Raw genomic sequence first — 285,989 nt, forward strand, 5'->3', positions numbered from 1 at the left:
GACAAAAAGTAGATCATGCTGAAATACAATGCTGAATGCATGTAGTCTTGCTGCAGAGAATTTAGTTCTCCCTGAAGCGTTAGTTCTTGTGACAGAAGATGTGAAGTCCAGGAGGTTTCCTGCATGTCAGCTGCTCCAAGGGCCTGCGGGCATCCTGGTTATGCTCCATGCTCAGTGGCAGGGCTGGGGCTGCAGGACGCTGGCAGCATCCCTGCCTCTGCTGACACCTGGGAGAGATGCAGGGAAAAGGAGCTGGTTACCTTCAATAGCTAGACTGCAGCTGATTGTCAAAGGCAGCCTAATTTAATTAGAGCTGAACTGGATCATTATTTAATGAGAACTGAGACTAATTAATTTTTGGAGTCACAGTACAAAAGATGCTTTGTTCCTTTTGAATAAGTAATTAAGTGAGGCGTACGCAGACACCCTATGCTCTGCTGCATTTGCAAAGGGTTTGTTCTCTTTCTTATCTCTATCTTATTTGTATAAGCACTTTGGAATTAGGAATTAATTGTTTTGTTGCTAACGATGTTGGGTATAATTATCTTGCTTTAGAATGGCAGATTTCTTCCAAGTACCAGGGCTTGGTCTACCAGAGGACACTGACCAGACCAGAATTACTCTGCGATGTGGTCACAGGTACAAAACAGAAGACGAGCTGCCCAGGAATGGTGAGTTGTCTTTGAACTGCTCTGAGCTAAAGCTGTTCTGCTCAGGAACAGAGTGGCTGAGTGGGAGCCACTGCAGAGTGGCAGGTGACAGCATTTCCCAATACCAGCTCAAGTTGGTGTTCCAGTGTAGACAAGCTGGCTTTCACGTGGCTTATCCTCACCTTGTTCTGCCAGAGCAGTACGGTGTTACCACAATGTTTAGCCGCTGTCTCTGGCAGGAGGAGGTTTTGTCTGTTCTTATTTCATTTGTAGTGGCCCTGTGTGCACCACTGCTCTGCACTGGATCAGAACAGCTTGGCTATTTTTTTTTTCTCACTCCCATAAAAAAGCCGCAGGGGCTCCAACGTTTACAAACACAAGTCAGCACCTCATTAATTGAAGTGACATTCATTTGCAAGCCATGGATTAATATTTTGAGTTCTGATGTTTCTGGAGTAGTCTAGTATGACTCATTCCTCATTGGCACCAGCAATTAACCCACAATGTTCAATATCTAGCAGGTCATTTCCATTAGAAAGCAAACTTGGTGTTTGAGCCCAGCATTTCTTAGGATGTTCTTGATAAATCCCATTCATTTGTGAAGTTCAATACAGAGAGCTTCATGATTCCTGGCATCTGAGTTAGCACACAGCTGAGAAGAACTTTCTTCATGATTTTTCTCAGGACCTTCCTCATTTTGCACATTTTGTGAGTTCTTTTTGCTCCCTCACTGAACACTTATGTACATCATGTATACCTGTGGGTGCATCCGTCTGAGTCTGTAAGAAAACCATGTGACATTTACAAGACTTTTCATCTACGTGCATGTGCTTTCTGTGGTGAAGCCTGTTGCAAAAGCTCATCCTTTGAAGGTTGTGGGTTGATACGAGATCATGGTTGTATGACCAGTTTAAGCCATTGGTCTAGCATGAAACTTCCAACACTACAGCATTTGCCCTACCTCACCTCGGCCCATTAATCCAAAAGAATTAAAATTGTAACTTCTTGTACGACCCAACCCTTATTGGAAAGAAAACTAATAGTTTATACTGACAATAGATAGAAGCTAGGGCAATGATAGCATGGCCCTGTCAGGACACTTCCCTGCCACATCCCTAGATTGAAATTTATTTTTTTTTTTTCCCTCCCATCCATGTCTTTGGAGGTCCATTCTCACATTCCAGTGTCTTTCTAGGTTAATAGCAAAAATCTCTTTCAGAGGTTGCACAAACAGGGAATGTACTGTTGATCCATTTCTGCCAGCCCATTTCTACACCTACATACTCAGCTTTGGAGGACACCTGTGCTGAAACATGTCTTCAGAAGGTCCCTACAGCCTTAAGTCTGGGACTCCAGCCTATCCTCTTTTCTGGGGTCGGCCTGTGCTGGATGCAATCTCTGCTATAATCATGCTTTTCTATCTTTCATTGCTTCAGGGCTGCTTTCCTATTCCCTGACAGAGTCATTAATTTTTTCCTACTCTTACACATCTCTTTCTACACCATTTAGATGGTCCAAACCCCTTTGATTTTCTTCAGAAACTCCTAGGAAGAGGCATTGTGGTGTTCTTACCTCTAGGGCTCTCTAACCACAGGCAGTTGCCTATGTTAGCTGGCTGCCAAAATGGCAAGGCAGTCCCGGCAAGATTTGTTCTCCATTTCATGGTGACTGGAGCCCTGGAAAGCCATGCTGGTGGCTGTACCAGTTGTATGCCTGCTGGGGGGAAACCTTGGCCCATATGGCTCTTGCTGGGCAGGGGATGTTTTCAGAAAGGGGCTATTGCTCCATTTGATCCTTTCCATGTGGCAACAGAAGCAGCGTCTGCAGTGCTCTTTGCCCTTTCTCTTACCCTTCCCAACTCCCTGCCCCGGCTCTGCCCCTTTCCCTGCTCATGCTCCTGCACTGCTGGGAATTCTTGAGCTGCCTCGGGCATGGAGAGGTGCTTCGTGCTTGCCTTGATGTGGCAGCGCGGGGAAGGTGAGGTGAGGGTGCTGAGGGCTGGAGCAAGAGAGCCTGAGAGCAGGTGCACCGCGGTTAGGGCAGATGACTCTCTCCAGTTACTCATCTCCGAGCAGGTCTCCACTTATTCCTCCTTCTCCTTTTCTGGAAAGTTACTGTAACTTGCATATTTGTGATGCTTTCTGCCCCTGCAGGCAGGATGACTTGTTTACTACTATCCAATCACCTGCAAATCACTTGCTTTAGGTCAGTCAGCTGCATCTTCTAAGGACAGCCTGAATCTGCTGAATGCCTTCCCCAGCCTGGTTTGTACAGTTCTTGGCTGCTGTGAAACGGGAGAGGTTCTCCTGCAGTTTATGGATGGTCTGACCTGAGATGATGCTGGACGCATCATGAGGGATGAGGCACACCGTGAGCACAGAGCCTTGCAGGATCAGACTTTTTTGGATGGAGAGGATGGCAATGAAGTGTTTGGAGGCAGATGTGAACCCCTGCTTGGACTGGACAAAAGCCAGTGCTGGTCTGAGCCATGTGGCTGTGGCTATGTTGGTGCTGGGTATATTGGCCTGGGCTTTCAGACAGGCTCTCATAACTGCATGGCTTTTGATCCTGAGCTGAATCTTATCTGGTTAGGGCAGAGCTTGCTGTGTGTCTGCTCAGAAGAGCAGGGCAGAGCAATTCAACATACTTATCCCACAGATATGCCACATGTGTCTACAGAAACTAGTAGTCGAACCCATCCAGATTCCTTGCCATTAATCTTCATCTAGCATCACATGTCTTGAGGTCAACAGTGTTAAGATCAGCCAAAATCAATAAAATTCTACATTGTTAGTGCATCCTCGGTACACTGCAGCTGTCCTTGCTATGCAGGGAGCATAATTTAATCTCCCCGTGCGACGTGTTGAATTTATTGCTTGGCGATGTTCACTGAATATAGAGTGGTGGGTGGGGAAAATACTGGCTTTTGATTCAGAATTTGTACAACATCTGTGAGTAAAAACACACATTTGATGCGCTGACTCAAAGCAAATGGCTCACATTTGGACTGCAGTCTTTCCCTGTGTTGCTTTCCTCCTTTCTCTGTGCTTACAGTATTGATCTGGCTTGTTCTGGATGGATGCAGAAACCGACTGGGTGGCAAAAAGGGAGATCAGAAACAAAACATATTGAATAAAATTGATCATTGGTGGGAAGAAAAGTAAGCGGGTTTTTATCCTTTTACATAAGGCAGGGGGAACCATTCCAATAAAGAGATTGTTTCCCTTTTAACTTAGCTCTTGAAAAATGCCACTGAATTATTTATTGTCCTTAGGCAGATCCCCTAATCTAGCTTCCTCACAGGCATTTGCTCACAATATCTATGTCAGCCTCTTAGCCCAGGGAAGGTTGCTCACAATGCTGACTCCTGTGCTAAGAGGGATTTCTGCATACCTGTTCCCCAGGCTGCTTGCTTGCTGAGTACTCCCCAGGGCACAAAAAGTGGGAAAGTACCAAAAGGGGAAAGATATAGCTGTAGCGTGTTAATTAAACTGAAAATAATATCCCAGTGGCAAAAACCTTACTGAAGTCAGTGAGAATTCTGTTGTGACTTGAATAAGGACAGACTTTCAGCCCAGATGTGGATCCCATGTGTCCTGTTAATATTGGTTTTATGCCATTTGAACCTCTGCTTGTATTTGGGTTTTGAACTTCAGGTTGCACTCTCATCCATGGGCTGCCCTTGTGGGAGTTGGCTCTAGTCACTTCAGATGGTTACTGAATGCAAAATCAAAGTCTAAACCAAGCAGGCGTCTGTGATGGAAAGGGAAGCCACCAGTTTCCAGGACCTTTGCAGAGATAAGTTAAGACTGTGACTTGCTTGAGGACCAAGGGAACTCTGCATATGGCTCTGGAAAGCTTTAGGAGGTCTTTGAAAAATGCTAGACTTCAGTCTGCTTCTTCCTTGAGGTGGAAGCAACTAACATTATTCTGCTGTTGCTTTCCTTATGGGTTAAAGCTGAACTAGAATGACAGAGCAGGACTTTCTGGCTTTAGCTCTGGGACAAACTTCAAGAAAATCATGGAGAGTTGCTTCTTTCCATGCATGGTGCCTCCTGCAGAGTTATTCTTAATGTGCATGTTATCACCTTGTGTGATATATAATCACCCAGAGGCTAGGACATGCAAGCACATGGTTATGAATACCCACAGAAACACTGTGATCACTCGCCCTGATGTCAGAGATAAATGCTTTGACTCTGGACTCTATTATATTCTCAGAACCAAACCACTTAGCAAACCTGCCTCGTGATTCCACTCAACCCTGTCATAATGATTTTAGAAGAAAACCACAAGAAACGTGGTGGTTTTGGGTCCTTGTCAAAGCACAGCAGAAGAGCGTTGGTTGATTACTTTTTTTTTTTTTTAAATTCATTTTAACATTACATTCAGAGTGAAAGTCTGGGCATATACCTAAATGGACTGAAATGTAAAGAGGGTCTTACATATGATTGTGGTGAGAAACCACTGGATTTCATCTGAAAATGTACTGTGGATGCAGGAGATGAGATAATTTAAAATATAACTATGTGAAATCCCACCATGAAAACTCTGTGCTTCTGGGTTACTCTACCCTTTCTTAGCTTTCTTTTTTGTCTACAAAGCTCTATTTTTCCTGGGACACTAACAAATATAAACATTCAAACTTCAGTTCTGTGAATTCAACATTTTCTTCTCCTGCCCACTTTCTTCATGCTTTCCCCAGACACACACAAACAAAAAGTAGCCCATGGCATGTACCTGAAAAGGAGGTACCTTCCTTTCCACACCTGGGTATGAATGCAGTTGCAGACAGCTGCTGTGAAACAAAAGCTTTTTGTGATGAATAACCAGTCTGGAGCTCACTGGGCATCTGACTATTTATTATCGGTCAAGGGATTGCCTAGGTCAGTGGTGGTGTGCGTAATTACAAAGCACTGGGCAGTTGTCCAGGTGGTTTGTGTAGGCACAAGCACACCCTATAGCTAGCTATAAGTGTGCTTGGAGTTCTGGACTGGGCAGTGCTGTGGACAGGGGAGGGAGGAGGTGGTGGCACAGTCAGGCAGCTGCGGCTGTGTCTCATGACAGCGGGCAGAGCTGTTGGGAAGGTGACAGAGGGGCTCCACAGTCTGCAGCAAGTTTCTCCTCTCGGGCTATCAACCAGCCTATGGGCAAGGGCAGCCAGGCCCAGCTCTGCAGGGAGAGTTGTTAACAATGTTCACACTAAGCAAGCTGTGCTGCGTGATAGCTCTGGCTGGTTAGGGTGCTGTCACACCTTCATCCAATCCTTCTCCCTGCTTGGCCATCATGCCGAGATAATTATTGCTGCAGCAGGCATGAAGGGGACAGGATGGGGGCTTTGTCTTCAGCTGCTGCTGTTCACAATATGATGTCTAAAGACAGTCCCACCTTTCTTCATGTTGATGAGACGCTGGTCCATGAAGTGATACAGCCGAAGCACTTGCAGTGACTCATCCTAGTAGGATGTGTGTGGCGTGATAACAACCACAGCAAGAGGAGCCAGGTGGACGGCTAGGGGTGGAAGCACCTTCAGCATCCGCAGTAAAAAAGCCCAGAAATTATCTACCAGAGTCCTTTCCAAATGCTGTAACTGCTGATGCTTCAGGGTATGAGCCTTTAGCAGGTGTTCTGAATTGCTCATCCCTCTCTCAAGCTCTTATGGCACCAGCAATATCTGGGTTAGAGGCCACCAGCAGGTAGCACTAGCACGGCCCTCTCATAGAGGGAAGTTTGCAGTCCTTCCAAGAGGTGTGAAAGCTGATGCAGCAAAGGCCTCCTAGGATTAATAACAACAGTGAGCTTAACGTACAGAGTATTATTTCCCCTTCCCCAGTGCTTTAAAAAAGAGTGCAAAGGGTCCTAACGAAGCCAACCTTGCACACCATAGACTGAGCTCTCTTAGATCTCTGTAACGGTTGGAGTTGTGAAATATTTGTTGCATCTATAATTAGGGAGTAGAACAGATGGCTAGAGCTTAGTTATAATTAAAGTCTAATGCACAGTAAAATAACCCAATGCAGCCAGTGATTCAGTGGCAACCAAAGAATTTTAATTCTTTCTTTGCTGGGCTTAAACTTCAATTGCAGGAATTGAGACTTCAGGGAAAGTCTGTTGCATCACTTATTACATAGGGACATGGCTCTATATTAAAGGATTGTGTGGAAATTTTTGATTGCTATGTATTAAGTTATATTGTGTGGTCTTGCTTACCTTAGTAACTTGAAATCATGTGTGAAAAAGGCATGTGAATTGTTTTAACAACACAAAAGCTACATGTTGCAATCTGTTTTAGAAGAGACTCTTAAAGCCTGTCTGCCTAGTAATTGATTGCTAATGCTTTAGGATAAGTTATTTGGAAAGAGGCATTTATTAGGTGCTCTTAGACAGGAACACATTTTATTTATAAAGCTGTTCTAAATGGTGTTATCAGTAATATCATTCAATGCATATTCAACACCACTTTTAAGTATGGATCATTAGAGACCTCGCGACATTAGAACTGGAAGCAATTGAATAAGCTTCTCATTTCCTGGGAGACAGGAGATAGGGCTAGGAGTTAGCATCAGGCAAAGAAACATGGAGAGCTCTTACTGTGAGCTTTGCAGACTGTGGAAATGTTTTTTATGTTTTGGTTTGGGTTTTTTTCTACTTGTATTTAGAGCAGAGGGATGCCTGTAATACAACCTGCCAAAGGTATCAGATGCCAGCTCTCCCAGAAGGAGAACAAGCACAGCTCTAGACCATTCCTGGAGACTGAGAAGACACAAGAGAAAATGCTATTATGAGCATTCCCCTTCCCTGTCTTCTCAGATGACTTACTGAAACGATCCACATGTATTTACTTAGGATATTGGGACATCCATTAGTAGATTAGTGATGCAGTTGCCAGGGCTACAGGTGCCTGAGAGGTTTTGGAGGTGTTCCCTCCTTCCCTTCCAGCAGGCTGGAAAGAGCTGTGTTAAGTGACAGGTTTTTTCTCAAAGCTGAGATCAGCCTTGGGTGGCCCCTGCTCATCCAGGACCTGTCCCAGAACGACTTGGGTGGCACCTCTTGCATAGTGAGCATGAAAGGAACGCCAATTACCTGATACTTATTGTGGATTATAGGCATGCAGGCAGCCCATAACTGCTCCATGGCTAATGTGTGACAGCATCCCACACGTTTTGCTTGTCCCTCTGGTGCTGTCTTAAGCTGCAGAAGATTGGGGTGCAGGAGTTGTGTGTATGGTAGGTGGGGTCCACAGGATTTGCAGAAGTTGCTACTTTTAGCAGAGTTGATGCAGACTGTGGATGCTACCCGGGAATCCTTGAGCAGGAGGCAGGCAGTGTTAAGGTTTCTGAATTGATGCTGTTTGAGCAACTTGTACCATGCTTTGGAGCCCTACCTTTAAGAAGGTTGACTTTAAAAAAAAAAAAAAAAAAAAAAAAAAATGCAGGAACGCTTCCCAGCTCTGCATTTGTCTCAAATATGGGCCTAGGGGCTAAAATACCCTTATTGTCTAGGGCTAGTGCACCTCTGCAAGACAGAGCTGACCTCTGCTTTCACACCCACAGAGACCACGGTCTCTAAGTGAATCTGGAACAGTCCCTGCAAAAGGGTATGGAAAGTCAGGGGGCTGCAGAGACACCGTGAAAGGCAGGATTTGGCTCACTCAGCCTTTTGAGGGATGGTAGTAGGATGGGGAATGGAGGGACCTAGCTCAGCTCCACTAAAACTCATGCTTGCAAGACTTTTCAGGAAAGTTGGTAGGCAGGAAAAAAACCCCAAACAAACAAAAAAAAACCCCAAAACCCAAACCCAACTCCTCTCACCCTTATCCTTACTCCCAAAGCGAGTGTTCCTGACCTGCCACCCCAGGAGACGACAGCAGCAGCGCCCAGCAGCGCGACTTTGCGACGAAGCGTCCGTTGAGACCCCCCGGGAGCCGCTCCCAGGAGCGCCCGGCGGTCTGGGCGGCTGCCCGTGAGCGCAGGGCTGTCACCAGTGTCACCAGGTGGCACTGTTACGCGCTCCCAATAACTCGCTTTTCTGTGCGGCAGATGCGCGCTGCCTCGACACATGTTACATCGCTAGAGGTTGATTCTTGGAAATCAGCTCTTGGTTGTCAGTCCGCCCGCTGTGTGCGGCAGCTCGGTACCAGCACTGCTGCTCGGGGGAGGTTTGATCCCCCAAAGGAGGGACTGGGTTTCTAAAAACCTAGGGTCACCTGCGTGTTAGGTACCTCTCGTTTAGCTGGCGTGTCGCTTCTGGCAGGTCCGCTTCCTAGTGAAGAGCAATGCTGGCTTCTGCTGTCCCATAGCAATAGGGAAATTACCCTGGCTTGAAAAGCTGAAGGCTGAGTTGAGAGCTTGGGACAGAGGGTTAATCTTTTGCCTGCTTCAAGGTTACAACCTATGACGTGCTTAGGTTGAGTCACAGCATAAATTGTTTCACTTTGGAAAAAGTGAGGTGCGAAGTTTTGATCGTCGCGTATGAGGGTTTGGGTTTTTTCAAGGGTGCCTATATGGGCTATTAACATCAAAGTGCGAGTATGGGGGTAATGCAAGAGACTCTCCTTAATTCATTATCTTCTCCATAAAGACATGAAACACTGGCTCTTCAGCTTTCCTGAGCTTTGCTCTGGGAGAGGGGGGAAAGGCTTTATTAACTTTCACATGTTACTTAAGTGGCACCAAACCCTTGCTTTATGCCCACATACTTTGCTGTCACTGACTAAGTGGATTTTGTGCTCCATCCTGAGGAGGATGGACTGACTAGCAGAGCTGAGCATGTCCTGTTCTTACTGTTTTTCAAGCCGTAAGCCTGGAAAAGGAGGCTGGTGCCCCTAAATGCAGGTGTTCTCAGGCTGTATCTCCAGCACAGTCAGGAGGACAATTATTACCTGTGTGAACACACCCATGTTAATGGTAATCTGGGTGAACTGGGTACTGCTGGCTGGGGAGGTGTGGAAGTGCAGGCTTCAGCAGAGGATGTGCAGGTTTGCAACCAGGGCTTCCATCACTAGTGGTTAATACTTTGGGGATTTTTGTTTTAATTGCTACTGGTTCTTGAACTGGCTTTAATCCCATTAGCTTGGGTATGCCTGCAGGAGCTGTGCTTGCACCTTGGACTGCAGGAGAGACATAGCCTTAATGCTGGGAACTAGAGCCGTGCCAGCCAAGCAGTGAGTTTTTGTTGTATCCTGTTTGGAAATGCGAAATTCTTTCAAGACCAATGCTTTTGCATGGAGGATTTATTTTCTGAAGCTGCCAAAAGGACAGAGAGGTTTCTGCTTGTGTGGAGTATGCAAGAGGTGGAAAACAGCAGGGGATGACAGCAGCAACAAGACGTTGCTACAATTCAGCTTATCTCTGACTCACAAGGAAAAGTTAGAAGGAGTGAAAGACGAGCCATGCAGCAGTATTCAGTCTACTGCATTTCTGTGTCCTCCATGGAGACTGACAGTGAATACCATCCTTGCTAGTGACTTTCTCTCCGAGTGAATCTCTCCATGCAGACAACTTGCTGAAAGCTGTCATCTTGCTTCATGTAGAGCAAACCTCTTCTTTCGTTTGCTTCTTGTCTGGTGCTGCTGGCTGTCACCAGCACTTCAGAAGCTGATATCTTCGATGACCATGCACCAACCTCTGGGGCTTCTGATGTGAAAGCCTGGGAGATGGGAGCAGAACGTGTGAAAACTCTGTGATGGTTCTGGGGTGAGTGGATAAGTGTTAGCGTGTGCTAGAAAACTGAAGGGAAAATGCAGGGAGTTCCTGGTCCTGCCCTCTTCTGCCACCCACCCCACCGCACAGCAGAGCTGGAGCAGGCTTTCACCCATAAGGATGTGGTCACTGGGGTTTCTGTCCCCAACCTGGGCTTGACCCCGCAGGGTGTGATGACACCATGTGTATTTGTGGCGTGGTTCTTGCCAGAATGCCAGACATGTCTCATGGCAGCTGTACGGGGAGGCCAAGCCTTCCACCTACACAGCTCCTGCCACCCCTTTGATATGCAATCCTGACCCCACGGCAGGGTGTTGCCACCTGTCCTGGGGTGCTCCAGCCTCCAGCCCAGCTTTAGCCCAGGCTGTGGCCCCGCTATGTCTCGGGAACGCCCGGAGACAGTGGCACAGCTGCACTGATGTCAGGGAGGGGAATTCCCTCTGCCCGGCAGGTCCGTCTCTCCCTCCCTGCCTCGGGTGGCGGGAGTTTCCTGTGGGAGTTGCATGGTGTCCTGCCAACTCTCGAGGACAGGGCAGGCTCTCTTGGGACTGGAGCACTGCTCGGGAGCTGACTGTGGGAGGGGAGCCTCCTTTTGGCCTTGTTTCTGGTTTCTCACTATAGTCATTGCTCTCTGTGTCTTATCTTTTTTCACATGTGCATGAATACTGTAAGGCTTGGGTTTTTCCTTTCTGTGGCATGCCAGGGAGACAGAGTAAAATTCCAGCTTGGGATGTTGGTGTCCTGGTGTTGGTCTCAGACCTGGTCCCTTTTGCTCTCTCTTCATAGAGAGAAGAGCGCTGGTGTTTAGTAACAGCTAAGAGAAATCCCTTCAGTGTTCATATTTGCTCTTCACTAATGGTATTACCCTTACAGTTAGTTTTGTTTGACTCCTCAGTGGCAAGAAAATGGAGACTGCAACTTCCAAAATGCATGTTGAGCTTCAAGCCTGCTTTCATACCATCTCCTCCTGGCTATGTGAAAACAAGGGGCAAACCTTCCCACTGCCCACACTTCTACAAAAAAAAAGACCCGATGTGGCCCTCAGTGGTGGGAATGTCTCAGGAAGAGGGAACATCCATAGCTGCACTGAGGTTTTACCGCCAGACTGTCATGTAGTAAACTACATCTCTGAGGATCTTCATGGGTGGTCAGTGAGATATAAAGGCTGAAGCCAGCCTCAGGCAGGTTCTTTGGCTCAGAGTGATCTCAAGGAAACATGCAGAGATGGCACTTGTGGGAGGCCCAGAGCACAGTCCCAATTAGCCTGCTGAGACGGGTGCTCTGGGCTTGCACCTAGCACCAGTCTCTGCCCTGGGACCTGGGAGATGGGAAAGCCTGGAGCAAACAAGGGAAGCCACTAACTGTCCTGTGGGAGCTGGAAGTTTCCATAAACATTTGGGACAACTGGAGAAGACTAAAAATGGCTTTGCTGGAAGCTGTGGGGTTGGAGTGGAAAGGGAAGCAGTGGGAAGCTCCTGTTGTAGCTGGTTTGGGTGACTTGGAAGTATTAATAGTTTCAGGGTTGCTCAAGCAGATGACTATGGCATGTCCTGACAGACAATGACTACAAAGTAGGTGATGGTGAGGGGGGAAAAAATGGAAGACTTCAGCTTTTCCACTGTGGGGTAGTCAGTCTTACAGTCCCTGTCATCTGAGTCCCTGCTGAGACAAGATCCTGGGGACAAATGCTCAAGAAGCGGTTTTTGCCTCGTGAAACCATTTGTTGTCCCTGCAAAGGAAAACACCAAGCTATACTGTCCTTCACTGCAGGTGGATGATGGTCTGACACTACAGATGTGACAGAGGAGACGCCAAAGGCAACCAGACAGCTCTGAAAGTAGTTCACATTGTCCTGTTGAGCAGGGCCGGAACAGTGCCATCTCCTTTGTTTCTTTCTAGCTCTACATAACAGTTGATGGCCACCATGAGGAGAGCGCAGAGCTCCAGGTGTGTGGTATCACACGCAGAAAGCAGCTTGAAGCTGGCATGTATTTTAAAATCCACGGTTGTTAGCATTGATACGTTCAGATTTAGCTGGAGGAGGAGCATGTGGGGAGCGGGACATTAAGACACCTTTGTCAGCTTCTTTTCAGATGTGCCTAGGGTTGTGCTGGAGTGCTCACTTACTGAGTTGTCACCAGTCCTGGGCCCAGACTTGGCCATTGGTGACCAAGCATGCCCTGGACTGCAGACGCTTCAGCTGCATCCACACAACACAGTCCTGGAGCTGCTGTCAGGGCTCAGCCCCTCATGTCCCCACCAGCAGCTCCGGGCTCCTCGTGCAGAGCAGTGCCAGCATGGAAGGTCTGGGGCATGAGTACCCTTTTTTTACTGGTTTATGTTTGCACTAGGCACAAAAGGTGCTGGGAGCATGGGGAAGTCTTGTGTGTAGAATTGCAGTATTTTTACTTATTTATTTTATGTTTGCTGTTCTCCCTGTCCCTTGTTTCTCAGTATGGAGGGTTGGGGGGAAGGCTTGTATGAGCCAAAAGCCAGAAATGTGACGCTTCTGGAGCAGTAGGATCAGAGATTGGCTGGAGGAAAAACATGAATTGTTAGGGAAGCTTTTCTCACCATCGCAGCATTTGGGCAGATCCTCCAAAGTCTGTGAGGGTCATGCTCCTGTTGTCTCTTTCCCTTCACTGGAGTTACTGAAAAGTTGTCTTTCCTCTGCTTGCTTCTGTTCACGAAATTCCTAAGATCTTAGTATCTTAGACCTTTAAAGTAGTATCTGTAATATTTAGCTGAAATTGGAAAATGTGCTCAAAAGGGACACTGACATTGTGTATTTCTGTTCTCTTGGATAGCCAAGCTAAAGACATTTTATCGCTGGTGGGAGGGAATTATTTCCCTCTCTTCAACTTTTCTAACAAAAAATCCCCAAATATCCCACAGACTTCTTGCTCTTGAAAGAAATTCATTTTAACTTTAAAAAACCAAACCAAAACAAAAAAACAAAACGACCACAACCACTCCCCTGGAAACCCCAAGCTGTGAATGAAGTGTTTCATCCCCTGCTGTAAAGGGTGGGGCTGATTGCAGGCAAATCCTGAAGCCAGCAGTTGCAAAGGTAGCTCAGAGCAAAGCTGGCATCTCCCCTTCCCTGTCTTCCTTAGCTCCAAGCCGTTCAGAGGTCCCAGACCCATAGATCAGGACTGGAGCCACAGAGATGTCCAGAAACTGTGTCTCTCCCTTTCATCCTTGTACAGGACTGGGGCCGGCACACAGGCATCCTGACACTGAGTTTGCGTGGTGGTGGTGAGACCATTATAAATCCCCAGTAGCCTCCTCCTGAGGATATAAATGTTTGCCTCCACTAAAACATAATCTTGTGGTTGTTTCAATGACAGCTTAAATCGAAGCCGTAGAGAGAGGGTGCATGGAGGGGTAATGGGAGAATAGTCCACAGCTGTTTCTCTGGCTGTTTTTCTCTCCCAGACGCGAAAGCAGCAGTGGCGGAGCGATGCCCTGCATTCTTGCCCACCTACACACATGCTTCCTCCGCATAGCCCCGTGCTGCCTGCTTACCACAAGCACTAGAGGCTCGGCTGTAAATCCGCTAGCCAGACAGATCCCTGACACCCCGGCTTCCGCCCTGCTTCTGCAGGACACGTGCCTGCTGCCGTTAGATTAGCATCACCCTCGCTACCAGCAACGAAACCTCCTAGGAAGGGTTGTGAACACTGAGGATATCACAAGCCCCTTTTCCTCTTGAGCTGACTACCTTTGAGGTCTGCTACTGCGAGAAGCTCGCCCTTGCCTGTGCTCCCAGGCTGCTGTGATGAAGTTTGCTAGCTCTCATGTACCGTACCCGCTCAGACCCCCTCTGAAATCTTCAGCTCTTGGGTGTCTCCGGCTCAATCTCCTAGTAGCTTTTCTTTAAGGCAGTGCAAATGAGGTTGGCCAAATACCATTGAGCCTTGAGAGCCTCCCAGCTATGCATGGGGTACTGGCAATTCACACATGCACACACCCTGTGGCTTGTGTTTCCACTGCAGACTGTGCTATGCAAAGGAGCGCCTTGCAGCTGAGAGGATTTTGACGCAGTCTAACTGCAATGGTAGATATCTCTACCTAAATTCATGGTGAATCAACCCACAGCTACATGTTGGCTGTGAGCAGGGGAGAGGAAGGAAGCTGGGGCTGGGGGAGAGAAATCAGGAGACTTGCTGGCTTTTGCAGGTGGTTTTTGTGCACTATCATCAGTGGGTTTCCACGGCTTCGTTTTCCAGCTGGGAAAAGCAAAAGATAGAACTTCTGAGCTTCTTCAGAACATGTCCAGATCTCTGTGGGAGGCTGAAAATGTCCAGCGCTCTGGGAAAAGCAGCCAGGTGCTGTACGCGCTGCTAAAACCAGCCAAACCATGAGTGATTTGCACTTGCCCAGCCCCAGGCACGAGGGCTGGTAAGGACCTTGGGCAGTTGGTGGCCCCTTTTGAAGTTTTTATGGAAATGTCCTTGCTAGACACCCCCTCCCATTGGTGCCTTGTGAGTGAGAAGAGAGCCCTGCTCCAAGCAACTACTTCTTATTATAATTATGTGGTGCTTCTTTTTTAATTTAATTATGGTTTTTCAGGAGAAGTTATTCTTTTGGTGTGAGTTGCGAGCTGGAGACTAACTACCTCTTCTTGACTGCAGTGCTGTTTAGATGTGTTCAGCACTAAAAGCAGCTATCACAGGATTGGTAGTTTGGGCTGTAACAGACTTATATTTAATGTGTCTGAGGTACCAAGGGGTACTCTGCTGTGCAGAGTTAAGGTAGCCTAAAACCAGAGGTTGGGTTCACCCTTGGAGGCAGAGGCCAGCCCAGCAGCATCAATTCCAGGAGCTGCCTATTGCACTTCACAAAGCTCTTGGGATGCGTGGTCTGGCCATACAGCATTATCTGGGCATATGCCAGGTGAGGAGACTGGCCAAAACCAGGAGAGTGAGCGTGAGTCTCCGGGTGGGAATTGTCCAGCATTCCCCTGCTCCCAATGAGTTGGCCCTGGCACCCAGGCCATGCTGGGAAAGACTCTTCTCCAGCTCCCATGGAGAACTAGGTAGAGCAGGATTCACAAGAACAGCTGTTTTCACACAGCATTTCTTTTGCATGAGGTTTATGCCTTTTAGGCTGAAATCTATCAGGAAAGACAAACTCTTCCAGGCTGTTGGGAGAGAACACAACGTATGGCTGCTCTTTCATGAAGCCAGGCCTACAGAGGTAACAACTAGTCCCACCACAGGCATGGTAGAGGAAATCCAACAAGCTTCTGGTGTGCCTCTAGGAGCAAGCATGAGGTCTCAGCAGTGCACCCACAGCCCAGCAGCCTGGTGCCTGCGTATACCTCCCCAGCCAGGCTGGTTATCCATACTCACACCCACAGGTGCAGATTGAAACTGAGTCCTGGAGCGAGAGAGCATGAACCCAAGCTCTTGCTCAAATGGTTTGCGCAGGGAGAGGACTTGCCCTCTGTGTCTTTGGTAAAGGGTGGATGCTCAAAGCCTGGACCCTAGCCAGGCTAGCAGTGTGGACCACAATTTTGTGCTGGCCCCTGGCCCTCCTTGCCCATTCCCTGGAGGTATTTGCCGCCTCGGGAGAGGTGGCTGCACAGCCCTGATCTCAGCTGCAGAAGGGGATGCAGCCTTTCTGCAGCCATGCTCCCTGGGCTGCATCGTGTGTACACAAGCCCTGGTGTGATTTCCCCTCTCCCCTCCCCAGCAGAGCCTGGCTGGGATGTTTCCACGCTTCTTTGCCAATGATGCAGGCTACGAGGCTTGGTGTTTACTCCAGGGCTCAGCCTAAGAGAAGAAAGGTGTTTTGCATTACTGCTCCTCCGCAGGCCAGGCAGGGGAAGCAGTGTCCAGCAGGGAGGGAGCCCTTAACTTCAGTTAATAAACACATCCTTCACTTCCAGCCTCTCTTCCTTGGCAAATGCCACTTATCGTATCTAAAGCTGCTTGGACTTGGCCAGGGATCAGCCCTGCGAGTTTACAGGATTCACAATTCACAGATGTTAGGAACTATCAGGCTGAGTGTGGGTGGAGAATGTCAAGTCTGAAATAGCTCCCCTGCCACCCTGGCACAGGCAGCAAAGAAAATGTTTCCACATGACATTCTTCGAACCAAAATTTCCTACAAGGAAAACACAGAGGGGAAAAATAAGAGGCAGTCACTGCTGTCTCAGAGGGCTCCCGGCTTTTGCTAGGGAGGTTGACATTTGTGCTGACATCAGCACAAAAGATGCACTATAAGTGAGCTATAGGGCAGCCTCTTCCCCTCTCTTCATACACGCAAACATATACGTCCACTTGAAGATGCAATCCCACTGGTGCATAGATACATGGACGCTATTTTTTCCTGCTGGAATCCATTTTAATTTAGCTCCTGATTCATATTTCATTCATTCTCCAAAACCACAAAACCAGGATAGGTTTACAGCCTGTACTATTTGGATGAGCTGTGGGGTGGGGGAAAACAGGGGGACAAAACAGGTTGCTTTCCTGAATGATTTTCTGTGTGACTCAAAAAAAAAAAAAAAAAAAAAAAAAAAAAAAAAGAAGGGGGAGGGGAGGATGCCTTCCTTCCTGGCTTTTATTTTCCTTCAGGAAAATCAAATCTGCTTTTCATCTTCGGTAGTTTGTTTTGGTGGACTTCACTCTTGTTTTTTTAAGCTTTAGTGGCCTGAAAAAGATACGATTAAGATATGATTTGTATTTTCTTTTCTCACTTTTATTTTCTCCTCAAGATATTTGAAAATATTGGAGTTTTTCATGTGGAAAATGTATATATTATTTACAGAACACCAAAACAATGAAAGATTTCTATATAATCTCAATTCTTTTGGAAAAAAAAAAAAAGACCAAAAGATATAGAGGAAAACATTAACAATTACATCTGATAGTTTTCTTTGGGGGGGGGGGGGGCAGGAAGGGGAGGCAGAGGAGCAAAAGTTCAGAGTTAATTTTAATTGAGGAATTTCCCCATATTTTGTCATTCAGCTTTTGAAACTGTGACCACAACAGACTGTTTGAACTGTGGCGCGAGAGAGACTGAAAATTTCCCCAGGCAACTTTACACAGGTACTAGCCACAGAGTTGACAAGGAAGGCTTTTAAAGCATGACAAAATTCAGCACGGACGCTGCACCCAGCAGAGGAAACTCTGGCCATCTGGAGACGAGGATGACCAGCGGCCACAGCAGTTTGCAAAATTGCAAGAGCTGCCAAAATTAAACTGTGAAGTCAGGCAGGAAGGCAACCAATGACGGGCGAGATCAGAAGTTCAGAGATGCCCCAGATGAGCTCCCAACAACAAGTGTGGCTGGCGTACACCAAAGTTTATTAAGGATGTTGAGAGGAGGGGAAAATATCCATGCAGAAGATGCCCAGCTGGCGAGGAGGGACTGGTGGTGATGCTCAGGTCACTTGATGAATCCCATTGGCCAAGTCCCTGGGAGATCCCACCCATTCGCAAGTGTAAAATAAATCTCTAAAGTTGTACCTCGTGTACCACTTGACATTATTGCTTTTAGCCTGCTGGCTTTATATCTATTTATTTATTTTATTTTGGTTTGTACCCAAAGAGGGGCTCGAAGGAAATGAATTTTGAACCAGCACCTTTCACCACCTTGCAGTACTACCCTGATCCCTGCATCCAGCGGTGAGTCTCTGAGCGTGACGTAACTCTGTCCTATCGCAGGTTTGATCTGAGTGTCTTGTGTAATTGTTAACTTTTCTGCTATTGTCCGGTGGCAACTGGGCTGCACGCGGAAAAAATGTGCCGCTCTCTTCATGCTCAGTGGAGCTTATTATTATTTTTGGCTTTCTAACAGGTTACTGTTTAATTATAGGCATCCGTTTAAGATATCTCCCTTTTCCTCTCTGGCATTAGAGAAAAAAAAAATTGATAAATAACATGAAAACTGATAGTATCTTTTCCCTGTGTTTTTGAGCAGAAGGTTACTCTGTGCTTTGGGTAGTGCAGGAATTGCTTTAACTTTCTATAGTGTGTTTATTTGTTCCTTTAAATGAAAAAGCTCCTGGAAAGAATATGAGCTTAACTATTAAGCTCTGAGATCTTGGAATTTAAAGGACAAATAAATAATTTAAAAGATTCAGAGAAGAAAAAAAACTGCCTTCTAAGAGAGAGCACTTTTCCAAGAATATTTTTTTCATTCTGTCTAACAGCCAACCTCAGAGCCTGACAACCACTCTTATTTTAGCTTTGTTGTTACACTGAGTTTTATAACTTTCCAGCAGATAAAAGAGCATGTCCGCACGAGGTATCACAGTATCACATTGTCAGTTTGTTTGTTTCTCCCAATAGAAGATACTATATTTAAGCATGTAAATGACATGTAGATGGTATTTTTCCAGTCGTAAAGTTCGGAGAGGTGAAATCCTCCGAGCACAGTCACTTGTCGAGCTACTTTAAGGCTAGTTTCTGGCTGTGTTTTGAAAAAGCCCTGGCTGTTGTCTCACAAAGGCATTCGGTCCCCGGAAGGGTTAACTATTAACCCTGCATCCTCTGCAGGGTGCTGGGGAAGGCTGCTTGTGTTGCATAGCTGCGTGTTGAAGAAAGGGCTTGGCCGCTGTCACCCAGCCCACGGCATTACAGGCAGCTTTGTGATCTCTTCTTTTTTTTTTTTTTTCCCCACTACCATGATTTGTTGCAATGTTTGGGGGGGGGGGGTTATCCCCCCTTAATCTGCTGGGTGCTCCGTGCCACCACTGTGCGAAGATCCTGGGGAGGACTGTGGAGACCTGGCAGCGACGAGGGGCTGCGTTTGGGGCCAGCGGAGGGGAAGGAGAGAAGGGGAGCTGGGAAATAGCGCACGGTCCTTGGCTGCGCTGCCGTGGCAGAGGAATATGGAATGAAGCTGGGGGTATTGGTTTCCCCAGCGAGACCTTCCACAACATGAGCCCCAGGGCTGGCTGGGCACACGCAGCCATACTCTGATCTCCTGCAAATCCACCCAGCCCCGCCGACCCTGGCAGGGATGTACGTGTGTCCAGGAGAAGAGCAGTACAAGAGCGGTGCCCGCCCGGGAAGGTGGATTCGGGCTGACAGCGGTAGGGTCTTTAGCAGACAAATAAGTTTCAGTGGCTGGAAGCCACAGCCAGGCAAATTCCCAAATAGAAAATTAAAAAAAATAATCAAACTGGAAAGCGTAAAGATGCGCTGGGAAGCGTACCTAAGCTCTGGGACAGCTCTCCAGCCCCTGTGAACTCTTGCCAGTCACACCCCATCCCATGTCAAAGAACAGGTTCATAAAATTGGTGCTGTGGCTCAGGCAAAAAACCCCAGCTGGAGCAGGAATTAAAGAAAAAAAATTCCCTTGGCTGTATTCTGTAGAGCTTTTTAAATGGGCCTTTCTGCCTTCAAATCTGCATCCTCCAGCAAGTCAGGCCTTTCACTAGAAATGCTGTTCCTTGCCACATGCCTTAGCAGTGTGCTCAGTTTTTAAGTGACCATGGCAGTGTGGGAAGCCTCGGGACAGCTTGGGGCAGATAGAGTTTGTGACACCCCTCAGTCAAAACCTGGTCGAGATGTAGCTTAGAGTAATAATGTGTCTCAGCTGCTATGCACGTCTGTTTACATGAGCTGAGAGTGGCATTTGTCCAGTTACTAGTGGCTGTGCTCTGCTACAGCTCAAAATCAGCTAAAAGCTGGTCCCAGAGATACTTTTCTCAGTCTGAAGACATAGGTGGTCTTCAGCTTTAAGCTCCATTGATTGGATATTCATGATGTGCTGGGTGACATTTGTGTGACTGATTTAACAAAATTGAATAGTTTCATAATTACATTTATTTTACACAGTTTGAAACACTTTTGCTTTGATGTGGTCAAAGTGTTTTCTTTAGCATAAACCAGTGTTCTTCTCTGCAACTTTAAAATTATATCTAGTAACAATCTAAACAACAAAGTGATAACGTTGAGCTGAGGCATGCTGGCAAAATAACAATAGTGAAAAGTGTTTGAAGCCCTGTTAAAATGGAGTGGGGGTGAGTGGGTGTGTGTGTGTGACACAGATTTCCCTGTAGGTCAGCGTGGAGGGGGAAGCAATTATAAATCCCAGTTAGCTCTAAGATTTGTGGCTTGGATTTACCCTCTGCCGTTGCTTCATCTATTAATCTCTTCACTTTGGGGGTGTCCAGCAGGCAGACAATGCGGGAGCCAGCTAAAACATTTCCTCTGTCAAGAGGTGAACACAGATCACACTTGGGAGTGTTAACTAATATGCCATTATAATGCTTGTATACTACTGCCTGTCATTTCACGGCAGTGAAACTATGTGCTGCTGCTATGGTATATTCAAACCCATGCAGTAATTCAGTGCCACAGATGAGGAAAAATAGCCGGGTGCCCAGACTCCCAGTGCTGTCTGGTTTTGTTTAGGTCACTCCAGCCTCTGTCTCAACAGGCCACCTTTCTTGTTTAGGCTACTTATTTCTTGTGGATATCAAAGCAAAGCACCCCCTGCATCACACAAAAGTACAGACGACTCAGCTGGGGCACAGGACAGCAGTGTCCTCCTTCACAGCCCCACTTTTTGCTGTGGACACTGGAGTTCAGTGCTGGAGCTGCAGCCCAGCTGAGAGAGGGGCAGAGGGGCACGGGGCACTGACAGGGACGTACATCCCTGTGCAGAAGTCAGGGATGCAAATGTAGCATGTGAATGTCTGAAGTGAGGTTGGAAAGGTATATCCTGCGTGTGCTCATCTTTCTTCTTCTTAAACAGAAAGAGCTAAGAGATGTTAAAATTCAGCAATAACAGAGTTGAGCGAAAACCTCAAAGTTTTTCTACTTCTGCTTTCTTTATGGAAGGGATTTGCATGAAACGCTTGAAATCAGTGATAAAGCAGTCTCAGTGCTCTGGCTCCTGGGCAAGGGAAGGTGCTGCTGTAAGGACAGAAGCACCTGCATTGAAGTGCCAAGTCGCTAACCCCCATGAATTACTTGTTTGGATGGTACCGTGGCAGCTCATCCTGTGCTGCAGAAAACCGAGGCTAGCTCTGAGTCATAAAATGAGCTATCTGAAATGAGTGGGATTTCCACCTTCCAAGAAGTGCCCACCTAGCTGCTGTTGAAAGTCACTAATGTAAGATGAAGAAGGCACTGTAATTATGATCAAAGTCCAGCTGTTGAGAGCTATGTAATTAGAGTCTCTCTCCAAAGCTGCTTTTTCTTCAGCTAATGCCTGGTTGGGGGAGTGATGTTTACAGATATGTTACTTGTGTTCTTGGAAATAATGGTCATTAGGCTGTGTTTTACCCAGGAGCTCTCCTCTTTTGGGGCTGTTTGGAATGCACCTGCTGGTGCACAGGACTACGGTCCTGCCTGCTCTGCTTGCCCCTCTCCCCATGCCCAGGCTAATTGGTGGCCTCAGGATTTTGCATCGATGATATGCTGAAGGCATTCACTGGGGCTTACTCCTCCCTTTTGAATGAAAGGCCTCTCGCACAAGCTGCTCTTTGCTCTTTCATTTCTGGCTTTGTATTCTCAGCCCAAAGTGATACGGCCCCACCTCCCAAATCTCACTAATAACAGAGGCTTGAGGAACAACCCTGAAATCCTCTGGTCTCTGCAGCACCATGCTGGAAACCTGGTTTCTCAGGCACGGTCCTGGGTTTTGGGGGGGGTGCCAAAAGAAAAAAAAAAAAATCAAACAAATGTCCTGCAACCAGGTATGTAGAAAAAATTCTATTTTTAGATGGGGATGAGGGAAACTGTCTGAAATGAGTTGAGGCATGGAAGGGAGGGGAGGGCATGGGCCATGGCAGCAACATCTATTGAGTGCTATATCTGGATGGATTTTGGTGAGCAGGGTCTAAGTTCCAGCCAGCCAGAGCTCCTGGGTTCAAAGAGATCGTTCATCAGGAGCATTGCACATGTTGCTTTACTTTTCTTCGTTGGTTCCACATGTATCAAACAGCTGGTAAACGGACTGCAGTTATCAGATAGGAGTCTCACCAATGTTAATGCTTGCAATGTAGCACAAAGGTGAAAAACTCACTGTGCCCAACGCTCGTCATTACTAATAGGCAGTAATGAAACAGCAGGTTTCTTTCCTTTGGGTTGGAAGGGGGCACATTCGGGCAAAATGTGCTGGCTACCCTCCTGATCACAGGCAGCAGCGTGCTGTGCCCCTTCATGGTCGTGGATCAATGCTGGCGTAAGCAGCTTTCCTTTCACTCTGGTATTAGCTGGGTGATATTGTGACAGAGCTTTGCCCAAGCTGTCACAGGGTAATGTCTTGCAGGAGTGTTTCATCCTGTGTGCAGGGTCTGCAGAATCCTTGCGTTTGGACAACTGCACGCTCTTTCTCTTTCCTTGTACTATGTCTGCTGAGGAATAACTGAACTCCTGCTATGACAGGGTGGACAAATCTCATCTGCCTTCACCTTTGAGATGGGAGCCCAAATTTGTCGTGTTGGCAGAAAGACCTGAAGCCAAGTAAGGAAAGCCACGTGACTTGGTATAGATCTATTTGCAGAAACAGCCAGTGATACAGCAGGTACTTTCCAAAGACTCAGAGAGGGGCCAGAAATTGTTCTGAGCAGCTCGTGGTGTGCTCAGAGCAGCCGGTGACTTCTGGAGGAGCAGAATTGGCTCCACGGAGGAAGGAAAGGTGGAGAGGAGCCAGCGAGGTGCTTTTTATTGGCCTCGGTGAGCTCTCCTGGAAGGTGGTGGTCACCTTCATGGATGTGCTGTCACCCCTGGTAGAAATCCCATGGGGAGGGGTCCCCAGCTGGAGCCAGATGTGCACAAGGGGACAGCATGCAGTGTGCCGAGACAGCTATTGCAGGGTGGCCTTGTGGGCAGGAGGGCTTTGCAGAGCAGCTCTGCAGGGAGGACATGCTGCCAGTATGGGACCTCTCAGCTGCCCCCCTGCACTTTGTCAAGGATGTGTGCTGCTGGTGGTGGGGAGGGGAGGGTATTTATCTCGTCTTTGAGGTCTGTTCTTTGGTTGTTCTCCCGTTCTTATACCGCAGTCTCATCAGAAGATGGGATTAGAAGATAGGACCTTTGCAAAACACTGCTCGAGAGCAGCATGTTAAAGCCTCTTCAGTTCTTTCTTCCTGGCAGAGCCCCTGCACTCTGCTTGTCCCCGCTGCCCTCCTCCATTTTGTCCCCGCTAAACCTCTTGGCTCTATGTCAGAGAGACGTGCTGAGGATGTCACAACCCCTTCACAGTCATTGCCAAAGACAGCACTTTTCTCTTTTTCCTCTTCAAAATGGTGTAGGCCCTTCAGGAGTGTTACAAGAAAATATTTGTCTGCTTGGAGGTCCCTTTAGTGCTGCTTAAAGGATTAAAGTGGAACCAAATCGATCATTTTCTGTTTTTCTTCCCAGATCTCAAAGGACTGCAAAGAGAATATGTAAAGTCTTTCATGTGGTCCTTTTTACTATGAGGAGAGAATACCTGATTCACAGGATCTTGCTCAACTTCCAAAAACACTGACGAAATTAAAGAAGCAACTTCTCAATAGCTCATCTGTTCAGAGATGTTTGGGGTGTTCATGGTACATGTTATAAGTTATACTCCCCTGCTGATTTGTGTGGTACCTTCTGCTACAAGCTAACTTGTAACAGCTCCTCTCAACAAACACAAGGACTTCTCGCCTGATACAGAGCAGAAGGGGTCAGCTTTGATTTTGGGAAAAATAAACCCCTCTGACATCCAACAAGTGGCCAAAGGAGTATTCAACCCTTATAAAAAAAAAAAGACCATAGGTGTTACAGGGCATGGGGGAGGGAGGAGGGTCTTGGGTGAGGAAGAAATCAAGGAAACTTAGCTTTTAATTTGGTGTCTAGCTCTAAGCTGGTTTTGCACTTCTGTGAAAACCTTCATGGGAATGTGGGCATTGTGGTGGGAGCCAATGGTTACACTGCCATACAAATTTTGACTTCTGTTTAGTTTAAAATTTTGTATCCCATGATCAAAAGTGAAATAATCAGAAGGAAAATGTTTCACTATAATAGATTTCTGAGGTCTGTTTGACTAGGTCTGCTGATAATAGATAGATAATATCCTTCCTTCTGCTTAGCTAGCTTCATGAAAACATCTCTATCTGCTCCTGCGGCTTACCTGGGAGTTTTTGGTGCCTGTTTGTAATCACTTACTACTGTGTAGCAGATCATCTCCCCACAGAATTTTGCTGCTGAGGCATCTCCAGTCAGGTGTTTGAATGCCACAGGGGGTCTGATATGATAAATACTGAGGCAGGTAAGCAAGGGGAATTCGGTTAGTGCGTAGAGCTATAAAGAGGACAGCCATGTCCAAGAGTGAGAAGGGGGAAACCCTGCAGTAAGTGGTCGGGGGTTCAGTAGGCTCTTTGCAACATAAAAATAAGTCTGCCTACAAAACCCTGCCTGGAGAGGTTCAATGCCTGTCTGGTTTAGCACTGTTGATATGCACCTAAGTCAATGCATGCTGAAAAAATGCACGGAAAGAAGCTTGCAGTGTGCTGGTGAGCTGGACACCGCAAGCAGCAGCTGTTCAGCTGTGTATTGCCAGCAGTGTCTGCCATTAAAGTCAGAAGTAGGAGCCAGAGCTGGTGGGGCAAAATGATAGGACTGCTGTGCCTGCTGTCAATGGAGTCTATGAGGTGGCTGTGACAGCTGTGAAATTGTAGTTCAGCTGGCTCTGAGAGTTAACATGGGCATCAGGTGTACAAAAATTACAGGATTAAAAATGTTAAACACCACAATTCCTTTACACTGTCTTCCAAGTTTGGTTGTGCATATTTGTGAATTTTCCTCTTAAAATGTACAGGCTGGAAACATCATTCTCGTGTTTAATGGAATGGGAGACCGATGTATTCATAGCACTCCAGGAGCTACTGCTTTAAGATAATCACAAGCAAAAATCATAAATCACATTAGGTGTGGCAATGTATTGATAAAATTATAGGGAACCAACCCTGTAATTTCTTAGCACCAGGCATAGTTGCAAAAATGAATATCCTGTGAGCACTCCAGGCAGTGTTCCCTTACATGCCAGCAGTGTTTCTGATAACCAGTTCACTTGTTCCTGTCTTCCAGGACTACAACCTGCTCTTAATTCTTTGTCCTTCATCTGCCACGTCTTGCAGCTATTTTGTGACACAGGGAAAGGTTTTTGCAAGTGCTTTTATTTCTGAGAGAAGGATTCTCTGCCCTTGGTTTTAGCAGTAGCTGGCCTGCCACAGAGTACCTATGTGCTGAAAAATGCAGCCAGCACAGTATTTAGCAAAGACTTCATTTTTCCCATAGGAGTATCACTGGTGGCAGGGGTGGGGAATGGCTGTGTGGGTAACAAGTGGGAGCTTCAACCAAATTCATATTACAGGAATCTGCACCTAACATCTGCTTTGCTGGCGTTTCTGTTCTGCATTTTAATTATTTACTGAAACACAGGATGTTGCTGTTTACAGTTTCCTGCTTCTGAAGAGTTCTGGGGACTTTCTGTATTATCATGATGATTTATTTTATATTTTTGTAAAATTCAACCTTCTCGAGAGAGTTTGAGAGAGGGACTTTGTAAGTCCCCTGAGCAGTTCATAGAGAAAACAACTTGTGTAACTAAAGACTGGAGCAGCTTTCGTAAAAAAAGTGGCCTTAGGGAACCAAGAGTCTTACCTGGCTCAACTCAAAATGTCACAAGTCTTTTGCAGCAGACAGTCCGAGACCCTTCTGTCCTAAAAAAGAATCATGTATTTCATGTTCTTTGTCTGGGGAAGCTGTCCCTCTCCTCTCTGACTATATTTATATGACTAAATGCCCTGCCATGCAAAGTATCCCAGAGCTGAAAATCAGCGTGGGCTGCATTTCTCTTTCTTTGCTTCCTTCTGGTGGGGGGCCATGTTAAGACCCATGTGGGATGTCCCCTCACCAGCCTCTCCCTGTCGCCTCCTCACAGTGGCCAAATTTGGGGAATGCCTGTCCTGAATGAACTGGGACAGTAGCAACTTGGCGCCTGCTGCTTGGCACGCAGGGATGCCCAGTGCCTTACCTGGTGTTGTAGCTGCAGCACACCAAGCACTTGGGCAAACAAACCCCAGCAGCTGTTCGGGTGACCCTGGCAGAGAGAGTATTTGATTCCTTCACACATCAAAAAGGTTCAAATCTCAGCAAGTTTGAAAGAAACTTCATTCTTGGCAGAGTGTGTTAGTGTCCTGGGGACCTTATCACCATCAGTAGCATTAAGGACATATGATGCAAGCAGGGAAGAGGCTCCTTGCAGGAAACCTATGCCAGGCTTTAAACAGAGCTCAGAGCATGTGGCAGGGCTGCAAGCCCAGCACGAGCAATCGGGGCTGCAAGCACAGCCAGAAAAGCCAGAAATGCTATGTGTGCCTCAGCCATGCCACAGCGTCTGGGTATTCCCGTTGGTTTGGTCCGGAAAAGTGCACTCAGTTCAGTGGATACAGTTGTAGCAGAGGTGGGAGGGAGCTAAATCCCACATCTCTCATTTTGTTTGTCTGTGAAGGGTTTTGGGTGGTGTCAGTGCTCAGGAGAGGTTTGGAGGGGATTGAAACTTCCATGCCAGGGAGAAGAGAGGCAGAAGCCCCTCAGTCTCTCTCCTGCTGGCTGGAAACACCCCAGAAATGGTGTTTGGTGCAGAAGTGTGAGGACAGGCGCTCAGTTTAGCCCACTGCCAAGACCAGATCTGAAAGCACAGCTCCCTGAGCACCTCGGTCCTGACCCACAAATCTACAGCCAGCATCTTCATCCCAGGGACTTGGAGGGCAGTAGGACACCTGGAGATTTGAGCTGGGCTTACCTGGTTTTCCAAAGCCCATGGTCACCCGCTGCAAAAGTCTCCTCTTTTTCCACTAAGCCTCGCAGCAGCAGGCTGAATGAGGCATATCTCACGGTCGGGTGCAGCTGCATGATGCCCTGAGTGTTCACAGCTTCTGCGGAGCTGCCTTGGAAGGATTCCATGTAAATGCACCATATCTAATAGTAGAGTCACTCTGTCAGTTCCCATACACTATACTTCTATGTATATCTGCCACTAGATAGAGAATACTGTGCTTGAAATGACCTATTATCTACTCGACTGGGTGCTATCTGTATACCATGGTCTGGAGCATGTAAATCAGCAGTGTGAGTTCCTCAGATGATGCTTCATCCCTGCACTCCCTGGCAGAAGCACTGAACCAGATTTCATGTCTGCAGGCATGAGCACTGCATATGAGGTCGTGTTGGGTTCTGACTGTGTCTTTTAAAAGACGTACAAACTAACGTGTTGGGTTTGATTTTTTTTTTTTTTTTCCCCTGGTTTAACCCTGTTATTCTTTGGGAGAAATACTGCTCTGGTTTTGCTCCCTAGACTGTAACAGTTACTTTTTGCACCACTTAATCTCATTTTTATTGTGTTAACAAGCAAGCCAGTCAGGAGCCCAAAGAGATCTCCCTGGCAGCTACCCAGCACAGTGCTTGTCCCTGGCTTGGAGGACTGGCTGTGCTCAATGGCTAACCTTTGGTCTGGGGGTTTCTCTCAGATTTGCTTGGTGATGTGCTGCCTGCGGCTGGTGCTTGTTCTGATGGTGCACAGCCTTTAGAAAGAGATGAGCTGAGGACATTTGATGGTGGACTGAACTGTAGGAAGCTCAACCTAGACCATGCCTAGCTTGTCCACACTACGTAAAATGAGAGGTTAGGCTCAACAGTGCTCACAGTTGTTTCCTCTCCAGACAGCACAGAGCTGAGGCCAGGGCCACGTCTGAAAAACGTGCTTGCATGTAGATAAGGGATAATACACAAACCAGACCTTGAACCTGGGCCAGACCAGCAGCGTGGATGTAGCTGAGGTCTTTCCTTGCTGCTATAGCCTGTCTAGAAGTGGAACTTTTCTGCTGGGTTTGTTTTTTTTTTTTTCCTTCCCTTAGTTCTGGCCTCTTTCAGAGCTTTGTAGTATCCAATAAGAGCCAGTTCCTGACACTCTGACTGCCTTTCTGAAGCTCCGATGTGCTTGGCTGAATTATTTTACCATCTGCAATAAATAAAGTAATTTCTCATTCTGTGTTGTGGTCCCTGTATTGGTGTGATGGAGGTAGACTAGTGAAACTTGAGAGATGCTGGTTGCACTCCACACTGCAGAGTTTCAGCAGACAATAGTTACAAGATTCCTATTTCCTGTGGGAAATACTGAAAGCAAGCTCCTTGTGAAAAACAGACAGCAATGGACTGCTGTAGATATTGTTATTCGGTAAATGCTGTGCTCACAAGAAAAATACTGACGAGCAAATCTCAAAAGGGGGAATTCGATTCAGCAAGCCTCAGGAAGGTCAGATTTCTGGCCATTGCCTCTTCAGAACTTTTCGATTTTCCTATTACATACCTAAAATCACTACAGAAGAGTTGTAAGAGCTGTATTTTGTCATGACTGTCATGTTTTGAAAATGACCTCACCTGCTTTCATTTCTGGGACTGTTGTTTTGTTTTCTTTTAATATTCCCTGATGCTGCAGAGATCTGGATAACTGGAAAGGATGCAGTTAGCTGTTTGAGGCTGCTTTGGGCATTTAACACCTGCCTTTTCCCGCCTTCTCCTCCAGAAAAGATGAGGGGTCTCCCCATACTGTGCAACAGAATGCAACAGCAGACATCTCCGAGTCTCCTTCCCTGGTAACTTGTGGATGTGCCCCCAGGTACCTGCTGCAAACCATTACAGATGGTGCATGAGTGGGTCATGGGATGATTTGGGGTGAGGCGGTCCCCCGGGAGGCACAAAAGATGGTCTCTGTTGTCTTTAATTGTAGCTGCAGCTGGGCAGCAGAGGTTGGCATGTGGCAGCAAGGCTGGAGGCAGCACTGATCCAGCAGCAGACCTCTCAGCAGAGATCTGTGCTCATCCTCTCCTGTACCGAGGGGAGGAGGCATCATTCCATTTGTCCTGCTGTAAAACTATGAGAGCTGGCTGGCTGGCTGCAAAAAGTCTTGTGTAAACTTTGAAAGGTAGACCCAAATGTGTGTTTTCAGCTGGGTATCTAAAACTGAGCAAATGATGTCTATTATTTAGACCAAAGGCTTTTTTTTTTTTTTTTTTAGATGGACTTGAAAATGCTTTGTGGCTTCTGAACCGTTTGCCTGTAAAGTTTATCTTACAATACTTATTTTAGGACTTGGCTCAAAAATACCTGAGAATTTTGAGGGCTGGGCCTGGATTTTCCACTCATGTTGCTTTTGAGAAGACTTTCTCACTTACTGCAGTAAAAGCTCTCACCTCTGCCCAGCAGCTCTGACTCCTCCCTCTCCAGATGGGCACTGCTTTTAACCATCGCTGCAAATAGGTTTGGGGAAGGGATTGATCAGAAAAATGAGTTACAAAATAATACAATTGCAACTGCTTTTTAATTGGCTTTTTTTTTTTGTTTTAATGTTTTTTAAAAATGGATGGAGATTTAAATTTTCTTTTATTATTTAAATTTGGAAAGTCTCGGGACCATGTTTCCCTGGAGATATACTGACGGTGAACAGGTCTCTGTGTGCTTTACAAAGTTGGTGGCACTGCTGTACCTCAGGAATGGAAGCGCAAAGATGGACCCAGGGGCCAGGGGTTGAGCTGGGTGTCCTGAGCTCCAAGTTTGCGTTCTTATTCTGGGCTTCCCAACACAGGTTGCTCAGGCTCCTGGGAAGTCTTCTGGAGGCTACAAGGGCTCTGTACCCCAGACTAGAAAGCACCAATTGCAGCAGGCAGATGGAGGAGTTGCTGTGGCGGTGCTTTCACCTCGGCCAGAGCTCCATCTCTCTTGGCTCCTGCTGAGAAAGGGAGTGGGTGTATGGGCTGAGCAGAAGGGGAGGGGATGTCCGCAGCTGGGTGAGGAGGTAGTTTCCAAGGATGGGTGAGAAGGGGTGGGTGGAGAAGGGGGTGTCCAAGGTTGAGTGGGAGATAAGAGAGGTCCGGGAAAGTTCACAAGGTGCTGAAGGAATCCTCGGAGGAAAAAAAAAAACATTAGGGGTGACTTGCTCGAACAATTAGGGGATGGTGCCTCTAGTGAGGGTGGAGTGATTAGCTGCCTGAAGCCCTGGGGACAAAGAAATGCTTCTATTGTGTAGAAGCGGTCACTGTTGTCCGGCTGATAGTGATGACATGTAGATAGCAGATGTGATGAGATGTAGATAGGAGATGCAGCAGGTTCCTGGCTGCAGGGGTTACTGAGAGGACTCTGAACTTCTTCTTCCAGAAGCTGTTCCTGGCTGTTTGCAGGGAGCAGGCCATGCAGTGCCCAAGCTGGGAAGCCCTCGGCAGGATAGCAATGGGAACGCAGAGGGAGCCTTTTTCTCCCAGGGGAGCTCTGCTGCTAGCACTGGAGCAGGGTGCTGGCATGGGGCCCAGGGCTACAGTGATATAATGTGCTTTGAGGGGCCACCGCTAAGCTGCAAATGTTGCATCCACTGTAGGCATAGTCTTACTCAAGATGACTGTAACTGAAAGAAGATGATGAATGGGAAAAAATCCCCCTTGTGTTTTGCAGCGCAGTGAATTAGGAGGATCATTCTGTGCAGCCAGTTTCACTTTCTTTGATACAGGTCAGTCTTGCCCGTGCACTGAAGGCTCAAGTAAAGAGCAACCAGAAAGCCGAACCATCCATTCCTGCCCTTTCCATTCAGCTCACGCATACGCTTCCAAAAGAGAAATCTAAGTTACAAGGAGATCAGGATGCACTGTTACAGTAGACTCTAGCAGAACACAGAGTTTTTATAAGCAACACAGTCAGCATTCCTCTGAGACAGAATTGCTTTAATTCCTCTGAATTATATATATGTCACAGTTGAAACAGGGCATGTGCAACGCAAGCGTCGTTTGCCTAGAGAATAGGAAGAAGCTAGCAGTCCTGCCTAGGCTGTCCTCAACATAGGACACCGGCAGTGTTACAGAGCCCATCACCGCTGTCACTCCCAGTTCCTTCTTGTGTTCCCCGTATCTCCTTGGCTACTTCTGAGATCAGTGTTCACCCTTTGGGCTGTTAGCTTCTTTCATTTTCTAATGGACATCTCTGTGACGCTGGCCCACTTTTCTCTCGCTGCCCCTCCCCCTAACCCATGCTGCTGTCCACATGTTTTTTAGTGAGATATCCGATCTGGGAAACATCTGAAAAATGTGGGATCTGGGAAAAAAGGATGGACATTTGAACCATAGGTGAAAGTTATATTCCGTCTCAAAAAAATCCTATGTGTCAGTGTTTGTTATTCCTTACGTTCGCCCTTCAAAAGCCATGCATCCATCAGTCTTCTTCCAGAGATGTTTTCTAGGACTAACACATAGGAGCAGTGTTATATTTGGACTTGATGGTCTTAGAGGTCTTTTCCAAACTTAATGATTTGATTTGATTTATATGGAAGGAAAATCGGAAGGATTTAAAGAAGTTGCTGGAAGTCTAGATTTTAAAAAGCTGAATCTGAAAGCTGTGCTGGAAATCTAAACGAGAATAAATACTTGTGAGGGCAGTTCAGCAGGACCTGCCTCTGCCAGGATGGGAGTCAATCTCTTTTGGGCTCACAAGAGCCAAGACCTTGGAATATGGCATTAGGAGAGAAAGAAACAGGAAAATATGTAGTACAGTGCAGTTCATGCTGGGAAGGGGGTTTGCTTGTTGATGAAGTAGACACAGAAAGAGGCATAGATAGAGGTGCAATACAGAGTGCTGAAATTCAACAGCAATCTCCTCTCTGAAGGGAATGAGAGCCTGCATATCTACCATTTGGCTTTTATTTTGGCCCCCCTGTTTACAACAATGAACCTGTCTGATGACCAACGGTCTCTAACGGGTGCTTCCAGGGTGTGCTCTGCAGGCTGAGGGTGACTGATGTGGCCGTGGGGGACAAGCCTGCTCCACGCTTCGGGGAATTCCAGATGACACTGCCTGCCAGGCGCACGCTTGTCCCGTGCTGCTAGACCCTGCTTCCTTCTCCTCTTGCACAGCTGTGAGCTTCATAAGGTAGCGATGTCTGCAAATCACTGCAGTCTTAAAATGCAGAGCAGGGGGAATTCCAGCAGGATGAGGTCTGCCAAGTTCCTCGAGTTTTAACGGTACAGTCTGAAAAGGAGCCCCCTCCCCACTCAAGAACTAAAAATACAACTAACACCAAGATTCAGGCAATTAAGTGTAATACTCATGAACTTTAAATCATTTGTTTACCATTGCTTTTGATTTACTTCAAGATGTGACTGGAGAAGGCAGGGACCAGCACATGCATTGGGATTGATGGAGATGCTGACTTCTCTGCTCTCTGACTTACATCTCTATCTGGCCCACACCCTGTGACAGTTGAGGGCTAATATATTAATCTATGAAGGAATTAAGGGCTGTTAAGTCGTTAACTGCTGTAAGCATTTAGGAAGAAAGATTAGTTTTTAGTCTGGGCATCTGGGTTTGAATTCTACTTCCACCCTGAACTCTGAGTGTGGCTTAAAGCCAGTCACAGCATTTCTGCAGCTTTGGTTTTCATTCCTGGGCATCAGCATTTTGGTGCCTAAATATAAATGAAGTTTGGGGGGTTTCTTTCTCTAGAAAGTGCAGTGCAATTCTACCTGAAGAAATCAAGGTCTTTTTAGATTTCTCTACTTTGACACCCAAAACCACTAGTTCCTTTCTGAGCAGCACCAGACTAGGACTCAGGTGACCAAGGCTGTATTTCTGGCTGCGCAACTGGCTTGCTGAGTAACAATGAGTAATCCTCTGACCTCCTGGTGCCTTAGTTTTCCCACAGGTAAAATGGGAGTAATTACACTGTCTTCCTTTGTAGAGCACTTTGAGAGCTATGAATAAAATGAGCCATATTAGATATCATTATTTAGACATTATTAATTATTCTTCGGGTTCATTTGTATAATGTGGAAGTGCTTTCTTCGTAAGAGTAGGTGTTCTCTTTACCTCAAGGTCTCCTAAGTACTCCATTAGCAGGTCCTTTAGAGGAATATATCTTGTGAAACAACAGCAGATCTGTAGCTTACTAAGAAAGACTTCTCTGGCCCCATCTGCTTGTCCACTGACTGAGGACTACGGAGCCAGTGATAGAGAATTGTATGCTGTTGGTAGACATTTGGTGGGGAGAAACAGAAAACAACATCCTGTAACTTTGGCAACAAGCAAAAGAAAAAGCTCTAAATGTTTTTGCTCATCCTTAGTGTGAAAGATTTCTTCTCACAAGATTTTACACCATGGTGTTACACCAACATCAAACCATGAAGTTCAGCATCTATAAACCACACTGATAGTTTCTAAGAGTTTGCACACTGTGCGGGAGAAACACAAATCACCCCAGAGCTCCAGCTTCCTAGGGAAGCTAAGGAGAACTGGAGGTGCTTGGGTTTCTTGAAACCCAACACAGCAGCTTCACTGAGGTACCTTATTCATTTCTGGTTTCTGCATAAACTCTGCTACTAACCCAGGGGCAGTTCAGAGTGTTGAAGCTCCAAGCCCGTTTTGGATGAAAACCCAAAGAAAACCATGCTACCTCTTGGCTGTAATAGTCTGTCTTATTTTTGGAAGGAGGTTGCTGGACTCACACATGCACCCCAGTGGAGCTGCACCCTGCATAAGATCTGACTCTATATCAGTGAAAGCAGGTGGCATCTGCCTTTAAGGTTAAAGCTACAGAGGAGGGGCTGTGCATGCTCTGTATCAGACCCAGGTCTTGCTTTCCTCAGGAGCTCGTGTCTTTTCCCCAGCAGTAAGTCAAGCCTTGGTGTTTTGGGTTTAGTCCTTTCTAAGCAAGGTTGTTTGCAGTGAAAGGTGGCTTTTTGGGTAAGAAGCATTGCAATAGTTGAGTTTAATAGTTTTCTGTCATTGTTTTCTGGTGTGGAAAGTGGTTTGGGTTGTTTTGTTTTGTTGCTTTTCTTTAATGTCTTTGATGTGAAGGTTGGAAGGGGGAAAACGTGGTGAAGAGTGCAAGCATGTGCTTAGAGTGAGGTAGTGGAAGCAGAAATGCCTTGTTTTCTCTCCTGTTTGCCACCAGTTTATGTAATGTTGGGCCAAGCAGTCAGGGCATTTTTTCCACCTGTGTTGGGACCCTTGGCTCCAGGGAAAGGTAACAGCAATGCAGATGGGCTAAGGCTTATGAAAGGCAAATGCTGTGCTTGACAGGGGTGGGGGGGGTTTCTGATTGTTGGGTTTTGGTGGGGTGGGTTTGGTTTTGTTGGGGGTTTTTTTGTGTGACGTTTAACATTCCCAGCCTTCTGGGATACTCTGAAATTGGGTGCTGTGTGAGCACATCTCCAGGGTCATGTTGCTCTCATTGCCATATTTTGCAGAGATCTCACTCATTGGTGTGATGGCAAACTGAATCAGCTGGGATCCAGTCCCACTCGATGGGCTGTAACACAGCACTTCTGGGGAAATGATCAGGAGGCAGCAAAACAATCAGTGTGCCCAAGGCTTCAGCCTACCAAGTGAATCTGGAAAAGTGCTTTCACCTGGAGTCTGGACTGCTCTCGCTTCAGCAAAATAAATAGGATGGAGCTGAGCTAGACCTTAGTGGGAGTGCTTTGCTGGCTGAAACCTGTTCTGGGATTCAGTGATTCAGGAGCAGTGTCCCAGCACTGGGCCAGGAAAATCTGTGCTTTTGGTGAGGTGCTGTCTTTCAGAAAAGATTTAACCTGCTATTTCTGTTAATTAATAATCCCCTGGTGGTTTTTAAAGGAGGGGTTTGTAGGTTCAACGTCTTATTCAGCTTGCAGTTTGATGGGGGCTGTGAATCCCTCTTTAGCTCTAACCTGATGCAGTTAGTGCTCTCTGCTTGTGGCAAGCTGCCTACCAACTATTTCAGCAGTTAACGCAGGGAATTAGCTTGTAGAGTTAAAGCAGAGGGCAAGCTAGACAAGACTTACTACCATGCTTTGTCCCATCATAGTCAGTAGTTTGGTATAATAGGCTGTGTTCAGTAGTGTTATCTGCTATGATGTGCTTTGGCATGAGTGGTTGTGGGTAAAAGGGATGTTGTTTAAATCTGTTGATAAAAAAAGCTGCTGGTAGGAGCAATTTGAACAATGTGAACTCCTGCTATCTTGTGATTAACTTTAGGCACTCGGGAATTATTTTACTGAAGCTAGAACGTTTGCTGATGTGGGAAAAGGTAATTAACTAGAGTAGTGAAATTTGTGCTTAGATCTTGCTTAGGCTTGGGCAGCTATTTTCTCGTGAAAGAGCAAATTTGGGCACTTAGTTATGCTGTTTAGTAGACAGAGGCTGCTCCTCTATGCTGAAGGCTGTTTGTTAAGGAAAATGGCACTAGGTTTAGGTTTTAAGATCACAGGGAAGGAGGCAGTTTAGCTTGCGTGTAGCTTTGTGCTGAACTGAAGTTGGTTTTCTTGGGGCTTGACAGCTCTTTCCCTGAGAGCAGGGTGCACCAAACTGAGTAAAAAGCAATGCTCACTACCTCTGTAATGCTCTAGCCTTCTCACAGATGCCTTGCTAAGGTTGGACACCTAATCCTGCAGCCTCCTTGGAAATAGTGCTGTATGGGTAGTAAAGGTGTTGCAGAGAGTGTTGAAGGAGTCTCTCAAATTTCGCTTCTGTGACAGCATTAACCAGGGAACTTCTTTTGCTCGGTATGGGGAAACATGCCTTTTTGGCCATCAGGTAAAATCTGATAATGCTTTTCTTAGAAACAGTAAGCCAGGAGTTTGGTTGGGTACAGGGATAAAGATGACACAGCTGGAAAATACCTCTCTCTGGAGAAATTTGGAGTTGTGTTTAGTACAGGAATACACCGGCTGTGTCCTTAACTGGTGTGACTCTTTCCAACAGCTCTGTTAGCTTCAGAGGTGTACAATAACCAACCTGCCTTTATCAGTCTGTGAAGCTAATATCTCCTTCCTTTCCTGCGCTGCAGGCTGCGGGCACTGTGAAGAGTGCTTGGTTGGGGTAGGTTTATGATAAGCAACTTCTGCTTTGCTGCTGAGTGGGACTACAAGGGCCAGAAGAAGCAGGGCTGAACTGGGTTGCTTTGCCTTCCTGAAACCTAGGACTTTGTGCGGTTGTGAACCAAAGCTGGGCATGTCATGGCATGCAGGAACCTCATTGCACTGAGGAAAGAAGGTCTCTGAGGAAGGTCTGTTTTGTAGTAACTCTTTTTGGTGAAGTTGGTTCCTGTGTACATAGTAATGAGCTGGTGTGGACAGCTGCTGTTGCTACCTTGGTAATGAATTCCTAAGAAATGATTTTTAGTGTTCAAGTCAAGGGCAGTTGTCCTAAGTGGTAAAAAATTGTTAAAAGCGAGCACTGTGATGGCTTTGGAGAACCCATTGTGGGTGTTCTCTGCCTGTTCCTCGGAGGTCAAGACCAGTATCGAGCAGTGCCTGGCGTCCGCGGGTTTAGTGGCAGAGTGGGTTGGGGAGCATGCACTCCCCATTGCTCTCCTACAAAGGTTGTGATAGTGTTGGTTTGCAGCTTATATAGCAGGCTTTAGGCCAGATCTGTTTTTCTGGGTTTCAGTACGGCACTCTTGAAAGTGCCTTACCAGACTGAAAGCCTGAAAGGAGTAATTTCTGGCACTTTGTGGGATAACTGCTGTTCTCAGAGGATTTGTGATTATTTATTCACATGTAGTGTGGGTATGTGCTCGCATCTGTGAGACAGACCTATTAGCTATGACACTTCTGAATTTTATTTTTGTCTCTGGCTGTTCATGAACTTTTAAAGGATGTTGGGGTTTTTTTTGTTAATCACAAAAAGGATGAGTAACTGAAGTGATACTTTCACCTATTTTGAGGCATGCTCAGCTACGGCTCTGGGGGTTGAAACCACTTTGATTTCTGTTAGCTTAGGAAAACTGAACTTTCCAAAGAGCATGCAGTTCTGTGGGCAACAGAGGTGAGGAAAGCCCTGCTTTTTGCAGACCAGAGTCATCCTCAAAACATAAGAAGCCATACAAATTCACTAAAAAGAGCTAGATCCCTCTCTGACAGCAGCCAGAAACTGATGCTTCAGGTAAAAGTAAACAAAAAGAACAACTGTAGTGTGATACTTCCTCTGAAACACTCTTTCTTAATTTTGGCAGCTTAATAAATTAGGGTCTTCCATGCAATTTGTTTAGGCCATTGTGTTAAACAGCATCAAAATGTGCCAAACCAAATGTTAGTCCAATTCTCTTTGGAATCCATTTATAGCCCTGGCTCCTGCCACAGCCGTTCCCCTGGCAGGGAGCATGGTGGTTCAGTTCTATTGTGTCAAAACAACTCTTTTACATGAAAATTTTGCAGGGTGCCCCTGCCCTTGTAGCAGGAAAGGCAGTCACCTGCCTCGTACTCTGATTAAGTTGAACCGAGGGGTTTTGTCAACTGCAAATATACTCGAGAAATTCTCTGCCCCCCCCCCTTACATCCCTGCAGCCGTTGAGCATTTTGACATGGGTGTAAAAGCTGCTGCGTTTGAATTTAGAAATTGGCCAGTGGGATGAGAATGTGCAGCTGTGGAAGGCGCGAGTGTTCCGGCTTCGTCACTGCTCCTCTTGGGCCCACCTATTTCTGTGAGGCTTCTGGGAGCTTAAGGGGATAAAAATGGCCAAGGTAATTAGCAGATCTGGTGTAAATCAGCCAGTTGGGCTCAGAAATTACTGGAGGTGAGAAGGCAGTAGACAAGCAGATATAATCTGATGTGATGGAACTTATCTCCATAGCAAATAAAGGAAAAAGAAGATGATGATATTATTATTATTATTATTATTCAAATTTTTAAAAAAAAATACGTATTTTAGTCAAAGACCTCAGCTGCAGTGGCTGAGTGTAGGAGAAGTCATCTAAATCATCCAAGGGCATGACATCTAGAGAGGCAACCAGCCAGAGACAGTGGAATCTCACACTGCTTAGATGCTTCACCTGCTGGAAAGACTACCTGCTTTATATGGAAAGTTGATTATTTGGGCGTAAAATGGAAGGTGGCTGCTTTTTTTTTTTTTTCCTTTGGGATTCTTATGACACAGCATCCCAGTGGACTCTGAGGGATATTTAACTTATTGGGCAGGGTGACCAAATTCTCTCCCGTCTAAATACAGCATCTGCAGCAGTGTGGAATGTGTGTTGTACAGCTGTGAATGTTCCAGGCATTCAGCGTGTCTCCTTTTTCACACAATAGCTTCTATTTATGGGTTTTCATCAAGTTGGGCTCATGCATTCAACATATCTTTGTGTGTGTGTGTTTTTCTTTTTTTTTCTTTTCTTTCTTTCTTTTTTTTTTTTTTTTTTTTTTTTTTTTTTTGCTTTTGTTTTTTAAGGTTTGTAGAAACTCCGAGCCACTTCTCCTGGAAGGAGAGTTACTACCGATCAGCCATGTCCCAGAGCTCACAGCCCAGGGAATTCCTCAGCCCAGAGGTGCTCCAGCATATCTGGGACTTCCTGGAACAGTAAGTATCCCTTACATGGAACCTGTGGAAGAAGGTGTTTTGGGACAGGATGTCTCTAATTAGGCTGCTCAGGGGACTGATGCTGGGGGTTTTGGAGTCTTCTGTACCTGTTGATTAGAAGATGTGGGTGGGAGTCTGTGACGACTGACAGCTCTTGAGCTTTCAAGAGGTTCTACATCCAGGCTATGGGGAACAGATGCAGAGATCAGCAGTGACACTGACTCTTTTTAAGACCTTTTGTTGCTGAGCTGACTGCTTTCCAGCAGGTGGATGGTTGGTATTTTCCCCTAAGGAAATGGGGTCATTACTCTGTGTCCAGGCTGCATGTTTTCCTCTTTTGCTGATGCCAGGGAGAGGGAGGAGGTGGAGATGGTGCAGAGTTCATCCTGTCAGGTCCACTGAAGGAAATAAAACTGACTCTGTTCCCATTCCTGACTTGCCGTGACTGATGCTGAAACAGTTACTGCCATAAATCCTCCATGAGTTCTGTCTTTCAGTGATTTAACTCCTGTGCTCTTACCTCATTTTTATGGTCAGGCAAGTGAAATGTCCCTCCAGGCCCTGTCCTGTTCAGGGGCTGCTGTTAGCATAGTGGGTGATGAGGTAGTTGTTCATTAGTAATTACTTACTTTGTCCTGAGACTGGTTCGTGGTCATGCCTAAGTCCTGGGTGACACCCTAGCATGGGGCGAGGTGGGGTGGAAAACAGAATTTGGCCAACTTTAATTGCATCGCTCTGTTCTTTCAGGCCAATATGCTCGGTTCAGCCGATCGATTTAAACTTCATCGATGGCCCATCTGAAAATGGCCCTACAAACAAAATAGAGATTAGCATGGACTGCGTCCGGGTGCAGGACACGGAGCTGAATGACCCAATGTGGGTGAGTAGTGAGAAGAACTTCCTTAACCTTTGGGGACAGACGGGGAGTTTTTGCAGGAGCTAAACTTGCTGCGTTGCCCCAGGGCCATCTTCCCTCTCTTGGTGGAGGAGTTGTGGCCACTGCCTCTGACCAGGGAAGTTCCCTCTCGCTTTGCCTGTTGTGTCCCACCCACAGAAGCTGGTTGGGAGCATGGCTCTGCCAAATGACTGGTGGTAGTGAACAGTGTTTCTGTACACGTGGCTGAACTGGATGGCATGTGACCTGTGGAAAGGCATCGCTCCTCTGTGCCTCCCTGGGGCTGTGAGGAGAAGCAGGCTGGCTCCTTTACCTGCTCTTCCTTTCCTGCTGCAGCGGTGGCAGGAGAGAGGGAGGAGGCATCTAAACAGGCAGAAGAGCTGAGGAGTCTCTTGCACTTGCCTGGCTGCTCAACCGTCCCTGCTCACTCTCTGCTTAGAGCTAGTGTATGTGGCCTCAGGGTTAAAATAGTTGGTATTCTGGGTGCAGTTGCAATTTTGCTGACCAAGGGCAGGAGTTCTTCACTGGTTTTTCTTCTCTTGAAGGTCAGATATGAATGAAAACTTGGTTTCAGACCATGTTTGGGTTTTTTTCCTACTGTGTCTCCAGTTAGGCAAAGCTAGAGAGTGTTCGTAACAAGTTTTTGCCGTGGGTGTCTCACCAGTGGCTCAAGACTGGAATGCAGGTGAGGCATTGGTGGTTGCTGGTTCATTGCCTTTGGCACAAACTGACCAGCTCTTTCTTAGCAATAACTCTGGTGAAGAAGCCAGGTGCTATTCTTGCAGGCTGGAGCAGGAGGTATTTCAGGAGTTCGAGCTTTTCGTGTCCTGTTTCTGTTCTTCCTGTTTTTTGTATACTTTGGGGTAGAAATCATGCATGGTTTGAAATTTGTGTTGGCATCGGTAAATTTTCTTGTTCCTCTGTGTTTCCATCCTGAGAAACTATGTCAATTAATTCCTTGGTTAATCAACCACCATTTTTAATGTGCCCAACAATGGTGTATTGGTGGTCTGCATCCTGGCAGTGTTTGTAACCTGGAGGATCACATCTGCAAGGAAAGAGCTCCCAGGTCACACTGGTTGCAGTCCCCAGTGACAGAAGGTTTGACCTGTTACTATTGCTCTGGTGTGACCGCTGGGGAGACTGTGGTGCTCTTCTCTTTCCTTGCAAGATTGCAAAGGGTAAAAAGGGCACTCTGAGGTTGGGTATATGCTTGGCTAACGTGGGGTATGTGCTTGGCTGAAGTGGTGAAGCTAATCCAAGTGCACAAGGAGAGGTGATTGACATCAAGTCTGGTTATCTTTTGCTTGATTCTGTGGTTGGGTTGGGAACAGAGAGGTGGTGTGCAAGCCTTCAATCAGCATCTGGATCTTGGCTTTTTCCAACACCATAGCACAGCTCCAGTAATCAACAGCTAGTCCAAAACATTCTTCATGTTTAGCAGGGCTCCTAATTTTCAAAGTGGGTGGTAGTGTTCTGTTTGAACTAACTCTGTCCTATTAAAAAACAATCCACAACAGTTTAAAGGTCATCAGCAGAAACTTTGCTCCTTCCATGCTCAAACCTGGACTTGCTGCATTGAGTGCTAGCAAAGCCTCCCCATCTCCGGTTCCTCTGAGCTGTCTGCAGAGCACTGCGGTAGCTGACTGGCTCCCTTGAAGCCCTTGTTCAGAGTCTCCCTCTCCAGTCTGTGGTACAGTGAAATATGAATAGAAAATCCCTTCTTGTCCTCTCTGAGTACTGCTGAAGTGAGCACTGGGGCTAGGAGAGGAAGACAGGCAGCTTTTGCTATGCAGTTACCTTTTGCTTATGATGGGTTTGATCCAAGCCTTGCAAGAGGCATTTCTGGAGAGGCTGAGCTGCATGGTGACTTCTTTAAAAAGTGTTTTTCACTGACATGACAAGCCGAAGGGGGAGCAGGGAAATTCCATCCCATCCTCGCCCTCATTGTAAGGCAGCAGCTCAGAGTACATTAATGTATGTACATTAATAAATGTTCCAGTTTGTCTTCAGTGGAAGACAGCACCTTCGCTCAGTTGAATGCTGGACAAAAGCCTTTACAGAGCAAAATATGCATCGCAAACCTGTGCAAACAGCCCGTCTTTTAAAATGAGGAAAGCTCTTTTTACTCCCCTTACCAGCACCACCACCTCCCTATAAATTTGCAAACATCCCTGACAGGTGACAACTCCCCCTTGCAGAGAAGTCTGTGTTTGCTTTGCTGTTTCTGGGGCTCGCAGCCGCTGCAGCTTGCACTGGCAGAGAATGTGTAGCCTGGGGCAAGGTGTTTGCTGTTTGTCGGCTTTAATCTGAAATACCTTACAACCCTTTTCCCCTCCAGCTTCTCTTTTCCTTTGGATAGCTTCGGGGCAAAAGCTCCCCTTGCACCTGTCTCTACTGTAACCTCAGCCATGTCACTTCTAGACACTAGGTGCTGCACGCAGCTGATTGCAGCAAAGAGTTGAAGAGGGCAGATAAACACAAAGGAATGCAGCAGAAACAGAGGGGCCCTGGGAGATGAACAGTGAGATCAAGGCAGAGTGCTTTTTTATTATTAGATCTGTCTTAGGAAAAGAGCAAGGCCAGTTTTTCTCCAAAATGTACCACCATGTGAGATTTAAATAGGTGCAAAGCAATTAAGACTGGTTTATTTAAAGAAATTGTCCTTATGTGGACTTCAAGGCAATCCCAACCAGCCTTTAAAATAAGCTCTGCACCTTCTTGCAACTTATGGCTGAAAAATGAAGCTTTCAGCCCTGAAAGATGTCCATCCTTGATCCCAGGAGTTGTGTCACTGAGAGCTGTGATTTTTATTTTTTTTTTTTTTTTAATATTATTATTTAATTTTGGGGGGGTACAGCTGCCAGTTCACAACAAAGCTGGCAGTGGGGAAGGAGCTACAGTGTTCAGAGCAGTGCCTGAAGAAGCTGTCCCACTGGTGGGCTGGAAAATGAGCATGAGTTCTGCCCTGCTGAACACCCATCAGTTGTGTTCATTGCCTTGAAAATGCAAGTATTTGAGGAGAGAGATGGAGAAGAATGTTGGCTGACAAAGAAACCCCTCTTGTTTGAGCTACAGCTCTGTCTCTTGCTGAGCCAAAACCTTGCAGTTCTCACACTCTTGTTTTTAAGGAAGAAATATTCTCCCCGTGTCCCATATAAGAAAGGGGTAAGAGAAACTGGTGATCGACACTACCTTGGGATGAAAAGAGCTGGAGGGGACAGGAAGAGGGTTTGTGGGTCTGGTGTAACATTAGACAGTCAGCAGCGTTCCCTGGCTGTGTGCCTTGTGACCGGCTCTTTCACAATGTCCTAGGTGGCCCATCTGTGATGCTGCCGGCTGTGCCTCTTCCTCTCCCATGGCATTAACCACAGTCACGCTGGGAAATCCCAGCAGAGATCTGCCTTTTTGCATAGCCGGAGAGAGGGGCTGGTGGTCCCTGTGGGTGTGGAGAACGTTTAGTCTCTGCCATGGCCCTGGTGTGGGAAGGAGCTGCAGATGGCCAGGAAGGTAAGTCGAATGTGTGTCCTTGTGGGCCACCTGCCATTCGTTAGGCTCACCAAAAAAGGTGGTCCCCAGCCTCTTTCCTGACCAAAAATGTAGCCAGCAACCGTGGGGTCTGTGGTGGGGTGGTGGCCAGCTCCCTGCATTCAGCTGGTCTCCAAGGCTGTATCCTGCAGTGCTAGAAATGCTATAGGTATCTTCTTGGTTTTTTTTCTGACTGACTAAATACCTTGGAGCTACAGGGAGGAGGGGTCTGGAGACCTGTCTCTAGGAACGAGCATGTGGCGGTGCAATAACCCTTGCATTGCCCTGGAGCCTTCACAGCGTGTTGTCAGCCTGCCATACCAGGTGCAAAATTGCTTTCCTTCACCAGCCCTCAGAAGTCCTTTAAACTGCTCACTGATGCTAAGATATGCTAGTCTGGACCCAAACAAAGCTGCTTTGGGCTAAGGACTTCAGCGGGCAGCATCCTGATAAAAGTGTTATTTGAGGGGCTTGCAGAGTCTGGAAGTCTTCTACCACCATCCCAGCAGTCTGCCCAGGGCTCCGGGAACCTTGCAGGCGGGAGCAGGAGTGCTGTCCCCAGTGATGGAGCAGCTCATCCCCCTCCCCCTGTACATACCTTATTTCATGCCCCTGAGCGAGCTGTCCTCCGCAGCCCCTTGCCTAACCAGTTCAGTGGAATGCCTTTCCCCAGACAGTCGCCGTGGTCAGAGTTTTCTTAACCTGGATCTGTCCCTCCCCACAAAAGGGAGAGAGAATTCCTTGCCTTTTTTTTTTCTCTTTAAATTTGTCCTTCCTCATCTTCTGCAAATCATCGTGGGGATTTGCTGTGTGTGGCTTGGTTTGGCACTGCTGAGCTCCCTGTGGGGTGGGTTTCTGCCCTGGGGATGGCGGTGTGAGTGCTTCAGACAAGGCTGCATCCTTTTGGGTTTGGATCCTCAGCTTCATGGGCTGTGGGTGTCCCAAGCCTGGCAGCTACAGAAATTTTGGAGGTGCAACGTGTGTTTCATAGTTTTAAAAGTGAGAGGTTCAGCTCTGTAACTTTGCTGTTCTCCCTTATACACAGAGGTGGAGATAAAACTAGGCCGTAGGAGAGACTGGATGTGGCCCATGTGGCATATGGAGGTGTCGAGGCTCTCGACCTCAGCCCTCACACCAATGGTGCATCTCGGAGTTGGTATTTGATGCTTCCCAATGAAAACAAGAAACCTTTCCCAGGTTTAACCTGCTGTAGGCTTGTGGAGGAGCCACCCCAGCCACCTTGCACAGGATACCTTCCCATGCTGCAGCCCAGCGAGCTGGAGAGGAGCAAGGCTGAGGCCCCTGCAGAGCTATCCTGGCCCAAGGTGGCTGCTGGCTCTCTTCTGCATGCTCTCAGACTTAGCACTGTGTAAATCAGTTCAGTAATTTGTATTTGGTGGCCATGCACTGAATTCCTGGGTCCCTGGGAGCCCATCACTTGGGGACTGTGGTCAGGATCAGGTGTGCAGCAATATGATGGACTGTTATAAAAAAAAAAAAACAAGCCACTGTCCTGCAGGAAGCCTGTTGTATCCTATCCAACACTGTAATATTAAAGCACAGGCTCTGATCTCTGTTAAATTTTAATTGCTTGCTTAAAAGTATTTTTCTGGGTCAGGAGAAGAGAATTCGACTTGCTGCAAGGTAATTGCTGAGGAAGCAGGTGAAAGCTGGTTAAGGGGTGGTGGGACTGTAGGACAGGGAGGACATCCCTGTGTACTGACAGCAGGGCAGGGAGCTGGCGTGGTATGCGTGGTGCGGCTGAGCGGTGCAGAAAGAGAGTCCCAGTGCAGGGGCTGACTAAGGGCTCTGGCGGGAGCCGCAGCCCTGCATTTTGTTGGGAAATGGTTTTGCACCTGGAGGATAAGGCCGATTTGATAAGTAGATGCAGCGAAGTGGGTTGTGTGGCTGTCTGTTTCCATGCCTAAGTATTCCCAGATTGACCATAGAAAGGAAGGAAGGACTTTGTACAGCACAGGGATGTGATCAAAGCTTTTATTACTGTCTGGTTTGTGCTTGAGAGAGTTTGAGGCTTGCCAAGTTTCTCTTCTTTGTGGGTATTTGTTGGTTCCATAGCTGTGCAAAGAAAGTTGAGATTATGCAAAGGCATTTCCATAATGAGCAAATGCATTATTCTGTTGGAAGTTTCCCTCCAGCACCTCTCTTGTTTGCAGTTGAACTTGTAGGCTCTCCTAATTTAGGCTTGGCTTTGTAATCCTGCTGAATGTTTAATCTTCTGCAGTGTAGGTCCTTCCAAATGATCTAATTATCAAATTTGGGGCTGCAGATCCAAATCCAGAAATGGTCAATTCCTTCAGGTAAAGGATGCACATAGAGAATGCATTTGTACATTCAGTTTGGCCAAAGCCTGAAGACTTCTCTCACTCTGTGTGTAGTAGGGCTCTGAAGACATATTTATGCTTCTTTAAAATAGTTTTTCACTAGCTACCTTTCCTGTGCTGTTTTGTCCTGGTTCTGGCTGCACACCAGGGCTGGCTGCATTTCTTTTTGTAGGAATGCAGCCAGCTGATGAGTATCATTACACCAAATGTTTTATTTTTAATGCCAATTCCCTGAATTCTCAATGGTATTGAAGAAAACCAATGGGTGATCTGTCTGCTGTGCTATTGATCATTTTGGAAACATATTTAAAATTCCTTTAAATATTTCTGCCCTTTCAGTACCTTGCTTTACATTCATCTTGGGAAGGAATAAACTAATTTTAAGCCAAAAAGCACAAACCTACTGGAAGAGCGCCATGTGTGAGATGGGGTGTTTTGTGTTCATTCTGGCCTGGCTCCTCTGGAGGGCTGGCTTTAGCTGGTATTGCTACGAGCGCTTGAGGCGGAAGAGTGTTGCAATTGTGAGTCTTGTCATCTGCCTACATGCAAATACCTCCAAACAAAAGAAGCAGTCACTTCAGAAAACATCTTCCCCAAGCAGCTAGGCCTGCCTCCAAAGGTTTCCATGGTGCTGCACGTGCTTCTTGCTTAAGTATGGAGCAATAATGCGTTAGTGCTTATTTTACATCTTTAAAAGGTCTCTACAAACACTTAATTAGAAGGCATCTTGATCTTGGAGCAACAGATCATAGGCACTTTTGCCTCTAGAGCAAGTTGAAGGTTTATGCTATCTTGATGAGATTTCACTGTATGTTCCTATCAAGTTGATAGGATCCCCTTTTTTTTTTTTTTCATTCTTAACCTATAAACATAATTCCCATATTTATTGGGAACACTTTGATTGGGTTAGAGCCCATAAGTGGTAAACCCCTTGGGCAGCTGGCATTTCAGCAAGCCACAAAGCACAACTTGGACACCAACAGAAGTAGAGTGGCGTGGCCATACCCAAAGTTTACCTTCCTCTGGACTTCTTTTGGTTGGTTGTTTTTGTTTGTTTGTGGGTTGTTTTTTTTTTTTTTTTGACCAAATTGCTGGAAGAAGGGAAATGAAGCCCTCTTCTCTTGTTAGTTGGAAGTAGGGTGATGAATTGAGCTGTCCATATCCAGCTAAATGAAAACTTTGCTGAGCTTTATGGTACCCCCCTTTGTGGAGTGAGATGGATGGAGAGCACCTCACAGTGCTGTTGCAAGCTGCAGTGCTGACGTACCTGGGAGGGGTGGCCAGGCTCATGGGATGCTTCTTTCAGGCTAAGACAAACCTGGAGCACAGCCCTGGGAGCGTCCCACTCTTCTTCCTTGTCTAACACAGCCAAAGTGTCTGTGCTGCAGCAAGCTGTGGGGTGTAGCTTTTGTTTTTAAAGTCCTCTCTTGCATTAATTGGGATTCTTGCTTTGAAGAAAGTCTTATGCATCCGAAGTCTCACTACATATGTTGCTTTGTGGTTCTGCAGATCCTGCCCACAGTCCTGTTAATGACTATTATTTTTCTCTACAATATTTCACGAGGAGACTTTTGGACTAGGTAATGTTTTCCTCTGAATGTCTCTACCATCTGCTTTCCACCTCACTGTTGCTGATTTGATAGCATTGAAATTAATGAGGGAGTGAATTGTCAGGCAGTCACAGAAAATTAAATCAATCTCTGTGAAGCGTAGATTAAGGAGTGGTTTGTGGCCTGGGTTAGTTTGCTCACTGCTGAATGAACTCTCTGCTAATCAGCATCTGAATTTGCAGAGATTAATGAAAGATCAAAGGAGTTTTCAGTAACGAATGTAACTGTCACTCTAAGAGCATGGATTTTTATCTGCAGCCTGCTTAAACAGAAGGAAAATGTATCCTGAAGCACCCTTCTTTCCCTTTGAGGGCATGGATGGGTACAGTGGACCTCATGGTGATGTCCAGACCAGATTAAAATTAAACAATTCAGAAGCTAAAGTGGTCAATCTTCTGGGGAAGGTCTCTGGCCATATAACTGAACCCTATGGCTGTTGCCATACTGGTGGTGGACGTGGCCTGTGAGAGCAGGCAGAGGGCACCTGGACAAAGACCAGCACTGCAAAATACAACATTTCTGCATAGGAAACAAGGAACAAACAGGCTCCTTGGCTGCCTTGGGGTGTATGTTGTGGCCCAACTTACCAGGGCAATATAGGATAACAGCAATGTGCTTACATGAGAAGAGTGAATGGCTGTCGGTTGCACGGTCAGGGTTTAACCAGAGTTTTGGGAGACTGTTCTTGAGTTACTGCAAACTGATAACTTCTTTAATATTGGATTATTGTACAAGGGCTTGGGTGGGAGGGTGTTGGTAGTATAGCAGAGGCTGGCTGGAAAGAGCTGCTGTGATTGTGCATTTATGAACAGTTGTGCATGTCCCGAGAGCAATCTGTAGTTTATACAAGATAAGGGAAGAACAACACTTTCCCCTCAGCTGCTTGTGCAAGAACAACCCTGGTCTGTCAACAGTTGCTCCTCTCTCCTAATTAAAAACAAAGACTCTCTAATCTGTTGCTATCTCCTGTTTTTCCCTTTCCCTGGCCAGAGTGCTCAGTCTCGTGCTGGGATGCAGGTTTGTGCCATGACCTTGTCTCACCTCCAGCTGGAGGGATGGGGCTGTTCACGCTGCTCAGAAGCAATTCTCATGGGTTCTCTTCTGTAACTTCCTCTCTCTTACTTACTCCCTTACAAAATATTTTACGAATATGTTGGGGGGGGGGCAGGTCAAGCATGCTGTGCTGAGCATCCAAAGACCCTCATCAGGCAAATATGCAGTTCGAATGCTGAGGGTTGTTACTCTGACAAAAGAGGTGCTGATAGCAGAGGCTTGAACCCCCAAAGTCCCCTGGTCAAGTCTCCATGAGTGAGTGTCTGCTGACCTGTGGTTTTGCACTCAGTGCAAAAGTGTCTGCTCAAGTGTCTGCTGGCCAGTGGTTTTGCAGCTTTGCAAAAGATCTCTGCTTTGCAAAGGTCTCTGCCTCAAGACGGTTGTTTCCTTTTGTCTCTCAGCATTTTCGGTGAAAGCAACTGTTCTTTAAAGAGAGTCACCATGACACAAAAAAAAAGGGGGAAAAATTAGATAAAAGGAGCACCAGGAATAACGCTTTTTGATAAATCATCTGTATGCTCAGTGCCCGTCCTGCATTGTACACCAGCTGTGGGAGGCAAGTCCCTCCCTGCTGGCACGTTGGGGGGAATGACCTTCCTTGATGGGGTTGGAGGGATTTTGGTTGTGTAGAGGGTAGGGAAGGCGTGGGGACCTTGCATCATCTTGGCTGGAGAGCTGAATCTCTCCAGAGGAGCGTCTTGCTCTCTCCTTAAATGGAGCTCGGCAGCTGGAGGGCAGAGTCCCCGGGGACTGCGTGCACCCTTCCTAAACCAATATTGCACAGCGCTTGTGAAGGGAACTGGTTTTGTTTCACAACTCCTTTCCACCTTCCCTCTCCCTGCTCCCCCCACTGTAGTGTTATCTCCTGACATGATGCCATTAACTCTCTAATTAGCCCTAGGGGTGTTCTGGGGGAGATAAGGAGGCTTCAGGAGCTCAAATAAGCAGCGTGCGCAGATGTTTACCCAGGGTCGGAGGGCAGGGCTGTTGTGACAGGCGATTGCCTTGGGGGGGGCATGCTCCTTGGGGGAGTGTGAGCAGAGCCGGGAGCTGGGCTCTCCTGCCTTCCACGAGTCCATCTCTTTACCCTGCACTTCTAAAATGGGGGGGGAAAAAGTGCAATTTGAAGTCCTTGGAAGACGGGATTGATCCTCAGTACTAAGCACTTGCAGCCAGGGCATGTTTCTAGTTTGAAGGTACATACACGTGAGCGCTTTCCAAAGGAAGTCCTGGGCATCAAGACCTGTCCCTGGGTCAGTAGTGGGGAAGCCAGGAAGGCATCGAATTTTTGCTCCTGGGTGCAGTAGAGCAGTTAACGCTGTGAGAACCGGGGGTGCCTGTCCTTCAAGCCCTACGTCCCGTGCAGTGCTCTGGAGCAGCCTCCCCAGGATGCACACAAGGTTGTATCCAGTCAGCAGCGGGCAGGATGCTGCTTTTCAGCAGCACCTCTCTTTTTTAATTTGTTTTGTCTTGCCATAGATGTTTTTGGGGGTTTGGGGGGGGGGGGTGTTGGTTTTTTGTTTGTTTTTTTTTTTTTTTTTAATAAAAGGGGAAAGTCCCTCTTTCGGTATGTGCTGGGTTCTTTTTCCCCTCTTCCTTGTGGTTTGAACAATGAAGACCAGCTCTGCATGAATTGTCAAGAAAAGAGGGTGACTTTTACATTTTTGAAAGTATTTTCTTTTTGCTCTTTAACCCAGCTGCCTGCTATTGCAGTCTATCATGTCTGTCCCTGTAAAGTCCTCACTGGAAAGACTCCCAAAGCCAATTGGCAGAGGCTTGTTTTTTGAGCATTCAGCAGTTATTCAGATGCAACAAACAAACAAACAAAACACCAAAACAAACCCCAAGTTCTATTTTTTTTCCTCCTCCTTCTGTTATCTCAGTCCTCATTTGTAAACGTTTCTGAGCTGAGTGAACGTCACAGTCCGTGGTGACGCGGTTGATCCAGATGCTATTTTTATAAGACTGGAGAGGTCTGAGCAGCTTTTTTTTTTTCTTTGATCTGCAGGAAATTCTGCATGAACCACCTAATGCACAGGCAGGTGTGTGCGCGCACACGCTCACGCCCCTTCTACAAGAAATTACACAATCTCCAATTAACACTACAATTGTGGCAATGACTTTTTTAATCATCATGATTTAGTGCACTTATCTTGTATCCAGGAAAGGTTATTGAGAACTTGTGAGTGGTACCGCTGAAAGAGGCTGGGACAAACCATGTAACAGCACAGGGAAAAGTGCATTCAAACAAAGAACCTGAATCAGCAGTTTGACTTGGCCGATGCCTCATTTTGGAAACTTAGGGGTCTTGCTTGCGTATTACTTTGTTCTTCAACATACCAGCAGGAGCCACAAAGTGTTACCAGAAGCTTTCTAGAATATCTGAGTCAGATCTGGGAGGGTTGCAGCTGAAACTCTCAAATCTAACTAGCAATTATTATTTTTAGTTTCCTACAGTATTGGACCTAAATTGCTTTAAAGAGATTTCCTTTCCTGAGGCTGAGATGCTTTGCTTTGTGCTTTTTTTTTTTTTTTTTTTTTTTTAGCTCAATCCAACTGAGCATCCAAAGAGTGAAGTGCCAGGCTTTGTACAGCTCCTGATGCTTTGGGTTGATTCCTTTATTTTCTAGTTTGTTCTTTTCCTGTTTGGGGTGGGGGCAAGCTTGTTGGACTAGAAGACTAGAGTTAAACCTTGTTTATCTGGCCTCAGTATGAAGTAATTCTTTATAACATGTGAAAGGAGGGCCTTTGCCTGAATCCGTTTGCTTTTTCTGACTAGGCTAATTGGTATAATAAGGTATAATCTCAGTCTACAAAGATTGTCTTGCCATGCCTTTTGACCATCACAGTTGCAGCAGGACTGATGTTGGTGTTTCCCTTGGAGACCTGTCCAGAAGGCCCAGATAAATGTTTGAGGAGGTGGGGGGTGTCCCTTTGGTTTTGTGACTCAGCCATTTAAACATACGCTATTTCAGGGAGTCAAGTTTCCCTCTGAGAGATGCTGCCTTGCTGCTATTTGTTGTTAGAGACTCATCTATGTGAAGTTTTTGCATCTGCAAAAGGGGACAATCAAATGAGACTCCAGGAGCTTTTCTTTCTCATGGTAAAGTAGTGATCAAGCCTTTACCTCTTCCCTTGCGCCATTGGTGCCAGTATGAATATTCAAGGCATGACACCAACCTGTGGGGCAGGGGAAAGCATCTTACGAGGGGGGTGCATTTAGGTCTGAAGTCAGGCAAACAAAGTTTGGAGCCCTGGGGCGATGAGAGGGGTACACTTGTGCCTGGGCTGTAGCAGCATTGGTGGGTGCAGTGTCTGGTGCATCCTCTGTTACCTCTTACCACCCCTGTCCAGGGTAGTGGTGGCCTCCTTTGTGTCACTTGTGGATGACTGATTTGCAAAAAGCCACTTGTCCAGCATCCACTTCAAGGCGACCACACAGGCTAATGCCTCTGAAACACTGAGCCAGGTCGGGTCTGTGTGTACAGAGGGCAGGGATTTGTGCTGACATGTCAATTTATTCATGCTATATACACTTCTCCTCATGTTTGACATGCAGATCTCTTTGGATAAACTTCCACATATCTCTCTGTAGTGCATCTGGGTGTTGCTTCACCCACAACCACCTCCAGCCACCTGTGGGACAGAAGATAGAAGATACTTAACACAACAGTGTTTCATTAATGATTTGGAAAAGGAGGACCTTCTGAGTTTCATAGCACAGCCAGTAAAAGAGGTTTTTGCAATGACTTGCTGAGGTTGGGAGATCTATGTATGTACCTTCTCCCCTTCTTTCCTTCCCCTCCATAGCTTTTGAGCTCATGGGCCAGTATCAAAAGCTTGACAGTATTCAGGGGCCAAAACGATCCTCTGAGCACAGCATACCTTTTCCTCACTATTAGACAACAGAAAATCCACAGGTGACTTCTAGCTTGATGTCCAGCTCCACGCAAGTTTTGCAGTGGTGCTGTGAAGTGACCCATTTGGCTAACGGTGCTGTGGCTGCTCCTCGCAAACCTTGCCGGTATCTCCAGATTAGCGCTTGTGTGGCTTTTTGGCTTGTACCCATCTTTGATGAGATCAAGAAAGCGCACCAGGCGTAGCCCCTGTTGTTAGGTGGTGCCGGAGAAGATGGAGAGGAGGGAAAGGGGCTGCAGCAGTGGTCTATAAGTTGCTCCAGTAATGTAGGAAACCTGCTGTGTGCTCAGGAGGCTCTTGCTGGTAGTTCAGGAGCGCTGAAGGTGCGTGTGGCCCCAGTCTGAGCTGGGATGTTGCTGTAGGTGGTAGGTAGGGCTCTCACTTGGCTGGGGAGGGTTCAGCGCTTTTCTCTGCAGCCTGTTCTTGGAAGCACCTCCTCGCATTGTGCTCAGGGAGGAGGAACGGGGAAGGTGCACTGGAAATGTTTCCAACCTTTCCCTCTTGTGCCCAGCAGTCCTCCTTTTAGCTGTTCTCCTAGGGTCAGAGCTAAATGAGACACTTATCCTGCTTCTTGTGGCAAGGAGCTGTTGCAGGGTAGGGAGAGCACTGCGATCCCCTGCTCTGTGTTTGCTCTTGTGTTGGTTCCTGCCTGAAGATGGTTTTGCTCCGTTTTATTAGTGACAGTCTTATGAATGTGCTGCCTGTCTCTAGCCTGGAGAGTAGCTGGCGCGAGCTTGCAAAGTCCTTTAATTCGCAGATTGGCAGGAGGTCGGTGGTGGCTCCTGCTGCTGCTGTATGCTGGAGAAGGCAGCCTAGAGAGCTGTTAGCACCTTGAGCAGCACAGCCTGCTTACTTTCATCTCCCTGTGAACCTGGAGTCCCCTCCCTGCGTGCCCAGAGAAGTTGGGGTTAAATGATACCCAAAGGCGAGGGAGTTGACGTGGCGGGGAGCAGCAGCGGCTCCTGGGCAAGCGGCTCAGCTGCACGGAGGTGTCGAGGCCACGGGTGGGTTTCAGCCCTGCCGGGGACCCCTCTCCCTCCCCCCCACGGCAAAGCACCTGCGGGTGGGTCGCTCGCCACCCGCGGCGGGAGGTTTGGCGTTGGCCACGAGCGCTCGCAGTTTGCGCGGGTTCTCGGCAATTAGGCACCGGTCTGCGCGACGACAGGTCCGCAAATAAAAGTCTGAAGCGCTGTCATTAGGCTGGGAGGGCAGGCGGCCGCGCTCTGATCTGGATGTTCGGTTTCCTCTCTCCCCCCCCCCCCCCCCCCCCCCCCCCTTTAAAAAGGTGTTTTGTTTCCCCTTGCTCGATGGCGCTTATTCTGCTCTTCGGGAGCAGGCGAAACCAGCCGGCTTTTGTTCTCGCTGTGCATCCCGCTTGCTCGGCGGGCCGGCGGCCGACCCGCTCCAGCGGGGCCTTGCAGAGGGGCCGGGGGTGAGCCAGCTCCGCTCCGGGGGGGGGCGGCCGGTGCCGGTGCAGCCCAGGCCTCAGGGCCGCCGGCAACGCTCCGGGGGGCTCCGCTGGGGACACCGCGACAGGAGGGGGGGTTCTCTGTGCCTTCGGAGCAAAATCACGGTGCGGCCGTTCTGATGGGCCTGTCTGCTTGCTCTGCTCTCCCACAGACCGAGTCTCCGCGAAGCACTTTCCTATCTCTTCAAAAGCTTCGGTTTGCTGCGGGCACAGCGTCCAGGTGGTTTTTACTGAGCAGCACCCAACAACTTCTCCCATACATTACTTCAAAATCACGAGTCCCTTTGGAGGAGTTGCTTTTTTTTATTATTTTTTTTTAACATTTTCTGTTTTAAGCGAGATTATTTTAAGGCTTATTACTGTGGCGTGAATTAGAAGCAATTGCAAAGGAGGGCGAAAAAAAAAATGTAGCTGGAGTAATGTCCTGCGAACGCAGGACCTGTTGGCCGTGAGCGTGGATAAGAGCACACAGATGACAGAGAATGTAGCTGGATTACGGTGCATGAACAGTGATTGCCGCTCAGAAAGCTCCTTGCGGGTTTTGTCCCAAACCTGCATGCTGCAGCAGCCAGAGGCTCGGCTCTGTTACTGCACGGCCAGTCTAGAGCGTTGCATCTCAGTCCCTTCCCGAACGTTTTGGGCTTTTGTAGCAGCAAAGCCCGTGCCTGGAAAAAACCCTGGAGTCTTCTCAGAAAATAAATAAATAGGAGAAGTTTCTTGGAGCAGCTCCTTTAGAGTAACTCCATGGCTGTCTTTTGAGTTCCCAAAGTTGTAGGAAAGTGACAGGGGAAAGTTATAGTTTCCTTTCTTTCTCTCTCCTTTTTTTTTTTTTTTTTTTTTTTTGGTCATTTCCCCCCCTTGCCTTCCCTTTGCTTTTTAGAGATTGGTGATAAGGAATTCTAACTACTTAATGAGCTGGGAGAGGCCTCTCTCCATTGGAGTGGAGGACTCCAGGTGGCACTTTGACAGATTGGACAGGTAAGGCAGGAGAGCCCCACCTCCTCCTCCTTGCCTATAGTTAGGTATATAAGGGAAACTTCAATTATGCAGAAAGGCACACTCCGAGTCCTGTTATCTTCCAAGTAGCATCACATATTTTTAGGGTCTTCTAGGGGGTGGGAGGTGTTTGTCAAAATCCTGGAGCCAGAAGAAAGAACAGCAGCATTGATCAATTTGACTGCTAACATGTTGTACCTGGAAAACAATGCCCAGTCCCAGTATAGCGAGGTAAGGATTCTAGGTTTGAGCTATGATATCTTTAATATATTTTTATTTTTAGTGAATGCGTGTGATTTCTTCACCCCTGTAGTTAGGTGTGGAATATGCACTTGTTTTTTGAAACTTTTGCACTTTATAATGGGAAGTGGAGTTTGCTGGGCTAAATATCTGAATGAGAGTGAACTTTGAGTCTTTACATTTTGGACAGTGAATTTCTTTTGGGAACCTTGATCAGCCAAACATAATTTTCTTTCATCGGAGAAAGAAGGCAAAGCCATCGCTTACTGTGGGCAATGCATACAGATTGTGTTCCTGGAGCAGTCCGAACCGTATCTGTGTTGACTGCATTATAACACACGTACTAGTCTTTTATTGCCAAAATTGCTGCTCATTGTTAAAAGTGGACGGTATCTAGGAAATAACCAAAAATGCATTATAAACCCCTTCTTAGGTTACGTTTTTGAGTAAAACTATATGCAAATAAAGGTTCTCTGCTGCAAATGTTGCATTAGCGTCCACACCAATAACTCTTTTACTTAGTGCTGTTAATACCTTGCCTCGTGACTTGCAGCAGCAACAAGATATTTTATACAAGGTGGTTGTCTAAACATATTATATGAGGATGAACGTGAGTACAATGGATGCATTTTGCTTTCTACAGCCCTTTGTACCGCATGGGCACAAGTGGAATGCAAACTTCAGATGCAGCTTTGATTTTTTTTTTTTCTTTTTTTTTTTTTTTACTTTAATTGCTTTTAACCAACTGGGTTGATGCTTTGTAAGGTGGCAGTGGAGAGAATTGCCACACGCTGTGCAAGTCTTTAAGGAAGTTACCTGGGGTTGAGGGAGATCTAACGACAATATTGGTTTACATTCCAGCGGAGACAGCAGCTGTGTTGACATTCGTCAGAATGGCAATGCAGCAGGATCTCCTCTGTCTGTATGTGTGAGCGTGCACGCGTGTGTGTATTCCTGGTGAAAATGCTTCAAGTGCAGGGCACGGGGTATGAGACCTGAAGCAGACAGAAGCTCAGCCACTTGGAAAAGAAAACAAAATAGGAATTGCAAGAGCAAGAGGGCAGCTACAAGATGTGATAGCTGGTGAGGAAAAGCCTGTTAAAAGTACGCTTGGGGTTTGCACGCCTGGGATGGCAGGTTTGCAACTCAGGGAGAGCGAGGGGTAAACTGAAACCGGCGTGTTTTCTCTGTCCCCCCTTCTGCAGGGAGTGCAAACACCCAGCGTGTGCGTGGTTCCTAGCTGCTGCTGCCGCGCAGAAGACCTGAATTGTGTGACTATTTTTTTTTCCCTAGGTTAATTATAAACTCTTAAATGTGGAGAGAGCACTTCTTGGAGTGTTTGCTTGGCGTTATTTGTCTGCTGCTATCTGATCAACTTTCGCTGAATAGCAGCGGCGGGGCTGTGGAGTCCCTATGGTTGACTTGCTGGGCTCATCTGTCAGAAGCGATGCGCTCAGGAGCGTTCTTGCTCCGCTTAAATGCCACTCATCACTGTTGCTGTCAGGGGAGTCGTTTTTTTAAAAGGCTTTAGCTCTAATTTTTTTAATTTTTTTTTTTTTCCACCTCACCCCCTCCTTTCCCTCTTGGATTTGAACATGGTGCACTGACTTTGTTCATCCAGCAAAGCATTGTACACTGGAGAAGGAAAACCCGATTAGTGTTGACTTGGCTTTATTTCTGAGGAAGAGCAGCCTTTCTAATGACTTGTCTCAAAAGAGAGGCAGACTTGTTAATGCTCAGTTAAAATATACTGGTAATGATGAACCTCGCCTGTCCTAAGATTGAAAAGAAGATGTAGGCTTTGGCATGGTTTCCTTAAAAAAGAAAAAATAATTAAAAAAAAAAACCAACAACTTTTTGTGGAAATAGAAGTAGCAATTTGTTGCAACTGGTGCTTGCTGAAGTTTAGATTTTAGAGCTGTTGATGGATTGCGCAGAAGGTAGCCATACCAACTCATGGAAAACTTGGTATAGACTATAGTTTGGGTTTAAAAACAGACAAAAGAACTTACTTAACGGGGGGAAGTCAATTCACACACACACAGAGAAATCTTAAAATGGAGAGCAGGGAGTCCCCTCCCACCTGAAGCCCATTTCTTAGCATGCTTTGCCCAGCTGCCCCAGGATGCTCGCTGCCTGCTTGCAGATGCCGAGCTCTGTCCTCCGCACCCGCCGGTGGTGCGGCACATTCCACCCCGCAGCCTGGGAACCGGCCCTTGGGCAAGCCCCGGCGCAGACTGCATGGCCAGGGCGGTGAGCTCACACCGTCGCCCATGGCCCTGTGGCGCCCATGCCCGCAAGCGCCGTGCCAAATGCCGCAGTGAGATGAGGAGTTCCTCCCAAATGAGCATAATCTGGCTGAGAAAAGCTGGGAAAGGGGAGAAGGGTGTTGAAGTGAATCACAGCCCTGAAAGGCTGGAGGTGGAACCTGCCTCAACCACTTTTCCAGCTTAATCTTAACCAGCATTTGATCTGGGTTGACTATAAGAACGATTAAGCTCTTTGTTGGCAGAGCACTGGACTTGATGACCCTGGAGATCCATTCCTGTGTGTTTATGAGTAGGAGATGTAAAAAGAAGAGAGACGTCGGGGCGGTTATAATGGGGTGATGAGGTGCTGTTGAACAGGAACCCTTTGGATCTCATTGTGTCTTCCTACCTCATCTCCACATCTGGAATTTTAGGTGTTATGCACAAATGTTTGCGGGGGAGCATGCACAAAATTGGGTGTGAAGAGAGTATCTGCAAGTTTGTCCAGTCTTGTCCAAGTTTCCTGGGTGCTGGGAGGGGAGGATGAGAGCGATAGAGATTCCCTTTGGGGACTCTGGATTCTTCTGCCGTTTGGCTGAGATGATGATGCAGAGTTTGGAGTGTTTGCTAAAATCAAATTAAAGCATTGCCAAAAGAATAAACACATCTTGTTCAAACAGTGATAAGAAATATGTGCTGTGACTTTTGATTATATCCTTCAGCCTTCCCAAAGATCTTCCTGCTCTTTGTGGGAGAGACACAAATTAAAGAATCTCTTTCTGTTAAGATTTTTATCATAGTTTGGGGGGGGGGGGGGGGGGGGGAACTAGTTTTATACTACAACTTCTTGTGCTCTGCTTTTTGGCAGCACCCCTTCATACTGGAAATTAAGAAAAACTGTGTACAGATTGCCCCAAATATCTTTGGGGTTAGGATAGCCTGTTCAGAAGGGTGCATTTTTGGCTTTGCTTTTCTCTTCCCTCATAGCTTTTTAAATAATAATTCGGATGTATCTGTTTGAGCTGCGGTGCCCTGGATGTGAGTCCTTCCTCTTTGCAGGAGCAGACATGTGGGTCTCTGGGGTGGCCTGGAAGGATGTCCTGAGGGAGCTGGACCTCCTCAGTGAGAGGAATATTTCTTGCACCTACCTGGGACATTGGTTCAGCAAACAGTTTAAGGTTAAGGAATCTGGGAATTGAGCTGTAGCTCATTTTTGAGCATCAGCTTCATTGGTGTGTAGCAAAAGTGTGACTGGGATTTATTATCTTTGCTGTCAGCCTGGATTTGGTTGTGAACCACCAAAGAGGACAAAGCCACGGCCCCTCTGGTGCTGCTTTCCTTAGCTGGTTTTGCCACATGGCAGTGGTCGCCCCGACTGCATTCGGCAAAGGCTCTTCCCCTCCTGCAGCCCCTTCTCTGTGGCCCTTGGCCAAACCTGGGGTGAAGGAAGCAGTCTCTGGGGGACGCTGCCTGGTCACTGCCCCGGACAGCAGCTCATCTGCTCCCTTCCTTCAGTCTGGAGACACCAGGGAGAAAGGCTCATCTGTGCAGCACCCCCACAATCTTGTCCCACCCCAAGGTGAAAGCACTTGGATAGATGCTATATGAAGCCTAATGAGTGTCTCAAGGAAGGTTTTGGCTAAACCTGACCCTCTCTCCTGGTCCTTCCTCCTCCTATTTGTAATGATGTCTTGGGGTTCTGCTGGCTCCAAGTAGACGAACAACTCCCAATCCCTAGGAGGAAACTTCTCCCTGAGCTGTGCAGGGCTCAGGTATGAGCGCTGTGCCTTTCAGTGGCCTCTCTTTATTGAAATGTTATCAACACGCCACATGTTTGGGCGCAGTCTCTCGTTAGGAGCAAGAAATAGGGAGATGCATTGGGGGTTGTGTTCCTTGACAGTATCCAGCTGCAGTTCCAGCTTTGTTTTTGCTGTAATTGCACTTAAGGGACTAAAGTTTTTTGTCATGTGACATCATCTGTGCAGGCTTGTGAGGCACATGTCTTATCCTTGCACTGCAAAGGTCTTCTGCAAGGATGTAGAGGCCCTGTACAACCAGGTACCTTTTCCTCAGAGGTTTTAAATCTGTAGTCCAGTTGCAAAGGTTTAACCTGAAATAGAAAAGCTTAAGGTTAGATATGCCTGTATCTTTTGTTTGGAGAGACTAAGTGGACACTACCACCCTGTTTGTGTCTGCCAATGAAGAGACAGAAGTAGCCTAGAGAGCTGGGCAGCGGGGAGCTGAGACCTGCCTCTTGCTGTGTGCTCCCACCTCTCTCCCAGCTGGAACAAGAGGAGCACTCTGGGGGAGAAAGACAGGGAAAGGCAAGAGTTGAGTGTGTTTCCAACAAGGGTCCAACCACTTATTGGAGCAGGTTTGTCAAGCCATAATCAGGTACTGAAAAATTTTGGTGATATCAGTCTTGATAGTAGAGGTAATGTGACCCCCATGTTGAGCAGTGAATTGGGGATGTTACCTGGAGAAATCCTCTCCTTGCTTTAGATAGAGGGACTGGACCTCAGCAGTCTATGGCTGCGGGTGTAGCCCAGAAATAAGTGATTGTAACCTGTATGCGGGTGGAAAGAATGAATGAGTGTGTCCTTTAATAGACAAAAATGAAATCTGATAATGTTCTGTCCATCTGCACAGCTTTAACTTCTCAGTGTGTGGCATGCAATGCTTCTGCAGAAATCAGGATAGTTTGGCTGTGTGTAAAGTGTCATTGCTGCTCAGTAACACGTTTGTGCGGTTTGCACAGTAATGCAATTACACTAGACATCAGACTGGAACCCGCATTGCCATTTTACAATTTTTTGTGCTCAAGAGGAGGGTTAATAAGCAATATGAAACTAGGGACAGGGGATCCTCTCAGTTGCTGGAAAATTGCTAGCTTGCTTCATTTGGCAAGAAACTGATACTAGATATTTTCTAGAATGAAGAGGTTTTCACTGTGAGAGATGGAGAAGAGCTGCCATTGCAGTGCAGTGAGGACGTTTTACATCTTGAACTGTAACGATGGTTGTAACTGATGATGCATTTTTGTTTGCTCTAAGTTAGCCTTAGTTGAGACAGGATGAAATTATCCATATACTTTCTGTTCAGGATTATTCCTTGGGGAATGCAAGAACTGTTATTTGACTGGTTATTTTTACCAGTCTGATGGTTTGAGTCTTCCACAATGTCACCAACACCTGAATTCTCTGATTTCTTCTGACACAAGCCCAGTTATGTTATTGCCTAACTCCCTCAGGAGCTGTTTTTCTTTCTTCTTATTTTGTCTTTTTTAATAACAAAGTAATGGTTTTAAGTCAAGTGAAATTGCTTTGCTTTCCTTTTTTCCCTGTTCCTGAGCATAGAGAAACAACAGAAGGAAGCTTTGTCTGCCTTGTGTGTTTCAACTCATCTGGTGGCTACCTTTTGGGTTGTGTCTGCCAAGTTATGCCTAGTGGAAGGGTTTATTTCCAATCGTGGCTCTGTTTTCTGTGAGACAGAAGCTTCACTAGTTCCATGAGGAAGACATGGCATCTGCAACAGGAAAGCTGTGGATGTGGGATGTGAGAGGGTGTAAACCGCGTGCTCTGTGCTTTCTTTCCTCTGGAAGTCATTGGCTATAACTAGTGGAGAAACTACTTATTTCATTATCGTGAAGGGCTGAATAAAAGCGGGTGTTGCCTGGCTCAAGGCAAATTTTAAAATCTATTTACAAAATGTTCCCACTGGAAAAAAAAAAAATCTGGAAACGCTTCAGAAAGGAGCTCTTGCACTGATGGATTTGCGCTAGACACTGTTAAGCCCTGTTATTTTTCTGGCACTGCCTCCAACGCCTCTTGAGAATGTGCAGAGTAGGCAATAAAATGAATGCAACTCTTTTAAAGCAAGGTTGCATAAATCATCAGAAAGGAGAGGAGCTTCTCGTATACCAACAGCAACACTCCATCCTCTCCAGCAGAGAAGTGAGCTCAAGCTCTTTGTTTGTGCCACTTGGCCTGGATTAGTGTCAAGTCACTTTTGGTATCAAGTGGAATTAAGAGGAAAATAATTTCTCTCCAAGGGTGTTGAAGTTCAATTTTTTTTTTCACTCACACGTGTTTTCTAGATTCTCTGCTGTCTCGGTGCCATGATTGCCTTACCGTCCCTTGACAACTAACCAAGGCCATGATCTTTAGAGTGATGTGTGAGCTCAGCCATGGTTAGGCATGTGGGTGCGTCTCTCTAAGTGAATAAACTTGCTGTTCTTCAAAAACTTCCTGTTTTGGTTTTGTTTCTTCAGTTATAATGTGAAATGATTTCTGAGAAATCTTCCAGTCTTTAGTTTTCCAAATGGGGCTTCCCATCAGAGCTTTGCTGTGCGGGGAGAAGATGCTGTAACTGTCAGAGGGATTAAAGAGCTGCTTTCCAGCAAGGGCAAACCATGGGATAAAGCCTTAGTAGAGCAGCCCAGGACAAACAAGAGTTTGCAGGTTGCGATTTGACCGCGAGCTACTGAGAAGGAAGTGCAGTGAAATGTAGGGGTGAACATATTATAAACAGACTGGCTCCTGGGGGAGAGTCCCAACTGTCTTCTAAAGTAGAGCCTATGAGAGGTTTTCCAGGTTTAGCTTAGCCGCTTGCAGTTACCTTGAGCCAAGAGCAGATAGAGCAGGATGAGATTTCAGATGTTTAGGGTTTTATTTGTATAAGGCTTCTAATATAAGGAGCAAAATCATTAAGAAATGACTCTTGAGGAAGTCTCAGATGAGACACATGAAAGCTTTAGTTCTTTGGCATTGGCAAGGTAAACTTGAGTCCTCTTTGGGAACTTGAATCTAAACTTGATGATTTTGTTTGAAATTACTGACCATTGTTATGAGCTCCATGCACAAGCAAGCAACAAAAACATGGGATGTGTGTGGTTGTCGGGTTTTTTTTTGTTTTGGGGGGGGGTGTTTTTTGGGGTTTTGTTTTGTTTTTTAATTTGTACTTAGTTTGAGTGATTTGGGAGTTGATCCAAGAACACTCAATGATATCTTGTATTTTTGAAAATCCCCTGCCTCTTCTGTTTCACCTGGAGTCTTAATGGTACAACTAAAGGAGCGGTGTTTTAACCAGGGTGTGCGTGTTAGTATCCAGAATAGATGGCTCGAGGTGTGATGTATTTCTGGGCCTGTGCTCAGTCGTCCGCTCTGTTTGGAAGTGGACCCAAATGGCAAGGCTGAACATGCTTGAAAATTAATGCATTGATTGGAGCCCAGCAGCCTCTTGGGATTGATTCCAGAGCTTGGATCCGGATTAAACTTCCCCCCAAGGACTTTGGGAAGTGGTATACAAGGGGACCTGGTGAAATTTGAGATGAGTCCAACTTCCTCAAGATGGCAAGATGATGAATGTTTTTACCAAGGGCAAGAGAGTGGGAGGAAACGCCCAGTTTAGGGAGGGAAGGGGAAATATTTTATGGTGGGGTAGTGTCTGGGAATGAAAGGGATGGATTGTGTCTCGGCAGATATGAATCTTTCAGTTTTAATCCACATCTAGGAAGTAAATACAAAGAATCTTGCCGACTTCTGGGAATGGGGAGAGAGGAGGAGGTGCAGCGCTGAGCTTTTCGGCTGCTGAGGCAGAAATCTCTGTGTTGCAGAGCTGCAGTCCAGCTGCGTAAGGGATCTGATGCACAGGGCTGGTGTGCGATGCCTCAGCAGCGGAGGTGAACAGAACAATAGGAATAGGTGGATGCGCTCTCTGAGCCAGTAGCTTTATAGGACTTAAGCATGCTGCCAACAAAAGTGTCAAGTCAGCAAGTGGATCTCTCTGCTGCATGGGAAATGACTTAAAGTATTTAATCATTTGGCTTGGTGGTTTGGTTTTGGGGGTGGTTTTTTGGTTTTGTTTTTGGGTTTGTTTTTTTTTAAGGTAATGTTGTGACATCTTCGTGCGTCCCAAAATGCTTTTTTGGGTGTGTGATTGCTCAAAGAAAAGAATAAAATTCTGACTGACTGCTCTGTAAAATTTGGATTCTGCAGATTTAAGTTGTGTTTCTGAGATCCTTAGTAGCCTCTGCAAGACTTTATTGTGATTTCTCACTCCTGCAGTTTTATTCTGCATTTTATCCATAGCATAAGAATTGACTCCGTCAGGAGTGCTGGTGTGGTTGACTCGAACTAAATAGATGAGTGAATTACCCTTCACCTTCTTTCCGCAGCAGATAAGTGTGCAAAAAGTTCTTAAAAAGGAAACTAGAACATACACTGGCTAGGTGTGATCTAGTATTTTGCAAATGGGAAATTACTTCTTGAATATTAAGGTGGGAAAGCTGTTGAGATGAACCTTTCAGTCCACTGTGCTGCGTGTCTGAAAGGAACTGTGAATGTTCAAGTTGGTAGGGGTAGGGAGTTTAATGTGGTATTGGGAGGTATGTTGTTACCCCCAAAATCTGGAAGGAACCCCTTTCTGTCGTTGGTTATTAAAATCACATGCAGTCAGGGTAACTGTAAGGGCAAATGACTAGAAATTCCTTACAGTCAGCTTAGCTAACTTGCTTATTGCAAGAAGCAACCACTAAAATTATGGAAGGTCTGAGCAGAAAGTATTCCTGTCTTTCTGTTAATGTGAGCGATTCCATATCAAACAATGAATCTATCAGCGTCTCAATTTGGATAGTGAAAGGTCTGACCAGCTGAGTACCTCAAATGTCGATCTGAAGCTGTGCCTGGTATAAGTGACCATGGATGGCACTGTGTTTTAGTGTTTGCTGAAGCCAGCAGTATTGGAGAGGGAGGGAAGTACTGAAAAGTGGTTTTGGTTGTGCTGTTAGACATTGGAGGGCCCATACCAGAAAGCTCTGTGGAAATCCTGGGTGTGCAGAATATGTGATAACATGATTTAAATGGTTGGGGAAAATATTCTTGATGGTTGTAAGGCTGATGGAGTGAAGTCACTGTAGAAGAAGCCCTGCCTTTGCGTGCACATTGTGTCCATATACGCACACCCCCCCTCCTCTCTCAAAGACCAGCTTCTGGGTCTGATGTATGCACAGCCTGGCATCTTTGGAAAACACCATATAAAACTCCTGCTCACCTCTTAGGAGTACGTTGCAGCAGTGATGTGAAGCTGTGTTTCTGACGTGTGCCACAGCGGGAGGGTGGTTAGGGTGGTCTTCCCAGCTTTGTGCGTGCTGCTGTACTGAACCCCAACAGATCGCTGGGTGCAGGCAACATCATCAGCTTGGTGCAGGTCAGGAGCTGCTTTAATATACGAAATAAAGTGTTGGAAGGCAAAGCCCTGCCTCCTTTTGTTCTCTGCAGTTGGGGCATAATCAGAATTTGGCTGCCAGTCCTCTTGACTCCCTACTCAATCTTGAAAGCTTCTCAGTCTGCTGTTTGGTGTCTCAGGCTTTTGAGAACATCATCCAGGAATTTTCTTGCCTAATTTGGACAGACGAAATGGCCAAATACAATAGAAAATCCGGGAGATCTTCCTTTAAATGTATAGGGACTCTCGTGCTGCAGTGTAACCCTTTTCCTTTGCTTGCTCTAACGTGTTTTAATTTGCCCTTTGCCCTCCTATAACTCTTCTTATGAATTCTTATATTCCGTAGTTGCACCATGCTTCAAAGAGTAGGTGTGGGGGGTTTATGTGTGTGGCTTCTTTTTTCTTTTTCTTTTTTTTTTTTTTTTTCTGGTGTGTAACTGCTTGACTTATTTAACTTGCAGATGATCTGAATTTCTTGTTCTGACTAAGATGCCACCTAACTAGAGTATTTTACCTCGGTGTCTGAAAGCTGGTGTATTCTGATTTTATTGAGCATAATGATGAATTTGGGAGCTAACTTCAACTCCTGGTGCTATTCTGACCTTGATTATTCATTGTCCTTGTGCCCTATGGCCATACTTTGGTGGTTACAGTGTCTGCAGCCTTTCACTGTGGATGACACAGATATCCTGTCCAGCCTAATGCTGCCCTCTCAACACAATAAAATGCTGCATGTCTGAAATGGCTGATAACCATCGATGGTTACCGTCCAGTAAAGAGTTCAAGAAACAAGGCAGCTTTAATCAACTACTGGAGTTTTCCTTTCCAGTTCCTGCTTCTCCCCGCATCCCCCTTTGTATTTTAATTGTTTCCTCTTGTACTTAAAGATTTATTTTTATTTTTTTTAATCCAACTTTTCAACATTGCTGTACAAACTCGGCACATAGGATTTCTGGGCACCCAGCTGAGCTGTGATCCCACAGTTCTTCTCAAACACTGAAATCAGGCAAAAATGCCTGACTGAAATCTTGCAGTCTTTTTCTGGTTTTCCTGATGTAGGTCTTTGTCTTCAGTTATGTTTACATCTCCTGGGAGCATGAGGGGGTGCCTTTCCAAATTGTCTGTACTTTATGGCTCTTTGGATCTTTGTTGACATTGTGTTGTCCAGCTGGTAATAGGAGAACATAGGAAAATCTTGGCCTCCGTTTTAGTTTCAGGAAGCTGAGTGTTTGGGTTATTAATCAATTTGCTTTAAGATCATGGAGTTCTGATGTCTCGTGGTTTTTTGCATCTCATATAGGTGATGTTGTATGATTTTCTTTTTTTTTTTTTCCCCCTCCTCTCTTTTTGTTTATATGTTTTCCAATTGCATGTCAAATAATTGCTGTGCACAAGCTCAGAGTAAAGAAATGACTGTGTGCAGGGGCGTGGATCTTGGACTTTTCCTGGTTTAAACTGTCTGAATTTTCAAAATAACTAAGCGTAGCCTAGATACTCTAATGAAAGCCTGCATAAAATGGTCTGACTTTCAGAAATGAAGTTGTGTTCTATGCAAGGAGAACTTTTTTCAAGAGCCCAATTCAGAATATTTTTTTCTTTTTTTTTTTTTTTGAAGCCTAAAATACAGCTCTAGGGAAGTCAGTGATATTATTTTTATATGCATTGGAAAATACTTAGAAATACTTGCACAATGTAGGATGTCCAGACTTAATATCTGTGTGAAGTGGGATGCACTGTCATTCTGATAATCCTCGAATTAGACAAGCTCTTTTAGGTGAACCTGTGGCAGGTGGTAGGAGTCAGGAATTACAGGCATTCCTGCTTTGGGCTGTGCTTGTTTTAAAAGGCAGCCTGCTTCTGGCTGAAAAATACTTCTTGCTGAGTTAAATGAATTAACCAAGGGGCAAAACTCAGTTTAGCTAAAATGGAAAACAATTACAGCTAGGGGGAACAAGATGCCTGCAAAGCTTACAGTCTTTATGGGTGAACAGAAATTTGCCCTCACATTGCTTTTCATGAATTTGTCTTATTCTTCAAGCCTACCTGCATATGTGGACTTTAAAGTTCTGCTGAGTTCAACAGTGAAAACACATGGGCTGCAGCCTTACTGGGTATGGCTCTTAAAATTCTGTTGCTTGTGTAAACCTAAAGGGTGTAGATGTGGCATGAAGTGCAGACTGGACTAGCTAATCCCAGTGAAAATCACCGAGACTTCTGCCCCCCCCCCCCCCCCCCCTATACAAACCATAGCATTTTTCAAGTGTAATGGCGTGTGTTTGCAAATTACTGCTGTGCCCTGATTTCTCCTGTTTAGCATACTTAGTGTGCTGTCTACCAAGCTGGCTGTGGCCAAAGGGCTGATTGGCAACTGCTGGAAGGGAAGGGATGCTGTGTTAAGTAGGCAGAGCAGGCAATTTTTTAAGCTTGCATATCTCAACTTTAAACATGGTGGCATGATTTCAGTTTGTCACTTACGTTGGTCTTTGGTTGTTGGGGGTTTTTTTGGGGGGGGGGGGGGAAGTTGTTGTTTTGTTTCTCTCTCCTTTTTTTTCTTTTTTTCTTTCTTTTTTTTCCCCTCCCTTCCCCAGCTGGGTGAAAGCAACCTGCTGGGGTTATCTTACTACTTAACATGAAATACCTGTGCAGGATAATTGTGGAGAGAGAGAGAGAAAGATACATGCTTTTTTTTTTTTTTTTTTTTTTTTTTTTTTAAACAGGATGCTCACCCCCTTTGGAAGAAGAATATTTTTTTCTTTATTGTTCTTGAATTTAGTTTTTAAAAATTACTGTGGTCGTGCTTATTGCATAGCTGTGTAGATCTCAGATAGTTCCCCTTCTAAACAATACAGGAGACAGTATGCAGAAATATTTGTGCTCCCTGCTTACAGGTGGGATTGAGCTGAGACGACATTACCTGTTTGGTTATGCTGTAGCAGGTCTAATAACCAGGACAGGATTACTGACTCCAGGGCCTCTTCTAGTCCAACGCACTCCATCACGCTGGGAACCTGCAATGCTACTGGGATGTGAAATAGTCTTCTCTTTTCCTGGAAAAAGCAATGACCCAACAGTAAGATTACTCAAATCAGATTGATTTGTTATAGTACTAAAAGCCATGACGCATCGTAATTAGAGTTTAGGAGCTGTACTGCCTGGGAACCTATCTTGGTGATTGTTGATATCTTTTGTTCAACCAAAGTTATTTGCTCCCTCACTCTTCACATTGAGCATATAGTGCACACTATCATTTTATCTGTGGGCTTCCGAGTGTTTGATGTATTTAGCTGCATAGTAGCTCTGGGGGAAAACCTCTTCAAAATAGAGCCATGGGATTTGTTTCCATTTTAGAAATGGAGCTGGGGGGAGTGCAGAGGCTGTGAGACCTGCTGCCAGCACCCCAGCTCTCTGTGGAGACCTGGGCCTGAGCTGGTGTTGAAATGACTGTACACGTCTTCCCCCCATGGCTTGGAGGGGACCAGAGTGATGTCCAAGCTGAGCTTCTTCCTTCTGAAAGGAGTGCAGTCCAGATGTACGTGAGCCGAGTGGAAAGTCTGACGCATAAAGAAGTTTTTCGGTCTTTTTTTTTTTTATGAGAAAAGAGGCTAGAGATGCAAACCAAATCACACCTTTCAATGCGATGAGTGAGTTAGATATTTCTTTCGGCTTCAGCCCTGATCTTAGCTGAGGGGCATGGGTGGAGCCCTTTATTTCTTGGCACTTCTTTGTAATGGCACAAGCAGTGCGCCTACATGGGGTATTGTATCGGCCGCCTTCTGAGCAATTGGTGAAGCTGCGCCTCCTTGCAGTCAGCAATATCTTGATTAATAATTATGATAGAAGCACTTCTGTTGAGCTTAAGTGCTTTATTTCCACCTACTAAAATACTTTGCTAGGAAGGTTTGAAAAACTAGGTTGATTTAAATCTCTCTTGATACATTTGAGGTGTCTGTCTGCCGATTTGGATAGGCATCGAGCACTCTGGAAAACATTTATCTTGATGCTCTTGAGAGCCGTTCTCCAACAGGAATCTGAATCCTTACCTGATCCAGCACTGAAATATTGCTGTACGCTGCTTCCTACTAGTCCTGCAACTGTTAGCCCTGGTGCATTAGTTGTGGTGCAATTAAGGGCAAAGCACAGAATTAGCAAAGTGCCTTGCAAAATCTTCTTGTTGCTAATAAAACACCACAGTTGTTAGTTTCGTCCTCTCATATCTTCAGAGAATAAGCACCAGTGGTGGTATTTTGCAAGGCTTTTTGAGTAGCTGGGCAATGCTCTTGAGCAGCATGGATCCAGCGGTGAAAATTAAAATTTTGTTGGTACGTGTGCATGACATAAATGCACGTTCTTTTGGAGATAGAGAAGGGTTTTGATAGGGGTGGAGGCATCTAGGTGTTCTACACCTGAAGATGGTGACTTTTGCTTTATTTTCTCAAGTGGAGCAACTCGCAAAACTTTCTCTGAAAGGTTTTTAACTGGGTAGTTAATAGCTGGAGCTGTGTATTTTAGGGGATTTTTTGCGTGGAAGTCCCCTTGAGAACTTTTATTCACTTGCATTACTTCATGCCTTCATAGTGGGGGTCTCTCTGCAGATCTATCTCATAACCTTATCAATTAACACGATGGGCTTAAAAGCAGGCTGTGGCCAAAGAACTGGGGGTGGGTTCTTGCTGCAAGGCAGGGTGAGATTGGCCCCAGTTTGAGTGGATTGGGGAATCTTCCCCAGCACATCAGCTCTGCCGTGTGTGGAGGAGCATTTGCATTGCCCTCTTGTGGCAAGGGCCCCGGAGCCTCTGGAGTCAGGAGGCTCTCTGCCTTACCTTGTCTGTGGCATTCGTTGGGGAGATCTGTCCTCCTGGCAGCAGAACCATGATTAAACAATTCTGCAGTTTTCAGTCTGGCTTTTAATTTGGCAGCCTCTCCAGTGAAACCATGGCTTTCCTAATCTAGAAGCGTGAGTTAGCGTGAAAACCTGAAAGTGAAGCTGATGGGACGTAGGCAGCAAAACTGATAGTTCAAGATAGTTATTGAAACGATGTTCCAAAATACATAGTCTAAGATCTAATTGTAGCTCTCCTAATTATTTGCAGTTAAACTCGCCTGAAGGTTTTTGCAGTGCCCTAGCGATATTAATAGTTTCAGAAACTTGATGGAGGGAACAAAATGGAGAACAAAGGCACTGAAAATTAGATAATCCCTTCTTTCAGCTTTGCATGCATTTCTCTTCTTTCCACCAAATAGCATTCTCCTGCCAGGAATCGGCGGTGGTACAACATCCTGCAGTTGTTTAAACCAGCCCAGCAGCAAAACATGAGCATGTGCTAAATTCTGGGCTACCAACCTGGCGAGAATTAATTTCTGAATTAAATGCTGTTGTGTTCCTCTCTGTAAATGGTGAAAGGAGGCTGTGTGTGTGCAAACACACACCCTGCAGACCCCTCCTGCAGGACGATGCCTTGCGGCTGTGTCCGCAGCCCCTTGCTCTCTTTGTTCTCGCCATCCGCAGCATGGCTGGGGCGAAGGGGTTTTATTGTGGCGGTGGGTGAATTCCTGCGTGCGCCTTCCCCGGGCCTGCTGCCCCTCTAATTGTTGTGTTGTCAGAAGGCGTGTGCCTCCGAAAGCCTTATCTGATTCCTCCAAAAGCCTTGCAAGCAATTCAGATGTTGACCCCTTGAGCACAAACAACTCTCTGCCTGCCTTGGGGCATAGCTGCGAGAGATTTAGTGCTCGTATATATATATATGTGTGTGTGCACAAACCCGGGCGGCTGGCTTTGTCATCGGGGATGGAGCACCTGCCTGGGGAGGAGAGCAAGGGGCCAGGGAAGGTGAAAGGCTGGTGGGACTCGGAGGGGGAGAAGGTTTGTCCAACAGCTGCTTGTGTCAGCACGAGGATAAGTGCAAGGAGATTAATAGTTATTTAAAGAGCAAATGGGGACATGGCATTCGGCTGTGGCATGTGAGTGTATAAATGTGGTGGAATGGCTGCTCCGCTGGTAACATTTAGACAGATGGTCCCTGGACTGAAAGGAATGAAAAGGATCTTTGATTCTCTTAAGTATAACTTAAATTTTAATGAAGAACTTTTTTTTTTTTCTTTTTCCTTTTTTTTTTTTTTTAATTGACTTCCAGGCAGCACTTTCAACATTTCCAGACTGCGCTTTCTTATTAACGCCGACTGCCCATTTGGCCATCTTTCTCCATCATTTTAAGTAGCCTGGGATTAGAGGGAAAAGTTTTTAAGTGAAAGCTGAAACACTCTTGTTTTGCTGTCTGTATGTCTGAGCTGGTTTAGGAGACTGTTTTCATCACAGCCGTCTTTTCATCATTTGCTGGTTAGGGAGTGTGTCTGATGCTAATCTCCATGAGAAATTAAACAACTGAGTGATACTTCTACATTTTTGAGAAGTCTTAAGGTCTTATTAGGGTATTCTGGGGAAGGAGGGAAGGGAGGTTTGTTTTTTGATTAAATACAAAATTATTGAGCAGGAAAAAGACTGTTCCTGGTGCAGTATGTCAGCATCCTGGCTCTTTCCATACAGAATTAGCCTCGAGGGAAAACATGTACCAAAAGTCCGTTAAATAGGTCTTGGTTGGCTGAATAGCCTGCAGGAGATGAGACATAACTGTCATCTGCATTGCCAAAGCTCTGATCTCCTTTTGGAGAAGAAGAACCAGTCTGGATCGCTTTCTCCTGCGTCAACTATTTAGCATGCTTTGAGTCCAATCGCAGATACTTGCTTGCCCATCTAACAGGGCTCCTGGGAATCTATAACATCCCTGCTGCTATAGATGGGGAAACTGAGGCAGGGAGGGCAAATTACTAACCTGAGGCAACACAGAGAGTCACTGGTTCACCCAGGATTAGGACTCAATGTGTAATTGCTTTTATTACTCTGCTGCCTGAAGGCCTCAGACAAAACAGAGGCCCATTAAGCAGAGTGCTTTTTACACAGTGAGGAGCAATCCTTGCCCTGCAGACCTTGCTGCCTGAAGTAGGCTGAGGGTGGAGGGGGAGGCGAGGTGCTTGCCCAAGGACACAGTGTGTCACTGACAGAGCAAGGGAGGGAAACAGCTCTCCCTTCTCCCCGCAGACCATCCCAGCTCCCAAAATGAAGTTCCCTGTGCTGTTCCCCGCCAGACCTCCTCCTTCCCAGCACAGTTTATAGTAGCAAGCTGATCCACCTCTGGGAGGTCCCATGTGCCTCACTGAAGACCCCAGAGCACCAGCCTTACCTTGAGTTTTTAAGTTAAAACCCCATAAAATATCAGCCTCTTCCAGTGAAACAGACAGAAACCTAAGGAAGAGCTCTAATTGGTGGTTTAAATTTCTCTACTTGGACCTCTTGTGGAAGGACAGCTGAGAGCGTAAAGCGTTTGGGTGTAGGGAGGGCACTTTGTCCTCGCAAAGGGACCAGCCTGTTTTCCTCCATGGCTGAAATGACTGGCAAAGCTGGGTATTAAATGGGTTGTCCAAAGTCCCTGGGGAGCTCAGCAGATAGCTTGTGCCATTCCCTTTTGGGTTCTTGGAGGAGCGATGATGTGTTGCTCGAAGCTTCAGTAGGGCTGGTGGGATTCCCAGTATTGGGAAAGCTTTTTGTTATGGGTCTTGCAGTTGGTGCTCTGACTCAGGGAGCCTTCGCTTCTTGGCTCATAATACCAAGTTGTCTCTGGAAAAGGAGCAACTGTTGGAAAGAAGAGGGAAGTCAGGAGCAGACTGGCTGAAATACTGAGAGATAAATGAGCTTGATGGCTCTGGGTGGGATTGAAGCTATAGGATGCAGAGGGACGTGAGGTGCTTGGACCCTTGGATAAAGGGAAGAGCCTGAGTCCCTTCTCCCATGTCAGCAGCTAACAGCAGAACCAAGTGCATTTATTGCTGTGTGTTCCTGGCTGATCCCAGAGCTGTTGGGGATGGGTACCACAAACCTTTTGGATGCTGCTCTCCCTAAGCTGGGCACAAACAATGCCATACAAGGATGAGACTATGGGTACCTGGCTGAACCCCCTCTACCGCTTGCCTGCTGCCTTGTGTCTGTGGCCAATGCTGAGTCCTCTGGAGGATTAAAAGAGCAGGGTAGTTGTGTAACTCTTTCCCTGGAGTACTTTCGCAGCTTCCAACTGTTTGTGGTTCAGAATTTTAAAATCAAATACGCTTGCCTTGATGGATTTTTCTCCAGCAGAACTTGTCTGATGCCTTTTTGAACATACGTAGGCTTTTAGTATCCGCAGCATTTTGTGGCAGAAAATCCATGTTTATTTGTGGGCTTTGTGAAGAACCACTCTGTGTGTGTTTAAACCAAAATCCTGCTCAAGATGTTTTCTTTTTCCCCAACTCCTCTATTAAGAGAGCATGAAAATTAATTTCCTATTTGCTTTTTTCCACATCGTTTAGGAATTTATCCACCACTGTCATACTGAGTTCCACCTCTCTCCTCATTGTCTCTTTTTTCTAGGCTGAAAAGTTGTCATCTACTGCTGTATTACAGGAAGGCATTGAAAGGGTTTGCTAATTCTTGTCACCTTTCTCTGAACTTTGTTCCCCTCTTGTCTTTTTGAGGTGGGGGACCAGGGCTACACATGCAACTTAGGGCATTAGGCATGTCACTTCTCTGATAACCTCTCCCTAATCTAACCTTTGCCGTTCTGTACTCTGTTCTCTAGCCTTTGGTTTTGATGTTTTCAATTGTTTCATATGTCACCGTTTAACCCCAGCCACCAACTAAGCACCACGCAGCCACTCACTCACTTCCCCCCCACCCACCCAGTGGGATGGGGGAGAGAACTGGGGGGGGGGGGGGAACCCTAAAACTCGTGGATTTAAATAAGAACAGTTTAATAGAACAGAAAGAAAGAAAATAATAATGATAATGATAATAATAAAATGACAATAATGATATTATGATTATTAATGATAATAATAAAATTACAATAATAATAATAAAAGGATTGGAATATACAAAACAAGTGATGCACAATGCAATTGCTCACCACTTGCTGACCGATGCCCAGTTAGTTCCCAAGCAGCGATCCGCCCCACCTCGGCCAACTCCCCCCAGTTTATATGCTAGACATGACATCACACGGTATGGAATATCCCTTTGGCCGGTTTGGGTCAGCTGTCCTGGCTGTGTCCCCTCCCAACTTCTTGTGCCCCTCCAGCCTTCTTGCTGGCTGGGCATGAGAAGCTGAAAAATCCTTGACTTCTCAGTATAAACACTACTTAATGCTCTGATGTTTTCAGTTGTTGCTATCAACATTGTTCTCATACTAAATCCAAAACATAACACTATAGCAGCTACTAGAAAGAAAATTAACTATCCCAACCAACACTAGGACAGTTGTTTGTACCTGGAGGCTACTTTTGGGGCACAACCATGTCTGATCATTTAAGTGCTCCACACCGTGCACTGCTGCTTCTTAAGTATGTGAGGAAGCCTTCCTTGTTGTGAGTTTTCATGCTACTTGTTGAGACCTTTAATTCCTCTCTACTACTGTCTGTGACCAGTCCCTGGGAATTGAGTGCATGGTGCAACATGGTTAAATGCTATGAACCTTTTCTCCAGTAAGTCACACTTTAGTGCAGTTACTACCTGAGCTAGAGGTCCCACATATCACCATGCACATCAGGATTGGATCCACAAGAAGAGGAGCAGTCATGTAGAGCGCAAGGCCGTCAGGGACAATGTTTCCTTGTACAAGTTAGAGCCAGTTGCACTGCAATGAACATGGTGATTCTTACCAGGTTATAGCAGTCCCTCCAAAAAGGGGGGGACTCCAAAAAGACTCTGTCTGGGTGTTGCTAGGCATAGGGAGCCTGTGTTCTCATGATGGCTTGCTGCCCTGTGAATTGCCTCCTTGTTACATGCAAGCTCTTTTCCCAACTGGGCTACTGACTCACTGTGTGACTGTGAGAAGCTTTACTTTTCTCTTTCAGTCACCAATGTAAAGAGGGGTATGTTCTTTGCAAATCTCCTTCCTCCTGGTGTGCCACATGTACGGTGGTCCTGAGATTATGCTGTGCATCCTCCATCGTGAAGGCCGTGCCACGGTTAGCCGGCCTGTGCTAGTGTTGCTTCTGTAACGCTCCTGTGCATCTCTTTGCCTCTAGCCACAGTACACGAACCTGGGGCTCCTGAACAGCATGGACCAGCAGATCCAGAATGGCTCTTCCTCCACCAGTCCCTACAACACGGAGCACGCGCAGAACAGCGTCACAGCCCCCTCGCCTTATGCCCAGCCCAGCTCGACTTTTGACGCCCTCTCGCCCCTCCCCAGCCATCCCTTCCAACACAGACTACCCAGGACCTCACAGCTTCGATGTATCATTTCAGCAGTCTAGCACAGCAAAGTCAGCAACGTGGACGGTAAGGATGCAGCATCACTTTGCTCCTTCTCTGGCTTTGGTCCCAATGCCAGTAGTGACATTATTCATATGATGCATATCCAGGCTTGCGCAAGAATGGAGTGACCCGTGTCCTCCTCAGTGCGTGACATGTCACATAGAAGGGAGAGATCTATCTTGGCTGCTCTGGGAGGGTGTGGTGGGAATTTAACCCTCACTAATATCACTAAATCCCAGGTGCATAAAATGCCTTGCAAAATGACAGTTGCCTAAAGACCATGCGTGATGAAACTGGCTCTCCATTTGGGTCTAGCAGGTATGCTGGAGTAAAACATGGGGTGGGCATAAGCATGGCTTCAGTGCTTCCCTTGGCTTTCTTCAGCATCCATGGGTTTGTGTGAGGTTTGGCATGTGGGGCTGTGCCAGCAGGACAGAGGTGGTGCTCCTTGCTCTGAACCATGGAGTGTGGGGCTTTCTCGTTCTCCATGTTCTTCCCCTCTTGCAGCTGGTGTGGGAACCCCAGTGTCACCAGCTTGGGTCCGCCCTGCGGTACTTGGATTATTTGTGTGTATGTGTGTATATATATATATATATTTTTTTTTTTACTTAACGCTTTGCTCTTGCTCTCAAAATAGTACCTTTCTTATGAAAAAAAAATAATGTATGGATCTTGAAACATTCAAGCCAGCTCCACCAAAAATCAAGAGCAGGGCTTCATTGTTCAAGCTCTAGAAACTTTGTAGCCCAGGACACAGTACTGCTGGAGCTGTATGTCCTGTTGTGGTTTAGGGCTCTAGAGTACAGATGTTTGCAGTGGAGAATACTGCTGTCTTAAAGATGTCCAGTATTTGCCTTCCTCTCCTTCAGGCACTTGGAGTAGGTGCAGTGAATAATGGTCTACCCCATGCTACCTGAATAAAAGCAGGGACTCGATTTTTTTTTTATTATTATTATTTATTTTTTAAAAGCAAAAAAGATACACTTTTTACAAAAAAGCTAGGAGCTTTAAAATAGTGTGGTCTTTTTTTCTTTTTTTTAATCTGAGGAACGACTTCAATCTCAAATTTAAATATAATCTAGCTGGAGTTGCAACTAACAAACTCCCAGCCACTGCTGCCAGCAAAGCAGCAGAGCTTGTGTGCTCCACTCTGGAAAAAGATACAACATAAGAATAAACCACTGTAAGTTTGCATCCTTTATATTTTAAAAGTCTTTTCCAGTAAAACTTGTCTAAAGCTGGCAACAATAACTTTGTTCAGAAAATAGTGTTAAATGGGGTTAAAATGTGATAGGTCTGCTCAAGACCAAATCTTTCATTTACTTACATATAAAAGGGTGAAGGATTTTTAAGTGAGGTTGAAATTGCACCTTTTCCTTATCTGCATTGGGAGTGATGCCCTGCTGTAGTTCACGCTTGTTTTCATGTCCAGGTTTCTCCCCTTACGCTACACGCAGTATTTATTTTCACTTCCCTTTAGGTAAGGAAATCGTCGGTCAGCTCTACTTTCCATTTCTCAGAGCAAGAAAATGCTGCCCTTGGATTTTTGCAGGCTGTTCTGGAGAGGGTCCTTTGAAGGAGATATGAAAAGGTGTTCTCTTTTGATACGTATGGTACAAAGAATTATCTACCGCAGCTGCAGGGAACGAGAGCGTTTGATGGTGTCCTTTCAACTATGAAAAGTGGTCTTTTGAAATGAGGTTTGAACGTATGTAGTAGGCTGTTCCAGCAGAGCTGAAGACGAGTGAACTACTCGTGAGCTTAAAGTTAAGGAAGCACTTGAAATGTTTCACTGTAGTGGTAGTGGCTTTCTGGGGTAGAAGTGGAGGCTGAGTTTTAATGTGGTTCTGGGTAGTAGTCAAAGATCAGATTGCATGCTGGCTTTAAAAAAATAAATAAAATTACTCCTTGGTGACTACAGCCACCAAACGTGTGCAGCCTGAGGGAAGGCATGTTTAGGCTCCCCTCCTTTTCTTTTGCCCTGATGTGGACTGCGCTACCAACAGATGAAGGTGTGCTCCCTGTACCTGTTTCATTCTGTCTAGGTATAAGTCCATGTATTTTACTAAAGGAACGGGGTCCCCAATGGCTCTCTGATCAGGGAGGAGTGAGCGTGGTCCAGGTGTCCCTACGCTGAGACAAGTGACCTAGATTTAGCTGTTTGTGCCGGAGCTGGCAGCGTGCTATATGTTCACAGTGGATGATGACAGCCTTGCGGTGGTGGCTGGGGACCTTCAATCAATATGCCTTTCACAGTAGAGCATCTTTCCATCTTCGGAGCTCTGCCCTTCTGCTAATTAATCCACCAACTCGTTTCACATGGGCTCTTGAGCGGTTGGTAATATGTGTTCGACAGCTTTATCAGTGGGGTGGGTGGGGAAGGACGTGAAGGCTCTCTTTCCCGCTGCCGTCCTGAGAAATGTGGAAACATGCATGAAATGTTGATGAAAGGAGGAGTGATTGCCCCATCCTCTCAGCAAGAGCAAGTTCTCGGAGTTGCTCATCCCCCCCCCATGTGACTTCATATGCTTTGATTAATGCCTGTCGTCTTTTTTTTAATGATGGATTAGGAACTTACCCAACTGGAAGAGTTTCTTCCACTTCAGTGACCTATTAAAAGTTTAATTACTTGATGGCCCCACCCTTATTAAGAGTCCAAAACTTGAAAGCCTTGTTTCTTAGTTCTTTTTTTCCCCTCTTGCAGTTCCCCAGGGTAACAGTATTAAGTAAGGAAATCCATTGTATCTCACTTTCCCCTGTTTGGGAGAGGATGAGCCAGACTGTCCCACCTTGCCCTGCTGGGAAGGCTCGGTGGTGACTGGCAGGGGATCTGCTGTCCTGGCTGACAGTGCGCTTCACTGGAGCTCCTCTGAGCTTCTGGGCTGAGTCATGTCAGATTAGGTCATGGGAGCGAAGGTTGTGGGCTTGGTAAAAGGACTGGGTTATTTCTCTGAAAAGCAAGAGCTTCTTTCATGGGAGGATTAGAGACCTCTGAAGATGCTTCAGATTTCTCAGCCACTTTGTGCGTTTAGCTCCCAATCTGTGTGCTTTAGAGGCAACAATCTGGAATCACGTGTAGATCCCGAGGTTACTTCTGTTGGATGTGGGGGAAAGGAGAGAGGGTACTTGCTGAGTACCTAAATGCTATGTCTCTGAAAACAGCCCTGGAATCATATTTTTTCCTACGCCCTCCACCCCCCTAAGCTCTGCAGACTCTTTCTATGGGGCAGGTTTATTGTCCTAGGACAGTGGGCACCCTTTGCCAAATCAGCAGTGTTTGTACAGGACAGGCTGGAAGGGAGATAAGTGTAACATCAGGATTACTTCTCTGCTCAGGTTTCTGATGGTCTCCTAGTTAAAGGGGGAAAAAAAGAAAAAAAAAAAATGGCCAAAACTTGCAGAGAGAAACACTCGGTGCTGCTAGGTGAGAAGGTGACTTCATATCTACAAGCAGTTCACTTCGAAAATATTACAAATTTTCCCTCTGAAGTCTTTCATGACCTTAAGTAGGAATTCCAGTAAAACATGCTGTCTAATCAGGTTAGGTCTTCATTTGTATGCAATGTTGAACTAATTAATGATGACAAATTGAGATTGGATTGCAGAGGACTTTATAAGCATCCTTGATTATTTTTTTTTTTAATGATCTGAGAACGCAAGTAAGAATATAAGCAGGTTAATCAGTCTTTTCAGAAGGAAAATCTTTAACAATTGAAACTGTACTGAAGCATTTAAAAACAAAAGCCTTAACAGTCTAAATTGAACAAAGTTTCTCACCTGCATACTCATAATACTAGAAAACCTTCTTGAAAACCACGCTGTGAAGGAACAAGCAGTTATCATTTGTAAAGCTGAGATAGAGAGTAGGTTGTTGAGGTAGAACGAGAAGCCCTATGAATTGGGTGAAGTAAGAACTTATGCAGAACTGTGTCTCCCTTATTGCGGGATATTTCCTCTGCGAGAATTCCCATATTCCCATGCCTTGCAATATCTCCTCCCATTTCTGCAGCAGAAGAAAACAAGGCATTTCAAAAGCGTGCCACCTCAGATTTTTTTCTTTGTGGAAGTTGTGTGCCGATCTTCCCCACCCACTCTGAGTGCAAATAAATAAATAAACAACTGCACTGGCTTTTCCCCCAAAAAAAAGATTTGGCAATCACCTGTCACTAGCAGAACCTGTTACATGGGGAAGAACATGATTGCAGTAGGAAAGTAAAAATTAAAATTGTATGTCAAGGTAAGTAAAAGTTAACATTACTGCCAAATGCGAGCTATCAAAAAATGAATCGGATCCACCCATCCCCATAAGCAAGATACCACCTTATAAGTCATGAGACTCTTTTTAAAAGACAAACAGGTTCTTCTTATTATCCCCCAGGTTTTTGAGCCTTTAGGGTGCATCTACTAAATCTTTTAAAGCTTTTCTTGGTACTCACGAGGGTTAAGGAAAAAGAAGGCAGAAATTCCTTTAAGTTTTTAAATAAAACCTGAAATTTATTTGCAAATTTTTGATTCTTCTGAAGACAGACACCCAGCCCTGCAAGACTTGCATAATTCAGGTGTTGGCAATACCTGAGTTTAGCAGTTTATTCTCATGCCCTGCAGTAGGTTGGAGCTGAGCTGGGTTGGTCCTTGCAGGGCTCTGTTATGAAACGTGGAGCTCTGCAAAGCTGCAATCTGTGTTCCAGTCAGGCTCACTGGTTCTCCTGTTCTCAATAAACTCAGCTGTACCCACAGCTATCAGAAAATGCTCAGATTTCAGTGTCTTTGCTAGTAAAGCTGGATAACAGCCTGTGCAACATGCATGAAAGCAAGTAAATGGATTGTGCTGGCTGGGGTTAGTGGATTTGGAAAAGCTGCATTTGAAGGAAGGTGAAAGGAATGCACTTAAATTAGTCCACGCGAGCAATAACAGGTTTCTGTGGTTGAGAGTACAGATTCCTTGGCTGGGCTATCTCAGTCTTTTTATTTCAGATTTGATTAATTCCATTTTTGTTTTAAATATATTCTGTGTCCTGAACCACCTGGTAAAATTGGGAATTTTTTTCCCAATCTCTATAAAATGAATTAGAGGACCATGCACAAGCATAGTGAAGCAGTGAGAGAGCAATTAGATGTGCATAGTGAAGCAGTGAGAGAGCAATTAGATGTGCACATCACCTTGACTCAACAGTCCTTAATTATGTGTTCAGTGTTCTCTTAAATAATTGTTTCAATAACACTGCTAACGTCTAGTATTGTCACAGCTGCTGATTGTCTCTCTGCATCATACATGAAAACTTTTTTTTTAACGTCTGGTGACTTTCCCAATGAACATACGTGTGGAGCTGTGCTAAGTGTTCATGTGAAATCTTAGGTTTGTTATTCCCTGGTGGTGTGTTGGTCCATGCAATTTGAACTTTCCAGTTTTACCCTTTTAACATTATTTTTAAAGCTATCAGGAGAAAGGGAGTGAAGTGGTCTTGTTACTGGCTTTTGAATTTTTCTGTCCTCAGAGGTTCCTAGTCAGCAATGATGTAGGCCTTAGCTGTTTGCACGGGGCAGCTGAGAAGGGTCATTCTAAGAGGGTCATTTGTGCAGAGGGCCTGCAGACCTTGTCGAGCACCAAAATTGGTCACCTGCTGGCCACTCTGCTAATCGATTCATGCTTCGAAGTGTAGGCTTTGCTGGTGATAACCTGCCTTGTTACAGCAGGAGTGAGGAAGGGAAATGATGCCTGTAATCGAACGGGAGAGAAGCTGTCTGGAAGGAGAAGGCAGTGGAGGAGGAGATGGGGTTGCAGCCTTTGGATGCACATGCTGTAAGGAGAGCTGATGCAATGGTGTGAGCTAAGGGCTTGGCTCTTCACTGATCTCAGCAAAGCAGGAGCGCTTCCATATTTGGGCATTTGTCTCAGGTGAGAAGTGGTTAAGATTTGGCTTCCTCAAGCTCTCTGCAGCCGTGCCTGCCTGAAGAGGCTCTTTCCAGCACACGCTGCCTCTTGGCACGGAGCAGGCAGGGCGGGTGTTGATTGCCGCCATCGTTCTCGTGCACAGAGAGGCTGTGATTGTGCTTTCCTGCTTGAAGAGCTTGTGGAGTGTGTTTCCCTCTGTGTGATATTACAGGGCCTAACACTGAGGCTGTTGAGGCATATGTAACTTGTCCTAGGTCATCGACTTGGAAAGAGAGGAGCTGGGTTTGTTGTCTTTGAAGGAGGTGCCTTTCTCACGGCAGGGAGGTGTTTTCAAGCTAGCGAAGCTGGGAAGAACCAGCTCACCTGTGAGAACCGGCCAGGAGGGGCCTGCTGGCTTCTGTTTGGGTTTTTATGCTTGAGTAAAAGGAGATCTGAGTGCATTAGGTTCCCACTAGAATGTGATTGTGCTTTTTTCCCCCTAATCTCTTTGTCATGTGTATTTTGTTTTTATTAGCACTTATCCTCTTCTGTTACTCCTTACAAGCAGCTGTACAGATCTGTGTAATAGTTTCCAGAAAATGTCTTATGATATGAGCTGTCTTATTTTTTTCTTTTCCTTTTTGTATCCCTTATTGTTTTGTAAATCCTACCGAGGCAATATAGCCTCCCTATATGAACTGGAGTTTTGCTATATGCTCTCTATTAGACCAGCACACTCTGTGATGACAGAGCTGTGCTGTGGTGTAAGAGCACACCGTAAGGAGCAGTCTGTACCCCACACAGCTAGCGATGCCCAGGAAGGATGAGAAGGGAAGTTACTTATTATATGAACTGGTATTTGCCAGCACTGGGAACAGAAAATTTGGGTCTCCGGCCTTGCAATGGTGTGTGCTCTGCTCTTCAAACAGCCCAGTTAGTGTTGGGCACCCAGCATGCCCGACCTGCTAAGAGAAAGCAGGCTTCAGATGGTGTGAATGTCCTTCTCTTTCAATGAAGATTTAGCCTCTTAGTTGCTATGTTTGTGACTGATTCTCTCCCAGTGTAACAGGAGATGAGTTAGAGCTCGCTACAGGTCTCCCAGGATCTGCAAGTGAAAAACACTGAGACATTAGGGTCAGACATAGGAGGATGGAGAAAGTAGTCATGGGGAGGGGTTGTGTCCTCCACAGGGGCAGAAGATCCCTCAGCTGTTTTGTACAAGCACTTTCTAGTTGTACTGGCATCACACTTTTTTACTTACCTTTTTTTTTTTTTCCCGTTCAGAAAATTTGTTTAAAGGTTTTAGTTACTTTTGAAGAAAAATTCAGAGGGAGAGAATTAAATGCAAGAAACTTTTTTTTTGGTTCCTAATGAGAATTTTTTTTTTGTACATGGAAAGGAAAAAATGTTAATTAAACATAATCTTCATCAATGCAACTTGCACAAAAAAGCCCCACCTACTTTCATGAGAAAGGAATAAAGACAATCATAATCCTGGATTAGGTATCTTTCACTACACATATATAAAAACAACACCGTGTGAAAAGGGGGAGAATATATATGTATACACACACACACCAAACATACCAATGCGCCTCCAGCAGTATTACCAAAGGAATTAACTTTACAAGAAACAGCCACAGCCTGGAAAGAAGCCATTTTTCAAATAAAAGCTGAATGAGACTTGTGGTTTCTGAGAACTATGAGGAGGAAGGGTTAAAAAAACATTTACAGATAAGAATAGCTGATGTTGGGAGATGAGTGAACATCTTGAAGTAGGGGAGGGTCACTATTTAAATTACCTTTTCTTTTTTTTTTTTTTTTTCCTCCCTCCTCCTAGTTAAAAATTGGCTTCTGCTAAGAACAACATGTAGGATTAATGTAGTACTTTAAATCTTCAAAGTGCTGCACAAACATTACTTCCCTAATCAGCAAACACCTTTGCTTGGTAAGCAAATCAGGAGTGTAGTCACCATTTTAGAGAAGGGAAACCAAAGTGCCAGAAGTGCCAAAATTTCCGAACTAGTAGTTTTTTTGGAGTGAGGTTTTTGCACCCCACCCCCCTCTTTTTTTTTTTTTGTATGCTTTGGGTTTTTTGTAGTGTTCAGCATGGGGACTGCCTCTAGGCTGGCTTGTAAAAGCTGCTGAGCTCTCCTGGATTTCATAAGCGCTAAGCATGCCAAGCAGCCCGTCAGAGCTCAAACGAGGCATCGGCAGAGTCGCCTCCTTACCTTTCCAAAGGTCATGGCAAGCTGGGCCAGAAGGGAGGCAGCCTGCTCCAGGGCAAGGAGGGTTTCCTAAAAAGTTGCCAGTTTCCCCCATACCGTTGAGCTGTATAACTTAAACGGCATCAACTGAGCACTGTTAGAAGATATTTCAACCCTACAAAAAAAGGTTGTGCAAAAAATATTTGAGTGACTGTTTAATAAGTTACTTTTGGATGAAGGTTTTCAGGTAGGCTGGTACAAAAGGTGTTGCTCACCTTGCAGACAAAGACTGCCCTTGGAGATGATCGCTCCTTTCCTTAGATCAGCTGAAATATTGCAGTTGTCATAGATATTATTTCCCTGCCAACTTGATACAGAACAAGCAGCAGTTTGGTGGTGTGCTGAAGCAAGCATAATTTTGTGTGTGCTGCATTGGTGGTGCTCTGTATGCTGAGGGTCTAGCTCCAGCGCTTGGCAGACCATACACTATGAAGAAATTCCTACTTTGTTTAAAAAAGCATCCCGGGTAGGGATGGCTTCTGTCTAGAAAGAGCATGAACTTTATTATTCAGTGGAAATCTTTTCATGAGGTTTTGCTATGTGCAGGTGTGTCCGATTTGTTATTGTAAACACACTAGGATAGCTACCCGAATAAGAGCTTAGATCCTCTTGCAAATAGACCTGAGTATTGATACAAACTTTATCATTTCCAGTTGTTAAAGATAACACTTAAACATTGGAGCAAAACTTGGTGGAGCCACAGGAGGAGAGTGCTTCTACTTTCTCACTTTTTCAGACGTATTCTTTAAGAGGTGTGTTTTGGTGTTTTGTGTTGTTGGTTTTTTTGTTGTGTTTTTTTTTTTTTTTTTTAAGAGCAAAATATTACTTCTCTGATAAAAAGGAGTGCTTTATGATCAGCTGATACATGTTAGCTGCTGAAATTCAGCTTTACAGAAAGCCGAAAAATGTGCTGGAGGAAACGCGGGAAAGCAGCAGTCAAAGGCTGACCTGTCTTTCCTGAACGAATAAGATGGGACTTGGGTCTAAATTTTCTGGCTCTGATATTTTCCCCATTAGCCATGATGGCCGTGCTGCCCTGGGGCTCTCCTCCCTGCCTGTTGTGTGCCCTGGGGTGCACCATGCTTTCCTCCTGGGGAGAGAAGCCATGCTGCCCGGAGATGCCCTGCTAGGGAGCAGCATGGATGAGCAGTGGATTTGGCCCTGAGCCCAGCCTCAGAGCTCCTCCTGCCTTGTGATTTAGATGTAATCTAGGTAATGTTGTGCAAGTCATTCCCTCTGCCTCCATTCTCCCTCTTCCCCCTTTCCACACACCCACCCTCAGATTTGGGACTGTCACCATGATCCTGTGTTGTAAAGCACTTAGACCCCTGATGTGAAATGCCTGGGGGGGACAGCTGGGGACTGCTGCTTGCTGTGCATCCTGTATCACTAGCCTTAGCTTTCAGGCTTCTTATTTTGACTTATTTACAGGATGTTAAAGTCTTTTTACAAACTAACTTTTGAAGGAACCAAAACGTATCTCCAGGCTAAAGCTTGAACCTGTGCGAGTGCCAGTTGGGTTATTGCTTCCCCTGCTTGAGATCTCGAGCTTTACCAGTGTCAGGCCCACCAGGTGTGAAAATTACTGATGCAGAGGCTGTTTGAGGGCTTACGGCACGAAGGAAAGCCTCTTCCTGTTATGTAGCTGGAGCACAACGCAGTACCAGCACTGCTATGTTAGCTGCGGTGCTGAGCCTCAGCAAACTCACCCCACCACTTGTAAGGGCTTATTAGCTCAACCACATGAGCTGTGACTGGGAGCTGACTTGCTCCTGACCTCCTTGCAATGGGAGCAGACTGAGCCCCAGTTTACTATCAAACCTGCACCTAGAGCTCCTTGGACCCCCCTTAAAATGCAGGCCTGGAAGGGATTCCCTTGGAAGGGGACAGGAGCAGGGCTGCTGGGCTTGGTGCCCAGCCTGGAGGGTATTCGTGGAGCCGGCAGCGGGGCAGGCAGCACACCCATTCTGTTTGCGTTTGAGCGTCAGCATCGCCATGGGTGGGAGAGAAAAAGTCTTCCTGTGACATGTTTGCTGGGTGGCTGAGCACTGGATGACACCTGTTCATTAATCAGCAAGGTGGTGGCTGGCTTTGCGATAAGTTCCTTGTCTCCTGTCTCTTCGGCTGCAAACTGCTCATATTACTCATTCTTAGTCATTTTTTTTTGACCCATACTTGGTGAGTTCTTGTAGGCATATGAGCAAAGGGGACTCCAACAAAAACTAGTCCGTGCATTTCCAGATATCCTAGTAAAATCTCTTACGGTACTGACACTCATAAAGGAAGCGGTGAGGCCCCTAGGAAAAGCTTCAGAAGAGTCATTGTTAGTTCTGTAAGGTTTGACAAAGACAAAGCGTGTGGAACAATGGCTTTGCAATACAGATTCTATAAGGCATTAATAAATTTGACCTTTATTTGGCATCCTCTTTCTGTGCTGACTTCTCTGAGTCATTTTTGCCAATTTCCTTTACCCTGCCCCTCAAGAGGGCTACCGAGGTTCGAGACTTTCTTTCTGGGTTTGTTTTCCAGCAAACTGATCGGTGCAAGATAAACATAGGGAGAACTGGGTTGCACTGGTGCTGCTGGCGTTCAGAGGGAGCGCTGCAGCATGGTCCCTGGCTAACAGGAAGAGCAGCTTCGTAGGGCAGCTGGGTTCCAGGTTGAATTTGCAGGGACACGCTGGAAGAAAACCATTTCCATGCTGAATGTCTGACACCACGAGTGCAAAAACGCTCTGATGCTGTTAGCCACCCTGCTGATCACAATCAGTTTAATGGGGCTATTTTGTTTCAAACGCTGATATTCTGATTCATGTTGTGCAACTTATTTTGGGGAAGCTTCCTAAACACAGAACTTGTGGGGTCTTTCTCTTAAGTGGGGTAGCTTGGAAGGATTTTAAGGGTTGATAAAGCACGTAGCCAAGATTGACTCTGTTGGTTAGTGGTTGGGAATGACTAACTTGTGACCACTTCCCTCTCTGCCACACAGGTCTGAGCTGTTGCCAACCACCCCCTTGCCTCTGAAAGTCATACTCCTGGGGCGCACCTTACCCTGGACCCCCAGGATCATGCCTCATCCACAGCGTGACCCCAGCGTAACCTGCTCGCTGGGGAAGTCAGCATTTCTCTGCTCCTGGGAGAAGCAGGGCTGAGCATGCAGGCAGGTGCTGACTCCCAGGGAGCGATGCAGGATGGCCAGGTATTCCTGCGTGCTGGGGGCTCTCCAGCTCTGTGCAGCATGCTGCCTTCAGCCTGCCTGGCATGGCTCAGCAAGGGTGTTAACAGTTCACTCAGCTTTTTTTTTTAATTTTTTTTTTTTCTTTTTCCACTGGCCATACCAATCTGATTACACCTTCGAGGGATCATCTGCCCCTAAAGCTTAATTAAGGCGCTCTTGTCTGACTCGTCACTGACTCACCTGCCACTGTATGAGCTCATGTCTGACTTGTCCTAGGAAGATAGTGAAATATGTCAGGCTTCTCTGAAATATAGCAGGTTTTTGTTTTATTGCACCCCTGACATTGCTGTTGGCTGCTGCAGAGGTGAACAGAAAGATGACTGCCCCAACTTGGTTACATTTATCTAAACTTAGTCGCTTGCCTCTGCGCCTTGAAAAACCAGATGGGGTTTTGCTTGCACAGCTGTAGGTATGTTAGAGTTAATAAAAAAAAAAAAATAAAAATTAAATAACCTTTGAGTTTTGGCTTCAGGCAAAGTAGGTGAAATGATGTGTTTTGGAGATGAATGCTCTTGCAGGAGGCAAGATGTAGCTTGCAGGAGAACATCTGCAACCAATCCATTCTGTATGAGATGGGGCCAAGACTTGTTTGTATCTCAGTACCTGTTCAAACATGTTGTAGCACAGCAAAAAGAGGTTTTGAATGCATTGAGGAAGGGTGGGTAAGAAGGGAGAGAGACATCAAGCTGAATGTTTGCTTAATAGCTTTGATTTCTTCATTAAACTTTTAGGCACTTTAATAATTTGATTAGCTGCTTTCAGAGCACTGCTGAATCCTTCCCCCCCTTCTTTCTTTCTTAAAAGAAAAGAGGAAAAAAAAAAAAAAAACCTCATCTTGGTGCTGGAAAATGAGCTTGCTTTCTGGCCTGGAGCAAATCTGGTAACCGTTGCTACCTTTGCGTACCCAGCCCGAGGACTGTCAGTGGAAGGATGTTCTGTAATACATTGATCAAACAATGTGCAGACATTCAATTACCAGGCTGACTGCCTGGACACCAGAATGCAGCTTCCCAGTCAAATGCTCCTTGCCAGCTACTCCCATCCTCTTTGTTCTGTAAGAACTGAATGTAGAATGAACATCTAGCAACTGCAGTTTGCAGAGCTCGTTTGCCTGCCTTTAATTGTGCACTTGAAATGTCTCTTTCTCAAGGCCTGTGGCAGCATAGAACAGTTACATGACTCAGGAGCCGCTGAAGAGGTGAGGTTGGTAATAGAGGTTCTCATATTGAGGTTCTCATATCGTCATACAGATGGTTCTCATCATCATACTGAGCTCTGTGGTTTTATTTTTTTTTTTAAGCCGACCCCCGAGATGCACATGCAGCTGTATTTCAGGTTTGCATATATAACTAATGTGAGTTTCGAATGTGCAGACTGCGTGTGACTAGAATCTGTTGTCAATGGAGTGTAGCAACTGTTGCTCAGATCTTTTTCCTTGTCTTATGGGCTGGATTCCTTGCTGGGGAGCTGGGGGGAACTGATTTGGGCTGAATAAGGTAGAGAATGTGAACACAGTACCTCTAAAATCCTACCAGAGGAAAGGGGCGTGCGTTCAAAGTGCCGTTCTACATAGATGGGGTTGTAATACTACCTGGGTAGTATTTTGCCAGTGCTTAAAACCAGCAGGCTACAATTTTTAAAAATTTTTTTTTAATTTCCCTCCCCTTGCCTCGCACCAAATCCTGCTGCGACTTTGCCAAAAGTGCTTGCTTAAGCAAGGCAATCCTGGTCATGTGCTAATGTTCTTCAAGGCTCCAACACACAAACGAATTAAGGAACTGCAAGATGCAGAATTGCCTGTCCTCTGCCTTTGATGTAGACAGGGCTCTTCCATTGTGCATTTGCTCATCAGAGTGAGGTTACCCTTTCTCCTGTGTTTTCGTGCATTTGTCAAGTCCCTAGTGCCTCTCAGTGCTGTTGTTCACCTGTGTTCCCTGGCTGGCTACCAGGAAGGCCTCCTGTGGCTTGTCCATGCTCAGCAGGTAGACACCCATGCTAGGGGTAGCCTTAGGCTCCATGCCACACGTCATGGACCTGTCAGGCTGCACCGAGAAAGAGAACTGCTGTGTCTGTGTGGTGCTGCAGCGATGGGTCGGGCTCATTGTTGCAAATCGAGTGTGACAGTCTGGGGACTATGCAGAGACGGCTCGGCCACGTCTGAACTCCTTTCTCCTGCGTGTCGCACGCTGGGTTAACATGTGGGAAGCCAGCAGTCCCTGCAGCTGCGCTGTGGGCATGCCTTCAGCAGGCCTCGTGCAAGAGCACCTGTTGCTTTTGCCTGGCCCTGAAAGGAGCATCCTGACTTAGAGAGGCCGTCGGGGCTGTGCTCAGGTGCAGATTGTACCTCAGTCCCCATGCTGAGGGCTTTGGATGAGGGCTTTAGGTGGCTCTCTTGTCCTTCCTTGAGTTAGCTCTGCTGGACTGCTTGAAAAGCCTGATGTGTAATTCAAGTTGCTTGAATGGGTCTCTGTCCTGATGTGCTGGTGACTCATGCGATCTTCCTTTTCTGCCTTCAGAGCTGTGTTGCCGTGACACTCTTGAGTAATAGCAGAGCTCCTCTCTGGAGAAATCTTCTTTTAGAGAGAGTTTCCAAACCGGTTAGCTATCCAGGGTTTTGTTTGCTTGCTTCAGAGCTCCTATACCAAAATCACTGAGGAAAGTAGCCAAAGCCACATGGTGGGAATGACATTCTCTTACTCAAGAGAATGACTTGAGTACTTGACTAAGTACTAAGTCAATGACTTGACTACACTGACTTAACTCTCTGGTTTTATCCCTCTCCTGTGCAAACATTGCCTTGTCCCTAGATTCTTCCAGCCACCCCTGTACAACATATCGAAACCGCTGTTAGCGCTCTGTGAATTGCGTGATGTAATTATGCCCCCCAGCCCACTACTGCAGTGTGAAAATGGGCCCCTCTTGCTTTTGCAAGGACTTTTCAAGGAGCTTGCTCTTTGGAGAGGCAGCACATCAGCCTGTGTGGGAATGAGGGGGGTGGTGGTGTGTGTTTTGTTTTTTTTCCCCCTTGACTACCTGAGCAGCTAAAACCTGTAACCTACAGGAGGTGGAAGCTCCATGCAGAAAATTAGCTTAGGTTGGTGGAAGAGTTGAGATCGCATTTTTCTTGGCTAATTAAAGGATTAAAGGTGTAGAGATTTAGAGTGAACTGTCAGTGTGCTACAGAAGAGAGCCTTTGATGGTTGAATCTGACCTGAGATTAAACAAATTGCATTTAAATAAGAAATATGTGGCAACAGTTACAGTCTAGCTGGGCCTCTATCATTTGCTGTCCTCCAGGGTCAGGTAGCTGGTGTGCTGTGACCACAGCTTCTCCTCCTTCACAAGCTTGCTTCTTCCCAAGTGTCTCCCTCTGGATTGTTTCAATCTGTTGCCTCTGCACTTTGTAAAACTGGGCTTATTTCTCCTCACTTGCTGCTTTGTGCAGAGGAGCCTTGCACGCTACTTTACATGATAATGACCCTACTGCCCATCGTAGCAGTAGCACGGCCACATCCTTGTGGTGTGTTTTGTCATCTCCGACCCTATTTAGGGGTGGGGGGTGAAGAGGGGTTGCATCCTGGCACTTTGATGTCTGCAACTGGAGAGCTAAATACTTGTTTCCCTGTGGACTCTTTCCTGTTGTGCAGTTGTGAAGCTGGTGGATGGAAAGAGTCTTTTGGGTTATGCTGATAGTTTAATGGTGTCTTACTCTACATAGTGGTGGCTGATAAAATTCTGGAGGGGTAGTTAGCTTCTGCAGGTTCAAAGTCCTTGCTTTCTTCAGTGCCAGTTGATTGTCTTCAATAGGCTACACTTGCAAATGGCTTGTCAGTGTTTGTCCCAACCCTCCTCCCACCTTCTTGTTTGGATAGCATTAAATTCCGAGCTGCTAAGGGGATGTTTTTAAGTCTTACCCTCGATAGCACTTGCAGCAGTGCTAGCTCATGAGATTCATGGTAGCTATCTCAGGACAAAGCTTGCTTTCTGCAAGGGCAGGAATTCATCTACGCAGCATCGTGCAGGGCAACAGCACGTTCTGTCCATGGAGGCTTTGCACCTTTCTCTGATGCATCATGTATGAGCTGTAAGGAAAACGGGAGTGCCGGACAATGTGAGCCAATAACTTCTTCTGATGTTGCAACTCTGTCTTGTTTTGCTTCATTTTGTTTTATTTCTTTTTAGGGAGGAAGGGCCTTGCTTTAGTTACCTTCAACCCATGTGAGATAGTGAGGGGGTTTTGCTTGCTTTTTTTGTTGGGAAGATGGAGGAGATCACAGAATTGAAACTGGTGAAAAATCTGCTGGGATTCCATAATCACTCAAAAACATGGCATTACTTACTAATTGGGTGTGGTTAGTTGGGAAATCTGACTTTAAAAATATGTTTCCCAGGGAACTATTCCTCTTCTCATTGTTATCCAGTAACAAAGACTGCTTTTTGTTTGGGAAAGCAGTCTTGCTTTGAATGGGATAGGTCTTCTTGCAAAGCATCCGTGGTTGGGGGCTTCAGAACTTGCAGTTTGCAAATGGAGCAGTGCAGAGGTAGTGAGGTCTGCAGGGACAAAGAGCTGTTTGGCGTTTTTCTTGGAAAGCCATGTTCAGATTGTGGTTGTGAGGATTTGCATCTAAATCCACATTTATTCTTGCCATATTTCCAGTTAGGTCATGCAGATGACATGATCTTTCAGTTACCAAGTGAAATAAATCAATTGCTAGGTATTGAGAGACTCGCTGTAATATGTTTCCAGTAATTTATAGTTCTGTAACTATGTCATGGAGTGTTTGGGCAATTATTCCTGATGAGTTTACTTAGCAGGCTTGTAGATTTGCCTGTAAAGTGCATCCAGGTCCATGCAAGCTTGCTTTATGCACTTGTGTATTGTTGCTGAAATTATAAAGCAACCTAAGAATCGGCTAAAACAGGTGTGGACTATGCTGTGTTCAAGCCTTCCGTTTCTCATGTGACATGATATCGCTCATCTTTCTTTGGCTTGCAGGTCAACTAGGACGTGGTTTTCCATTCTTTTCTTGGGGTGTATAAGATGCAAAACTGAAGAATTTGATTTTTACAAGAGGGATAGGAAGGACTGCTGCTAACATTTCCCAAACTCATTGCAAGCCTTCCTCCTTTTCTAAATGTTGCTCTGCAGAATGGCTGTCTTCCCTTAGCCACTGCAGTTGCTTCAGGGCTGCTGGAGAGCATGAGAAAAACTGGAGGAATACCCCAAGCCTGGGATGGGCTTGTTGCTCTTCCTAGCAGAGAAGATGCCACAGCATTGACCTCACTAGCTGCCTGGGGCTTGAGGTGCTGTGTTCTGGAGCTGGGGACGTCTCAATGGCCTGATGGCTGCAGCAGCAACACCACTACGTTCCTCAGCGTGGTTCCTGACAAGCTGTTTCCCACGGTATGTAGGAAAATCAAGGTCTCAGTTCAGTAAGGCACTCAAGCGAGTGCATAACCTCTAGCACGTGAATATTCCCTGTGAAATCTATTGGGTTCTGTTGGAGTCAGCAAGGCTGCTCCCATCCTTAAAGGTAGGCATCTGCTTAAACACCTTGCTGAATCATGTCTTGACTTTGAAAGTAGGCTCAGGAGAAACCACATGAGTTGACTCAAGGACTGTGCTTAGGTCATTGAGGATGGAAGGAAAGGGCTGAGAGAAAGAGGAGGATCTGGGTGAAATACAGATCCCAGAACCTTGCAAATGCTGGTAATAGCTAGTGACTGTGTTCTTGTCTGACTTTCTTGCCATTCATCCCCAAAGCTTAATTGTATGAATAAAAGGCTTAAACGTTTGACGTAGTCACCATTCATCCTAAGTATGCTGGAGCTGCTGTCATGCTTTATTGATCTGGCTTAGATCTGAGTTACTACATCTTTATGTTCTCAGTAAAACTATGACTTGCTTAGTTAGGTGTCATTTTTGTCTTTCCTAATCCTTGTTTTCCCTGTGACCCAGAACTAGAGTATGACCTCATTGGGTTGATAAATCTGGAAAACAGAGGGATGTTTGCAGAGATGGTTTGGTTCAGTTTGGATTCTGTCTTCTAGGAGGAGAGGGCCCTTAGATGGTCCTCACACAGAGCAAGAAAATTTGCCCCTGCTCAGTGTTTGTGTGTTAGTTTGTTGCCTCACTCACCACCCTGGCCAGAAAAGCTTTGCTGGCTTTTCACTTTAATTATCAATGAAATGCTCTGCAAGCAGGAGAACAGTATTTGCATAGATGTAATGCTGGAAATTGAGCGTAATGTGATCAGGAAATGGGACAGGCCCTGGCTGTTATCATGGAAGAGACTTGCTGGTACCTGCACTTTGTTTCAAATGTAATAAGATCTGACTCAGGAAAGTTTCCTGAACATTAATAGAGAAAACTCAATGCCCTTTTGGCAAGGGACTGGTGCTAACCTTTCTGCACGGGAACAAAAGAGATTTCTTGCAAATTCATAAATCTGTTCTGAAAGGGCTGCTCACAGTATGCTGAAGATTTAGAGGGAAATGGTCTCCCTTGGAGCAGAAAGGCAGGGGCATGTGTGTGTGTGTGTGTGTGTTCAGGACTTTCTTTTTCTGAGATAGAAGCCAAGGAACAAGGTGCTTGTGTGCGCTGCCAGTGAAATCTCAGCGGGAAGACATGATGCTACTTGCAAGGTATGCACAAGACAAGACCAGAGGCGCCGCAGTGCTTGATTACTGTCAAGGGCTCAGTTGGAACTTGCCTTTGCTCTTTGGCCTGCAGCATTTATGTAGAAATTGGGGACGCTGCTGCTCGCTTCCAAAGCTTTGCCTTGATGGGTCCTGCCCACATCTTAGGCGGGGAGGAAGGGGCGGGGGGGCTCAGAGCCTATGAAGTAAACAGGAAAATTACTCACCTTAATGATGCATTTCACTGGCACTGCCGCTTTGAGAGCCTGTCAGATTTAATACTTTCTGTCTTTCCTTCCATCGCCTCCCATAGGTGTGATTAATACTTTATTATTAGAAGGATGAAGTGGAGAGGTATCTGTACTTTCCTTCAGGTGGAATAAATGGGGGAAAAGGCAGGTGAGCAGGAGAGAAAGGGGATCACCTTTTTCCATCGGAGCCATTCAGTCTTTGTCAAGAGCGCACATACAGAAGAGCACTCGTTGACTGACTTGGTTGGTGGCCCCTTATTCTATCGGAGCGTTCAAGTTCACAGCCGAGACCACTGGCCTCCTGGTTAGCTACCAGCCCTGCTCTGTGGGGTGCAGTGGCTGGTTCCCCACTTCAGCAGTCCTGCACTTGGTCACAGCACGACACTGAAGTAGGCATGCCCAGCCAAGAAATTACCCACGCAGTCATTAACCTGCTCAAACTGCTTAGTCCATTGTAGAGGCAGAGTGTCTTGCTCTTTGCTCAGGAAAGACCTAATGTGTTTTGGCTGTGGATTTTAGTATAGGTAATAAACCCCATGTTTCACAGGGGGTGGTCTCAGATGTTTTCACGTTTTCTAAGCTGGGCTGGGCTGTGGTATCCCAAAGCTCTCACGCTGGCTCTGACCGACCTGTGTCTTTGGATGGAAACTTTGGATGAAGAGCTACAGAGAGCTACTGTGGGAGAGATCTGAGCTGTCATGTGCACAAATTCAGGATCTGAAGGTGTGTGTTCCACCATCTGAGGAGACAGGAGTGCTCAGACAGACCTGCCAGCTTTCCCTCTGGGTGAATGTTGCTGAAAACTGCTCCCTTTGAAATAAATCTGGCATCCCTTGCTTGCGCTGAACTACGCTGTCTGGAGGTGTCCTGCAGTTTGTGTTGGTAATGCGTTCCCCAGCAGGAGGGTTGTTGCTGGGCCATCTGAAATGAGTAGGGAAGCTGATCCCCCACATGGGTTATGGGGGAATGAAAAAGGGATCTCTTATGGCCATGTGCACAAGGCTTAATAGGTAACACAAGTTCAATGATGTCTTCAGTAGCGCTTTGGGAAGGCAAGGAAAAAATACAAGCCATGTCTGTCTGAAATTCTTCTGGGGTTATTTGTCTTTTAAGTAGAGTCCATTGAACCTAAACCCTAAGTTGAGAAAGAGTGAACATGAAAGAAAATATATCTAGGCAAAGGTGTTAAGTATGAGAGGTCAGAAGACATTAAACCTGGTTTTAGCTTTGAATCGCTTGGATTTTCTCTCCTGTAGCCACCTATCAGAATGAGTGTGCAAAGACGACCAGCTTGCATCTCCTCTGAGCCTGCCAGTGACCCAACTAGGAAAATGGGCCCATATTTGCACACATACTCTTAGTCTTGTAATATGCCGACCCTGTGGCATTTTGCAAGTAGGTCAGTCCTTTGGCATGAGCCAGAATTTGGGTGGAAACCTGTCACCATCTAGCAAAGTGTCCTGCTTTCCACGGTGTTGAATGGCTGGTGCAGTCTGTGGCAGAGTGCCTGATACCTCCGGGTCTGACTCTGCCCCTAAATTGCAGGCTTGGGATGTTGCTGATTGAAAAGACTACGTTGCCAGAACAACTTGATTGTGTTGTTGGGGTTTGTTTGGTTGGTTTTTTTTTTTTTATTCTCTTGTCCAGCTTGGCTTCCCTCTGCTGTAACAGATACTGTACTAAGGACTCATTTACTTTCCTCCGAGATATTCTTGAAATCCCCTTACTTGTAGATGAGGGAACTAACAAGAGTTTTGGAGTTACGTCTTACATCTGGCATTTCCTTGTACCCTGCTTCCTCCCCTTGATCTTCAGCTGGTGTGGAGCTATCTGAACCTGTGACTATATCCCAAATTGCTGAGGACCCAAAGCCTGTGTCTACTCGGAGGGGGTGGGGGCTGCAAGGCTTGACCTGCTCGTCTGGGACTCATACAGCTGACTCATGTTGATGAAACCAGGTTAGATTTGGTGGGAGCAGGCTTATTTTGGAGAGCTTTAGGATTTTTGCTTTGCCATTTGCTTATCTTAATTGAGCATGCACAGAAACAATCAGTAGGGACAACCTCTATGTGCTGCTGTGGTTCTTCCCTCCTTATGGTTGAGTTCATCACCCTTTGACTTTCAGCAGGGGACAAAAGTGACTTGGAGATGCACTGAAAGCTGGTGTCTGATTACTCCAGACAATGTTTCCTCTGGCTGGTTAGTTTTTGGAGTTTGGCTGGTAGGATGGAGCATGCTGGAACATGCGGACTTGAAACGAGTGAGATCTGGGAGGCTAATAGGAAACAAACAGCAGCCTTCCTCTTTGGCTGAACCTGAGACAGATGATTGTAAGGTTTAATCCCCCATGCCAAGCTAGGAGGAGGTTTGAAATGGCCAACCTGGACTTTACTTAAAGCAGTCCATGAACAGAACAGGTTCTGGTGCTCAATATCTGAAGCTGAGGCACCTGAGTCGGGAGCAGTATATGTTGGGGTGGGTTTGCTGTCGGGAGCCTGAATACGTTCTTTCCAGTTTATTTGTGGAGTCCTTTAAAATAAAATTCTGGTTTCCTTTAAAATACAAGTTGAATCAGACCTTTCTTAAGTTCAGGTTCAGCTTCACAAATGGCCTTACACAGAGGCATACCGACTTGAGCAGGTGGTGGTTAATAGTGCTGCCAAAAGTTAAGCATATGCTGAAGGGGTTTTTTGCTAAATCAAGTCTCGGAGGTTTTTACCTGCAGTTTTACCTGCAGCCTTGGTGTATGTGTTCTGGTGTAATGAGTAGAATTTCCTGGAAGGACTATTGCTAGTTAAGTCACTGTCACAGTGTCTAGCTGGTGTGACACTTGCTGTCATACTAATCAACTCAGTTTCATGTAAGCAAACACATGTGGTCATATATGTACTGTACACTCACTTGCATTACCTGCAAGTAGATGCATGTATTTTATACAGATGCAAATACTTGTAACTTCAGTGTAGCACTTAGTTTGCAGTGGGTTCCCCTCCTGATAGGAGGATGTGAAGCAGCCAAGGATAGTGGATCTGTGAAAGGAGGGAAGAAATGCAATGGAGTTATTCACGGAGCTTCTTCTGCACTCACTGTAATGATTAAAAAATTTGCTGTCAAATTTTATTGGCTCACTAATTAATGTTCAATAATTGAAGTGGATGTTTTTCAAATCAATTATTAACTAAAGTTTCAGCCTAACTTTGCTCACTCCTCACTATTCTGCAAAATTTTAACACTTCATAGCCTTTAGGTGAGCTTGGGTAGCATGAGAGTGGACTTCCTACAGTGTATGTTTCTTAGTGTTGTATCTTCTTGGGTAGTCAAACAGGCTGCTTATGTTGTTGTGCATTTGTAATACAGAAGTCACTGGGAGGCCTAGATATCAGCTTGAGAGGCTGAGAGTTGAACAGGATAAAAAGAGCCTGTGCCCAGCCCTTCCTCACACCCCCACAAAAAAACCCCAAAACAAAACAAAAAAAACACCCCCAAAAAGCCCACACCAAAAAAAACACCAACCCCCCCCCCCCCCCCCCCCCCCCAATGCTCAAAGTATAACAGCGCAGCATGAGATCCCGTGCATGGGAGGCTTTATTTGCAAAATCATCCTAAAGAAAAGTCCTTCAAGGAAGGAGATACCACACAGTTAGTGTTTTATTGATGGCCTCTGAATTGGCTGGGTTAATGTCAGTTAATCAGCAGAGCCTATGAAACTAACATCACAGGGATATGCAGAGTCACAAGCTGGGAGTCACTCTGATCCTATGGGAATCAATGTGGCGTCCGGAGCCTGGTATGCTTGCAAAGCACGTGTGCTTTGGCCAGTTACATTGCATCAGAGGGAACTGTGCCACAGTCGGGATAATTTTCAGGTGTTTTGTGTATGTGTGTAAATTTGTGTTTGCAAGAAGGCATCTGAGAATGTACCTCTGACTTGGGATAATAACATAAAATAAATGGTCCCTGTGGAAGCTACTTCATTCAGTGAAAATTCCCATGTTATTTTGTAACATGGGATCCCGCTGTCAGTGGGCACTTACTGTGACCCGCAGGGGAAGATGTTGTTCAGCATTTCTCAGCTTTGCCTTTCAGCACATTTGCTCTTGTTTCATACCTTCACCTCACTTGCAAAATTTCTAGTGCAAAGTAGTCTATCGGAAATGCAAATTACTAGGTATTGTTAGCATCTGAAACTTATTTGGTGTACTGCTACAGTTTCAGTTTAGAAACTGGTAGAGAAACTGGATGCGATACATGAGCAGAGTGTGAGCTGGGTACGCAAGGTAAGGTCATTTGACTGTAGTGGTCTTACGGTTTTGGTTTTTAAAGAAACTAGTTTCAAAAACGTTAAAAAAAAAAAAAAAGGGGGTAGCAAAGGAAGAGAGGTTAACTAAGAAAATCCAATAGTAAAGCCTTCCTTTACAGCCACCACTTCGTATCAAAAAACATGTGTAAAATAATTCCCAGCTTGCCTCTGATGTTTTCCAGCAGAGTTTTTTTTTCTCTTGAAACAAGGCTCTTTTCAGTTAATTCTTTTTTGTTGTTGTCCATTTAAAAAAAGTGTTTTCAAGCCAAACCTCAAGAGGTCTTCATTTGTTGATGAAATAAGTCTCTAGATATGAAACTGAAATGTAAAAGCCCTCGAATATAAAGTTTTCAAATTTACAACTGTTTCACAGTGCAAAAGCAGTGTGGGAAAATATCAGTGTTATTTCTGTTATCATTGTGGCTTTGCTCTCAATGCTAGGTAGAAGCACTCCTAAAGCAGATAATACATCCTGAACCAGGTAGTTTTGAATTAAAATCTCTGGGGAGCCTTAAGCGAGATGCTGAAGTATTGTCGCATGAATGAACGATCTCGTTTTCCTAAAGATGGGAGAATCTAGGGGATGCTCCGAATGCGATATTTTGGGGAATTTCGGGGGCTCTCCTACGGCATGACTACTTGTGCGTGTCCCTGTGCACGCTCTTCTCAGCCTGCTTCAGCCCTGTCCTCTGAGATGGGGTGCGTGGCTGGGGATGGGTATTTGCAGGGTGGTGGTAGGGAACTGGACGGGAGTGCAGTGCAGAGGAAATCGTGGGGATTTGTACGTGGAGGGGGGAACACGGAGCTGGCTTCTTCCACCAAAGCGAGTAGGTGGTTGTGCACACAGCTCCGCATCTGCCAGAAGGGAAAAAACTGCTTTTCCCTCCTTTCGTGTGGCGTGATAGCGCGACGCAGGAGCCGTGCCAGCTCAGCCGAGTGCAAGCGTCCCTTTTCAGCGGCTTGGTGGGCAGCACCGCTTCTCCCAAACCCCTGCCCGTGGGCTGAGACCCACGGTTAGCCACGGCCGGCGGGGAGAGGGCGAGCCGGCTCCGCCGCGGGGCTGCACCCAAGGAGGGGATCCAGCACACGAGGCACCGTTCCGCTGAAACCTTGTCCGCAGGCTACGGTTCTCCGCTCTCCTCCCTGCCACCCCTCCCCTTCCCCGTTTACCTAAGCAGGTCAACACACACATATATATTTTTATTTAATTTTTTTTTTTTTCCACTAAGGTTTCCAAGGCGCAGCACCAGCTGCCGTCGGCGTCCGGTCCGGCGTTGGGAGTGCCGCCTGCCCCGGGGCAGCCCGGAGCTGCACCGACACGCTCCTCCCCGCTTCTCCCGTTTCTCTTGCGGTTTTCGCGGCGCTGCCTGTCCCCACGCAGCTCGTGGGTCGCGTCCCCCCCCCCCTCCGCCGTCCCCTCCGCGCTGCCGGCCGGGGGGACGCGGGGCCCACCTGCCTGATGTCAACATCTCGGAGGGTGAGGCCGGGGAGGAATGTGCCGCTCCCAGCCCGGCGCAGGTAATTAATCCCTGCGACTGACAGGTGGCAACAGGCGGCCTTTGGCTGCGGCTCCTGGGGAAAAGCGCTCGGAGGAAGGATTTTAATAGCTCATCAGCACCGGTCGTGCGCGCCTGGCAGGGACGGGGAGGGGGCAGAGCAGCTCAAGGGGAAAATGAAGTTTAAGTCTCTGCAAAGGCGGATGCCCTTGGGTGAATCGCTGCCCTTCCTCAAGAGGGAGACGTGGTTTCTCCTTCGCCCCGGAGCGGAGAAGTTTGGTAAATGTCTGCAAAGCACTGGTGGGGACGCATCAGCATCTCCTCCCGCACCCGTTCTCCCCAGTGTCGCGTGGTGGTTTCCCCTGCAGGTGGGGGATGCTCACAGGTGCGTCTCCCTGGTGCGGTGGGCTGCGAGTCTGAGGGTGGTTGTCACGCGTGGTGGATCTGTAGGCACGTTGGGACTGATGATCGCTGGACCTACCGGTCGTGTCCGTGGTTTCAATGTCTGCTACGGCCGCTAGCAGCAAGCGGTCTGCTTTTCTCTGGAGCCTGATGAGATAGAGGACCTCAAACTGGAGCTGCAACAAGTCAGCTAGTAAGTGGTGGGGTTAAGGTTATGCTGAGCTGAAGGTTAAACCTGGGAGGAGACATCCATGTCCGCAGCGCTCCTGGTAGAGGTCTTCTTGGGCTCCTCTGCTGAGTGTCCTCTGGGTAATAGTCAGTTCCTAAGAGTGTGTGTGCATGTGCACACGTGTGTGTCTGGTATGTCCCCCGCCCCCATGGCCCCAACAGTTTTTCGTGAATGAAAAGTTAAATCACTGTTCATCAAAGGAAAAACTTTTAAGGTGCATGCGTAAATCTCAATTTTTTTATTCTTAGTAGGTAGCTTCCTTTCTTCCCGCTGCCTTTTTTCTCCTAAATGAATAAACCTTATGCAGGTGATTTTCTATTTCTTTGTGAGTCTCCTTGTTCTCATCTGTGAACACTTTGGCGTAAGTAAATGTTGCTTTCCCACTCTTCTAACCTGTTCTTTTTTTCTCCTTCTTGGAGTTAGCTTGATAGGGGAGAAAGTATAGCTGACTGACGGCTTTGAAAATGTCAAGCAAAATGAATCTAGTGTTTAACCGAGTTGAGCTAAAACGTGACTACTTGAAAGAAGTTTGCAAAACATTTGAAAGACTTGTTGATCTGAGCAGAAGGGGCTCAGGGAGCTGTCACGCCATAAGCCAACCTCTGGGATCACCTTCAAGTTGACATCCATCAGCATTTGTAGAGCTGACTGAACCCCGCTCCTTTTAAAGACTTAGGGACCGTAATCCCTCAGCTAGATCAGATGGTAAAACAGATATTAGAGGTAGATTTCCAAAGGAGTGTTTGGAGGATTTTGCTGCATCAGAGTTTTGCAGGGCAGTTGAATGCTCAGTGAAAAGCCGTTGCAGCTTGTATTGCACTGAGCGCTTACTTCTGGGAGACTTCTGTCCTTTCTAGCAAAAATTCTCCATTTTGAGAGGTGAAAAGTGTTTTGTTTTCTCCTTTAAACTCTTTGTTGACACACCTTCTGGAGAAGGGGCTTGCTGAGAAATCAGACAGGTGTTGCCTGATGGTAGCTGGCATGTGTATATTGTGATACTGAATTACTAGCCAGGGTGCCAAGAGTGGGTAATACAGTATGTCTGCACAGGCAGGTGGGGAGGGCAGAGCTGCAGGCACTGGAATGTTTTCTTCTTTCCTTTTAAAACATATAATTAAGCAAAAAGCTAAATTCACTGTTGTTCTTAGCAATCTCTTGAAGTCTGCTTATTTGGGCACGACATGCAGCACTTCAACCCCAAAGAAAAGTCCAAGCCAAAGCTCTTTCCTCTCCCTCTCAAATGCATAACACATCACCAGGCTCTGCTCTTTTGTTTTAAATAACTTTGTGGTCCGTACATCTGGTAGAAGCAATGTTCGCGCTCCTCAGGCTGTTGGCATAACTTTTGTTCCTGCTGCTAGATAATGACTATTGTCGTCTTGTGAAATGATAGCCTTGTTGATTGGGTCAAGCTCCTTTTGGTATTTTTGTTCCAAATTAATTTAGTTTTCCTACTGAAACAAGTAACAAGTGCATTGATTAATAGTCGTGCTCTGGATTTCTGGGAACTGCTTGTCTCGTGATCTTACCCTTCATACAGTGAGCATCTGCCAGTTCCCATAGGAAAATGGTGGGCAAGGGGGACTGTCACCTCCTGCAAGGTGGGGCAGTTTGGGGACCACCGGAGGGAGGCACCTGTGCCACGAGGGGTGAACCTTGCTTGTGGGCACTCTCTGAATGCACAGACAGCTCCTGCCTCAGTTTTTTTTTCTGAACCTTACTTGCTTTGAAATCTATATACAATATCCTGTCTTGCTCTGTGGATATAGTGATTATCACTGATTCAGTACGAAGTCACCATGACCTAGTTGTTCGCATCTATTTATGCCAATAGATGGCTGGGCATCAGGTTACCCACGGTTGCAGCAAAGTTGGCAGGGTGGGAAACTCAAGCCCCTTACTGTCTGACAGCAGGTACCCCGTGGACAGATTTACACCGGTGTTAAATGACCAGCCGCTCAGTGATTACACGCTTGCGGGTGGCTGTGCCTGGAGTAGATGTGAAATTGTGGCTGTATGCCATGTCCCTGAGCCCTGTGTAGTGCCCGTGAGGCTTGAACTTCTTTTGCAATCGGGTGACAAAAAGGCGGCACAGCCCTCGTGCTGTCTCGTCTGCCTCTGCTGGGAACTGCAGCTTGCCTCCCTGTGCCCTGACCGTGCCCTGAAGCAGAGGTGGACTCCTGGTCACCCTCCTTTTCTGACATGCCAAGTTCAAGGTGTTGGCCAGAGCCTGGAGCTCTTGAGTCTGCCCTGTGTTTTGGGGACATATATGTATTTCTTTGGTGGACAGGCTTGTTCATCATAACCCATTAGCCCTTGGCCATTTGCTTTCTGTGAATTTAAGCTGCAGATCCGATGCCTTCCTTGTTGGTTGTAGCCAAAGGGATCTGACAGTTGGGGTGCTGAAGGGTGGACGAGGAGCAGATCCCTTTCTTTGCTGGAAGAGGGGCCACACTGTTTGATCTGGGGCCTCGGTATTCATGCTGGTGTTGGGCACCTCTTCTGTCCTTCTGAAAGCAGTGATTTTTTTTTTTTTCTTTCCTTCTTGTAACCCCAGCTTTCTGTCTTTGAAGATATTATACATAAAACTACAGTCAACACCAAGACTCCTGATCCGTGACTGAGGGGCGTGTATCTCCTTCCATTTGTTCAATTCTCCAAATGCCTGCAGACACCGGACACGTTGGCTCCTGGTGTGTGCTGTGCCCTCCCTGCGCCATCGCGCTTCCATATTTATGCTTTCATTTCGGCCCATTGCCTTTGGGTGCCCAATTTCTTTACAGTCCAATGATGTTAAGGCATCCAAGCAATTAGTTGGCTCTTTGAGATTTTTGAGGCTTTCTGTCCTTGAAACCTTCATAATGCTATGCACAAACTGATGTGTTGAGGGAAACAATGCTTTCTAAATTTTCTTCCTCTTTCAAATGTAAGTGATTCTTTTCCTACCTCTTGAGATGAAGAGACAATATAGTGATCTCACTCTTACCTTCAGTAAGGAATTGCTTTTTAATTAAAAAACAATAAGGAATTTCAGGTTACAAAGATGTACGATATAAATCACCATCTAGATCTGTTTCGCAACTTTTTTTTTTTTAATTGTTTGGCATGTTCCCCATTTCCGCGGGCTGGGTAAATCCTTTGTGGGTTTAATCTCTAGCCTGCAGGCACATAAAATACATTGCACAATTTGGCCTTTGCATTTTAAAGATTTTTTTTTTTTTCCTTAGCTTAAATACCTGTAGCATCTTTTCTGCCATATGGCAGGGTTGTGTTGAGTGAGGAGGGAAAGGACCAGCTTGCCTTATTTTTAATCCCTCTCTCCTCCCTAGTGTCTCTCCCCAACTTTGTTTTTTCCTATGTTGGTAATGTTTACGCTTTGAAATGCAAATAATCCCTGAATTTTGCTAGCTAATCCTTATGCTGCCACATCACCCGCCACCCACCCATGCATGCACCAGCTCTTCCCATCCCATCGGAGTGGATGGCCAAGTTGTGCTCTTGACCAGTACAAACCTGTCAGTGCTCTGTTTGAACAGTTGGGACCAGGGCCATATCGTCCATGGCTGCTAGAAATGTTTTTTTGAGAAAACCACCACCTTGGGGCTTTCACTTTTCTTTCTCTCCAAGAACCGAAGAGATGGAAGTGGGGAAATGCCAGCAATTCCTGTGGGCTACATGGTTAGAGTTACTGGGAGATCTCTGCGCTCACAAATGTCTGAGCACCAGGAGAAAACTGAATGCCTCTGGAGTCCGGGTACTGATGAAAACTGCTATATTTTGGAACTACCTTGTACAGCAGAGGAGACTGGAGAGTCTCCTTCATGGGGGACATCCAGAAAAATGGGTTCAGGTTACACGGTACTAAACTGCATAAGAGTTTCCTTGCAACTATTCCTGCTAAGCACATGCCCTTGTTTCTGTAAGGGTTTTTGAACAGAAACCAATGACTTCAGCCCATGTCTCGATGTTTTGCTGAGTAAAGGTTTCCAGATGTGAACACACTTCAGGAAAATACTACACCAGTCTTACTGCTTTAGTGGGGAACATCTTAAAAGAGGGAATCTAATACGCTCCAAATCAGCACAGTGAATAAGAAAATATTGTTCTGCTCCAGGTGTTCATTGCATGGTCACAACATCCCTTTTGGAGCCAGCTACTGGGTTGTGCTCTAGATCTCACCATGGACCTGGTCTTTGGGCTGTTCAACTCTTCTGACCTTTGATTATTTAAAAAAAAAGAAATCCTTTATTACTTTATTTTTTACCTCTTTCATGGACATAATGCTTTGAGTTTAGAAGTGTGGAGATTGCTACAGAGGTGGTCAGCAGAGGTGTGAGATGCTTTTAAAAGTTGACTGAAATGTCAGATTTGGTACAACTCCCAAATTGGTCAGGGTCTTGCTTTCAAGTACTGTTCAATTCCAAGGTTCATGTTTTTATTTCAACCCTCTGCAAAAGTAGGAGGGCTTCTTAGAAAACAGGATGAAACACTTTACATGTGTGGTTTCCAGTGTTTCCAGGATTACAGGGTGCTGTGAGAAGAATAGTGTCCTTTTTGTTAGGTGGGTAATGTGTGTCCCTTGGAAGAGGGGGTGTGTGCCCAAGAGAAATAAAGACTGTCTTTGTTCATGTAAAAGCAGTGCTCTTTATCTGAAGATTTTTTGCCTTTGGGAAAGCTAAGACGTAGATTTATATTTTGCTATTCTAATAACAGGTAAAGGTCCAGGGTTTTTGCTGCTTGTCTGGAAGTGTGCCTGTTGTGTGAACAAATGCAATGCACATGCAGTAGCTGGTGCATTCAGTTACGTCTGCAAACCCATTTCCATCCTTCTGGCATGCCTCCGTCTCTAGTTGAACATCCTGACTCTCTCTTGCTCTTTTCCCCCATCCAGTATTCCACCGAACTGAAAAAGCTGTACTGCCAGATCGCCAAGACATGTCCCATCCAGATCAAAGTGATGACCCCGCCACCTCAGGGAGCTGTCATCAGGGCTATGCCAGTCTACAAGAAAGCCGAACATGTCACTGAAGTGGTCAAACGCTGCCCGAACCACGAGCTGAGCCGGGAGTTCAACGAGGGTAAGGAGGGCAGCGCTTTGTTGTCAGTCCCTCTCCAAAGCTGCCTGGCTGATGAGGGGCCAGCGTGGGGATTTGATGGCAGCTTCGCAGTAAACCCGCTGGAAGCAGACCTCCCTGCAACATCTTGTGCAGCTTTTTATCTCCTGTGCTTAGCAGGAAGCTTCATACTATACTTTAGCTGTCCCTGTGCAAGCGTGTCCTTGGGAAGAAAATACCGAAATAAACCTCACGCCTGCCCAGGTTGGATGGACGTCTGTCCCCGTGGCAGGCCATGCCCTTCTGGCAGCCTGTCCCTGCTCTGCTTTTGCTCCTGCAATGAGAAGCAGCTGTTCTTGTGCTCAGGAATGAGCTTCCACGTCGCTGGGACAGGGATCTAGTAACAGGATGCAATATCATCTCCAGTCCTTAATCCACGCCTCAAAGACGGAGGGGCTGTTTATCTCTAGCAGGATAACGCTAAGTGCCAGCATCAACTGTAGGCAACCTTCCTGTACATTTAACGCTATTTGTTCAGTATTAATGTTTTAATCTTTTCCTTGCTTCTTCTCGTGTTAGTGAAGTAGCGGCTGTTTTAAAAACGTCCTGGGGTTTTCTGCAAACTCATGGGCTGGGCTCTGTTTTTGCCTTGGCCACTTCAGTTCACATAAGTTTAGATGAGCATCTGTTTTATTCTGCAGGCATTATTTATCTCCTACTGTAAAAAAAACCCAGTTGGTGTCAGTTAGCAGAATGTCTTAGAAGCCTGGATACCTTTGCTGGTTACAGTGCAGCCAGCTAGACAAGCCCCGAAATAAGCAAGGACTTGGGTGTGTAAAATCAGAGTGGAGTGACACAGTTCTTTGAAATAGTTTTTCATATTAGAAATTGCTTTTCTGACAGAACTGCATTTTTTGAGGGTTGATACCTGGTTCAGAAATGGAGTTTTAAGAAAGAAAAAACCTAAAACTATAAATTCTTATTCTGAAATAATTATTTCTCTAGAAATATGCTGTATTTCGAATAAGAAATGAACAGTTCATACACAAAACAAATTCTCAAGATGAACCCATAAAAGGCTTCTCTCATCAGAATTTAGTTGTGTGTTGTAGAAACACTGAAGAAAATTTGCAGGAAGGAAACTATTTTTTTTTTTTTTTTTAAATTATTGGAAAGGGGCCTAGAAACAAAGAAGACAATGTTCCTTTCTGCTGCTGCTGTAAGCAAGCGTGATTTTTCAAGTTGACTGTTAATTAAATGCATATTTCTCTTGCTGCTTGAATCTTCTTTAGCTCCTTAGGATCAAGACTGATGGGAGGGAACAGAAGAGGGCTAGCAATTGATGGGGAAAAGAGTAGGAATTGAGACTTGGAGGAATTTGCTTTGTGTATGCATTAGGGGGAGGAAAAGAAAGGCTTTCAGCTGGTGTGAAAATCCACAAGGAGTTATCCGGTGGAAGAGTTGCTGTGAGCTGCCATTCAGTTGACATTCGGGCTAGCTTAACTCTGGGATCTCGGGAAGCCCACGTTCAGGTTTACTCGCAGGTGTCCAGTGTAAGGTTGAGGAAGCCTGTGTTGCCTTTGATGTCTGGCAGCGGGAACCTGGGGAAGGGATGCTTTAAGGGCTGGGAGGCACGCGTGTGCTCTGATAGACCTTTGGGGCCAGGTGCGGGCGTTTCCCTTGGTGGAAGATCTTGCTGCCCTGTGCGTGATCTTGCTTCACTGAACGGTGTCTCTTGTTTTTTTGCCTCCTTGCCCTTGCAGGGCAGATTGCGCCTCCCAGCCACCTGATCAGGGTGGAAGGGAACAGCCATGCTCAGTACGTAGAAGACCCCATCACCGGGAGGCAGAGTGTGCTGGTCCCCTACGAGCCGCCCCAGGTACGTTGTGAGCTCAGGGTGGTGGCATTCCGGCACACAAAGGGGTGGGGGTTGTAACCCTAGTTGAGGGAGTCGGGACCTTGTGCTTTCCCCATCCACATCACAATGAAGCCCTTCTTCCTCTTTGTCAGAAATGAGCTTTTAAACGCCCTCTTTATCCCTTGGGAGCAAGAGTTCTTAATTTCTTTTAAGGAAGCCTTGTGGTGGGGCCTATTTCATGCTAGTCTGATTGCAGCACAGCTGTGGAAGTACAAGAGGTGAGCCTGGAAAAAGCAGAGCTTTTCATCCACCATTTCTTCTGTTCATCCTCTTTGTCTCATCCAGGTTGGTACGGAGTTCACGACAGTCTTGTACAACTTCATGTGTAACAGTAGCTGCGTGGGAGGGATGAACCGTCGCCCGATCCTCATCATTGTCACGCTGGAAACCAGAGAGTAAGTAGCGCATCACGCGTGTAGCCCTTTGCTTGAGAGGTGGCCTTCTGGCTCCTCTTCTGCTCAGTGCAGCATTGCATATCCATAGGGACCGTTTGATGTAAGGGGCCATGGGATATTTTTCAAATCTTTGCAGGTGGGAGTTGCACAACACCTGGGGCATCCTGATCGGGAAAAGGGAGGCTTGGGTCTGTCTGTGCATAGTCTGGTGTGAAGTTGAGGGATGCTGCTGGCCCGCATCTGAGCTGCCAGCTGACGTTTCCTCTCACCCCTCTTCCCAGTGGGCAAGTCTTGGGCCGCCGATGTTTCGAAGCCCGCATTTGCGCTTGCCCAGGCAGAGATCGCAAAGCAGACGAGGACAGCATCCGCAAGCAGCAAGTCTCCGACAGCACAAAGAATGGTGATGGTACGAAGCGCCGTAAGTAGCTGGCAGAGCTGGGCAGATTGCAGATCGTGCTGTCACCGGTTGCAGGTGTGACCCCGGCGCTTGTGCCGCGGGGACGGAGCAGTGCCGTGCATGGGCTTGGAGGCAGGAGCGCATTACATGTCGGTTCTCCCAGGGTGAATCAGCCTGAAAAATGAGCTGGTGTTCACAAAACAGCATTTGAGAATCTGCTTTTGCGGGCTCCCTTGCAGCGCTGTCTGTGTTAGATTAGCCCTGCTAGCAGTGGCTGGAGGGGGTGTTTATTTGCCACCCTCAAGGTACATGGCTGGGACTCCGTAACCACTTTTTGAACCTTTGCTGCTTGTTTGGGACTGTGCTGTCATTCTCTGCTCCTTCTAGCTGCGTCTTGTGCTGTGGCATGCGTCCTCCAGCCACAGGGATCTAGATTAAGACTGCATGTAAACCCTGCTGTGCACAGAGGTGCTCTGGCTAGCGGCCTCTCTCTGTGCTCTAAGGAGTGCAACGTACTCATCAGACATGCAGGATGTGGGAACCCAGCTTTAGTTTCTTGCGTACGCTCGATGATGGCACTAGGCTTGACAGCAAGGCAGCAGGTTTTAACAGGAGGCAGATTGGAGGGGGGCTTTGTTTTCACAGTGAATTCTGCATGCTCCCTGCCTGTTGTCTCGCCTTCATGGATCACTGATCCACCAACAGCTCAAGAGCGCTGTAATACCAAAGCTCGCAGTCTTTCCTGCAAAGAGCCAGTGCTTGTTCTAGGTATGGCTTGCTGGGGCTTTGCCATATATCCAGCGCTCCTTGGCTGATGTGTTTCCCCAAGCAGTATGGCCACCCAGCGTCTGCAAAGTTGTGTCTGCCTTATGGAGCCAGGAGCTGCAAGCACAGTTCTGGCGTGGCTCAGGCAGAGACCCTTTCAGAGCACTGCAGATCTGAAGATCTGAGCTGGCCAGGCATTTTGTGTCTCTCTTGTACCTCTCTTTTTTTCCTTTTTCTTTTTCTCCCCCCCCCCCCCTTTTTTTTTTTTTTAATGGGATGCTTTTGGGGTTTCACTTCCAGCTTTTCGACAAGGAACTCATGGCATACAGATGACATCTATCAAAAAAAGACGTTCCCCAGATGATGAGCTCTTATACTTGCCCGTGAGTTCTCTCTATCTTTGCGTTTACCCTGTGTTTAGTATCTTCCTCAGTGACTTCAGGCAAGTCAGCTGCTCACCTAGACGTCAGAGAGAACTGAGGATGGGGATGGGATGTGGAAATTTTTAATTTTTTTTTTAATCCCCAGAGCTACCTATTTTAAATACATATTCAAAAAAAAAAAAAAAAGAAAAATCCCATTAGCTGCTGACTGATGGTAGCTTGTGCAAGGCATATGAGAATATCCCAAGATATCTGTCTGTCCTGGTGGAAATATTGTCTTAGAGACCTAACAGGGTTTTCTCCTCTATCATTTCTGGGTCTGTGGCACTTGAGCTTTCTCTAGAGGTAATGGGTGTTATCTTACAAAGATGGATGCTTCCGTGGCTTTTATATGTGTTATCATTGTAATGTAGTGATAGAAGTGAAATACACACTGTATTAAATGTAGAATCAGAAAGGGCAAGAAGTATCTGTAATTGGCCATTCAGCTGCTTCCCTGAGAGACACATTTAGTTGGATAAATCACAAACCATGGTGTGCTTGGAGGAGAAGGGAGATCCGAACCCAACACCCAAATTCAAGTACACTTTTTCCTCAGGGCATGTAAGATTCAGCACCAGATCTGCTTACATCTGAGGCAGGTAAAGACATTTTCTGTCTAACAGATTGGATCAGAATATTGCTTTTGGTGGGCACAGATTTACATTGAGCCAGATTACAACCCCAAAATGTTCATTAGCCTGTAGTGTCAGATTATCGCTCTTCAACATTATCTGCTGTACCTTTAGCACAAGGCTTAGCGGTTTTATTGCGTATGCATAGTATATAAACAGAGTATTTGCATCCTGCTATGGTTGTTTACTTGACTTTATCTAAAACTCGCTAAGGTGGCTGTCACTAAGGACTATAGATGCAGTCCTTTAAGGCTTTTCTTTTCCCCCCTTTCCTTTTCCCATGATCCAGGTGAGGGGACGGGAGACATATGAAATGCTACTAAAGATCAAAGAGTCCCTGGAACTAATGCAGTACCTTCCCCAGCACACAATTGAGACCTACCGGCAGCAGCAACAGCAGCAGCACCAGCACTTGCTCCAGAAGCAGTGAGTATGAGTGTGCTTGCAGTGACCTGCGCAGTGAGGGTGGTGGGGAAGGGGGAGAGAGGAGAGAGACACAGAAGGCTTCTGCACAGTTGTTTGTAGGGACATGGTGCTCAACCAAGAGCCAAGCACTTGTAGAGTACTGCATTGGCAAAATCCTTTCCAACAGCATAGCTGCTTGTTAAGCCTGTAGTCAGAACTGGTAGAAATCGACACCAGGAGTTTGGCCAAAGCCAAGCTTCTATACAGAACTTGAGAGACTCCAAGTTTGAGATCCAGATTTCACGACCCGTGTGATGGGACAAAGCAGTCTTCCTTCCCCAAGTGCATGTCTTGACTGCTTGCAAGGTCCCTCTCTAGTCTCTGATCCCACACAATTCACCTTTTGGCCTCGGAGGGTGAATGAGGACAAGGTCAGTGCCTCGTTTCTGACTTCTAGCCAGAGCCCAAGGCGCAGTGCAGCAAGGCAGTGCCATTGAACAGCCTGCAGACAAAAACCCGCTTCATGTGCGTGCCTGAGCTGGGGAGCACAGGGTGGGTGTGCTCTTCTCTCGTCTGCTCCACGGGAATGGCAACAAATGCAGAGCCATCTCCATGCCTTCTCCAGGGCATCCGTCTGAGCACCTTGCTAAGAGCATGTGAAGCTGGGACTGTGAGCACTGGCTTAGCCGAGGGCTTGGACCCCACTGCTACACATCTCTGGTGCTGTTGGAGGGCTGGTGTCTCGGTGGGATATAAACACTGTAGGTTCCTCAGCTATAAAATGGGAAGCTGAAAGTTAGGAGTCAGGGTGAAACACCTAAGAATATTCCTTTGTGACCAGTGGGCACTTCAAAGAAAGACTCTACGTGTGCCCTTTTAAAGTGTTTTTAAAAACTGTACTTTGTCACTGACTCTCCACATTGCGCATGAGAAACTTGCCATCTGGGCAGACGTAGTCCCTATCTGAACTTAGCTGGCAGGGCTGCACCAGAATTACTTTGGGTGGTGTAAGTGCCAGGAGGATGGGGTGAAGAAGGGCCAAATAAGTGTCTGGTTTCCATTTTCCCCTCTGTTCCCAAAGCTTTGCAATTACAGAGACTGGGTCAGTGAATGACTTTCCAGACAGACAGTAAGCAGTATCATTCATGGACATTGCTTCACCTGCTGTATTGGGTGACAGAAAATAGCCACCCAGGCTGTAGGTAGCCGCCAGCGGTAGTGCTTAGGATCTCATGCGTTCCTGCTGGTAAGCTCACGCGTCAAGAGGCTGTGGGTATAACTCATTCCTCTGCAGAGGTTAGCACGAGGCCAAGGCACCACATAAGTCCCACTTGAGCCTGTAGGGATTTATTTCGGTGCCTTGGCCTTGTCTCAGGACTTCTGCAATACCACGGCTTTCTGCCAGATCTCTGCATGTGTTCACATTTCGACCTGTGTGTTTTTAGTGTCAGCTGGAGTCTTGTGGAGGTGTGAAAAAAGCCTTGTGCCAGAATGGCTGGAGCATCCAGGGGCTCTGAACTCTTTTTTGGGGCACTTAAAATTCTCATTATTATTGTTTATTTTTATCAGTCATCTGCACTGTTTGTATATCCTATAGCTTGTATTTACTAGCTCCTAGGCATTGCGGCCTTTGTGCGGTCAGCTGCGTGTCTTCAAAGCTCCACCTGAACTACAGCCATTTCAGTTGAGAAATGGTTTTGTAAGCAGAAATGGACGGCAGCAGATGACAGCTTTCACTTGGTGCTGACAGTTGCTTTGCCATAATTACTGTTTTCATTCTTCCTATATCAATAGGATGGGTTCCTGGCAACTGAGGTTGGTATTTGTGTTACCTTTAAGACCAGCATGTATATGTCCAGCCATTTAATTTTACGAAACTTCTTTCGGCATGTCTCCTGGCACTTGTCCAGTTATATACTCATTTTTCTCAGCTGCTGAGTGTGCTCAGATACTGGGGAGAAAGATTAAGAGCTTTTAAGGATGCCAGGAGTGGGAAGAAAAATAACTTTCAGTGTTTGTCCAGAGCTGCTGCAGTTGTTTCTGCCGACAGCCTGACATCAAGCAGGGTCCTATGTGCTGAAATGCATGTCCAGGCAATTCTTCTTAGGTGCAGTTGGGTTCTGGTGCTTTTTCCTCAATAATCCAGGGTATGACTTATTTTCTGAAGGAACATGTTCAGGGCAAAGGGGCATTTAGGCTGAAAAGACTCATAGACGCAACTGCACCCCAGAAAAGAATTGTAAACGGGCTTCAGGTCTCGATGTAAGAATGGGGAGAGAAGACGCGTTGTTAGGAACTGGTTTGGGTAAGAACAACATTGCATGCAAGCAGGTTGCTGGGAGATGCCCTGCTACTGCTTCCTTGTCAGGCTGGCCAAACTCAGCAGCATGGTGACTCCTTTGCAAGTCTGTTCTGGCTTTAGAAGAAAATGCATTTCACTTTCTAAGTAGGGATGTACTTTCAAAACTCGGTCTTAGTTTGCTTTTGTTCAAAATGTATGTTAGAACTGGGAGCTAGGAAAGTGCATACGCAGTGACCAAGTTCGAATGTGTAGGAGGCTGTAGGTCCTAGCAAGGCTCTGTGGGGCCGGGATGTTTGTGAGCTGCTCTTTGCTCTTTCTTCTGAAAATGGAGCTGCATCCACATGTGTTCCTCAGTCAAGGCTTGATGGAGAAATTGATTGATTTTTTCAGTTCACTTTTCTGAGCAATGGTTAATGTAGAAAAGCTATCTAGGTGTGTGGGAAGAAGTTTCCCTTTCATTCGTACAGCATGGAAAGCTTCATCTTTTTTGAAGAGTGGGAAAAGCAAGGATGAGATTATCATGGTGAAAGGTAGTTTTAAAAATATAAATCTGTCTTATTGGAAAACAACTACATAATTGTTCTCATGCACATACTGACCAGCATTGCATTTGGCAGGCCAGCAGATGCAACTGTCTTACTGTTCTGGAATAAAAAGGACAAATCTGGTGACAATCAGAAAGCCTTGTGTCCCACAGGATGACCAAAATACTGCAATGCTCCACATTGTGCCAGACTACAATCTTTCTCTGTCTCATCTCCTCTCTCTGTTTGCTCCTTTGTGCATGGTTTTCTCTTATTTACTGTTATGCCAAATACCTTCATGATCACAGGTGGGAAGGGTTTTTTTGCTGCAGTTTCTATTCTTCCTTTTTCACTGCCAAATCCTGGGGCCCATATTTGAACAGCAGCACACACATTTATTTAGAAGACTTCCTTTTCATGGTCTGCCACCATTTGTTCAAAACATGGATTTGCCAGAAGATCCCTGCTGCCAGGGATACCAGAGGTGGCCTGTGCTTTGTTGAGGAGGGAAGGTTTCTTTGATACTCTGCTGTGAAATACATTTACCATCAAAATTCCCAGGGAGTATCTCTATAGGGTTTCACTGGAAAACACTTTTTCAGATTCAGCAAAATTGCCTGTGGTGGGTTTCACCTTGCTGAGCACTGTTTTCAGAACAGTCTTTATTTCAATTGGCTGTAGCATAGAATCATAGAATATCTCAAGCTGGAAGAGACCCATAAGGATCATCAAGTCCAACTCCTGTGATTGAAGGGTTTTCACAAAGTCTTCCAATGGCTACCAAGAAGAGGGCTCTTATGTCCAAGTGGGATCTTATATCCCAGCAAGTGTTTGTCTCATATCAACAGCTACCAGCCCACCAGCCCACTGGCTGCCTTTCAATTTAGTGAATAGCACAGTTCATCACCTAAACGAGAAGGAATTAACCTCCTAAGTGAGGTATGACAAAGCCGAGCTACCCAGTGGCTGGAGTGCTCCAGCTGAGATGGGAGCTGCAACGATCCTGGCACTTGCTGTCGCAGGGAGGGGGCTGGTGGGAAAAGTATTCTTCATACCTCCACCTAGTTATTCTCATTTTTGGTGTGGAAGATAATACTGGATTTTTGCATGGTTTGGTTTGGTTTTGTAGTGCTGTGCTTGCATGTGTTGTGAACTCCAGGCACTCAGCTAGTGTTCCCACTAGAGAATTGCCAAGATGAAAGTAAGCAAGAAAAAGTGTGTGATTAGGTATATGAAGACATGCTGTGTTTGCTTTGCTGGCTCCGAGTGAGCAGTGTCTTCTGCATTGGCTGGCAGCCCCAGGGACTCCTTGGCTTTAGTGCAGAGGGTCCCCCGGCTTTGAAAAGGGGAGTAGTTGAGATGTCATCAATATGGCCCTTTCACAGTAGGCACCATCCTCTCTCCCTAGCACCAGCTTCTGGTTCTTAAGTAATTGAAGTTTGAAGTGGGCTCAATGGAAGCTGCTTCTCTCCTTTCCCCTTTGGCTGAGTGCTTTTTTCCTCTTGTATTTGTCACTGGGAACAGTATCGGGGCACCATTTGTACCCATAAGACTGGGATGCAGAAATCGGGTTACCCTATCAACTAGTTGTTTTCTCTTCCTTGCTAAGCACTCGCTTGTACCTGGGGCTTTCCAGCTTTCTAAATCTCCCTGTCACATACCCTTACTGTAGGTGCTAAGACATCTGCTTTTCCCCTCCTTCAAAGCCCATACTGTGATCATGAAGGTGGAAAGTGACTGTTTCTCTCTTGGTGGCTGGTGAAGGATCCTGTACATTCATCTTTTTCTTTTCTCTGGTTCCTTCTCTACAGTCTCCTTTCGGCCTGCTTCAGGAGTGAACTCACGGACTCAAGGAGGGACCCTCCCAAACAGACCGATGCCATCCTAAAACATTCCAGCCCCCCAAACCCATCAGTATATCCATAAACCAAGCTGCTGGGGTCATTTTTTGCCCAGCTGGCAGGACTAGGAACAGTGGCAAATACACAGCCTGATAGCAACAGAGTAAATAGCGAGAGTAATCTTCTGAAGGGACTCAAACTTTGCAAAAACAACAGACACTTCTACAGACCTCTTAGCTGTAGCCTGTAGCATTGGGAGGTCAGGAACCACAATGTCGTCTGTCTTGGTGTAACGTTTTCTTCCTGTTTTTGTAACGTGTTGATACTCTTTCCTCTTACTTCTGTATTTGTGAAACTCAGCGGGATTTCTCTGAGCGGGTCTCAATTTTAAAAATGCCTCTTGTCTTGTTTAAATTAAAAAATGTGTTCATGGGCTGGGGGGGGGGTGAAAGGGGGTGTGTGTTTAAACAGTCTGTGATAGTCAATTTGGCCTGTTTTAATGCTGGTCATGCAGTAATAGTGCAAGTAGCTGAAGTATTTGTACTGCTGGACAGAGGGAGGTAATAATTACATGAATTGACAGTAGTAAGAATTTTTTTTTCTTTCCTGTAGAAATGTCTGCTAAGTTGGTATCACGAATTGTTTCCCCTTATTTCTAATCTTAAAGGCTCTGATCTAAAATACATCAAAATTGTAGGGAAGACTGGGTGGCTTTGACTTTGCACCAGCACTGCTGGCATTAATCCAGATTTACTGAATTTAGGAAGGTCCCTTCTGACTCTGTGGGCTCGGTCCAAGTTGGTGGGCTGAGCTGCACAAGTTGAATGTGAGGTTGAGTCTTTCTGTGTAACGACATCCATGTGTGCCCAGTGTCCCTGTCCCTTTGCAGCTGAGGGTGTAAAGGGCAGAGTGTCCAAAACTGCTCATTGCCCTACCTGTGAAATGGGGTTGGAGCTTGCCCCTTTCCTTGCCGATGTTCAGCAGTTATTAGATGTTGCCTTAGAGTTTTCATCAGCCCTACTAATTTTACCCCATCACTACAAACCTCATAGTTCAAAGGAAAGTGGTGCCAGCATATGTTGCAGTTGACTCAGCCAAGTGGCCTCAGGCCATGCCCACCTTGTGCATTAATCCTGGAACCAGTGGCTTTTGCTTATTGTGTCCATGAAGTGCATCCTGGCTTAGCAATTCTTGCACAGAAGGTTGTTTCTCGGCAAGGACTTGTAAATCCTCCTCACGCTGCTTGTCTCAAACTCCACCTCTGAAAGCCATTCGTATGGGGCTTGACAGGGAGGATTTGAGTCATTTGGAAACTCCATCTCCAAGTGTCAAGCCCAGACCAGCACAAAGGAGGAGCGATCAACTGGCAAGTAACATGCTGTAGAATTAACCTGGCATTGCTGAGCATGGCACTAGGTGTGGATACTGGCGACGAGGGAGGAGCCTAGTTGATGCCTGCTGTGGCTGTCCCCACCGAGAGGTGCTCAAACATCCTTACGTAACGAACAGCCCCTAATGCTGGTAGAGAAGTGTCCTTCAACCCATGCTCTCAGGCAGCGGCATCTCTCCTGAGGAACCCTCTGATGTTCACGGCTGCAGGAAATAGAAGTGTGAAGAAGTTACTGAAGGTACACCCGGAATGGTGCTCCCTGCAGGCTGGTGTCTGCCCGGATCAGCGGTGGTTGGGGAGCAGAACTCGGTTGCAAATGCCAGTGATCAGCAGCCCCTGAGAAACACAGGGGGCTGGATCAATACTGATGGGGACCTCTGTGCCTGCAGTGCAGTCCATGCTGAATTTATTTGGGGCAGGTGTGTACGCAGCTCTGACACACTTGTGGTTAGGCGTAGCCTGAAGAGAAGGTGCCTCCCAAATGCAGAGCGGGCCTCCTGGCCACCCACCAAGGAAAAAAGCCTGATGCAGTGGGAGCAGACTCTTATCTCTGAACATCACATCATGCGCTTCCAGGCAGCAGAGCTGTGATCTGAGCAGGTGATGACTCATACTAACATCTCCTTTGAGAGCCATATCCCATCTCTGGATATCTCCTTCATTGTCTTAGCAAGACTTGTTGTACCATAGCAGTGTGGGGGAGGGCTGATGGAGAAGAGCCCCCAAAATTGTGATTAAGTATAAAGAATAACTAATTAAACACTAGCAGTGATTATTTCATACAGTTGCAGCTCTACCATCATTCCTTGTGTAAATTTAACCAAATCAAGTGCCTCTTTGCCTGAAAACTCCAGGAAGTACTTCGAGATCACAAAGCAGATAACTATTGCTCTGTGCCTTTTTATTTGGGAGAAGACAGACAATGCTATTCCTTTCCCTGGGAGAGGTGGGAATCTGAACTGCAAATGCAGCCCAGACGCAGGATTATGCTTGGCGCTATCAGTCTGTCCTTCCAATGAAGGTTTGCTCTGGATCTTGGTCTTGTCTGCTTGTGGATGGCAATTCAGAAATACTGCAACAGGGACACACTAATCTGTATCTAGAGCTCTGCTCCAGGTCCTGTCCACCAGCAAGTTAGAGGAGGTAGCCCACCAGAAGATACAAGGCATCCAAAGCCCGCACTGGGAGTTTTCAGCTCATGCTCCAGTTCATCATCATCTGGTCTGACATCTAGGAAATCTCTTGGACCATGATGGGCAATACAGCACCTGGGACTTCCACCAAACAAGAATGTAAATAATTTGTATCCCACTATCCTCTGGAAAGGCTTTGCGACTTGTCCTCCTTACCTATAAGAGGATGACGATTGTGAAACTCGTCTTAATGGTGACTTGATTTGCTCTCCAGCTACAAGGTGGTTATCTTAGAAGGTGCATTTTTTAATTTTTTTTTTTTTTTAATCAAATAACCTGGAGCTGGAAGCAATTGGAGTTGCTACATAGTCCATCCTCTGCAGATAAAAGAAGAAAACTTTTTCCCAACTGTCTTTTGATTGCTTCTTTGTCAGCTCTGGGGCTTCAGAAAAGTAAGCCTTTTCCTTTCAAGGAATAACCAAGTGGACTAATTGGGCCTTATCAGTCAGTCAGGTCATATCAGTCTATGTCAACTAGTTGATGTATATCCACTCCCTTTATTATAGCTCCATTCCCTGGAAAGCAGATTGCATCCACTGCCTGCCTTGGGAAATTCCCATACCTGAAATCTAAGGGGAGTCATTATCGCCACCCTTGTCCCTGTGCTGTAGTTGCTGTCTTCCTAGTGACAATCAGGGCTCCTCCTTTCCATGCTCCCAGTTATTTACCAAGCATACAAACCACTTGCGTTCTTGAAAACATGCACTATTGCTTGCTCTAGAATAGCAGCTGTTTGAGATGTGGAGAGCAAGGGCATCTCTCTGTTTTTTAGTGTCCTGCTTCACGTGCCTTAAAAGTGGATGAGTGCAACTGAGCATCATCTCTGTCACTTGTGTGCCAATAATAGACTACATCAGTGACATCCCAGCGTTATGTAGCCCAGTGGGCAATCTTACTTGAAAAAAACGTTGCCGATGGGCACATTGACCATGTGTGAACTTGGGATGTAATCCTTGCTGCACTTGCTGTGGCTATTGTGAGGAAAGGTAGGCCCAGAACTGGACAGCTTTGATTCCACTTGGGTCTCTCTGCATTGTGACTAGCTCTAGGTCTTCAGGGATAGCAAACTGTAGGCATAGGGGCTTGGGTGAAATCTTAAACTCCCTGAGCCTGAGCTGCCCTATTCTTGCACTTAATGAACCTTTGATGTCATTTGCATTAAGGCTGCTTACATGATGGTGTGCCCATCTAATGTGAATGACAACTCTGGGACTTGTCTACTGAATCAGGTAATTGGTCTCTTCAAGCAGTTTCCCACCTCTGGTGAAGGGCTGATATCCAGTGAGCTGGGAAAGCGCAGAATTATACAACGTAACCTGTGAACTGAACTGTGCTTCATATGTGGGAGAAGGAAGTTCCTTCCTGACCTCTTGAGATGATCTGTATATGCCTTGAAGCATGAGAGGCGATTGCCCTCATATGAGCTTGCATAACTGCAAATGTTATTGGCTAAATAATTACATAGTCTCTTGAGAGAAAAATCAGTTGCAGAACGTGACTCAGTGCCTTTCGTATCAGACTGTTCCAAGAAGTATAATAGTCTCTTAATTGAAGTCCTTATACCTTGATATTAAAATGCATTTCATTGGCATTGATATCAAAGAAATGTTAATGCTTCTACTTCTAATCTTTCTTGAGACATAGTAAGTATAATTTTAATGAAAATCACTGTGCATGACATTCTTATAATACCTGTTTAAAAAAAAGAACTGAGAAAAAAGCAATATATTTTAAATGAATCCTCAAACACCATGTAGTCCGTGTGTTTAATACCAAAAGCATTTTCTTGTGTTTCTGAGGCTGTTGCTATATTAATGTGTGACATTAATTTTCAATAAAATTTTGCATCTTGGTTTATCTTGCTACTTTTCTTTGGCTAGATGGCTTTCTCTAGACATTTTACACATCTGCTCATATTATGGAATAGTTCAGTTGAAACATGTATGGGTACAAAGAAAAATGCTGCTGTTTCCTGTTTTATTGACTTGAGCTTGATTGTCTTAATCTTGATTCTTATGAGTATGAATGAGATAAGAATGGAGTCCTTAAGCTATATGTTAAAGTATGCATTTGTTTTTTCTATTATAGTGTGCTTTGGATTGCATTGTGTTTGCTTGCTTGCTTTTTATTTTTTTTTAATCCCCAATGTATTTTGTAGTCTCCTAACTAGCTTTTCTGAGATCACTGTTGGTGGTGGAGATGGCAAAGTTAGGCCCACTATAGACCTCCTTGAATAATCTTGTTTCATAGCAACAGGTATCCTTTAAAAAAAAAAAAAAGAAGAGTTTCTAGTCATGAGCTCTCTGAATAAAATCTGTCCTGAGCTTAAACAATGCAACTAAATCTTTTTTGGGAAGTCCTTGTTAATTTGATCTGGAATTTCACTGTGTATGTGGTGACCTCCTCATTTGCATATCATGCAGATTTTGTTCTAAGAGGCTACTCAGGTGTGTATTAATTTCAGCAGAAGCATAGTTAGGATAGGTGCCTGAACCTGTAAAGTAGAAAAATTTCATTTTGGTCCTAAATCCAGAAGCCTCTTAGGTTAAGGGTGGTGTCAACCTGACTTGAATTTCATGGCTGGCCTCAACTTTTATAATTGGTGAATTGAAACCTCAGATCTGAATCATTCCCTTCACCCTGAAAATTTGGGTCTGAACTTCATGGCTTGGTTTCACTTCCCCTTGGGAGTTGCTGCCATCGTTAATATTAATTTGTGAAGCTTCTTGTGCTTTCCACTTCCTTGAGTCTATGAAGTTTGCTGGATCTTGTCCTGCATCTTCACTGCCAAAGGACAGTTCACACCCTTCTGTACCTCCTGTAATTGTGTAATTAGGTAACAGTTCTTCAGGGCTTTAGATACTCTAGCCTGTTAGCATAGATGCTTTCTCCACCCAACACTGCAAGTCTTAAAAGTGCAGGAAGCTGGAGACAATGTAATTGTATGAAACTTGACCTTGAGTGCTGAAGGTTTTAATAAATTATCTAGGAATAAGCCCTTTCTTTCCTTTACACTTCACTTATTTGAAGTAATAACTATTGTCTTTGCATAGAAGGAAAGCCAGTTCGCAGGAATTGGTGTAACCAGTTATACCCAGACGAACAAGTTTCCCAATGGGAAATAAGATGGGAATGTGCCCTTGCACATTCACCGCGGGGTCACCGTGATATTGCCGAACGAGCGCTGGGCTCTGCAGCGAGCCGGGCGACCTCCATTCTGCTGGGCGAGCATGGCTTGCGAGGGTACGTCGTGTTTGGGTAGCGTGCCAGCTTCCCCATTGCCTTTGCCCAGTCTTGCAAGTGCTCCTGGTGTCGGAGAGAGAAAAACCTGCTCTCCTGCAGCATGGTGGTGCTCTGCCAATTGTGCTGCTGGACCCGCTTTAATGATCATTTTCTGCATATCCCAAATAAGACCCCACTCCAGATGGGATGCCACAACTGTAACTCGATCTGGGAACTGGGCTGCCATTCAGAAGCGGTCTGGTCTTTGCGCTCTGGATCGCTTACGAGGCGGGATTGCAGCTGGGACCCTCAGGGCTGGGCAGGGGGGAGCTCGCCAGCAAGCGTCTCTGGCCCGGTTCATGGATATGCTGGATGGAGTTTGGGGCTGTCTGGACTTGAGGGAGGTTAGTGCTGTTGTCGAGTGGTAGTAGGAATCTGATACTCTTTGCAAGCAGCCTGCGGGGTTTGGATACCAGGTTCTCCTTAACACCAGCAAAAGCTGCATGTCAGCGTCCAGGCAGCTCTGACCATCTCAGTAGTCCCTAAGGTGTATGGAGTCTGTCTTGAGCAAAGAGCCTCTGGCTGTTATATATATACCTGATAACAACCTGATCATACGCGTAACTAGGAATTTTGGAGGCACCAAGGTTGATAACTGTGACCCGATCTGAAAATTGTTTCTATAGTCAGGTTTTAGGGGTAGTTAGGATGGTTTTGAGATGGTTTCCTCAGTTCTTGTTCTTAAGAAAAAAAGTCTTTGACCACAAGGAGAGCTTAGCTTAAAAATACTCTTTTCATGTTTTGGCAGCTGTTTGCTGGCTTTGCCTATGTTCTTTTCAACCGAAAAACTTACGTAGAAACTTTTCCTTAAATAAAAAATTTGAACCGAAAGTGAAGCTTCCCTTTGTTGGTATTTCACCATTTGTTTTTTAAATGCCCAGAATATCTGGGAAACTTATTTCCTGTTGACTATCTCTCCAATGATCTTTATCTGCGATGTTCCCGTGGTGTCAGTGATTTCACTAACAGTAGCTCACCACTGCCACAAACAGAAAATGTAGGCCCTTGGATGTGCACTCCTACCAACCAATTGCTGTGATTCCTGTCCTAACACCTCCTTGCTTTGCAGGACCTCCATGCAGTCACAGTCATCCTACGGCTCCAACTCTCCACCGCTCAGCAAAATGAACAGCATGAACAAGTTGCCTTCGGTCAGCCAGCTAATTAACCCCCAGCAGCGCAATGCCTTGACCCCAACCACCATCCCTGACGGCATGGGAACCAACAGTAAGAAACCCTCACTCCTGCTGTTCCATGTGTGCTCCCCACTAGTCTGGGCAAGGAGATTTGGCATCTCCAAGTGGCTAGTGTTAGGCTGGGGAGCCTAGAGTAATTCGCTGGGAACCTGGAGCCAAATATTGCTCGCTGCTGTGCCACAGGGCAAGGCTTCAGCATCCTGCTCTGAGCCTCACAGGGGTGAGCAGAGCTACTTCTTGCTGCAGATCTGGCTGGCTGCACTGTCATCTGTCTTTCAGGACTTGTTTCTTCTTCCTTTCCCAGCAGAGGAGAAGCAAATGTTGGCAAACTTTTTCCCCTCGGTTCAGTTAAGACACTTCTTAGTTTCAAAGGAAATAGCTGCATCTCGCAGCTTGGTAACCTGCTTCCTTCTGGCTGCTGAAGAGTGCCCAGCAGCCTTGTAAATCCGGGATGACAGACATGGTTCTGGGGGCTGAGTTTTGTGTGTGTGTCTTTTTTTTTTTTTTTTTTTTTTAATTTCAAAAGTGCTGGACTCTTGCCCACACCTGTTGCTGATCCCTTTCGGGTGCTCTCAGTGTCTCTGAAAACAAAGCTGTTTGGCTTCTGTATTGGGTTACGCTGCTGGCTCTGTCCCGCTCCTCTCCTGCGGCAGGGAAAGCCGAGACGCCTGCGGCTTGCTTAAGTTTCTACTGAGCCTGTTTGTAAGGGAAGGTGACTCGGCGGTGCTGCCGACAGTTGGTCCAGTGAGGGGAGAGCTCCTGAAGGACTGTCTGTCATCTGGTCCTCATGCAGTCATTGTGGCCCTGCCTGAAATTCCCTGTGAGCTTGCTCCTTGAGGGGCTTTGCAGGGGATTTAAGGCCGCTTCAGCTGCGGGTGCTGTCCTTCGGTGCTGTGGTGGGGGCAAAGTTGGGGTCTGGGGATGCCTGGGTAACAATGTGCTCCTCCTTCTTCTCTCCTCCAGTTCCCATGATGGGCACCCACATGGCCATGACCGGCGACATGAATGGCCTCAGCCCCACACAGGCGCTGCCTCCTCCCCTCTCCATGCCTTCAACATCCCACTGCACCCCCCCTCCTCCGTACCCCCACAGACTGCAGCATCGTCAGGTGAGCGGGAGCAGGCTGCCCAGCACACGTTTCCCACCCGCAGGGAGCGGAGGCCTCGTGTCGGGAGCCTTGAAGGGTCCTGTCAGGTCCCTTGCCCCGTTCTCTTGGAGCACTGGATCCCAATGGGTCTTGGTAGTCCCGGGGCTGGTACCCTCTGGGCACCGAGCCTCAAACCCCCATCTCTGAGCACCTGAGAGAAACAGGGACGTTAGGACTGCAAGAAAGCCGAGGGATACAGCATCTGTCGGACTGGTGGAGCTAAGGGCACCAGGCAGTCTTGCAAACATTTCTTTTTTCTTTTTTTCTTTTTTTTTTTTTCTTCCCCCCCCTTTGGCTACTCGACAAGCCATGGCTGGGGTCAGAAGTCCCTCTGCCCTCTGTGAGGTCAAACAGGTTGAAAGATGCTGCCCATAAAGGAGGAATCCTTTACGCTTAGGGAGGAATGTGCTGATTTGAAGTACTTTGTGTGCATGATGAGTCTGAGCCCCAGACCCACCGCCTTGCTGAAGCCCTCTATCCATGCAGCAGGCTGCCATGGGCTCAGCCACCTTCTGGGTGAAGTGACCTGGCAGGAGGGTCCATGTGAGCCTTCCTGCCCCAAGATCCAGGCTGTGTAGCACCGGCTCTTGACTAAGGCAAGGTGCTGCCATGAGGGTTGTCTGCTAGCAGCCAAGCTGAAGGACTCCCTCATTTGTTTGATGTGGCAGCGATGTGGCTTGCTGGCCTGGGATGTCTTGGAGAAGGTCAAGCCAAGGGTGAAAGCTTTGTTTCCTGTTGCTGCAGGTTGGCTGAGTGTTTGGTTTTTCTGTGGTTTGGGCTGTTGCAGCCAGGGTGATCCTTTTTTCTCTCTCCTTCCTTCCTTCCTCCTCTGCAGCTTCTTAGCGAGGTTGGGCTGCTCATCCTGTGTGGATTATTTCACGACCCAGGGGCTGACCACCATCTATCAGATTGAGCATTACTCCATGGATGTAAGTAACTCCTCACCATTTCCTTTGTTTGCACTCTTGGCCCTGCTGTAGGAATGGGTCAGAAATCCAGTCTCAGTATATTTTTATTTTTATATGATTAGTTTGATTTAAGGCTACTGCACGCAGAGAAGACTTATTGTGAGGTGAAGAGAGGCTGGACTTGGGGCCAGCATTGTAACTGCCTTGCGTGGCACAGAGAAAGAGTGTCTCCCCGTCCCCAGCACTGTGCATTTTAGCCCCCGAAGTGGCCCCAGCCCACACGCCTGTTAATTCTGCAAGGCTTGGTTTCAGTTTACACCCCTCTGAAACACACACTCGCCTGCAGACAAGTGGGCTGTCCAGAAGTGGTCTGTATTTTTCCCTCCCTGCTTCTGTTTTCTGGCCTTACCTTAACGATCTTCCCTTGCTGCTGGCATCTCAGCCCAGCTGGTTTTTTCCTCTTGCATGGCTTTTGCTGCAGGGTTGCTGCTTCCTCTCCTGCGCCATTGCTCTCCTCAGACAGAGCTGGCTGTCCTGGTTTTTTGCCCCGAGACTTTGCAAGGCTGTGGCGCTTTTGCTTCCTAGTGTGGGCTGCCTTCCTTCTGCTGTTGCTCTGATTAGAAAAGCTGATCCAAATTAACCAAAGCTGATTGCTAATTTTTTCAGAAGCTGGTATCACATTTCCCAGAGTTTAGGCAATGCTACCCTCAGGTACTGCACCAGAGATGATGGGGCCTCAAAGTCCGAGTTTTCTAAGGTTGTGTCTGTTCTCAGATTTTGGTTATGTTCAAGTAATTAAGGCAGTTCCTACAGAGTCAGACCCAGAGCTTCAAATACTGGAGCTCAGACTTGGTTTCTAAAATCCTTTTGCAGGTTTTGAAATAAACACAGAAGTTTTCAAAGCTGTTGAACTTCTGCAGCCCAGCATCCCCCACCATAGGCAACCAGCAGATCTCCCTGAGGTTGTCTTGGAGGCCTTGCAGTCAAGTTAAACATCTAGTTTTAGGTCACCATATCTTATGCATGAATATGTGTTTTGTGTAACTTCAAAACAGACCTTGTGTGATTAGTCCTTGCTGCCTCGTTGGCTACACATGCTTGTTCAGAAGCGAACCACCGCGTTCAGGATCAGTGGTTTGTCTTCTACAGTGCATCATGGCTACCTGGATTTTAGCAGCTTCGTTGGTTAACGGGTGTTTGCAGGGTGGCCCAGAGGGCTGCTTCTACTCCCGGAGCCCATCTTGCCAAGGGATTGCCCTGTTAAGCCCTCCACCTTGCCTTGCAGGATCTGGTGAGCCTCAAGATCCCGGAGCAGTTCCGCCACGCCATCTGGAAGGGCATCCTGGACCACCGGCAGCTCCATGACTTCTCCTCCCCTCCCCACCTCCTGCGCACCCCCAGCGGCGCCTCCACCGTCAGCGTGGGCTCCAGCGAAACCCGGGGGGAGCGGGTCATTGACGCGGTCCGCTTCACGCTCCGGCAGACCATTTCCTTCCCGCCCCGCGACGAGTGGAACGACTTCAACTTTGACATGGATGCCCGGCGCAACAAACAGCAACGCATCAAGGAGGAAGGGGAGTGAGCTCCGCGGACCCCGCTTCACCCCGCCTCGGCCACAAACTGCTCAGCCCTTCATTTGTCTTCCTTCAGCTTGGTACTGCACCCTTGGACGAAGGGCGGAGGGAACCTTCTTGCTCACTCATGCTAGGTTATGCCCTTGATGCTGTCTAGGCCATACTCCTGGACTGCGACCTCCACCCCAGCTCTTTCAAGGGGAAGAGCTGAGCAAAGGGGGAAGGCGGGTGGTATTTCCTTGAAAGCCGTTGACCTTCTCAAGCAGGCGTTGTTCTTGTTTCATGTTTTCCTTTGGGGAGAGGGCTTCTTTTCTTGACTTTTGAATCCTCACACACCTTGTGGGCATCCTGACCTGCAAACTTGTCTCTCTCATCCAGTGATCCCGCTTTTGAAAGCGGGAAGGTTAAAATAAATTTTTAAAAAGCCAAAAAAATCCCCCAAAATCCCAAACCAAATGCAAAAAACCCAAAGCCACCAAACCTTGAACTGGCAGTTCATCCGAAAAATAAATGGGAATTGGTCTGCTGAACGTTGCACTTAAACAGCCTCTTCCCACGGAGCTGAGTGCTCTGTTCATGTGTAATATTCTCCAGCGGAGACAGCACATGCACTTTGCTGGGCAGGCCAGCACTTAGGGCCACCTGCAACCCACTTTTTCCTTTTCCCTCGCCTTCTCTGGGAAAAACCAAAACTGCTGTCTCTTCTTGTTTTGAATTTACATTCATGTGTATGTCCTGGTTTGCTTGTTTCATAAATGCAAATATAGCCATTGGTCACTCTTGAATTCTGCCCCCCACCCAACCTTTAGCCATTCTGTACTACTACTGACATTTAAGCTAGAGAATTAGGCTTTGCCACATATGCAGCCTGGTTAGTTTAGCATAAGGATTTGCCTGCCTAGCCTCCAGCTGAACAGAGGATCAGCTGAGAGCTGCACACTGATTTGTAGGGCTTCAGCTATCCTGAACCCAGACAATCTTTTATCTAGACCATGCTAGATTGGTTTCCTGCCAAGTCAAGTAGAACTGTCTTTAGATATTTCTGTAATAGGCTGGAGCCTGTTGTGGTTTGTTGTTGGTGACTATAGACTAAGTGATGAGCAACTAGTAAAAAAGAGAGTAAAAAAAGAAAGAAATTTCCAGCTGCCTTGGAACAAGGACTAGTTCCTGGTAATATGAGTGTTGCTACTGAAAAAAGTCATGTTTACATGAGAAATTGATTTTTCTCCATTTTTTTCTTTATTGGTTCTACAGCAGCTGTGCTCTGAGGCATTTCCTCTGACTGCCAGTATCCTGTGGACAAGTAACTGAACAGAGCGCATGTTTTCACATTTATATTGGCCAAGGTAGTGAGACTCTAACATATACAAACCTAAACTGAGGAGCTCGGCTCAGCACAGCTGCTTTCAGGTTGGCTTGCTCTTTTTAACAGTAAGCCTAACTTTTTTTTTTTTTCCTCTTGTCTGGGGAAAGATGAAAAAAGCAGCTTAAATGACTTGTCATCCTACCTTGCTACAACCGATTAATCTCGTTTCAATGCAGTGGCTGTTTTCTGGGCCCTGCTGTGTGCCATGTATTTCATTCTAGATTCAATATTGTTAGCATCCTCCTCCATCTGTCTGTTGTGCCAGGTCTGTGTTGCATTCAAAGACTGCCTTTTGGTAACTGTGCAAGCCTATTTTGGACAGCTCTAAATGGTAATGCAAGATGGTTACCCTGTAAAGTGTGTGTATATAAATATTTTTTTGTATGTGTAATTTTTGTTTCCTACAGCATAACATGCCAATTTTTATTTCTTCTTGGGCTACCGGGTCTGACAGAACCACAATGAAATGTTGTTTGTTTTTCTGTTTTTTTTTTAATTATTATTTTTATGCAGAACGCTTACAGTATACCATGTAACAAACGACTAGTCACTGGACAAATATATTTGTATTTTTCATACTGAGATTCCTGTGTTACTTTGCAGTTGAGGGGGGAGGGGGAAGGTACTGAAAGCCTGTTTTATCATTTTATTTTGTAACACTTCAAAGAGCAGTGTCCTAGATTTCAAAGTATTTAACATGCTCAGTGTGAAAACTTACTATGTCTATTTTTTTTTTCTATATGCTACAAAAGAAGCGAGTCATCCTGCTCTTGACTCAATGCAAGAATTAATTCAGCGGGGCAGTGTTAGTGTGGGGAAAGTGTTAGTGCGGGTACTTTGCAAATTCCTGGAGGTAAATTAGGCTGTGCCCTTCTCACCTCCAAGGTTTTGCATCTCCATTGTGTAATCTTTCTGAGCTGCTTCAGTATTGTACAAATATTGATGCAAAAATACCGTCATTTTAGGAACTAGGAAGCTTCTGACTAAAAAGGTTAATGCAGTTAATGCTGTGCCCAGAGTCTGGGTGCAAGAACTTCAGTATCTGCTTTTCAACTCACCAGTAAGATGGAGCTTTTCTGCTGCATCACTAATGATTAAAATATATGCTGTGAAAACCTTCTTTCTACTGTGTACCACTATGGAGCCCACTTCTGTAATACCGGAATCTTCAAGTGAGTTTGAACTGCTGTAGCTTTTACCCTCCCCTGTAGAGCTGTGATTTTTGTTTTTTGTTTTGTTTTGATACATCAAAGCGTATGGGTTAATTGAGCTGAGAATCTGCCAATGCTTGTAGCAATGACAGTGTTGCCTGCACCAAGACCTGTGTGTGTTTTGGAACACCTTGTTGTTGAAGTCAATGAAAATAAAAGCCAAACTGAAAATGACACTGAATACCCAAACAACTTCTTTTCTTGTCTGTGCGCCTTCTTGGAAATGAGCAGGAGTCTTTGCCGCTGCTTCCTCCTCTGAGCAGCTGGGGCTCAGTGTCGCTTTTGCCCACGTGTGCAGTTTTCTCATCCTCGCACCGTCCGTGTCACGAGGGTGTGTTATAAGCTGCCATCGCAGCCCCATCTGCCTTCTTTCTGGCAGATCAAATGGCTCAGCACCTGTAAGCCTCTTGCTGAACTGTGAAGTCTTCTGGCTTTTGGATTGTTTGCATGGCTCTCTTCTGCCCTTTCATCAGGTTTCTTTATTCTGTTTCCGAGCGGGGCACAGGGAAGTGCCCCGTGTTCAATGTCCTGCTCAAACATGATGGAGCTGTGCCTGCTGTGTGCCCTGGCTTGGGGGGAGGGAACGTGTGCTTTGAGCAGGCAGGGTCAGTGCTGCCCTTTCCTACCTCCACACTTGTGAAATAGCCTTGCACAGCCATCTCCCCATCCCCCTTGGAGCTTTGGGAGGTTTGTCATCCTTATTTAACTTATACCAAAGGCTTTGTGCATCACCCCATACATCCTCTCTCCTACCAAAACCATTTCCTTTTCCTTTGCATCTCAATTCTTCTTCCAAGGATTTGAAAGAGCTGCTCGGAGCCAGTAGGGTGGCTGTCCTGAAACTGATGGAGTCACCTCCATCAGCGGGGGGCTTCAGTCTGTCCATGGACCACCACATTAACAGCCCAGCTTCATCAGTGGTTTCTGTATGGGGCCCATGTCTGCCTCTTACAGTTTTCCTGGGTTATGGCTGGGGGAGGATGCTTGGGAATGGGGAGAGTCCAAACAAAACCCAGAAAGATCTCAGAAGAAGAAAAGGCCATGGCTTCCCTTGGGAGTTAGTTTCACATTTACCTTTACGGGAGGGAATGCCTGCCTGATTTCTTTGGTTCTGATAACTGTTTCTTTTCCCTTTTGCTGAAGAATTAGGGAAGCAGTTGTCTCTGGATATCAATATCCAGAAGCATCAGTCCCCTGGTTCCACTCTGGCAGTCAGGGATTGCTTGAATGTGATCTTAAAAACTAGTACGTTGCCCTCAAAGAGAGAAGTGCTACTGCAGTGGCTGTAAGAACTTGCTGTTTCAGCTGATGGTCTCTTTGCCTCTAGATGAGCAAATTGGATCAGGTAAAATAGGATTTCAGTTTCCATTAACCAGGTAGGCTTGAAATGTTTGCTGATGGTTGCAATTGCTGTCTGCTGTGATCCACTGCCGGAGTAGGGAACTTCTGCATTGCTTATGTTACAGCAAGGGTTTCAGTGCTGAGGAATCCCAAGCTGGCGCTCTCCCTTTTGCCCTCCACCCGTACCCGTTGGAATTTTGTCTTTGGATATTGGGATGCTTCATATGCAGGCACGAAGTTTTCAGGGCAGGGATCCATCACAAGCTTCCAGCTGTATTTTGCAAGCCTGGGTGGACCTCTGAAGACGTGCGTGCCCTTCTATGCTGTTAGTTCTAAGTGTGCTGAAGCTAGCAGTCCCCTGGAATGAAACTTATCCGGACACAACAAAACTTGGCAAACGGCCGAGTGGAGCCTGTGAAGGGTGTCTTGCTCATCACGTTCTTCCAGTCCTGTATGGCTTAGCAGAAACCCCTTCCTTCCTGATGGCAAAGTGGCTGCCTGTGCTGTGGTGGGAGGATTGCAGGACCTGGCATTGCGCTGCCTCTTTGCAATTTGTTTCTCAGCAGGAAAACCACGTGGGCAGCCCAACCCTAGCACCAAGTAGGAGCTTGGGCTGTTTGGCCTTCTGATTTACTGAGCTATAAAATGTGTAGCTTCTATCAACTGTTGTGTGAAGGTTAGTGAGGAGCTAAGCCAGGCCCCGCAGAGCTCCCCTGCATGGTCTGCTCTGTGGGGTGACAGCACACAACTGCTACCCAGATGTGGAGTGTGGCCACCTGGGTATGGGCTGTGCCTGTGCTGAGCCTTTGCCAGGCAGGTTTGGCAAACAGCCTCACCTGGCTGCGAGGCTCGAGCTGGTGGTTTCTAGGTCCTGAGATGTTTTGGCTCTCTGTGACCCATGACAGCAGTGAATTGTCTTCCTGAGCACATAGCAAAGGGTGGAGGCTGGAGTTTTGGAGCCTTGTTATTAATATTTGGATACCTGGCCACGAGGGTCAAATAAACTGTAAGGAAGCTAATCTTTATGCTCTGTTGGCAAGGTCTGGCTGCAGCTTTCTCCTAGCTTGCTTCCCTAAGATTAAGGAGCCAAAATTTTACTCAGAGTTACGTGGCGGTCGCCCTTTGCTACAGCTTTGCTCTCCTGATTTGGGACCCATGGACCGATCCCTTTTCCTTATATGCCCAGCCTCTCCCAACCATATATACTACCCCTTCAGCACAAGGCCTTAACATCGGTGCTGTGGAACCAGGTGTTTTTAGTTTTGTGTGTTTCTGTTAGTAGGTGCCTTTCATTCAGTGTGGAGTTGGAGCCCCCTCCGTCTGCCTGTGGATGTTGCAGGGCTGCCCATCGCTGCCATGCCCTGCTGCTAGGTCCTGTGGCTGTGTGCTTCCTCGGCTCAAACTAGTCAAAGTCCTTTTTTGGGGGAAATGGGGGGATCAGTTGGTTTTGTTAAAATGCTTTAACTTCCTTGTAACTCTCGTACAATGTCGTATGTTTTGTTCTCAGGAAACGTCAGCTCTGCTTTCATGAAGGGAGCCAGATGCCTGGGGCCACTGGTGAGTGAAGGAGAAGCTATGTGGGACTGGGGGGGGGGCAAGACACGCGGGATTTAGGGTGGGACGAGGGGGCGGCAGCTGCAGCCCCAGGGTATGGGCAAGCACCGAGGGGCATCTCCAGGGACGGTGTACAGTGACTGTGTGCCTGCAGCATTGAAGCCAAGGGCTGAACGGTCCTAAACGCACCTGAGGATGTTGCTTGTACCCAGCGTGTTTCTGCCTTGGTGGCTGCAGTCACAGTAGTATCATGCCTCACTCCACTCCCACAGCAACATCAGACATAGGCCTGTGGGCAACTGAATTTCAACTTGATAGCTCTAAGATTAAGTGTTTGGTGAGGGTCCCCATGCACCATTCAGCTGATTGTCTCACTGCCGTTGCAGTGCACTGCCCTTTGGATGCAGTGGTAAATGTGAGCACGGCAGCCAGTGGCTTTTTTGGCTGTGCCACTTCCCCAGACGATGGGGATACATGCTCCTACAGGAGGTGGGTGCCTTCTGGCGTGCTCAGCAATTACTCATAGGCAGCTGGGCTGATACCAACCATTACAGAATGCAAGGGAGATGCTTACATTGTCTCTCCCAACTGCCTAGGGTAGGAGATTAGGCTTCCTGCACCATGAGTGGCAAGAAAGTCCCTGGGGATCCATTCAGAGCATATTAGCCTCCCACTCTGAATCATGCCCTGGAAGATGTGGTCTCATTATTGCCTGCATCAAGGCCAAGGGAAGACTAAGCTTGTTTGTTAATATTAAGCAGGATGGCTCTCTCCGTGCAATCAGCTTTGCCGTGTTCCTAAGGCTTGTGGCTGCACTGCGAGAGACACTCTCATGGCACAGCCATGTGCATTCCAGGGGCAAATAACCAGCTGCAGCACTCTGTGTGCAGCAAAGAAACTGGTACAGGGTCTGAAGAGAAAAAGGGCAAAAACTGAAACAAAATAAATCGGCAGACCTGGGGAAGAGATGGTGCTTTTCCTCTTCTGTTTTACCTGCCAGCACTCTCGAAATGAGTGTCTAGCAGCAGATTAAAAAAAAAAAAGAGAGAGAGAGAAAGGAAGGGAAAAAAGACTATAAATCTAATCTGGCCTTAAAAAACCCCAAAACTTTAAAATTGAGACAGCGGGAGAAATGGCTGCACTGAAGCCAAGGAGCGTCCGTATACATCACCTCCCACCCGCGCTGGTTCCTCTGTCAAGGGGATTTGTAATGCTGGCTTCATAAAAAAAAGAAAAAAAAGTATAAAAATAAGGAGGGCAGCGGTGATGCGCAGCCCCGCCGAGCCGAGCCGCGCCGCGCCGGGCGGGGGGCGGCCGCGCTGCCCGGGGAGCCACTGCCCTCTAGCGGGACCCGCTCCGGGCCCGGCCCTGCTCCGAGCACCGGGGGCTGCTCTGCCGCCGGCAGCGTCAAATAGGGGTGCAGGGACTTGCTGGAGCTCCGGGTGGCTGTGGCTGTGGCTGGCCTGGCGGGGCCGGGGCGGATGAAGGCTCGTGGTGCTAGCCCTCCTCCTGCTGCCGTTGTGGTTCCATGTTCCCCAGCACAGGGGAGCGCAAGCCGAATCACTGAGCCTGTGTGACCCCCTCAGCCCCCCAAACGGCTCCTGTGCTCACAGCGTGGGCATGAATTTTATAAAACTGCCTTTTTCAACACCTTTGCACTTGCATCCCACATGCAAGAGCTGCAGCAGCAGCTCTCCTTTGTTTATTTTGCATGGGTTGGATAAGCAAGTGACTTATTGGTGTTTCAGAGCAACTTTTACTGTAGCTGCCTCTTGGGAAAGCGACTGCTCTCCTGCCCTTTGCTGTGCACCCAGGGAATCCCCAGTGTTGTGCCCATGCCAACCAACACCAGCACAAATGAGAAATTCAGAAGACGAAGACCAAAACCCATCACCTGCCAAACTGGGAGAGACGACTGCTCTTACCCCAGGCACCTCTTGGGTGCAAAAAACCTGAAGCTGCACCCTCGGTTGGTGAACCTCTGCCCAGAGATGTCTCCAGAGCCAGAGCCTACCCACCCCAGGAGGATGGTTGGAGGCGCGTTGGAGGCAAGCAGCCCTGCACGGTTGTCCTGTGCTGCAACACCCTGCAGCCACGGCCAGCGTGCAGCAGCACCCCGGGCTCCCAGCACCATGCGTGCCCTGCCCGAGGGCATTAGAGGTGCTCCACCTTCCCTCTACGCACACACACAGAGCCTTGGCTGCAAAAGTCTTCCCTGCTAAAGCGATACACATCTCTTCTTCCAGCTGAGAAAATACCACCAGGTATTTTGCAGGCAGCACACACCGCAGCCGGGAACTCCCACAGCAGCACCTGGCTGGAGCACCGGCGGCCGGCTCTGGGCTCCCACGCTGCCACGGCAGCCAGCTCAGCCAGTCTGGGTGGGGAGCCCGGCACCCTGCCAGGGCCGACCCGCCTGCGGCACCCGGCACCCCGATGTGCACCTGCGCGGCTCCGCGGGGTGTTGCGCACGGAGGGGGGCTCTCCCCTGGGGCTCCCCGCGGGTTGTTGGCTCGGAGGCCGTGAGCTGGCTCCGGCTCAGTTTGCTGGTGCGTGCTTTAAAAGCTCGCCCCGCTCATTTGGCCCGCATGCGGTTCTGCCCAACGGGAGGCCAAACGTGAGAGCAGCCCCCAGCGCTGGGCAGGCACCCGCCACGGTTCAGGGCTGTGCCATGGAGACAGTTTGCAGCTCCCAAGGAGAAGCTGGAGAGCTGGAGAGGACGGCACCCACCTTGGCTGGCAGGGGGGGAGGGGAGTGCCACGGTGGAGCCACGGGCAGCGCTTGCGTGGGATTTGGGCTCCAGGGCCATGTTCTGCCTACGCAGGCTCTCTGCTCGGCAGCGAGATGCCCCCATTGCTCACCCCTGCCCTGGCCTCCGGGTCCCAGCCCAGCTTTCCTGGCTGGGGTCACCACGGTCTGCAGGGAGTCCAGAGGGAAGCGTGCCCAAACCACTCATTTGCACACAAAGGTGTGAGCTGAGTCCTCGGCTCTCAGGTGTGGACAAGCGTTTGGTGTGGAGAGGCATTTCTTTTCAGTTATTTAGCATTCAGTCCAAGCATTTCCAGGCACTCTCCTACTTGGCCATCTCCAGTCTTTACCTGCACTTTCTGTTCCCCCGTCAGCAGCTGCAACATGAAGCTGGGCAGGAGCAGGTCTGAAGGGGAAGATGTTGGGGTGGCCCCTTGGTCCCTTGGAAGGAATCTTCAGCTCTGTCCTAGAACAGTGAACTCTGGCAAGGTGTTTTCTAGGAGACCCCCTGATTTCCTCCAGTTTTTCCTGAGCTTCCTAAATGGCACACCGGGGAATCTGCTGACTTCTTTCTATTTTCTTCCTGAGGTTGTTTTTGTTTGTTGGCTGGTTCTTTTTCAGTTTTATTTTCCCAAATCCCTCTGTGAGCCTCTGATTAATTCAGCTTCTGATTCCTTGGAAATTGCCTGTGGAGGCAATGCTGAAGACTTCTACATGTGATCCATCTTCTTGGCTGCGTAGCCCTCAGTGCTGGAATTGGGTAAGAAATGTTACAAGAGATCCTAGTACTCTGTAGCAGGGAAGTTAGGAAACAAAATATTGCACAGTGCTGCGTCAAAAACTCTTTGATTAATTAAAGGTGTGGGTGGCTACACAATTGCATCAAATTGTCCACTCACCATGGTGAAATATGAGATAAATGCACTGATTTCTTATTCCAAGGACACAGTCAAGCAGCCCATACTGAACCTGGAGAGAGTTGCCAACCTGAAGGTGAACATGAGTATTTTCATGGAGATGTTTTTCACAGAAACAGGAGGTAACGGGTCACCTCCAGCACAATGTGCCTAGAAGGTGCTGCAATACCCATGTGTATGAAGTCCAGCCCCAGAGCAGTGCCCAGCACCCTTCCCCCAGGGCAGCATTTGGCCCTCTGAAGGCTGATGCCGAGCTCCTGCACGCTGAGCAAATACCCAGCCCTAAGCATCGGCCCGTGTGAGCCAGTCCCCCTCCCTTCTGGCACTTGGGCTCTGGCCTGAGCCTCAAACCCACAACATCCTTTGAAAGTCCTGAGCAGGACTTCCATTTTCTAGAGGAGCAGCCTGCGGTGGTGCCTGCCTGCTACTGAGGGTGACAGCTGGAGGACACAGACCTCACTCTTTGCTCTTCCTATAGAAAGGTTTTCTTCCAGCTTTAAGTGCTACGGGTAGCAAGACAGTTAATTCTATTGTAGTTTATATTCTAGCCTTTATTCCTGCTTAATGAGTGACTTGAACAGAAGGAAGCCAGTGTTTAGGAGCTATCAGCAGGCAGGATTGTGCTGTGCATTGAAGGTTAAGGGCTCATGGTAAAAACACATGCACTAAAACCACACACAAACTCAGTTTGCACAACTTGACTGCAGTGACTCATCTTGCCCCAAAGAAGAGATGGCTGAACGTGTTCCACCTGGACCTGAACCTTATCATTTCGCCCAAGGGTAAAATATTAGCAAGTAACCATTAAGGCAAGTACGTTACAGTCAGGCCATGGGCAGCAGCTATCTCAGATTATTTCAGCCTTGCCTTGGAGGTGAGGAAATTGGACATGACCGAAAGCCCTGCCAGGGATGCCAGCAGCCCAGTGAAGATGGGCAGGTGAGGAGGTGAAGGCAAAGGCACTCTGGGTCCCACACAGGCTGTGACTGGCAGCTCCTGAGAGGGATCTCAGGAGCAGAGAGAGCTGACTGAAATTTGATTTTTAAATTTTTTCTGTTGTTTTTGTAGTGGTGTCCCCGTGGCCAGGAAGCAGCACAGAGTTACTGCAGCATTTCACTGGAGATGAAGCCCAGCAAGAGAGTCTGGCTGGGAAGACATGGTGCACAAACTGCAGCACTTGACTCTTTTTCGCATCTTCAGGAGGAACGAGTAGAGCCTTCCTTCTGCTTCATTTGAAGTGATGCTGGGCACAAGGAGCATGCTGGTTAACCCTTGCATGCCTGGTTTGGCCAGGGCATCTGGAATACCTTTGAGAAGGCTCTCAGCCAGTTGAGACAGCCAAATCAAACCCAGTGAGGCTGCAGAAAAGGTTGCGCAAGACAGACATCTATACTAATACAGGCAAATTTCCTAAGCCTGATTTTCTTCCCATTCATGCTGCTTTAGCTGGTTGTGAGCATCCGCATTGCAAGCGAGAGAAGAGCAATGCTGACCAGCGTGGCCAGGCATGACAGGGAGGGAGAAAGACTGGGTGGTGCTCCCAGAGCTGGCCTGTGTTTCCAGGCAGCACTCTGCCCTTTTCCACCTCCTAGGTTAGAACAGAAGGATCCCTCTGCTGCCTTAATACCTGCTTTACCAAGCTTGCCTGCAAGGCAGAGCTGCTTTCAGACTACCATGCCCTGGCAGCATGGCGACTGATGACTTGTAGAGCTGCCAAGGGAGGGGAAAGCAAAGAATCCTGTTGGGTTTTCCTGAAAACTGGAAGGTATTTAGGAGGAATCCGCAGCAGCCATGTCATCCCCTGGGAAGAGTGGAAGTGGTGGAAGTGAGATGCAGTCTGAAGGCAGCAGGGAAGAACCCAGGGCAGTGCCTGGGGTGTGCAGCACTGAGGTCTGCCCTAAGTGCCAGTACCACACAGTGTTCGCAGCATGGGCAAAGAGGTGCCGAGGGATGGCAGCTCTTCCGCATAGCCTGGAGCATGGGCTATCCAGCAGGAGCTTCTGACCTGGAAATTTTCTTTTGCTGCTAGGCCTGTCACGAGAGCAGGAGAGATGTTTTTTGTCTTTTGTCTGGTGGCGCCAGCAATTGAGCAAGAGGAGCAGGAGGCCGGCTGGCGGCATCTGTATTCATGCCATCTGGAGCACCTAATCCCGCTGGGTGGAGGACTCGCAGGCTTGGTAACGTTCCTGTTATGCTGTATCTCACCTTTTGTTTCAGTGTAATTAGTCTGAAAGGGGAGAAAGGATGTAGCATCTTCCACCTCAAGGGGAACTGCTAAAGATTCGTTATGCTCCCGGAGCAAATGCAAGTTGTAGATTTGGCCTGATTCCCCCCAAGCAGCGATGCTAGCAACTCCAGCCAGCGTGATCGGTCCCAGCAGCCGAGGTGTGCTGGCAGTTTTCAGCCATGCAAATCCCGCAGTCAGGCTGCTTTCAGGGCAGAGTGCGGGTCATAGCTGCCGCAGCTCCCGGTGCAGATGTTCAAGCAAACAGGGAGGAACGTGCAAGGTGCCAGCTGAGTGGGGCAGGGTATGTGCTCATCAGCCAGGCTTTCTCACTCCATGCAATGCCTGGGTTTAGTGCGAGTACGTTTACTTTCCCTGCAGCCTCTCAGGTGGCTCCAGAGATGTGGGCAAGCCCAAACTGCCAGGAAAGCCTGGTGGAAGCACCGTGGGCTTGTGACTGGCAGGGTGGACCTGGCCATTTGCTGGGCACAGAAGGGCACAGCACATCGGTTGCTCGTGGCTGAGCTTTTGGAAGATGCATGTGAACATCATTCTCTTCATAGCCGTGAGTGAGATGGGAAAAACCCTCCTGGGCTGCTTTGCTTGCGGAGGTGCTGCGAGGGCTGGGTGAGTCACCTGGGAAAGCACAGGGCACAGCCAGGCTCCGGAGAAAGTCTGTATATACTTCGTCCCATCCGTAAGAGTCGCTGCCGGGGCCATGTTTCGATGTGGGGACGGTTATTCTGAAAGTGTTTGCTCAGAGCACCTCCGGGTGTCAACCGCACATGGCTCAGGGCTTTCCCTGGGGACCAGCGGTGACAAACCCCTTCCTTACAGCTGTGTGAAATAAGGCCAGGCTACAAGGCTGGGATTTTCAGTGTTCATTCCGCTGCTGCTGAGGACCTCACTGCCTGCCCCATCCTCTCCCGGTGCCACGGGCTGCCCATATTAAAGGCTTCATTTTTCCTTTGACCCGTTGGGCACAGCAAGGAAGGATGGGCTTACGGTAGAGCTTTTTCCACTGTGCTTGGGGAGGGGCGGGAATAAAAAACTGCTATGTGATGTGGCTGAGGGCTTTCCCCACCCCGCCAGCAAGTCTGTCCCCCCACACCCAGCTCCTCTGCTCGGAGGAGCTGGGCTGTGGCCCCACTGCTGTAGGCAGGTAACTGTCACAGAGAAGATGGACGTGAAACTACTCAGCTCCTCCTGCCTCACCCAGGGCCAGAAGGGTTTTTTGAAAACAAAAATAAAGGGGAAAATTCAGTCTCCACCCATCCACCCAATTTGGCCGGCAAATCAAATAAAACGATCTCGGAGCTGGCACCACAGGAGCAGTAAATGCCAGCTCCCAGCCTCTCACACGAGGTGTCGAAACGAAAGGAGATGAACAAACAACCCCCAGGTGCCTGGGGGCAGCAAACTGGTTTTAAGATGCTGGTGGGTTGTTTTTTTCCTGTTTGGTGGTGGGAACAGCCGCTCACAATCCCCCTGGCACTGGGCAGCTGCCCCCCATGGCACTTGGCCACCCCTGGGCCATGGGCACGTGTTGATGGGGCTCTACAAGAAGGGCTTCATGCAGAAATACACATCACCACGGATGGTTTTCGTGGGCATCCTGGCGTGGGGCAATGCGGCCAGGGATTAACAACGTGGTGAAGGGGATGTCAGGCTCAGGCATCACCTTGGTTGTGCCCAGCCGCTTCAGAGAGCCCTGCAGGGATGAGCCTGGTGCCAAGGTGCCCCAGAGCACCCCTGCCCTGAATGGGCACACTTGGCCCATGTGTGTCTGGTTACTGCAACTAATATGAGACTTTTAAAATACAGGGTGTTTGTTTCAGTGGTTTTCCAGCCAATACTCCCCTACTAGAGCTATGTACACTCAGAGGTGGGTCTACGTTTGCCGTGAACAAACCTTGTCACAGGTGCAACAAAAATCTTTGCAAAACTTGCCAGGGGTCCGCATTCTCCTCTCATGAGGGAGATCATAAGAGAGTTTCTTCTCCACCTTTGCTACAGTCCAGTTAAAGCCCCGTGAGCAGTTGGGAGGTGCCTTGCAGGGCATTCACACTTCTTTCCAGCTTCTGCCTCATTGCAGTCAAATCAACTGGTTTTATTTCTCGCACTGGAGCTGTCCAAAGCACATTGGTGGCAAGCGGTGGCCTCGTTTCTCACTGACAAAGCAGGGACCAGCCTTTAGACCAGCGCTTTCAGCCGGCACCAGGCGCAGAAGCACTGCAAGGAGGGGATGATGATGCTGGGCCGCGCTGAGAGGTCAGCCACGCTCCTGGCACTGCCGGGAGCAGCCGGGCCAGTCCGATGCAACGTGATTGCCCCAAACTTGGGAGCGAAGCCACCCTAAGGCCATTGTAAAAAAAACCATGTGTGATAAAAGGGGTATTTTTTTCTGGTGTTTTTCCCTGTGTGCCGGAGCCGTTGGGCTCTCATGCGAGGCAGCGCGGGAGCTGCTTATCGGCTCACCCCATCGTGGCAGCAGACTGATGGTGCCGCTACCATCTCTGCTGTTAATCTCATTACAAATAAAGGAGGGGTAGAAGCTAAGCTGAGCTCATATTAATTCCCCTTGCCCTGCCCTGCTCAACCTCAGGAAATACCTACTAGAACTGCCATTCTCGTTATCCAAACCACCCCTGGAAATGATTATTAGCTGACTTGCTCCTTTGCCAAGTGTGTCCACTCGCCAGCCCGGCTCCGTTTGCCCACGGGGCCCTCCTGTTGCCTGCTCCTGCTACGGCACGCACTGCGGTTGCCTGCACCCGCACTCTCCTGCTGCGGCCTCGCATGCTGCCCGCTGCCGCGCAGCCGGACCGAGGGTGAACCCCGCTCCCCTGGAGCTCACCGGCGCTCCTCCTTGTCCCAGAAACAAGGTGAGGGTGGCCAGGCAGCTCTCCGAGTTGCCTGTTTTGCTTTCTCAAGTTCCTGTAGCGTGCTGGACTTATTTTTGGCAGGGTTGGATGGTGGCCAGGGGGTTGGGACATGTTGACATTTATGATTTTTTTTTTTTTTTTGCATAACGATGTTTTGCTAAATGAGAAGGAAACAAACTCGGTGCCAGCTTTCACTGTGTGTTTAAAACAAGATAAAAGTAATGCTGGGCTGGTCATGGCATCCACTAGACCTGTGGAGACAGCAGTTTGCTGGTGCGGTGTGTGCCCTGAGGACAGATGAAAGACTATGCTGAGCTCTGGGAGGATATGGGGGGGGCCCCTGTTGTTCTCAGTGGCATCTATTTCACCTGTCCATGTGGACCACCCAGGCCCAAAGTGAAGGCAGGGGTGTGCCTGTGGTGAACAATGGTGCAGGTTCTGGCCTCACGCCGGGCTGCACTCTGTTGTTTCTGGTGCTGTCGCCGGCACCAAGGCACCTTATACTCTGGGCCTGGGTGCCCGCTTTGGAAATGGGATGGCAAGAGAAAAGCACACATATACATGTGCCCATCTACACCTGGGAAAGAGCACAACGTTGTGAGATCCAGCCACGGTCATACCCCGATGTATAGACAAGCAGCAACATTTCCCGCAGGAAAAGGTGGCTCTTCTGGTGGGGTGTGGATGTAGGAGCACTTGCAGAAACAAAAGACATGCATGCTTCTTTCCTTTTTTAATATAGTTCTTCCCCAAAGCAGGACTAGCCCATTTTTATCTCACTGCCAGCGCTATCAGAGCCAGCTGTCTTGTTTTGTTTTTTTTTTTTCCCCAGGCTGGGCAAGGGTGTGGACAGGAGGAAACAACCTTTTTTTTTATAATGACAGTTTTTCACGGGAAGTTGTTCAGCTGTCTGTGAGTGCTCAGGTTGGCTCTGCCCAGGTTTAACCAGGAGGGATGAGCAGTGCCCAGTGTAAACTCCATCTCCTTCCTCCGCTCATACCTTTCCTCTGGCCAAGTCACTGCAGTTCACTGGCAGCCAGCAGCTGTAATGCAAAGGTGACAAACTAGTCCAGGGTCTGCTCCCACCCATGACCACAGTGCCTCTGAGGTGGGGAGACCCTTGCACGGGGACAGGCCGACCTTAGGTGCAGCAGCTGGCAGGGACGGTGCCACCCAAATTGTCCATCACTGGGGCAGAGACCAAGCAGCAGGGTGAGGAGGCAGCAAGAGGGACACAGCTGCAGGGTGGGATGGAGTGGCAGAAGAGGCTCTTCAGCTAGGCTGGCTGCTTGCAGGGCTTGTCACTGGGTCACCAAAAGTCGTCAAAGCTGCTGTATTTTGGGCTGTCAGTCTAGCTCCTGGGAAATAAAGGGGACATACAAAAGGTCCAAATACACCATATTTTATAAACTTACCATGCCCCAGCTTGGAATCAATGGGGATTAGTCATCATCCAGTGGAGCTGCTGGAGGCTGACTTGTCCACATGGCCTTAAGCCTCCACAGCAAAGTTGGTGAGGTTCAGTTGCTTAAAATTAATGCTGCAAAAAGTCTCGCAGGCTAATGCTTATGGGCATGCCCAGGTTTTATTAGACTCTGTAGCCACTGGACATAAAGGGCTTTAGGTATTTTAGCGTTGACTGTGGATTCAAGGATTTGTAAACACCCACAAGTCTTATTTTCAGGTGAGGTTTCAGGGGTGAGCTTTTGGCTGGAGGGAAACTTTCATCAGCCACTTGCAGTAAGTCATTTACACCCCAAAGGGGCTCAGCCTCAGACTTTCTGCTGGCCCCTGTTGGTGGTTCTTTGCTTGTACAAGGTGTTTTCCTCGCTCCTACCCTTTGCACGAGGTGTCGGGTGCCTTGTTGGGCTACCATGGCCCCTGCTGGGTGCTGCTCCCCATGGCCCAGTGCCCTCGCTGCCGCCGGCTCTGCACACTCTGCTGCTGCATCCCTGACTGTGAAATGCAATGATTCATCTTCTCCTTAACCAAGGCATCCATTTCATCTGTACTTTTTCCGGAAACATTAATGACTCCTTGTGCCTATGGCACAGACTGGGCTCCTCCAGCCCCCGCACAACTCCTAACAGCAGCCTTGTGCAAGGGGCAACAAAACTTGGCTTGGGCCCATTTGAATGTCAAAACAAAAGCAAAGCTCCTTGCTAGTAAAGATCCGCTGGCATTGTGTAACACTGTGTACGGCTTCGCTTTCACAGCAATTGCCGCACCCAAGCATGTACGCATGTGCACACACACACACACACAGTCACTTCAGTTGGTGTTTTAAATACTTTTTAATTCTATTATGTTTCCTTTATTAGTTGTTTTCTTTTTTTTTCTTGTTGACTGTCATAAATCAATCCTGCTAATCCCACCCTGCATATATTATTAGTATTAGGAGGGGCACAGCAGAGTTCACAAGGAACTAAGACACAGTTCAAGCATCTCCATGTGCAAACCTCTCCTATTGCCAGTGATAGAGCTGGGACACATATAACAAATGGCCAACACATTAAGTAGATTGTGGCTCCCTTCAGTGGCCAAGCCTTGGCTAGAGGAGCTCAGAGCTGGCCTGGGAACCATGAGGCTTGCTCTGAAATACACATCAGCTTTACTCACAGTGGTGTGACTTCAGGCACTGCCTCCTTGGGGAGCTCCTTCATGTAGGGGCTTTGGGAAGCAGCAATTACCAGACTTGCGGGGCACGAGAGGAATAACCAACATGAGCCAATGTAGCAGGAAGCAAAAATGTTAGTGTGCGAGGTTGTTCCTGGGGCATATTTGACCAAAAAGAGGAGTGCGTATGTTCGGTATTGTTGTTAGCTTCCTTTTTCCAGTGATGCGGGTGCCCTCTGGGCAGTCTGGATGTGACCCTGACAGCTCTGGCAGATGCCAGGCCCCTCCATCAAATGTGAGTTAAAATTCATTTCTCAGAGGCCAAGCCATCTTGGTGGCAACCCATCCCACTCAGATACAAAAGAGACCCAAAAGCCTACATTGTATTTTGGTGCACATCCCAAAAAGCTCTATAACTTGCTCCTGTGAGTCTACAGTGTGCCAATAAATTTGGCAACCACCTCTGCTGTTGCAGCAGAAATACAAATCCACGTCTGAGCTAGACTTTGCCAGAGCAGAGAGCTGGAAAAACAAACAAACAGGAAAAGCGCCTTTGACTCACTGCATTCCTGTTTCCTGGCTTCAGCCTGGCACGGACCGCAGGCAGGTCTCAGCAACAGAGCAGTGCGGTGAGCAGCACAGCCCAGGCAGTCCAGAGTCTTTCCCCTTACTGGGGATTTGGGGGTTGTGTTTGCAACTGAGTCCCAAAACGTTGCATCCTTCTGAGGCTTCTCCACCGTTCTCCACCAAAGCTGCTGTTTCACCAGAAGTCGGCCAGCACCCCACTTCGCTCCCCAGCCTGCTGCACACCCCAGCAGCGCACAGGGGCTGTGACACCCTCCTCCTGCTCTCCAAATTGCCTGAAGTGTGCCAATGGTGTGTAAGTTATTAGGCGGCTGGATGCAGAGCAAAGGAGATGGACAGGCAGGCAAATGCACACACATGACTTTTTGCTTAATCCTGTCCACATCAGTGTCTCTGATGCTCCTCCAGCACGGGGGATGTGTGCGTGTGCTCTAGAGACTGGGGCAGGAAACCCCAAAGGGAGAGGCACCATCATGAGACAAACCGCATGCCCCCCCCCCCAGTCTCCCCCTTCTAGTATTTGGCTAAAGAAAGACAAAGAGAGGCCCAGATGTTGTGTTTAGTTTATTTCCCCTAGATTTAGACACAGCTCTGGCTAACCACCACAGCAGCAAACAAACCACTACCCGCCATGCCCCCTCCCACTTTCCCGCAGGAGGACCCGCTGGTGGGATGCCCACAGCCCCTGGGAGGGCAGGGTCTGCACCGAGCTGCTTGGGGAGGGGGCAGCTCTGCAGGATGTGCTCAGGCAGATGTGGTTGTCAGGGGGATGGCAGCACAAACTCATGCTGAAGGTGCGGCATGTAGGAGTCAAGCCTTGGATGCAACAGCGTGGTGCAGACGGGGGACAACGCAACTGGCATTTCAGGTCTCCTGCTGCCCTCCACTTCTTCCCTCCAGCTTTTCCTCCGGCTATTTAAAAAAAGGTGTGTTAAGTACTTAAGCAGGGAAGGATCTCTGAAAGCAGAGACCTGTGGGCAGTTCTTTGGGGAGCCAACACAATGAATCTTTTCAACAGTCTATGAGGAAGGGAGATACAACCTCCAAGAAACAAGCTACACTGGTGGCTTAGAAACACCCAGAGCTTTCTTCCCTGCAGATTCCACATTGGAGGAGGTGCAGCAAATGACCCTTCCATCATTTTCTAGGCAGTAATGGTGCCCCCTTCACAGTCTGGGCATTTGTTTTTCCAGATGCACCGAGATCCCCTTTATCTCACCCAGGATCAGCTTTTGAGGAGATCTCTACAGAAGGACCATCCTCGTCTGCGGCCTTTGCAGCCAGTGACTGGATAAGAAGAGAGTGCTTATGAGCCTGGAAGATTTGGGTAGGCACAAGCTGCATGAACAAAGAGAAAAGACAATTCCCTATTGCAGATTTTAAGTCCTGGAAATGCCAAAGCTGGCAGAGGGGAGCAGAAAAAGACTGAGAAAGTTCCAGTGCAGCAGCGAGCTGAGAAAAGCCGCTCAGGGATGCAAATGCCAGCCAAGCTCCCTGCAGTGCTTTCTGGAGAGACAGCAGCCTTGCAATAAATTCACCAGCAAAGATTGCTGCAACCTGCCTTTTAGGAACTGCTTTCTAGTAGCAGAAGCAGCTGTTGGGTCAAGATAAAAGCTGTCCCTGTGTCTGGGCTGTGGGATGTGGGCGGTTCTGTGACTTCACTGTTAGTTCTGACTGAGGTAGGGGCTGCTCTGATCCCACACACAGAGGGGTAGGTGCAGCTTCTCAAGCACAGCCAAGCAAGACACTGGCACAGCAAGTCTGAAGGTCTAAGGTGCCAGAGTTAATTCAATGGTGGGAGAGGGATGATGTACTAGCTTAGCAGCAGTTACTGGCATAGTAAATCTCTTACGATAAGCAGCATGTGCTTTCACTGCAACACCCTCAGACTGGGTCAGAAATACTGAGGAAATAGATACTACCACACCATGAACATGGGCTCCTGCACTGTCAGGGTGGGAGGATACAGCCAGGACTTCCAGAGTACAAAGCTGCACCCATGATCACCCAACACCGTGGCACTGTAACATCCCTGAGCCTTTCAGCTGCTTTCCAACATGGACCTGGAAATGATGAATTCTAACCTTGTTTTTTTCCAAGAGCAGCACTGGGCTGGAAGCTCAAAGGATGCACTGTGAAGTAGTTTCTTTCATGCATCCCAAGCCATTAGCAAAAGCAGGGACTGAACATGAGTGACAGACCCTATTTCACCAGAGTCAGCTGCAAATCAAACCCCTTCTTGCCCGTGCACAGCTCAAGCCCCTGCCCAGCAGGTGATTTCTGGAAGCTCTGCTAAGAATTAATGCCCAAACGCCAGCTTTGTGCGGCTACAGAGAGATGCATTTTTCTAGGACCTGCGTTTTGCTTTTTTTTTTTTTTCCCTAAAAAGCATATTTCAAATGGTGAAGGGCTCTAAGATGGAAATAACTGACTTGTGCTACTTGTGCTCGAGGTTCCCCCAGGGCAGCACTGCCCGGGCCTTCAGCCAGCGCTTAGCAGGGGCAGGAAGACTGGTCTGTTATCACACCTGAGACATTTCTCTAGCAGAGTCTGAAGAGAAGCAGCTATTTCTGGCTGAGGAAGAAAAAAAAGGGGTTCTCCAAGGGGGTACAGTGGGCCTGAATAAGTCCTGAGAAGTGCTAGGGAAGGACAGGGAATCCCAGAGGCAGAGTCAGTCGCAGCAGGAGATGCTGGCACAGAGATAAGGGGTCCCAGCAAGAGCTGGGCTAAACACAGAAGAGACACTCCACAATCATATTAACTTGTTAATTTATACAACGGCTCTGTACAAAAATAGAAGGGTTCTAATAAGATTAACAATATTAAATAAATATTTGATAGAAAAAGTCTTTGGCCTAGTTCATAGCTCATCCTTTGGGTTGATGTTCATTTCGCTGGGTCCTAGATGCTCCTGGTCCAACATCGCGATCACTTCATCTGCCTGGATTCGCTCCTGCAAGAGGGGAAGGGAAGGACCTGTAACAGCAAAGCTTCAGTGCCTGCTCTCAGCTTATTCAGCACGGCTCAGCCTCCTGGGAGGACCCACAACAAGCAGTTCATCCAAGGACCAGCAGTGTAGTTGAGAGGACAAGGGACAGCCTGAGACTTGAGCTGGGGATTTGCTGGGCAAAATTAATCAAATCACTTTGCACCTCAATCCTTTATTCCCTCCTCCCTCCAGGGGCTGCAATGGTTGGGGCAGAGCTGATGTATTGCTGTTCCCTTATCACACTTCACTAGCAGCCACTGCCACAGCATACCCTCCTCCTGTCCCCTCCGCTTGACGTGGATTTCCAGCTCCCTGGTCAGGGCTGATCTCCTACCATAGAAGCACCAAACACAGAGGAATTTCAGCTAGTGCCAAAAAGCAGAGAGACAGTAAAGCTCTCTGAAAATAAGCTTCTCCCAAAACCTCGCAGCCCACCTGCTTCACAAGGCAAAGGGACAAGGGTTTTGCGCTCTCCCTGCATCTAATTTTGCTTGGAGGTTGCCTGTTGAAAGGCACCGTAGCCCAGATCTCCCAAGGCATCCAGCTGCCCAGACCCATGGACTTCAGGCTGCCAAACTGCTTTCGAGGACCTGGCAGCAGCTGCACATCACTGGCCTCTGAGCTGTGGGTGGCTGTGGAGGACTTCCCCGTTCATCAGGTTATTGCCACTAGGTGTCAGAAATGGCCAGCCCAGCCCTGTGCAGAGCCCTCCCGCACCCCGCTCAGCACCCCAGCCCGGCCCTGCACCCCATGGGCCCAGGGTGATGGATGCCCAGGAGCATGGGTAGCAGGGAAAACTGTTTGGTCCCGGGGCCACCAGCTCATGTCCCTGTGGTGCAGCAGATGGGAACGCTGCTGTATGGGGTGTGATGGGGGGGAGAATAGATGAGCCGGGACTGGAGGCTGAAGATGGTCCAGGTTCATCCAGGATGCTGGGTACCCCCTAGCTCCCCTCACATCATGGTGGAGGGACTCACCAGCTCTCTGTAAAGCGGGTCCAAGGTGAACCAGAGAGCCACAGCACACCGTTGGCCTTTGGTAACTGCCTTTACTCCATGGGGGTTCTCACCGCCTGATGAGAAGCTGATCATTCGCCCACACTTGGGCTTGATGGAGGCCTGTGGGAAAAGAGGCGACACTAGGGTGGCAAGGAGCAGCATGGCTGCGTGCACTGGCCGTGTCTGGGCTTGTCATGGCCCAGGGCCTGGAATCTTACTGGGCATCTCTCTGCATCACCCCAGGACTCAGTGAGATGCTCTGGAGGCCATGCAGAGCTCTGGGCATGGCTGTAAAACTGTGTGGGGTAAATAGGGAGGTGTGAGGCTTGGTCCAGCTGTGCAGACATCATGCAGAAAGGCTGCAAGGACTCCTTGCAAAGCCTGTAGGTGACCACCTACAGCAAAACTGCCACAGCATAGCTCCAGGGAGGTTCAGGCTAACCCTGGCACGGGCTGTGAAATGCCTTTCTTCTGGTATCCTGCAGGACCTCAGGGGCAGAACCAAATCAACCCTCTGGCACTGGTCTTAGGTAGATGCAATCTACCCTCCAGCATCTACTGGACTTCAGAGCCCCAGCATGGTGCCCAGCTGCTCTGTCCAACCACAGAGGGGGTGCCCACCCTCCCAAAAGGCCCTCTGCAGAGGTGGGAGCTTGTACCTGAGCCCCATCCCTCTCAGGGACCGATGTCCACCACCGTGACCTGCTCTGGGCCAGACGCTGCATAGGTACAGAGGCATTGCTTCATGTTTGGCCACAAGATGGGGTGGGAGCTCAGTGGTCCTCCAGGCAGGGACAACTCTCAGCCATCCCTCTGATCTGCAGGCTTCCTGCTCTGCGCAGCCTCTGGGCAGGGCACAGAAGGTCTGTGCGCCTCTGCCAGCAGGATTTTGTATGGGCTCTTTGTAAGGCAGGAGCCATAGGCTGCCTGGGGAAGCCCAGAGCCCCAGCACAGGCTGCTGAGGAAGGGAATTTGGTTGACAGCACCAACTTACCGTCACAGTTTTGGCATCCATCTCGGTGAAAATGAACTCGCCTCCTTCAAAATCTGCGTTCATGTACAGGAGGGCACTGGAGGAGGAAGCAGGAGACCCCTGTGAGGGAAGCAGCAGGGGGGTTCGGGGCTGACCCCCACCTCTGGGGCAGGATCTGCATCGCTCCACTGAGACGGGGCAGGGGGGGCTGCTGGGCAGGGGAGGTCCTGCTGTGGGGCCTGTCAGGGCCACCCAAACTGCCCTCATTTTGGATCCACAGCTGAGAACCAGCAGATGTCTTCTTGGCTAGGATACAATTCTCAAAATATCCCCTGGCTGCCACGAGCTCTCACCCTCCCGTTTTGCACCAAAAACACCTGACGGAGACACAGCCCTGTGGGCCACTGCTGGACTCTCCTGACCCTAAAATATCCCAGAGCCATTACAGTTAAACCCTGGCTTGAAGCTTAGCCACGATGCTTGCTGCCACCAGAAACTACCTGCTGGATCTCACTTCTGCCATGGCTGGGATGTACCAGCTTTAGGGCTTACAGCCTGTGGAGCAGGATGCCTGGAGGGTCCCCAGCGGCAGCCCCCCGCTTCCCTCCTACCTGTAATCTCGAAAGGTATAGGCAGGAGGCTCCTTCCAGCACTCGTTGGCCTCAGGGTCCAAGAGGCAATTGTCAGCATGGATGGGGTGGCTCAGGTCATTCCTCCTCTCCTGCTGGCCTAGGCAGGACCATGTGGAGGAAGGGAGGGGGAGAAGGGGTGGATGAGATGGAAATGCCATGCTCTGTGGGGTCCGTCATGGTGGGGAGCCTGCCCCGATCCCACTCCGGGTGGTGTTTACAGACGAAAGGAGGAAAGGAAAGGCTGGGGAGAAAAGGCAACATCTGAGGACTCAGATCTGCACAGCCCTGCTTGTTCCTTACTGCAGGGAAGCGAGATGGAGAGCTGGGGGGGTGGAAAGGAGAAGGGACAGTGAGAGGAGGCAAGAAAAGAGGGAGGAGAAAAGAGGAAGAGTTGGAGACATGAAAAACAAGAGATACCCCAGAAATTAGCTTCTTTGGGACAGCAGTGCCGACCCTTTACTGCTGTGGGGATGGTGACTTGGCCCAGCCCTCAGCCACCAGTTTAAGCATCAGGCAAAACAGAGCTACTCTCAGGCTTGGGTCCCCCACTCGTAAACTCTCCGTGGAGGGCTGAACCCCTCCTGCCCTCCCAGCCCTCCCCACCGCTGGGCCCCCGAGCCCTCACCGGAGAGGGCGGTGCGGCACACGAGGTGGGTGTAGGAGAAGTAGAGCGTGGAGTTCAGCATGAAGTAGGACTCGACGATCCTGCGAGCCTTCTCGCTGATGTCGTAGAAGAGCCGGGCGCTCTTCAGCGGGACGCGGCCCTCATAGCCGTACTGGGCAAAGAGAAGGGGCGAGAGGGTCAGTGCCACACGCCAGCTGGGAGGGAGGGCATGGGACAGGAGGAAAGGAGATGTACCTTGAGGGCTTTGAGGACGGTGGCTCCTTCAAATCTCTCGTTTGGGGTGTGGGGGGAGGTTTTGCCCCTGTAACCGTCTCCAGCCAACATGATCCCCTGAAAGACACCAACACGGGCGAGGCGTGAACTGGTTCCCCAGGAGAGGGGGAGCTGCAATAGAAGCACCTGGAACCCTCTTCCCCAAATCTCCCAGGGCTGCATTCACCGGGACAGGTGAGTTGGGTGGGAAGGCACTCCAGCTTTCCATGAACACAGTCCATTCTGAGATGCTGGAAAACAGCCACCAACCTCCCTACTGGGCATGTTCAGGCACCCTCAGTCCCCTCCCAGGCTCAGTTGACGATGAATGAGAAGGCTCAACCAGGCTTGTGGATGAGCATCCTTTGGGATTGTGTATAACGTGTGGCAAAGAGCTATTTCTGCAGGGGCTCTGTCTTGCAGCATGTTTCTAAGAAAGGCCAAGATGGAGCAGCAGCTCCTGTGCTGCAATTATGGGTGTGTTATGGAGATAAGTGTCTGACTGCTCTCCACAGGGATCCTGGCATCAGATGCAACACTCAAGAGTGAGACATGAACCCAGAGCCTCTCCGGGGGCTGATCACACATTCAGCTCTCACCAGTCAGATGCTGGGGAAAGCATCAGGCACTCAGCCCAGGTGACAGTCACGTCCCCCCCAGGGATGTTGCCTACTCACACTGGCCACCCTGTGAAGCTCTCGACACTGCTCCTCTGAGATGACGTTATCCAGTAGTACTCGCTGGGTGCCATTCAGCTGCTGCGAGTTGTAGACAAACTTCACATCGCTGTAGAGAAGCGGACCTCCTGATGGAAAGAGAGACAGAAAACAACCCTGCTGAACATGCAATGGCCTCATTGACGTCTTGTACCATGGCTGAGGGCCAGCTGAAGTCACCCGGGTGCACTGCCAGGGAAAGAGCTTCACAGCAGAGAGCAAAGTTTGGCCTCACATCAGCAACAAAAGAAACAGAAGCAAAGGAAACACCCAGAGATGAAATCAATTTGCTGCAAGAGCATCAGCATTTTCCACCTTCTCATTAGCTGCCTTGCAAATGCAGGGAACACAGACTGAAAATGTCAAAACCCGATGGGACACAATGAGAGACACCAGCTAATGTGGCTGTCCTGCCCAGCAGCCAACATCAATGGAGGCCGTAAGTTTCCATTGCATTTGCGCTGTGTGGATGTTGCTGGCTTGACATGCAAAGCCACTCTCTCCAATTGTCATCAGTGGGTTTTTTTGTCTTTTACACACATAGAAAACCTAATGTGGTGCTGAGCTTGCAGCAAGCATCACTTGTTCTACACCAAGAAGGGGGGCTGGGAGTGGGCGAGCTGGGGGACCCTGAGGACAATCCTCCTCCACAGAGGCAAAGGAGCTGCCGTGGCCATCCTTGCCATTCCTTGCTCCTTTCCTCTGAGCTGCCTCTCTCTGCCTGCCAGAAGCCAATGGCTTGGATGCATTTTGGAGGTCCCAGGTAGCATCCCTGGGGTGGGAATACAACCGTGGCTGGGCTTGCACACTGCTGGGCTCCTGCCTGGTATGGGGCAACTGAGCCTTGCTACGTGCTGAGCGAACGGACAAGAAGAGAGAGATTAGCTCTTTACAAGAAATTTGGATCCATCCCCATCAAATTTGCCTGAGCAGAAAAACATGGCAAGGCCACTAAATCACCATCTTCTGAAGCCTCTTCCCCCCATCTCCTCAAAGAGAGAGAATGAAAGAAATGGCAACAATAAAAACCTAAACCAAATGTTTCTCCAGGAGGACGGTGAAATGCATCTAAATTGTGGGAAAAATTATCTGTTGTCACACAGCCACAATAAAACAGAGGAAACAGAGCCACAGAGCTCCTCTCACCATGTGGCACGAGGAAACTTCTCTGTTACACTGCTTTTATAATTACTACTTTTCCTGTCTGTTGAGGTGCACTGTGTGTTTTTGGAAGGTCTCCTTGGCCTATGGAGGACAAGTAACCCTGAAGGAAAAGCCCTGCCACTAGCCCCTCGACTTTATTTCTCAAGACTTAGGTTTCTTGGAAATGGAAAGGATGGGACGTTCCTCATGTTCACTTTGCTGTTCTTGTTGCTCGATAATAGCATTTATTATAAATGCAGCTGGATCAGAAACGGGACTCTGAAATGCATACACCAACTCAGGGCTGAGTTTTCCAGCTCAGATGTTGCTCTTCCCCAGCCGTAGGCACATGAGGGATGAACCTGGAAGGCATCACTCACCACTGCCTCTGTTCCTTCTGTTTCTCCCAAGGAACTGGGGGGGCTGGCCTGTGCTGTGAACACTGAACCCTTGTCCCAGACCAGCAGCGCGCTCCTGGCTGCCTTTCTTGCCCCCACCACCTCTAAGCACCAGCAGAGAGAGAGAGAGACCTGTTTCCTGTGTGTACGCACTGTGAAAAACACCCCAAAGAAATTGGGGAATTCTTTGGACTTTTGCGAGTGAAGGAATTGGCAGAAAGGAGAAAGGGGGGACGAGAGAAGTACAGAAGAGAAGTACAAAATTAAAATAGACTTTTCTTCTTTCTTTTGGCCTTTTCACTTCTTTTTCCAAGTGAAAACAGAGAAAGAAAAAAAGACAACAGAGAAAGGAAGCAGCTGGTTGGACAAAAAATCCCGTTTTCTTTTTGAATGGTTTCAGTTTTCTTTGTAAACGTGAAAACATTCTGCAACTAAACCAGAATAAAAACATAGAGAGAATTAAAAACAGAGAAAGACACGCTCTGAAATTATTTGGTTATAGGAGGCAAACAGGCCAACAAATATAAATCAACCAGCTCTTGCCTTAAGCAAGCTCTTCAGGATCTTCCTGTGCTATTTGCCTATTTCATGTATGGCTAGAGAAGGGATAACAATACTCTGAACAGGACACTGAGCAGCTGGAGAGAACCTGGGCTGTGGAAAGCTGTGAAATTCCCCCAAAAGTGCAATCATCCATTGCATTACAGGGAGGTTTAATTGCCTGCTGCTGCGGAGCTGGCCTACTAGAGACACAAGACACCTCCTGGCTTGAGATCCTGTTGTTTTGCAGTGAGGATCATGCTTTGGTGTTTGGCTACAATATAATTTTTCAAAATTGTTATGGGGGAAATCTTGTCTTTAGTAGAAGAAGTTATGGTATTTTCTGTGGTTGACAAAAATGTGCTGAAATCAGTTGAAATGTCTGCCGACAGTCCTTAAAACCAAGTGATTTGATGTAAGCCAAGAGATGAAATTGCAAGCCAGTCTGCAAAGAGAAATGGCTGTTAATATGGTGTGCTCCAACACATTTAGCAAAGCATCAGAACCAGAGTTCCCCAAACCTAGTACCTCCAGCATCTGTCCTTCTGCAGCCTGGACAACAGGGAACATTTTTATCTTAAAAGCATCTCTGGGGAAAGACTACTGTTTGCTGGTGCCACCTTCCCCGCGGTGAGGAGGACCCAGCCTCCCAGCTCCACATCTTAGGGCTCTGTGCTGAGCAGCTCAGCAGGTGGGAAAAGCAACTCCAAGAGCAGAGCAGTGCTGGTGGGATCCACAGACCCAACCGGCCCAGAAATGCTGTGGCAGCATCGAAGACTTCTCTGTCTCTTAAACAAAACTTCAACCCCTTCAGGTAGGATTGGCCCTCATTGCTCAGCAGCCAGCCTTTGCAGTCTGCGGTCTCTGGCAATAGGAAAAAACCTTCTGATTTTTTTGAAACATCTTTATCAGACTTACCCTCTTTCAACTCTCGATCCGGTTTTGGCATGGGTTTCTTTGCCAGGGACAGCCGGGGCCCATCCTCTGGTTCACTGCTAATACTTGATGGGACACTGAGGAGAAAGAGAGAAGCGGAACATTGTGACTTTGGCCACAGGTCTCCAGTTCTGGCAGTTGTACTGTTTTGCACCCTTTGGAAACTGGCGCAATGAAAAAAATTCAAAAAATTTAAAAAACGGGCAAATTGGTACTTTGTACAAATGTCACAATCATACAGGTAGAAGAAGCCTCACCCCGTCCTGTAGCAAACTGTTTTTGTGGTAATGGAAACAACAGTTTCCACCTGCAAAGCACAGACACCAACAAACCTGAACAGCACCACTTGCCTCACCGACCAAGTTCCCTCTAGACCATCGTTGGTTTTGAGGCACTCAGCTAAAATAAGGTGCTTGTGGGAATGTTTCTAATGGTAAGGGGCAAAGGGCCCTAATTCAACCATGATGGTGTTCTGGGGTGCATGGGCAGCAACCCCCCAAGTGGCATGCTGGTACCCCATCATGGACACATCCCCTTCACCCCACTGAGGGGACTGGTGAAGCTGCAGGCTCAGCTGAGGTGGGTGGTGGCTCACCTGTGCTCATCCTGGCGGGCGCCGTACCTGTTCCAGTAGTTCTGTGGGAAAAGAGAGAGGTCATGCTTCTTAACTTAATGCTCCAGCCAAAGCCAGGGATCTACCTACTCTGCCTCGCACCCCGGGACATCAGCCAGCCTCTCTGGTATGGATCCATCCCACACAACTTTGGGCAATTGCCTGGGGTCACCAAATTGAAAATGTAACCCCGACCCAAACTGGCATCGTATGACAAGTACAGAGGGAGCCCGGCTTGCCCAGCCTTCTCTGTCCCACCCGACCACCATGGCAGTGGCTGAGACACAGCCAGACACCACGGCAAGGGAGCTGGACTAGGCTGTGTCTGCTTCTCCTTCACCCTGGGAACGGCTGCCTTCCTTGCTTTGCCATCACCATTATGCCATAGGGAAGAGGCCAAGACCCGGCTCCTGAGTCACCTATACAGGACTCGCTTTATAGGAGAGGGGAGGGGGGAAGCTGGTCCTATAGCTGTGAATTCCTAACGGTCCTCGCCATAGCGGACCCAGGCATTACCGGCTCTGTGTAGGTGTACCCGAGGCCGGCCGCAGCCACCTGCAGGAGGTGAGACTCCAGCTTATGGCGCCGCAGCAGCATTTTTGCTTCCTGAAAAGAAGAGGAAAGGGGGAGGAGTTGCACATGTAGCTTTCACAAGACACAGACAATACATCTCTGCTTCAAGAGGGGTTTGCTTTTCACGCAACACCGCAGACTCCTATGGGGCGAGGGATGCTTGGGTCATGCCTTAGAGCAACCCTGGACTCAGGGCTGAGCCGCTCACTACATTACAGAAGGGGAGGTGGTCAGCAACTCATTCAGGAAGCCTGAATCCCCAAAAGAGATGTTCATAGCTGGCAGTGTTGAGCACCTTGGAAAGCCTCTAAACATCTGGGCAAGAGGTTGGCCAGAGAAGCCCCAGCTGCAGAATGGGAGGCAGGTTCAGGCTGGCGGAGCAGGGGCCCTGGCTGGGCTGTGCCTTGGTTCCCCATCTGCAACGCGGAGCCCATAGCCTGGCAGTGGGTGGGCTGCAGCATCACAGCCTGGGATGCACTCAGGGTGCTCGGACGGGGACCACAAAGCCCAGCCAGCTGGAAATCGTCCATCAGAGGACTTTTTTTGAATGAAAAATTTGTGAACAGAATACCGGGTTTTCTCCTAGAAAATGACTTTGCAAAGCAAAAATCAAATATTTTTTTTACAGAAAACTTCAAAACACTCGAAACAATGAAATGTTTTTTGTCAACTTCAGTTTTGTAGCTACATTCACTTTGCAAGGAGAAACGATAATTGTTCTTGTTTTCTGTTTTATCATTTCCCTTTCCTTTTTTAGCATTTTACCAGATTCACCTTGATTTTCCCAGAAATCAAGGAATTCCCAAGGGAAGGGAATAGGGAATGAGCCACAGCAGGGCTGTGATGGGATAGGAGGAACTTCTTCTCTTCTGCATTGGTTGTTTGACCCCATCCTAACCCTGTGATAGCAAAGCTACCCCCGCAGAACAGGCTGAGCACTGAATTCCAAGCTCAGTGACTTGAGAGTAATGCTGACATCCCAACCTCCGCTTGGGAAAATATTTCTCAGCCCCCTCTTAACGGAGGTTGCCCTCTCCTCAGTGCTTCATTGCATTCCTCCTCCACATGTCCTCTGGAGCACTGAATGAGAGGAGGGTTTATGTTGTTGAGGCACTTGGTCATCACCCTCCCTGCCCTTGCCTGGGCTTTGCTAAACTGAAGTCCCCAGTTAAAGAAGATCCTGCCCTCCAGCTTCTCCCCCACACCAGTGACTCTGGACTTGCACCCTGACAATTAGCATCACCAGCTAGTCCAGCATCTCCACATCTGTTTCTAAAGCGGTCCCACTGTGGGAAAGCTGCCAAGCTGCTTTTATTTCCAGCCGATGCCTTTGTTAAAGCCTCCCACCGAGGGCTCTTAGGTGACATTCACCCTCACCTTCCTGGGTTTGATGGTGTCTGGATCCATTGTACCTTCCAAGAGGCCCTCGTAATAACCTGCATTCTCCAAGACATCTTCATCGTCCGGGTGGAAGAGGAGGTAGGACTTGGCACACTCCAGGGCTTTTACATAGTCACCGACTGGGAGGCAACACAACAGTTGTCAGGGGGGGCAGAGGAGGGCACAGCCCCGCCGGCGGTGCTGGGGGCTCACGCAGAGCACGGCGGGGCAGAGCCGAGGAGGGGAGCCTGCAGAGAGGGACGGCACAGCCTGAGCTCTCCATCAGCTGAAGGGTGAGCCCAGCACTTTACAAGGCTCTTCTGATGCAACTTTGTCTTAACCCTTCCATTTCACCAGCACGGAAATTGAGGCAGAGACACAACTTCTCTGTGGTCATGCACAGGTCAGATGGTATCCAAATTGGATCCAACTGGATGGGCTGGATGTGGATGCTGTCCAGCAGCAAACTGCCTCTCTTCTGTGCAGCATCTCTCAGGGCTCTGGAGGGTTTTACCCACCACGTTAAACCTCTAATTGGGCAGAGGAATAAAAAAGCCTGTACACCATGCACGAAATGCTGCTGACTCCTCCAGCTTTCTTCCCATTGCATTGATGAATGAAGAAGCTTTAGGTTTCAGTAGCAATTTTGACCCTCACACATTCTGCCCTTTTCAGGAAAAAGCTCTTAGCACAAGCCTGAGATAGCAGAATTCTGCCTAGATTTTCTTTTACGTAACAGAACGTAATAAAATACCATACAGATCCACACAACTGGCAGTATTTTATAGCACTGCCAACTCCTGATATTTTGCAATGTTGCCAACTCCTGCAGCTTTACTGTGAATCTTAAAATATTTGGTAATTAGCAAAAATTGGCACCTTGAGATAAGCTTGGGCTAACTTGTGTATCTGTTATATATTATCTTAGAAAATGTATCAATTGGTTTCAGAAAATGTGAAACATATAAATCCCCAGAACTTTAAGATCAAAAGGCAAATGAAAGGACCCTAAAAAAGCATGATTTATTTAAAGAATAATAATGTTTAAGCTAAAGGTTGGTCTTTTAAAACCTCACTGATGATTTAAAACACTTTTACAAAAATACTTAATTTCATTTCAGTCAACATGACTTTTGAAGAGACAATTGCCAATGATGTCCTTTGCTTCCTGACTCTTTCAGACCATGCCGCTGCATCACTGTAGCACAGACATCATGGGGAAATATCCTGATTTCCACGTGAAACAGTTCAAACTTGTACAAAATGTAACAAAACTCAGCAAGCACCATGAGGAACAGAAAGACGGCCTTTACCTCTGTAATAAGCAAACTGCAAGTAGTCGTAATGGAGGGGAAGGAAATTTTCGATGGGCGAGATCCGGCCCGAACGTGTGGCAAGTTCTCGGACACAGTCATGTTTGCAGGCCAGGACTTGCATGTAGTGATCTGCCAAGAAAAGAGGGAGAAGACAGTCAGAACTGAGAAGGATATGGTGATGGTGTTGAGACGAGGACAGACAGGCGTTAAGTCTCCCCAGCTGAAGGACATGCAACTCATGCTGCTCTGGCCCAGCAGGCAAGTGCGCACCTAGAGAAAGAACTCAGGCTCCTTCCCAAAGCCAATGCAGAGCTGCAGTCACATTTTTGCCCCCCTTGAGAAATGCCTTTCTCCTTCTGTCAACTGTAGAGGGAGCTTGAGCATCTCTTTTGTGTGGTGGGAACTGCTGCTTCTGCTCAGGAAAGCCAGATGGGTGCAGGGACGTGCAGGTGGCAGGTAGCTCTTCAATCCCAAGAGCCAAACCAAAGGTGAGGACACCCACAAAGCAAGTGGAGATGTGAAGACAGGGTGGCCACGTGCTGCCACACGAAAGCCATCTCCACACTCCCTTCCTTCAGCTCGTCTTTAATCCTCTCCTTTCTGCAGCAAGAAAGCTCCTGAGGGCACGGGGAGGTTTAGGTAAGAGGGGTCTGTGCAGCTTCTCAAGCATGGCCAAGCAAGGCACCTGCACTGCAAGTCCGAAAGGTCTAAGGTGTAAATATTGGCAGCAAAATCCCCGTGTTTGCTGCTTCTTGAAGATGAGATATCTCCCAGGGAAACCCAAGCACGTGGTAAACATCTGTCATTAGCAAGGTTTCTTAATTGGTAGGAGTCCACAATACAGGCGTTGTATCAGCTGTACAATTTCGAAGCCAACACTGACATCTGATTCCAGTTTGGAGCCTTTGCTGTAATGTACTTACAAATCTACTTTGCTTGCTCTGTCTCTGTACATCATTAAAAACCTTAAGAAACAAACACAGGCTTGAAAAAAAAACATGCGCTCTGCTACCAAAGCATTTCTCAGAGCTGCCAAAAAAACAGCCTGAGGAATTTGCAATGAAATCAAGTGGAAACTCAAAACAGTCCCCATTTACTCTGGGCAGGTAGTCTGAGTAGTTATCTGATTTACCATATACATCCAGGGTATTACATTAAGGAAAGCAAGAAGGAAAAGGACATAAATAATTTTGTTGTAATTTAAACATATTTAATCATCCTAGACCTGGAATAATCCATCACTGAGAAGCACTGCTTTTTCTTGGTACTGTCAAGGTACCCTAGAAACAGGCAATATAGACTGAAATCAGTTCACTGAAATGCATCTGTCCCCAGGGTGGAGAGGTGAGAGTGTTTCAACCCCATGCAGCAGCACAGCAAATCAGCTTGGGATTGAAAAGAGAAACGAGTTTTGAAGAAACTTAAACTCTTTTCTCGGTGTATTAGTGTTCCCACTCCCTGCTGAAACATCTGGGGCTCAGCGCCCTGGACCCAGGGGTAAACTCTGGATTATGCTGTCCTGTAAGGAACCACTTAGTTCCCTATAGCAAAGCAGTTGCATTATGTGTATTATTTCCCTCCGTGTGCCCTCGCTTCCCTGTTTCTTTGGATGCCTGACCAGCCCTAGGGTTTGGAGCTGTTATTCCCAGGCATATCTGGCCAAGCCAAGTCACAGCACTTGCAGAGACCATCTGGCTTGTTCTCACTCCCAGGTGATGTGCTAGGTTGAGGACCACCACATCATGACCATGTCTGCGCTCTGCATGGTCCAGCACAGAAACATCTCTGCTCACTGGGGCTGCACTCGACTTGCACAGCACAGAAACAATTTAACAGAGACCAAAACCTGTTTGATGAGCAGCAGCTTTCAGTGAGAAGGAAGGTGGGTTTTCTTTGCCACTGAAGGCTGCTCTCTTGGAGAGCTTGATACGACCCTTGGTGTTCTGGTCATGGCTTTAAAAGCAGGCATGATCAGCTGACAGTTACACTGGTACCAAGTCAGCCCTTACAACACTTCTCATATTTTTTGCATGGGTAAATAAACCCAACAAAGGCAGCTTCCCATCCACTATGTTGGTGGTTTCTCATCTTGGTTGTTTCAGTTAGATTTCCTGCCACGACACAAACAGAATTATGTAACCCCAAAAACCAATCTGCGTCTAAGTGAAGTATTTTCTACACAAGAAGCAAAACTGCAAAGCTTGATGCAACTCCAAGACCATGAACAGATAAATAAGATTTCTGTCACCAAACAAACCTTAATTTATTGCTCTTCTTTCCCTTACAACTAATTAAATGTGATCTCATTTATACTCAGAATGAACCATTTTAATCCCCTCTGGCTCAGAGCCACACGTGCAAATCTGAAGATTACGTAGCAATGTTCAATTCTCTCCAGAGATTTCAGTGAAGATCATAATTAGGTGGGCCTCCACTAATGACAAATCCATCCTTTTGGATGGGGAGGTAATCTATGTTTTGAGCCTTTTTGGCAACTTTCCTGGCCATCTGGAGTGTGGCCAAGAGGACTCTGCTGCTCTCTTCATATGCACTGAAAAACAGAGACAATATAAACAGAGGCCAGCAATGTCTAAGATTCCAGTGAGGTATGTGAGACTGTGTACAGGGGGAAACCGAGGTAGTTTATGTTAAAGCACCTATACTTCCAGCTCTTACGGAAAGCTGCAAATGCTCCACACATCTGGAAATGCAATTCTTCTAGCCCAGCTTCTATTCAGGACCAAAATGAGATGTTCTAGTTCCCTGTCCTCTGGGTTTGCATTTTCTAGCCTCCCAAGTGCCTCCTGCAGAGTTACTCACCAGCAGCAGTGATAGACGGGAAGACACTGCACCAAATCCAGCCAAAGGCCCATACACAATAATTAAAAACATTGCAGGGCCAAGGGTGAGAACCCTAAAGATGCAAAAAGATCTCACCTGCAATAGCTTCATAGAGGCCAGCCTTATATTCCAAGTACTCATGCTCCTCAAATCTCTGCGGGCCCTCGCACATGATCTGGCAATCTTCATCTTCGGAGTAGTACCCTTTCAATGCACGCTCCAAGAAGTCAATGGCCAGCTCATACTCCTCCTTATCGTAGTGCCTTACTCCAGCACTGTAGTCCTCCTGCAGAGTAGGTCAGCAGAAGACAAGACCGTGAGCGTGCTGCTCAGACCACAGCATCCTGCCCTTGCCAACTGCAGGTGCCTCTCAAAAGAAGGCAGGGACAGAACGATCTCCCTGGGTACCTACCAGATGTAACCAGTCGTACCAAACCATGTTTAAGCTACCAATGGACTTTTGGGCCACTGGAACCTCGTAAAACTGCCTAAATGCTCTTCTGAACTCCTCTATACTTAGGGAATCCTGGATTACACATTATGTGAAAAAACATTCCTTTTCTTTGTTTTTACCCTCCTACCCAACAACTATGCTCAATGCCAATGGAAAAGACTGCTCTTGACCCAGGCAGATCTGTCTGGGTGCCCTAGTGAGCACCTCCATTAATTACACCAAACAGCCACTCTCGCTTCCTTGTGTCTTGAGCAATCAGAAAGTTGGGGGTGGCCCTGGCATTTGTGTTCAGCTTTCGCCTTGGGGAGGTGGAAAAAGCTGTCACTCTCCGGCCTGCCACCCTGGGGAGAACCCGGCTCAAATGAAACACACAGAAGCCAAGATGTGACTGTCAGTGCCCATGGAGGCATCCATCAAAGCTGCCTGCTGGTGTCTGTTCACAGCCATGGATGACCCCAGAGTCCCCTGAAGAGAGGGACCAGGCTGGGGACATAGCCATCAAACAAAGAGCGGAGAGTGCCTTGAAAAAGCAGGAGCTGGCTTGCCTTAAAGGAGAGTGCTGAAAGGGAGAGTTTGTTTAGCTGTATTGCAATGCCCACCTTGGCAGGAATCTCCCCATTCATAGATGATGATCTCTTGGCCTCCTAAATCTCTTCTCTCCAGACTGCCTGACACTTAACCCAGGCACCTCTTTAACTCAGACTCACCATGTGCTGCTTGGCCTCCCGGTCGATCAAGCTGACCTTCCCTGCCGTGGTTTTGTAGTTCTCAATGTCCTGCTGTATCTCCATGTGCTCAGGGTTTGCCATGAAGAAGGTGTGAGCTGCATTTGCTGCCTCGTCCAACTTGTTCAGCTGTAACGAGATAAGAAAGACCAAGCGAGTTGGTGATGTAGGACAGTGAACACATCAGTTTATGCTGCGCCCTCTGACAACTATACCTTTGACACCCTTTTGACACCACTGTGCTGGGCAATGAGGGGATAAACAAGGAAAACCTGAACACAGAAGCTAAAGAAAACAGCTGAAATGAGAGGAAAGCCCAGTGCAAGGGAAATCAGAAGAGGTGGAGTTCCCAAGAATCAGACAGGTCACTTATCTGTCTGCAACATGGTCGGCTGATGATGGGGTCCAGCCTATTTTCCAGCTGCACATCCTCTGAACTCAGCTACTCCAACCCCCTGCACAGTCCCACGTGGAGAGATGCTCTCATGAGATATGAGACGGAGAGAGGAGGGGAAAGCAGCTGCTGAGACTGCTCTCTCTACAAGCCTTGGAGGCTGAGCTATGTCCAGGCTAAGGGCTTCTGCTTGTAAATGGGGTCTTGGGACCATTTATTAAGCTCAGCTGTGTATAGCTGAAAAAGGCCAGACTGCTGATAGTGGCAGAGATATAAGGAGGAGTTTATCTTGGTATATCAAGTTACTTTGGATTTAGAGATTCAGAACTGAGACCAGACATTAGTTTCACCCTGGAGAAAGCCTCATAAACAAACAGAAATACTAGTGCTAAACACACCCACAGCAGCTGCCGGGAGCTCAGGGAGCAGGACAGATGTTCAGGTGAAATATCTGCATGACCTAGCAGGACAGAGGCCGCTTCCATAGCTAATGCACTTGCTCCTGAAAGAAAGCCAACACCACTGAGTACCAGCAAGGTGCAGAGTAAGGCACCTGGGATACATCTGCAGTCTGAGCAGGCTCACCCAAACTTGTTAGCCAGGACCAGGCTAATGCTAGCCCTGGCAAGGCTGTGTCCAAGTGTTCTCCTTGATAGCGAAACCCACAATGAACCCTGTGCCACTGCTGCCAGGCTCCTCCTGAGGCATCGGAGCCTGCAAGCTCAGGCACGTTTATGCTATGCTGCTGTCACGGTACAGCAGCTCACCTGCGAAAACCTGCATGCATACCCACTGGACAACCTGACCGGCAAAACGACAAGAACTGAAAAAGAGACCTGCAGAGAAGCATGAGCTTTGCACCCTGTTATCCTACGTCTGGAGCGAGGCAGAGAGGCCATGTGAGGTGAGGTGAGGCCGTGGCTGCCCTCGAGACCCTGCTCATCCCCAGGAGACAACGGCGGCTTCCTTGGGGCTCCTTAACACTAGATTAATACTTGCATGCACTTAATAAGTATCAACTATAGCTTGCCTTTCGGCCAAGCCATGAGAAACACCCAAAACCTCTTTCAGTGAGTCCCTCTGAACTACATAGTAACCTGCATTTCTTGGGGGCTCAGAGAGGGCATACAAACATTCATCACCAGCCAGGCGTATAATAACTAGTTTCATCTCTGATATACGATTATCTTCAGAGATGTGGCTGAACTGTCAATTGTCTGAGCAGCCACCTCATCAGCATGTTGCTTGTTACCTCTGCAGAAGTGTTTGCAACCATTTTTAAAATTAAAATACACATCTGATAACACATGAACTCCTGTTGAACCAAGTGGGATTGACAACTGGGTGAAATCATGGGGCCTTCTCCTTGAAGGATGCCCCTATGTATGTATATCCTATGGCAATTCTGCATGCGCGGCTTGTGAAAGCTTTGTGGTGAAATACTAAAGGAAAAAATGCAAAGGATTTGCTCAGGGCGCTTGGCTGGAGCAACAGCATGGCAAAAGCCCTTTTTTATGCCAAAAGGTGCTCTAGGCAGGACTAGCTGGAGTGCAGCAAAAGTGACAGGTTCAATTTGGCTGGACAAGGAGAGTCCCTGTGGAAGCACCGAGTCCACACCAAATCACTCGGCAAACCTGCTCCTATTTGGAAAGTGGAGCTGTCTGCCAGCATTAATAAAATACCCTAGTTGTTTAACTGGCAGAATGTTGCCTCCTTTCCTACTGCATGTAAAGCTTGGCAAGGCTCATGAAAATACAGGGTGAAGACATGCATTATTTTTGTGAGGTAACCTTCTCTAAGGGCGCCGTGGAGGGAGCATGTTTTGGCTGTGAAGGAAGCAGCCGATGCCCTTTGAATCTCTAGTCTCAAACACAATTTCCAAGTGGCAAATATTAAAAAATTACTGTAACAGGTTTCCTTTGGCTTTTCCTCAAAACAAGATGGAATTAGAAAGTGCAACAAGCTGCTGAAAACAATTTTTGCATTAAAAAAAGGAGATAGATAGATGATGGTGATGGGGTGCCCAACTTAAAGGCGAGGGAAGTGGGGAAGATGTGGAGCACAGTAGGACACGCACCAAGCCTCCTGGCATGCAGCGAATCCCCCAGAGGAGCGCCCAGCACTTTTATCTGGGCTGTTCAGATTAGGATGAGTGCAAACCCAGTCTGCAGAGCAAACAAGGGGGCTCCCATCAGTCAAAGTGGTGGCAACTGGAGACATCACGGCTGTTGGAAATCACTGGTTGAGCTTGTCGGGGATGCCTGGGCGATTCTGATAGGGAGACACCGAATGGGAGCAGACACCCAAATCTACCAGGGGATTTGTGAAATTGGCACTTTCATATCAGACGAGCCATTCCGGACATGCTCTCACATTGCTCATTGGGGCATGGAGACGTTTTGAAAGCAGGTGCCCCGATACATGAAGATCTTTTGGAGGAAAAGCCCAGCCATTGCCACGGGGCCAGACCCACGCCAGGCGGGTGCTCTCCTAAACCCCCTCTGCTGCTCCGCTGCTCAAGCACACCAAAATTGCTTGTGTGGTTCCCAGAAAGGCTAGGGCAGAGCTGGCCAAAGAAGCACGCGTGAATACCTCCAAAAGGAAGATGAAAGCTCTGGCCAGACGGCATCTCAGCCCACTGCCCAGACCTGCCCTTTGAACACTAAAGCACCACTGTGCTGCAATGCCCACAGAAACGCAAAAAATTTGCCTTGTGTAAACTTCAGAAGTTTTTCAGGATTAGCTCTGTGCTGACAACATATGTAGGGAAGCCAGCTTTTACTGCAAAAACAAGATCTATTCCAGTCCTTCGCCTGGAGTTTTCCTAAGGACATCACTCTCCAGAATAACGCCTTGCCTTCCAAGCAGGCGAGCAAAATGACTGTAAGAAATTTTTACCCAGGACAGCACAAAAAAACCCCAAACCCCTAGAAATAATTTTTTTTTTAAAAAGAGACGTTCCTATTCAGAAACATACATCCCATCCTGAGAAAGCTCATCTCAAGCTAATCCCATCCTGGAAAAGCTCATTGCAGCTGGACAGCGTCTGATACAGGATAAAGGTCTGACCAGAGCATCTCACGATGGGAATTTTCAGGTCATGCTGAGTGTAGGTGGGACTGCCACTGCAGCCGGTAATTAAAGAGGTCGAGATGGGGCAAGAGGTTTCTTGGAGACACATGAGCTGCTGACCTGATCCAGAAGACTGCTATTAAGCCGCTATTTGAGCTGCCTGGGAGAATTGCATTCTCCCATGCCACACCACAGATTTCTATTCACAGACAGCATCCTGTCTGTGCAGACTTAAAAGGGACCAAATGCATCTCAGCAAGGGAACTGGTCCCTCGAGAGGCAAGCTGCAATAGTCTGTTGTGGGATGTTCCTTCTTCCTTTGGTTCTAGCGCCTTTTCAGAAAGCTGTCAAAAACTGTCACAGATCCTAGGATGGGCTTAGTTCTCCCTGGAAAAAACCCACACCTGTGAGATAGGAAGAGTATGATTTCTAGACACAACAGAAAATCCCTTTCCCACCCTTGAAACAAGGCTTACACTGTGTCTAATCCTGCTGGCTCTTCACAGCAGAGATGACCTTTGGATTTTGCTAAGTGGACTCAAAGCAGAACATTTCAACTCAACACTTTTCAATTTATCATGTCCCGTATTTGCCTTAGAAACATTCCAGTAACACAAAGAAGCCAACAGCTGCTAAGTTTTGGGGAGTTTTTAAGTGGATGCATGTATATAAAAGCAAATTCCTAACTGGTAAGACACATTCAGAGTCTAGCACTGACGTTCATTATGAAACACTCCGGGGAAACTTTTGCCAAAATACTCTGAATTCACAAGGAGTAGGATATTTTGGTGTTTAAAGGTCTGGGCTGGGACTCAGGACACCTGGACTTAGTTCTTGGCCCTGTCACAATCTCACTGTGCAGCCATTGGAAAAAAAAAATTGTTTTCTTTGTGCCTGATTTTCCATTGTGTTAAATGAGTAACAATAAAAATAATAGCATTTCTCCCACAGGGTAATAATTTTGTTTATTTAGATGGCAAGCAACTCCGGGACCATAAGCATATGCAAGCACGTAACACAAGGCGATTTTGATCTTCATACAACTGTCACTGAATGAAAATCAGCAAGGAAAAAATGACAACTGTAGAATCACAAACTGAGTTTGTGGTCTAAGGTCTGCTTGTTCACCCCACTGGAACGAGATTGCTGGACTATCACTGCAGCTTTGCACCAAACCCTGTGTGTTTTGGCCAGAGAGGACACACAAAATCAAAACAGCAGCACTGAGAGAGCCCTGGGAACACCCTGTCCATTTTGATCTTACCATGCCAATGGCTAGAGCCAAGAAGGGGAAAACACAACACTTAAGTGCTTCTGTGTTTTGATGCTGAAAAATATTTTTTTTCCTCATTCAAATGTAAGGAGCGTTTCATTTCACAGAAAAACAGGAAAATTATTTCAAGCAGCAAAACCTCGGATTAAAGAATTTCAGCAAGTTGCAAATGCTCAGTTTTATTCCCATCTGGGACGGTGCTGGCCTGGACTTCAATGGGACTGTGACTTTCAACTTGCTGTAGTGGCTTGGATTAGGAAGGCTGTTTTAACTGGAGCATGAGACAGGACCAAACACAGGCTGGAGAAAGGACCTTGAGTGAACATCTTGAGCATCACTATACAACTGATGCCAATTCTCATTGATAGCCATTGAGAAAATCCTTTATGGAGCTTTCATGGGCTGCATGATGAAACACGTAATATAATGTTAACAGTCCCTTAATAGTTCATTGTCATTCTGGCACCTGTCAAGCCATGTATCAGCCAGTAAACTCCATGCTGAGCAATCTAATTTGTACCTGTAATACCGCTGTCACCAACCTGCCATGCTTAGGAAATAAACTGTCTCACTGGAACATGTCTAACTTGGTGTTTGATTTTATCATCACTTCGGCTGCTGCATCCCTCAAAGAGAAACACAGCGGCTTCACCTCGTCATTAATGCCCACCCAAAACCAGCTCCGACTGGCTCAGCTCCACATGCAGGCATGTGCTCTGAATTCACATTTGCCCTCACTATTTGCAGATGACTGAATTCTGACCAAAGCCCCTCTCGTGCCAGATGCTCAGCAAGCTTGCCTAAACCCCTAGCCCCTTCCCTAGGAGATACGCCACAAAACAGCACTGTGGTTTTAGCTACAATGACCCTAAACTTGCAGTCCTTAAAGTTTGCTCTCTGGTGCTTGGCAGTGGGGACAACAAAGTGGAACAGGTACTGTACCAGGTCTGTGAGATGAACATCACACAGCTTCACAGTCTGCTCGTGCAGCCGGGGGGCACGGTGTGCCGTACCACCACCACTTTGCTGTTGTTGAACACTGACATAGTGCCGTTTATGGGGGGGAGCAGCTGTAGCCAGAACATCTACAGGTACTCAGGTGCTCCCAGCTCACCCTGAAGTTTTCAAGGCAAAAACAAGGATAAAAGAAGTGCAAAAGTCAGACGATTTTAGAGAGAATGTAGCCAAAGCAATATTGATTCTGACTGCCTGAGACAAGTGGTCACAGGGCATGATATAACCAAGACCTCAGACCATTTTTCACATTGAGTTCCCATTTCATTGAACATATTATCAGATACTGGCAACTGTCATGCATTCTGTGACTGTTGTAATCCAACCTGTTTCTATATTAAAGTATCTTCAGCATATAAGATACAGTTTGAATTGAAAATTCTTTTTTGGTAGGGGAAGAGAAGTAAGCCTTAAACACTGGAAAATATGTCAGATCCCTCAAAACCCCAGCGTTTCTTGCCATGCCAAGACTGGACCTACCTGCACATAACCTCAGTTAATTGCTGAGTGCATGAGCTTGGCATGGAGCTTGTGAGAAAAAATTTCAAACCATTCAGCTGACCTAGAAACCAAAGTCTCAAACCTCCCAGACAACTCCTGGTTTGCTGAACAGATATTGTTTTTTTAAACTTTTCCATAGCTCCACCGCTGCTGTGTTGTATCAAAGGCTTAGTGCACTGGGCTCTGCAGAGGAGGGAGGCTCTGGAGTCGGTAAGCACAGATAGCAAGGGAAATAAAAGGTTCAGTGTCATGAAGGATTAATCTCATTGTGTCTATGCAGAGATTACTGCCTGGGTGAGTAGAAGCAAGTAGCAGTGAGATGGCTATAAATAGCACGTGACCTTGCCTCAACTATTTTATTATTGCAAATAGAGAAGGAAGAAATTCTCCAGAGAAGTTAGGAAATTTTCCCTCTGCTGATGGGATCACACATTCGCAGAAAGATGCTTGAGCTGTCTGTAGCCCACAACGGCACCCGCTGACCCCACAGAAGCACTAAAATCAGAGAGCAAGGCAAGCGTATAGCAGAAAAGGGCCTTAGTCAAGTGTAGGGAATAGGTACCAAGTGACAAAGATGTGAAGCAGCCTTTGAGTTCTTTAATACACCATCCTCTGCTCTCCAAAGAGTTTACAAGTTTCTTGTCTTCCAACTCAAGATAAATAGGGTTGGTCCCCATCCTTGCTACTACTGTGACAAGGGGCAGAAGTGATGCCTTCCTGGAGGCTCCACATGCATCTTTTCAGAGGTCTTCTCCATTTTCAAAAAGCTGACAATCTCCAATCTGCTTTGGACGGTTCCTCTCAGACCACCCCTGAGTGCCTCGCTGTGTGCTGCTGCTCACCAGTCGCTCTGGTAGACCCAAAGAGAATTGGCACAGGGAAACTTCTCCTGAGAAAGGAAAATTAGGAAGGCTTGGGTGTTTTTTGTTATTCCAACAAGCAATTTTTCAGTACACAAACATATGCGGATTGGTAGCTACATGGTCAAAAGAGCTGACTAGACGTTGAATTAGTCTCCAGAAAGTGGCAGATACTTGGAAATTTAAAACCAAACTGAACAAACCACTTCAATATTCTTCATAGAACAAATTCTTTCAATTAACCAAGACAGAAATCAGATTTCCTAACGAATCTCCCATTTGAGCCATGCTGGCAGCATTTTATGTAAGTGTACGTGTGTATGCGCCGAGCAGACTGAATGCATCCCCCCACCTGAAAAGGCCATTTTGCATTGAGAAAGCAAATTAGACTGGGACACTTCCTTCCTTCCCTCTCTGACATGCTCCTCTTAAACTGTTCCCAGGCAGGTGAGAATGAAGATTTTCACACATTACTGGCTGTGCATTGTATGCTTCAGTGCACACGTGGTGTAACAGATACTGCACAAGGAGCAGGGCATTACTCACAGCAAGTGATTTGCAAAACCACTTCCCAGCAGGAAGGACCCTTTCCCCATAAATCTCAAACACACTGAGGCATCGCAGGATTCATCCACAGAGCAAGCAGTGGGAAATGTGTTTGTGTTTACTGAACCTTCGATCTGACTGATGGTGAAAAACAATCTGAGCCAGATTTTGTCCTGTGTAAACACTCGGTTCTGTCTAACATATTCTGATGACAGCTAAGTTGTCCGCGAAACAGTATTTTCGACAAGGCAAAATTCCTAGAATATGCAGTGTAGGCTCTCCTGGAAAAAAACAAAACCCCTAGAACTGCGTTTTCAAAGCTTGGGCAAGAAACCCCTTGTAGATGGGATTCTTCCCTCCATGCCAGTAGACGACAGCCGAGATCACAGAGAGGAGCTGGCAGTACCCGGATTTCAGCACACTACTCTGTGCAAAAAAAGTCATTTCTATCAGCTGACAGCTGGCCAGTTGTCCCCTTCCCTCCAGCTGCAAACATAAACCCACGCTACCAACACACAATGGCCACGCCACAGTCAGTGGTGCAAAACACCCTGCGCCCTGGACCACGGGCTCTGAGCAGCTCCTCCAAAAGCTGTGTCTGGCTAGAAATGGGCTCTTTCTCTATTTTTAAGGATGCCAGCATAATCTGAAAGCTAAGTAAGAGCTTCTCTTATAATTTTCACTGGAAGAGGTGGGATGGATTCAGGCCTCAGGAATCTGTGCAGATGGTTACCCACGAGGCTCCTATACCCCAGAGTTTTCCTCGGTGAGGTAATTAGAGATGAGCCAGTGGGCCTTGGAGATGAGTAGCATGGGAGAAGCCAATACACTTACAGACTAATGGCAACAAGCAGTGCTAGATACCAAAAGGTGGGGGGTGTAAAGCCAGCCAGGCTTTCCAGAGTGGAGGTTTTCTCATGCATGTCTTTCCTCCTGTTGTTATAGCATCCCTGTGGCAGCCCCAATCGTTGTACACCTTGGAAAGTATCAGTCAAAGATTAGCCTGTGCGTTTTAAGCTAATGAAATCAAGCAGCTGGGAACAAGCAGTATGTGACTATCCTGTGGGCCACAGCCTGTTAGACAAATAATGAGCTTTCATCTGATATATTGACTGATAATAGACAGAGAGGCAGGTGGTCCTCTGCAGAGAGTCTTGGAAATAACCTGGGAGGAGAGAGGTGAACCTTGCTAAACCCACTGGCAAGGAGCAATGGAGCCCTTTGCCCGTGAAGGGAGGAAGGTCAAGGCTGGAATACTTCAATCTGATTAAGGCTAAAACTGATCGCATGCTTTTAGGGGAAAAACAGAACAAAACAAACTTGGCAGGCAGTTAAAAGGGCTGGGGGGTGCATCATGTAAGCGTGAGTCACAGGAGGAAGCAGACAGGCCACTCTCTCCAGCAGCAGAGATGCAACGGGAACATAGTGATACTCTATGTTTCCACAAAGTCTTCCAGCCTTAGGAACCTGAAGGCATTTGATTTTGGCCAGAAACAAAGCAAACTCATCTGTGATGAAAGAACTGAAACAAAGTGATGACATGGAGGTGGAATGAGGAACGCTTAGGAGAGGATCACCACACGGTGCTTTTGCAGACAGTCTCACGGTGTCTAAGATCCCAACACAAGTATAATCCACAACAGTCATCAGCACAGAAATAAACTTAACAGTATTTATTCCAAGGAGGATGAAGGCCAAAGCACGCTGCATCACATCTCTACCAAAAGACTTCCCATCAGTACAGGAGTTCATTAAAACAACGGCGACACACAACCTCCTCTCCCAATGAGTGGATGCAAGTTATACGCTTGTGACTGAATTGATTAACAAATACTACAGAAGCGATGGTGAATAACCTGGGGGCTGTTCATGACAGGCTGATGCCATCCATGTGCCTACAAGAATAAAGCAACACCTTATTCTGGCAAACTTCTGGATACCAGTACTTCTGCCTGGAAAGGATCAATGGCATTTCTCCAGTATGTTTGCAAGAATGCAGCAATGGAAGTCAGAGACTGGATCCAAAATTAGCAGAACTGTCACATATTCTCTGTTTTCCAGATTCTGCATTTTTCCTGCTTTTATGTATCTTCCCTCTCTGAGACCCATAAAGCAGCAGCTTTACAGTTTAGATGTGAATTTTCGCTAGCATCCTGCCTCCCTGGACATTGCAACTAGTTGAGCTGCACTGGTTGATAACATAGGCACTGGGGCGGACTCCTAACCAAGCTGTCTCCATGTTGGTATCTCTATAGAAATAATTACTAAAACATCTAAGAAAAACACAACAGAAAAATCTGACATAAACAGAAAAATTCTTACAGAATAAACTTTCCTCCCTTTCCAGGGTTTAGCAATGGCTCAGCACCTTTTAAAAGAGGCAGACATTACGAGCTGTTGAATGCCCTTTGGGAGCCAAAGGTTCCTGTGAAAATGCATTTGCTGGTCTGCTGTTACTCAACATTATCCAAACAGCTCCGTGTGCCCCTAGAAAACGCCCTTCTGAGAGGATGCATGGATTACTCATGACCATCCTGGAGCCAGGAAGCCACACTGAACTGGTGATAAAATTATCTTCCTTTTTTGCAGCCCTTTTCTGATGTAAATAGAGTTTTGTCAAATGACTTATCTAAGCCCTGTCCCAAGCCTGAAGACTGCCTCTCCCTACCTTTCCCTTCAGCAACAGGAAGGTCATCTCCTGAAGAAGGTACTGACTGACTCTGACAGTGATTATAGTCAGTTTATTTTATGAACGCCAGAGCGTTTGTTTGAAAAGCAGAGTGCATAGCCCTGAGGGCGGGCTGCAAACAGGACTGTGCTATCTGAGAAAGAGGTTGTTATCTCCGTCTGCCCTGAGCTATGATGGGACAGCAAAGGGATGAGCAAACAAACCAGAAATCCCAGGGAGAAAACAGACTCAGAGCATATCTCTGCATTGTCCCCTCACCCAAAACCCTTGCCAGTCTTCAAGGAGATGGTTTTAATTACCATGTTTTTTCCAGACACAATGTTTCTGGAATACCTTTTCCAGGGCTCAAGTCATAAACCAATGGATCACGACTCGCAACTGCTGAATGCTTGGAAACAGTTGTGATGGACATTAGGGCACTACAGACCTGATTAAATAAATCATTAGATCACCATTCCAATTCAACAAGCATTTTGCAAAGACTAAAGATCTACAAATCAGGGGTGGGCTTTGCTCACCATGAGGGGAACTGACTGATACCAAGGCGAAGCAAACTGAGCTTATGCCTTAGGTGACTTTGGAGAAAACTGCTCCCATCTTCGAAAAGAAACTTCTGTGCTGCTCTGATAGATTCACCACTACTGGGCCAGCATCAAGGCACTGCATTGGAAGCAAAGCTTGCAGAGAAAGGGAGAAAGTACAAGGAGGGAAGTGAAAATATATCTATAGTTCTGCAACATAATCTCAGTTGGTCTGGAAAGCAAAGGAAAGCTCTTGCAAGCAGCACTACTGGTACGGGCTGCCAAGCTAGTCCAGGCCAAAGGTTCGTGTATCCCAGGAACCTTCCCCCAGCAGTGGCTAGGGGTGGACGCTTATGGCCAGAGCATAAGGAGATGGCAGGTACGCAGTGACCCTCACACACAGGGCATCATCAGCAAAAGCAGCAGCTTACAGGCTTCCTGAATCAGGATTTGTCTCTGGACCACTGTGCTTAAAAGCCACTGATGGACCTGTCCTCTGGGGAGCTGTGTAATCCTTTCTGGGGCACATTTATACAAGCTGCAATAAATAAGGGATTTGGGAGATTTTAAGATATCAGTATATTATTTTCACCGGAGGAGACATGTGGCTGAGAAAGACCTACTACTAGGCTAGGTTAGAGTTTCCAGAAGACGTGGGGGGTTGCTGCAAAATACATCTGCACACAGGTTTACACACCTGGAAAGCAAGAGCCATTGCATCGGCACTGCAAACTTCCTCGGTTTCCTGCAATACTCGTTACACTAAAACACAAACCAATCTGAGTAAAACAGGGATGGGTTTTCCCACAAAAATGTATCTTCTGAAATGAAGGCAGATGAAACAGGGCAGGGAAGGGGACCCGCAACCCACCCTCTCATGCAGGACACTAAGAGCACAACAGGTCTCAAGGGTCCTCTCTTGGTGGGCAGGATGAGTAGGCTGACATGAGATGGACTCTGTTGATTTCACAGTGTAGCAACTGCCAGGCCTGTTCTCAGCAAAATCTGACCCTGCAATTTCTGGAGGAGAGGTCCTCTTTCTTAAGAACTTGTGACTGCCGCAGCTGAGGTTGACACAGGGAATCAAAGCAAGCTGAAGAACCCACTTTCATGCACTTCCACCTTCAGTTTATCCAGCACTACTGAAGAAACATGTCTTTCATTTGGAGAGGATGTAATTCTACCCTTGCAAATGTGACTCTTACCCTACTCCAGCTCCCCAAGCTTTGATGAGCATTGTTACTAATTTGAGAAAGGAATGGCTGGCTTTGAGAGAAGAGTAACACCAGTGTCCAGAATGACACCTCCGACAGCCCAGGGGCACGTTACGGACAAGTGCACACTGCTGCTCAGGCTCTTGGTGCAGCTCCAGCATCTCCTGTGGAGTTACACCAGGGCGAATTTGGCTCGTGCTTCAGCGAGCAAAGCCACATACCACTTGGACAATTGCCTCCATACATGACACACACCACAGGTCTCAGCTGGATTTGCTGCTTCTGAAATGAAAACACTTTGCTCGCTTTCCCCAGCCGTAGCTTGGTAATCATTACTAAACACTTATCAACTAGACGGCCTTCATTTCCTGAGAGCCTGGACCTAATTACATCAGGAAACGCTCCGCTTTTTCTTCAGACACTGAGAAATGTTGGTTTCTGAGCCCTCCTCCTACAAAGTCAAACTTTGCTCTGGTTAGTAGAGGGTAGAGGAGGGAAAAATGCAGCCAAATCTCAAAAGGCAAATTGCAGTGATTATTCACAGAGATGCCCTGGCTTCACTCTACATCATTAATAACAACAATAAAATGTCACAGCTATTTCATCTCCCCTCCATCCCCTATTAATCTTAGCTGAGCCCTGCGAGGCCCCTGCAAAGAGGTATCATTTTCCCCGGCTTGCAGGTAAGGAGTCCAATGTCTCATGGCAAATCAGAACCAGATCTCAGGGTCACCGGCTCCTAACGCCATTCCTTGAAGGAGTAAAACAAGCCCCCTCAGCTCCATTTCTTTATCAGGACATTCGATCCAGCAATGGGATGAAGGAGCCTTTGCCAAATGTGCTGCACACAGAGCAGCACTTTCAAATTCCTCCTTTGTGCCACGGGGCCGGCTGGGATGTTGAGTTACAATCGCTCGCTTGTAATAGAGCTCAGAATATCACCATCAGATCAAACTGTTGGTTAATTAGTGTACAAAAAAAAAAACCCCTACAAATGCACAGTAGCACCATATCGCAAGATCTGCTGCAGCAGCAGCATTGGTTTTACCCTGTGAGGTGCCCAGGAGCTGCCGCCCATCCCGGCGGGCAGCCAAGCAGTGGCTGCGTGTGCCGCATCTGATAGGAGTGACCTAGAGCAAACCTGCTTGGGGAAGAAAGGCAAGGAAGACTTGTGCTAAGGTGTTGTGCTTCCTCTGGCTGAGTTTTCCAGGGAGTCTCACTAATCCCATTATCCTGGCTCAGGAAAGAGCCTACAGAAAGGCAGAGCAGAGCTGGTGGCCCTCCCAGTGCTGCAGTTTTCTCTTTGCAAGAGTTGGTGGAATGGCATGGGTTGGATGTGTCAGCTCCCAGTTTGGCCGGTGCATGTGTGGCCAAAGGGGTGGCCCAGGAGGAAGTGGGCAGGTGTGTCTCCTTGAAAGCAACCAAGAGATGTGCCCTCTGCAAAGGGATGATCGGCAGCACATCCCACATTTCTGATTCTGGGTTGCTCTCCTACAATTATGTACCTTCACCTTTCTTCCTCCTCCCAGCCAAAAGCTGGAAATAAGACACAGACCTATTACCCTGAGCAAGAGCAGTCCACAGACTGGACTCCTGGGGACTAGTATAATCCAGAAGGGAGGCCAGAGCATCAGAGCCAGCACTTCCCATTGATCGCTCCAGCATTGGTGACCAAGCACCAAACTGGAAGCATTGAACAGCCTGAATGAAAAAGAGCTGAGGTTTTTTGTACCACCATCCTCCCTGGCCTCTCTCACAAACACGTTGCCAGTGATGCAGTTTATTTAGAACCCACAGTACATAATTCACATGGCTTGGAGATTGCAAGCCTGTGCCTGTATTTCCTTGGCGTGCCTGCCTGGACTTTCCCTGCAGATCCAGCACTCTGGGTGCTTTGGCAAAGCACCTCTTACCCCTGACATATTAAGTCCTGACCCTGCAGCTCTACCACGCGTGTAGCAACTTCTGTGGCCTTTCAGCAATGCGGGTCTTCCCATTTCAGGCCGGCAGACGACACTTTTGGGAGCGCAGTGCTTTGCGGTGGGGGAAGAGCTCAGTCCTTGGGCAGGGAGGCTGCTGAGCCCTGACACTGCATCCCACATGCGCTGCTGCTCAGGCACAGGGACATCTACAACACTTGCTTGCAGAACAGGACTTCAGAGAGACTTGTGTTCACCACTGGAACAAACACAGAGACAAAATACACCGAGATCTACCTCTGAGCAGATAGATAAATGCTTGGTCTGCACAGATTCCTGGACTGGGGACAGATGGATAGAGCCAAGCTGGATGCCAGCCACAACCTGGACAAACTTAAACACATACAATGTTCAGCTCCAACTTCTGACACTCCCATGGCCCTACTCACTGGAAACCCTGTGGAGACACACTCCTCCACAACCTTCTTCACATCAGGGGCTTAAAAGCATCCGCGGTGGTGGTCTCCTATCCAAGCACGGGCTCCTCAGTTTCTCAGCTCTCACCAGCACCAAGAAGAAACATCCTAAAGGATGCGTGTGTCATTTGTAGGCAGAACACAGGTGTTTCTTCCATTACTGCTTGCTTTGCTCTGCCTGCCTGAGACAGGGAAAGCAGCTGCTTGGTGCGGCTCCAGCAAAGGATGGCAGCCCTCCGGAGAGGGACCCCCGCCAGCAACTGCGGGATGAACAGCAGCCTGGAGCCTGCGGGGAGCCGGACAGAGATATCGTGCAGTGGTGTACACGGGCGGTGGTGTCTCTCACAGGGATGCTGGCAGGGATCCCCCCCGAGCACAAGCTGTTATTACTCACAGCACCGACACGTTCTGCAACCCAGCTGCCAGCTGCAGCCCCACCACTGATGTCACCCTGGCAGTCTGAGAGACGTTACCCGCTGTCTGGGGCAAAACTGTTTTCTAGTATGCAAAAAATGAGAAGCTGTCTGCCCTCGCTGAGGACACGGCTGAAGTCATGCTCCTGCCAGAAACCAGTGTCTTCCGAACACTTCCGAGGGGAGTCTGGGTTTCTGCTTTTAATTCCTGGCTCTGGTTCTGACTTACTGGGAATTCTTCTACCAGTCACTAAGCATCTCCATGACTCAGTTTCCATGTTAAAGAGGAGTATGAACCTTCTGGCCCAGGCTGCTGGGGAGGTTGAATGACAGCATTTAAATACCTTGGATGACGTTTCAGGGCTTAAGACATTGCAAGATTTTTCTGTTGATCTTAAAATTATGCACCAGTCTCCTGTAAGAGCTCACTCAATCCTTATAAGTGGCTCTTTGTCACTGTTCCCATCCACACCCTGGTTCCTCTTTCAAAGGCAAATACCATAAAAGGCTGTTTATTGAGACGGAGATCTAGAAAGGAAAAGTCAAATAGGGTCAGGCTCACTATGGCTTTGCTGCCCTGAGCTGCAGCCAGGGAGAGGTGGCTTCCCACTCCCTCCACAATCCACGAGGAACAGCAGCCCGTCTGTCCGAGGAGCCTCCGACGTGGGTGGGTGACTCCTGCCCCTTTGCAAAGAAATGTTTCATCTCCAGTGGAAATAGCTAAGATGGAAAAGGCGGATGATGCCAAGATTAAGAAAGAGAATTAGGAAAATAGCAAGCGTCCCTAATCAATCACACTTGGACAGTGAGGGTTTTATGTGCACAAAGACTTCACTTAAATTCTTTTCTGCATTTATCCACTAGAAAGAAAAATATCTGGTGGCTGAGGAAATTGCCAGATGTTGATTCACCCTTGCTTTCTGCAAATGTTTCCATTTTGTTGAAAACCCAATTTGGAAACTCAGGAACCCTCAAAAAAGAATTTATTTATTTATTTTTAGAAAATAAAACCTGCAAGCAGCTCCAATGACAGCACATGACGTGGATGAAGGCAGAGAAACTCTGCCATCTAGGAGACTTCATGCTGCTAACTTTTCCCTGTCCTGAAGCAGCAGAACCGAACCGGTTGCTCTCTCTCTGTCTGGTTCCAAGTCTGGGTTTTCCCTGGCATGGGGAAGAGAATGCTTAAAGAAACGGATATGTCAATGCAGAGATTTTCTGAAGAAAATATGGCTATCTATGTTAATAAACCTTATTGGTAAGATCCTAATCATCATCTGGTTCACAAAGGTCCTTTAACTTGGTTAAAGATGATCCAGGGCCACAACTAAGAGGGGCAGAGACTGAAATAGAAGCCACAGAAGGCAGCGAGGTAGCCAGGATAGAATGACATCCTATGGGGCTTGTCCCAAACACCTGAGTGGAAAACATGAGCCCTGAGAAATCCCATCACAACCAGTGAGAAGGATCTGCATTTTGCATCTCAGTCCAAAGACAGCATCTCCAGTACAGCAGCCCCTTAGAAACAGCTCAGGGGTTATTCCAGTATTAACTTTAAGACACCACTTAGGAAATAATCTATAACTTCATATCTCATCTCTCATAAGATCCAAAGAACAGTTGCTCAGCCTGAGTAATCCGCAAAACGTAGAGCCTAACCAGGAGGTATGGCTTCCCCAAAAAACTAAACCCATATCCTGGTTGCAGCAGGCAATGGTACACCACCAACCATGCCGTGAATGGTATGTTTCCCGGGCCCTGCACACCACCATGCACCACTAACAACACCTCGGAGCATCCCATGCTGCAGAGTGCAGGAGCTGCACCACTTTCCAACATTTCTGTTCTAAATATAAATTTACAGCCAGCTACTGATTGATTAAATATGAGCGGGGAGACCAAGTCACAAGTCTATTGTCTCATTTACTCACTTAGCCTCCTGGCACATGCACCTAACCATAATATTGCATTTAATTTTGGTTTTGTTTTTAAAAAGAATCACTTTGGACTTACTTTCCACAAAGTCCTTCTGTTTGATTTAGTGCACAACAGCTGTTCACTTCAAGAAGCTGTTGGAAAAACATTCATCTGCTCCCAGACCAGACTACTGTTAAAAAAGCAGAGCATACTTCTAAACTTAAGTAAAGTAAAAGATGCTTTAAAAAGTACAGATATGAAGAACTTTTGACAAACGTGTTTTGGTCATTGCTGAGGCTAATTCAAAACATAAATCACTGCAGGTGTAACTTCACTGGAAACATGTGGCTTTCCATCCAAAAATAAATCTGGGCCACATAATAAAATCTGCACAACCTAAATGGTGACTTGGTTGGCAAACAAAGGCATGGACAGACTTGCATAGCTAGCACCAGCAGTGCATTCAGCCCTCTGGGTTATTATTTACAGATGCTTCCTATGACAACAGCATCCCTCCCCTCCCGCTCTTTGGGAGCGCTTCCCCGGCGCAGGATGCTCCTGAGCCTCTCCCTGCGTGGGGAAGCACGGCTCACCCAGCTGAAGCCGCTCTGCAAGCCCATGAAACAGGGAACAGGGCACAGGTCTCTTGGTTGCATTGCAAAGCCCAGCAAAGTGTGGCATGGCAGGGCTCAGCCCGGAGCCTGTTTCGGGGCCCTGGGCTGTACCTGCAAGCCCTCGAGGTCTGGCAGAGGGTGCTCAGCTCACGCTGATGGGCTGCGGCACAGGTGCGTGCAGCAGAAACATCCCAGGAATGATGAAAAAAAAAAACCCTACTAGTTTCCAGTGACAGCAGCAGAAAGATCTCTGGCTGTCAGACCACAAACAAGCTGGAGACATTTCCCTCCCTCATCCTGCTTGACACAAGACCTGGGCCAAGCTCCATCTTCAGAGCTCTCCAAAGGGTTTACCATGAGACCATCCATATATCTGATTCCCGATTGCACATAGACCTGTCCTTGTACTAGCAAGGTGAAAAGGCTCTGATTTATCGGGCACTGGTGGCAGAAAAAGCACTGTCTTGTGATGGGTCAGGAGGGACGACACCAACCTCCAGTTTTCCGGCAACTCCAGGCTGGATTTTACACCAGACCAACAACAGCAGTAGCAGCTTTCAACTCCTCTGGAAAAAACAGAGTTGCTTTGAGTGAAGCACCAGGAAAGGCCAGAGCCCCAGCTGAGCTTCTTAATAGCTGCGCACCTTGGTTTGCCCAGGTGTGTGGGCAGGACAGGGTGGACTTCTCACTGCAGCTCGAGATTCAAACTCTCCTTCAGGCATGGGCTGAGGGCTGCCCACCATCCCTGGATGCCTTAAACCAGGGCTGCAAAGCAATTGCCGTGTCTCACTCACATGCCATATCACACACTTTTCTCATGTGCCCAACAGGTTAGCTGGCTTGCAAGCACTTCTGGTCCCAGGCTATGCAGGGAAAGAGGTCAGATTTACATGCGCATTAACTGCACAGGAGAATAGTCCTCTTCATCAGCCCTACCACCACTGAAAAGTTGTTACTTATGTGTCTGATGACAGTGGTCCAAAGAGCCATCTCAGAGCAGGGCCCTCTGTGGCAGCTGGCCAGGGCAGCCCCATACATGTACAAGAAGGTGGGTAACTCCTTCTCCCATGCCCAAGTCAACTGAAGGCTTTCAGACGCCCTCACCCCGGAGGGCTCACGAACAAGGTTAAGGGAAGGTGCCAGACACCAAGTCTGGAAGAGAACAGTGAGGATGGGAAGGATACCATAAAGCCGAGCTTTTGGAAAGCAGATGGGCCCAAATCATGCAAAAAGGCTTCACGATCCTTCAAGCAGGAAATAAGTGATGACATACTGTCATGCTGCTGTGTCAACAGCTGACACATCGCAGCAGGATAACTTCACGGACTCCCACGTTATTTTAAAAGCCCTCTTCGAAATTGCAGAGCTAGGGCAGAGGAGCTTCAAGTCTTGCAGAGCAATGGCTCCCCAGAAGTCCTGCTGCTGTGGGAGACCTCAGTCCCTCAGGAACCAGCCTGCATAGAGGAGCCACAGCCAGCCTGCCATCCACAGAAGGCATCTGGGGCTCACCACAGATGGCTGCTGATACAAGACCAAAGCACCAGCCTCCCTTTCCTTTCCACCTCCAAGAAAACAGTACTCTGACCCAAAATGCGTTCAAAGGCTTCATTGTTGTCTGGCCGGCACACACAATGCTTGAAGCTAGCCTGGAAGTCCTCAAGGTTGTGGACAAAGTTCTGCATGTCTCAAGCAGGCTACAGCACTTCTGAGAGTCTCCTTTATCCTTAAGAGAGGCTTTTTGTTTGCTTTTAACATTGTGCACCAGAAACAAAACATTCCTCCCTCTCCTGCTGCTCTCCCTCTCTTTTTTATCAGAAGCAGCCACTGGCATTTTCACCGACAAAATCGCTGGGCTGTTTTTCTAAGGGTCTGCATATTTACTTTCTCTGCTTTTTTTCAGCAGTGGGATGCAGGAGCCAAATCCTTGAGGACTGGCCCACAGGGTCCTGCCATGCTGGAAACCAGGAGGGATATCTCCAGGAAACCTTGGATTTCATAGTGCTGCCAACTGGAACTGCGTTTCTGCTTCCAGCAGCGGATTTGGCACAAAGCATATACTCAGATATCAGCAGAAAGAACAAAACCTATGTTTCCTACGAGCTTCATGGAAAGGCTACCCCTATTCAAATTCTGCAAAACCCATTCAATTGCGAAGGAATATCTTCATTTACAGCCTGGTTTCATTTCCCAGCCCACAACGTTAGAGACAGCCTCTGCGTAGATGCATCTCCCACTGGTTTTGCCTTTCAGAGTGATCCTGCCTTTGGGAGAAGTTTGCTGGAGTTACCAAGTGAGCACACACAATCCTCTCCCTGGAAACCACCATGTTAGGAAACGGTCTAGGCTTATACATCAGGGTAAGCATTTTTGCTCATTAACCTATTCATTTACTCAACACCAGCAAAGCGACCCCCCTGCTCCAGGTTAGCGCTTCCATCCCCTGCAGCAAGCCGGCACACACGAGCATCACCAGCAGATCTGCTCTAAACCAGCCGCAGCGCTGCTGGCCAAAGCAGGAGGCAGGATCCTGGGCCATGGCCGTGACTCACTCTCCTGGCCCTGCCAAAGAAGTAGTTTTGGAGAGACAGGGAGACTTAAATTAGAAAGCTGGTGAAACAAAACGAAAGAAAATCCTCCTCAGCTCTCCTTGCTTGGGTCCAGCAGGGAAAAAGAGGAAAGGGTATGCAAAGCGTGAGAGGTGTCAGAGCACGGCGTGGTGCTGCACCGACACAGAGACGGGCTCTGGCCAAGTGACCTTTTCTTCTATCCGAGTAAAACACCCTTTTCAGCATTTTACCACCTGCTCTAGTGGAGCGATGACTGTGGCCACGCTGCCATTTGGCACACAGCATGCGAGCCAATGCACTGTATGGGCGTATGAACATGCTCTGTAGGGTGCTGCCAACCACGCTGGTGCTGGGTGGGTTTCCCTCACTACCCTCTGCTGTAGAACACTAGAAGAAGTAAAACATGCCCCAGATATTTCCCCCACCACTACATATAAGGCTGAATGGTTTTGAGTCCACATACAGGTGCAGGAAAGCATCAAGACTTAGAACCACTACAGTCAATGGCAAATCTCCTAACACTAAGGGGAGCTCAAAATACAACCACAGGTAAAGTGGCCCAAACCCCAGATGCTCCAGGTTTGCCTATCCCTTCAAAGCTGCTCCCCAAGCCCTCTCTCAATTTGGCAGATCAAATGCAGCTGTTTCTTACATACTGGCTACACAGCTCGCTGCTGTGCTAGCCAGGCTGGCACTCCTGCTGCAGCACGGACACAGGCGCGTAGAAGCAGGCTGGGTGGTGCTCAGCCGATGGCTCTGCTCCCCTCCAGCTCACGCTTCTCCCTTCTTCGCTGCGGGGACCCTCCCAAGAAAGACACCACCACCTCTGAGCATCACCATGGACAGGCTGGGTCACAGCGGTCCCTACACACCTTCTGCCCTCTGTGGCCAAGGGTTAACTCCACAGCTTGCTTAGACAGTTATATCAAATCTGCAGATGGGGAGAGGGAAACTTTTTAAGTTTCCCAGGGAGAAATCCATATTTCTTTTACTGTACTTTGACCACTGTAATGAATGATCCCAACAAGACTCAACCATGCATTTAGCTGGCAAGAAGGGGTCGGAGGTACAGCAGATCAGCGTGAAGCACAGCCCACAAATAATGGCAGAAGAAATCTGAAACTAGGATGAGTGCCCTGCCCATAAATCACATTGCCATGAAGAAAGCTGGAGGGGTGGTGATGATGGTTCAGGCTGGCATTAGACTTGTAAGATAATTTCATGCTTTGTGTTGGGTTTTTTTGGTACGCCAAGTTCATCTTAGGCGTACCAAATCTGCTTAGGCAGATTAAACCTATAATGTGCTACTAATAAAGATTAGGGAAAAAAATGAGTGCCAGTGATTTGGTCTTTCAACCACCATACTGACTCAAGAAACCACTGTGCTAGGACTCACTGAGCCACGTCCACAGACTCAGTGAGGATGGAGCTGAGAGCGGTGCCCATGGCTGCGGTCAGCACCAAGCATGACGCCAGCCCCCAGCAGTGTAGCTGCGGCACGCACGATGCCAGGACACATGCTGGTAAGGCCTAGGAGCTCTTCCAGCAGGACTTGGTCACATCAGCTCAACACCAGCGAGGACAGTGCGCAGAGTAAGCTCAGCTCTGGTCAGGGAAGTGCCGCATCTCTTCACCTGTCCTAGCTCCCAACATAAACGCAGATGTTACAACTCCAGCATTTGCCAGTATAACTTCGAGTTTAACATGCAAAATAAACCACAACAATTAATTGCACCTCTAAGCATCAGCAGCCAGAGCTTCCAGCACGGAACCTCTCCTATTAACTCTCTCAGCCCACTTTTAGGGTAAAAAGCTGTCATTGGGACTGCTGGGAAACTGAGACGAGTCACTTGGGTTGAGTCTGCAAGCTGAGGAGAAAGTGGGCTTGGCCATGGGAATGGGCCTCGACCAGTTCTGAGCTGATGGAGTAAGCAGACCCTCGCTTTTAGGGTTCACAGTCATTACAGGATACGCATCCTGGAGCAGTTACAACCAAGTCAAACCTGACCCCTCCGCCTGTGCTTATGTCCCCGATTCAGGATGCTTCCTACAGGAAAAACCATTATATCCTGTCCCACACACACACTTTGCCCAAAAACCTTCTTTGCCAAGTTTCAGCCCACGGCTGAGATTTGATAGCCAAGTTAATAACTTGGGGAAGCGTGAGTTCAGAGCAAGAAGGATGACAAAGTCAGGCTCACTTTTTCCCACAGCCCTCCGTGCCTGGTAAGTGGGACAAGCATCAGGAAAGGGAAGATGATGCCGTGCCACAGCCCTTGGGAAATCCCGCTGCATGACCGGCCAGGCAGGCTGGATCAGCTCCCAGGCAGGCAGAGCAGATATTGTCAAGGAAAGAAAAGGTCTGATTAGGCCTTTCTATCACTAATAATATCAAAATAGCATATTGCTTTCATTGGCAGTCAAGCAGAAAATGAAACGGTGCAAAAAGGAGAAGCCGCAGGTGAAGTGGACTGGAATAATGTGGTGTCTGCAGGAACGACAGCCTTCAAGTGCCCTTAATACTCGAGTTTTTCTCTTGCACATCAGGAGGTCTATGAGGTACAAGCTGTCGACTCCTACTCACCACCCCATGGGAATCCTCCCACGCTCCTGCCTTTGCATTGCTGGTAAATTGGCAAGTGTCTCCTCCAAGGTACAGCAAGCCCCTGGGAAACACAAGCCGGGTGGTCCTCTCGCCCACTCTGATGCGCTGGAGGAAGGACATCCTCACTTTCTGCCTCCGAGAGCCCTTAAAGTGCACTTTCCTCAGTGCAAAGGGGAGCAAAAATGCTTTTGGCTGGCATTTAACCCCAATAATGAATTGTGGCTCAAGAGTCTGACCTGTAGGCTCTCAGCTCTTAAATCAAAACCTGCAGGCAACATCTTCTTGCTGCTACACGGAATGACAGCTTAGACTTTGCCAGACTTCGATGCCTTGGCTCTCCCGTGCTGGGTCCATCACACTCCACCTGCCCCATAGCCCAGACAGAGCCTGGGCTCTCTGGGGCAGGGAGGGTTTGGTAACATGCCAGTACACTGATTAACAAACTAAAGCACTGACCTTTCGTAAATCCCTACTGCTATGGCAGCAAAAATAAATAAAAGCAAGAATACCAAAGAATTAATTGAAGCAACTTATTGGAACTCTGTAGAGTGTTCCTAAATTAGCTTTTTTTTCCCCCCTGCAGATCCTGTGCAAAACCCAGAGCACAGGATGGGAGGGAAGCAGCATGTATATGAGAGCACATACCTAGCAGGTATGCTGCAGTAGGGGATAAAGGCACTGTAAATCTTCAGGATGTTCCCAGGCTGCAGCTTCCTGAAAGCATTAGAGCTCTTATCATCTAAACATGCAAGCATGCTCATACACAGCAGCAGGCATGTTGTGACAGCATGCAAACTGTGTACAAAATTTTTACAGACGTACATGCACTTATATATAATGCATACATCATAACAAGGGCAAACGGTATGCCTGGAGTCAAAGCTAGGCAGAAAGGATCGGTTTAGAGGTGGTGTAATGCACCTCAGCTCCAGAATTCAGAGGGCTGGATAGAGTCCAAAGGTATTTTTCCTTTTCTTCTGTCCCGAGTGTCTCCTCCCCCATCACCCTTACTCCCAGGAAAGGCTGAATGTAAATTGTCTGCTAATTCACAAGAATAACTGAACAAACTGGTCTGCAGCAAGGCTTAGCACACTCCTGAGCTCAGCTGCCCTTCAACCCAAAACTAGCACCAGCAGAGCTCAAGAAAGTGACTGGAAACACCCAGGTTGTGAGGCTCAAACCTCAGCATGCTTAGAGCTCTATTGAACCTGCAGCCCAGTGATTGATGCAGGGCCTGGGACAGTGGGAGAAGTCTCGGCGCATGAGCAATGTGAATCTGCCACCCTTTGCGGGAAGGGGGATACAAAGGGTTAAAGGTAGGGACACTGGTGGCTGTGAGCGAGCAGGATGACGAAGTTAGCAAACCCCTGAGTTCTCCCCTGAGCCCTCCCCTTCTCTGGGATGCTAAGACCGGATGGCTTCTGGTGCTTTCAGTAGTCTGTGCAGAGAACAGATGCCTTTTCCATACACAAAACAAATTATTTCCTTGCTCTGAAGGAGGAGACACTTCCCTCCCACACATCCATCTAGTTAATGCACATTTACAGCTCCTCAAGGGGAGGGAAAGACCAGGGACCCCCACTGCACCTCGGCTCCTTGGCACTTTGCTCCCTACGAGCAAGCAGCCCCTTTGCTGCTGGAAGACAGCCCTGCAGAGTGGGGTCCCCTGGGACGTGAAGGGCAGCAATCAGAGCCAGCATTCAGGTCAAGCTGGCTGCTGGCAGCACTTCAGCTGGCTGTGCCTGAGAGAAAAAAATAAATTAAATAAATAAAAAAAAATAGGGGGCTGGGGAGTTAATGTCATTAAGTATCTGACAGCTGGAAAATGTGAGCAGCCATTGTTTGCAGCCCCCCTACAGCTCCTCCCACCAAACAAGTCTGCTGAAAGCAGCAGTAATAAAGCATAAAAGCCAAGACTGGAAATACTGACTCCCCCTCTCTGCCCTGCTGCTCCCACTGAGGGGACAGGACGGCTCTGAGCTCACCCTGCCCCAGCTCGTGGACCCATGGCTTCTCCGCACCCCCCATCCCCTGCCCTCATCCCCCCTTACTGCTTTGAGGCAGCAGCTCCGGGATTCGTGCGGAGAGGCCTGGGGAGGCCGTGATAGGAGCTTTCTCATCTTTCACCTGCTCGGAGCAGCTGTGCTCCATCTCCTCACGCAGGACTGATGTTGCTGCTGTCACCATGGGGGTGAGCAAACTGCTTTGAGCACAGCTTCTGTCCCCACTGAGCTGCTGTGGGGAGGGAAGGAGCAAGCCAGCTACACTCCACATCGCCAAAAACTCAAAAACATTGCTCCTGCTCCTTCTCCCAGCTCCACTGATGGGTAGGAGCTGCCGGCCACCAGCTGAAACAAAATTGGTCCTCTGCAGCCTGAGAAATGACCCTAACACTGCTTCTTCAGTGTGCATGAATGTTTTAGCATCGGATCCATGAAAAGAGAAAGAAATCCAGAGCTTAAGACACACGCATCATCTTCCACCAGCCAGCAGTGGACTCTAGGGGTATCAACAGTTTATTTATCCCTTAACCTTCAGGCTACCTTCCCTTCTAGTAGCTGAACCTGCGTCCATGCCACGTTCTCCATGCGCAGGCTGGCCACTGACCTGTTCCCAGCAGTACCCTGAGCCTCCTCCAGCATCAAACTGATCTGGTGCCAACCTGAGTGGGAGCGTGCTGGAGAACACTGCAGGGAGGACGGGAGAGGATTTGATAGTAAATTTTGGCTTTTTTCCTTTAAAGTTTCCAGAGGATTTTCATCAAAAAATCTTCACAGTCTTCTTCTGAAAGTACTAAACTCAGGTACTGAAACTACATCCCACTTCACCTCCCAAAATGATGGGCAAGTAAACCAAAAATTCAGTTCTAGGAGGTACTTTCAAGCAACTCCAGCTGCATGGACAGATGTTGTGGGACTCCTTTTCCTAGGTCCACATAGCAGGCTTCAGGTTTGTATCTGATCACAGGCAGGCACTGAGATCCACTATCACATCAGTCAAAGGACTTGAGGGAATTCCCGCTGGTCCAGTTCAATCTACCACACACTTCAGCATGAAATGAAGAATTGCCTTCGTAGCAGCGTGAGAATTAAAATTTACCTGCATTCACACCTAGATGCTCCCTTTCACATCTTGATTGGGTCCTCCTGCATCCTACATCAATAACAAACTTGCAACCTACCCACAATTTTTTCAATACCCCCCACATGAAGGCAAGCAGCAGTTGGGAAGCAGCACTTCCAAGAAGTTTCCTTTTCTTGGTGGAAGCAAGCAGATTTGAATATTTTGTAATAACTAGCAGCTAAGAACAGACCCAAACAACATTGCCTGGGAAGGCATAACCACAGCTCCTTCCTTCTTACACCCCTGAAAACTTCTGTGTAAATGTAGAGGAGGACCTTGCATGGTGTGCAACTTCTGCATTACCAAAAGACACACTTCCCAGCACATCCTCAAGGAGATGGCAGGTAAAGGGATGTTCAGCTTAGGCTGAACCCGCTGGTAGGATACAGAAAGTACCCTCATGTTTCAAAAAGGGTGACACCTGACAGCGTATCCACCTTCCAGGTTTCAAGCCAAACAATGGTGTGAGTGGTGATGTGATGGCCAGCCAGACAGCCACTCCCAGTTGGTCACAGAGGAGGAATTATTTTTGGCCATAGCAGATTTTCCTCTGTCCTGTAAATCTGCTAACTGCTGGGTTCTTGGAAAAGAACAGGGTAGGACTACGCCTCTTCCTTGTGCTCAGACGCAGGTGCAGACCCATTCTTGCATGCACCAAGGAACACGACTACAATAACCCTCTAATTTGAAAGCTCAGATGTTGTTTAACTGGAATTGAAAAAAAATGGGGTGAGGAAATAATTGAGAAGAAACTTAAGACTTCTGACTTGGTCTTTTTCACCTCATTTTGTCTCTGTCACCTGGCAGTGTCCTTTAGGAGTTTGGTGGCCATGTTTCATAAGCAATTGGTGTCCTGGAGTGATAACACACACACGCTGAGGTATCTCATTAGCTTACTGATGTGGGTCAAATCCTGCAAAACACTGAATGACGCCAATACCCCTTGACCTTAAGAGATCTTTGCTCAGCACCTCATCAGATGATACAACTGCAACAGATCTACAGCAATAGCACGACATGTACACGCCCCCACGAATATGCAATAGCAATAGCTGAGATCTCAAAGACATTCATTTTCTCACCACTTCCCCTGCCGAGTCCCACACACTTCCGCAACAAACAGGAAGATTCTGATCAAGGCAATTCATATAGGTATAAGCCACATTTTCCCCAGCATCTTCCTCACTGGATACTCACTAACTCCAAAAAGAGCATCAGAGCACCTCACAGCAGCTTGTTTCAAAGCTGTTGTGCCTCCTTCCAGGCCAGCTGCCACCTTCTACTTTGCCTTTGTCCAACTGGGAAACACACATTTAATTACATTCATTTATGTTCAAACAGGCCTACTGAAAAATAAGTGGATTAAAAGCTGGTCTGGAAAAAGAATTAAACCCTGTTGCGGCACAGCGCAGCCTGTGTACTTGGGCTGCGATGTAATGCAGGCAATGGGAATTCTCCTCTGCAAGAGGCATTGGGAATTTAATGTTGCAGCACAGCCAGCCCTGCTACCTGCGATGCATTTAGCAGATGGCAGAGACCCACAGCCTCATCCATCTACCTTTGATCTTATGTTCCGATCCTTTCTTCCAAGTCTAAACAGCCATTTAACCACTGCAGAGGCTCAGTACATTTCTGCAGATGGATCTAAACTGCTCTCTGAACTCGCAAGGGTAGGAGCTGCACATATTCACCTCCAGGCAGCAAAAGAGTACACCCATTCATTCATACCCTGACTCATTTCACTGTCATCCAAGACCCACATATGGATATTCTGCTTGAACACGGCCTTTCCATTGCAGCAGATGGTTAATGCTACAAACGAGCTGGCTGGGAGCTGGCTACTGAATTTGAACATCCACACCTTCCTGTTTGCACTTCCCACCGGAGAGCGTAGCCAGGCCAATGATGCTCAGCCTCCAGCTTCCCAGGAGAGGACCCCTCCACAGGCGGTGAAGAGACCAAGACTATACAAGCCTCTCCTACCTCTAGACCTCAAAGTCCAGTCCAGTAGCACAAGGTAGTAAAAGGCTACCAAAAAAAAAAAAAAAAAAAATCCTATGAAATTAAGAGCCAAAGAATCAGAATGGTGAAGCACCAGGTATGTCCATCCCACGGGTGCAGAGACACATGACCGTATGTAAGACACACTAACCACAGACCTGGAAGTAGTGGGACTGCTCAGTCCAGACACCAGGGCAATGCAGCTGGGACAAAATAAGCACATTTCCAGGATGCTGTGCTGAAACAAGTTCTGCCTGGAGTGTTTCTCAGCTGAGGGCACAGCAGTATGCAAACACAACCCTAGTGTTTGCAGATCCATGCAGGTAACTGCATGGTGCTGTACTGCTCCATGCTGACTTGCTGGCCCAAATGCTAGCTACCACAGGACAACCGCTTTCCACATGCTCAAAGCACCCTGGGGGATAGAAACAAACCTCCAGGACTTGTTAAGCCCAACACCTTCCCTTCCAATCTATACCGTAGCAAGCTGCTGGCTTTCAGAGTTGGACCTGTATGGGGAAGAAAAGAAGGGACAGGACAAAGAAAAATTTGTAACAGCTTTTGCAGCCCAGTGAAAAAGTTCAGCAGCATTTGACAGATCATTTAGACCTGCACAAAACCACTTTGCTCCAGGCTTCCTCTGAGCTTTCGCCCCCCCCCCCCCCCCCCCAGCTTTGCTTGCCTCCCTTCCCTAGCATAGCCAGAATGCAGAGTTGGCATGCTCTTTCCTTTAATTAAGCAACAGCAATTAGGCAACACATTTTCAAGCGGTTCTCTCACAGCCGAGCTTGTTGTTCCTTGGGAAAAGTCTGGCTTCAGCATTAAACCAGCAGCTGTGTTCAAAGTGCCAAATCACTGGGTCAGAAAGAGGAAGCTTGATATGTAAACAGCCTTGTCACTAATTACCCCATGCCTTCGAGTGAATTGCTGTGGCTTTGCTCCATTAGAGCCTCAACTTCCTTAGGGGCAGGGAGAGCAGGCAGGGATGCTGCAAGAAGCAGGGGTTTGTCTGATGGTTAAACCAGAGCCCAGGAGATGTAACAGGAACAGCCTCGCTGAATATTTAATGTTGTACAAACCCAGCCAGCAAAAGCCAGTTACATGGAGTGGTCCCTCTCGGCACGGGCTTGGAGGATTTACCTGTCTGTCCCACAGACTCTGGGCTGACATTATTACAGCAGATTGCATAGGAGAGAGGCTGTTTTTCCCTAGTCCTTTGGAGGTGAATTCAGAGATTGCTGCCCCCTCCTCAGAAACTCCTTGGGAGGGACCTAGCAGATCAGGGGGAAGGGGAGGACTCGGTCACACTGGCAGGGAATTGCACCCAGCTTTCCTCCTCACTCCACCGGGAACCAGGGACTCCACGTGATCCACGTGGTGCTGAAAACATGTTCCAAAATCCCTGAGAAAAATGCTGAGTGACTCTCCCACAGACAGCGTTCACCAGCTGCAAAGTAAGCGATGCCTGGAGGACGACGTTCGAGGCGTCTCGGCTCCGGCTGTAATCCACTGGGAAGCAGCCGCATGGAACAGCCGCGCCGGCACGGGTCCTCAGGCAGCACTGCCGCTCTGCCTCCTTTGCCTCCTCTCCATGCCTTTGACTTTTGCTGGGATATAAGAGCAAGGCCATCTAACCTATGTGTTATGGGAAGCCGCAAGCAAAATTTAAAAAGATTTCCTGTTTTGTTTTGTTTTTTTTTAAAAAAAAAGTAATGGCTGTTCCTCCTCTGCTTCAATAAGGGCGAAGGTTGCCAAGGACACCCAGTAAATCACACACACATGCTCCACTTCTCTCTCAGCTGAATATTTACAAATTTCCAAAGTGCTGAACTTCTTCAAGACACTCAGCTTCTGCTTTCATCTATAATATCTATAGTGCTTCTGAGATTTTCCTGCAGCTATCCTAAATTAACGAGGATCAGAAACTAGGCTTCATCTGCAACCTTAAAGGTCAATCACATCATTTTGCTTCAACATGCCAAACAGGCCAGAGGAAAACAAACATATGGAGTTTCCCAAAGGAAGATAAATGAAAAGCCCTGTCCCAAAGGAAAGCAAAAGCCCTAAACTAAGAAGGATGATTTAAAATAGTTATTCCTATCTGTCTAGATAGTGGTAACACATGCAACGCCTGGGTGCTAGCAAGATACCTCAAGCTATGTGGGCTTTCCCTTTATTTCCAAGGGGTGGTAAAACATTCCCTGCTATTTTAGGAGAATGCCACCATAAAAATTTTGCATTCAAAATTAAATGCAGTTTTACAGATCTGAGGGGAGTTTGGCAGCCCCAGGACAGCCCCAAGCGGCTTCTCCCCAGTCCAGCCAACAACACCCGTGTTATGCTGAGAGCACACCTGGCAGGGCAGGAATCCCACCTCAGGGAACGGGGAGGGCTTTAGAGCCTGAAATCACTGGAAACACCAAATAGCAAGTTCCAGATTAAAAGTCACCTCACTGGACAGCCCTGGTTCTGCCAACGTGAGCAACAGCATGCACTGCATGTCCTGCACTCCGCAGGTTGCTCCATCTGGTACCACTCCCTGGGTTCAGTTCCCAAGGATGTAATGGGTACTGGGAGCATGGAGGACCTGCCTTAGCTCTGAGATGATGGCATGCAGACTCCCCGCTATCCAGGGATGTGTGGGACGTGCCCCACCATGTGCATTTCAAGGATCCAGTACCAGTGAGGTGAAGGCAAAGCCACATCTGTAGCTATGAGACTGGCTAGTTCTGCCCTTGCCACTTGTGCTGCCCAACAGGCTGTCACACTCCAAGGGAGATGTCAAAAGATCAAGTGAAGAGAAAAATATGGTCACCAACAGTTCTGAGTTACAGGGCTGGAGGACAAAACACATCAAAATGAGCAATAGTGGTCTGAGGGGACTGCACACAGCTGCAAAGTTGAGTTTTCTTGCTCCTGCCAAGGCAGAAGAACATCCAGCATCCCTTGGTAGCTTCCAAAAGAGTCTCTTTTTCTAACCGTCCCCATTTCCATCTACATGTGACCAACGTAGAGAAGTGGCTGTGTATCACCTCTCACAGCTCATAACCAGCCATAACCAGCACCCACTCCTGTGCTCCAGACCCTGCACAGAGACTCAGATCACAATCCCCACAAGCATTGCTCAGCCTCTCGGTGCAAGACACAAAAACATGCTCCAGGTGAAAGCGGACTATGGATTTAAATTACATGTTTGCAAGCTGTGTTTTCTCAGCAGTTGAAAATAATCAAATACAAAGAAGCATCATGAAAGCTTCTCCAGGGACCTCACTTTCTAGCCAGTCAAGTCTCAAAGTAACATCCCTCATTTCTAATTCATGTACTGCTTCATTGCCTTTAATAGCACTTTTCCCCAAATCTGCACTCTCTCTTCTGCCTAAAGCACTAATTTCCATTACCTCAAGAGGTATCAAATTCCAAACCTTTGCTGCAGCTTCAGGTTTTCACACTCTGGTTACAGACACCTCATTAGCCTCCCCACATCTGGTCCAGGCTACAACGTGTTTGTTCTGTGACACGCCAGAATCAGTCAACACGACTGTCTGATTAGGTACAGGCTCCAAAATGTCTCATGTATAAAAAAGAAGAAATTAAGCAGATGGCCCGCGGAGCACTGAGATTTGCAATTTTCTTCCTGGAAAACTTCTGGTAACCCCAGTTCCAAAAATAATGCTAGGAATAGCCCTCCATGTGGGAAGGAAGCATTTTCTAAAAGCCTTTGATCTCTGTGTTCCAGAGGAGGGTACTGACACATTAATTAGAACATATTGCTGAATGGGGTTGCTATCTCACACCATAGGGCAAAACCAAAGCGGGTATTTAAATGTCAGTGTCCAGCTCCTGACACAAATTTACTGTGGGTTTTTTCTCCACAGGATCTTTTTTCAATTAACAAATTAGGAACATATCAGTTCAACTCTCCCATAATCCCTACTATCGTCTCTCTCTTAAATCACTGCTTGTCTCCTACTAAAATTTCTTTCCAACAGTTCTCACTCAGAATTTTATGCAGGTTTGTATCTGTCCTTTTTTAATATGTATGCATTATGAGACTTTCCAAATACAATGAATTTATCTACAGCTACAAGCCTCATTTTACAAGTGAGGCACTGAGACACCATGGAGCACGGGCATGCGTTGGTGAGAACTTTGGTGGTTTACATCCAAGGCATAAATCCAGGTAGTCAACACTCCAGAATGACCTTGGAGTGTCCCAAAACTCTGCAGGCTGAATGTCACACACACATGTGCCCTCCTCCCACTTAGGTTTCATTGCAATCCAGAATTTATAGGAAGAACTTTCCAGATTGGATCTCCTGCATGCACCCTCCTCTCTGTGACTTGTCACCACTCTCAGAGGTCATCTATGGAGGACACCCATTCCTGTCCATCTCCTCCCCAAATCTTTACCTAATCAGTGTGAAGGGGCCTTGTCATCTAATCCATCTTCCTGAGGAGGCTTCCTCATTTTGGAAACAGCATCTTCAAGTTATCACCAGCCCCTTCTGCCCATACTCCAGCAGGAGCAGAGCCAAGTCCCCGGACACAGGAGTACATTGCAGAGCTCACGTCCTCTTACGGAATTGCCTCTGTTTGTAGAGGCCACAAGCTGACAGCACTTGTTTGGATTCCTTTCTTGGATTAAACCTTGCTTGAAGCACTGGATTTTCTCCACTTCTTCCACTTTCCTTCTGTAACATGAAGCAATACTTTTTCCCCCTATAAAAACTGAAATTGGGAGCATACAAGCTTAATTTCAATGTATTTATAATTTTTGGCTCACACAGTCTCAGCATCACCCTGCCAAGCACTACTTGCTGCTTGGAAGGCTGACAAAATGTGATCAGCCATGAACAAATGAACTTTAACTCCACTGTAGGACAGGACAAGGATGGGGGAGGGGAAGGGAAGGGAAGGGAAGGGAAGGGAAGGGAAGGGAAGGGAAGGGAAGGGAAGGGAAGGGAAGGGAAGGGAAGGAGCACATACGCTGTGGGGCTTTATCCATAGACATGATTGTAATAGAGACGCATGGGTTGAGCTGCTTATTGATGTTTACATCTGAGGAGGGATATAGGAAAGCAGAAAGTCCACTCGCCAATTTGGATAGTTGGAATTTGGCATAGCAATCTGACCTATATTAAGTTTCTATCCACTTAAGTACTACTTGGAGGAGATTCTTACCCACTGTTCTTGTATCCTGTGCTTCCAGTTTGTAAAACAAATTAATTTACAGAGAATCTGAGTTACCTCAGAGGAGAAGAATGATGAGAGACTTCCTCTGTCTGGATCTGATAATTCATTACCCAGTGGAGGGGAATTTGCTTGTAAGGGTGACCACAGGCAACTCAGTAAGACACTAAGGAACTAAGTGTCTTCAACACTAGTTGCAGCTTCATGGTGCTGCGTAGCTGGCTCAGACCCCGTGCTATGACTTTATCCCGTTAACCAGCTCCCAGCAAGGCAGGAGGCTCCCTGAATGCCATCTGCTTCCAGAGCAATACCCTGCAGCTCTGCCCCTGCTCTCTAGACCCTTCCTTATGAATTCAGCAGTGTTTTCCAACCTGATTGACAGGCAGCAGCACCCAGCATCTCCCACCTCTGCTGGCATGGCAGAGCACATGCAGCCATTGCACTGCATACCATTAAGCAAGGGCTCAGCACTGTGAACTCTCTTGCCCTGGGAACTGGAGAATCCCACTGCAACATTGAACAACAGGAAGTATTAAATCAGCATCTCCTCTGGAAAAATACCACAAGAAACCACCCACAAGGTTCTTCTGCTCTTGCTCTTTTGGCCCCGAATCCAACTTCCTCAGCAAATCAACCATCTCTAACAGGAAATGCTGCCTTTGTCCGTCCTATCACCTCTGAAACATCTGCTCATTTGCACTTGCTGTCAGCATTCTTGAGTAGGCGTCACCCCCCCTTGGTCTGTATCTGTGACAGGTCCCTCAGTAGGAAGAGCCCTTTCCACAAGCACTCGTCTCCAGGAAAAAATCCCTCTTCAGCCTTGCATAGTTTTAACCCAGCCTTGGACTTACAAATATGGAGGATACACCTGCATGGCAAATAATCTGATTTCTGCAGAAATGTAAGAAGTGCTAGAATAAGAAGAAGAATGTGGGCTGCTCTTGCATACAGTGTATCTCACAATAACATCAATTTTAGCAGTCCTACTGCAGGACATGAGCAGCAAGAAATGCAAGGTCTATGCGTTGGGAAAAGTGAACACAAGCTAAACAGAATCCAGCAGAGTTGAGGCAGGGGCTGGAAGGAAGAGAGAGATAAAATGGCTCTAGAAGGTCTGGTCCAGGAGGTAGGATTGAAAGTAGTGGGTTTTCTCAAGCTAGATTTGAAAAAACTGAGAGGGGAGCTGAAAACAACCTTCAAATGTATAAAAGGCTGATATATAAAAAGAAAGGTGATGAGAAGCTAGGGTCTATCCACTGGCTTACTTTGTAGCATGCAAAAATGTTTATCTAGGTATCAGAAAAAAAGTTCCCAACTTCAAGGACATTTTCCTTTGGGAACTCAGGATTCTCCTTCTCAGGAGGATTTTAAAAACACATCTGACAAATATCTAGCGTGTACCTATCTCATAGCAGGTGGTTGGACTTGGTAAGTTTTTAAAGTGCCTCCCAACCCAACCTTCACACGAATCTATGACTTTTCAGAATTAATTTCAATTTCTGAAAGATCTTGAGCACTTTTAGTTCAGAAAATTTCCCAGGACATACGATTTGCCCTAGTTCTTAATGAAACATTGCAATTGCTAACTGCCCTTAATATTGAAAATAAGCATCCTATTTGTGCTCTGAACTTGCCCGGTTCCAGCTCCCAGCAGACGCTGTTGCAGGTTTGTCGGGTGGATCACAGAGCCTTCTCCTGGCATTTTGGTTTTCCCACACTGCCCTGTGACCCCTCCACCCGACAAACCTCCCCATCCTGCCTCCTTCCCCCACACAAATACACATGCACATTATTAATACAACACAGAAATCTGTATGTCAATCATCTGCATGAAAGGACAATTTAACTAGCATCACCTACACTGTGACACCTCCTCCTTCTTTTTTTACTGTTTTTTCAAGAACTTTTAGACTGCTGAAGGAGTTGACTGAGTCACCAATAAACAAATACATTACAATGAAGGGCAGCAAGAGGATGGAGGTGACAATTTCAGACCAAAGGCAAGGTGGCAAGTCTTCACACAGAGCATCATTACACTTCGAAGGGGCAGTGCATGCAAAACCCTTATGAAAGTTCAAAAGCAAGCAGACAAATTCATAGAGGAAAAATTCAGTGGAGGCTCTCACAGGCACAGACACCAACCTCAGATCTAGGCTGCCCCACAGCCACCAGTTCTGGAGGCTGGGTGAGCATTTGCAGCAAGTGTCACAACGTTTTTGCTGTTCTTCTGTCCTTCCTTGACTGTCCAGTGCTGGCCACTCTTAGGGACCTTTATTCTAACTGGATACAGCTGCTTTTGTGTCAGTTGCCTAAAAACAAAAAACAAAAACAAACCTCCCCCTCCCACCATACCATTAATCATCTGTTTTCTAGTGCACATAATGTTACTAAGAGTAACAACAGCAATAACAAAAAGCCTGAGACAAATAGGTTTTCTCATTAGAAAAATCCAAATGTGGTTTCTGCACTGCACGTCCATAGTGTGTTATTGCAAGGAGCTTCAAAGGAGCAGAATTGCAGGGAAGAGTTTATGACACATCTGGTATGAGGCTCGAGTTTATCTGGAAAGGATCTATAATTGAAACAAAAAATTCCTAATTAAGATTGGAATCCCTAACAACTTTCCCAGCACCCAAACAGGAAATTCCAGGTGGGAAACTGCTTCTCTTCCAACTCTGCCTCCTCCTGAAACCAGAAGTCAAAGGAGCCCTGCGTCAGCCAGGCAGTGTCACCTCTGATTTCATGCTGCTCCTTGGCACCCTATTGTATAGACCCGGGAAAGAGAAAGATGAAAAAAAGTTGCTTGACTGATGTCATGGGTATCTTTGAAAACACAGGAGCAGAAAATCAATCTGTAGTGCAAGATCAGTGCATCAGGCACAGGCAGGCAGCCACTCATGCACCACTGCCTTCATCAGCCTTCTCGTCGGCTGGTACCTCAAGCTTCAACCTAATTTACTGCTCTCCCCCAGAGCACCCGTAGACCCTCTCATTGTTTGCTCGTGCTGAGACATTTCAGCTGAAGCATCTGTTGCGTGAGAAGCATCAACAAGTCGCTTGATGAAATTCAGATTAGCACTTCACACCTTTTAGGATAAAAATAACCAAAGGAAACTGGGATTCATCCCAAAACACACTAGACAATTCACATTAATCAGGGGCTGATATACCTGTCTCATTTCCAGTCCTTCACTTCCTCTTCTCCAGCAAGATAAATGGCAAAGAAAACAAACCAACACCCTCCACATTTTTCTTCTGCAAAGATCCAGTTTCCAGGAGACTAGTCTGCCTTGGCTGTGAGCTGGAAAATAAACCAGAGCTCTGCCCTTTCTCAAGGGCCAAGATGAAGAAGCTGTGTACAACCAAGAATGAAAAAGCCCATGATTGTCTACATTTTCAGGCTCCATTCCAGGCTGGTTGCTTATAACTGAAGTTGTGAAAGAAGTATGGCAACTCTCTTCCCAGAAACAAGCTCTTTTGGACAAATGTCACAATACAGGCATCTTCTAGCATCCTCCCCACCTGCCTTTCTGAATCAGCACCACAGTAACTTCCCAGCCCAGCCAGGTTTCCCAGCTCCAGGTGCTGGCAGCACCCAGCATCACAGCCCGAAACACCACAGCCAGAAAGTGTCCTGACTCCCCAAGGTTGAAGCAGGAAGGCGATCAGCTCTCCAAGAGGCCAACGCCAATGTTTGCCTCTGGAACTTCAGCGTGAGGTTCATGGCAGCTGTCAGTACTCAGAGCTTCTGAAAACTTACTTAGTTGCTCTCCTACAGGACAAGACGCTAAACCGCAGGCTCCTGGTTTCAAAATGTTGTGACCAAATGGCTCTCGGTGAGAGTTTCATCCATTCTGTGACTTTCCAGACAAAGCCATGTTGGTTTTTCTACTCTGACCTATTCAGTGTCACTTCTGTTGACACAGTGCCAGTACAGCAATCCCCATATCCCAGTGAGGGGCTAAGAGTTGGAAGCAGTTCCCAGATTCCATACATTGCAAGCCTTCAGGTGATGAGCTCCTGAAGCCATAGGATCAACCATGCTTCCTGCATGGAAAAGACATGAAAATCCAGGTCCTTCCTCTGCTCTTTCCCTGAAAGATGAATCAACTCCCTTAATTCTATTTTTAGCTGAAACCACAATGACCAGCTGGGAGGTCTGCAAGGGTGGAAAAACCTGGAAAGATCGAGATACAACCTATGTCATCTCTGGGCTGCATCTGCTTGACTCAGCAAGCTGTAAGGGGATAAGACAAACATCTGTGGTAATGGAGAGCCTCCTCCTCCCCTTGCAAAAATGTGCCATTGTGGCACAGCCAGATTCTTAGCAAACAGTGTATTCAGAGGTGAAAGGGAGGTGAAATAAAAATACTTTCCTTATCTAGCAGATTACAGCAAGACTTTCTCAGCAGGGAGTGTGAAATGTCAGCTGTCTCAGGGAAGCAGCTCTAGCACCACAGCTTTTATGGTAAAATGGTTTCATTGCCCTGTCTTCTGCATATCACGCAGAGAGGGACCCGGTGGCAATGCTGGCATCCACCGAAAGACTTGGCAAACCTCTGTCTTGGGAATATTAAAGAAAGACCAAGAGTTGTTCCCCCCTTACACCCCACTTGTGGATTTGGTTAGGCCTAACCAGAAGCACAGGGTGGAAACAAGTGGCTGTGCTGATGAACCAGGTAGCATCTGGCATGGGAAGGAGATACAGAAGAAACACAACACGAATTGCAGGTGGCAATTCACACCTGCTGCCCCACAACAAGTTTAGATCAAACATTCAGAGCTTGCTAATTGTTACGGATGCAAATGTACTGCCACACTAATGAAGAGATAATTCTTGTCCGCCTGCCAACACACACAGTTCTGCCTGAGCCCCACGGTGCGGTGAAGCCTCTTCCTTCTGCAGTTATCTGCAATGAAAACATGTAGAGCAAAACTTCCCTCCTGCACGGAAATTTGAACAGCTGTACCTACATGACTGAAATTAATTTAAAAATTAAGAATGAGGGATGGACTTCAGGTCATTGGAGAGACCCATGCTGTCTGGAGTAGGGCACAGAGCAGCCCTGCCAGTCCATTTGCCATTGCTACCTTTCTGTCATACATTGCTTTTTTTTTTTTTTTTTTTAATTTTCTATGGAAGGCAATTTACTGGGGCCTTTTAGTCTTCTAAACTGAATAATTCTAACAAGTCATGGTGTGATCTGTGGCAAAGCACATGATCAAACTTCTAGCCTCTTCATATCTTTTCATTTTATTGGGGTGGTGAATGTCTGATGTGCAGCAGATTCTGCCCACAGTCACAAACCAAGAGCAGGGAACTCTTGTTCCTCCTTTCACCTTGCTGAACTTGTACACTCTCAGTAACTTATCTACCACATCACTGCAAGCACTGCAGGCTCTTTGAGGTGAATGTCCATGAACTCCAGAAGTTTGTATGCTTGTTACCGGCTCTGAGCATCCCATCCGCTAGCATGGAGCAGAATCACACACTGGCTCTGTGCAGATTACACACGAAAAAATCATTAGCTGGAGAAAAAAAAAAGCCATCCCCACCGTGAAAGAGGAAAGCTGTTAGATGAGCTTTGTGTGCTCATTTGCTCAGCTAAGGTAAGCTTCTTGCCTTGGACCCCCCACAGCACAGACAGAAGTAACAGCTTTTCTTTCTCAGGACTGAGAAATCTTCTCATCTTTTTTTCATACCCCAACAACTTTGTATCAGATATGAGCAAATAACATCAGTCATTTCTGTCTGATTGCTACCTTGCTGCTTAAGCAACAAATGGTGTGATTAATGAACCTCTGGGGGAGAAAACAGAGGCTTTACTAAACATAAAACACCAGCTAAGCACTATGAACTTTTCTTAAATTCCCTAAAAATGAAGAGCAGCTGCCTGGCACCGATTCCCCTAGCAGCAGTAACTGCAGCATTCGGAGCAGCTCTGGATGCTTCCGAAAATAGGCATGATCTTGTGCCAAAGAAAACAAACCCTTAATTTTATAGGTGTTTGAATAAAAAAAAGAACTGAAAATGAGAGTGTCTGGGAAGGCACATATAATGCATTGCCTGGTGTCTAAAAAGGTCTTTTCCTTTGCCTCTCTCCAAGCGTCAGCAAGTGGAACTTGGCCAGATTTAAACTGAGAGTTCAGAGGGTTCAGATAAAGAATCCTTTTTCACTTGATGTTCAGTTTGCCACTGATTTCAGCTGTTTGGGGTCAGGCCACTTAAAAAAAAGTGAAAAAAAGGCAAAAGTTAAAATCTTTCCCAAGTCCTAGCAGTATCCCACAGCATGAAAAAGTCCTCAGCAGCTCCATGGATTGGCAGCTGGCAGAGGTTTGCCTAAAATTTTTAAGACGAGATTTTAAACTTTCTACATAGCAGTGGCATACACTGTCACTGTCTGCTGGTGTGAAACCAGCCAGAACAAAAAGCTGGGCAAAAAACCACATTTTTTGTTCCTGGGTAATTCTTCTGATTTATGTTACCAGTAGGAGGAGGAGTCAGGTTGGAAGCAACCTTGATAGGGCTTGGTGGTGAACGCAGGAAGGGGATGCTTGCACCGAGGAGGACATGTGCCGTTCTGGGGAGGGCTGAAGTCCCTCTGCCGAGAAACCTGCACCCAGGAGAAGGAGTGATAGAGAAATCTGGTGACTGCCCACGCCACGATGCCCTGCTAACCCAGTGGCAAATCACTGAAGCAACACAGAAGCTTCTGGAACAACTTCTAGAGAAAAGGTGGGGAAAGCTCCCACCAGAGCACGACACGAAGCTCTGGAGTTATTTAAAGCATGGAAAATACCAAGAATGGCCCATGAAACGGCAGCTGTTTGGGACTGGTCTTTTATAAGCTACTCTAAAGAAAGCACTGAATATCCTACTTATGCTGAAAATTATATGGGTCATCTTCCATATTTAGTGCAAAGTTGCACAGACGTAGCCGGGGACAAGACACGTTCGTACTCCACCTTTAGCACAACTGCCACCCAGATCCATATGGGATCTTGGCCTTCTACCCTGTATTTAATCTACAATAAGCTGTGCTCTGCATTCAAGGAAAAAGGAAAAAAAAAAAGAAAATGAATCCAGACCTTTGTGGAGAAGGTTTCAGTGAAAAGGCTGGCTGCTTTTCTGTGGTTACTGAGGCAATGAAACTTCAACAGGGGCTTACACAATGTCAGAGTGGAAGAAATTCTAAGCATCTACTAGAAAGGTTTTAAGTTACTCAAAAGCCTTACTGATAGGATTTCAGAGCCAGCTACTCTACTCGGACACTAATGTGCAAGTGAACACGTCTTTCAAAACCACATGCGGCCAGGCTATTCATACACGCAGTCTTGCTCCCTACCATTCATAAGTAGGAGTGTGAAGCAGCAGGGCAAATCAAATAAATGACTTCATTCCTCTGGGGATATGAGCAAATGTGAACAAAGAAGCAAACATTTACAAATTCAGGATGCCGTATTTTTGCCAAGTTTTCTTCCAGTGGGGAACTCTGAAGGATTTAAGGAATACATCCGCTATCTTCTTTCCTAAAGCTCTGCACCCATGAGTGCACATGAGTGTCTATGCACAAGCAAGCTCTGAGATCTCCCAAATCCACAAGATGCCCCGCACAGCTCTGCAGAAGACATCACAGAGCAGTTTAAGATACTAACACTTGTGTAACTGGATACAAAGATGTATGTCTCAAGCAAAGCAGAATTTGGGGTACTGCATCACATGCCAGGTAAGCATATCCCTTTTGCTAAAGCAAAAGCCAAAAGCTCCTGGAAATCCTCACTTTGTAGTAGAAAGGGTGTTTATGAACAGGCTAAGATGCTCCCAATTGCTAACCTGGGAGCCATCAAAAGACCAATCAGCTCTGTTGTGAATTTTCCTCTGTAACAATACATGTAACTGTAGTTCAGAAAAGAAATGTGTCTACGCTTGCTGCTGAAGACCAATGCCCTACAAAAGAACGATTATAAATATGAAATCTTCTCCTGGGATCTAGACATAAAAAAATAAATTATTAAATTTTGGACATGCTTCAGTGACAGGAAAACCTGACGCATGCTACCTGAGAGCAACCCCTCGTTAAACCTCTCCAGCTACCTGGCCTTGAAGACCTGTCCCTCCTGGGGGAAGGACCAAATCCCCCACGTGATAGTGCTGGCTTTGCCAGACACCTGGCACACGGGCTTTACGGGGGTGGAAGCAAAGCCACACAGCCTTCAAAACTGTGACACAGACAAGATACCTGACAAGTTAAAAGATATGAATGACAGCCGTTTGCTTTGTGCAGGGTTGAGACCCTGCAAGATATTACCATCAGCTCCCTCTTTCCCAGCTGCAGCAGAGCCTGCCTGGCTGCTACAGTCCCAGCATGAACTCTTGCTCCAGTTTTCCACACAAAGAAGTTCAAATCCAACCTTTGCACATTCCTCCTTTCAAAACAAACCGATCCCACCACTACTCATCCTCCTCAAAACTTGCTACAGGTGAGTGCCCCACAACATGACAGCATCCTCATGACATCCTCCTCTGGTTTGGCACTGGAGTATGCGAAGCACATTTGACACTGTGACTCATTTCCCCTGATTCCTCTGCCATTTCTGTTCCCTGCCCCACTTTTCTCGCATTTCTCTTTTGACTCTCCCATGGGAGGAAGACAAACTGAAACATGCTCCAGAGCTGAGATTACAGTTCACTCCATGGATTTGAAATTAAGCAGAATAATCGACTTTCCAAAAATCTCTCAATGGATGTTGAAATAATTATTTTTCCAGCAGTGATTTTTTTTTTTTATTTTAAAGCAAGGCAATACAAAAAATAGATGAAGTCTTGCTGCAAAGGGAGAGTCACTCTCAGCAACTTTCCTCGAGCAGCACAGCTGCAGACAGGATGAGCTGTCAGCCCTGCTCAGCCCCATGGCTGGCTGGGCTATGAAGATGGGTCTGACTCTCCTTGTACTAGCTCATGCTGATTGTAGGGGTTTTGCTGATGAGGTTCAGCAGAAAGAAATAGAGGTGCAAAGCAGATTCCCAGGGGCATTTGTGGTGTGAGGATGGGATGGGATTTATGGCATGGTGTGGTGATGTTGCAGAGGGATGGGATTGGGTTCAGGACATTGAAGAGCCCCACTTCACCTTTCATCCTTGGCCAGATGCGTCCTGCTCTGTGAAATGAAAGCTGTTGCCCCTGGACAAGGCAGCTGGCTTTCCAGATTCAGTCCAGGTCCCAACCAGAAAGTGTTTGTAACTCAAGAACCACTCCAAAAAAACCCCTTGGATCATGTTTCCTACAGTGATCCTATCAGGCTGTAAAGGCCCAGAACAAGGAGAACCATTATTCTGCAGCCTGGTAATAATTTAGGGCTCACACTCATACGAGATGCTCAATTTCCCCCAGATCCCAGGGATGTCATCAGGTTTTGAGGGCCCTTTAAACAGCAGCAGCAGCTTAGGGAAAAACATCTGGAATAAAATATACTGAAGGTCCCAAAGTCAAAAAGATCTCAGCAAAGGTAATGAGGAATACCTAACCACAAATGTTTGCTGCATGGAGTGCTGGGCTGCTGAAACACAGACACTGTACTGCTCCCTGCGAAGGAACTTTAACAAAGGGTCATGTCTGAAGCTGACCCATCCTGGACCCGCACGGCTGTCACGTATGTCTCCTCTTTCCTAAGTAGGACAGTTGTGACTGTTCATACTGCTGCATGATCAGTTTCCACTGAGACGACAGTTAGCTCATGTGCTGCTAATAAGCCAGGCAGCACTACTAACTCTGAGCAAACCGCTTCCATAAGTGGGCTTTTCTCTTGCAGTACAGGACATCTTTAATTAATGTGCTGTTTATGCATGCTATTCCCGTCGGAGCTCACTCGCAGTGCACAGATGTCATGCAGCGCATCTGACACTCTCCAAACATGTGATGTCAGTTATGTCTTACAATGCCAAGTGCCTGGTGTATAATTACTGCACATCAAACTCATTCCGCAGATGGGCAAATCAGGGCATGGAGTGCTGGGCAGGACCAAACCCAGCCATTTCTGTTCTGCCTCACAAACTATTGCTGATGGCCACAGCAGCCCTTGTCTGGGACACACACTCCCAAATAAAACACAGTTGGGACCATCAGGCAGTTGCTACATATAAGCATGAGGTCTGCCAGATCGCACCTGAGCGCTGTGCAGAATGGAAACCCAACACACTGTATTCAGAATACATGGTTCAACACACAATGCAGTTGTTGTGCTTTAGTAAGTCATCGGGCATCAACCTGAGCCATTAGAACTGAAATAAGTCCACAGAAAGTATAAGTACCAACTTGGCTAACTCTTTTTCTTTCTGCGTAAGCTAGGTCACACTCCCTTCCATTTATACTAACAACCTCCAGCTCAGCACTTTCAGATTAAAGGACAGATACACCTATGCCATTACACAGTATAAACCAGCAAGTTTTATTGCTAATATGACCAGATTTCTAATCCAGACACGTGTGAGGACACTCTGCTAAATCCATCACCAACTTACAGTGCAGTCTGGCAGCCAGAGCAGTTGTCCTCAGGGTGGACCAAAACCAAAGTGTGCAACTCAGAAGGCTCCAAATCATGCTATTTTCAGCAGCATGTGATACATACCTCTGCCTGAAATTCCCCAGCACTGACATCCTTCTGTTGTCACCGGTCACTGGTGGGACAAAGTCTCTGCTTGCACTGAGCAGCATCCTGGCTCTGAAACAAGAGATAGCTGAGCACTGCCTTACAACTCCTAATGCTAAGTAAAAACAGATCTAGTTCTCCATGCTCAGGACTGCTAAAGCACTAAGTGTATATAAGAGCAGAGGGTGAAGCTTGCTGGCACACAAAAGGGAGAGTATAGCACAGCCTACATCTACTGCAGTTTTGCAACAGGAGAATCTACAAGGATAAACTCCAAAAAGCCTGATGGTCCTCCTGGCACATAGGAAACGCTATGAAAAGAGAAGCAGCTACTCCCTTCCTTATTTTTCTCCAAACTGTATCTTTCCTACCCCCAAGAGCAAACAGAGCAAAATGAAATATGGTTGAGAGTTCAGCTGTCTGCGCTTGGCTCTCCTCCTTCAATAGTAGAGGGTAACCTCCAAACCTGGCATTAAGTAGCTTAAATAAGATGGACAGTGAAGTGGTTCATATAATGCACTTTTGACCCAGCTATACCATGGCACCAAGAAGCACTGATAGCTACACCAATGTACTACTTCACTTGGCACAGTAATCCTGATCAATTCCCAAAAACACTTCTTTCTAGGCTTGAGTACATTCTGAGCCCAGTGAAATAATCCCTTACTCACAGGGCCAAGCGTTACTGGCCCTTACACCTGAGCAGTCCCTCCCACCTCAGGTGTGCAGCACAGGTAGGGTTTTCCTTTTCATCACCCCAGCTCCACGCATATCTGTGCGTGTGAGAAGGCCTATGATGCACACCTAGAGCATGCAAGAGCACAACCGTCAATCCTACTTAGCAGGACTGCTATTCAGCACAGGCTGGCTGCAATACCAAAGCAACCCCAAAGAGCGGCACAGAAGATCCCTAAGGACCTGGAGCCCTTTCTGAGCACTGACTCCACCGCCTGACTCCACTGACGGTTCCACTTGGGAGCTGAACTGTAACTTCCACTGCGTAAAATAACAGCAAAGGAACAGGAATGTAAACAATAAGCCTGAAGCATGCAAACCTTTCGTATCTAATACTTCTCAAAAGCATCATGAAGGACAGTATGGTTTCTACACTGCATTTTCCAAGATAACTGAGCACACTGATTGCTGGCAATTCATTGACAGCTTTAAGTGCTGTAACTTTCAAAGAAAAAGTCCAGGCAAATGATTATTCAGGTCCCTCTACCTGGTTTGATTTGATTCAAAAAACATCAGAGGCTAAAAATTGTTTATTTAGGAGTCTATAATCTAACTAGATTTAACAGCAAGGATCCAAAAATAGATTTGGAAAACAGAAGTATGCTGAATAAAATAACAGTGATTTGGAGTTAAAAACACCACTGTGGGAAGCCTTGTGCTACAGTGCAAAAGTAATTTTCGAGGGACTGTTTTGCTGAACATCTAAAACCCAAACAGCAATCAGGCTGGAATGAGTCCCCCAAGATGGGGAAATCTCTTTTGTCAAGCTCAGACCTGAGCTTGGGAACATTCAATGAATCATAGAATAGTTCAAATCCCTGAGCTTCAGCTGTCATACTGGAGAGTCCAGCTGCCAAAACTAAAACTCTCCTGCACATCCCAGGCAGCCGGGGAGCTACAAGCCTTGTACAAGCTACAGAGACAGACAAACTGCTGTCTTGCAGAGCTGCCTCCCCCAGGCACCTCCTCTCACTCTGCTCACTGCAGCCTTCCCATGATCCAGGCTTGAACTACCCACTCGGGCACCGGGGAACAACCAGGCAGTGATGTCGCACGTTGTGCCTTAGTTACATCCAAGTCATTGAGGCTACTGGAATGAGACCTTAATCCAACATTAAAGCACTGAGTATGTATAGGATCTGCCCCTTTATACAGTGGTCAGTCAGATCTGGGGATGCTCAGACGAGAGAAAGATTCAGTCAGTTTGGGTGGCGGAGAGCAAACCTGAGCAGCAGGAAGGATGGCCGGGAAAGCACAACACACAGAAACAGAAGCGGCAGGAGAGTGCGAGGATTGTGCTGATGGGAGCCAGGGGTGCAACATTTTCAGCTCCCCCATGCAGGCGAAAGCGCTGCAATGAAGCCTGCCCGAGCCGGGCTTCAGCTGTAACCCAACTGAAGGCTACAGGCCAGGCACAGACATTACCTGGGGAAGGAACTCTGTGGCAAACAGGGTTAGCTGCCTAGAGCTCAGTAACTGCCCAGTGGATGCACAGGCGGATAAAACAGGGCACTGCTGGTCTGCCACAGCAGCCGGGCAGAGGGGACTGAAGGATGCATGGGCAGCTCAGTCAGAGCAGGCAGGCAAATCAGAGAGGCAAAGCTGTATGGGCACTGCTGGGGCTGACTGCCCGATGTAAAGAGGGCTGGGAGCCTGAGGATGTCCTTTGCATCCTCACAACACGCAGAACGTGGTGGCGGAGAGCTACCAGAAGCTTGCAGCACAGCCTGAGCTGTACAGAAGGGACACGCAGCTGACAGCTGCTGAGTGGACAAACTGCTTCCTAAAGCAGTGCACTGCTGTTTTATTTGTTATTTGCCTGCCTTATAAAAGGATCCAGTCTGAAATCAAGTTTTATTAGCAGTACCCTAGTGAGCCAAGGCAGCTGGCTGGAGGAAGAGACAAACTCGAACGGGCAGTCACAGCCAGCGAGTCTGAGACTGACCCCGGAGCAGCAACTCTGGAGAAGCAGCAGAGCCACCAGCATCTGGACACCAGGATGCAATGCTTATGTTAAAGGAAACAGTGAGACTGCCAACCAAGGGATAAGGGGAACTACCAGCTGCCAAAAGACATTAGTATTTATAGCAAAGGGAATAGAAGTGACCAAACGCAAGAGCAATATCAACTCTTGCCATGCTGTTTGCTTGAGGAGGCTGTGTTGGCTGTTAGGCACCCCAGTCCGCACTGACACCAGCAATGCTGGTGCTGGGGGCTGCATTCTGGCCCACTCATCCCCCAGCTGAGCCCATTTGGAGACAACCTGGGGGAGCTTAACACCTTCTGCACCATGCTGACCACGGAGCTGTGTGAAATGGGTACCCCCTGCCTGCCCCAGGAGTGGGAGTGCTGGAGCAGTTCCAGGCTGCAGAGCAGCTTCCCCAGCAGCCCACAACGGGGATTTGCAGTCACTGCAGCATCCTGAAGTGCCTACACACACACAGTGTGCTGACTCCACACCACGGTCATTCGTAGCACAAGATGCACCAGCACCACTCGCTCAGGCTGCAGCAAACCCTGCCCCAACATCCTGCTCTCAGCAGGAGACATCAGCCGGACTCGGGAACACAACCAAGCCATAAAAGCCTTTCCCAACAGCGATGTGATTCCCCTCTAAACAAACAGCCTTCCGTCACCCACCTCTGGAGATCAGTGCATCTCACAACTCTTGTTTAACAGCCTGCAAACACTTCCCAGTGATCAGTGCTGTCCACATGTGAGACAACTCCTGTCTGTTCTCAGCCCCTGTGATACAGAGACTAGCAGTCCTGGCAGGTAGGATGCTTTGCAGCGCACCTGAAAGGGACATGGGTAAGGTGAATTCTCTGAAAATAATGTTTTTTAACTAATTCTAGCTTCCTTAAAATAGAATAAGGTTTAATAGGGTCCATAAAAAAAAAGTAATCCCTTATCATGTACCCACACATCTCCAAGATTACCCCTACAAAGACTCTCAAGAACAAAATGAAAAGTTTTGTTCAATGAAGCATCTCAGGAATACCAATGCACTTATTACACAGCTCTATAAGTAAGGAAAATGGGGATAAGACATGACGCATTTTCCCATCACTGAAATATTTTGCTCAATCACAGATCTTTGGATGAGGCTGGCAGCTGTGGATAGGTAAGTGTTTTCCAGCAGCAGCACAGTACAACATACCGCAAGTCAATGTTCTTCCTTTCAGACTATTTCAATGAAACTTTGCAGTTCCTCATCTGCTTCCAAAGAGACAGAGTAACTCAGGACACGGATGCCCCAGAATATATATAACCCTTAGAACAGGCAGTGCCTTGGCAAAAACCACTTTAAAAACAGCGCTTTCTAAGCAAGGGAACCAACAGACTCTGCTTCAGTCCCTGGGCAGTCACAGCAACACCTTCAGCAAATATTTTGAAGGATATTTTCCAAGCTCTTTCTCTCTGTACCACACTGATCTTTTCTGGGAAGGGATACCGCTGGCTCCATTTTCAAAAGAAGTTGCACCCACAGCCCTGGGCTATGAACTTCAGCACATCTCCCCATCACACCCTCGGGCGTCCAGCCGGGACCTCAAAGAGCTGTGGGTTTAGGCAGTGCCCCACCTGCAATACTCCCACCCAGGATTTGCCCACCCTTCTTTGGTTTTGCAGCAAAGCTGCAGGCAGAAGGCTCTCCGGATTCAAGTGCTCCTGCCTCTGACCTTGACAGGACACAGCACGGTCTCAGGCTCGTCTTTCTGCAAGGACACGATGTGAGATCAAGGCCACCACTGCAGCTGGTTTGGAAAAATCATGGTGAAAAGCAGCATGTTGGTGTCCAACAACCATTTTTGTGATTTTTCCAATTTTTTTTTTTTTTGTTGAAATTCCATTGCAAAACCCCTGTGTGCTGGGAGGGAGAGGAGCATGTGCAAGGCCCAGGGTGGCTTTCCACCAAAGAGGAGCAGAGGACCTGGCAAAGTATCTCCATGCAAAGGAAGAAGCAATGCCACTTGGCGAGGTGGCAAGCAAAGGTTTGGCTCTGCCAGGGCAGAAACCCACCAGCTTCGTGAGGGTCAGCGAGCAGCCATGTTACCATCAATTGCCATTTATTGCAGCCACAGTGATTCCCGACGGCCATGTCGTGTCCAACACCACTTATACCAGCTACACGCTGTGGTACCCACACTCACAATGCTATGGATAGCTCGGGCACGTGTGTGCTGGAGGGCAACTGCACACAGCATGGTCTCACCCTGAGCAAACCCGGTGATGGGAAAGAGGCAGCAAAGCACCTCGCACTGCTCCCTGGAGCCAACAGCATCCCCAAAACATGCTTCTGATCTGCTACCAAATTATAACTCCATACCCTAAGGATGCAATTTTCTATAGTGGAAACAAGATTTTTTTAAAGGTGCAAACATGAGTTTGGCTTTGGACCTAAATCCCAGTTTTCAAGCACTGAATGCATCTCCCGTAGAAGCCCCTGTCATTCAGCACATCCAGGGAAGCCATTCACCGCACAAATCTGATGTTAGTGCCTTGATGTGAAACTTTTGGGACAGAGGTACATTTTGGTGGTGCAGGCAGTCCATTTCTGACAACGTCACTTCATTTGCTTCTCCTTCAAGGGTTTTCTGCCATCTCCCAGATGTTCCTCCCATCCTTAATAAAACCTTTAGTGCTACGAAGCCAGAAATTTCTCCTGTCCATGGCTACACCACATTTAAAACCTCCCAGCTGCCCTGTGCCCTGGTGCTAATGACATTCTCCCAAGTAGCCCGTCTGCAAACTCCTCCTGACCTGAGAACCAGCATCAGGGCAGGGGGCAGAGGGTGGTGGCAGCTGCCACTAGACCACCTCTCAATGGCCAGCCTGTCACCTCCGCACTGCAAGGGGACACATTCCTCAGCAAGACAGCATGGTCAGCGTGCTGTCCCGCACCCTATCTGCTTCCCATCTCAGCCTGAGCACAGACTCAGCCCTTCATCTTATCCTGAAAGAACGTGTTTTTCTCATCTTTTTTTTTTTTTTTTTTTTTTTTTTTTAAGTGAACAAGAACCTACAAGTGAGTATTTGGCCTTCACAACCGATGGGTTGCAGCCAAACTCTGCCATATGTTCCAGCTAATACATGCGGGCTTTGCTTCCCATCCAAGAAAGGAAAAAAAGGACATTTATGAGCCGGGATTCAGCAGGAGCATGTGGGAAGGAAGGGGTGGGGAGGGGATGCTATTTTTGTTGCTATAATTATTTGGTGACCAAATCCCTGACCCTTGACGTCAGCTCTGGAGGGTCTGTTTAACTGACCAGTTGTCATGGAAAGGAGGACTGGTTGGGAGGTACAGGCTGACAAGGAACAGCTCTTTGCTGCCTGAACCCACCCACAGCCAGACCCCCTGCCTTCATTATTCATCACTAGCTCATGGCCAAGAAATAAAAATGTCAATACCTTATTGCCGATACATTGGCTGGAAACAAAAGCATCCATGGAACTTTGCGCCCTCCTTCCTGCCATCAGTTACTGTTAAAAAGCACAGGCCAAATCCTGATCTCAGTTTCCCCAGTGTAAAGGCAGAGAAACGCCACAGCCCTCAGCTGGGTCACTCTGGGTTCACATCGATTTATCCAAACTCAGCCTGGCCTTGGTCCAGACTACACACATGGAAATATGCCATGTGCAGAATACAGGGGTCCCTACTCCTCGGGAACAAACCCAATCACAATGACTAATTCATACCACCTCCAAAGGAAAAAACTAAGATAAATAACCCCCGAATCCCTTGCTCCAGATGTCAAGCACTGCTTCGAGCCCAGAGTCCTGCTAGCAAGGCTCCTGCAACACTCACGAGATTGGCAGCAAATGGCTTAGTTACTGACACGATGGTTTCTCATTACTGCCCACGCTATCCACGATGAAATCACCAGTTGTACGAGGAAATGGGAATAATCCTTGCTGAAACCTCAGGCACAGCTAGTGAGTACTGGGCATAAGTTTGCTTAGCAGGGCTAAATTGCATTGCTCATTCACATGCAGTTCATTATCAGCTGCCATTAGTTATTTCTGTGGCCAAGGACAACAAAGGACTCGGCAGAAGCCAGAGCAGAGCTTGCTAGCACGTATGGATGAGATTTAACAGGCAGCGCAAAAAGCCATTTAACAAATCCCAGCGCAACGCGGCACATGGACAGGGCAGTTCAGCAGCAAGGCTCTGCCGAGGAGCAGCCAGCGGAGGAAGCCATCCTGAGACAAGTGAAGAGCAAGGTGCAAAAAAACATGGGGAACTAAGGAGATAAAAGAACAGGGAAGGGGCAGGTTCCCAGGTTACAGCACAGCAGCAGGAGTCTGTTCTCCAAAGCCAATGGACTCTCCCTCGCTGTTGGTGCCCAGTTTTGCCCAAGTTGGGATGTTAACCTAGCTCATGCACTGGGATGACTTTAGATCAAGACCTCAAAAGATCCAGTGAAACTGTGTGAGTCACACCACTGTCTTCTCCATCATCCAAGCCACAGCACCAGGGGTTGCCAAGAAATAAGGAGGAATCCAGGCTTACCTTTTTTTCTCCAAAAGACTGAGAAATTTCACAGGCTGGGACCTGCCACCAGTATATTTTGGAGCCCTGGTGTGACTGCATAGATATAAGGTGAGAAAGAGGAATTTGGCAAGACAAAAAAGTAGCCCTGGCCATCAAATCGCTGATTACTAGCCTGTATGAAATGAGCTTGGTGGGTCTAAGACCAGTTTGTGCTAACTGGTTGTGTCCTGATTTGCAGCGGTGCTGAGCAGGGCTGTGCTAATTTACTATCAGTTGAAATGATGTGGAAATCTGCAAACACCACAGTTTTGCTTTTGGATTTGCTTTATTAAAAAAACAAAACAAAAACAACAAAAAAACCCCAAACCAGCAGAAAGTCACTACAACTGTCTAGTCTAACTTTGAGTACAGCACCAGCCTGGAGTCAAGCCCAAAAAGTCAAGACTGAGTCTCCAGTGAAGACGGCGAGGGAGTCCAGTGTAATTCTTGGTACATTGGTTTCAACTGCTAGCTCACCTTCACCACAAAAACATGTGCCTAGGCTGCATTTGCTAGTGTCAGTATCAAATCACTGGGTCACCTCTTTCCCCCTCTGATAATACTTTCAACCCAAAATTTCAGAAACTTTTCATTTGAAGTGGTTGGCAAGAACAGGGGCAGGGGCAGTTGGGTCAGTGTCCCGGATTTAGGGCAGGATATTTAGTCCTGCCCAAAACCCGGGACACTGACCCAACCATCAAGACTCAGAGTTTTCCATCCCATAAACTGAGTTTATTTTTGTCTACATAATGTTAACTTTCTGAGCACTAACATTTACCCTCTGGTGAGGACTAGGAATGCTCTCTCAGAAAATCTAAATAAAGAGACGTTCCAAGAGATTAATTCTGGGATCTATTTATTTATCCAGTATCTCAGTAATACCAATTCTTAAGATTAAAGATAAATAAACACCGCTAATAGTAATAATCCAAATAATAATGATTATCTGACAGTCCTACTATAGGTCTTTGTCTAGGATGTGTCATATAAATCCTATAAAAACAAGACCAACCAACCAGACCGACCCCACAGGACAGGTGGTGACCGTGGTGAGAAATAGCCTCAGTAGGCTGCTCCCACAAAGACTTTTAAGTAGCAGGGTTTTGCATGTTATTCTGTGTCACTACCCACGAGACACCGTAAGTGAAATCACTGTGATCCCTAGGTAGGTAATCCAGATGTCTGTCAAGGAGACAAAAGACTCTGGCCCAGTGCAACAGCACAGAGATGGGCAGCAGTGAGTAGTTACTCAAGGTGGAAAGAATTTGGTGGAGAGGTCTTAACAACCATCCCGAGGCTTGCTACAGGCGCTGCGAGACAGATGCCCAAGCATGGCTGGTGGTAAGCTCATGTAAGCACTGGCAGAAGACAGAATGATCAGTCTGGAGTGGTCAGAGGCCTGGTTTTACGTACCAAGTCTCCTCCCTTGAGTTGGATTCTCATAAATAGGGAGTTTTCAAAGGCAGAACTGGAGTAGGGCAATAAACTGTATCACAAATGTTTCTGAAGTTTGGACTCCCACTCTGGTTTCTTTTTTTTTCCTCCTATGGTCTTTTATCAAGTCATTATTGTGTCTGTGTTGCATTTCAGAAATCTTGGTGGCATGGGTGGGCAGGAAAGCATAGTGCGACCCAAGGACACGTGCCCAGCGGTGCCTCTAGCACTGCCCCCCATCAGCTGCAGCGTGGAAGACCCGGCAGAGAAGATAACGGTACAAAGTCAAAGTTCTCCCCAAACAAGGCCACTAAAAAGATTAAGCTGCTTGTATAAAGCTTATGTGACCAGAAAAAGATTTTTTTTTTAAAGAAACAGCTTTAAAGAACAAATAAACAGCCTCTCCTACAACACAGAAAACCTAAACATTATTGTTTTATGCTTGCAACACATGAAATCATGATAACAGAACTGAAGCACATCTCAGACACAGCAAGGGGGAACTCAAGACAAAGAATAAGCCAGATATAGTCAGACTCTTGCCCCTTTTGCTCCACCTATGATCTGACATTACTAAGAGAGAAGCAATACCCTACATGCTGGAGACTTGTTTCATTTATTGTTTTAAACCCCAAGCACAGACCAAAAGGCTTTTCCTGATCTAGATCCAAGGCTGGTGGTTACAGACTACATACGTACAATTCACTGATGTGCAACAGGGCCTGCAGGCAAGTGGGAAGATGAGACCATTGCGAGTCAGCATTTACAAAATGGGAGCAAGTGCTCAGTAGCAGCACACCAATATACAGAGAAAATGAAAATGGGCTATAGCGATCAGACCAGCAAACAGGCCAGGGGATGCTGTGGTTGTGAACAAAGATGAGACAAGGGAAAGAGACCTCGAGGGAGGGGTTAGTAGGGTAGAAGAGAAGCAAGACCTGGTTTCACAATGGATACAGCGATCAACTTTTCCAGGTTTCTTGTTACTTTTGGACCAAGCTGACTTGCAGGAGTCAGCATGGGGACTGGAATTGATGCTCTGTCACAGGGTTCATGGCAGACCGTCCGCAGCAAGTTCCAACACGGCTACTGAGTCAGCAGCTCGTGGCCAGCAAACGTTCCCACGGTATACATTGTTTCCTCCTTCTCCACTCACTCTCAGAGCTAGAAAACTCCCCCAAAAGAGGGGTTAGAAACATCATGGCCTGCAGGCTAGGTTTTAACAGAAACAAGATGACTAAGGCAGCAAAGCAAGGAGGATGTGATTAATAAAATACTTAAGAGGGCAAAGAGATCCCCCCTACACCCACCTGCCAAGCCTAGAGGGTATTTCATTGACAAAGACGAAGCAGCCAGCGCACAGCAGACAGCCACCAGCATAAGGCAAACTGCCCTTCTGCCCATGGGACGTGACATCAGAAACCCACTGAAGCACCTTTTATCTGTGGGCTGGAGAGCCCACTACATGCACTACAAGAGTTAAATCCCATGTTCTCATCACCTTCTCTGTTTCCACATCTTCTCAAAGCCCATCCCACTCTAACTGCCTCAGCTAGCTGTACCCAGTATATTTCTAAATTACCTGAAAACATCAGCTCTCCTAGGAAAAGGAGGAGTCTTCGTACTTGCAATACATTTTTGGAATCTGCAAAGACTTGCAAGCACATTTGGACTTGGTCTGCTTGTTCAACGCAATTTGTCTCCAGTCTCTGCAGAGACTGCAGTCAACCTCAGAGGCCTGATCCAGAGCCCAAAGTCCACACAAACCTTCAGCTGAGTCCACAAGCTGTGCCAGTCTTGCAGTGCACCACGGTCTCCCCTCACATCATGCTAGAGTCACCAAAACCACCCAGATCACATCTATGAAATGGAACAGTGGTCTTCAGAAGACCCCAGCCTGCTCCCAGAGCACACGGGGTGGCTCTGCTGCCCCAAAAGCGGCAGAGGCACACACGGTCCTGGCCAACGTTTGGCCTGTGCATCTGTCCAGCAGGACTAAAAGCCTTTGCTTTTCATACCCCACAGGAGTGTTGCAACTATTAGCTCATGTTTATTCAGCACCATTTTTCAAAGCACTGCACAAGAGCCAAACCCGTCGATTTTTTCTATCTGTTCCTTGCTTTGTCACTCCCTCCCGGAGGGATGTGTTTCTCCCCTCCTGAGAAACAAACAAGCACGAAGTCAGCGGGAGTGGGAGGTGGGAAGCACATTCCAGGCTGTTCCTCCTCTCTCAAACCACAAATACCACCAACCCCTGCCGTCTGTCCAGCCCGGCCGGCACCTCGCGCAAGTGCCCAGCATCCAGGCCTCCCCACGCAGTCCGGGCTGGGGCCGGACAGGATACGCAGCAGGATGTTTAACCTCGTCTCATTTCCTTTTCGGTTTCAAGGAGCAAAACAGGGGGGTCAAACAGCCGCCGCTGGAGCCGTGCAGGCTGCCCACGCACCCACGGCAAGGTAGGGGGGCTCTGCACAAGCCCCACTTTGCAGCTCCCCTTCTCAGGCACAAGGCTGAGCAGATGCTGCAGCCGAGGTGTCCCTGGAGGGTGCGTGTGCCGATGCATCACAACCCTCCGGGAACATGCCAAAGCCTTGGCACGCGGCCTTGGCACGAGGGAACGGTCCACATCCGAGTGTGTGTAAGTGCTAGAAATTAGACCTCATATTTTGCGCAAGTGCAGGCAAATCTGATGTGGGGCATTTTCTTCTGAGCACAGACTTGTTGAGCAATCCTGGGAACAGAGCTCATGCTCAGGCGGCAGCAAGGTGAGGATGTGGACAAACCACTACGGGTTGCTCTGTGGGACAAAGCTGATCAGAGTGCTGCTTACAAAACCCAAGAGCATCAGAAAGGGTTAAAGAACAAGGTATTAAAACATAAACAGCTCTATTCAAAGAATACCTTCCCTTGGCTACAGTGCCCAAAACCCGGGCATCCATGCAGATAGCAAGAACATCCGCTACTCCGTCAGAGAGTAGAAAAATCAAAGTGCTAGCATGAATATAAAATCATCAGACATTACAAAAGCAAATTAAGTTGAGTCACACATAAGAAAAAAGACTGTTTTCAACACATTACTTTGATAAGTTTACAATGCATTTTAAAATGAGGAAAATAAAAACCTCAGACCCAGTAGACGCAGAAATGGAAGAACAGACCATACCCCCAAAATCATCTGGATTTTTGTGTATCCATTTTACTGAAATGGGAGACAAAAACCCCATTCCCTAATTTAGAGGAAAGTTTTTTGATGAGCTGGACATGAGCAAACCTTTGTGACTCTGGGAAAGGCTTTGAATTCAGGAGAAGAAATCACTTAATTTTTTAGCATGACAAATTTAGTGTCACTTCCCACAGGTGGTGACGTTACACAGAGCATCCTTCAGGGTCAGGACCACAGGAAAATTCTGCTACCTTCACTGGGATCGCATATGAGCCAAATTATAGTCCCAGTTCACTCCCAGGACTTCTTTCAGGAACTCTATGCAGCACACGGACACCAGAGTTTAAGCCAATGCAGTTCTAGTCCCTGACTTGTAAAAATGACATTAAGGCAATGGCAGAAAAGGAAGTACAGAAGAAGTAACATAGCTACAATTTTCCAAAAGGTTTTAAAATGCAGTAGCTGATGATTTGCCTCCTTGATCTGCTGCTGTGTAGGCACTGCACACAGGCACTGGCACTGCCTGGGACAGATGTTTGCTTCTCCAACTAGAAATGGATTTCAGCAGGATCACCCTCCCCGTGCTCCGCTGTGCAGGTCTTCACCTATTAAGCTGCCTACAGCAACTAAAAGGTTAGAAGTGTGCTCAAATAAAGCAGAAATCCAGAGGGAAATGTTCCAGAACTGTTTTAAACATTCAGCTTGGCATGAAATAAAATTCCCACAGTTTCTGTCCTTACTAGTCATGAACAGGAAGACTTACTACAGGTACCTAGCTTGACAGAGCACAAGTCTTGAACTAAAAGAAAAATACCAGTAACTATCCTGGCGTGGGGTGTTTGGGGGTTTTTGTTGGTTTTTTTTCTTCTTTTTAGCAAGGAAATTCAAAGAATAACACCGTTTTCCTCAGGGAAGGTAGCAGCTACAAGGCAGAAGTTACTGGGATAAGAGGATGATGCTGAAGAGGTCAGCGGCTGCTAAATACTGACTGCACAGTGTTATGCAAAGTATTTCATATCACACAACAGGATAAAGACCATCAGATCCCAGCAGCAGAGGTTATATACCTCCCAGCTTTGCACACACTCCTAGCTCCTGGAACACAGCATCGGTTCAGTTTGTCTGAAAGGGAAACACCTCTGGCAGAGGGCACCGGGGTGTTACTGGGGGGTTTCAGGGGGCTTTTCTCTGCAAACTGAGGCAGATCATTTTCGGCATTATACTAGGTTGCACCAAAAGACAAACAAAACCATCGCTCCCCCAAACCAAAAAGCAACCCAGGAGAAGCACAGGTAAGCCAAGGCTGGACAGAGTCCGAGTTGTCATCCAGGATGCTCTGTGTCGGGAATAGGCCACGACCGCTGACCGCACGCGTCGGTGAGAATGGAGGGGGGGACCACGCCCGGGCGGCTTGAGAGAGATGGAAGCGGGGGAGGACACACACACACCACACCTGGGAGGTTTCGGGAGGACGGAAGAGCGGATAACCTTTCGGAGGGGGAAGGGGGGGCGGGAGGTGCCTACCTGGATGTAGGCGCGCTGCAGGTAGCTGTAGGGCACCCTGCGCTGGAAGTCGGCGCGCACCTCCTCGGCGGCGCGGTGGCGGGAGGCGGCTCCCAGGCGCGGTTCCTCGCAGCGCCGCACGCAGCCGGCGCGCCGCAGCACCGAGCCGAAGAAGGGCAGGTCGCCGCCGGCGCCCGGACCCGGCGCCGCCAACCGCACCTGCCCGCGGCAGCGCCGCCGGCAACGCAACCGCGCGGCCCGCAGCTCCCGCCGGCTGCGCAGCGCCCGCTCCAGGCACCGCGCCGCGCCCGCGAAGTCGCCGCCGTAGTACGCCTCCACGCCGCTGGCGTACAGCGCGTCGAAGGGCTCCAGCGGGCCGCCTTCCCCCGCGCACCCGCCGCCCGCCCGGCACGCCGCCGGCACCGGCGGCAGCAGCAGCAGCAGCAGCAGCAGGGCCCCCCAGGGCCGGCTCCCGGATGCCATGCCCGCCGCACCGGCGGTCCGTGCGATGGGGCGCGGGGGTCCGGTGCAGCGGGGGGGGGGGGGGGGGGGCTCGGTGCGATGGGGTTCCGGCGGCGGGCTGCAATGGGGGGACGGTGCGGCGGGGTCCGGGGGTCCGCGCGGCGGAGTCCGCGGCGGTGGGGTCCGTGCGGCGAGAGCCGGGCACGGCGCCGCGGATCTCGGTGCGATAGGGTCCGGGGGTCCGTGTAACGGGAGCCGGGCACCCTGCAACGGATCTCGGGGCAGTGGGATCCGGGGGGGTCCGTGCAGTGGAGCGCGGTGCGGCAGAGCCGGGGGGTCCGTGCAGTGGAGCGCGGTGCGGCAGAGCCCGGGGGGCCGTGCAACGGCTCTCGGTGCAGCAGGGCCCGGGGGCCGTGCGAGGGGCTCCGCTGCGGCTCTGCCCTAGGCGGTAGCGGGGCCGCGGCGCGGCTCCATGCACGCCTCTCGCTTTTCCGCCTCCCGTCCCGTCCCCCTCACCTTCCCCCTTCCTCCCCCCCCCGGCCCGCCCTCCCTCCGCCCCGCCCCGCCCCGTCCCCGGCCCCCCCCGCGCGCGCCCCGGCGGCCGGCGCTCTCGGCGCATCCCGCTCCCCTCTCTCCGCGGCTCCAGGGGGGGTTTAAATGACGTCGTGAAAGTTAAAGCGCCCCGGGGTGGTTTACATGGCAGCAGCAGCAGCAGCGGCCTTTCCTCCCTCTTCTCCCCGCCGCACCACACGCCTCCTCCCGCTTCCCCACGTCTGGCGTCGTTACTCGGAGGATGCTTTTTTTGTCCCTCTGCGAGGCTGTTGCTTGGAGCCATTTTTCGCTGGGTTCTCCACCCCCGAGCCCCTCTTGCCCCGACAGCCTCCCGCCGCTGGGAATTCTGCAAATAAATCGTCTGGGATGGGCACGGTCAGTGGCCGGTGAAGCCTTTTCAGCTCCCAGCTGTGTGTTTGTCTCGCTTCCTCCAAGGTTTCTCTCTTCTGATGCTGCAAAGCCCTGCCGTGCCAAAAATGTTACTCTTTTTTTTTACATTAATTTTGAGGCATTCTTGTGATGAGACGTTTGGCAATGCAGCCTAGTGACACACAAAAAAAAAATCTTAGCTGGCATTTTAAATAATCTCAGTGTTGAACACTTGTCAGCAAGAAGTTTTTCATATTAATACAGTTAATTTGGATGAAATCAGCTGTTCCTGAGTGACAGGGAAAGGGCAAATCCTGGATCCCATTAGATGCTTTACTGGGCTCAAGTACTCCAAAGTCTGTGCGTACAGCACTGTGCTCGGTAGGATCTCTCACAAGGGATTGTGGCCTTAGTTTTCAGACATTTCAGGAATAGCTCTATAGATGCTGGCTATCTTTTCACAGACTGAAATAGCTGCAAATGGGAGATGCTTGAAACCCATTTGGTCCAGATTTTGTTACTGCATCAAGCCAGATGTTCCTCACGGTCATGCTGGGCTTTCCCCTCTGCTGCTCTAGTGGCTTTAATTAAATTGTGCCTTGTTTATACCGCTCTGTCGAGGACCAGAAACAGGGCTCAACACCTTCTCTTTGAGCAAGCGATCAGATTATGGAGTCTGGTTGACAACAGTTTCACATAAGGGAAGTTTTTTTCCGCATGGCTAGAGATTTACTAGAGTTCTTGGTGAAGAGTTTTCCCGTCTGGCAAAGATTTCCTAACGATCCTCCTTGTTGCTTTCTTACAAATAGGCACAAAATGTTTTAAAGGTTTGGGTGGCCCGCCATCCTTCTGCCCTGCCAGACTGGTGTGCTGGGGAGGGTACTCACAATGGGGGAACCAAACACCCTGAATGGAGATCTCCAGCGGGAGAGGTACATGCTGTAACCACTTGCCCGTGCGATAGGATTTCTCAGGTCCAGATAAAGCCTTTAGCAAGGGAAGGGTTATCACCACTCCTTGGGAACAGAGGTGACATTATGAGAGGGCTACTTCAACCTTCTCAAGGGTCACAGAGGTGCCAGTGGTGACTGCACAAGTTAGAGTGGGAGTCAGCTCTGCCCCAAATCACAGAGATAAAGCACCCGGCTCCTTGGGTGCGCTTGCTGAAGGACGCACCTCAGATGATCTACTTGCAGAAGTGCTATATGTAATTCCATATTGTTTCCAAGTCAGCAACATCACTGCACATGCAGTGATAACACTGAGGCCCTGCATAGGAAGGAATGCAGAAAGCACATGAATGACTGGAAAGAGAATGAAGTCAAACAAAATGTTTTATTTCAGACTGCTGCATTTTCTGATCCAGAGGTTTCTTTCATTAAAAGACCTTTTTGAAACAGTAAAGAAAAGATTCTTAGTACTGACACCCTGCAGCCCAATTCTGCTGTACTTCCTCCAGGGTTTTCTCTGTAGGCACCCACTTGCTCTAGGTCCAGACTACCACTACCCCCGCTTTGCAGTCCTCCTGCCTAGTGTTGTGCTTGCTTTGTTCACAAAAGTTTGTGCTTTCCCTTACCTTGATGCTTCACCGCTACCTAATTGCAGCAAAGAGCTCAGAAAATAGTTGGCACATACAAGGCACTCAACACAGGGTATCTCTAGGGCATTCAGTGCAGTTGCTTGAGCAATCACCCTTATTTTTATACCCCTGCTCACTGCCTAAATGAAAAGGCAGCAACCAGATGGAAAGAAGTTTGCCGGTCCCCTGATTGGGGGTCTTGTTCTTGCAGAAGATCTGAACTACAACAATTCAGCAATGCAGCTGCTACAGGCAGTGTGGTAGGCAAGGTGGGCTTGCCTCCTTAGAGTTGGAAAGGAGCTGGGTTTAGAAGCCTTGCACATGTAAAGGCAGGATTTCACCCAACGGAGCAATTACTAGTTTCGGATGTTACAACTCTGAATCAGGCCCCAAGATGCCTGAGATATCCCTCATGCCTCTAATGAAAGGAATAATTCTAAAAATGTAACAACTCAGCTCGTGTTCAGATGTTGATCCTGGCCCCTGTGCAGTTGTTTTGAAAGACCTTTTCCTACGTAAATAGATTCATCTGAAGCTTTTTTTTTTTCTTGAGGAAAACTCTGATATGTGGGTCAAACCACTGATGATTTGGCAACAAGATAAGAGCAAATTTTAGAATGCCTTTCAAAATGGCTTTTCAACATGCACTTTACAAGCAGACCTAAGTTTCAAGCCCTCTCTGTTTCATTTGTAGACTTGCCTTCGTATTTAATTCATGGACAAACTTTATAATTCCCAAATCAAACACAGGTGACCTCTTCAACCTGTACCTTCGTGAGAGAGTGAGCTTTGAATCAGATGGAAAAGTACAACATACCCTCACTGAAGGGCTTTGGTCCTTGCCTCATGTACAAAAGTCCAAGTTTATCGAATATATCAAAACCATTACTGAAGTGCTTCATGATTTAGACCCGAATCCAGACCTGAATTCTGTAGAATGCCTCCATCTACCCAACACCTTTTTTATGCAAGAAGGTGTAGGGGAGTGATTGTGAATGTCAGTAGATGTCAGGAAATTCATACCAAATAAATAGATGTGCTGCAATAATAATCATGCGCCACATTTTGGGACTCTCCTTCTAGGAAAAATCCATCATCAGAGTCACATAAAACTAGTCTATGTTTGGGAGGGGTGAAAAATGAGTGACCAAGCAGGAATTTTCTCTGTAAATTATTATTCTTGTTATAGCAAGATGTAGCACATTGCAACAGAGCAGGATATGGATGGAGAGAATACAAAGCGCACGCTGGGGATGCCACCCCACCCACTCCAGGTTGTACCTGTTGTTTCTTTGCTGCTGACTTACAAATCTGCTTCCCCACAGCTGTTCCACTGTATGTTTGAGCCTCTGTTCCGGATGGGTCGCTGATGACTTGAGGTCAGCACAGGTGAACAGTAGGTCTTTAATTTTTCTTCCTAAACCTTTTCACTTCCTTCTAGCAATATTTCTGTAGGCTCAGGACCTTGGAGCAGCTGACTCTATTGTTTTCTCCCAAACAGACATCTGACCTGTGATCAAATGCTGTATGTTCTTCTTCCATAAACTACAATCACAAGAACCCGGGATGTCCTCTGTCCTAGCAGGCCTCTATCCTGACATTTCTCCAAAGCATGTCCATCTCATATCTTGCTGATGACAGCCTCTTTTTTTTATGACTTCCTCTTGACCTCTGCAGATGGAAAAAATTATTACCAGCAAAGCTTTGCTTACAATGTTGCTCTAAGTATGTAACCCACTTCTGTATCCTTCCTCACACACCCTGTCAAGGTCATCTCATCCTCCTTTGCAGCATCCAGTAACGTGCCCAGGCTTGTTCACATCTCTCTGCTACATTTCATTATTAATACCAGCCTCGACAGCTCATTCTTTTCTTGGTCTGGCCTATCTCTCTGCTTCGTTTCATGGGAGTTATTGTATCTCTGTCGGTTTTGGATAAGGTTTTGTGCTCTAGAATTTGCCATCGCTTCTCTACTGCAACACAAATCAAAACTAACTCCCCAAAGCCATCTCTGCAATGATCCCTCCATTGTGCCTCTCAAGGCTTTGGACATGTGCTTTAGTTTGCAAGCGCTTTGTGATACACAGAAACCCCTGTGCTGGATCTGTTACAAAAACCGTAATACAAGAGCCCAGACAAATACAACACAAAGCTTGCTGTTGGCACTCAGCAGAAATGCAATCATATAAATCACATAAGCCGAAGATCCTTGTGTCTTCCCATGTGTAGGCAACAGTATAACCTTATTAAATTCCAAGTGCCTGTACACTCTGCTTACTCGGAAACTTGGACTCTACTGCTGTTATAAATTAAAAAACCAATAAAAATAAAGTTCAAAAAATACAAAATACACAACCACAGGCACACTGGTGTCTTGGAGGGGTTGGCCACATGCCTGTATCTTTGAGCTTGGATTTAAAATACCTCCATGGCCTATATTATTTAGGATGACAGCAATTAATAACACTAAGGATTTACTATAGTGTGCTCTACATAGCACTGTTCCTACAGTGACAGCACAAAAAGTTTTACGTGTTTAGAAAGAGTTGCTGTTATGAACAGGAAGGTACCTATAAATGATATAAACTGAGAAAATTTAATCATAGACTCATATGACACAGTTATTCTCAATGCATAGTCCAGAGTTAATGAGACGTGTGAATGGTTTCATTGTGTAACAGTCTGAACTTTAGCTGTAAGCTGTGGCAGTTTCAGAGGGTGAACAGGGTCCAATTCATGACTGCTGTAATTGGACCAAAGTCAGTGACATTGCCAAAATGATGGGTCAAGCGTAGAGCATGTGCACGCGCAGCCGGAGTCTGGCTATAGCTGTAGGAGGTCTCACACATGGTGGATGGATGGGGGTGGGACAGGCTAGTTGAAGTGGCCTGTTTGAGTAAGGTTTGAAGGACGTGAAATTCATCTAGGAAGTGTATAGCCACAGGTGATGCTGCTCTCCGACATGACTACAGTACCCTGTGGTGGTGTGTGAAGGGAGAAGAAAGACAGGGGATGGCGGAGACGTGCCACACAGAGCAGACGTCCTGCCCAAAATCAGGTTGTTGGCGGAGATGAGAGTGTGTGGATGGAGTGGCCCAGGCTCCGGTGCAGCTGGCATGGATGTTTGCGGACTCACCATCTCTCCAAGGAAGAGCTCCCCGTGAAAACCATGACCATGAAAACCTTTGGGGTAAACGTCTGGTCGATTTGATTCCCAGGTTTCCTTGTGCTGGCAGCTCTGCTGCCTGCAACGGGGCTGTTCATGCTGAAAGTGTGAGGACTGAGCTGCTGTTGTGTGCCATGGGAGAATCACAGTTCGTGAAAGCGAGATGTGGGCATAAGAGTGGGACAATAGGGAAAATACTCAAGGGCCCCTCAAGAGCTGTCTGAAACAGTTTGTATCTTTTAGTGGAAATGTCAAAGGAACCTGCTTTAAAATCAGTATAACTACCCTCAAATCCAGTGTGGCCATATTTTCCTCTGCATGACCTCATGCTTGTTTTCCCTACGCATTAACTCATAATTTGGGCACCTTACTGCATTTGTTATTTTTGTCATTCCCTTTATCAGTTCTTGTCTGGTCTCAAAATATCATTCAGCACTTAGAAAACATTGAAAAATAAGATTATGTGAAAGCCACAGGGCTGCTGAGCCAGCTCAGGTAGATGCTGCACCCCACCCCAAAGCATAACTTGCAACAGCAAGGTTTTATCCACACACCTTTCTCCCCGCGTTGCCCAGCAGTGAGAGACTGGGTCTCCAAGAGTAAATATTTCCTTTCGCCAGAGAGCTCTCCACGTGAGCCAGACCCCGACTTATTGTGGGAAGAAAGAAGGAAACGTCAGGCAGGGGGAAGAGGCCCACTAGGAGGGCAACCCAACGGGAGAGAAAGGAGAGTTGCCGCAGGGGGAAACCCAACGTCCTGCCTGTGAAATTGGAGGAGGGGAGAGAGCTGCAGGGGAAGGCCAAGAGGCAGAGAAAGTCCACTGAGGAAACAAATTGGGCAATGTTAGGACACACGCCGCAGAAAGGAGCTCCCTGGAAGAGCCACGGCTGAGCGCCAGCGGTGATAACCGGGAGCGCTGCCATCCCCCGGCAGGACCATGGCAAACACCAGCGGCTCTCGCTGCCAGCGGCATGACAGAGGCAGAGCGGGGGCTCTTGTGTTGCCAGTCTTCCCCAGTTTTAGTTTTTATGGTTCAGTGAAAAAGCAGGGGGTTGAGAGACTATAAAAGACATTGAGCTCACTTCTTTCACACGTATCAGGTTCCCTGTGGCTCCCCTTTCACAGTCCATCTTTCTTGTACATTAATGCAGTTCTGACTAATCCAACCAAAAGGCATAAATCAACATCCACAAGCCGATCATCTACAGCACGAGGGAAACTGGAAAAAATGGTGTGCAGTTAAGTATAAGTCGGTGTATCTCTGTACCTGCTCCCTGATCTCCTCAAAGACCTGCCCTGATTAAAAGTCAAAACTCTTCATGAGGGTGAAGTGATTTTGGGGCAGATCATGGACATACTGTGCATGCAGAGAGGCCCAGAAGTGCTTAAAACTAAATATACTCCAAAGCGCATTTGGCAGAATCATTTTTACTGCAAGGTGCTAGGTTTATAAGGCAGTAGTTTTCATCCTAGAGAATCCTAAAATGCTCTGCTAATGCTATACACATAAAACTCACTTCACTACAGCTGCTAGGCAGACAGGTTGCTGGCACACTGCTTCCCACCCAGATGTGGGAAGGGAATAACCAACCCAGGACATCTCAGCAAAATCCTGTCTTAAGGGAAATTACCCCTGGGAAAGGAAGCAGAACTTGAATTCTCAACATTTTGTGTAATACACAGACCTCTGGGGCCCTGGTCTCTCCTCATAGATGTAATTCTGGAGGCAGAGTGCTGAAGCCAACTGCGTGGCCCTGGGGCAAACGAGAGGAAACACCAAGATTTCAGAGTTGGGCTGTAAGCGTGCAACGGACCAAGCCTGGATTCACCTGGGGGTGGGTCTGTAGCAGCTACTCTGCATTGCTTGGCACCAGCTTGATAACACACAGCAGCGGGGGTACCTCCTGGACCCCAACCCATTAGAAACTTCCTAACACTTGATCAGCCCCAACTGAGAAGCCCAACCAAAAGGAATCAGGAGACTGAGGGGCTGTGGCCAGCTGAGGTGTGCAGGAGAATGCACGATCATTCCTCCTCCTTTGTACCTGTATCAATAACTGGGGAAAGCTGGACGCTGCACAGGTACTTTGCAGGGCCCTTCCTGCTGGAGGAAGGGCTGGGAGGGCTGGAAGGGGTGAGTGGAAGAAGGAGGCTAGAACGGGTGGCTGAATAACACCGTTATTTGCAGAGCTGCTGCAAGCCAGTGGAAAACATTCAGTTTGGGAACAATTCTGCCAATCCAAGCAATGGCATGTTCCCTCATTCCCTTTTCTCTTTCCTTCTCTTCCCCTATGGCTAATTTTTAGGCTTTGTTAAAGCTGAAGTAAAGCTGGACAAATTCCCCTGAAGCAGCATATTTGCTCTGGTTTCACAGCGGTATAAATTACAAAACAGTTGGGTATTGAAACCGTAGGATAGGATATGGTGGAGCAGTGGCATAAGGATGCAGCGTGACTCCAGTTTGCTCAAGATCAACCTGTGAGATCAGAATCTGCCTTGAGCTCCCCTGTGCCACCCTCTCCTTCCCTTCTTAGGGATGCCAAGCGCCAGGGATGCCAGCTGCACGCCAGCCGGCGGTGGCACTGCAGAGGGTGACTGTAACATCAGCTGGGGAACATATGGCAAGAGCAGCAAATCCAGATGGTGATAATGAATTGGAGAGGAGCAAATATCCTGTCTCATTGAAGCGTTCCCTATAATTAGAGAAATTGCAGAAGAGAAACACTGCTGAAGAATGGGAAGGGAAATTGCCTCTACGTTCCCTGTAGTGTAGTGCTCTGTGAAAGCTGATGTAGCTGTGATTAGTGGCTGTTTCCCCAAGGGGAGCAGATCCCCAGCACGCAAGGTGCTGCACACCCAGGCAGGGAAGTGGGTGGCCTGAAATCACTCCGGGCAGAACCAGCTTTCCTGACTTTCCTCCCTGAGACCTCACATGGGAACACCCTTTGCTAGGTCGGGCACTGAAGGAGAGTGCCCCAGCAGAGAGGGTGTCACTGGCACAGGCTGTTCATTAGAGCTTCAGCAGTTTCTCCAGGGCCTTTTTTGGCTGAGGACGGATTGGGGCAGGGAACAGATCTCAGTCTTACTGTAATCACTAAAAATAGACACTAATGTGCATTTGCTCCCTCTCTCCTAGATTGCATTACCTTTGGGACTTGTCCAAAAAAAGATTTAGGAGGGTAGCCAAGAGGAGATCTCTGAATACAGTAGCAAGGACTCTGTTTTCCTTAATTTTCTCATTTCTGTAATATGGCTTCTAGTGAAAAATAAGTAAGCCACAGACAGTGCTGCTTTTGTATCTGCTCCTTGCATCAAAGATCTCAGCTGTTAGAAATTAGAGTGTGGTTACTTCTTTGACCCCTGTAATTTCTGCAGAGAACAGTGATCTGGTCTCACAAGCATCCCTCTGGCCAAGCCTTCAGGACTAGGAGTGAAATTTGCTTAGTATGCCAGGCCAAGGGTTCTTTTTGAAGTATATGACGAGAGAAGGAGAGCTAAAATCTTCAGCAACCTTTTGCTGCCCTAATCCATCATACTCTGACAAGCGGATGGCTCGAACAGGCTGGATCCTTTACAGAAGGAGGAGGGAGGTTTCTCATGAGAAGTGGGATTTTAACAGCAAAAGAGATATGTGAAAGCTTTAATCTTTGTGCCAGGGTGTGTTTCTGTTTAAGAAGATTCTGACCTTATTTGTCAGGAGAGATTGCTCTGAACCTGGCTTTGCAACTAGCTGGACTGTATATTTCTTTCTTTAAACAGCCTCCGTTGTTATAAGCCAGGAGGGTCACTCTGAGCAGCAGCTGCTAAAGAGGCTGGCGGGCGCCCCGAAGCAAAGGTCAGCAGAGCATTTCCAAGCAGGGTGTAGGGTATTTCCAAGGGATTAGCAGCTGGTTGGGTGGAGATGCAGTCCTAAAAAGCATCTCAGGAGGTCCTTGGCCACAGCTGGATGCTGATCTGGGGGGTGCCTTGTGCCAATAGAGCTAGTGCTGTTATGAATGACTACAAGCTTTTGAAATGATGCATGACTGGAAATGCTGGGTTTGATGGTTTTTGAAAGGGGCTTCACAAACAGCCCTGGAAAGTGAGTTTCCCCTCGGGCTCACAGCTGTAATCAAGGGCAGTTTTGCTATGACTTTCTACCATGCTTTTTGCCATCCTGTGCTTCAGGACCTCAGCTCAGTTGGCACCTGCAAAGACAAAATTGAGCCTTTATTCATCAGTGGTGCCCCTGCTGCACTACCAACAGCAACTCCCTGCATATAGGCAAAATACAAAGCTCAGGCTTCATTGTGGCGTCTCCCACTGGAACAGCCAGCAGAAACCCTTTTCTGCCAAGAGTAAGCAGGATGTGAGAACAAGAAGGGATTTGTACCCAGTTTTGGCCTCAGACCTCTTCTTGCCACTTTAGTCAAGACAGAACTTGAAATCTCTTCTCTATGGCAGTCCCTGAAGGGGCAGAGCAGAGCATCCTTATGGCCAGGAGGTCTTTTGGATGGAGCTCCAGGCAAGGTTTTGTAGCTCAAGACTCAAATTGAGGCAAGACGCATGACAGCACACTTCTGAGGGAACAGGGCTCTTACTTCCCTGCTAGCATCAGTCTCCATGGGATGCAAGTGCTCACCGTGACATGGGTAGACTCCAAAATCCTCCTTTGCCACCATGGAAGAAGCAGGCAAGGCAAGAGGCCACTCTGAGGGCTCAGGGATGCTTTCAGCCCTTGGATAGAGGTGGCAGAAGAGCCGCTCAAGAGGGCAGAAGGACAGCACAACCTCCAAAATTTTCTGAATGCCAGTGTAGAAAATGCCACCAAATACCTAAGCCCTGCAGCAGAGTGGGTAAAGAGGCACAACATTACATTGGATGGGGTCCTTGAGCATTTCATGCAACCAGGCAAGGCTTTAAAAATGACAGAGCCCAAAGAAATAAGAAATCAGGGATGATGGAATATATGATCAAACCTATGCCCCTGTTTTGCAGACAGCAACGTACCTTGGGACAAATTATGCTGATATGTTACAGGATTTTTAAGCACATCTTGTGCTAATTTTCCAAACTTCTGGGAAAAGGAGACCGTATGGGGGATTTTGTACCTAGTTAATTTTATGGAGTGCATTGAGTAAAGGTGGATTTAGTTTCTGAGCTAGGCATAATTTCAAACATCGCTTTGTGTTTCTTCATTGGGGACGCAGGGTACGGTTTTATTGCCTTGTGTAAATTGCTTGTTGCTTTACTGAAGCATAAAAACACTTGGCAAGGCTACAACGTCCCATTATCTTTCAATTGGGTGGGCAATAATTCCTTAAACAAACACAAAACCTTATTAAACTCTCAAATACCTAGAAATCAAAACAACTGAAGAACAGGGACGTCCAATATGCTGCAGGTAACGAAGAAATGAATGTGCTTTTTAACTACTGAACACAATTAAATCTGGAAAACCACCTTGAAAGCTAAAATAAAAGCAAGTCTGATGTTAGCACTGCCTGCAGTGTTTCCTTGTTTTTCTTTCTGCTTCCTTCTCTGCCTATAAGCATGCTACATTGCTGGTTATTAGCACTGACCAAATCCCAAGGAACTGCTCATATTCTGCTTCCAGACAAGTTTGCAGATATTAATCCAGTAGGGAGAGATGGCAAAGGAGAGGCTGGCAGAGTTTCTTGTGTTTGCTCAGCCCTTGGAGAGGGGTGAGTGCCGGTGCTGGACTCTTCACTGGGGCTGCTGCCGGTGCCTCCTTGTACGCATGTGGGACGGAGACCAAGTCAACAGCTAACCCCCTTCTGCAGCATTTGTGCTTTATGAAGGCTGACCTCATCTCAGACAAACCTCAGCACATTCATCACTAGGAATTTGTGAGTCATCCCTGGGAAACTTTTCCGCCTCTCAACTAACCATCTGACCAGAACAGCTCACACTGCATTGGCCAGAGCTTGGCTGCCAGGTGGGGCTTCAGGGGATTTTCTCTCACTTGCCATGAAAGCAGCTTGCTGATCGGGATCCTGCATATCAGTGGCACATGGAGAGGCTGTGCGCACAGCTGTTTCTTCAATCCCTCTCTCCCCAAAGAGCAGCATCCTGGTAGAGATGCAAGGGTCAGTCCCTAGGCCAGGTGGGATGGCTCATGGACAGCACAGCAACTAGAGACAGAGCCTGAGGAGAGAAGGCAGCAAATCCAGCTGCGATGACAGTGCTGAGGGTTGCCATTGACATCAGGGTCAGTGCCAGCTAGCAGCGAATAAGGGCATCTCTCCAGGCCTGTGGTCTCAGTAAGCCACCATCAACTCCCCAGCCACTTAAAAACTGACACCACCTTTAGCTCCTGTCCTCAGCACGGCACACGTCCAGCTGGAGGTTACATGGGAGCAAAGATGCTTGTTTTGAGCGCCGCTCCCCAGAAATGAGGAGTCAGTAAGATCTACCAGGAGCCCAGTGCCCCAGCTGAAATGAGAGGCTGCACTGATTTTTCAAGGTCATGATGGTCTGTCAGGTTGACAGGAACAGCAAAGGTCTGTGACCATCTTCCTCCCTTATAAATAGCGGCAGGTCTCTGCAGGGCATTAACCATGGCTTTGCAGAGGCCCCAGAGGCTGCCTGCCCTGAGAACAGGAGATGTAGATGGAGGCTGAAGAAGGACCTATGTAAAAGCACACTTCAGCTGTGGGGCAAAGAGAGCATCAAATTGACAGGAAGAGATGAACAAGCAAGTAGAGAACCCGAGGCAAAATAACACTGCCCATGTCGCAGTGGGGGAGATATCAAATCACGCAGCCCATCTGCTGGTGCTAGATTTTCCCTAATTGATGCTGTATCCATTACACACAGACTTTGTGCTTCCATGAGGGGAAACACCACCTGCCAAAGGAGCCCAAAGGGGGTGTTTGCCTTTCCAGGGGGGCTTGGGCTAGCATGTTTATTTTAAGAGAAGCCCTTCGATATTTGAACCCATCCCCATGGGCATCTGCAGAGAGGGCCTGCTCAGTCAGACGTCTTCCCCAAACTTAGCATTTAGGAAAAAGGAGGCTAATTCTTGCTCTCAGATGGGAAGATGGTGTGGAAGGAGTTTGGGCAGCTGGAGGAAATGGCAGTAAAAGCATTAGGAATTCTCATAAATCATCTGTGAGCGTTTGGATGCTTCATTTTATGCTTATGCCAACATGCTCACTTTCTGGGCCAAACATCAATGATTTTGTTGGAGTTTCCCCAATGATCCTTGGCCAGGAGAAAACAGGACCTTTTTTCTTTAACCGTGTGTCCGCTTTTTCAGCACAAAACATCACAGCAACTCATTCTTCCCTACGCTGTACCCCCAACACACACACAAACATTTCTGTGTGAATAGAGCGAGCTTCTGTGCTCAAGAATGCATTACTTGAGATTTGCGTGTGTCCAGCCTAAACGCTATGTCAAGGCTGAGCTCCTTCTGCCCTGAACACAGAGCAGGGTCAATGCAGAAGTGGGCAGAGTTAGCCCCAAATACAAGAGAAATGAGACTGAGACATTTCAGTGACATTCAGCAATCTGACACTAAGACAATAAATCCTTGCATTCAGGAACTAAGATGCTGCCTCTCCTCATATCAAAGGGGAATTGCCTGGGCACCCGTGAATACAGACCGCCCTCTTCTATCCCCATGCCTCCAACCATCCTGTTTGTCTTATATGTGTCTTAGCTATTTTTTTCCTCCTCCTTTATCCAAACAGCTAGGAGAGAAAAGGTCAAGGTGTCCCTTGGTTTAAACATCTTTTAAGCCAGATTTTTATCATGTATCAGTGCTACCTATTTATTTCAAAGAGGTTTCTGCTGATTTCCGGCACAGTCTGCAAGGTCGGTGAATCAGAGCTGAGATCGGGTCCCTGAAGCAGCCACTTCTCCCTGAAGGGCTGAGAGTTGGTAAGAGATAGCCAGCATTGCCCAGTACCAAGTGATCTCTCACAGTGACATGTACATGTGTGAAAATTCAGACAGAAATCTCTAGCCACATGTAATATTTCAGTGACTGTCAGGTTAAATATAGTAATCCTGCTACCACAGGACAAGAACCAGGTAGCTATGTTGGTTTACATCAGCTATGGAGCTGGTCCAAGCGTTAGATGTATAGGTTAATCATGGACCTCATCATGAGACCAGGAAGCAACATAACCTATTACATACACAGGAGTTTTTAGAACATATATGTGTTACAGCAGCACTCAGGACTTGTGCAAAGTGCTGTACAAATGCAGAATAATAATTAAAAAAAACAGTCCCCTCTCTCAGGATCTCACAACATAAAACCAGAAAGCAGCTAGACACAGAGAAAAGCAGATAAAAAAGAAAGTTGCGATGCCTAAAAAAATCCCACCAGCATACATCTGATTTACTCACCACGTTGATTGGCACCCATTTCCTTGTGTCTGCAGTCAGGTCTGGTTTCACAGGAGGACTGCTAGCTGGTGAGAGCAGGTATTTTAGTTGAGAGCATTGTGTAGGGACTGGCCTTGGGGTGTTATTTAAATGTACAGACTAGGACACTGAAAGGTGGAGAGCAAAATCTTTTTAGGAATACTTTTAGGATGCGACCTAACTTATTAGTATAGCCATCAGATGTCAAGTCTTAAAGAAGCAATTTTCCATAGGGTTTTAACACAAAAGAAAACAAAGGTCTTCCAGACTCTCAAAGGACAAATAAAGCTGCTGCAATGGGGCTGACTAGATTAGTAGCTGCTACCTGAAGACTGCTGCTCTCTGTGCCACACCTGCTGTGAATAGGCAGTCTGGCGTGAGTTGGAAAGAGGAAGATCATGGTTATATGGGAAAGTCTGCTATGTGCATCTGAGCCAGCAGACAGAGAGCACAGACTCAGGGCCAGGTCTCTGCATGAGCCTCTTACCTCTCTAGAACCACATTCCCAAGACTCTGGTAATGTTTGAGCAACACTTTGAAGGCTGCAGGTGCTACATATGTGCTAAATGCTGTTTCTAATTGGAAGCCAATAGGTGTGATATTGCCTGCATTTGTGCCAAAAAGCATAGGGGTTTGCATGACTTCCACACTAACCTGTAAATCAACCCAGGCTCTTCAGGAGCTTAATGTGAACTTGCTCAAAAGTTGGCCTGCCTTTGCAGAAGGGGGGTGAAAGGTTTGCAATCCAGAGTCATGGGTTCATGATGAAAAACAAACCAAGGGAAGCCTCCCTCTTCCCATCACCCCACCCAGTCCTGAATTATGGAGAAGGGTCCCAGCCTCCGGCTGCCTTCCCTCCCCTGCCATGTTGGGAGGGGCAGGGAAATCAACCCCACAGTGAGTTATAGATTAGGTGTTTTCAACATTCATCTAGTATACCAGAAAGCTGAAAAGACGTCAAGGTAGAGCTTGGCCAGGTTTCTGAAAGAGGTATAGGACCTCTGAGATAGACAGGATTAATGCAAGCCCGAGGGACGTTAAAGAGCTGGGGATACTGAAGGCAAGCCACAAATAAATGGCTTTATCATGTCATGCAAGGAAGTTCTCTGTTCCTACATTGGCCCATCCCGTTCCCCATCCCACACTAATCCAAAAGCCTGGGAGTAATTTATTAAAATAAGCTTATTGTTGTGCAAAGGTGGCTTCTTTGTGGGAGAGAGCTGGTCAGGGCTCTCACGAGGAGAGGAGAAACAGAGTGGAGACCCTACTTTGCAGACACACACCTAGAGTGGATTTTTAGGGTGAATGTAGTAATGGAAGAATAATGGGTTTTATACATCTCCAGACAAGCAAACAAATATTTTTGGGAGGCATAGGCAAAAAGTTTTGACTGTGTATATTCACTGAATAAAAAAAAGGAAAATATTATGAGAATGTGACTGTTGTACTGACAAACACTCTGAAATTAGGGGGTATAAGAGCTTAGGCTGCTTTATTTTGCTTCCTGCTGTACCCATGAGATAAATGCACTACAGGAGGCCTCCAGGGCATATTGTTCATTATTTACTCTTTCTGCCTCCTTACCCCTCAACGTTATGGTTTGCTCAGACCACAGAGCAGATATTCATGTCATATGAAATAATTTCTTGTTTTGTATTCTCCTCATTCTTCAGCATGCAGCTTCAGGTCTTATTCAGTGCAAGCATTTAAATATTGCTCTGAGGACACAAATTCACTTTAAGCTTTTCTCTGATTATTTTATGCTGTCCCTAAATGCTGCTCTGCCATTCGCTAATTTCTTTGCACAAGAAGGAAATACCATTAGCTCCATGATAGCTGTATAAAATTAATCCACACAAAATGAAGACGAAATATAGCAACAAATTTTGGTGTGCCTTCCAAGGCATCAACATGCTGATTTTTCAGGGTACGGCATATCTAATATATCTAGGACACAATTTCTATTAACATCAGCCGCATGAGTGAGCATCCACAAGCACCATCACCCTAAGCAAGTGCTACCAGAAGGTTTTCAGATACCTGTAACTGAGCCAATTTGGGGAAAGCAGAAAACCTCCCACTCAAGGTGTGCACCTCCTGCCAAACCTCCAGACGTTAGCAGCACTTTGTTTTCTCAATAAACCAGAGACAAGAATGCTCAAAACTACATCAGTGTCCCAAATCTTAGCCACAAAGAATAGGACAATTATAGCTGAAACTTTCCAAAAACACGGAAATGCCTGAGGCGAACAGACCACATGGAAATCTTTAGCTCAGAGTGTTTGACAGAGTTGCAGAGGAAGGTCTTCTGCTGGGAGGTGCTGCCTATAAGTGCAGGTGGGCACCCAGTCTGTGCTCGGTGCCTGTGGTGCCTACAGGCTCAACGCTGCAGCAGTCACCGGGGCCGACCCCGCTGAGGGATGGGGTCCTGCGTCATGGCTAAGCTCTGGTATCCCTCCCAAGCCAGATGTTCCTGCACCGCTGCCCCTTGCTGAGACAGACCCTTGATAAGCGTGGCTAAACCTCATTAAAAGCAGCATGAGTAGGAGGTGGCAGTGGCGGTCCTGTACAGAATCTGTATTCTCCTCCTCTGATGCTGAACAGAAGCCCAGATGGATTATTTTCAATATCAACAACTATTTACTGGTTTGGGAGGGACTCTGCAGGATTGTGGCACAAACTTTGTTGTCACAGCATCCAGTCCCTGCTCCAGTGAATAATGAAAGAGCAACAGCCGGAAAGAAAAAATGCTGAAAAAAATGCAGTGTAACAGAGGCTGGTGTGCAGCATGCTGAGCCAGGGCCACCGCTCCTGGCAGCGGCTGTGCTAGGGTGGCTCGGTGCCCAGCTACGGTACAATGGGAGATGCACAAAAGATTGTGCTGGACCAAGGCCTTGGCATGGATTTAGAGGGACGGTAGGACTGGACATGTCATTTCCCCCAAAATGTAAAACAACTTCTGGCCATTTTTACTCGTTTGAAATAGCAAGTGTTTGAGTGCTGGGCAAATTCCAGGTCGGATAGCATCATTACGCCTCGTTAAACGGTCATGGTGGTTTTTAATTAAATGCATAATTCTTTTTGATTGCCCGCTCTAGGCTTTTGTGCAACATCACCAGACACTAATAGACAAGTGTCAGATGGGATGTAAAGAGCTCTGAGATCCGTGTGGCCATGCTGTAATTGTCATTGCTATGGTACCTTTTACAGCCAGGTTAACTGTCACTAAATCATGTGCACAGCAGATGTTGGCTATTCTGGCTGCAAGCAGGGGCATCTGCCACGATGGTTAATCTTCTCCAATGAAATCTGAAGGATGATGGCTCCAGAGAAAGGGTAATAAGCTGTTAGGAGTCCTGCTTGGACTGTCCTTGCTCTGGCTTGGCTAGAAGTATAGAGAAAAGACAGCAAAAATTAAACTGGTGGGTAGGTATATGTATGAATCTCAAATTCATTGATGGCACTTGAGTCCAGAAAGACAGAGGTTCAGCACAGTTTCCTGCACAGTATGCGTCTTCGTTACCCAGGGTCAACGCTGGGTTGGGTGGGCCCATCTCATCATCCGCTCAGTCACCGGCTTTACTGCTGGGACTGTCCTCAAGTAGCCAGGTTGGTTATTATTCCTTGGGCAAGGGGAGCTGCCACATGGCACAAGATTGAAGCCATCAGGCTCATTTTGCAGAGCAAGCACTTGACTCCTTCCTGATGGTCTTGCACAATGGTTCCCATGGAGGTCCCGGAGGACATCTCAGGACACCATGAGCACAGAGGACTTGAGATAGCCCTTGCCCATCCTGGATGGATTACAGGTAATCTAACTAATGTCCAGGCATCGTGGGGTTCAGGGCACCACTTTCTAAAAGAAGCCTGTTTGATGCATGGTACATTTGGGGTTGTGGAAAAATTTATGAAGTGTGCTGTGCTTGACAGCTTTTTCCAGGAGGGCTTTGAGTCGGTTCTCTTCCAAAAGTCTGCATTCAGTTATAGCTTGGAATATGTGATCTCATGGTGTTTGTATTTATACCTCTCACAAAACCATTTTTACAGCATCAGTATCTATAGCTTACTGTGAGGCACCAAGCAAAGTCACCATAGGGTCACCCACAGGATACTGCCTCCTATGTGGAGCACATCAGTTTGGCTGCAGGATAGCTACAGCTGAAGTTACTTTCTGTAGCTATGAACTGAAGAAATACAAGCAAGGGATATTAAAGTGATTAAATAACACAATATAAAGGGAAAATATGCTACAGGGAAAACACACCCCTAGCTGGGGGCAGTTAGAAGGATTTGATAATGAAAGGGGGCTTTTCCATCACTTATTCCCGCATTAGGAAAACGTGCAGTTCCCAGAGCAACAAGCTCAAAGGGCTGTTTCTTTCATGACTTCTTTAAAGAGCCCCTGATGTCTCATGAATGAACAAAATTTCCATACTGAGATATTTCTGTATCTAGTCCAAGATTCCTAAGCTCTCCTGGGAATATCCCCCCAACACACAGGTGACACCCTTGTTTCTTATCAGTGTAACAAGAGGCAGCGAATTGGCCTCACACCATGCAAGAGGTTTGGCTTTTGCATGGAGGGCTCTTCTTCCCTCTTCTCAACTCATTTTCAGAGGGAAAAAAGTAATCTCCTTATTGGAGGAAGGGAAAGCATGGCATAACAAACCAGAAGAAGAAAAGATGCAGCAAAGGTTTGATTATGTCAGCCTTTGAGGTTGCAGCTTTCCCTGGGTAGTTGAGGAGGAGATACAGCCTCCAGCAGTCCAACGTGTGAGCTGGGGGCATGGAAACATCCGTGATGGGGGAAAGAAGCACCCCAGGGGTAGAACGGAGCTGCTGGAAATCTGCATCTCGAAAGTCCTCCTGAAACAAGCTCTGCAGCATACACAGCTGCGTAAGTCTGCAGAGTGGGACTTGGACCTTGTTGCGCCATAGGAGTGAGATAAACACGGGCCTTTTGGGTAGTTTGGCTCATTTGCCAGATAAGCTCTTTGCTCAGAACAGAAGTACCAGCTTGTCTGACCCAGGATCCATGTTCCCGTAACAAACTGGGGTTAAGAAACACCCTGATTTCCAAACTGGTCAGTGCTCTAAGGTAGCTCACGGTGCTCTGAATGCCAAGAGCTTTTAAGAAAAAATTTTCCTTTTTTTCTCTTTTTCCTGCATTCAGGACTTTTTTTTTTTTTTTGCATGAAAGACACCTAAGTGATAGCACAACCATTTTCAGAGCTCACTGCTGCTGATTATTTTATCCGGTGGAAAACCTAAGTCCTCCTCTACTCATTAAGACAGTCAAATTTATTCTGCCAAATAGCTCAGAGGCATTCCAGCACCCGCTGGAAGTAGTGGTAGCTTTCCCACTGACTTCAATGGGCACAAAATATTCCCAGGACTGGAAACCCCAAATTACCTGCATCTGTTCTGCACATTCTGAAGCCTTCCAACTACTAACAAGACCATCATGTTGCAAGAATAAGTACAGCTATGTGAAACGTTACCAAGATTGTGTGTCTTGGTCTAAGTCCTGATCTACTCCAGTTGATTGGAAAACTGCCGTAAATAAATAAGGATTTGGCCTCAAGTGTGCTGAAAACTAAGGCCAGGTTCTTCAGCGTGCTGCATGTGCAAGGAGCAGCCTTTGGCTTGGGGTGCATGGGAGGATATTATTCAATGTTACAATTTCTATAGCTGCCCAGGAAGTTTGAATGCTTCCCACCCACCTTGTCCTCAGCTGCTTGGCTAGGATGGGTGCAGGGCAGACAAGGAGGATACAGCACCCTGTAAACTGGAGCAGTGAGAGTGTCTTCCCTTCTCTCCTTGGAACGGGAGGTAGGGCAAGAAGGAGAGTATAGGACGGTTATAGAGAGGGTATAGGAGTATATAGGGAGTATTTGGGGAGTTGCTGGAGGACATGGAGGGTAGCAAGCAAGCAAGGGGTCTGTATTGCAGAAGAAATTTGGGATGCAGTAATTGTGGGAGCATGGCAGGAGAATGAACCACTGGAGAGAAGTTATGGTCTCCTTGATCTTTCTCTTCCCTAACTCCTGCCCCAGCTCCTTGTCTGCCCGCCCTGCTGCCCTCCTCGCAGCTCTTCCTCTGGGGCTGGAGTGCAAGGGAAGGTTGCTGAAAACTGACGCCAGAGCAGAGGAGGGATAAGGATGGCCAAGAGGAAAGTGTGAGGGTTGTGCTGGGTGCAGGCAAACCTGAGGGGACACAGAAAACCTGGGGCATCACACGCAGGAGGTGACCACAAGGCAGACCTCCCCACTCCTAGGTGTGGGGGTGCTTGCCCAAGTTACCATCCTGGGAGAATTTAAGGCTCTAAAATAAAAGATCAAAAAATACCAGCCCATGGTAGGAAGTCCCTCCCTTTCCCTTCCCATGCCCTTGTCCCACCCAGCACTGCTCCATCCTGCCAGAGTGCTAACAATGTGTCCAGGAGACACGCTGCTGCTCCTCGCATCCCCCTGCTCTTGGGTATCTCATCCGCTCCCACAGAAACGCAGCAGTGCCTCGGCACTGAATTCATCCCTTCTTGGAGGAGTAAGACGACTCCTTGCCGCCTGGGAAGTGTCTCGCTGTAATAGGGAAATATAAAAAGGAAAATTAATTTGGTGGAAGGATAAGGATTAAGTTTGCGTAATTCTTGTGTAACAGAGCTAGATGTGGTATAAGGCAAACAAAACCCAAGGAAAAAGAGGAGCGCCAGCACAGGCGAGGCAGAGAGGGGTTGAGCTGTCCTGTTTTGAAATCTGAAGTTCTAGCTGGCAGCCTCTCGAAAAGGCCGGTCAGCATTCTGGGGACAAAGCTGCCTGGCTGTACCGAGGAGGCAGAAAACACGCTCTGAGAACAAAGTCACGCCTTTTATTGACAAGTGTCAGCTCAAGGGGATTAGCAGGGTACAATGCCTCCCTTCTGATTCACTGATGCCGGCCGGCCTTTCATTCCCTGCAAGGCGGGTGAGCAGCCACCCCTGCATTGAAGCGGGGAAGAAAGGGGCAATGGTAGGAAGGTCAGAACCAGCTGGCTCGTAGGCGAATTCCTCCCTCCTTCCTCCGCACCGTCACTCTGCTAGAGGCTGGGTAACAAACGCCGGGGACCCGGCAGAACAAAGACCGGCTGTAAGCCGCGCACTCAGGGTTGTTTGGGATACGGTGGACTTCTGGGACTCTGGGCTTTTTGTAGCTGAGGGCGCAGGGCTCTGCGTGGCAGGATTTTGGGCTGAGAGCCCGGTAACCCGGGCGATGGCTCCTGCTCCTGCTCCTGCTCCTGCTCCTGCTCCTGCTCCTGCTCCGCTCGCAGCGATCCGTGCTCGGCGCCCCAGCGGCACGGAGAGGTGCCGGTACCATACCGCCACCTACCGGCCGTTCCTCACCTCACCTCCGCGCCCGGCCGCTGCAGCGGGGCTGGCGGGTCCCTCTGCAGCCCCCCGAGCTGCTTCTCCCTAGGCACCCTCCTGGCTCCTTGGCAATGCCAAGAAAGCCGCCCTGCCTGCTCTGCAAAGCTGTCCCGAGGCTGGTAAGCAGCTCCACATCCCTGGGGTTTCTCAGGGACAGACATCCTCTTTGCTCGGCTGGCTTTCTCGGCTGTGCGCAGCAGCCGTTTTCCCATCGCGTGGTATCTTTCTAATTGCCCTCTTCTAGTTTTGAAGCGAGCAAGGCGTGCTCTGCTCCAGACTGTACTGCTTGGATTTACCACGTGTGAAAGTGTAAGTGGATTGATGCTACTTACGTGCTTCTTGCCAGCTTACTCAGTATGGAGAACTTGCAAACCTGCAGGTGAAGCAGGGCCAACAGCAGGCCAGCTGTGCCAAGAAAGGCACCAGGCTTGGTCCAGGGGCCTGAAATCCCACACGTCGGTCTCTGGACCAGACAAATGAGCTGATGAAAGAACCATGCTTGACTGCTAAAAAAAGTGAACAGGATCACTGCAGTTTATTTCGCACAGACCGGTCACATCAGCCCTGACAAGGTCATATACACAAAAGGTTGCAAAAACTCTTCTGGGAGTCTTAATGAGAGTAGTCTGCTTTAAGTTCTCAAATTAAGTGAGTGTTGTTTGCCTGCATGGAAGGCAGTAATATTAACATCGCATTTCAGATACCCACAGCACTTTGCAGGGATTAACTAGTTAATCCCCATAACAGCTCTAAGCAACTTTTGCTGAGGCATCATTAACCCCCATTTTATATATCACAGGTGGTGGGATTTCTCCAAGCCTAAACTTCAGAGCTAGCAGTTCTCAGGCTCTGGGCTGGTGGTCAGTCTAACTGTCCCTGCTGCTGTCTTCTCCAGATGGATGGGTGAGCAAGGGCTGCTGTGCACATAGGCACAAGAGACAGGGTGCAAAGTGCTCATCTGGCTGACAGGAGGGACCATGCTCATGTTTTCTTAAGTTAATGGGATCAACACACATCCCAGGACCAGCCCAGCCTGAATGCTTTTCTTCAAACAGAGCTGGAAGCCCAATGGAGTGAGCACCTCTGGCTCATTTTGTCAGCTTTGTTTTCATGTACCAAGGAAAACTGTCGAGTTAAAATCCTTGTAGGCCAGTGTTCTGTTTATCTTGTAATCTCATACAACAGCAACAGCCACCATGAAATATTATGCGACAGTGAGTCAGCCCTGGGCTGAGGACCTTCTTTCTTCCTGGGCAGTTTTTCAAGAGTCTGCTCTAGTATCTCAGTGTTCCCACCTGTGGAGAGTTTGCTGAGCTCTGCCCACAGACATCTCAGAGCAGGTCCCTTTCACAAAGCACAGCAAACAGGACATGAATTGCATATGTAAGCCCCACACTAGGTTTTGTAGGATTGCTGTTAATGAGCTTTGCATTGCTGTTATTAACAATGCAAGGCCAGAAGGCCCCTCCTCAGTCACGGCTGCTCCTGCGGTATCAGTTTTAGTTGCAGATGAAGGTGTTTAAGGTCTTTCCAATCCTCATATCCTCTCCTTGCAGAGTACTAAGCCTAGCATCCACCATCTGGGTCAATACAGTAACCACCATCTGGGTCAATACAGTAATCCTATGGCTGTGGTTTCAAAGGTATACAAAAGCCACCATCACAACTGTTGCAGCCACCAAAGGAGCAGCGAGAGCTGCTCTGGTCTGTGGATGGTGTGGGTTCTCCAGGGGAGAGACTGCCAGTGTGCAGAGGGACCGGCCACAGCCCTGCACGAAGCTGGGAGCAGGCTGCCACTGTCCTGTGCATGTCCTGAGGAGCACTGAGTGAAAAGGGACACAGGGATGATAAAACACCGTTACAGACTCTGGCTTAACTGTTGCTGGACTTTGCACTGATGCCAAATACACCCTCCTGCCTTCTCCAGGGACAGCTGCATGTGCCGGGGGGCAATGTGAGCAGATGGGGACAGGACACTCTGCATGCTCCTTAGACCACCTTCTCAGGACTTGCTGTCCATGGCTTTGTGGTCCTGTTCTCTAGAGAAACCCAGCAGTGAGCAGAACAAGTGCTGGAGAGTTTAAAAACATGGACGTCGGCAAATGGTTCACATCACACCAGGAGCTCATGTCCCAGCAGGGATGGAAGCTAAAGATACCACCACACACCCTTCCTCTCCTCATAGCTAGACGATGAATTTCTCCTCAGTGTCCTAGTGAAATCCCGTCTCGAGGGAAGATCTGAAGGAGGATAAGAAGGATCTTCTAGACCGGTTCAAAGAGTTTGGAGGGCGAAGCATGAGAACGCCCCGCGTGGCGGGGCAGACAGTGGGACAGCCGGGTGGAGCGGCACCCCGGTGTCGCAACCAAGGGCAGGAACCCGACGGAAAGGGCCAGACGGCAAGGGGCTGAGCAAGCCCAGCATAATCAACGTGGCCCGCTTGGAAATCCACGCTCCGGGGAGCTGAGTGAGCTCTGTGCAGGCACAGCCCGGGCTGAGCACCTGCAGATGGAGCTGTGAGAGCGGCTCTGGCAGAGCAGCGGCCAGCGGGCTGCAGGCAGCACCCTCCTGCCTGCAGGCAGCACCCTGCTGCCTGCAAAGCCCGGGTGGGTGGTGGGTAAGGCAGGCGGCAAGGCAGGGGTGGAGGGGAGAGCATTGACCCTCACCCGGCCACAGACTTTGGCACGGGAAGGTCGGGGCTCAGCAGGCGGGGAAACAGTTGTGTTTGTTTGGAGGAATCCGGTGAGGCTTTGCAACCGGTTTCCTAACTAGGGCGAGAAATCGCAGAGATGGGGAAAAAAAAGCCCTGCCAACAGCAGAAGTACCCAAACCAACAGCCACTAACCCGAATGTCAGGGCATTTGCTTGCAAAACAGGCTGAAATTCGTGTTCTGAGCAGTTTAAGACAGGGAGTGGGACTGCTATGACCCAGAGCTGTAGAGGCAGCCTTCACCTTGCCAGGCTTTTCAATTAGCATAAATATTCAATATTCACTGACCCAGAAAGACTGACCCTGTCCCCAGGGTCTGGCTACGGGAGATCCTGCTAGACCCTCCTCAGATTTCTTTCTTTTCCTGCAAAAACTCCTTCCCAAAGTGTAGAAATTTTCTCAACTGAAAAACCTAAATGCCACCTATTGCCATGAAACGCTCTGCAAAGTTTTCCAGTTTTATGGAAAATTGTTATCATGATCCCTCCTCCCACACAGTTTCTCCTAGAGCAGTGGCGGGGGCAATGCCCCCCTGGTCCTCTACATTCGTACCACACCCCAGGGGTTCCCCGCACATCTCCCCTTCCAGCCCCACGTCCCTTCCCCATGCAAGCTCGGCTGCTCCAGGTGCTTTGGGGTGCTCCAGCAGCCTCTGCCAAGCGCTTCCCTGTGAGAGCACGGGTCTCCAGCAGCTCGGCTGGTTGCACTCTCAGCTCTGCTTTGGAAGCAGGAGCGCTTGAAGCGGAAACTCATCTCAGAGCCATCCAGGAACAGCAGGTTCCTGCATTCTTGGCAAAGGGGAAAAAAAAATAAAATTTAAAAAAAAAAAAAACCAGCAAGCAAGCAGAGACGATGGTGGTGTGAGCAGAGGTGGGGGATGTTCAGCTTTAGCTACATGCGTGTCAGTCCAGGGGGGATAACATCAGGGTGCTACAGTCCCTGCAGAGTGCTCTGCTGGCTGGTAAGACACTTAATCTCTCAAAGCCATTGCACCTAGAAAACAGCCTCTCCCCACACACCCCTCCCAGGTCAGGCATCAGCCTCATTTCACCTGAAAAATGTCTTTTTTTTCTTGCTGTTTAGTGCGAAGCAGCCAGGAAGGGTGGGAGTGTACAAAGATGTGGTCAGCTGGCGAGAGAGGAACGCTCAGCCATACAGAACATAACCCCAGACCAGCTCATTTCTCTGCCGAGCTCCCCGCAGCTCCCCAAGCCCGTTTCCTCGCCGGCAGTGGCAGGATCCTGCTCCCCGTGAGATGTGAGCCCTACCCGTGGGTTCATTTCCCAGGCTGAGCTGCTCTGAAGTGACCCCGCTCCCCGGGAGCGGCCTGCAGGATCCAACTATCCGGGAGGCCAAACAAGGAAAGCCTTTCTTGGCAAGGGAGTAAAAAGGACCTGGGAGGCCCCCTCAGCTCAGGTGGCCGACCCGACCCCCATTGCAAACAGCTATAAATCCTCCCGCTTCCCTGCCACGGCATTCCCGGGCGCTCCCCCTCTCCCTGGAGCTGGGCCTGGCTCTGCAAAGCATGTCAGTGCTGGCCGGCATTGGTAGGTAAATACACAGCTGGCTGACTTATTTATCAGAGGGTTTTTCTGGCCGAGAACGGAGCTGACTTTAAGCAGTGCATAGCAGAGCCCAGTACAAGCCGGCTGTTGGGCTTTGCCGGGCTCCCTGCAGGACCAGTTCACCCAGACCCTGTTATCGTGCTTCATCAAGGCTCAGTGTGGTCCCTGCCAGGAGCCCCGGGGGGGGGTGAGCCTGGCACCAGGCACTCTCATCCCACTGCCATCAGCCTGGACTCACTCGGTCTCTGCACGTGCTGAGTTAGCGGCGAGCGGTGCGTTTCCACCAAACGCAGAGGATGAGGCATCAGGGCTGGCTCCTGCATGCCCCATGGATGGGCTGCCTGCTCAGCAAGTCTCTAGAGAAGGGTTAACTTGATAGAGATTAGCTGAATCTCCATATCTATCCTCGGAGCCTCTCCCACCTCTATTCGTTTGCTGCAGAAAGCTGGGAAACAATCTGCTACGTTAGCCTTGCTCCACTGGTTCTTCCCCCAGCTCCATCCCATCACCCCAGCGAGGCTGCTCTCAGAGTCCCCACATTCCACTGTCACCTTCTCACCCTACACCTTCACCAGCCTCTCCTCCCCAGCCAAGCCTCCAAGCACTCCCCCCTCTCCAAATGCCCCCTTCATTGCAACCTGTCCTACCTCCTCCCTTCCAGGATCACCCCCCCTCTACCTCCTCCCCATCCCAAGTCTTTTCTTGCTGGCTTGGTTCTCTCTCAAGATAAGCCTGCCAAGGATGTCTGAGTATCCACTCCCCACAAGGGGGAAAGCCCTCTGGCAGGGCTGTTACCTTGGCTCCCTGCCACACAACGTCACAGTTTTGGTTAGCCTGGGGCCGGGGGAGCCCACGGGTGCCTCTGCCAGAAGGGTCCAGGAGCTCCCAAGCACTCTGCCTGCAGTTTATTGTAGCTTATGCATACTCAGTACCCTGGAAACCTGGTGTTTTATATAAGTGATTGCTAATGGTCACCACGGGGCTTACCCATAGTAATGGCACAAATAGGCTGCAGTCCCCATGAATCACAGCGGGTGCCGATCTCAGCTCCTCCTCTAGCAGATGGAGAAACAGAACACACAGCTGAGATCACGGGGATAAGAGTGACACAGCCTTGTTCCTCCTTCAAGGTGCCAAGGGATCACCCATGCAGGAGGCAGGGTCCTGCCCTGCCTTGTGGCTTCTGCCCTGGCCCGGCACTCACAGCACAAGGTGCCAGCAGGGAGGCTGCAGCCTCCTGCCCCAGGTCTGCGTTTCGGGGGGCCGTGAGCAGAGGACGCACATGGCACTGCGGGGTGGGGGTGACACGCCGTGCAGGCAGGGGAGTACCGGCAGAGTCTGGCAGGGCAGTTTCCAGGCAGAAGGGCTGCGACCCATGCGGCGCTCGGGCGGAGCGTCAGGCACGTCGGGTGAATCATGCCTTCCTCCCGGTTTCTCCCCATCGATTACGAAAGGAGCCGAGATGGCTGTCACAGATACCGGTGTCTGTCCCCCCCTGCCCCCGCCGGGTGCCACGGGCTCAGCTCCCCACAGCAGCCACCCACAGGGTCACCCATCACCCTACGGTGACACACCATAGAGGCCCAGGCCACTGAGGATTTGCAGCCCTCGGGATAGAGACCCAGGATCTCAAAGATGTTTTTAAGAGGTTTCTGCCACTTTTGTTAAGCAACGTCGCTACCTGCACGGCACAGTTTGCAGTGCAAACAGCACAGAGGGACCGCTTCCTCTGGAGCTCCTGCTCCGGGAAGCCAGAACCTGCTAAAACTTACCAAACTTCCACCATCACCTCTTTTCTTTCCCAGCTTAGTCCTTAAGGCTTGACTGCCCATGCCTAGCTGCATCCCACCCAGCTCTCTGAGATTCAACAATATTATCCTTGGGAGTGTTAAACTCAAATCATACGAGAGTCACATGTAGTTAACCTAAATAACAAGCTGAGGGCTTCCAAGAGATACTTCCTCACCAGCCCAACCCAGCTGCCCAAGACATGTGTGCCTCTGAGTGATCACACTGGGTAGCATCAGGATATTTGCCACCATCTCCAAACCTTTCTATTAAACCATTTTCTGGGGCTGCAATGGTTCATCATGGTCCTGTGTTTTAAATGGATGGAAACAGTCTTGGCTCCTGTACAGGGGAATATCGCAGCCAGGGACATATCCATCACCTCTTTACCCTTGTGCAGTGCCTGCATTTGAACTGGAGCACGCCAATGCTCAGATACTGCCCCTCCATCTGATTTTTTTTCCTGCTTCAAAAGCCATCAGTTTCCACTGGCAGAATATCCCCCCGGTTTTAGGCAAGACCTGTGCTAAGAATTCTTGTTTAGAGGGTGCCAGCTCTCCCAGTTGCTCCACACTTCAGTCAGGAATGCCCTTTTTTTTTTTTTTTTTTTTTAATTCCAGGAATGTTGTAAGTAAATTCACAGCTGAACAACAGTGGGAATGGAAACCCTCAGAGCTGAGGGCTGCCGACATTACAGGTACAGTAATTCCAAACTGATCCTCCTTTGTGCTGATAACAGGGCTGGCTATTGTTTTCCTGAAGTCCACATGTCCGAAAACACCGCAGGCGTAGATAATTGCAGTGAGCACGTGCTTTTGAATTTGTTTCTAAAACATGCCTGGGATTTAAGCTTTTTTAAAATCATGACCCTGATTCTGCTTTTTTCAAACTCAAAAGCAAAAATTCCCTTGGCTCAAAATGAAGAAAGGTCTAGCTCTTAAATACAACTTATAAGGGGGCAAACGTGCCCCTCTTTTTTTCCTTCTTGTGATGACAGAACAAAGCCTGAAAGCTTTCAGCATTTCCCCAGCTTCTTTCTTTCTTTTTTTTTTCTTTGATTTTATTTCCTTTTTTAGCTGTAGAAAGTCAGATCTTATCTGAAGTGACTGGAAAGTTTGAAACTCTCCCGCTTTTGCTATTTTACTCTGATGATGATGCTCATTTAGGTTAAGCTTTGTCTTTGACTATAGCGTAAGGTTTTCTTTTAGCTTTTGGTTGGGCACTTGGCTCACGACGGCCACCCCTTTGTCCTTTCATGTTGTGCCACTGGGCAGCAAAGACTGTAAACTTCATACAGCTAAAGAAAGAAAACGAGTGAGGGATAGCTTAATGAGCAGGATGCTTCCATAGGCTATTTTCTGGTGAAAACCAAGGTACCTTTTGGCCTCTTTGTTATCTACAGGGTAGTAGAGGTTTGGGCACCATTCAGTTGGGCTCTGAACCTTCATTTTACTTTTGCTGGATGTGAGCTGTTGCTCTGCAGTGCCTTCATCGTCGATACACCAGCAAAGCACATGACACACAATGGAAAACAGGGAGAAAATACTGAATAAATTGCTCTCCAATTAAGTATTTTTAGGATAAGACATAAGAATGGAAGAAAAAAATTGCCCTATGTCCCTGTGTCCCTCTTCCCCATCTCCTTTTACACCCAAAAAGATTTTGGCCTGGCCAAGGTACGACGTGCTCACAGTTACGTCATCACGGGGCTGGCTCGGCCAGGATAAACGTGAAGTTGTAAACATGTTGGTACTTGGGGCCTAATTCCCTTTGGTGTAACAGGGCTGCAAGGCTGATGTTTGTGTCGTGGATCCTTTGGCTTCTCATGTCCCAGCTTAGAGGGATTATAATTACATCTCACCTTACCGATCTTTTTGGCTTGCCTGCCTTGAATTGCTTCCACAGACCTGCTCAACTTGTTCGGCTGCTGCTTATTATTCAGCACAAACCCCCACCCACTGCCCTTTCATGTACATTCATGTTTGTGTCTAAAAGCCACAAAGGGACATTTTTTGAGGGGGAAGGTGATGAGCATTGGCTGCTGACCGGACCAGCGGCTCCCTGGACTCCTGGGGCCAGTCGTGGGGCAGGGGCGAGTCGTGTGCTCGGTTCAGCACACAGAGCAAGGACAAAACAGCAGCTGGCTAGGTAAGAGTGAGTCACTCCATTTCAAAATACGGAAAATTTAATGAGACGCTTCCTGAAACTTGAGTTTTGCTCCCACAAAGCACAGGAGCAAATGCAAACCAGAATAAAGCAAGAAGCTAAAGCAAGGGCATAGATACAGAATCGATCGGAGACAGAGCCCGGTCCCTTCCTGCTCCCACTCCTTGTAACTTCAAAGTGGGTATCGCACAGGCAGGTGCAGGCAGCATTGATGGAAACAACGTCTCCGGGTGAGACTTGGGTCTCTCCAATGATGCCAGGTCCTATCTAATGTGGAAAACTTGGCCTCACACTGGCCCTTTGAGCAACACGGCTCTGACACTAGCAGTGAGAATTCCCTTGCTGAACACAGGGCTGCTTTTTGACTCTAGGCTTGATCCTACCTGTTGCAAAAGGACTTTCTATGTGTAGAGGCACATGCTAAGGGTTAAGAATGATGCAGGAGATTTCCAGACTGCTCTGATTCTGCGTGAAGAAATGGCTGCGCAGCTCCACGAGGAGCAATGAAATGGAGGAGGGTTCTTGCAGCAGGCATCTTTCTGCCTTAGACTTTGCATTTTGGTGTTGCCCTTTAGGCAATGACCCCAGACTAAGGCAGCAGTTAGTTAAGCTTGCACTCAAATCCATAAATCCTAGAGCGACTCCTTCGTTGAGTGTCTGATTCACCCGAGTCTGAAGTCACACTATGATTTAAGAGGTGCTCCTCAGTAAAGTCAAATGGGAGAGTTGGGCTGAGTCAGCCACTGAGACTGCTGATCGACTGGTCTCAGCTGGTGGGAAAGGGCTGGGCTCCTAGGCCATGGTTCCTCGCTCAAGGGTGTCCATGTACCCAGCAGAATCCCAAGCTTTCACCAGGCTGTGCCAAGGTACCTAAGCGCTGACTTCCTGCAAAGGAGCAGCTCAAGCTGGACACCCTAAAGGAGAACTCACAGCCACGTCCCCAGCCTCTGCCCCGGCCCTGCTCAAAGCCAAAAATAGGGCCAGCTTGAGCAAAGGCAGCCTGTGCAGGTGCTGGTGGTTGGGGTGTCCACGTGAGAGTGGAAGATTTAATTCACGTTCCTGCTCTCGTCAGTTTGGAGGCTGCAAACGCCCTCCCAAGGGAGTGCTGTAACCTTGGGCTGGTGGCTCTTCTGGGTGGCTCCCTGTCCTCCACTCCGGGCAAGGTGTGCCTGGGTATGAAAACACTCATCAGGGAAGACGGGACTCGGACAAGACTCCTGTGCTCCTGGTGAGTCAACCACCACTCTGGACATCTGAGTCACCCAATATCTGTACCCAAAGGCCCGGCTCCAGCAGGTGTGATCCCTCCGTTCCTGCTCCCCGCACGGTGCTGCTGGGCCAACGGTGCTGCAGGAAAAGGCTCCGCAGCTTCTCTTTGGGTGGCTGGGTACAGGCGTATGAGGGGAGCGGGGATCATTAAGGTTTCATCAGACTTCTGAGATGCTGGCTTTGGAGCAAGCCTGAGCATGACTGACCGAGGCAGTTGGGACAGCAAATTCCAGGGGAGGAGAAACTGCACCAGAACAAAGGAAGTTTGTCTGAGGACAGAAAGACAAAGAAAAGTCCTCCTTGTTGTTGCAGCTCTGAGAGAGACGAAACTGTTTCTAAAGTTACCCGAAGCTCCCCGCCTCCCAGCCATCCCTCATTTGTCACCCAAATTACGTTGTGTCCCGGGGCAGCACCTACCTTTATTAAACTGAGTTATTTGCATCCGAAAAGAGTCATTAAAAAAGAAGGTTCAGGCAATGCTACTGATCTTGTTCACCTGACCTCCTTTAAGATTACGGTCGCCTTTGCCTTTGGATTTTATTTATGCTCCTCTGGCATTTGATTCCAGTGGAGTTATTCTTGCCTTGCCACAGTGTAACTGAGCTGATAATCAAATTTACCGATGCAAAGAATACACTTCCCCGAGCGGTGCCAGCAAGGACCTGTGGCAGAGGCAGGCGCAGGAAGCCTTCCTCCACCTGGACTCCGTCACCGGTGCTGCCAGCTCAGCCTGGCACTGTGACCAGGCAGCGTGCCCTGCCTGCTCCCCGCTGAAACTGCTTCTGACCTTAACGGAAAAGGGGAGAGTCTTTCTGGATGACTCATGGCATTGAATATTATGTTGGGAAATGAGCAGTTTAGATCAGTAAATTAGCTTGCTTTCGTTTTCGGGAGTGACTGTTCTGCTACATGAGGATCAGGGAGGCAAAGGGTGGTTCGTTTATCCAAAAGGAGAAAGGGCTTAGTGGAAGTTTTGGTGGCTCATGAGAGTCCAGAGTCCGTAGCCGAGAACTGCCTCGGGGCACTTCCAGATCTGAAAATCTGATGACATTTTCAAATAGTGACAGTCTGGAGAGATTGGGATCATTTCTGGATTTGAACTGATGCTAGTGCCCAAATGAAGCAGGGGCTCACCACTAGTGTCATCAGAAGCTCGTCAACCACATTTTAGGACATTTTAGCTCAGAACTCAAGAGCTTTCTATTTGATCAGCTGCAGCCATGAGTTTCTATCATCAGAACCCTTTCCTAATGGGGTCCAATACACCCTTTCCTGCACTAGCATAAGGAAAGGTAAGCATGTTACAGCCTTGATCTGCTGCTTGTTTAATTCAATCTAGATAAAAGCTGGCTGTAGCTTGTTACTGTTTACTGCACGGTAGCTATGGGCAAGATCTTTGCTAGTTCAAATACAGACCTCAACCAGATGAGAAAAGGGATATGATGACAAAGGTAGCTGTAATAGCAGGATAAAAGGAAAACCTCTTCCCTTCCTGTGTTGTTACAACAAACAAATGGACTTAGCCTTTTTCCCAGTGGGAATCCCATATAAAAATAACAGAAATTGCCCCACAAATGGCAGCAGTCCCAAGCTTTCATTATTCTTATGATACCACTAGAAGCCTTTTTCAAGCAAATGCTGTGATCTTCTCTAATGTTCTGGCATTCACCCTTGCAAAGTTAGTCCAGTGTGTGTATGTCACCTACACACGTGCACACTCACACAAGCACACTTTTACTCCTAGAACGGATACCCGTGCTCTTCTGTACCGAGTAGTTAAACTTCACCCTGCTGGAAGGCTGCCTGTGTTGGGCTGTGCTATGTTACACAGACACACACACACGCAGCATTTCCAAAATGCAGAATTATCCTGAGAGTCTAACTTCACCAGTCAGCTTAAAATTTGACTGATCATCTGTAACAAAATCTCACTAACTGGTTTTCACAGATGAGTAAGAACAGATAGGGCTGCTTTTTTTAATTGCTACCATCAAGCTTAATTGGATGTTGAAGCTGAATGAGTGTAAGTGTACAGAGGCGGGTGTGGGAATGTGTCCCAGATTGCACCCACCACATTCTTCTGGTCTTCTCTGGAAGTAGATTATCATCATTATAGTAACCATCCTTAGCCATCCCACAGGTTTTGGGCTGGATGGAGCCCAGAGCCTCCCTTCCCCACCTGCCCTGGTCAACCAGAGATAATGTGTGGGAAGCTGACACCCCCCCCCCCCCCCCCGCCACCCTGTTCCTCTGGTCTGAGCATACAGCAGCCTCCACGAGCCTGAGTTCACTGTCTTTTGCCAGAATTAAATCCACATGAGAAACATCCAGCAGGAGAAATCTCTGACATGGAAAAGACTACACAGCTGAGGACGCTCCAAGGAGCAAGGGAATGCAGGGAACTGGTGCTGAGTTAGCAGTGTTAGGAGCAGATCAGCGTGCCATCCATGTGGACAGGGACACCTTGTCCCATCCCAGGCTGGGCGTTAAGGCACATCCATCAGCAAGTGCACCAGTGGTCTCCACAAATGTGTGTGGTCACCTATTCTGAGAAGAAAAACACCCCTACAGACACTGGCAGAAACAGCCTTTCGTAGGAAATCACCTCAATTGCTCTCAAGAGGAAAAGGCACGACTCTGAGAGGAGCCTTTCTGGCCTCGATCAGCTGCATTGTGAGTTGTTTTGCAGATGAATTCCAGGGGGAGAAGGAAAAGTGTTTGTTTAGCTTTTATCAGTATTTCTTCTGAACTTCTTTCAGTTCTGCAAAAAAGTGAAAACTCAAATGTCCTGCAAGAATCTCCCATGGGAAGTCATGGATGTTGTAATCACTGCTTTTAGCTCCCAGGAGATGTCCAGGAGAAGTGAATCAAAATCACCCATGTCAGAGGGGAGCCCCGAACAAGCCTTTCTCTAAATCTCTTCATGGAAATACTTGCACTGCTTTACTTGCACATCTCCCCTCTGGCAGGGAGGGAGCAGGGCATGCCCTGCACTTCATGTGTCATCTGCAGCTATTCTGTAAGAAATGCTTAACTGACTAAAACGGGGGTGGGACTGTGGTCAGTCCTGGGACTCTATGTGCTTTATTTGTCCTATCATTTCCATAGGTATCCCTTCTTTAAAATCAGTAGGAACAGCCAAGTTGTGTCCCAAAGGGGAGTCCAGGTGCTGCAAAAATTCCCAGTGCAGGCTCAGGGACACTAACGCAATACTGCCTGCTTCACCAGAGCTATTACTGCGCTTTGCTCATGCAGGAGCAAGTTGATCTAAGTGTATGTATTTGGTTCTGTCCCACACTTAATACATTATTTCTTCAAGCTCTGAGCTGTTTGTACAGCACCTGGCACAGCTAAACTGAAGCCCCTGCTCAGAGGGGCTGGGGAAATATATCATTTATATAATACTGAAAGAATTGGGGTTAGCAACGCACTGATGGAAACCTCTGCCAGTTCGCATGCAGAGTGTATCACTGCCCCTTCCACACAGCACGGATTTCATTATCCAGGTGAATAATAGGAGGAAAGGGAGGGCTAACTTCTGAAAGCCAGGACATAGATAAGCAAGTTTGCCAATATTAGGAGGGGGTAAGCTGGCTTAGAGCAGGTACTTTACAAATCAGCTTGAATCCCCTCCAAAGCCCTTGTGGTTTTGGGTCCAAGCAGACAAAGCAATGCAATCCTTCAAGTGTTCTCAGTGTTGACACACACAGTGCTGAGCTCTGTGCATGCCAAGATAAGAAGAGGCAGCCTCCACTAGTCCATTATTCAGTGCTAGACAACTTGATTATGATGGAAACAAAATATACTTTTGCAATATTGACATTGTAATCTATGGCAACAAACAAGCTATAAAAGGCCTGTCACATTTTGAACTACTGCTATTGCTCTAATTAGTGTTTTTAACTCCATCTGAAACACCTGATCTGTCGTCTTTGGAAAAAGGTTCATGCAAAGTGTGATTCTCTAAGAGCAATTTTCATCTGCTCCTAACTTGGGTCATGATGTCACCACCTTTCAAAGCTTGCCTGAGCCTGATTCTGGGGAAAAATTGTAAGGAAATTCCTGTTAAAGCATGGTCTTGTGGTGATAAGAGCTGCTCTGCGTCAGGACTAATCTATGCCCTCAGCAGAATTAGGTGTGTGCAAGGAAAGCTTGGTCTTTTCTCTGCAGCATAAAACACCAGACAGTCTTACTTAGTTCATGTTCCAGTTTCTGAGAAATTCTGCAGAAAGCCTGGGAGCTTTGCTGGCTTGCCATGTCCCAGGGCTCGCTGGTGCCAAAAGCATGGTTCTACCCCACTGCTCCACTTTTCTTCTCCACCTCTGAGCTGAAGGGTCTCAGCCCTGCTCCCAGATCAGCCTTCTGCTGATCTCACCACCCACATGACAAACCTGGCAGAGAACTATTTGCTCAGCTCAGCATGCTCCAGAGATGGCAAAAAGGAGGAGGCAAGAGCACATGGCCAGCAAGGATGAAGCGAGGGAGACCTCTCCCTTTCCAGGGCAGCTTGAGGACAAAATGGTCCATCTTTATCCTATGCCTGCACCCAGAGCCAAATAACTCATCACAGCTGGTCAGTCCCAAACCAACCCACACAGAGCTCTCCGAGTGCGTGGTGGATTTGTGGAGGAGGCGAAGGAAGGTTAGAGCACCAGCACAGATGACAGGAGACTCAAGTTCAAAGCCTCATGGATCTGTAGGCATATCCCTTGATTTCAGGGATTTAAGGTTCAGGGCTATAGTTTGCCTGCTGCCCATCTGTAAGCAGAGTGAACACACTGTCCTAACCTACAGGCTGCTCTGAGGATGATGAAGAATTTAGGCGTGCAGATAAAACTGTAAAGAGCCATGTAGGTCCCCTGGAGATAAATACTTGCTCTGAAGTTAGCCTGAGGTTCAAACAAGTATTGTCTCTATCTGCAGGGCTCAGTCCTGCAGACTTACCCTGAAACATGAAGCAGACACCCTGGAGCAGTCCCATGAGCTCAAGTGCTGCATAGGTGCAAGCAATTATTAGTAACAAGTCTACTAGGCAAACAGGGAGGCATGTTTGACCCATGACACTGTTGTATCCCAAAGCAGGACTAGATCACAGAGCAGTAATTATTCACTCTCAGTGCAAGTCTGTCTGTCCAGTGTCCGTGCAGGGTGTATCACCCTGGCACCCCAGTCTGTGCCTTGAGATCATTCATGTTATTTCTGCTGTCATTGTTGGTACTAACAACAACATCCTCACCATCGTTGTCTGGACTCAAAAAGCAGCAGTTAGGGGAAAGGTCGTAGATGGGGGATGGAGCTTTGTTTTTTGACACTGTCATCAGTGATTTGGGGCCAGTTCCAAAGCTTTAGGGAAATATTGCTTGATCCAGTGCTGACACTTTGAGTCTAATTAACCTGGGCCATAGTTCCTAACGAAGAGCAAGCATTACTGCAGCAGATGCCAGGCTGTCACATCCTACCTGGCTCTGGAAGGTTCAGGGGGCTGCTCCCTCTTCATGGAAGCCCTAACAGCTCAGCCCCAGCTGAGCTACTGCCCCGTTATTTTCACAAGGATGGTCCAGCCACAGCCCAGTGCGGTGTTGTTTTTCATGTCGATGGAACATACCGCAGCTCCAATGTGAGCAAACACATTAACATCAACAGAGCCTTTTCCCCAAGCTAAACATATTACAGCATCAGCAAATTACAGGGCACTGTAAATTAGACTCCCTCTTGTGCGGACTCTGCTTGCTGGGCCAAGGCCACATCCCTCCCTTAAGGAAGGCAGCGGCAGAGGGTTTCGTTACTCCTCGGTCTCCCCTGCTCCTTCCACAGGGCTGCGTGCTTGGCCATGGGCATGGTCACATGCATACTCCCCAAAGGATGCTTTTGTCATGTTACACTATGCCACTGACCAGTAAACCTCCACAAAAGAGAAAAACCATAGGTCCAGGTCAGTGGTAGGGCATTCTTACCCATTAAAAAAAAAAAAGATATAGGAAGGGACTGGCTTCCCCTTTCTGTCCCCAGTTTCTGAGGCCCTGAAATCAGGAAAGGGTCAAACAACTCCCCAGAGCACCTGCTTTGAAATCCTGGAATCAGGTAAACAAGCAGACCTGGCTCGCTGACAGATGTGTTTCGGCCAATGTGTTTTTACCAGACCTTTTCTAGAGAACTGCAAAGTGTGGAGAAATGCAATTGCAGGTCTGGGAAAAACAATAATTAAAATGAACCGTTGAGCTCTTTTCACTGGAAAAAACAACAAATGCATCCCACACTCTCCCATCCCCCTTACCGCAGCTGGCAGCTTTGTTCACAGGAGTAAACTGGGGCCACCGGCTCTGGCCGTGTTTGGCAGAGCTCTGCCAGCTCCAGCACCGAGGCTATGCCATGCACACCTCAGTGCAGCCACCCCTCCAGGAGCTGCACTTGAGAAGAAAGGCCCTTAAAAAAGCAGCAAAAGAGGAGCACACAGAGGTAAATGATTATTTACAGCTGCTGTGTGGGGAGCGTTACACAAGGGGAGGGTGGAGTGCGTTCCACCGCCCTTCCACGGCTTGTGGGCAGAAAAGCCTATCACTGCCATGGCGTTTCTACTCCCCCAAGATGGAGTTAATGCTGTTTACCTTGTAATAAGAATGCTATTTCTTGCTTTTTTTCCCTTGGCTGAGTTTGTTTTCACGGCTCCCCTGCTGCTCTCCTGCTGGGGGAGCTGGCTCTGAAGGCAGCCAGGAGTGCAGGGCTGGGAGTACCAGCATCCCACCCCTCCCACCTGCTGAACGTTGCTGTGTGGTTCCCAAATTAAAAATCAAAGCCCTTGCTTGCAGCAGGAGGTGAATCCGTAGCAGGAGAGAGCACTAGTACTAGAACTGAGCAGCTCTCATATAGCTGGGTCTTTCCTAGGAGCCAGAGAAGTAGGAAAGCTTGGCGCTAGCTAGTCCATGCTGTTCTTCCCTCCCTGCCTCCTGCAGGCTACAGTCTTTCTCACCTTTTTTTTTGTTGTTTTTTTTTTTTTCTTCATTAAAAGCCACCTGTAAACTATAGGGCACTGTCAAAGGCTGTCTTTGTGCCCCTCGGTCCTGGGGATCCTTGCTGGGAATGCAGATGGAGGTCCTTAACTGTGATGAGATGGTTTGTTCTCAGCCCTGATGTGAAAATGCACTTCTTTTCTTATGCCTGTCACATCCTTCACCTTTCTGGACAAGAGCCAGTGATGTACCTTTCACAGGTACGGTATTTTGTGATGTGGTAGGTGAAGTACAAAAATATAATGGTAAGAATGGGACTTGTGCAATGTCCCAGACAGAATGTGCCACCAGCTCATCTAACCCAGCCCGGCTGTGCCAGTCAGGAACAGCCTTGTGTGGTCAGATGGACCTGGTGATGCAAGAACTTTGGAATAGCCCTTCCTCAAGGAGGAAGACCTGGACAACAGTAGAGAAGAAGGGCAAGAGGGGAGCAGAGCCCGGTTTCAGAGCAAGGCAAAAACCAAACACACAAAAATACCTAAATATGGGAAACTTAACATCAAAATTCAGGTTCCTGACATGAAACCTGCTCCTGGACTGGCTGATGAACCGACGGAGGGCAGTTTATGTGCCTTGGAGGCAAACCTGGCAGATGGGTTGCCCAGATGGGTTGCCAAGTGCTCGGTTCCCAGCCCAAGCAGGACCCATCGGCTGGCAGCTGCTTGCAGGGCCTGTGGCAGCAAAGCAGAAGCACCCACAGGTTCCCACAGCCAGGGGCTCCTGGTGTCTCCGGCAGGTCTCTGTAGGAAATGCAGACCCTAGAAACACCAAGTCCCTGACGCAGTATGCTAGGAATCCAGGCAGGGCTTTTCTGGAAAAGCTGTAGGAGTTGGGATGTTTTCCAATAGAGCACATGAGGCTCAACAAAGGAGTGTTTTTCCCTTTCTGCTCAGTGATGCAGATGCCATAGCGTGCAGGACTTCTGCGGAAACTGCAGACAGGGTCAAAAGCAACGTGCCATAGAAGAGCAAGCTCCTTGTCACAGGCTGGGCTTCTAGAAGAAGGGAAATAGCAACCAGGCAAATTAAGGAGCCAGTGGGATTGGAGGAATGAAGAGTCTAATAAATGGGGATAATGAGGAAATCCTTGCAACGCTGTTTGTGTTGCAATTAAAGGGCCAGTTTGGAAAGTCCAGGTCAGTTGCCCAGTTGCCCATGTAAAGCCTCAGCTGAAACACGTGGCTGTTGTGAGTCTGTGGTTGGTGGGGTAAAACTGCAGCACCCTCTGAAAAATCTGTGCACCTGGACCAGGTCTGTGATGAGCAATCATATCTCTGCTCTGTGTGACACAAGCCGTCTCCTCTGCCAGTTGGTGGGTGCTAAGGTGGTGGGCAAACGATGTTGCAGGGGAGAAATCCTGATGGCATACACGTGCCCTTGGGTGCTCCTTGCTGGCAGGACGGTTTGGCCACGTGAGAGGTCTTACGTTGCAAGATTTGACTGCAGCCCTGCCACTGTGCAAAGAGCTAACTCTGTGGAATCCCTCTTCAGGTAGACACAGGCATAAGACCCTGGAAGAAGATGCTGCTACTGTTGCATCTTTTAGATGTCCTTTGTGAAAACACTGAGACAATTTTACATCACTGTCAATTCACTAGCTGCCCTGGAGTTATTCCATATGTCTTCATGCTCAGGTCAAAGGCTCGAGCTCTTTCAGTCTGGTTACTCCTCTAGATTTGTAAATCTGCTACATTTGAGCATCTTCAGGAAGCTACTGGCATTTCTGGGGTTTGCTTTTAAAGCAGAAGTGCTGCATTAACTTCTTTCCCTCAGTAATGCCACTATTTCTGCTTCTGCCTTATATTAAAAAGATTCTGAACTTGTATGAATATTTCATAAACATTTCTTATCACTGGCTGTCACCAGCTCTATTGGTTATTTCTGGGATCTCCATTGTCAAGAGTTTTCAGTGCTGTAATACACTATATATATATATGCTCAGAGCAGTACAGAAAACAAAGGCAGATTTATTATAAGAAGCTCAAGCGTAAATCAGAAGCTGAATCTAATAAAGGCATTAGCACAGAGGGTTTCTTAAAAATTATTGAGTTGGAGAAGCCAAGAAATCCAACAGGCTGATGCTATTCCAAAAACATCTTGAGCTCTCTTACTTCTTTGAAATATCTAAGCAATATAAATGAGCATATAATTCCCACTGACAGTGAAGTTCCCTGCATAGTATACACAGCTCTGGCACCATGTGAATAATAAATATGGTGTAGAAGAAGATGCCAAGAAGCAGTCAAAGTTCCCATTGTCTGTACAGACAAATGCCATCATTTCATTGCAAGATGGCTTTAGCAGCAGAAATGTCAGTCACATGCAAGGATTGAAATCCAGTGGGAACCTCTCCCCCAACTTTCAACCCATGTTACTCCTTTCCTATGAAACCTACAGCAGAGATGGCCAAAGAGATGTGGAAAACATGGCCAAGAGGAATTGCATGATCGTACATGAAGGGCAGGAAAAAAGCATTGGAAAGCTCCCTCCCAAGCAGGGTGAAGGGAGAGTTGTCTTAACTGGCCAGGGTCATTTCTTGGGATATCAGCCCTCCAAGTTTCAGTCCCCATCTCTGGATAGTAAGAGAGGAGATGCTGCCCCTTGTCACTACTGCACTGGAATTAGGATTGTAAACCATGAGATTGTTTACCCCCAAACTTCACCCTTGGCTTTCCAGCCAGCCTGCTGGCAATCCACAAGCCCTATCCAAATGAAAGTTCAGCTGTGAATTTTGTCAAACTAAGCGTACAGGAAACAAACAAGGTAGCCTCTGGCTGTTTCTTCTGTGCCAGTCTCACACACAGATCTGTGTCTCCTACAGTGGCCTATATTTGCCAGCAGCTGATAAGTCCTACTGACTGTTTTACAGGTGGGATTGCTATCCTTCCCTGTTTTCCTGTCCAGGACCTTACTTCTCAGGAAACTTCAGCGTGGAACTTGCAAAAGTCCTTGGAGAGGGAGTGAGCACAAAAACATGGGAAAAAATTAATCTCAATGGAAATCCTTGACTAATTGACAGGTTGGAATAAGAATGACCATAGACCCCAAACTATGCCAGGCAACCAGTCTGCTCCAGGCACTGCAAGCTCACTCAGCCAGCCACATGCCTGGCTGTTTTGCTCTGCCAGCTTTACAAGGCCTAATTAGCTCTATTCCTTTTGTTTGTAATTACAAAAGCAAACAGCCCTTGGAGAGAGAGGGAGTAGAGGAGGCAGCTCCTTGACTGACCTTAATATTATAAATAAAAGTTTGCCTCTCATCAGAGGTACTTGAAAATATGAAAGGGATGAACACAAGAGCCCTGGTGAATGGAAAAAGTTTTCTAGGCCAGGCAGGGACATGGGGGATAGAGCCTTGCTACCCTGGGGAGGTATCAGTGCAGGTTCAAAGATACCATCCCCAGCTGGAACCATTCTCTACCTGGCCTGCAAAAAAAGTACACCTGACCAGTTGTGCTCATTGTTACAGCCGGGAGAAGCACAATAACCTCCCGCAGAGGCTTTAGAGTGAGATGGATCCTCCCAGGGCCCATCTCTTCATGATCCTGTTAACCCAGGAACATCAAGGAACTGTACATAAGAGTTTTTAAGAGACACATATAGATCAGCAGGTCTCTTCCTGCTCCAGAGGCAGAGCATCTCACGCAGATAGCCACAGCCTGCACATACCCTGCCCCGGATAAAGCTACAGAGAGCAAAGCACGGCTGAAACACAGAGCATCTCTCCCGGGAGCACCCTGGCTCCACACCCCATCCCTTCCCCATTCCTGCAGCTCCCACTCCCCTGCAAGGGAGCCATCCGCCCTCCCGCTGCCCCTTCCTGCTCCACCCAGGGTGCAGCCTGCCTTGCCGAGGAGCAGACCTTCTGGTTCCTGGGCTGCAATCGTAGCAGATTACTGGGTGAGTTTCTGCCAGAGGCCACAACCGCCTGACTCACCGCAGAAGATCTGTCCCCACCTATGTCTGCTACAGATACACACAGCTAAACAGGCTCCATGCTAGCAGGCAGGCTCCCAAAAGACCAAGCCCCCTCTTCTCTTCCACGCACACTGTCCAAGTTCTGCTCAAAACCAAGAAATGAAGTAATGCAGTCTGATTTTCCTTAAAAAAGTCCATTTATTGAAATTGTTTAAACACTTTATACAAGTTCCCAATACAAGCGTCTGCTCCCTGGCTCAGGGTTAATGCAAATACAAAAGCATAGACTTCAGCAGCTCTTTAATGTGACCTGAGCCGCCACCTCCTAAGACGAGGTCTCATGAGGCAGCTGCTGTGCACAGGCAATTCCCCATGGAGAAGTGGAAGCCACATGACCCAGCTCCAAGTACAGGCCAACATCAACTCAAGCCTGAAGCAAATGCTCTCTTGGTTTCTTTTAGTAACTTTATGTTGCAGAGTCAGGTCAAACAGAGGTGCAAGGCTTATACAAACCACCAATGCCATGGTTGTACATAGCTCAGCCCCAGAGGCTCTCCCCATCTACAGAAGGAAATCAAGAAATCTGATGCCTGTGAACACATACATGATTATAAAGCCAGGTCAGAAGCAACCAGTTTCCTTCTGTAGAAAAAGCAAGGTTGAGCTTTGGAGAACTGGTACCATTCTTCTAGGAATTACGAGACTTCACTCCAGTCAACCTCAGCCAGTGTTTGACTAAACACCAAGTGGCTCACTGGGTGTTTCAGAGGAAGGGGTGGGAACCTTTCATAAGCTGCATTTTTTTTTTTAAAAAAGGTATGACTTAATATGCAAGGATGGCTTTATCTTTAAAATGCTAGTTTCTTCCTCTTTGGTGAACTTGAATTAAAAGAAAATGCCATAACCTTTGGGTCAGTTTCCTTGGAATTTGCCTTCATATCATCACTGAAATTGTTTACAAGAAAAAAAGAGACAGGATCAAATGGCAGCATGTGAGGTATCCTTGGGGAAACATCAGGGAGCAGCAGTGCATTCAGTTTGGTTTAACACATTTAGCTGCATAAGGCAAACTAAGATCAGTAGCTAAGGCCAAATGAGAAAGACTTAAGGGAAGAAGAGAGTGTTTGTTAAAAGCTGGCCTGTAACACACACAAGGGGATAAAGCTTCAAGCTCAGTTAGGTACTAGGGTGGGAACACAGAGAAACAAGCACTGGCAGCACTTGGTGTCTAAGGAACAGCAGCAACAGCCCCACCAGAGACACCCAGTGAAAACAGAAGGCAGTCGTTTTTCTTTAGCTCTTCCCCAGCACCAGGGAAACCTGCAGCTGCTTTGGGAGTCTGCTAATCTCTGTAGTCACAATTTTGCAGCCTTTTGCTCAGACACAATCAACTTACAAGATCTTGTCAAAAGAGTGATGACACACAGTTAAGCCGAGCCACCTTACGCTGCATCTTCTCTTGGCCAACAGCACATGCATGGACAGTTACGGATTTCAATTTAAGTCACAGCAATTTAATTGTGTCTGACCATTTGCCATGCCAATCTACACAGAAAGGAGGGTGATGAAGATGCCAATAAGACAGTACAAGAGCATTTTAGATCTCCTCAAAACATTCCTACATGTAAAATCTTTTCCCTAAAATTATGTTTCCCCTTAAGATATTGCTTTCATCACTTTGTATATAATATATGTTCCTTTAATTTCTACACACACCACACTGGGCTCTAACTTAATGGGATATGGGACTGAATTGTTACCATCTATTTTTTTTAAAAAACAACTAAAAAAAAAGCACCAACATCCATCTAAAAAACAGTATCTTTTTCCCTTTTACTCCCAAATACTAAACTTAACCCAAGCTTGGAGGTTTCATCTTTCCAGTGGCAATACCTATGAACCGAGGCTAGCCTTCCTCCATGGGCTGGGAGAGAAAGGAGATGTCCAGTAGCAAAGAGGATTACAAAAATATACACATTTTTGGGAGAAGAGGAAGGCAGAACCTAGAGTCTGAACTCTGCTCAGGACAGTGGCATTGTAGTGTCCTCTCCAAAATGCTTTCACTACCAGTGCTGGTGGCTCCTCTTCTTTGTTTCATTATACATAATCCTTCCCTGTGGAGGGGGCATTTTTTGGATAGCCTCGGGTGGGTGGATACGAAGTTTCTCTCCGTGGACAGGAGCAGCAGAGGAAGGCTCCCCCCAGCATGGCCAGAGAAGCAGCTGCCCAGCCTATGAATAGAGCTGATCCAAACTCGTATCTGGGGGAGAAAGAAGGAAGAAGGTGAATACTACAAGTAGTGCCTCTGGATGACAGTGTTAGCATGTTCACGCAAAGCAGAAGGGAGCTGAAATTGGGTTATTAGGGGTGGAAGTGGCTTCCTGCAAGGCAGCAGTTTGGAGCAGCCTGAGACCAGGGTGACCCTCAAAACCCAGCGCTTTGTACACTGGGTTAGTCCAGTCTGTTAGCCCACCCTGCGCAGCTGCAGCAGAGCCAAGCTCTGTGCAAACCAGGACTTAAGCATCTAGTGGAGGAAAATTGCAGAAGTCACAGCAGTTAGGGCTCTGGCAGTGATGCTGCCTTAAAACAAAGCCACATGGATGATGAGATCTGGTCCTAATGCTCTTTCTGCACAGTTTGAAGCCAACCCAGCTAGCTCAGGAAATTCCCTTCTTTGTTTTGAGCCACTGCTACTCAAAACTAAGCCCTGTGAGCATTTGTCATGCTATACTATAGTGTTATATCAAATGGGTGAGTACCTGGCATTGACGGGGGTGAAAGGGTCATAAAAGGCCCGAGCCACTCTGTTGCCAAACCACGATGTGGCCACCAGCGCTGCCAAACCTGCACACGAAGGGAACACAATGTCATGACTTAAGAAACAATCAGTAAAATCACTGCAAAAATAAGTGTAACAGAAGCAGCATCTGGAACAATGCTGAGCTGCTGCTACCCTGGGAAGTTCTGAGCTGTTAGTGCTGGTTGGGAGAAAAATTAAGAAAGGATTTGAGGTCACCCACAGTTACATTGCACCAAAAGCAGGACTGCTGACAGCCTTTCACTGAAGCAGGATGTACGGGTCAAACTCAGCTCTGCTAATAGAGACAAAAGGCATGCAGTCCATATAGAAAATATAACGCTAGTGCCAAGAGACCCATATGATGCCTCGGATAGTCAGCAGCTACTGTGCCAAAGTCTGCTAGGGAATTCCCAGCCCAAAATGCTCTTGCAGCAATGACAGCAAGCCCTCCCCTGTCCTCTGGCACGCTATGCGGGATAAATGCCGTTTAGGAAATGGCACATTTAACACTAAACACATCTGTATGTTACCAACCTGCAATGATGAAGATGACCCCACCGAAGACAGCCATCCGCATTTTCTTCACCTGGTCATCTTCCATGCACTTCATGCATTTCATGCCAGTCACAGCAACAAATACAGCAACAAGGCCCAGGAGTATTGCAGCCACCATCAAAGCCCGAGTGGCCTGCAGACTGCCTAAAAGACATTAGGATTTGAGTTACCACAAAGAAAACTCAAGATACAAATTCAAATTACTGGGCTTAGTAATCATGTGTCAAAATACTCTGCCCCCTCTTACACAGGATACAACCAAGCAAGACATTCTTTTTTAGCTTTAAGCTCCCCGAGACTGTGATGCATCAGGATCAGAGGACTCTCAGCCTCTTCTAAAATGCATGGCAAAACAAGGGCATGCAGCTTTTTGCAGGAAATGACCTGGGAATTGCCCTCAGACATCTTTTGTTCCTTGATCATTTGAATCCCAGTTAGAAGGACTTATCTGTTTATCAAAAGAAGTATTCAGATTTAGGCTCTACCTTGACAAAGCGTTTAGGCACATGTTTTAATATGAATAGTGCCATACATATGAATAGTCCCACAGCAGACAGCAAGGCCCCGTTATTGCTCAACACTTCCAAAACCTGTCTTTTATACAAATACTTCAGTGCTGATTTAAATATTTTTGTGTTAGATCCTCAGTTTGAGAGTCCCTGAGGGTACAAAAATACAATTGCAACAGAAACAGGATTTTCCCAGCCAAGTGAAAAATAGGGGTTGTTGTTCTACCAAAAATATTTAGCTTATTAGACTCAAAAGATATTCAAATGTTTTAAGAGCCTCTTGCACTTTTGAAGAATTGGAGCAGGGAGTAATGCTTCCTGCAGCAAAGGGTTGTATTCGCCTGGGTTGTCAGCAGACAGCCTCAACGTACTTTATCCAAGATTTGGTTTTCTGTTGATTCATCTGAAAGCATAGACACACTAACCCTAAGTACATGGGCTACTGAATTCAGATTTTCTTGATACCAATGGAGAAAGAAAATTATATAAATAAAGTCATTACTGAAAAAAATCAGGTGACAAAACACCTGAATAGCAGTGAAATAAGAGCCTGAGCTTTATTGCCTGGCAAGTCAGGTTTGTTTGAACAGCATGGATTTTAATATACAGTCCTGTTAAGATCTGGGAACAAACAGGGCTGGTTAATCAAGGGAACAAGCTCCCAGGAGCATGCTGTAACCAAGGCAAAAGTGTCCCCTGACACAGAAAGTTATCTAGCAGTGACACATGTACAGTTTTAGCAAAGTATCACCAGAATCTGTTCCCAAGTCTGGAGCTCACCCCTCAGAAAGCACACTGGCTGCATTCTGCTAGAGCTCTGCAAAGCACTTCAAGCTTGGACAACTGCAGCTGCAAGATTAAAGCCTACAACAGAGCACCTGCAAACTCATCAGTCAGCACTGGTATGGAGAACCCAGCAGAGTCTATGCTACAATAACAGGCTCTTTGGCTCAACCTGAAACACAGACAGGAGTTCAAATCTGATGCCGGCCAGGAGGGTAGCACAGCCACACACCTATCCTCTACAGCTTCTTAAAATTCTTGTGACCCACACCAACAACAGGCTACCAGGCTCTAGTACTGCTTTAAAACAGATCCATATCTGCTTCTACACACACCACCTCATTGTTCTGTAAATAACTATGAAACCACTTAAAAACAATGCAATAAAAAGGTAATATTCAGAGCAATAGGAAGTGACACACTTTCTTAAGAAGAGTCTTGGCTTTCTTGGGAAAAATCCCACAATCAGCTTGGCTAAATGTCATCTCACTTCCTTCAAAGGGGAAAAGTGACACACCTCTGCACCACCCAGGTGTTAATGAAAACCCATCTGCTGCATCAATTGCAGAAACCTATTTGCAAAGCCATTTATCAGTTTAGCATAAATCACAACTGCATTATCCAAACACATTTTTAAGAGATTTATCTCCAATGTCAGAGACTGCATACAAAATACAATTTCTAGTTTACAAAAGTTATGGCAGATTTCAGAAAGACTTCAGGTGACAGGTTACCACCCAGGCAAACAATTCAACTGCCATACATTTAAGACCAAATTGCGCATTACAGCAGCAGCTCTGGAGAGGCCGATGGCTGAACACTAGTTCATACTTTGCATGGGAAAGGACATTTTCTGCAGAGGTACCAAATCTGTTTCATCGAGTCTACGCTAAGTTGGTCTTAGTCTTGCTGCAGAAGAAATTACTTTACAGGAGAAGGTTTTGAAAGAGTTCTTTCATGAACCTGAAAATAGGAAATGTTATCTCAACTAGAAAACTAGTTATAAGGGTGGGAAGAGACCTCTCACCTTCAGATGCGGTACTAAAGGACAAACACAGGAAGACGCTTGAAAAAAGTTTCTATGACCTTATAAAACCTAGCTATGAAACCTGCTAAAATCTCAAGATGTACAAGTATTAACTGGATGCACGCCATGACAGCTTTGCAGAAGCAGCTGAACAAAAAGCAGCATTGTATTTCCCAGGGCTGCCTGCTTTCAGCAGCAGACCCTGGAGGGACATCTCCTGGTGTCCTCACCCCCTCCCTTACACATGGCTCTAAGCATGTAGGAAGCTTGCAGTAGGACAGAAAAACAGGTTGGAGCATTTGCAGAACAGACTGTCCATTTGTTTATCCCAAGAAGTTTTAGTGTGACATGACTCTGTTAGCCAACCATCCTCCCCTCTACGCAGCCTGGCTGCCCTGTGCTCATAGTACACACTGGGAGACAGCGCTTTTGTCTTCCTACCACTTTTGCAATGTGTGCAGTACATTGACTGCGGTTAATCATCATACAAGCTATTAGTTATTATGTACACATTAACAACCATGTTGTCAATGAAAGCTACACATCCAGAGGCTGAGAAATCCAGTTTAATAATAGTTCTGTTGTTCACATGGGCCTTTTCAGGTGCTTTAAAAATCCCAAGTGATATAAGTATAATATTGTCTTAACCTGCTAAACAGGACTGGCTATCAATAAAAAGTAGAAGTACTCTACAGCCATTTAACTTTACAACTTTTATCATATTATAAACAGGATTTCCCCCACTCTCCTTGCTGCTGCAACTGTCTCGCCAACAGGAACAGGTAGCCCAATGCTTGTAGCCTCATGCTTGTAGCCTTCCACAAGATACACCAGGCTATCAGAAAGCCTGGCCAGTCTCAGGAGACCTTGGGGAAAAACAGTCCTGTACAAGGAAAAACAAACTGGCCTGGCACCAAACAACAGCTGTCAGATGGCAACAGTGTTTTGTCAATATAAACCCCTATTGACTTGGAAGCCAAGCCCTTTTATTGCTGATTAGTAATGAGAGACCCGGCCTGAAAAGCTTATATAGCAAGAAAGCAGCAAGTACTGAAGAACAGAGACTTAAAAACTACTGAAAATTGTTAATAACAAAAGTGAATTCTGCAAGCCATAAAATCCTGTGTAAATCCACAAAAATGGCACAGCAGCTCACATGCGTTTTGCATAATGAAAGCCACTTTTTAAAAAACATGCTAACAAACAATTCTGACTTATTGTTAGTGGGTTTGGACACAGACTACATGATGCAGTTTATCAGAAGCCTACATAAGACTTTCTTCTTCCCACCACTATCGTTACCCAACACAGAAGTAATTGCTGGCAATCACTTAGTTATAAAAACATAGGACTTCACCAGCATATGTTTGATGTTTTTCTGTCATCACAATTCCTTATTTATTCCATTTATGTCATCTACATTATAGAAAAGCTGTTGAGAAAGTGCCATAGGATTTTTGTAATGCCTGTTTGTAATGCCAAAGTGCTGTAATGGCTCTGTGTGCAGATTATTGTCTGATAAAGATGCTCATTGACTGCCTTGTTTGTATTTAAATTATGGACTTTTCCTTCCCTTCCCATGGGCCTCCATGCAATCAAGTGATGACGGAATACAGGTGAAACAGATGCTGCACTGCTCCCTCTAATCTCTACCCGGGAAGCTGCCCAGGAGTTACAAGTACCCCTGTAGTGTAGGAAGCGTGCTACACTGCCCACCTCCAAGAGAAATCAGCAGCCTTCAAAGCCTTGCCACTGGAGTTTCATGAATGCTGAATCTCCTGAAAGCAGTGGGATCCAAGATCCTGCTGTCCTGCCCTGCCAGCATGAGAAAGTTACTTTTGTGCAGCAGGCAAGGGAATGAAGATCCGAGCAAGCAAAACCAGCTTCAGAGGTAGCCAGCAAACATCTCCCACTTTGCAGTCATTCTGGCTGGACTGGAGAGCCTGCTAATGGCTTGGAGGCTTTCAACCCCCTTACCAGCCCCTGAAAAGACCCTGCACACCCATCACCATCAGATAGTCTGGACTCCTTCAAAGCACCTCCCCACAGTCTAGAAGACTGTACAGAGGAATCTGGGCAGAACGCAGACTCAGACAGGGTCATGTTTCTTGCTAAAATGGGAAGGCTGGGAAGTCCTCACTGCATGTCCAGTGCAAAAGAGGCAAGTTCAGTAGGTGGCCTTGTACTCTGCCTACCACAAAGCAAATAATGTTTAATGCCCTCCTGCAGTCACCCAAACAGCAGAGAAAGCTTGCTGGTAAGACAGGCAACACACAGTACCACCATTTCCAGATTCCTGGTCAGAGGAGACCTGGGCAGCCTGTTTTCCCACGAGGCCTGGAAATTCCCTCACCAAGAGATTTAGTAACACATAGTAACACTAGCTACTAAAGCTGCTTAGAAGCTGCTTGTAGAGCAATAAAGCCAGTGTATTGCAACAGACTCCCATCCCCTCTTGCAGACACAACACGGCACAGCACAGGAACAGCCTCGGTGGCATTCCAAGTAACTCTCTACCTTCTCAAAGCATGGCACAAGTGAGACTGTTTTATCACTCGATCATGATTTTCATGAGGAAGGAACAGGGATTGAGAAATATGGGAGAAAATTAACCCTTCACCCACATGAAAAACACGGATACCAGCAGGTTCTACCAGCTTACTCCAGATCCAAAGATGGAGAGGTGACGAACTATTTGGACACATTTGTCCCTTGTACTATAGCTTTGTCCCTCCCTGGCCCACCCTCCCAACTACCCCACCATCATGTCAGAACAGGAGTAACCTAAGCATGAACCCTTCCTTCCCCCACCCATCTCCTTCCCCAGCTCCTGGAACAGGCTCAGCCGAGGTTCTAAAGATGTAGGAGGGAAGATTTCACATTTCAGTGGTGCTGTTTGACCCAGAGGGCATCCAAACCCTTGTTTATTTTCTGGGCTCAGGCACAAAGGCTCATTGTGGATGTACTAGGTTTGGTGATAGATGAGTCTCAGCTTGTCTCAAGCACAGAACCTCTCCCAGCAAAACCAAACAGGGTGATGAGTATCTTCAGCTAAAACAGCCTAGACAGGACCCAGAACAACCTCTGTTCTGAACATGAGTATGGTTAGGTGGGCCTGAAAGCTTCCAGAGACAGGTACCAGGAGCCCTTCTCCCTCCTGTCTGAGGCCATCCCCCTGAGACCCCGGAGGAGGACAAAGCTCAGCTAAGCTCCATGGACGATGCTGGAGGGCTACAAGAACAATGCTGAGGCTGTTCAACAAAGCCTTGTTGCAAGGGTGGCTTTTGTTGCCTCTATGTCTGCATGTGGCCACGCACTGCTTTTCACGTAAGCCAGCAAAACGCAAAACGCAGCCTTTCTATTGCTTGAATAGGAGCACTGACATAAGCCCTCAGCTGAACGCAGCTGCGGGAGAAGTGCCAGCATGGGTGCACTCCAGCAGTGTGGCCACACGGGAAACTGGAGGCCCCTCAGTTGGCTAGCAGTGCTTATCAGCTTGTACCAATCCCATCTTCGACATGCAGCATCAGTCCAAGCAGCCAAACACTGACACATCTAGAAGAATGGCAATAGCTACAGATGTGCAAAAGCTTGCTGGCAAAGCTTTCCGGCATTCCCACAACCATGAATTACTACAGGTGCGAGGAGGCTCAGTCCTTTCTATAGAGACAAGGTAATTACAGATCTGAGCCTCTCCCATCTGTGCATGAGGCTCTGACATGTGGCTCAGAGCATTCAGGGCATATGAAACTCTGGCAGGAAAGCGTGGCCAGGCAGAAGTTTTTCTGCCCACATAGCTGTACCACCTTCACCCTGACATAAATGAATGCAGTAAGGGAACTCTTACCGCACAGCTGCACCTGTCCCAGGGTGCGGCTGCTGAATGGGGTATAAATGGCTTTTTTTTTCACACCTCCACCCACAGCAGCACTGCCGGTCCCTGCCCAAGCCTACTTGGTTATAAGATCCTGAAGGGAGACCAGGCAGGGAAAACAGCAGAGAACGTGTATGTCCCTAGGCATGATCCACTTTGAAGCGGGAAAGGGGCAACGTAAGCGAGCTTGGGTACTGAAAGAGCAAGGATTCCTTTAGCCAGCCCTCACCGACTTTCCCAACGAGGAAAACATCCCCTGCGATTTCTGTATTTCTTGGGCTTCCTGGGAATTTTCAGGCAAGCGTGCCCTGCAAGGCCAGGGGCTCTGTAAGAGCACAAAAGGCCACTAACAGCTCAGCCTCTGTCCCTGGCACCTCACACCTCCCTCCCCCGTAGCCCTGGAAGAGAAGAGCCCTTATTGTTTGCAGGACAAAGGTGAGGGGAGCAGCTGGTTTTCAGCTGCTCAGCCATGAATGGGCCAGGTCTGGAGGTCCCGAGGCAGGTTTTTAGGAGTCTGTTCAAGCCAGGCTCCGCATCTGATTCTGAGGGCAGGTCTCATTTACAGCACAATGGGCTGCAGCCACACAGCCCCCGAGGCAAGTTTACCTTTCGCAACCCACCCAGGGGGTGGCTGGAGATTCCTCAACACTGCTGGCGTCTTCACCCCCCACCCCCAGTGCGAGATAAGAGGCTTGAAGCTGAGCTTATACATAATTACTACTCAAACCACCCCAGACTGTGTGCTTAGCCCAGCCCTGATTATCCACAACCTTGCACCCTGTTAGTGCTAGTGGGTGCACCGCACTCCTGCAGGGAGGAGTTTGCGCCTCTGCCGGCTCTAGGGTCCACGGACGTTCGGGGCAAGGGAGCAAGAGTGATTGATGTGGGCTAGCAATGAAGGTGGGGCCTGGGGTGTCCGGCTTCACTACGTGACACACAGGAAGGGTTGGTGGCAATCTAAGGCGGGGATACTCCCAATGGCCCCCGGTTTGTGTGGAATTGCCTGCTCGTTCCGTTGGGAAAGAGAAGGTGACCAAGGTGGCAATTATTATTTTATTAATTAGGGAGGGAGAGGGATGAAGGTGTTCGAGGACACTACTGAACTCGGGATGAAGGGAGGGATCTTGAGAAGGGATGATTTTTTTAACCCTTTAGGTGTCAGCATAAGTTATATGCTCCAGCGCTCTAGAAACAGCCCTCACTGGGGCTCCAGCTCCGCGTGACGGCCCCGAGTGACGCCCCAGCAAGCCAGGCTGCAGATCCTGCATGCATGACATGGTTTTGCCATCCCAGGACAAGATAAGAGACCTAGAGATTACCGTGAGGTACTGGTCTGCCTAAAAACTACGGGCAGCGGTACCTGGGCTACAGTCCAGCTCACCTGCCAGCCCTTTGCTTAAAAGCCCCGCGGGAGTAGAAGCGACTTTCCCAGAGAACAAAAGACCAAAACACTCAAAGGCAAAAAGGATCCGTGCTCGAAAAGACCACTTCAGCACCGCTGATGAACTTCGCTTCCTGCTGAGCCATGCCCAACGAAGGCAGTCCCCCTCTGAACTTCTACAGCCAAAAACTCTTGTTCGCGAACACCGCGCTTTCCTGAACACAAGTGGAGCATCTGACCCTTCCCCTCCCGGGACGTTTTTTGGGGGTACGGGCAGCCGCCGTGCGGGCAAGGGCTGCGGGACGCCTCCATCTCCCCCCCGGGTACTGCCCCGCCGAGCCCCCCCGCCCGGAGAGGCGGTACCGCCGCGGGATGCGCTTCAGCGGGCGCCGCAGAGCCCCGGCTGGCCCGAAGGACGGTCACCGGGGGAGTGACCCTCAGCCCCGGCGGGGAACGCCACCGCGGGAGCCCCAAGAGGACACGCACCTGAGCCCCGACGGGACGATGGGTGACCTCGAGCCCTGCACCTTCAACCCCGAAGGGACAGGCGGCGTAGCTCCAACGGGACAGAGACCTTGAGACCCGACGGCACCGGCACCCCCAGCGGGACAGGCGCTGGGCGAGGCGGGGCGGGGGCGACAGGACCAACACCCCCGGTCCCAGCACTTCAGCCCGACCCCCGACACGACCGGCACCAGCGTGCTGGTATATGACCCCGCGGGACCGGCACCCTCAGCCCCGCCGGGACGGGCACTGGGGCGCAGGGGATGACCCCGACGGGACGGCCACCCCCAGCCCCAACAGGACGGGCATGCCAACGCCCGCATCCCCCAGCCCCAACTTACTCTCCAGTTTGAGCAGCGAGTCGAACACCTTGCACTGGATCTGCCCCGTGCTCTGCATGGCGCACGACATCCACAGCCCCTCGTAGAGCGCCTGGGCCGTGACGATGTTGTCCCCCGCGTAGGATGCCATCTTCCACTGGGGCATGGCGGTGCTGATGATGATGCCGATCCAGCCCAGGAAGGCCAGCACGAAGCCCAGGAGCTGCAGGCCCCCGCTGGCCATGTCTGCGCGGAGCCGGGCCGGCGGCGGGTCGCTGCGAGGGGAGCGGGAGAGCACGACCAGCTCCGCGCACCGCACTGCCGCCCGCGCGCCGCCCCGCGCAGCTTTTAAAGCCGCGCAAAGGGCGCCCCCTGGCGGCCGCGGCCCCGCCCCGCCCCCGCGGGCTTTTCCGCGGTGGGACGCGGCCCCTCGCACCCACCCGCCTTCCTCCGCGGGGAAGCGGGGGGGCCCGCCCTGGCCGATGCTGTCCCGTCCGTCCGTCCCCCCCCTTCCTTCCTTCCTTCCTTCCTTCCTTCCTTCCTTCCTTCCTTCCTTCCTTCCCCTCGGGCCGCAGCGTCGGGGGTGATGTCGATATCGCCGCGGGGAGGGGGCCACCAGAATGCCCCCCCCGCCCCCGGGGAGTGACCCCCCTCCTTCAGGGTTTCGCCCCGACTCGCAGCCCCTGGGGCCCACCCTCCCCCTCGGTCCCTCTGGAGAAGCGGCTGGCGGGACTGTCCTTTCTGTCCCCCACGGGGCGTGCCAGGGGATGCTTTGGCACTCTTGCAGGTTTTGGCACCTCCAAAGGGTGCCCTGGTTGTGCTCGTGGGTCTCCCTCCTTGTAGAGGTGGGGGCCCTGAGAGCATGAACCCACACTCACCTTCCTTGGGTCTTGCTGCCTCTTGCCGTCCTTTACCAGCCGGAGCTATAAACTTCCCTTTTCGGCGAAGACACCCTCCCTGAGCCAGCACATCGGACGGGAAAGGTGAAGATCGGGCTGTGCCAGTCCCACCCGTCCTGCTGGTGTCTGCGTGACCCACCTTCCCCAGCCCACCCCAGTGCCCCCAGTGCAAGGCAAGGGCGGCGGGGGCAGTGCCCGCCTGTCAGACTCACTGCCGGGCTCCCTGGGCACGCAGCACACGTGGGGATACACTGCTGCAGAGGAAGCAATAGAGAAGTCACAGAAATTATCAGTACTATGATTTTAAAGGGCTTTCAAAGAGGCAGCTGAGCAAACACTCATCAACCATGTACAAACGCTGCCAGGACCATAAATCCAAACTTTTGAATATACCATTTTAAAAAGGATGATAAGCTGTACATCTTTGCATTACTGGGTCTCTCTTAAAAGAGAAGTTTTGATTTTTGAATGCTTCAGTGAGCCCAGTGAAGGTTATTGAACAAGGGGATTACAGACCAGGAAGGAGTGTCCTCTTTCTCGGGCGTGTATTTGTCCAGTTACTATAGTGTCCCTTTCTCCTACGTGAATATTTGAATATTGACAGATCTGGACTCAGAATAGGCAGAGTGAGGAAATACTGTCTCCTTCAGAGGGCCCTGGGAGCACACAGCATGGTCTGGGTGGTGCTGCCTGCCTTCACCACGGGCTGGATGGAGGGGACGTTCAGCCTGGACCTGCTGTAATCCCAGGCTGTGAGATAAACAGGTGATAATTACTGATAAAGGTCCTGCTGGAGGTAGAGATGGGATTGTATTGTTTTGACACCGTGGTTTGCTGCATTCTGATGACTTAGGAGATTTTGCTGGAGCTGCTTCCTGAGATTTGCAAACAGACAAACAAACAGACCCGTGATTACCTGACCAGTCCTGCGCAATGCCGGGGGGGGGGGGGGGGGGGGGGGGGGGGGGGGGGGGGGGGGGGGGGGGGGGGTTGGGGGGTCAAAGGGGAGAAAAGCAACTGCAATCTCCCCACACCGGGCAGAGACAAAGCAAGGCTGGTTTGCTCTGAAAACACTTGTGGCTGCCGGTCCCCAACGTCCCGGCAGCAGCGCTGGTGTGATGAAATCCATCCTAGTTACCTGGTAGCAAACTTTTCCAGTCATGTCCTTTTTCACTTTTGAAGGAATTAGGGAGCTGTGAATCTGCAGCTGAAGAAATGGTGTTTTACTGGGTCTCTGTGGACTCCAGTTTTACAGCTTTGGGAGTGAAGAAGAGGAAAGCAGCAAAGTTTTCTTTGGCAATGCAGAGATAACAAAGTAAATGCATCTCTCTGCATATTCATCAAGAACTCTGCTACAGAGAGTAGAGAAATGAGCATGCTACTGGCTGTTGGAGCTGGTCCCTGGGAGGAACAACTCCTTGCCTGATGAAAAGGCAGGGCAGAAACCCATGCGAACCTGAGAGCAGGGTTAGGAGTGTCTGGATTTGATCACTGATGTCTGGGTAGTCATATCAGTCTGATAATGTCCATCAGCAAAGGAATGTGCAGTGTTCCCAGGTGCTTCAGAATGCTGAACTGACTCAGCCCTCTACTGACCCTCCTGCCACCCCCCTAGACAGATCAGGCAGCTCCTTACTGACTCCTGCAGTGCAACGTCAGCTCTGGACAGGGGTACAAGTTCCAAAGACACTTTTAGGTTTAGATCCATTGGCTACAGGCTCCGAGCAGCCAGGAGGGGGAACAGAGCCATTTCGTGTGGGAAGAACTTGGGCTTTCTACTGAACCTTCTAGGAAAGTACAGGGAGGAGTCCTGGGTGGCAACAATCCCATTGCACTTGCACTGGGACGGACAGCAAGAGTGGTCTTGAGGAGATGCATGTAGCAGGCATGCAAGCATGCGCTGTATGATGTAGAACTCCGACCACGCTGCCGGCTCTTGGAAGGACTGCAATCCATGCCCACCCTGTACTTGGGAAAAGCTGGGCTTAGATTGTGTCCTGGTGGCACCTTTGGGCCAGTTTGTGCCAAATCTGTCCATGGTGTGAGTCTGACTGCTTGGACATACAGTAGGATACCACACATCCTCAGTTTCTTTCCCTTCCAGAAGGCCACGGAGCTTAGACTGAAGGTAGACTTATTCTGTGAGGGGTGCTGTGAGATTACAGTCTACAGCTGCCTGGAAGTGGGTGATGTGTTCCTCAGGGGCTGTACAGCCATCCCATTGCTCCTCTGTTCCTAATGGGTGCTTCACTGGGCACCGAGACTGGGTGAATGCATGACAGAGTGGCCTTGGGTCAAACAAAGCCGATGAAAGGCAATACTGAGATACACCCATGTGCTCTTGGACCTCCCATAGTCCACACAGGCTGCAGCACAGGCTCTTTCCTGTGCCTTTGTGCACACTTTCTAGGCACAAGTTCTGTGCCTGCATCTTGCTTTGTGGAAGTGAGAGCTTGAAGACAAGTTGCTCGTGTCTCTTTGACCATTGAACACCCCTGACAACCCATATAAACACCTTCTGCACAAAGTCCCAGCTTCATGAACACCCAATTTATATTTTGCTTTCCAGGGACAGTTTGAGGTTGATACTTAATACTCACATTTCGTGACAGATTTCAAAACTCAGCAACTCTTTCTGTGGACATCATGAGGAATTTACAGAGCAAGATAAACACTGAAACTCCGCTTTTCCCCTTCATCACTCATCAGTGTTCTCAGTGCTCTGGAATTTGCGAAGAATTTTACAGCATCCCTAAGAGCATCGAATCTCCTTTTCTGGATTTCCTTCCTTTCTTTGAGACATGAAATATCTTATTTCTTTTCTTTAGATGATCTGCTGCACTGGTTCAATGGGCAAAATAAACCCTCCTTTTACTCAATCAATAATCACTGCCTTTCCTCCTTTGCCTAAGATTCTTTTTTTCACTGGAAGTCCCAAAGAGTTTTCACTCTATTTTCACCTATTTTTTTCTACCTGACTTTTGGGGAAATACCATTTCTTCAGATCATTAATCTCAGCTGAAAGACCTGGGTTTATCCAAGATGTTGCAATCTCCTCTAGGCTAAAGGTACTCCAGTACTGACAGTCCTTAGTGACTGGCCTGTTCTTAAGTAAACATGTGAGTCTTCATTTTTTGCCCTTTACAAAAGCAGGATCAAGTGAGAAGAGGCATGTATATAGACAGTTACTGAAATCAAACTGGGATGTTTTAATCTGCAGGTAGACAGCCTCCTCTAATTGTTCATAGAGATTGTCCTCACATGCAACAGTCCTTGCTGTACTGAGCAAATGCTTAACACCTTGGTCATATTGCTCCTTTGGGTGTTGTTAGTCAGACAAGCAACCTCCCCTCCGTACTCAGCAGAGATTTGTGCTCTGTGGGTAGTAAATGATACCTGTTTCCCTTTCTGGCAAAAACAAACGTTAACGCTTGCCAGGACTTGCAAGCCTTGCAAACCAGCAGCCTGGTTTCCTCTTCTCTCAGACGTTTCTCAGGGAAGATCTCACTGTGCAATGCCTGTGTTTGGCGAGCACAGGGTTGCGTGTGATCCTCTGCCCTGGCATCCCCTAAAGCTGGCCCCCAGGCTGCCCTGAATTTATCCTTGAGCTAAAACTGATGTATTAGGGGGAAACATCTCATTCTGATTATAAGTTATTGTAAGTATGGGCAGGTGTGCAGAGCAGGCACAGCTGCGTGATCCTGGTTTCAGAGCAAAGACACAATCTCCGCATCTGGACCAGAAAAAGGGAATGGCCAGACAACACCAACCCAGCCCGCTGTTTCTGGTGGCAGACAGTTGTAGAGCCAGGGAATAACACAAGCACATAGTGACACTACCCCAAAATGTGTTACAGCCCACCCTGATCCGTGTGGCACTGAGCCAGTGCCAGTACTTTTAACTTTAATTTTGCTCACTTGATTTTTCCTCCATAAATTTGGCTGTTTGTTTTTTTGAAACTTCTGGCACTGGCAGCATCCTGCAGCAAGGAGTTTTGCAGGTTTACTCTGTGTTTCACAGGAAAGTACATCATCTTGTTTCTTTTGAAACCTATGACTTGCTGTTTCATTTGATGTCCGCAAGGTTCTGGGGAAAAAGGGCAGACTGGTGGGACCACATGCATTTAGCTCTGGTTTATAGTGTCTAGAAAAACCTTAAAATGACTTTGTTGTTTATCTGCAGGCTGCTTTTTCTTTTGTCTCTCCCACTTACTCCCCCATCCATCCAGGAGAAACACCCCTGCTGAACCTTAGCTCCAAGCACTGTTTTGCAGGCAGCGCCCAGATGTCTTTTCCCAGATGTCAGGAGGATCTAAGACAGCTGCAAATCTTCCCTGGGATTAGTCAGGATTGTGTCCAACTCAGTCTGCAGTGAGGGGCAGATGTTGTGTTTGACCATGGTAGCAGCTGAAGCAGCCAAAGATCACAGCTTGCAGGGCTGCAGAGCACAGCAGCACAAAGAAAGCTTAACCCTTCATCACCTGCTCACTATTGCAGGACTGCCATTCAGTACAAAGTTTTAAAAAAAGTTGTTGGAGAGGACCTCCTCCAAATGACTCTTATTGCCTAAAAGGTAACAGGATAGTGAATAGCACCAAAACCAGAGCTTTTCCCTGCACACCTGAATTGAAGTTTCCATTTCCAGGAGGAAAGCTCAGATTTCCTCTTCGGAATTGAAATTTGTGGTTGATGGGGGCAGCATCAGTTAGAGGGACTGACTGGACTTATTTGACACTGACTATGCACGGGGAATATATTGTGAAAATTGGATTTAAAATGGGCTGTATGAATTATTCCTTCTCAAATGTTGGGGGTCAGAAACACTATAAACCTCTCTGTGTTTGGTCAGCAGACATGACCAGGAATTCCTAATCTGCTGGAGATAAACCGAGCTAATAATCAACCCTCTTCTTGCAGTCATTCAAACATTCATGTTTCCTCACCGGCTGTAATAAAGCTACAGTTTTGGGAGTAGTTTCACTCTACTCTTCAGATGATGGATTTCATCTGGCTCTAGTTAAAATGTGCTTATATGTAACACACTGAAGTTGTATGAGGCTGAAGGCTGGCTGAACTCCTGGCTTCTCCAAACCACCCTCCAGTGCGGGCTCTGGAAGAGATCGTGTCTCCTCCTTGGCTTCTTGGTTTTCACCTGTTGCCTTTGTTTTTTCTCCTCTCCTGAATCAGCAACCCACAAATAACCACACGGTCGGAGGCTGTTCCTCAGAATGCCCCAAAACACTGAAGTCATTGCCGTCTGTAAACAAGTGGTTTTGGCATGTATAAAGCTGCACCGTGTGTGTCATTACCCACAGCTCACAGATCGTCGGGCTTGTCTGTGCAAGGCAGCAAGCTGCTGAGAAATAAAGGTGGTCCTGCATTCAGCCGTTCACGTGCTGTTTACCAAAGCGATACTGGAAGCTCTAATTGAGATTCCACGGCATGAAACCCATCCCATGGAGGCCAAGAGATTTGACCCATACAGTAGGATTTATTTTGCTTTCGACTTTTCTATTTTAGGATTGTTCTTTCACTGGACATTCTGTACCAGAGGCCAGATAGAAAACAAAAGTCAGACACAATTAAATTAATGGAAACAATGAGTTTCACAGTACTAGAGAGGTAATGGTGGGAAAAGCAGGGAGTTATTAAATTTGCTTCTGCATGCTGTCAGTAGAAGGTAGCTCTATGTCATATCATCAACAAATGTCTTTATGAAAATGTATGAAACTAATGATGTTGTCAGATGATGGGACAGGTGTGGTGGGGCATCTAGGGAAGAGGCTCAACAGTGAAGTGGCAGGTGGAGAGTGTGCCTAGTTGGGAGGGTCAACCACAAAGTGTGGCCACTTTTCCCACCATGTGCCGCTAGGGCCAGGTGGAGCGCAGCAGATTCTGGTGTTGGAGTCCCAGGGCAGGAGAGGGGGAGCAGTGAGAATAAGTGAGGCCCAGGCCTGACTGAGAGGGAGAGGGAGGCAGATGTGTGTGTGAGTGTCATATTTAGTGCATGAGCCACGAGAGATGTATACCAAGGTCCTGACAAGATAAAAATTCATGCCTGGTGCCATCCATGGAAGACTTCTCTAAGTGCAATTACAAAAAACATCTCTCAGCTCCTTCAGGGAATGGGTTCTGTGGAGATCTAACCCTTGGCATCCAGCCATCCTGTTTGCTCTCACTGTGTTCCTGATGCCTGCAACGTCTTCGTCCTGATCCTCCAGGGACCAGTTATAGCAGGGATCACATTTCTACCCACATCTCACCAAGTCTCCACCAGGGACTCAGTGATGGGTGGTATGTGTGCTCATGTATAAGCTTGATGGCCTAGTTATGGAATGAATTTCCTGAGACTGGTAAGTGAAGAATCTGATCACCTTCAGGATCACCACTGAAAAATTTTCTTCTTTGGAATAACCTCAGGTTGTTCTTCCTGAAATCAGATGAAGGAAGGAGGGGGCATTGAATGACAAAGAGATAGAAGGAGGAAGAAGAGAAGATGCCTGATGACTAGATATGAAGTCCTCCACAGGAACTGCTGTTAAGCAAATACTGAAGACAGAGTTACTGCCATGAAGACAGAGTTACCACCATTCATGTTGCTCACACAGTGAGCAACTAAGCCATCAAGATCAAGTGCCTGTGAGTCTGGTTTTGGGGCAACCTTCATGTCAAGGAAAAGCCCAAGCCATAGTCAGCATTTTAGAGATTGCTCAAAGATTCCCACCCCAGGATATGGCTATGTCTCACTTTTTTGTGCCTGGACCACAACCTCTATCCATTTCCTCAGCCCTTATGACATGTTAGGTAATCAGTGCTGGGAAGATAAGATCCAGGGTCCTTCCTAGAAAGGCTCTGCCATAAACTGCTGCAAGATTTGTAGATCAGACTGTTCAGGGGCAACACAAAGGCTAAGAGATGAGGTTTCAGGTCTCTCTTGGGGTTGCTGAACTCAGTCTCTTGCACATATTGCTAGGAATTCCTCTGGGGATCTATTTGACCTAACCTTTTTGGGATGTACTTGGATATTGGAACAATTGAAGATACACAGATTACTGTGCTGTAGAAAAACTTATGACAGGCCAGACCCAGTGGACAATTGCTCAGCATCCTTATGGATATGCTGACACTGTACAGCCATCCTCCAACAAGTAGTTGTCTCTGGAAACTGAGAGGAGCAGTAGGATAGGATTTGTAAGTACTGATATTCAATATGCTTCAGTCCCCTTTAAGACACTGAAATCAGAGCCAGGTATTTCTGAAGCACTCAGTAGCTGCACACATGGCTGGATTTTCCAGTGGGGAGCAGGGTCAAACATTTAAAGAAGTCTTTAAATGTGGCCAGTTACTCTAGCGCCTATGTGGGAATGAAACTCTTGAAAATCCCTTGCTAAGTGCAAGACCCATCTACACTGGAAGCAGAGCTTGTGCATGCACATGTGTACAAGGCAGAGGAGGAGAAAAGGAGCTTTTCCCCTGGACTTTCTAACACACCGTTTATCGTTAGGACTGGGAGGGCACATTGGCAACCCAAGGTCATTATTTCAAAGCCTAGAGGGAGTTAAAACCCCAGTTATCTGGCCGGAGGCCAGAGGCTGGAGGTGTTGCTCTCACATCTGTGTCTCTCTTTGCTCATGAAAATTCTTCCTTAAGCCCGATGCACACAGAGGTTTGGCTGATGGGTGATTTGGGAGCCCTCGGGTGAGCCCACACCCTGTGCTGTTGCCAAAGAAGGCACAAATGAAGCCTAAACCAGAAGCAGGCGGAGGGATGGTCTCCTTTGGGAGAGCTCAGATGAGGAACAGCACATCTCCATAAAAAACAGAAAGGAAACCCAAGCCCTATGTGAACCACGACCACAGGGCAGAATAGGGACAGAATTGGAGAAAGAAGGAAAGGACATGCCGTGCTCTCCTCTCCTAGTGCCCAGAGAGACTCCGATGTGTGGGAAAGGACAGGGCAGGAGAGAGGAGAGGAGGGCTCTGAAGATACTCCCTATATAAATGCCTTGGGTGAGATGAGCACCAGAGGCTGGAATCACCCACTGTTTTCCCCTGTCCCAGGGCTGGGACTGCAGCTCTGCCCATGTCTCCCTATTCCTCAGGGAGCTTCCGTCAAGGAGGCTGTCCTTCCCCTTGCTCCCTCCTCTTCCTCTATGGTTTAGTACTCCAGCCTATAGCACAGCTTGGCTGCAAGGTGAAGGCAGAAGGTGATGGGGTGTATGTGAGCCATGAGGGGCTCTGCTCACACTAGTTTTCTCCATGGCAGGGTCAGAGGCATCCCTGCCCCGTCCCCTCCCCGTGCAGAGAGAGGGCTGGAGCGAGAGGGTGGCCTCGTGGGAGTCTTCGGGGTGTTTGCAGTTGGCTTCTCGCCCTTGCCGGAGCCCAGCTGTGCGCAGAGCCCTGCCCATGGGCACAGCGTCTGGTGGGGGGACAGACCTGGGGGTCACTCTGCATCAGCTCTGGGCAGCTTGGATGCTAGGTATTAAACAGAAGGGGACAGTGGGTGTGTGGTGAGGGACTGGTGATGGGCAGGTAGGCAGACACTAATTTTAAGAGAGTCGCAGCCCCAGAGCTCTGCAGGGAAACTCCTCGCAGATCCCATATCCAAACCTGACCCACGCTCACCTAACCAGGTCCCGAAACTGTCCCACGCTCATGGGCTGTGAATCACAGCAGCAACTGTTTTCTCTGAGCCTCAGCTCTTGCCCTCCTCGCCTTTTTATAGCAGATCAAATACCCTGTTACCAAACTGTGCATTTCTAACCCAGTAGTTACTTTTATCCCCCCTCAATGAGTCTCCTAGAGGGTCTTTCATCACTCTCCGATAAGAAGGTTGGTGAATGGGAGCGAGGGGCACAGAGGTCTGAAGCGGATGTTTCTTGTGAAGTGAGTCACAAGAGGGGCTGGATTTCAGCCAGGTGAGCCTGCAGGATGAAGCGCACGTACGACAGCCCCTCTCACTTAGGCTAAGGTGAGCCAAGTTTCTGAGAAACAGCTGCCGGAGCACAGACACAATGCAAACCCCTTCCACCACGGACCTTGCTTCCTTTGCTTTTCTCTGGTACTGTGGAAAGAGCTAAATATTCACCCTTCCTTCACGATTGCTATTAGTGACACAGACCTTGTGCTTCACTCGCATTTTATCGCCTTTCCATCAGGGCACGGGAAAGTTCAGGCTCGTGCTGGGAAACACACGCTCGGATGAGGATGACGCCGTTGGGACGTGGCAGTGCATCAACAGCCCCAGGGGTGCTTGGGGACGAGGGCTATTCACTGGAACTACTGACATGCCGAGAAAAGGTGTGTCTAATTCACTGCCCAGCTCCTCTGCCTATACACGCCTGCGTGAAGCTGGTATGCAGCGACGGCACTGTGTGTTCTCGGTGGCTGCTTTCAGGAAACCCGAGTGGTCACGCATGTTTTCACCGATAAGGATCTTACCACACCCATGCAGAGAGTGCTGCCCAGGTGTTAAAGAGGAGCAGGGCTGTGACTCCTCGCTCTCGATCTAAGGCACTTAGTCAGTGCCTCCGTTTCCCCAGGTCTACAATGGGGTTAGTAATACATCGTTGAGATTATGTGTTTCTCAGGTGTGGGATTTCATAGGCAGCTATAAAACAGAATTTATTGTTCTGAAGAGAAGTTGCATGGTACTTTGAGAGCCCGAAAAGACTGTATTGAAATGCTTATTTTATTATTTATTGAACTGGAGTGATTGAAAAAAACTGTTTTAAAGGAGTGTATGAAAGCATCATACCTGTGTGTATAGTATCCATACACACACACACACACACACACAGAGTTTTTACTTCCTGATCATTTAAGCTCATATCTACTAGAAAATGCCTTTGCTTTCCTATTTTCTTTTAATGCTATATATTGCCTGCTTGAAAAGTCACAGGTTGCTCAGAAGACCAACTGTTTTCCTTGGGGTTACCAAGCTAACTCCAGGCTAAATCCCAGGGTTTTGTGACCATATGAGCATGGCTGAAGCGGTACATTACAGCTGACACACTGCTCCGTAATTCATGTGTGTATGCATTTCACGTCCAAGCAGCACTGCTCTGGAGATAAAGACACTTAGAGGCCATGGATGGTGGTGTATGAAGCAGGAAAATGGAGGCGGTACAACCAGGAGCGAGGAGTGGGAAGGGTTGGGCAGACAAGCCCATGGAGTCTTCCACAGCAGCAGAAGAGCTCTTAGGGAACCCCCTCCCGAAGCTTTCCATCACCTCTGGCTCCTGAGCCGTGCCCGTTGGACAAGCCCCTGGCCCCGAACGCAACAGTCGCACCACTGACTGCTTGCTTGCTTGCAGTTAGGTCCTTATTTCATACATTAATGCGCAGCATCACAGCTTCCCTCTTGCTCAAGGCTCTCTGCTACACTATATATTAGACACTGTGGAAGTAAAGGGAGGACACAACCCTTCCCTGCTCACTGTACTGCGACCTCATTGGGGTGTTGCTGCAAGAATGTTTTCATAGGTAGATGGATGAAAACCAGCTATGATCCTCCCAAGACTGGCAGTAGTTTCTATCGCTTTCTAACATAATGGCCTGGTTTTAATGGAGAGCACAGAGCACCTTGTGTTAATGAGTAATAAAAGCAATTGACCCGTAGTGCATTTGTCTCTTCGCTGGGAGTGTGTGTAGACGAGGTGATAAGGCTGTTACATTAGTGAAGTTATGCTGCATTGATACCACGCAGTTTAAGAGCCCTACAAGGCCAGGCTCTGATAATTAAGTATTAGGATACCCTAATGCTTTTGTTAGTGTCAAAATACTGTAAATGTTAAGTTAGCCAAGAGAATAAGATACAGTCAGCATATATAGTACAGCCTACAAATCCATTTGAAAGCTACACTGAGTCACGTCAGCCAGGTTTTAGGCTATACAAAGACATCTTGGGAGGTTATATTGGGAGAGCTGTTTTCCGAAGCTGAGGGGACATCTGTTGTGCTAAGCTAGGAAAGCAGAGTATGATGAGAAACTGCTACAGACTGCTTCATGAAATTCCTGACTTGTTTTAAACAAAGAGTATTAAATATGTACCTTGCCAGTTTCTACTGAATAAGAATATTGTATTCTTTCCAGTAACTCCAGCAGGTTCCATGGGACTGTTTGGAGGCATGGACCTAAAGAAGGACCAGATATTTGATTGGCCTGTCAGGTGAAAAACACAAACCATTGCGCTGCATGCTCTGGGGCAGTCTTACACCAGGGAAAACTGGAGGATCCTGACCTGCTCTGCTGCTGAGGCCAGGATGCTCCTGAGCCCTGAGCTAGGCGCAAATGGATGGTGTGAAGCCACTTCCCGTCCCCCAGTGACTCATGGCCAGGGAAGCGCTGGCATCCTGCTCTAGGAAGGGTCACTAGCTTGCCCTGCCCTGCAGGGAGGGTGAACACAGAGAAGTGACTGGAGCTGGGACAGCAACAAGAATTGCTGGGCATGCAAAAAATAAACAAGACCGTGCCAGGACTGCCACGACAGCTATGGAGAGATGAAGTGAAGCACAGGCAGTACTGGCACCTGGACATGCTGCCTTCACCCGTTAGTGGAGTTTGCTCCCTGGGCTGACATGCGTGGACATCTAATGTGCTAATCTGGAAGAACAGAGTATGATATACCCATTACAGAAGCTTAGAAACAACACTCTGGCTATTACTGTAGGCCTGCTATTACTCTGGGAGCTCTTCACTTTCCACCTTGATCATACTTGTATTTGGCACACTTTCACCATGTACCAAATGAGGAAAAATGGCCACATTCTCCCCAGCTGGGCTTATCTTCTCTGAAAGAGGCTTGTATTTGGGTGCAGGACAGAATGAGAAAGCAGGGAGATCCAAATGGCTATAATACGTTTCCTGGCTAATCCTCTGCTACTGTAAAACTCTGCTCTTGCCGCCTCTAATGACTTATTTCTGTTTGTGGAAGGTGCTCTCAGATTTTCCAGGCCTTTTCTGAGCTCACCACACCACTTTTTCTGAGTTACTTCTAATAACAATTGGCTAGGATACCTTGTTTTGAAAACTGGCGCAGCCACAGATTAATTAACACAGTGCAAGACAAGCATGGGAAGATGATGCATATTATCAGTACCTGTCCCATATCAATGCAATCTATATCTATGTGGCTAATGAAAGTCATTACCCTTTATGGGACCTGCATGGCCAATGCCCTGTCTCCGTGGGTCAGAACTGTTGGAAACACAACTCTGCCCTTGTCACAGAGAGCCATGAAGTGAAGATCATGGGTGTTTTTGCCTTATATAGGCACTTGGATGCCAGAAAACAGCAGAAAGCATCCTTCCCATGTAACTGTATCAAGACATGCATCTGGCAGAGAAGGAAGAAGAAAAGTTCCTCGCTTGTCAGCTTCTATGAATGGAATTAGCAAACAAAGAGCAGAAAAGCTAAAGCAGCAGAGAGTCCTGCAGACACTGGCTTTTTGACCTGGGACTTTTGTTCTCTACCTAGTGTCTGCTAAAGCATGTGCTGAGGACATCTTCTGCAATGTGACCTCTGAGGAGCAGAGTGATCTGAGATCAAGGCAAAAGATTGTTAACTCTGACGGTAAAACTGCCTTATGAGGTTATGATAGGAATTATGCGGGTTATATATTGTAAGAATAATAAACTTCTTATTGCTATTGTATTTGGAGGGAAATCTCGGAGAAGAGAAAGCAAGCTTTGAACAATTCTGTAAAAGTACCGATTGGCTCCATCTGGAGGTGACAGCTGAGATGACAGACACCATCAGTTTGGGCAAGCAGATTGTAAACAGAGCTGAAAGCAGAGCGAGAATCTGCTCCTCAGCCCTGTCTTGAAGACTTGGCCACTAAACGCAGATCTCCAGTCTTTTATGGCTTCTCTTTTCAAAAATAAACATCGAGGATGTGATGGTTTCTGTGCATTTGTGCCTTTGGGATAGGAGGAATGTCTAGTCCTGCTCCTGGAAGGTGCCCTGGAGCCCTTCTGGGTTTCGTGGCACTGAGAGGAGGCACTGAATGAGAAGCCACCTTAGAGAGGCCCCGTCCTTCTGTCCCCAGCAGCCTGCATCACTTCTGCCTACCCAGGGAGTCCTGCAGGAAAGCAGAAAGGTTCCCATGGCAGTAAGTGCACAGGCAAAATCCAACCAAACAGAATCTCCCAAACTGGCACTGGCTTGAAAAGTTCAAGATTCCCACACGAGTCCAGGGCATGAGAATTATCTAGATTTGGCTTAAATGGAGAGTAGAATCATAGAATCATAGAATAGTTTGGGTTGGAAGGGACCTTTAAAGGTCGACTAGTCCAACCCCCCTACAATGAGCAAGGGCATCTTCAACTAGATTGGTCCAACATCACCTTGAATATTTGCAGGGATGGGGCATCTACAACCTCTCTGGGCAACTCTTCCACTGTTACAGAGCTCCATATCTGAGCTGGGATGGTTGTTGGTGTTGGCTCTGAAGGCCCATGATTGCTACCTTTTTCCCTTCCCTTCCCAGTGACATTCCTGCACTGAACTAGGTCATCAGAGCATCAGAGACCAACAGGGTAACCAAAGGGCCTGGGATCTACATCAGTTCATTTTATAGATGTTTAGTGCTAAGGCATGAACCAATGTGCATGAATAAACATGTGTGTGCATGAAAGCTGTTCTGTGTGTCCCTTAGCAGTGCTCAAAACTTCTGCCCTGAAGAACAAGTTTCGATTCTTTTTTTTTTTAATCTCTACTTTGCCAAAACCTGCAACAGTACCTGTTTTCCTTGCAAGTCCAGGACTCCAGTTACCTGCATGCCACTTGTGCACAACCCCATTTGTCTTCAGCTAGGCATGACAAGAGTTTTAACTGTGCAGGGCGGATTGGCTGCAGCAGCTTCTGTGGGCACTCTCACCCTCCTCCCACCTCCCACCTCCGTTGCAGGTGAACATTGCTCCTGTGGCCATCACTAACAGATGGCATTTGCAGAAGGGAAAAGT

General features: G+C 47.7%; 4 protein-coding genes across 6 annotated transcripts in view; 2 read left to right on the forward strand and 2 right to left on the reverse strand.

Moving 5' to 3' along the window:
* Positions 1–17,652: 17,652 nt before the first annotated feature.
* On the forward strand, positions 17,653–127,323 carry TP63 (tumor protein p63). Its single transcript, XM_030029117.2, is given in 16 exon segments — positions 17,653–17,991; positions 38,537–38,665; positions 39,413–39,545; positions 74,299–74,454; positions 74,456–74,554; positions 104,115–104,301; positions 106,041–106,156; positions 106,481–106,590; positions 106,872–107,008; positions 108,053–108,135; positions 109,099–109,235; positions 120,816–120,973; positions 121,906–122,027; positions 122,029–122,051; positions 122,926–123,019; positions 124,284–127,323. Coding segments are annotated over 16 exon segments (2,043 nt in total). The 5' UTR covers positions 17,653–17,929; the 3' UTR covers positions 124,581–127,323.
* Positions 127,324–144,773: 17,450 nt separating this feature from the next.
* Positions 144,774–221,833, reverse strand: P3H2 (prolyl 3-hydroxylase 2). Of its 3 annotated transcripts, XM_030029024.2 has the most exons (16): positions 217,746–218,018; positions 217,067–217,659; positions 160,106–160,252; positions 159,041–159,230; positions 156,101–156,232; positions 154,785–154,927; positions 153,351–153,440; positions 152,817–152,857; positions 152,204–152,298; positions 149,166–149,293; positions 148,471–148,566; positions 148,237–148,387; positions 147,591–147,708; positions 147,001–147,076; positions 145,986–146,126; positions 144,774–144,972 (listed from the first exon to the last, which is right to left on the reverse strand). In XM_030029024.2, the coding sequence occupies exons 2-16, from the start codon at positions 217,526–217,528 to the stop codon at positions 144,880–144,882; spliced, it is 2,103 nt and encodes a 700-aa protein (XP_029884884.1). In that variant the 5' UTR covers positions 217,529–217,659; positions 217,746–218,018; the 3' UTR covers positions 144,774–144,879. The 3 variants fall into 3 exon arrangements, with proteins under 3 accessions (XP_029884884.1, XP_029884885.1, XP_040982838.1); XM_030029025.2 differs by lacking the exons at positions 217,067–217,659; positions 217,746–218,018 and adding an exon at positions 170,772–170,789; XM_041126904.1 differs by lacking the exons at positions 144,774–144,972; positions 145,986–146,126; positions 147,001–147,076 and adding an exon at positions 221,828–221,833 and having other exon boundaries at positions 147,606–147,933; positions 217,067–218,018.
* Positions 221,834–259,553: 37,720 nt separating this feature from the next.
* Positions 259,554–271,464, reverse strand: CLDN1 (claudin 1). Its single transcript, XM_030028881.2, has 4 exons — positions 271,150–271,464; positions 262,710–262,874; positions 262,135–262,219; positions 259,554–261,635 (listed from the first exon to the last, which is right to left on the reverse strand). The coding sequence occupies exons 1-4, from the start codon at positions 271,370–271,372 to the stop codon at positions 261,473–261,475; spliced, it is 636 nt and encodes a 211-aa protein (XP_029884741.1). The 5' UTR covers positions 271,373–271,464; the 3' UTR covers positions 259,554–261,472.
* A 5,475-nt stretch (positions 271,465–276,939) lies between these two features.
* Positions 276,940–285,989, forward strand: part of CLDN16 (claudin 16) — a 20,476-nt gene continuing 11,426 nt past the window's right edge. The window contains exon 1 of the mRNA XM_030029234.2: positions 276,940–277,510. Within this exon, the coding sequence (XP_029885094.1) occupies positions 277,469–277,510 (42 nt within the window). The 5' untranslated portion in view covers positions 276,940–277,468. The remainder of the gene's footprint in view (positions 277,511–285,989) is intronic.

This window comes from Aquila chrysaetos, chromosome 10 (genome assembly GCF_900496995.4).
Source record: "Aquila chrysaetos chrysaetos chromosome 10, bAquChr1.4, whole genome shotgun sequence".
Taxonomy (NCBI): Eukaryota; Metazoa; Chordata; class Aves; order Accipitriformes; family Accipitridae; genus Aquila; species Aquila chrysaetos.

Coding starts and splice junctions, on each gene's coding strand:
- P3H2 (XM_030029024.2), bottom strand. CDS start 217,528: ATGGCATCCGGGAGCCGGCCCTGGGGGGCCCTGCTGCTGCTGCTGCTG. Junction 159,231..160,105: donor GGGAGGCCAAGCAGCACATG/GTGAGTCTGAGT, acceptor CCTACTCTGCAG/GAGGACTACAGTGCTGGAGT. Junction 147,077..147,590: donor TATACCTTTCGAGATTACAG/GTAGGAGGGAAG, acceptor TTCCTCCTCCAG/TGCCCTCCTGTACATGAACG.
- CLDN1 (XM_030028881.2), bottom strand. CDS start 271,372: ATGGCCAGCGGGGGCCTGCAGCTCCTGGGCTTCGTGCTGGCCTTCCTG. Junction 262,875..271,149: donor CTCGCTGCTCAAACTGGAGA/GTAAGTTGGGGC, acceptor AATGTCTTTTAG/GCAGTCTGCAGGCCACTCGG. Junction 261,636..262,134: donor TTCACCCCCGTCAATGCCAG/GTACTCACCCAT, acceptor TTTCTCCCCCAG/ATACGAGTTTGGATCAGCTC.